This window comes from Corvus moneduloides, chromosome 20 (genome assembly GCF_009650955.1).
Source record: "Corvus moneduloides isolate bCorMon1 chromosome 20, bCorMon1.pri, whole genome shotgun sequence".
In the NCBI taxonomy this organism is placed as follows: Eukaryota; Metazoa; Chordata; class Aves; order Passeriformes; family Corvidae; genus Corvus; species Corvus moneduloides.
In genome coordinates, this window is record NC_045495.1 from 7,457,279 (window position 1) to 7,712,796 (window position 255,518).

Sequence of the window (255,518 nt, forward strand, 5' to 3'; positions counted from 1 at the left end):
TGAAATGAGAATTGGATAAATGTCAATTTAACTTCGATGCAGTTGTATAATCTCCCTGAAAGGCTGTAGGGTAGTTTTCTCTTTCTTTAATGGACTCATCCTCTCTGCAGCAACTTCTCTTCACCCAGTCAGTGAGTGGTGCTGCTACAGGAGTGAGCCAACTGCGCTGCTTGGTTAATTAAAGGGTTTCTTCATCAGGGGGATGAGATCACAGGAAAGAACTGATTTCTGAGCTCTCATGTAATACCTGTTACTGCTGACTGCCAAAATACTGGACTCTGCTGCATGAGGCTGATTTCGGAAGCAATCCAATCAACTCCAGTGACTGACATCAGCTTTAAATGTTATTTCCTGGACAACATCTTAATAATGCAAAAAAAAATAAATTAGATTTCAGGATTCTTCACTGTTATTGAAAAGCTCTGCTTGGGAAGGGAGGGGCTCATTGTAGAGCAGAGCTCAGCACATCATTCTTGTGGATTTGTCTGTTGGATTTAATCAAAACTTCATTCTATAGTTTTTTGGTTTAGGTTTCTGAGATTAGTTTATGGGTGAAAGCTGGTCTCAATCCCTGTACAAAGTGGATCGGGGGTCAAATCCATTCATCTGTGGACATTTGAAACCTTAAGGAGAATTAACAATCTAGAGTTGCTGGTAATTTGTCATGCTAACACCGATGATTGACTTCAGTGTCACAGAAGACCCAGATGAACACTTCTAATACATTGCAGGTATTTTTTTTTTGATCTTTGACTTCCAGAGCACTGGAACATCTGGATGGTCCTGAGCTTTCCTCCCATTACTGTTAAACTTTTGCCTTCCTCAGACTCTGTGGTTGTGATCTTGAGGGGTTTGCATGAGACTCTGATAGTGATGGTCAGGACCGTTCTCCAGCCGAGCCCCTCTCCAGGGGTGCCCCTTGCTCCCGGCAGACGGTGCCACCTGGGCTGACGGACTTAGGCCTGTACCCAGTGCTTGTGCTCATGGCTCCCTCACTTCAGAGGGAACATTCTGAGTGCTGCCCTGAAGGGAATAGAATCAGATATGAATGGAGCAGACTGCCCAGCAGGAAGCAGGCTGAAAGCTGGAGAGGTACCAAGGTGCTCTGGAGAGCTGCTGACTCCCTAAGGAACAGCGGCTCGTGGCACGGGAGGAACAGCTGTCCTCTTCCAGAACACCAAGTGTTTATGTCTTCACACACATTTAAAGAACAAAGTTAAGTGGAAATACTTCTGTTTCCTTGTGAAACATGCTTATCTGAGCCTGTCTCTGCTCTCCTCTCTGTGGGAAAGGCTGTGCTCCAGGATTGCACCACAGTGATGGGAACTCCATTAAATCGCCATTAAATCACGCTGATGTGGTGTGTGCTGGACACCTCTATCGCCCAGCTGGCCATGCAAACAGGGGAAAGCTGTGGCCTGGTACAAGTTCAGTACACTCTCATCTCTCATGTCATACAGTATCTGCCTCAAATGTTTAACTACTGAGAACAAATTTGGTGCTTCATTCATCAGTAAGCATGCTGGAGGGGTTAGGGGTGTTTCGGCAATGGAATGGTGTACTGTCACATACAGGATACAGTGTTAGATGCAGGCTGGATTTCTGGGCAAATTCAGTTTGGGAAATAATGTTGCTGTTGTTATGGAAGAGAGAAGCAACAAGCTTGAGAGTGTAAATCCTTCTGGTACCTGGCAGTGTTCAACGCTGGCAGTGGCTGGTCTGCAAAGTCAGCAGCTGCCACGGAGTCCAAAGGGTGAGAAGGTCATGGAAAATGCAGAGGAGTCATTGTTCCTGGCCAGGCCTGCACCCAACACTGTCCTGCTTCTGCCTGCTCTGCTGCTCAGTGTGGAAGCAACATGGATCAGAGATATCCGATGCCCTTTGCTGGTACCAAATGTATTGGGTCAAATGCCATGCTGAATGAGCCTTGGCCAGCACTGGCTCCATCAGACACAGTACCTCTCTGGCAGCTTCTCACAGAAGCCGTCCTGTACCCCCTGCTACCAAAACCTTGCTACACAAACCCAATACATTAAGTTGGGCAAAAAGAAACTTTTCCCTGTTTCTCTAAAGGAAACACGTGTTGGTGTTGAATCCTTAATGGTAAGTGGATTTTTAAAAAATTGTTTTCAATTACCTCATTTCACCACTCCTCTGGTGATTTATAATTTTTTAGCCACAACAATCTGGCGAGGTTCTGCCTTCCCTGTCACAGCAAAGTGTTGCAGACAAAATGTGTCAGACAAGTTTGTTCATGCTAATGGCAGCAGTCCGTCTTCGCTAACCAGCAAAGTGCTCTCTTTGCACAGTTTTAATTTAAATCCATGAAAAAGTCTTTCTCTCCTGAGGAATGTCAAAGGCCTCTCTGTCTCTGGTTTTCTATCTTTGTCCTCATCCTTCACTCTCTGGTAGCACAGGTGCATCTCTTTCCTTTTTGCTGTAGAGTTTTGATGACTTTGACCTATGAATGACAAGGGTAATGGAAACTTGATCTTCCATTGAAAAACACATCCCACAGCTCATCATTTTTCCCCTTTAGACAGCAAAGTGTGTTTCCTATACCTATGGCCTCATCTGCCTGTGTGGTAGAACAGCTTTGTGCTTTATGAGATTTCTTCAGTTTCTATTTTTTCCAATTTCATCACTTAGATTGATTCGTTTGGTTAAGATTTGAAGCCTTGGCAAGTCTTGCTTGAAAGGTAGGTTTTGGTGACAATGGAGAAAGCAGTTTAGAAATCTAAGCTCTGGACTCATTTTGGCACTGATTTGTCTGAGTGAGTGACAGTCGAATTGACTGTCTGCCTTGGCTTCCCACAGGCTTCCCAGATGGGGTCTGGATGGTGGATGCATTGAGAGGCAGATCTTCTTCAGCACTGGGAACAGCATGGAAGCTTGGAAGTGCCTAAGTTGTGGAGGATGTTGCTTGTTGCCTCATGCCTGCTGCACTGTGTGGTTCCCCAGGCATTAAGTGTATCACAAAACCAATTCTTCTCAGAGGGAGACACAGGAGGCTCCTGCTGGAATTGTTCTGAAGTGAAAGATTTTTTTCCTTTTGCTTCTATCAGCATTCCCAAAAGCTTCTTGATAGGCAGAGAGTGAAGGGAAAACCCAGTATTTCTGAAGGTCGGTGTGACTGTGGTTCTGATGAGCTGCTCCTTGGGCAGAGGTGCAGTAGCACTGCAGGGTCGGCTGCTGGCAGGCAGCAGCAGCAGCAGGGAGGCCATGGGTCAGCCCATTGCTGATGAGGTGTCCTACAAGGGCTGCAGGGGCTGCCTGCTTACAGCCATTACCTTCTGTGCATTTCACACCCTCCCAATAACTTCTCACAAGTCTCTCTTCTGCCCTGAAAGGTGCATTTTTCTCTACAGCTCATGGGGAAATTGATCCTGGAGCAGCTGAGAGTGGTGCTGAGGGGAAAGCTGTGGGTTGTGCTTCAGCCATGCACAGATGAGTGAACACGGAGCTCCAGAAGGTGCAGTAACTCAGTGACTCGCTCCCAGTCCCATCTTCTGGGGCAGGGCAAAGTCACTCTCAGTCAGGCACAGCAGCACAACAAAGTGATGGCTCTGCTGTCTTGTCATTGTCCATTTCTTGGAAATAACCATCAAACCCTTGGTGTCTTCTCTCCTTGTGAACAGAAGTTGGGCTTTCACTCATTAGTGAAGTGTTTGCATCCAGCACCTGAGGGAAGAAAACCCAGTGGTCTGTGATACCATAGCTTCAGTTTCATCTCTGCTGCAGTGATCAGACAGAGCTCTTCAGGTTCTTCTTTGCCACTTACCAGCTCAATGATATCCAGATAAAGACCGTGCTGGAAAGACAGTTGTTGTGGAAAATCCGGGATTGTAAAGACACAATGGGGCGTATTCAAACGCAGGGAGCTTTAGCCATTCTCTGTCGTTCCTCTTAAATTCAGGTTTCTTAATCCTGTTGTGCTGACCAGAAGTTTTAAAACAGACCAAACCAGAAACGGCAGGGGTGTCCTTAGATATTGAGTGTTCAAAGTCCTTGATAAATTAAAAAATGTTATCAGACACGAATACAAAGGATGTGTCCATACTACATCGTGCCTTAATCCTGGACAACTGGGACTGCAATGAGAAACACCGTGGCTGTGCTCAGCACTACATGCCTGACCAGCTATGCTGGCCTTTGAAGCAGTTTGCAAATAATTTTAACTCAAAAGGATAAAGGATAGCACCTTTAAAATACCAAAGCATTTTGCCCTAAGACTGCCAGTTGAAAAACTGACTTTTACCTAAGAAATATAAAGCTTGAAATGGGGAAAAAAAATGAAGAATTATATGAGTCTTGCATATTACAAAGGCAAAGTAAAATACTTCATTTGGGCTGGAAAGCTCTTCAGTCAAAAGCTACAGACTCTTTCTATGCACCTGAAAAACCTCATTTATCCCAAAGCAAATCTGTAGCTCCACTTCCCCACTCTGAAAATTTGTCTCTCTGCACCCCCCCCAATTTCTTGTATGTATGTGCAATTTCACTTTTGGACTACAAGAGAAATACTTTATTTTCTCCTCTCTGGGTCCACAGAACCTGAAGAAGTTCATCAGTTTTCACATCATGCTGATGGATGGAACCGATCCCATTGCCAGGGCAGTGTTGTGAAAGGTTTTGTGGATGATTTGCCAAGTCCCTTCTCTGTCTGGTCTCATGTTCATTTTGAGAAGAACTACCAAGTCAGTGATGTTTAAAAACTATGGCAGCCAAAACAACCCCACTTTGCTCTTGTCCTTTGTTTTTTTCTGACCCTGTGCAGAGAAGCAGAGCTGGAAGGTTCCCTTTCATTTGCTGTTGCCCAGTGTGAGGATACTATCACATTTCTGAACACTGCTGCCTTATGAAAGCTTCAGTGGTGGAATTACAGAGCTTGTTATTTACCAAGATCTCGGCAGTCCTGCGTTTTTTCACCTTAAGGTGATTTTATTAATCATCCTTGTCCTGGATTGTTGCCATGGTTTGGGTGGATTTGCTTTTGTTTTGTAACTTCTGCACTTATTTGGAGGAGGAAGTGTTGCCAAAGGAGTCAGGCTAACCCTGATTTGAACTCTGAAACATTTATTTCACAGGTTGCTGTGTTTGGAAGGTGCTGTCGTGCTGAATTACAACAAAGCTATTGCAGTTCTAGGCAATGTAAGTTGAGCGCTCAGCCCAGATCCCAGAGTCCCTGTGGCCTTGTCTAGACTGGCTGAAGGGACAGTGGCTGTGCTGGGCCACTGAAGTGCATTAGCAGAGGCAGAGCAGACTTTAATGCTTGTGTTCAAATGCACTTTCCTTTTCCTATGCTAATGGAAATAGCCCAGCTACCACCCGAGCATCCCTGTCTAGACAAGCTAATGGCCACAGATTTGTGTGCCAGAGGCAGTGGGGGAACCTGGAAAGGCTTGTGTATCCAACTGTTCCCTCAGCTCTAGAAGGAGAATTTGAGTGATCTAAGTGAAGGCAAAAACCCTTGGTAAACTTGACAGCAGCACCCATCAGTGAGAGGAGGAGTGGGGGCTTAGGCTTGTCTTTAACTGATTACCTCAAGCTCTGATCAGCCTCTGCCTTTTCTCCAGCACAAACTGGCACAGAAATACAGATTGCTCTGATGACAATGTTAAGGAGTTGTCTAGACTACCCTAAAAGATGTATTTAAAGCCCATTAGCTCAAATGACTTAATTATCATATTAAACAGGTGAAGCAGGCAGGATGATCTGTGTTCTCTGGCTGCAGCCAGAGAAGGCTGGAGTGAGTCCTGGCTCTGGGGAATCTCAAGGCTCTGCTTCTGTGTCTAATGGCCAACAGTTCTGTGCTGAGGCTGAAGTAGCCAAGTATCTGGGCTTCACCCAAATCTTGGAGAAACTAAATGATACAGGATCAGTGTGTGTAGCTCTCACTTCAGAGCATCAGTTAATAACATAAATAGCTTTGTTCACTCCCTTACTGTTGCAGGCTGTTAGGTCAACTGGCATTTTATAGACCTAATGGCTTGTGAGCTTGCTTAATATGTCAGAATTGGTGGAACAGACTGTGTTTAAAATTCAAATAATCCATTTTCCTATGAAATCTGTGTGCTATTTGAGCAGTGGCCAAATTAATGCATGGCACATTTGAATACTGACTAATTAGACTTAACAAATGAGTAAGAATTGAGCACTGGTGAGAACTAAACCTATTAAAGAAACAGAATATCAGTTTATTAAAAAAGAGAAAAAAACCCAACAAACAAGAGAGAAGAAAGCCCTGACACTTGATGTAGTGTTTTCCATTCACAGAGATTTTTAAATGCTGATTAAAACAATGACCTCTGGGATAAACCTTGACTGTGATATGCAGAGCAGCAAGGTAAAGTCTGAGTGAGAAAACAAGTCCTGACTGATACAGCACAAAGCTCAGGTCCATCACTGCTGAAGGATTTGTTTTCCAGACAGTAGCAAGAGAAATGAAGTAATTGCTTAAATGACAGAGAGACTATGCTATTGATGTTTTAGAGTGGCCCCATCCATCCTTCCAGGGCATACTGAATATCGGATTCCAAGCTAAACTAGGCTCCTTTAAACATCTGAAAGATGTGGTCCAAAGAGTTCCTGCTGGGTTTTCTCAGTGATTCTTGCAGTGCTTAAATGGTCGTCTAATAGGAAACACCTTGGGACCCAGGATAAAGTCTCACAGGGAGAGACCAATGGAAAAACACTTCAATAAAGCCTCATTTTCTGTCATTAACAATGTGAGTTTTAGAGTTTCTGACAGAATATGTCATATACCCTGGACAGGATGTGTCTGAGGCTGATTCACTCAAGGTTTCTTGGCAGCAGTTCTGTAGGAGGGGTTGTTTCTTTGGAATTGGGCTGCTCTGAACTGTGAACAGGAAATTCATTATCTAGGTATCCTCATTTTGTACCACTGCCCTGACTTGCAAAGCCCATGAGCAGCCAAGTTCTTCCCTTTCAGCTGCATCTTATCTGCCATATGTTGATACTTTGCCATGATGAGCAATCCCAAGCATTTGAGAATACCTGTATTGTGTGTGGAACTACAATTTGAGGTGATATTTTCGTGCTGCAGAAATTAACTCCCATTGTGCTTATTTGTAAGTTAGTCCTTGCTGTCCCTCAAGAGTTTCAGAGCATTAAACATATCATTAATCTGACAGGCTAAAATGTGACACAGAAGCACTTCAGACTTTAACTGACACTGTTACAGTACTGGGAACCACATGTGAGGAGCTCTTCTCAGACTCCTGAGCAAGGCCTTTGTCTTCCTTGTGATGAGGAAGTTCTGTGGCTTCCAAAAGCATCAGAATGGGATGAGAGTAAACCATCACTGCCATCATAGGGGCATGTCTTTGAATCAGGCTTTCTGCTTTTTTGTCTGCTTACTGTTGCTTTAAATTTTGGCATCCCTGGAGGATCCCAGTTGGCAGAGGCAAGGCAGGAGAGTGTTGGGTGTATCACATTTAGAGCAAAACAATCTCAGCAGAGACACAGGGGAGTTCTGCCAGAGGCTCTCTGGGATGTCCCCACATGTAAATCTGCAATGTTCATGTTCATCACTACCTCTGCAAGGTGCAGCCCTGTGTGTGTCACGGTGTTTGCAGCACCACAGCTTGTTCCAGGCTGGCAGGGAATATGGTCCATCTGGAACTCCACCCAAAGGATGGCTTCTCCAAGAGACTGTTATGTCCTAGTGACAGATGTGGATGTTCTCCTTATGCTCTCTGCTGGAGCCCTGATGAAGCATAAGAGCAGATGCAAGTGCTGGGATCCAAACAATGCTCCATCTACGAGGGAACCCTTGGTGTGAATGGACGTGCTCAGCTCTTCTGCCAAAGAATCTAATTTTGCCCCAATGAAAAGGAAAATTATGGTGGGTTTGTCTGGCCTAGACACTGTTTTGGTTACTCAGGAGGGATTTTTTTTAGCCTATATAAATGCACTGTTTTTCCTTAATGCCTATTCTTTTGCCATCCAAAATCCCCTTGGCAAGTTAGTTGATGTAAAGAAGCATTTTCTGTCAGCCCAAAGCAGACTACTTCTCAGATTCAGTAAGAAGACACAATTCCATCTAGTTTTCTGTTCTTGACTATTTCCCCAAAGGCTAAATGCAAAATATTACCAATCTGAGCTATAATCATAGTCAGTAATTGCATTTAAGGGGTCAGCACACATAAGCAGCATTTGCAGTGAGCACTTTCACAAACACAAATCACATTATAAATCAGGCTTCTTTTCACAACCAGCCTCACTACCAACACACAGAGGCATTGCTCCTCCATCCAGCTAAGGATGCTCATCCCTGAGGTACTTTCCTTTGTTCTAAATACAAATGAGCTTATTTCCAGAGGATAATTGTGCAGGGTTTGCTTGCTACCTTGCACAGAACTTGGAATTGGAGCAGTGAGTACAGTGAGGTTTGGAACACAGACTTGGAAAAGAAATGTCTGTTGTATTTAACTTTGTTATGTACTTGGCACTGCAGGTGAGATTCTACATGATGTGCAGATCAAAAATTTTTATTTTGTCTTGGGTAAATTTGTTTCAATGCACATGTCAAGTACATGTTGGGACCCCAGTAGTGCTTTCGTATTAGGCAGGGAAAAATAGTTGGAGGATGAAAAATATTCCTGTACAAATTCAAATTATCTAAGAGAAGGAGGACAGATAACAGTCAAGGATGTGAAGATGCAATGGAGGAATTTCATATATTGTGTATGTAAACAGCTTGTAATGGGTTTGTTTTTAATGGTTTGTATGCAAATTCTATTGTAATAGCAACAGTGAGAACTTGCCCATTTACAGAAATGCAGAGACCCTGAGGAAAAATCTGTGACCTAAAGCAGGTGTGATACCTCCTCATTCCTCAATGGGCATCTCCACAAACTCACTGGGAGAACTGGGGCCCTTTCTGGGACCTCTGTGGCTGTCCCACACAGCTGCTCTGGTCCTGACTCGTGCCATTCCATGCTTTGAAGCTCCATCTTCCCCTGGTGGGAGCCTTCATCCCTGATGGCAGAACATGAGTTTGAGTGAAGAGGCACCATGTGTTCCTGCCTGGCTTCCCTGGCCCTGTGCAGGGCTCTCCCATCTGACACGGACACAGCAGCTTTGCCCAGCTCCCAGATTTCCTTTATAGAAAGAGACATTTGGGCCACACTTTGCCTTGTACAAAGAAGTCAAAGGATTATGCCTTTGCACTGAGGCACTTTGGTCACATGCACCTGGGTTTTAGGCAGCCTGCTTTGTCCTGGAGGGTATTTATTTCATAGCTGCAGCCCCAAAAACTCGGATGTTGCACAGTAGAGAGACTTGTTTTCTGGGTGATTCCAGGCAAGCAGAGGTAAGTGCTGCTGGCTCTCCTGCCAGTGCAGGGTATTCCCAGATCTGCACCAGTTTAGGAATCACCAGTTAGCTCTGTGAGGTGGAAAAGGAAAGCAACACCCAGAGATTTCCCCTCCCTGCCTGGGCTAAGAGCAGCAGCTCCCCAAAGCGGTGTCACAATACAGGTGCTCCTGCTGCTTTCTCCTACAGACAGAGAACCTGAACCTTACTCAAGGATGCTGATGGCACTACAGGAAGGGTAAAGAGCTCCTGGCAGTATTTCACAGTATTTGCTCAGCCATGTAATGCAATCTTTAGTGCACAATGCTGTACATGCTTGATATCATTCCCATTTTATATTTATTCTGTTTTGCCTGCTACACTAGAGCTTGTGGGTGTGTCTTTTCGGTTTTTTAGTTGGTTGGTTGGTTTTTTTCCCCCCCTCCCCTCTCTTTTTTTCCCTGCTGTTTTTTGCTCCAGAGTTTTGTCACCCAGACCTCTCAATTCACTGAGCTTTCAACATTCATAAGCATTTAGCATCACATCCTTGTGACACTGCAGGACTACAATCCACACACTTAGTGATAATTCTGTGGGTACTCTAGAATAAGTAGTATTTCACAGTAGTTAAAACTTACAAACTTACAGCATATAAATATTTTGGTAAAGAATTGCTCAGAGGGTTGTAATTTTCTATAGCTGTACAATATTAGTTCCAAATGCATTTATATTTCAATCCATGTGTAGTGGATAGAAGCCTATTTGTTGTACACCCATAGGACTAGGGTAAAAATTTGGATAAAATATACAATTCTTAAATAGAAAAACGAGTGAAAGACATGCAAACCTTCTTGGAGCCATTCCTGCTCAGTTTTCACTCTTTTTTATTTTTTTGCTTTCTGTTACAAGGAACTTACTCAGGCTACACCTGGGACTATTTAATTTCCCACTCTGTTCAGTTGCACTGTAAATCTGAGCTACTTCCTTGCAAGTTGTTATTCCATGAAAATGTACCTCCTGCTGTACAGTGGCTAATAGACCCTGGATAAAATCCTCTCAGTGGTTTCAGAAATTAGCCTCAGAGCTCAGAAAAGGACTCAGCTGGGCAGCTGGTGGTGACCTTGTATTTAAATATCCCCTAAAAGCGAACTTGAGCAAGTGCTGATGAACACGAGGCACCTTTTTCATTCCTATGATGCAGGTTGTGGCTCTGGGTTCAGATGTTTAGGGACAAAGGTGCAAAGAAATAAAATACCCTTCCAGCTGGTCTAAATGGGGTGGGAGAGTGTGACAGCTCAAAACACCTGGCATCAGCATCCATGGCAGCCACTGGTACCATTGATTCCAGTGGTAGGAGGATTTCCTAAGCTGAAGTGAAATTCTTCTGCTCTCTGTGCCCAGGTGCTGCTCAGCAGTGACCAGTTGACACCAGTCTGGCCAGTTTGGGGCACAAGGCCTCCAATAGGTCCTACAGGCTGAATGTTCCATCTCTGTCTACTCCAGTCTTAAAGCTGTAGTAGTAAGACAGTAATAGTCCTCTCCTGGTTAGCACAGTATTGGCCGGGGTTGAGTCAGACACTGAAACTCCAGGTTTATACACTGGGCTCCAAAGTGTTTGGGGGGAACTCTACAGAGCCTTACACCCCTTCCAGCCTCTCTGGCAGCCCAGCATCAGGGAATTTGGCTGTGAGTTTAGCACAGTCCTAGAAGCTGAGCCAAGGTGTCAGTTCTGGTGGTTCTACCCCAACTTTGATGTAGCCAGAAGCAATAACAGCTGAGAGGAATTGATTTGGAAGTAAGTCAGTACAGATTCATCTTCATGCTTTAAAGCACAGTAACCACTTTGCAGGGCTCTAGAATTAGTTACCATAATGAAAAAGTTCAGATCATACCTGCAGAGAAATCAAAACAAGAGATTCTTCCCTTCACAATTTATTTAGCAGGAGAGGTGAACAAAGAGAGGAGGCATCACAGTCTAGAAGAGATATTCAGGTATTGCTGGTGCAGCAAGTGCCAGCTGTGCTCTGAAGGGCAATATCTGCTTTGGAGACAGATGTGCTGCATGCAAATGTAACAGAGGCCCAGCCTGAGCGTACAGAGCTGTGCAAAGCAGATTTACTACAAATGGGAGTTATTTCACAGGAATCTTTGAGATGTCAAATGTTCTTGCAGCTTCCTTTTCTCTCAGGTACTGGGGCATGAGGATGAAGATGGCCAGAGGTATTTGTTCTTCACGTGCTCTGGAGCTGGGTAACCAACACAGTGTCCAGCACTGGGCTGTATCACCCCTGGTTTTGTAAATGGTCACATCCAGGAGATTTTGCCTGGCACCTTGCAGGACTTGCTTTTGCCTTCATCTAATCAGTATGTCAAACTATGGGCACCACAAAACAAAATAACTTCCTGACTGTTTGCCAGCCTTTTCCTCATTTTTCCAATCTGAAACTTGCAGTTTATATAGAGCCTCGAGTCAATTTGCAGGTTACCCTGCATCATCAGATGACAGTGCATCAAAGTGAATCAAAGCAGCCACATCTCCTGGTGAACGACATTTCTGCAGCTATTTAAGAACTGGAACTGTATTGTCCAAACTAATCAGGTGGAGTTACAGAAAAGTAATGCATTAGCTTGAGAGTGATTTTCTTTCTACCAGCTGTACTGTTAGTCCTACAAACACTGACCCATTTCAGTGGGGTTTGTATCTCCATATATTATTGATCTTATGGGCTTTAATCCTTCATACAGTAGAACTGTCACAGTTCATAGACCATAAATGGGTGATGCCTTTTTCCTCTGGTCCTAGAATTATGAGCCAGACATAGTTAGGGTGATAAAAAGGGGTTACCTTTATATAAGAATCCTTAGGTGCACAATTTGTCAGGTGGAAAACGCCGAAGATGCACACACCCTGTAACGTGTATACAGTTTTTATAGATTTTGGAAGTTGGCAAGAGTCCCCAGTTAGAAGCATACATGGTGAAGTCATGCCCCCAGTTCTAGTACCTTTGAAATCCTCCCCCCTCAGATGAGGACTAAACTTCATTTATAAAATTATGTCTCAAAGAGCTGGTCTCAGCCTTGGTTTCTAAGGAGAGTCAAGATAGGATAGGGGTCTTGGAATGTGTTTTGTCTTTCTGCCTAGGAAAATACTGAAGCTAAGCTACAACAACAGGCTGCAGAGCTACAAATATATGTGTAAAGAATACAGAGAATCTATAAAAGAAAAAGGCAAAACCCAACATGGCATCATGGGCTCTGACAGCAATTTCTAGCAAGAAAGAGCTGAGTCATCTTCATCTGAACTCAGCTCCTTTCGCCTCCTCCTGCAAGGACAGACACTTTGGGATGTGCTTCACAGGGATGGAGCTTATGTGAAAGTGATCAAAAGCTGCCATTCTGCCCCAATGTGTTTATGAAAACATGACTAAGCTTCACTCTGTGTGGGTAGAAGACTGTTGGTCCTAAGGGATAGAGGGTGGCCAGTGCTAGAACATCGTGTCAGAGATCTCTGGACTTTGTTGGAATCTCAAGTGTGCCAAGGAAGGCACAGCATCAGAGAAAGAGACAGTGTGTGCTGAGGATGCAGTTCTGCCCAGATCTTTCCATACAGCATAAAAGGAACGAAACAATAATTGTTTTAGAACCCTAAAATAACCTGTGTTTGAAAAATTCTAAAGGATCCTTGTGGAAGTGAACTGTTAACCCACAATGCCTTCCCTCCTGGGGAAAGGGCAAGGAGAGCCTTCTGCAGGGAGAACATATTAGCACTTGTGTTTCCTGCCTGGCAATGAGAGAAAGCTGCTGCCAGGCCGGGCACAGAAAGTGCCCTAAGGAGGCCAGAGCAGGGGGAAGGACTGTAAAAGGCTGGACATGTGGCAGCTGTGCCCAAGAGGGACCTGTAAGAGCCGGTTTAGCCTTGCTTTGGCCCCTCTTTACAAACGGGGACTGCAAAAAGAACTGATGTGATGTGTCAGTAGCTGTGGCTCCCAGTAGCTGCTTGTCAGACTGCACAGGAAAGGTGAATCCCACCTGCGTGTATGGGGATTGTGATGGCACAAGCCTTGGTGCAGAGGCAAATGGAGCACCTGGACACTTGCACCTGCTGCTGCTTTATGTGTATTGACCTTCACCTGGTAAGAGACCAAACTAACCCTGCTGCAGAGCTGTGTTATGGTGCTTTTGTAAGTCCCACTGCATGGAAACCAGAGAACTGAAGAGATTTTTAGTTAGAGTCTGCACATTTGGCTCATAATGGTGAATTTAAAAGCAAAGAGCTACAAAATAGTATGAATAGAAGCAATCCTAGGACTTTAACAGGGCCAGATGTGCAAAGAAACATCAAAATGTGATTGATGTCTGACATGTGGCTGTCAGGAGTTAAAGAGCTGAGGACTGAAGTTCAGTGCCATGCAGAAGAAAGCCCTTGTGAAGCTGTATAGATTGTGGTGCTTTCCTGACAGGGCAGAATGAACTGGGACAGAGATATATTTATACCACTTGATATTTTATTTAGTGCACATGCATATTTTAACAAACCCCTGATTAGCTCCCACAGCATGTCTTCTGTAAAACTTTGCATTGTGCCTGGGTGAGGAACTCTTGCTGTTAAAAATGGGAAGGCACTGCCGGTTCTAAAGTGATTTCAGCTTTTATTCTGTGCCCTAAAGCACAGGGGTCCGGGCTGAGTGCACGCTGACGGTCCGGGGAAGCAGCGCAGGAGGGCTCCGGGCAGCAGCGAGCGTGGCTGCTGCAGAGCTGGCACGGGATCTTCTTCAGAGCAGGGATGCTCCCGATGCTCAAGGTCGAGCAGCACGCCTCACTGACCTGGATGCCCCCTTTTTATACTGTTTTTTGGCCCTTTGGATTGGTCTCTGTTTGGATCCTTCATTTGCATGAAGGTTAAGGCACTGATTGGTTCTTAAGGGTTTCGTCCAGGCTGGCTCGTTGCTTGGGGGGGGGGGGGGGGGGGATGCACTTTACTTAGGTGTAACACAGTACCCCTTTTATAATATAATATAATATAATATAATATAATATAACAGAATAGAACATAATATAATATTATATTATATTATATAACACAATATAACATAACATAATATAACATAACATAACATAATATAATATAATATCCAAACCTTTTAACAGTACATGCATTATTAACATAACAGTTATTAACTATTTAACAATATTACTATTAACAGTATAACAGTTTCTAACCTATTTTTGACACTTGCTAGTCCTGTGCTCCTCGTGTAGTAAAAGAGAATCGTTCCTGCCTTAGCCTTCAGAGCAAATTATGGCTTCTCTTTCTGCTTTTTTCCTAATTCACTTCTGTGAAGGGCAGAGTCCTTCTGACCAGGGAACCACACATAACCCCAGCACAGGCTCTAAAGCTTTTGTCTGCCAGGCAGTTCCTCTTCTGACATTTTTCCCTACTATCCACTCCTCTTTCCATTTGAATAGCAAAAAGACAACAACTGTCCTCATCCTGTTCTTATTCCCTGTCCCTGGCAGGAATTCTCTGTTCTCTTCTCTCAGTGCAGACTACTACTTCTGCCTTCCCTCTGCTCATCTAACTAAATGTCATTTACTAGACTTGAAGGATTTTCCTAGGAAAGATCAGTATTTCTTGCTGTGTAAATTGTGCTTTTCACTTTATAGCAAAACTGCATTGATGTTAAGAGAACCCTATTGCTGGGCAGTGGAGAGGGATTTGGAAGTCTGGAATGCTGTGACTGTTGAGGGTAAGGTATTGTCACCCATAAAAGGTAGTTGCATCCTTGCTGTGACTTCCCACAAAAGAATTAAGTGCCTTGCAATACCAACTGTGCTTTTTGGAGTTAAATGCATGGGCTTTATGGCTTGCAACTGGCTTTGCTAAATAGCTTCTTATTGTAAGCAGAAAAACAAGCAAACAAAAAACCCCCAAACAGAAATCCATAACAAACAGTAAGTTTTAATCTTTCTTTTTGCATTGTTATGCGAAAACTTCTTGAGGAAGAGCTGTCAGATCTGTCACTAAGTACACAGAATATATCAAAACAAAATGCCAGGAGAAATCTGCTGTCATACCAGCCACTCTTTGCACACTCTCTTTCAGAATAAAGCTCTGTGATGGCAGTGTTTCTGTTTATCTTTAGTGGGGTAAAAATGAACTTGCAGACTACCGGTGAAGACAAGCTGGAATCGAATTGTTGCATGAGCTGTTTTCACTCAGTAAATGTAACTGTACCTTTTCCTTCTATTTGTTTCTTTTTACTTCTATTTTTTACTAAATGTCACAGCTCCACTGGCTGCCTGCACACTAGTTTTGCTGAAAGATAAATATGTCTATTTTGGCATCAGCAGCAGCTTTTTCAGAACCTAAAACTCTGCAGTGATCTCAAGGTCTTGCTGAAGTTCCATCAGATCTGAATCCGAGGGGCATTTCTTGCTCTGGCTTGGAGTGTTCCTTCACTCTGTGAGCAGATGGAGCAACTTGGTGCATGGGCTGCCAGCTCAAGCCCAGAAACTCAGTGGGCCAACTCTGCTCTGTAACTCTGGCAGTGAGGTTACATATAGGAAGAAGCTTTTCATGTATTTCTTTTGCATTTATTTTTCTAAGTTCATCCCTGGTACCCCTGACTGGTCCCTGCTTTACTGGGTCTCTTTCTTCCAGCCAGCACAAAGATATGAGCAGCTCTGTAGATTCCTTCCTAAGTGTTAAAACAAAGCTGCCAAATGTGCACTGCCTGCAAGGTCACCCTCAGTGGCTGGTGTTCCATCTGTGAGTGGGATATCCTAGCCTTTTTTCAGCACTTGTGTGGATCCAGTAGCCTTGTTTCACATCACTTTCTTCTTTTTTCATATCATATTCTTCTGTTGGGCTAATAATTCTTTGGGTCTTTGTGACCGTTCTTCCATAGTACAGAAAATCATGCCATGGAGTTGATTTCTGTCTCAAAGACATCCTGGCTTGAGTACTGTAAAAGAGGAACATTTCTTTAGGTCTCCTCTGTGTTGATGGTGATGATTCCACTTTATGCATCTCCTTGTAAATGCAAAGAAGCTCCTGTGTTTTGGGAAGGTTGTGGACTAGGACTGTGAGCAACAAAACTGAGGGGCAATCAAAAGTACTTCATGAACAGGTAAACTTGTTGAAATACAACCATGGTGTTACTAACTGCTGCTATAGTATATTGGGATGTGTTGATGCAGATTCTATTAACTAAGTGATGGTAAGTCAAGGCATCCTGTGGATAACAGCATCATTCTTCTCTCCCTTTCCACTACCACTTGCTCAGGACAGAAAGAAATCGGAAAATAGGCAGGGAGAGGCTCCCAGATAAGTCACATTAACTATGGGTAATAAAAATTCAACGTGTCTGGTACACACAAAATTTACCAGAAACAGATGGTAAAAGAGAAATGAACGGGAATTGGCAGCATACCTGGAGTAACCCATCTTACCAAAACAGGTAGAAAAATAATCACTATGTGACCACAAAAGTGACCACAGGGAATCTCTTTATTTGCTGGAAGACATCCCAAATCCAGTCTTTGGAAGCCTGGAATGTAAATTAACACTACTGAGGATGCAATCTAGCCCAGAGTCTTCTGGTATAGAATGAGCACCTCTCTGGAGCATGAATTATCAACACTAGTGTATGCATGGTTCTTCCTTCATTGGCTTCTTTTAAGGGAAAGTGCAGTGAAAAAGATTATTCCCTTCAAATTATTTACATGTATCCATTATGATATCAGAGGGAGTATAAAGATTGCAATTAAATTTATTCTTACTAGCATTAAACTCCAAAACAATCATGACAAAATGGATCTAAACAAGAATCCCCTAGGAGAAAGACAAGAGGGGAAAATTGTTTTTACATTCTTAATTCTGCTTCTGGTCTCTTTCTGTGTTTCTGTGCTGAAGAGCTGTAGATGTGTAAGAACAGCAGTATCCCCGCAATGGTATCAAGCTAACAGCAATCTCCTCCTGGAAAACTCCCCAATGGACTCAGTAGGCTTTCCTCCAAGATTTTTTTTTAAGGAATTATGGCAGAAAAATAATACAGGCAGTCACTTGCCTAGGACTTGGAGAAACCCTATCTGCTACACCCTTCCTATGGGATAGTGTTGAGTCTCTTAAACCCTGTTCTAAGTCACCAAGGCACCTCAGTCCCTCCCCAGTGCAGCAGAGATATGCTCAACATGTCGTGGGCCTCACTGCTCCAGTGGAGGGACACCAATGTCACTGGGTGCTTATAAGGGGAAGTGCATCCAAAAGTGAGAGCTGGACAGCAGCTAGGGGAGAATCACAGAATATTCTGAGCCACAATGGACTCACAACTCAGCAAAGCCCAGCTCCCGGCCCTGCAAAGGACAGCCTCAAGTATCACACAAAGGTAATGAACCCTATGGAAATAACAATAAGAAAATTAGGCTGAGGTTTGGCAACAAAATGCAATGGCGTGTGAGAAGTGGTATTTTCTAAAGCACTAATGACTGACATATGTGCTCCCATTAGGAGCACTTAGGAAAATCCCTAGCTAAAGTCTCAGGGAACCTCTCTAGTTTTAAAGAATGAGATCAGTGGGAGTCTTTTTGTAGAGGTGATGATTGGATCAGACTTTGGTCTCTATGGTAATTTGTAGTGGTGAAATCTTACTGGCAGCATTAACTGATCTAATTCTGTAGATCCTCTTTGTGAAATCAAGATATCTTCTGCTAGTTGAATGTGTACAGACACACCCTAAATCTCCTGCAAAGGCCACTGCTGTGAGTGATGCTAAACTCTTGTAGGGGTGGGTGTATCCTGAATATTCAAGGTTAAACTGATTATCGGTTTCAAGTTAGAAACAAATTTTGATGTTCCCATTAACTGGCACCATTGAAGCTTGTCTCCCCCATAGCACAAAATGTCCTTGGACCATCCTAGGACTGCTTGTTCAGCAGTGCCTCCTCAGAGACCAAAGGCCCCTGCAGTGACCTGACTTTTCCTGTGTTCTTAGGGACACATGACAATTGTGGCTTTGTGGTCAAATTTTGGGCCTGCCCTGGAGGGGTGTGTGATGTGAGTACTGTGGATACAGCAGGGAATGGATCTGGCAGCTGGGCCATATGTCAGTGAGTGGCCCTTAGAGTGCTGACATTTCCATCCATCCCTCACTAGAGTCACAGACATCTAAAAAGAAATATAATCAACTGATGTTACTTTTAACCCAAATGAATAATTTTAGTCGCTTCAAAGCAGTGTCTTGAGGAAAAAAGTAGTAGGAAACTGGACACCTCAAAATCTAATTTGATCTTAAATACGAGTCTTTCCTTTTCAAAAGGCACAAATGGCCAAACCAGGCCTGCAACAACAAACCAGGGCAGGATAAGTTTTACAAACAGGGAAGTGAATCTCAGAATTTCTGCATGTGATACAGGGCAATTCTGAGAGGGAATGGGGGCTGATGGGCAGTTGACAATTTCTGTAGGTTTGAATCCAAGAGCTAGGGAAAATTCCAGGATGGTCACAGCATAAAGACAGATCTGAACAATGTCAGCAGGAAATGCCTGAACGGCTCTGCCTCGGCTTTCCCTCTGCAAACCTGGGCTGAGGATGAATTTCTGAGGAAGAAGCTTTAGCTTTGAGGAGAATACGGCTCCTCTCACCCATCTCAACAGGCTGGGTAGAAGAAAGCTGAAAATAACAATCTCTCCTAGGAATGTTCATGGATGAGCAGCCTAATAAACTTCAGTGCTGTAAAACTAACAGTTTTAACCAGCACTTCTATTTTTGTAATTTCAGTAGGAAAGCTGGAATACTTCATCCTCCTCCATGCACCCTCTGCCCACAGCTTGGATGATTTATTTTTTACGTATGTGATGTTCAGTGGTACCTGCCACGTCCTGTGTGACACCTGGATGTTCTGCAGGTGTGTGACTAATGTGCAGCTCAAAGCAAGCTGGATGTCTGTTGCACCAGCTTCCATCCATGTCTCTTTTATTCTGACATCAGAAAATGTATTTTATAGTGGAAGATAATTTCTACTTACCTCAAGGAACCCTGTGTGATGCCAGGAACAGGGAGAGTTTGAAAAAGTGACTGCAAATAAATTTAGGGGAAAATTTTTGTTCCCTTTCCGTTCACAAGCGGATCTTAATCCTGCAAATGGTTTTATTCTTAGCATTACTGACAGGAGCATGCAGGGACTCCTGCTGATACCTTAATGTTTTAGACATCACCTGGAAGGGCTCTGGTTTTTGGCTGAAATTCCAGACTTGAAGGTGGGAAGGAGAGCAGGTCCTTGGAGTTAAAAATAACAGGGAAGACCTCCTTTGTCTTTTACTGAGCAATAACACATCTTTTCCAGATTCATTTTCCCACTTTTCTCTTGCTATTTACTACATCCTCTTTACAAGGAGATTATGGGAAATCCATTTCTAAGTCAATAGCAACTTATGAGCCATTGACTACCTGGAATTATTCCTGGTTAGAAAATGCAGAGAGTCAATTTCTTCTGTAATCTTTCCCACACATCGGCATGTCTGTATTTGTGCCACATAGTTTTGATTGCTAAGGCACAATGACCTTGTAGTTGTATTTATAAGCAGTGCATTAATTGAGCAAAGAAACTGGATATTGGATGTGTTCTGGTTCAAGTCTTAGTACTTCATAAAGAACCCAGACTTCATAAAGTGTTCTACACACCCCTGTAGAAGCCAACAGGACTTTGTGTGTCTATGGCACCCTCCACCCAAAGCCCAGAATTAAAGCATCCATTTACCTGTGCAAGAATATTTCATAGGCAACCATGTCTGGGTTACAGGAACGTGAATGTTTTAACTGGCCATTGCTGTGCTGGTGCATGGCTCTGGGGAGACTGTCCCAGCTTCTGTCCCTGTGTTACCTGGGTTTGTAAGGCATCTTCTCTATTCTTTCCCTCCCTTGTTTAGTCTGCAGGAGGAACAGACCAATCCCTTAGAACCCTGCGCATGCTTGAGCTTAGGAAGGGCTAAGACAAGGTTAATATTTCTTTTGAAAAGCTTTCTTTGCTTCCTGCATGAACAGGCTCACAAATAGTAACAGCAAACGAGGCTTGTCTAGTTCAAACTCTACAAGTTCCAAATGTCATTTGGAGGTGGTTAGGATTTAGTTCCTGTTTATACACTCATTCTCAGTAGAGAAGCACTGCATTTTACTGGGCCAGAACTAGCAGAGTCACTTGTCACTTTGGCTTAGTCAGTCTTTCTCTTTGAACAGAGCCTAAGCCACTAGAGGTCAGGGGAGGGATGGACAGGGAGAGCTTCTGAAAAACGGAGGTCAGGATAGAATTTACCAGGGAATGTATTTTCATCCATGCCTGTATCACCTAGGTGAATTTTTATAGCCTTGATTTTAGATAGTCCCTCAAGGAAATCACAGGAGCATCACTGGTATTTGACATCTTTATTCAGTCCTTGGCTGTGCTACAGGCTTACAGTGACACATTTAGCATGTCATCTAATTGCTCGGTGTCACAGCCCCCATCTGCCATGGGAGGATTCCTACTGCACCTTGTGTTTTCTCAACTCACACTGAGCCACATGTGGCAGTGATAGTTTTTCGCTGTGTGTGTGTGAAGAATGGGGCTCCACCATCCAGTAGGGCTGACTGAAATGCAGATAACTCACCACCTCTTTTATCTCCAAACATTTCAACTAACCTAGCCTGGTTGAACAGCAGGGTGAGGGCTATCTGGTTTTGATGAAAGATTTACTACATGCTGTCTTCTAATTTTTTCCTGTTTTTGCTTTTTGTCTGGAGCTTGTTGGTTATATGCAGAGAAGTCAGTCTGTGCTTGTCAGATGAACTCCCATGGGACTGGGAAACTTGGTCCTTATGGAACTGTATCCATAGGTGAGCTGGAGACGCAGGTAGCCCTTCACCAGGAGAGGGGGCTGCCTGCCCTCAGAAGGAGCAGGCACGGTGGTGTGGTTATACGGGAATGCGGGACCTGGCAGTGCCCTGTCCCACCACTCCCTGCTGAAGGTCAGTTTGTCACCTGAGCCTTCAAAGGCTGGAAGGAGGCAAAGAGGGAAGGGAAGCAGAGAATATGAACAGGTCTTGCATTGGCCTTTCTCAAGGCCAGATCGGTGTTTGTTCCCACAATTGTCCTTAGAGACAATGAGGCTCAACTGGAAGTGACTGGTATTCTCTTTGCCTGCCTGGTTGGAATGGCCACAGCAAAATCAGTGGGTTCAGGGTATTAGCTTTGGGAACCCAGTAAACACGGGAAAGGGATGCCGGCATTCACCAGGATATGCATTTAAACTGCTGTGACTGAGCTGGTGTAACAGCTTCACTACCCAAATTCACTGTACAAATACTTTCAAATTTCTTTGTGTATTTTTCCCATTGTATTTGTTCTGACACTTTTTACAGGAAATCTGGACTGATCCAGGAAAACCTTACTTGTGTTCCAGGCTGAGCACAGCCATGAGGGCAGTGCATGGTTACACCCAGTGGAACATTCCCCATGAAGGTGTGCTCTGCACCTGCTGCTGCCCTCCCAGGCTGAGCACACTGCTCCTGGATCGTGTACAGGACACGTGCTCTTGGCCTCCTGGGAGCTGGGAAACAAAAGGTGAGGAAGCATTGCAGGGCATGTGAGATTTGTCACTTCTAAGGCATCTGCTTGCGAACACTGCTCTGCAAGAAACAGAGTATTTCCTTTGTCCTACGAGGTGGTTTGACTACAATACTCAAAGCCTTCTCTCCCCCTTTCTCTTGCTTCATGCTAATAGAACTGTGACCTGTCCCCTGGGGGTGCAGGAAAATACTTCACATATTTTTCCTCATCACTGCTCCTGTGTTGTAACTCTCAGCCCTGGTCTCTCTGAGCTCGTGGCAGCAAGAAGCCCCTTCCAAGTGACCAGGGAGCACTTGTGAACAGTGTTTTCTGGGTTGCTGAGGAAAGGAAGGGCTCTGGCTCTTGTAGTGATGGTAAGCACACTTTTCCATACTGAAAGTAGTGCTTGCTACTCAGAGGAGTATTAGGCATGTGTGAATGATTGCACCCACAGCTCAGCGTTAGTGCTGCTCATTCTCCATCTGCTCCGTGGAAGATCTAGGAAAGATGCCAGGAAAATATAGAGGTAAATAATGTTTCTATTGCACCTGCTATCGGAAACCTGCAAAGTGTTTTGCAAGCTATGCTTAAGTCCTGCTGCCACTAGGAAATGGGAGCATGTTCTTGTGCTTTCTTGTAATGTGTTTAATATGAGGTGTGAGGAGAAGACTTAACCCTGGGCAGGATGGACCTGGTGGAGTCTAGCTCTGTTTCCAGGCTTGCAGTATGAACTCGGTTATGAGAGAAGCATAGAAAATTAGTTGGATGCCTCATGGCAATTTGAAGAGTCTGGAAGTGCTACCAGACTGCTCAGTGAGGTAAAAATGCTGCAGTGACAGAAATATTTGTGCTCCTGGGCTTGTTCTACCTCAAACACCCACAGGGCGTGACCCTGCCCCTTCCTCTGCATGCCAGGATGATGCTGTTCCTCCACTCGGACCCCGGAGCAGCTCTCATGGATCATTTCCTGAGGGGGTACTGCTTCATCCAAAACATTGTGTGACTCTCCTGCAATTTCTTTTATGAAGCATTCGAATATTTTAACTAAAACTCCTGTCTACTTTTCTGCTCCTGCATATAGATCTGTAGCTATAAAATGTTTTGTCCTTGCAACCAGTCCCATGGAAGTAGCTCGCTTTGATTTGCTCCCGGTGTTTTGCCTCCCCACAGAGCAGACTGTGTCATTGTAGCTGTATCTGAGGCCCGACACTCGATGAGTAGATACATTCCCATTACAGAACACCTGACCTGAAGCTCTTTCCCACTCCCAAGGACCAGAAGGACAAGTCAGGTTGCTGGTACACCCTTTCTGAAGGGATCCCTTCTTTCTGCATCTACAGACCTAGATGATGATTCTGGAAGAAATTGTCCTCTAGCCTTGGATTTCCTATGTAAGGAATTAAAATGCCACTGGGATGTCTCCATAGCCATTATATAGTATCTGAGGGAATGCCTGTTGTATCAATTTGTGGTGGGAGCTTTCCTAGTCACTTCCTTTCCAGATGCTCAGAGTCATTGGAGCTCAGCAGAGTAACTCACTGCCCACCTAGAATCACATTGGGACTGACTGGATGCTTGAGTATTTCTGCATCACTTTAAAGATGATTACAGACATTGAGTTCGCCTTGGAAATGCTCATAGATAAGCTGGAAATTGTCAGCATGAGAGAGTTGTACAGGTAGAACCTATAGATGTTTGTTTGGACCTACAGATGTTTGATTGGACCTTGAAAGGGACATTAATAATTTATATTTAAAGTGCCTGTGAACAAGTGAGCCTTCCAGTAGGTTTATCTGTGCAAAGCCTTGCACTCATTTGGCCTCATTTTTTTGCCTTGTTTCCACCAAAATGGTCAGTCTAATCTCTTTGAGGACACTTTGGCTGGGTGCCTATTGAATGGAGAAACAAAGGAAGTGAAGCAGCTTGTCCAGGGACAGGAAAGGAATCTGTCAGAACTGCATTTATTTATCTGGTATAATTTTTCCCGATGCCATGCCAAAACCACACCTCTCCAGTGAGCTGGTTAGATGGAGCAGAGCATTCTTATGGCCTGGAGTCAGCTCGGGTTTTGCCTCCTATAAAACTAGTTTTTCTCACTCTCTTGCTGATAACTGACAAAAGGAAATCAGCTCCTACCTGTGAGATCCAAACAAGTTGTAAATCAGCTCTACCATGTTTGTGTGGGAGGAGGATGTTTCCAAGTGCTTGGGAGGAAAGCTGCAATTTAAGTCAGTTACTTAGCGATGTTGTTTTTATGGCACACTTCTCCATGGGCTGGATGCAGAGGGCAGAGCTATTCCCATGGTGTTCAGATGTGAGAAAGTTCATTTAATTCCACCACCTCTTCCTCGGGGAGTGCAGTCCACCAAAAATCAGGGAAAAATCCAAATGCTAAAAATATTTTTATGGAAGAGAAAACCCACAACACATTCATGTGCTATCAAGGGCCAGCTGCTTTGTGGTAATAGAAGTGCTGTGGCTTGTGAATTGTGAAGGACTTCACAGTTCAACAAGTTGTGGCTTCTTCAGAGAGAAAGATGTGGCAGCTTTTTTCAACAGCAACATTTCCAAGGCCTTGGTTTTGCTTTTATAAGCAAAAGCTGGAGATTCAGATTCAAGGGTATCACTGAGCCTATTTGTTCATAATGGTAGAAAATGTTTTGTGAATGAATAATAAAATCAGCTTTCCCAGCTGTTCCCTTCTGGCTGGTGTCTAGCTGGGGCACAGTCTAAAACACTTGTGCAAACAGAACTAATGGCAGGCGCCCTGTTATTTGTTTGTTCCAGCATAAAAGATTGACTCTGTCATGTTGTTTCAAACTTCTCAATCTTCCTTGTAACCCGGATTTTGTCTAAATTGCTTCTCTGAAATCCATGTGTATTATCCAGAAAATTCCAAGCATGACAACTGCTCCCCTTTCTGTCTTTTGCTCAGGACAAGGCAGGCAACAAGGAACCAGGAAGGACTGCATGGATAAAAAGTTCTGCCTCTTGGTGCTAGAAGGCTTCTCTCTTTTATCAGAATGATATCTGGGCAAAATCTCTGTGGTGTTATTAAAGAGCCATATATTACTGGGGACCATCACACAAAGACAAACCTCCCAGATAACAGATTGGAGAGCAAATGTTCATCAATGCGAGGTCAGATAGCCCTGGATAGAATATCTAATAGATTTTCCTCATCAAAATATGCCTGAATCAACAAGGGATGATATGACTTCAAATATGATTCTTCCAAGTGTTAATGATATGATAAAGAGGTTGCTGAAAAACATTATGCTAGCTGGGGTGATCAAAGATTGATTCTATTTAAATTAACTCTAAGGATAAACAAAAGCAGGTTTGCGATTCAGATTTTCTGTTTCAAAGGGAGAACTGATTAGGGAAACCAACATACCTGAATATGGATAAAGGTCTGGAATTTCTTTGTCAGCTGTTGTACACTTATTACCAGGATCTTACCTAAGTATAGCAGTTTTCACTCCAGCATTCTGAAAGAACTGGAATATAGCAGCAAAAAGTGTTTGAACAGACTTGTCCTCTGAGAATAGAACCATACAGGTGGAGGAGACAAACCAGGCAGCATAGAAATGAGATGACAATAGAGAGTAATGGTGTTCCTAACAATACATGTGGTATTATTTAATATTCATATTGGTTTACTTTCACGGAGAATTTTAAAATGTAATGGAATTGAAATGGATACAATTCAGCAAGACAAAACACGTGATTATGAGCCACTGTTCAAGAGAGATTTCCACTGTACACAGCATGTAAGTGTAATCAGATGGGGGAGAAGGATGGGAGGGCCAGTCAAAGGCTGGGTCTGACCTGCCAGGTGGGAAAAATGCAATTGCAGTTCTGGTAATCAGGAAAGGATGAGGGGTTATTAATGCATCGTATAAAGCAGGAATGAAGTCTTAACTAGCTTTGCAGGTACTTAGCTCTGAAACAAGTGTAGAAAAAGGTTATTAATTTCCTAGTAACCCAAGAAACCCCTCTGATGAGAGAAAGAGAGAGTCTACCATCTATAAATACACTGCAGGAATGAACAACAGGAAGAGAAACATTTTTAAACCAAAGGATAGCATAAGTCAAAGAGCAAAAGGGTATGACTCAGCTAGGCATAAACTTGGTCTTGAAACAAGATAAATACCTATAACCCTCAGAACAGGGAGACTTTAAAAGAGTCTCCAAACTGCTGCTGTGAAGAGAAGAAACTTATTCTAGAAAATGGAGGTCTGGAAGGCCTTTCCAGCCCCATGTTTTATGGAAAGGATAATGCAGATGCAGCTGAACAAGTTGACATTAAAAGCACCAGGTGCCATTAGGAGATAATAATTTTGTTCTAGGTGGCAGGAAACGGAACTATTTTTTTAGAAGCAGCATTCAGGTGGAGTCTGGTTATCTCCACTGGTGTTTGCCAAAGGCCACTCACTTCTGTTTTTTGGGACAACAGGGCAACTTTCAAGCCAATACACATTTTGCTACAATGCTTTCAGACCTGCCGGGGAACCAATGTTGAACATACGCATTCTGAAAGAACACATGCCTACATCGTCATCCCCTTGGAGTAGAGAATATGTTTCCTGATTCTACAACGTGGCTCTAATTCAATTAAAGGAACTACTGATGGCAGTTTATGCAGTTTATGAATGGCAGGAAAACTTGAGCTACAGTTGCATTGAACCAGATCCTCCATTGCAAGACATGGACCTTGCTTGCAAAGGTTTTATTTTTAATATTCTTTACAACTATACTGATGAATGTGTGGAATTTGTAAAATATGCCATAGGATACATCTGTGTGAATATTGCTGCTTGAGTCATTTTAGGAAATGATGCAGGTTGGAAACTTTACAATATTCTTCCTGCTGGAGTGGGTATTTCCAACATACAGCCCAGCCCTCTTTACAGTGAAGTTGTCTGCTAGTGAACGCCCGGTAGTAAACTGTGATGTGGCAAGAATTGATCTGTCATTGATTCTATTATTGAGGCTATATTACCTTAACTGTGTCTGGCATCTGGTGCTTTAAAGGGAAGTAGGGTTTTGCAGGTGTTCAGGCAGATGTCCCTGAACAGCAGGAGAGTGACAGTTTCCAGTGCTACACGTGCAGATATAGTTTACCTTATTGCTTTTACCTGGCTTTCCTGGTTGTGTGACTGGTCTTGCTGCAGGTTACATTCCAGGATGAGGTTTGAGCTGCTCCAGCAGCTCAAATGAGCAGTAGCTACACTGATATACATCTTAGAAGAATTAGCTGCTAAAAAGAGCTAGTTGGAAACAGCAATCCTGAGAGGTTTGTTCTATTCTTGAGAATTAAGCACTTAAGCAATGCCCTCTAGCTTTGTTCTGACTTTGTAATTCTCTGTTATTTAGCAAAGCTTACAAACCTTGCCCTCTTGCCACATATCACTTGTGGTTCGTTATGCTTTGCAGCAATGAGCATAGAAATAGACAAGTGATAAGAACAGTTGGCATTTATGCTCCTCAGTAGCACCACTTGCCACTGCAGTTAAAGCCATTTTTTTTCATCTTTGCACTTGCTCAGAAAGAAAAAAGCATTTGAACAAACAGAAACACTTGCCCTAAGATTTATTCTTATTTTATATATATGTGTGTGTGTCTGCATATGTATATATATGTATATTTGAATTTGTCTCTATTTAAAAACAGATGATTAGAGCAGATGAGACCATTTCTGCCTATTTAATCTGATAACCTGTATGTTTTAGCTGTAGACTTCTGTAAATTTTGTTCCTGTTTGAACTACACAGGTTTTAGAAAAATATCTGATTTTGACCTGCATAATTTTTTGTAAAGAAGAATTGCTACAATTGCTGGTGAATTGCTCCAGCTAATTATCCTCATTACTAATAAACATGTGCCTTTTTTGCTGTTTGTATCCAGCTGGTCAGGGCTTTTTTACAGTTTTGTCACACAGACAACTGTAACAATTGAATTAGTCTTCCTACCTACAAGCAGAGAGCCCTGTGCAAATCAGCCGCTGGCCTAAAAATCCAAACCCATGTGTGCTTCTTGAATCTGTTGTTATCAAACACCATTCCCAGCCCCTTCATCTTTCTTGCAGCTGTTTCCTGAGTGCTCTTCTGTTTATCAACAGCCTTCCTGAGTGGCAGTCAACACAGCTGCACTTGCTGTGTCTGGGGTAGACGTGACACCACAACTGAACAGCGACAGCCCTCGCTGCCTGTTGCAGTTCCAGTGCTGAGAGCCCATTTCCCTACAGCTCTGTGCTAGGAACTCCTGAGGTCTGGGCTTCTTGCTGTCAGCCTAGTCACCTTTCCAAAGGGACTGCTTTCCAAAGCAGGATCCTTTGGCTGTAAAACTCAGATCTATGTTCTTAGGCATTAAAACATTCCAACTTGCCAAGCAACCCACATCATTCCAGCAGTAAGCTCTGCTGTCCTCATTTACTAAAAGCTGTAGCATTAGGACATGGTTGTTGATTGTGTCCTCCCTTGTTGCTAACAATGTATTAAAGAAAACAGCTGAAATTCCTGAGGAACTCCTTCAGAACTATGCTTAGTAAAATATCCCCACTTCTATTGTGTGACTTGTTGTATAGCCAGGTTTAATTCATTTAATAGTCGTGGTAAGTCTCAGCTGCCATAGTTGCCTGATCAGCACATCACATAATACCAAGTGAAATGTGCAAGAGTCCAGTCCAGTGACACTGATACCTTTCAGCAAGCAAGGAAACTTTTGATCCCATTAAAATAAAAATCAAATTCATTTGGCAAGTTCTACCTTCTAATAAACACTTGTTTGTTTATTAGATCCCCCTGTTTTTCTATTAATCAAGTCAGCCCTTACGCTATTTTAGTCAGGACTGATGCCTGGCTGGCAGGCCAGTACTTCTGTTTAAAATATTGTCACAACACAAGCATCCTTCCAGGCTCCTGGAAGTTCTCTCTGTGACCAGTTATCAGCAAGTCTCATGTCACCAGATCAGAGCACCCTCATTCAGCTTTTTTACAACCTGTGAAATTCTGTCTAGGCCTCTGTAGCTTCAGCCTGCAGCCTGGTCTGCTGCTGGCAGCTCTATCCCATTAGCTAATGAGGAGGCAGTATGCTGTCAGCACTGCTCTTATGTTAAAACAGACTGGAAAATGAAAAGATTGCTTACAGAATATTCTGTGTCCTTTTGCTTTGTTATCAACTTATTTTTATATTCCAAGTTATCAAAATTTGTCCTAAGGTAATAGTAAGTTTTTCGTAGCCTCTTTCTCAGTGAGTAGCTTTCTAGACTATTACCGTTCTCTAACCCTTCTTTGTGAAAAAATCCCTGTTAAAACACCAAGCACTCAATGGCTATATTCTGTTTGCACACAAGAAAGATGACCCAGGTACATGAATCACAACCAACGTTTAGTTATGGGGTCAGCTCCCTTTGGTGTCAAAAATGATGCCTAATTTAAAGCTTCCCTTATTAGGATACAGGATTATTTGCACTAAGAAGTAGAAATTGCTAGTAATGTCCAGAGTTGCAGGTAACTTTCTAACTGGCAGTACACATCCCTTTATTTAGCATCTATCTATTTTTTTTCTTTCCCTTATCTCTCCATTCTATAAGAGGTAAGTTCAAATCTACCCACCCCTTACCCTATCCTACTTTACCTAGGCAGTACATTAAGAAGCTCATTCTTTCTCTTTCCTTTTAAGACATGAATGATCTGAGAATAGTTTGGATGTTCTTTCTCAGATTGCTCTCAAGTTTCCTGATCCTGACTACATTCAAACTGTGATCCCTTCAAAGCATCTCACTAGCACCTGCAACCGCTGCTACCTTGGGTAGAAACCTAGCTCAGCTTTCTAAATTCGGAGTAGCACTTTGGCTTTGAAGAAGGACTGCCTTTCTTTTGCTTTCTTTTTTATTTTAATGCTCATGGTATAGAATTTGCTGTGATACACAAAGAGCTCTTTGACAGATATTCTTGGTCTCTTTACAAGCTGGGCAGGGCAATCTACCAGTGAAGCAACTCCTGCATGTTCTGTTCTGTTTGATCAAGTGAATCAGTCTCCAGTGTGGACTTCAGAGCTTGAAACTGCTGAACTAAGTCTTGAACCACTAGGAATAACTGCTGGTTCCTTCCATCCTATCTACCTGGTTGTCAAATCCTGTCCCACAGAATTGTAGGCAACCATTCAGTCCCAGGATGTAATTTCTGGCAGCCTAGAAGGCTGCATTCCCAGTATCCTATTGTAAAACAAATGGCTTCACTGTAAATGCTGAAAGGCATGAAAATTACTAAGTGTGAAATAAAATAATCCCCTCTTCGGAAAGCCCAGATCGACCCTTTGGGTGATGAGGTTATAGATGTATTTTGTTTAACTGAAAATGCTCCAGTCCACTTAGAGCCCTATAAATTCAAGTGACCCTGTGATGTAGTAACATAAAGCACATGATGTTATGAGACTGGGCTTGTAATTTTGGGGACAATATCTGGGACAATGAATGCTCAGCCCTAATTACAGCTTCTAGTATTAATCCAGAATTTTCAAAGTTGCTTGAGGAAATTTGGTCTTGAAATGAGTTAATTCAACTGAGTAAACCACACAGTTAGAGCTGTACAGTTCCATCCTGTTCACTTTGTGTGACCTCATCTTTTACCTGTCCTCATGTGGGCAAAGCAAAGCAGTGGAACCATTTCTGTTAATGTTGTTTTTGCAAGGATCCCCTTCTCATGGCTTGAGCCCATCTGTAAGATTCCAGGAAGCTGTTTATGAATTCGTAACTTCTGGGTCTGTTCTTATTGTTTTGGGATTCCTCTGCTCCCACATGGATCTGGCAGTCCCTTCCTAAAATGCTGGGGTAGTGCAAGAATGCTATTTCTGTAGCTATCCATTCCACACTGGGTTCTTAAATGCTAGTTAATCAGACCTCAAGTATTTGGCTGTTCTGAGAAGTGGGACTAAAAGCAAAGATGCATCTTACCATCTGCAGAATCCGACTCCTCCAGTGGGCGGAGGCAGAAGTTCAGAGCCTACATCCTTCATTTAAACGGGACAAAACTTGCCAAAAATGTGGCATACTAGTAATTGTAATCCCTGCTGGGACCTGAGGTGAGACCACGAAATCCATTTATTTGGAGCATTAAGATTCCTCTGAGTATAATGAAGGCCAGGACTTCTAGAGATGGATCATGGCATTCAACAAACCTGAACATCAAAGGCCATTCGCTAAGAAATCACAAAGGCCAGTGGCAGCATTCGCCTCCTGTACCAACCTTCTCTGGGAGTGGAGAGAACAGGGTTGTTTGGAGTGCTCGGAGTATTTTTGGTGTGGGGTTTTTTTTAGTTCTTTTCCCTTTAATTTGGTTTTGGTTGGCATGAGCTATTCTATGCCAGGCAGTCTGGAACACTACACAAATGTTGTAACTGAAAAATTCACAAATATTCCAGCATTTATGTAAGATTGTAGTGGAGGGTGAGAGCAGCTGTTTGTACTGTTGCAAAAGCTAAATGTTTTAATGGAAATACAGCTTCTTCTGAATGCAATTTATCTTTTCATGCACAACAGTACGAGGATCAGAAAAGAACTGGGCCTGGGGATGCCAGCTTCTGTTCATGGATTTTTTCTTTTGATTCACTCTCTTTCCCTCCCTCATGTTTCTGTTGAATTCAAGGAATTAAAACACTGCTACACTTTAAATATTAAGTCTAATTTGGCTTCTGAGAGATTTTAAAATTTCTGTGCATCTTGGGGCACTGTTTGTATCTTCTTTGCTTAATTAAATTGTTCTGGAAGTGCCATGGTCAGTGTCCAGAGCTCTCCTCAGTGAGACAGTCATATGTGAACGTGGAGGGAAATGGATGACCAGAAGGTTATTCACATCAATGAGTATTGAATGCATTAAACAGCGAGATCCAGAGGGTGGTCTCCAGAGGTAGTTCAGAGTAGAGAGCTTGTCTAAGAGAGTGACTGCTGGAAAACATGGAGATACGTGCTAATGTATATCCCCCTTCACTGCTTTGGGAGAGCTGCTTTATCCTTGTCACATCTCCCTGGTACGGCATCTCTCACAAGAACCCTTTGAGCTGGATGAGTTTGTAAATGCTACTGTGTAATATCAAGTGTCAGTAACACAGGTTAATTCAGCTGAGAAATTTGTGAAGAAAAATGAAGCCAAGAGATAACCATGGGCATGATGGGAATGTGGGTGTATAATTGCAGGGTTGTGATTCTTGTTCTACAGAGCTGCAATCTGTTTGAAGCCCAAGAATGCACAGTGCTAGAGACAGTTGTGTCTTTGTCCTGTGTTTTGCTCTCACAGCCTTGATGACCACCTGATGATACAACTCTACATGGAATTTGGTCGGTTTAAGGCTTATATCTGGATAACCCAAAATCTGGGGCTTGTGATCCTGTAGTGTAGTATTCTGTGTAGCTCTATTTTTCTTAAGTGAGAAGCTGTGTGTCTCTGTGTGTCTTTGTTTGAGCTCTGATTTTGAATCAGATAAAACAAAACACAGGAAAAGGACAATAATAGCATTGAGTCATAATTATTTACAGTTGAACATGTTATACTGTTGTAGGCAGTTAGTGCTCCTGGTAGTGGCTACACTGGTGTACATTTTGGCAAAGCATTACTTCTGGGAGACGCCAGTCCTTTGACAGTTCTGGTTTAGAGATTGTTGTGACTTTCTGAAGACAAAAAAGTGGGGTTTTTTTCCAAGATTTTTATTAACTGAAGAAGAAATCTGGATTTTAAACAATCTGGGCTACAGATAATTTCCATTATTTCTAAAAGGGCAATGTGATATTCTCTTGATGGTCCAGTTCCTCAGCCTGTAGTAACTGCTTAAACTAGGTAAGGTCCAGCTTGGTTATCAATAGAGATCACATCTGGGTTTTGCCTTCCACAGGTGGTCCAACCCCCCATTCTTCTCTGCAAACAGCCATGTCCCCTTCGGAGAGAAGGTGGGAGTCTGGTCATAAGCTTCCTGCAGGCCAGGCACAGCCCCTGGACCAGCTACTGGACTATGTCACTGAAGTTAATATTGGTGCACTGGCAAATGTGAGTTTGTTTCCTCAAAGATAAGTTTTAGCTGTTGTCAAACAGAAGCACTTCTGCTCATGCTGACCCTCTCTAGAACTCTGGAGATGAGGAAAAATCAATAAGTGCAGACTAGGATAAACTAAAATAAACATTTTCAAGCTTTTAAGATACTAACAAAATACTTTTTCAGGAAGAAAATAATCCCTGAAGGGATAAGCTCCATTGACTGCACTGGGAGAGAGAAGGGCTACTAACAACTGAGTCTGTTCTTTCCACACTGAATATGCAGCCAGATGCCTACAAGTTCCCTCAGCACAGGACTAGTGCCTGGTTTGCTTTGGTCTCACCCGGACAGCATTGTGTTTGTGGCCACTGGGACCAGACAGCGATGGGGTATGGGTTGAGGGGCTTTCAGAGACCAGGAAGGCTGCTGATTCTCTCTGTCCTACTAGTGCCTGTTAGCTCAATTCTGCAGGAACTGGCCAGAGCTCATTCTGGAGCGGAGATGACATGCATAACGTGGAAGAAGCAGAAAGATGAGCTAGCTGAGTTTAGACTTGCTTTTCGATGTATCCACACACCTCTTGGTAGTGATCCCAGTATGAAGGAGATTCCTAGCTTTCAGACAAAACATATAGTATTCAGTACCTAGGAAGATACTGTCCATCTTTATCACATGGGCTATGTGGACACTCCTGGTTTGCAGTCACCATTTCAAGACTAGGTTGCTGTCATGTGCTTTCCTAGGGGCTGTTCTCAGCTCAATCCAATGGCTGAAGTAGTTGCAGAAAATGCATGCTTGGTAAGCAGAGTAAGAACTTGTATCTTCAGGGCTAGGACTTTAACCCACCTAGCTTGACCTCCTGTATCATCAAATTACAGCCCATTCTCTCTGCAGGGAGTGCAATAGCTCATGCTGAATTCAATAATGCACTTTCTAGAAAGGCAATCAAACCTGGATCAAAGGACATAAAGGGATAGAGAATACACTCCTTCTTTAGCATTTTGTTCCAGAGGATATTCAGTCTGTAACAAATGTGAAACAGATGATTCATTAGAATTTTTCTAACTCCAGCTCTCAGCATTGTTCTGGTTCTTGCTATGCCTTTTCCCCCTTGATTAGAGCTCTTAAAACTGGCATTTTTCTCCCCATGTAGGAACTTGCACTGTGTAATCAAACTGCCTCTCAACACCCTGTAACAGCCAAGCCCAGCAATGTCCCTGAGCTAGAATCTGTGCTGTTCCTCTTAAAAGCTGTTCAGTTATATGATTCATCCTGCCAGTAAAGACCATTCTATCACACTTTTTCCAGTTCCCTCTGCTTTCCCTTTACATAAATCTCATGACATGAATGCACTGGCATCTTCTGTGTTTGTGAGTTTTCCATGTACAGTTGAAGGTGTTAGGGCTGGCTGCAAAACCCTGTGTGTGTCTGCGTAACTCACTGCCCAGCCAACGACTTTGTGCTGTATCTGTGGTTGTCTCTGAGCTGAAACTTCTCTCTGCATCAGAAATAAAAGGATGCTCTTGTAAGCTCCTTCAGCTTGGTATTGCATTGCTCCATGTTCAATGGCCATCAGAAGTCTGCCTGAACTTTGGAACATATATGTTGACCTTTAATAGTAAGTCGGTGTTTGGGATGGTTTTTTCTTTTCTTGGGGATTTGATGCATGGAGGTGGATTTGGAGAAGTCACTCCCCAGTCTTTTTAGGCAGTTATTCTAATGTGCATTAAGCCACCTTGGCTTCAGTCTTAGCTGTGTTTGTGTGCCTGATACTGGTTAAATGAAAAGAAAAAAAGAAATTAAACACTTGTTCCCTAAGAAAACTGTGCTTTCTTAGCTGCTTTCAGGAGAACCATCTGATCCAAAAGACTAAGGTCTTTAATTTTACCTTACCTTTTAATCTCATTGACATCTTCTGAACATTGTTTTCTGTGTGCAGAGCCTGGGGTAGACCAAGCAGTGAGAAAAATAGAGTAGAATAGACTGTGGCGCAGACCATTCATATCTGAGGGCTCCTGGACACTTTGCCTGCTCTCTGTGGAACTCCTTGAACCTGCAGTTCAGATATTTTTAGTGCCTGATATGTCTGATATGTTAAAAACCCCATGGGTTTTGCTTCCACTGCTAGGCAAGCTGGGTGGTCCTTATGAAGATGTTTCACTTCTTTTTTCCCTTTTTTTCCCCCTTATTTTTTTCCTTCTCTTTTTTGTTTCTTTTCCTTCTTTTCAGCTCTACCATTTTCTGTTGGTTTTGGTTGGTTTGTTTTTTGTTTGTTTGGTTGGTTTGGTTTTTTGTTTTTCCTTTTGGGCTATATAATGCATGAGCACTGCCACTTAACCAAATTAAGTACACCACTAGAATTCTGAAATTTGTGGGGATGTGTTTTGTCAATATAACTGTTCCCATATAGTCACATCTGAACTGCAGATGCTGCTATGGAGCAAAAAATGATTCCCTAGACTTCAACAAGTCAACCTGAACATTATCATTAAACCAGATACGTTGTTTCCGCTACCGAAATGAACTCTGGAACATCTGTGCAGACCCATTCCCAAAGTTAAAATGTCACCTCTCACTATTTGGGAGTGTCACGTATCCCCGGAAACGGTATTTGCTCCTTTCCTCAGCGGTATTGCACAAGCAGCCCTGAATTGCAGCTGACTCACCAAAAAGTGCCCTTTTCTCTGCTAGCATCCTGAGGGTTACGTTGGTGGTATCTCACCAGATTTCTGGCATAGTCTGGACCTGGTGTCATCGGTGGGTAGGGTGTGACACAGCCAGGTATGCCAAGCACACACACACGGGCTGTGCTGCGAGCAACTCTGTGTTCCTCAGAGAAAGGCAGTGGGGATTCGTTTAAATACCCCAGAGACAAAGGCTTTAATCACGACACATTTTCTTAGGTAAGATCAACAAACTGAGAGGAATCTGAAATTGTAACATGCTGTTTTTGGACATGCGTTGGTTCTCCAGCAGTCTTTTAATTTCTCTGGTTTTAGTTACCTTTTGTAGTTTTATGACAGGTATGACAGGCTGGAGCCACTCTGGTTGTGAACAATTTTATCTCTTTGAAGATTCTCCTTTTGAAATTAAATGTTTGTTGGCCATTCTTAGCTCAAAGGTGAAACTTTATAGGGAGTGGGATGGAACTGTTTGCAGTGGGGGGAACTCCAGAGCAATTTTACTTCCTTTGAAGATGCGTGTTGTTTGTGAAACTACTTCTGTGCAGTAGGAAAATCATCTGGGGCCGAGCAGGAAGTTGCGAGGTTGGTGGCACATCCCAGTGTGCCCTTGCCCTCCATCACACTGCCCCTTCCCTGCCAGCCCGTGTGACTGGAGACAGCTCTGGGCACCCAGGATAGGCAAGAGAACTTTTGTACAGATTTATTCTTAAACTCACATCTGAGGGTGGACCTGCACAGCTCACATGGAGTTGATTGTTGGGTACAAGCCGGTAGTGCTGGAGCCATTGGTTTTGTTTGGTGGGTTTGGTTTTTTTCCAGCTACCTCTACAGTTCCACCCGTGTGTTTGAAGCCCGTTGTGCAGTGCTGAAGAATAATAAAGGTAGATAAAGGGATTTCATTACTCGGTCCCACTGCGCCGGTGACTCCGAGTAGGTAAGACCTGGACTCTCCCGGGCTGAGGGGCTGAGGTGAGCTGAGGAGGAACCCCCTCATAGCCGGGCTGAGGGGACCACCTGAGGGCCAAGCTGAGGTGGGCAGAGGAAAAACCTCCTCATGCCCGGGCCGGGCTGGGCTGAGGGGGGGATCCCCTCAGGGCCGAGCTGAAGTTTCTGAGGAACCGCCTATCATGGCCGGTCTGAGGGGGGCTGAGGGAGAACCCGCTCCTGGCTGGGCTGAGGGATCCCCTTAGAGCACATGGAGGGGGCTGAAGGGTCACCCTCTGGGCGACACTGAAAACAGCTGAGGCGCCGACCTGAGGCGGCTGACGGACCTCTCGGGGCCGGTCTGAGGAGGGATGAGGAGCGGCCCTGAGGCGGGCTGAGGGGACACCCCTACGGGCTGGTCCGCCGACGGCTGAGGGGCCGCTGTGGAGCACGGCTGACGGGACACCCGTAAGGGGCGCTTCAAGGGCGGCTTAGGGTCCGCCCCCCTGGACCGCCCCGGGCCGGGCTCACGGACCCCTCGGGGCCGCGGGGGCGGGGCGCGCACGGCCGCCGAGGCGGGGCGGGGCGGGGGCAGGGGCGGAGCCTTCCCCGGGCCCCGCCCCGCGGGCCCCGGCCCCGCCCGGGCTGTCAGAGCCGGCCTGTCCCGGGCAGGCTCGGGGCGACCGCGGGATGCGGCGCTGAGCGCTCTCCGCTCGCTCTCTCCGTCCGTCCGTTCGTCCGTCCGTCCGTCAGTCAGTCAGTCAGTCAGTCACCCCGCCCGGGCTCCCGCACGCCGAGATTCCCTCCCGCAGCCCATGATGTGCCTGGAAAGCGACGGCTCCTCCGGCAGCAGCCCGGGCTGCGGCGGGCGGCTCCGAGCCGGCGACGAAGAGGAGGAGGAGGACGGCGAGCGGGGCTGCTGCGGCCGGGGCGCCGAGGGAGAGGTGCAGACCCTGTCGGGCAGGATGAACCCACCGGCGGCCGGCAAGCACCCCGACCGCCCCTCCGCCCTCCGCAAGGCGCCGAGCGTCGGCCGGGCCCGGGTAGCGGCCGCCGGAATCCTCAGTGTGGGCAACGTGCTCAACTACCTGGACCGGTACACGGTGGCAGGTGAGCGCACCCGCGGCTGTGAGGGCATCCCCCGCCGCCCGGCGACAGCCCTGCCCGGGCACGGTACAGCCGCCGCCGTCCCCAGGGTTGTCCCGGGCTGGGGTCACCGGGTCTCGCCCGCCGTGCCGGGGCTGGAGGAGGGATGGCGTGAGGGATGCGGCGCGGCCGGTGCCCATTGTGCGGCCCTTCCGGTATTGTTCTCTAGTTTGTCTGAATTTTATCGAAGATAAGAGAAGCGCCCTTTGTTTGTCTGGGCTCGATGGAGGAATCGGTGCTCGATGGGATTCGGGAGGGACCGGCGCCTGGGCAGAGCAGGGGGCGCTCGGCGAGGTTCGGGGGTGATGGCAGACGCGTTATCGATCCCGGCACAGGGTGAACGCTGCGGGCGACAGGTGCAGCTGCGGCCGGAGAGACAGTCTGATGCCAAAGGGGGGAGACGGGCATGCGAGCGCGGTGTGTCCTTGGGTGAAAATCGCAGCGAAGCAAATCCCCTTTGCTTTGTTTCTGCGGAGTGCGTCCAGCCTGGAACACCCGGCTGCCCTTCAGCCCTGTGCCAAGGAGGGTCCCTTCCCTGCAGAACTCCCGAGCAGGTGACAGCAGAGCCGGCAGGAGCGGGCGCAGGAGGAGCAGCTAGGCAGCCGCAGTGCACTTTGCAAAGCTCGGTTTTCTTGAGGTAAACACTTAAAATCATGCGCTGATGGATGCATGACCAGCTGTAGTCCGTGAACCACTATGTTCCTCAGTACTTACTACTACTGTGAAGCGAAGCTCCAAAACAAATGTCTGTTTGCATGTTTACTGTGCCATCCCTAGAGCAGACTCCTTGTTTATTCTTGTCAGGCAATAACAGCAGGGAAGAAGATCATCACTGAACTTTTTCTAATTAGAAACGAAGTAGGCTTGTTGGTAATCAACTGTCTCATGTCATTAGAATATAATACATATTCTCTGTTTGGCAATACTGATAATTTTATCTTCAGAGCTTACAAAGGGGTTTGTGCATGTATAAATTTTTTCTCTATGCATATATATGTTTTAATCACTAGGACTCAATGTGGTGTTAAGCAAATCCGATTATTTGTTTATACTGCATTAAAATAATATATGTTTGTAGGGCAGTAATAGAGAGCAAGGGACATAAATCTAAGTCACTTTTGTCAGAATAAGTTGGCCAGGTTGTATTTATTTTGTCTGGAGTAAGGAGATGGGGAGGATTAGATGGAATATTTAGCTGTCACTGTTGTGGCTTTTTTGTTTTTCTTTTTAGATGTGGCTTGTTCCTTCAGGAAATGTAAAAGGCCAGTATTGGGAGATACTGAGTACTTGGCTGGTAATCAGTCTGTTACAGAAGGAAGCTTAAAGATACAAGGTTAACCTGTTATTATTGAAGGAAATTGTAGTGTGTTCCCTTGCCCTCAAATACCTCTCTAGTAGACAGTTTTACTACAAAGCACCTTTAATACATGGAAAGTTTCCTTTTTAGGAAGCTATTCCCCGCCTCGTGCATTCTTTAAAAAAAAAAAAAAAAATCACATCTAGTTCACCTATTTGCTCTAGCACTTCCACCAAGACCTTTGTCATCTGATTTTTCTGCCTGCAAGAAGTGAAAGCATCTTCTTTTCTGGAAAGGCTGGAAGGTGCCTGACCAAGCAGAAGATAAAAATGCCTGCCTACTGTAATGTGGCATTGCCAGTCTCAGTGCTATAATTGCTGATATTTCAAGGACAAGCTCTGATTTTACTGTGCTCAATAACTGCCCTGTGCAATTTATCTGTTAACACTCAGTTTGATATCAAAGGTTTAAGATCTCAGACATCAGACTTGCCTTTGGGGACAGAATCAAACTTTGCATGGGCTTTTTGTCTTCTGTCAATTGGTATTTACTTTTCAAACCGGTGTTCTATAAAGTGCTAATCTAAAACATGGAATAATTTAAATCCAGTGTAATAGAAGAGTTGTGGTAATAAAAATTATATGTTTTGAGCTCAAAACTGACTTGATTATAAAGTCTTCTCTAAAAGTAATCTTTACTTTTGTGTTTTGAGTCTTAGTGTATACCACATGCTTATGTGATGTGCACTTGCAGATGAATCAAGCTAGCACTTTGAATATTCAGCTCATGTCTCAAGACAGGTAATAATTAGTAAATACAACTCTCCAGACCTTCAAAGTACATTTCAAATATGAATCGTTGCAGCAACGTAATAAGAGATTTTAACACCAGCCACATTATGGCAGGGGAAGTAGCATCAGAAGTTACGATTTACCTAAGGCCAGTGGACTGTTGTGAGAACTGGAACTAATTTCTGGTTCCAGCTCTATTTGAAACAAGTGTTAGAAGAGTGGCAGTACCAATGGAAACTGGTTCCTGAGGATCTGTCTCTAGGGTGATCCCTGCTGTGGATTCTCTGACGTCAAATAATAGTTGACCTTTGTCATTAACCTTTCTCGTCTTATAAGAGTCTTGCATCTACCCAACCATTTTTTTTAAATGAAAGTGTTGGAAGCTTTGGGACTTCTTCCTGCTGTCAAATTTAGTCAAAAGCAGGTCAGTGGCCTCAAAAGCAATTAGCAGGCAGCTGACAGACAGACATAAGCAAACAGAGTATCCAGCTGTATGGGCACGATACTCCAAGTACATCTTCTGTCTTACTTGAGAACTTGGTTGCAATCATTTTGGTTTTCCAAAAAGTGTAAGAAAAAGCAAGTATATATTTCCTATATATATATATATATAAAACAAGTGTATGCAAGTATGTATTTACTTACTGGGGAAAAAAAGATCATATACAGAATTATTTCCAGATGTAATTTCCCGAGTATCTTCCACTATTTTCTAACATATCCTCACAGAAGCTGGATAGTATGTATCCAGTCATACATAAGATGCAAGAGCATCTTACATAATAGAAAGAACTAGGCTGACCTCTCCTATAGCACATCTTGCCCTTAAAAGTTTTTGCATTGCTACAAAGCAAACAGCAAATATGGTATTTCTTGGTGTTTACACTCTGGACACATAAACATTGTAAATAATGAGTTGTTCTTGGGTGATCGTTTTTTTCAAGTCCAACACACAAGGAAGTAGCTGTCTGTTTTCCTGGTTTTGGTTTAATGGCTTCCCAGCAAGGACTAAATGACTTTATGATGGGATGTGTGTTTTTGGTATCTGGGACAGAGCTTGAGTGCAGTTTCCAAGATACAGGGCATATACAGCTTCACACCTAACACAAAATTTGCAGCTTTTTTGGGAGTACATGATGAAAATGGGCCTGACCGCAGAGGACTGGCCTGTTTCTTATGGTTTAAGAATAAGTTTCTTCCATTACTTAAAAATAAAGTGTCTGCACAGCAGTAGTGGATATTTCAATAAGGTCCTTACGTTTACAAAGACTTGGAAATTTCCAGTGCATGTGGAGTATGTTGGAATATACTGATATTTGGGAGAAGCTGTCCCAGACAAAAAGTGCGAGTGCTTCTATTGTGGCTCTTGTAAAGAATGAAAACTCAATCAGTGCTGAGCATTACCAACTTGAAGGGAAATGATCCTCTGCAATTTTCTTAATAGGTCTTTGATCATACTGAAAACAGTTGCCTGTGGAAAAAGCTGTGATATTTTGCTGCTATTAGGATAGCAAAGAGTAAGGACAAGGGGAAAACAAAAGTAATTAAACCATTGTAGATTGCCTGTGAAACTGCAGCATTTCAGCCATCCAATGATGCTGGGACATATCTTCTTCCTTAATGAAGTTTTGGGAAAAGTCATCTTGCCTTCAGAAGCTTGGAATGTGGTTTCACAATTATGCCATGGGTGACCTTTTACTGTGCCTGCTGTTGACAATGAAAATATTCTTGCTTCATTAGGGTGTCACCTCCACCTTCTAATTCAGACGCTACTTCCTGGCATTTCTGTAGTGCTTTAATTTAAAGGTAATGATTTAATTAAGCTGGAGAACTACCCAGCAAAGTAAATGAGTCTCACTATCCCACTACAGAAGGGGAAACCAAGTTGCAGAATGTTGGTGATTTGCCTGTGGTAATGGAGTTAGTGGCAGAGCCTTGGCTGGTATCACTTCATCCTTGAGGATCTCCATCCCTGTCACACAGTAATGTCACAGACTTTGGTCTGCTGGTTTTGTCCTTTAAATGTCTGCAACTTGCTAATAACCATATTTGTGTTAATTAGCCTCTCATTACAACACATAGTTGCAAATCAAATGCCATTCTTTGAAGATACATACATGCAAATGATCATTGAAAGTTGAAAGTCAAGTTTACAACTATGTAGTACAGACTCCAGCTGAAGGGTTAGGAAAGGTTCAGCACTAACTCTCAAGACATTCAAGAGGTTGTGAGCCAAAACTGCTTCTTTTTACTTATGAGCTCACATTTCTGATAGTAACATAGTGCCCCATTGAGTGTTTCTAAGTGAATGTCTAAGTGAATGTAGTCAGAGAACTCACATGGAAGGGGGTAAAAAAGAGCCTCTTCTCCCCTTGTAACAAGACCATGCTCAGGGCTTATGGCTTCAGGGAGAAAACTATTAAGAGGCAGTGCAAGCTCTTCTTTTTTTTTTTTTTTTTTTTTATCACTTTGAGCTAATCTTAACCCAGCAGGACACAGCTCTGGAAGGACTGTTATGCTGGAAATTATTAGAAAATAATACTGACAGAATGCACTTGAGCCAGCAGTGCCACCAGCTCACACATGTGAGCATTTGTGAAAGGATGACAGTGTTTTACTTGGACAGCAGGGACCTGCTACTGACTCAAAATTCAACAGGTCCTGCACTGGGAGCAGAAGTTAGAATTGAACCTCATGCACTTCAAAAGTAGGAGACAGCAAGTGTTCTACAGCACAATGACAGGGACTGTGCAGTAGCATCTTGTTCTCTAGTGTTGTGTTTTCCCTGTGTGATGGGCTTTATTGCAAAGGCTGCTGCTTCCTGTTTGCTGGTTCTTATGCGAGTTGGCAGGATTTGTTCCAGAGTATTTTACATTTCAAGTGAAGTGTTATTATGTTTAATCATAGTATTTTTTCTTCCTTGTGCTGTAGGTTTGCCAGATACTAACTATCTTTGTTATTATGTGCAGATTTTCCTGTTTGACTCTGAGATCCTCTTTCATACATGTTGATTAATTTTATCCCCAAAGCATCCAAGTCATTGCAGCCAGACAATGTGGCCTTTATTACATGGAGTTAATATACTCATAAATATTGAGTGTGTTCTTAAGAATAATGTGATGATCTTATTAGTCCCTTGATCTCTGTGACTGTCAATACCAGAAGCTTTGTGAAAAAGCTTCTCTTGTCAAAATTGTGGGAAATCTGTAATCATTCCTTCAGACTTTTCAAATACCATACCAAGCTGCAATAGAGTTAATTTCTATCAGGGAATTTATGTAAAAAAAGGGAATAACTGAGAACATTTACTCTTCATTTCTTCTGGTACACTGTGCATGAGAAGCAAATAAGCTGCTGATGACGTAGCATGGTGGGTTATAAATTTGAACAGATGTTGTTAAAAACTGGTGACTTTTCCTGTAACATAAAATCCCATAGCTCTTGCTTGGTCTTTCAACTGCTGAGGAACTTGTGGTTGAAAGGTTCTATAATGTATCACCTATATCAAATAACATTTGCAAAGTTCCTTATAACTATCAGGAAAAGCTCCTGGTACCTCTTCAGGAGATTCAGCAGGAAACCATGATTTTATATGACAGATAAAAGTTAGGAACTCCAGAGATCAGAATTCTTCTGAGTTGCTTGTTTGCATCATTGTTGTTTGACCTGTATTATGGACCAGGACATTGTCGTGCAGCTTCTGTGGAATCAGGTGGTGCACCCAAGGTACTTACAATCCACATCTATCTCCATATCTCCAAGATATATCAGAGAGCTGTAGGCCAAAGATGGAGAGACTGAGGGAGACGAAACAGCATTTGTTAGTGTGAGAGGCCCTACAAGATAAGCAGGTGTGGCTTTTTGGTAGGCAGTATAGCCAAGTGGTGAGGAGGGAGTTGAGGGGAGAAAAGGGCAGCTTTCAGCAAGAGTTTACAAACAGCATCTACCAAACATGATAAGCATCACAGGAGAAAGGATGAAGTTGACTGTTGGAAATGGACAAAGGAGGATGATGCCCTTCTGGCTGAGAGAGTTTTGTGGAAATTGCACTATGGGTGTAGGGTGATGAGTGCTCTAGAAAAAGTAATGTGTGCGCAAAATGAGTTGTACAAAGAACCTGTGAAGTGCCTAAGGCGCCACGGAAGTTAATGGGAGTTGAGCAAAATGGGCTTGGGCTCAGAGCCCAGAGAGGTGTAAGTGAGGTGAACAACACATCATGGTTTCCAGAGAAGTTTGGGTACAGATTTGGCATGGACCTCTCCTGTAAATTGCATTTTTGGTGAACTGGTCTGAAATTCTTGGTCTGAAAATCAAGAGGCAAATCTGAGACAGGTAAGGGCAAAATAAGAGAAAGGAACCCCCAAACAACCCAAACGAAACAACAACCCCCCAAGTCGTTACGACTGAGTTCTTAACTACTCATGCCTGCTTTGACTTTGGTGCTGTAAAACAGCTAACCCTGTGATTCATCGACTGGACAAGTACCCTACCTAGAACTGCTGAACTGCCAAGTACAGCAGGCATCTCATGCATGGTTTTTCTTTTCTTGACACATCTGCTGTCATTGTTATTTTGTGTGTGTTTCTGTCTGATGTAACCCAGCTATTTCTGTAGAGTTGCAGGGAAAGGAAGTGAAAGGGAGGGAGCACTAATATCTGTGCTCCTGGTTTTACAACAGTATATACAAAATCAGGAGAGTGACTGAAGGGATGTAGAATCCTTGTAGTCATGACTGGACCTGTCACCAGTCAGGAGCAGCTGAAAGTTTCTTCTGGAAGGCTCTTGAACAAGCTGTTCAGGTTGCTCTGGTGGCTCTTTCCACTTTTCATTGTGCTGTGTGTTTCATGGAAGCCTCTGCACAAGGCATGGCTGGAACCACCACATTATCTCTCACTTATGACGAGTAAGGAATGGAGTTCTTCTGTCCGGCTGAACTTTCTAGACAGCAATGGAGCACGTCGTGAGAGCAACATCGCTGCTCCCACCTATTCTGTACTTCTGGTTTTGAGGGCATAAGTATCAATGATCCTTCTCAAGAACTGATCTCCTGCCACAACTGAAGTCATGGAGCAATTTTAGCTTAAGAGAAGGGAGAGAAATACACAAGAAAAACTAGGCTTTATGCCTTGCCTGTCCTAAGGTCAGGTGTGAGCAATATGAACATACCGGGGTTGTATTTTTGGTGAGCAATATTATCTCCTGTTGAGATTTTTTGTTTGTTTCTTTGTTTTGGGGTTTTTTAAAATACATTTCTTATGCTTCTGCTGGTGGCCAGCAGCTGCAGTAGCTGAACAGAAGAGCAAAGGGAAAAGATCAGTGTTTATCTGGAGAATAGCTGCAGTAACAGCTTGGAGCTTGGCTGGCAGAGTGAGAGAACCCCATGCTGGAATGAAAATCCTTTCAGCCTTGGCATGTGATGATTTATTTTTTAAATTTTTTTATTTTAAGGCTGCATTGAACCAAAACTGCAGTAATCCATCTTGCTCCTTGTTCAGGCTTCTGCCAATAATTATGTAAATAACAGATCACAGTTAATTATTCGTTTCATAGCTTCCTATTTTCTCTATTTGTATTAGTAACATGTCATTATTGTCTTAGAATACAGCTCTGGGTTCTTGGCAACATGGAAAACAACAAAAATGGGTGAACTGACAGTGGCAACAGGACTCGTGTCTGTGTTGAGTCTGCAGGGCCTGAATTAAACCTGCCTGAAGGTTGACTGTGATTCCCATGGCTGTCCTGGGATTTGCTGATCTGTGCTCTCTGCATATTCTCATTTCAGAGAAGTGATCCTTCAGGAGGGTTTGCCAACAAAGCAGTATGGATCTGAAAGGGGGGGGTCTTGGCCTTTTGTTGATTTGCAATTTTCACTTCTCGCTGCCTGTCACGTTTGCATTTCATGATTTGTGCCTGTGTGGTGGTGATGACCTTGGAAGTTTTGCTTTTATCCTGGCTTAGGCAGCTGCTTTAGTACAGCATTCCTACCAGGTGGGCAGTTTGGGAAGTTCACAAATCACTGTGTGCTCTTGCTCTGTTCCTCTTCAGTGAGACTTTTCATTTGAAAATGTGAGACTATGACAGGACTCTTTTTCTAATAATTTTGCATAAGATACTGGATTCTCATTTCCACATTGCCTTTAGTGTTGGGTGGTTTTCTCCAACAGACTGGTGCTTGTAAATTTTGCTCCAGCCAGAGCCACTGGGGCTTGGCTGTCCCAAGCTGTAGGATGTAAATAATTTGACATGACATCAGCTGACCAAGTGCCACTGCTGCCCAGGCTTTAGTCCCTGAGCAGGTTGGTGGATGAAATGTTGCTTATGGGATGCTGAATCAGAGCTGCTTAAACACTTTGGGCCAGGCACTAATTTTGTGCAGTTTCAGGCGTGTTGTCAGTGCTAAATAATAATTAATACAGAATTGCAACACTATTAATAAATACCAACTGTGCAAACTATGCAATAAGGAGAAATTATTTCTATTGCACCAGTGTGGCTCATAAAGAGGGGTCATTGCCTGTGTTGGTGTGCTGAGCTATTAGAACTCAAACACTGCTGCAGTTATACCAGTGTTAAAACATTTCTAACAGTCTTGTTATTTCCGTCTAGCAGCCAGAAATGCTGACTAACTTTCAGGATAACAATCTTTTGTATATTCAGGAAACAAAATACCCAAGGGCCACTGGTGACTGACAGCTATAGTGCTCTGATTAAAACTGACGGTTCCTGATCAGCTCCGTCTTGGATGTGTTAGTTCCTTTTCTCATGGGGAAGAGAAGAAAGAGGACAAAAAATTATTTAATGTAGTAGTATTAGGATATGAGACTTTTTTTCTTCACAATTTTTTGGGAATTTGTAACTCAGAAGTACCAAACAAAGTACCTGAGTAATAGTGCTTAGAAGGGCAAACATTAATCTCTCATGACTTTCCTGTAACAAGGTACAGAAAATGCCAAGTGTTGGCTTCTAGTCATTGATTTTTGACTGTAAGAACAACATGCTGAGGATCCCGAGCTTCTGATGATCAATTAATATGTGGTATTTGTGTGTTTTATTCCCAACTGGTATTAGGACAGGGAAGATTTTTTTTTCCCCCTCTAAATGAAAGGAATTCTGGTGGTTTTGCTCATCTGCACTTACATACAGATGGCACAAGCCATTACTCAATCCCTAATGAAGAACCTGAAGTCACTGGTCAGAACGTGAGGTTACTCAGCCACTGGTGCCCCACATAGTGAGTATATCTCCTGCTCTCCTCCCTTTCCCTTCTCTCCAACAGCATTTCTTAGTCGTTGAGGAAATAACCTACTTTATTTAATTTACCTTTGTGTTTATTTAATCTCCTTTTTACATGTATAGAGATGCTCAGGATCAGTTAGCAGCACCTCCCCAGCATGTGTTGCTGTGTGCTTTTCAGCTCTGGGGTGTACCTTGAACTGTGCAGATGTGCTGCAAAAGCAATAAAATTAATGACTTCTCTTGCCTACTTCATTGTAGCAGGGTCTTGACAGATCTGCTAAAGTTTAGGGTCACTTGCTATTTCCTTCATGAAACGTATATTATATATTTTTAGGTAGCCAAAATTTTCACCTCTTACATGTTGGCAATTCCATCTGGGCATAAATGAATGTTGCTCACAGTTACTTTGTAACTTTGTAAGCTGGGACCAGTTTTGGAAGGTAGTGCACTGTTTTATGTATGCTTGAGCACCCATGAAGGCAGACCTTCCATGACTTAAGTTTTGAGTGGTGCTCTTAAGCTGCTGGAAATGGGGGCATCGGAGGAGTGGTGCTCTTAGACGCTAAAACACTTCTTCTAGTCAAGTTAAAATTACGTTTGTTCTTAAAGGTGTATTGAGATGCATGTGGTATTAAGGTACATTTTTGTCAGCTATTTAAGGTGCAGTGGGAGTACTTTACGTTACTACAAAGCTACCAAAATTTTCAAGTTTTTGGACTGTGAATCAAGAGAGTTGCAACAGTTGCTGGAGAAAAGAGGTAAATCACTTTTGGTCTGCATTTCATTGTGCTTTTTAAACTTCCATCTGGAAGTGGCTCAGAATTAGTAATGCTTCTGTAGTCATATTATGTTCAAAAATATGTAATGGTTTAAATGTCAAACTGCACCTTATTGCAAGCTTATATTTGCCTCTCAAGTGTGCATTTAAATCACTTGCATTGCTGAAAGCCACTTAACAAGAATAAATTAGAAGTAGAGCTGATGTTTGAATAAAACCAGAAGTTATGTGAGTGCATAGAGAAAGGTCTCTGTCTGTAAGCACACGCAGTAAAATCTGAATCAGGATTTAACATTTTTGATTTAATTATTTAGTCAAGCTCTATTATACCATCCCTTCTCATTTTCTATGTGAATGGGAAATACGTTCATCACCATTTAGAAATTACTTGGCTTTGTAACCTAATGATGTTTGGTTTTATTCACTCAGACTTGTGCAATTGAAACACAAACCACTTCAGTCCTGAGTGAGAGAGATTTCCTGGGCCGTTGCTACCTGCAGAAGAGGTTTATGTGTACAGAATGGGCCCAGCAGTGGGAGAGCTTGGATTGTCCAGGCAGTCATAGATGTTCAGCCTGTGGTCTCTGTCCAGAGACTGCCAGAAAACAACAGGCAGGCTCAGCCATGGTATGGACACCACTAGTTAGTAGATTTATATTACTGGTCTGATAATTAAGATGTTTGTAGATTCCATGAGATTCCACCCTTTTGGCTGGCAAGACCTCTATTTTTTGGTGCTCCAGTTCTCTTTGTAAATTAAAACAAATGCATAAAAGTTATTGCTTTAATGAAGGAAGCTAATAGGAAGAAAATTTATTATTATTATTATTATTATTTATTTATTTAATTTCTCCACTGTTTTCAGGGGGTTTTTTAATTCTGCAGGAACAAGGTTTTAGTGGGTTTTTTTGTTCAATGCCTTTGACATAATATAGAAGATCCCTGTTTGCGGCTTCCATTGAAACACGTGGACCCCAGTTGCCTTTGCCTCCAGTTGCTAGTATTGAGTCATAAAGACAGGAGAACTAAAATATAGATCTTACAGTCATGCAGGAAGTTTCTATTTAAAAAAAAATAGGTTTATAAGTATGGTGTTTCTAAAATATATTGGCTCCTTTGTAATTACACACTTTAGATATTAATACATATAATTATGAAAGTATAATTAGATTTTGGTAGGTAGTGTCATAACAATTTTAAGGTAGATTTTAAGGTTATATTTTAAGGTATCTTGTATCTAAATATCTCAAGAAGAGCAATTTTTCCTCTTTAGTGATATTCTTGGTCTTAGTCTGGAGGACCTGATCTTAGACTCTGGGTTTTTTGCTTTGGTTTTTTCCTTTCAACCCAGAATTCAATCGAGACTGAATTGTTCTGTCTTTTAAAGGAACAGTCCCAGGGTTCTTCTGTAAGATTTCAGGGCTAGAGGGAAGCAAGAGCACACTTTGATAATTTTAGGTTAGAGATTATTGTTATGAAAGAGTCTCTTGGCAGTTCTTAAAAAGCCAGGTAGTAAAAGACTTGGTTGGTGGAAACCTGAAAGAATGTAGCACCTACAAGTGTTATGGACGAAGTGACACAGTTTATGTGAGGGATGTTCGCACAGGGACTCTACACCCTCCCGCTCTGGGGTCTGTTTCTTTTAACAGATTAGTTTCCCTTTAAATCCAGAATAGCATCTTTCCAGTCCAAATTGCTATGCGGCATGTGGTTTGCTGAGGGGAACGCAAGTCATTTTTTGTCTCCCGGAGGCTCGTGCCGTGTCAGCTGTCTGGTGCCCCTGTAATTTCACGGAGACCCTGCTCAGAGCCCTGTGCTGAGACCACAGCTGCGGGTGCCCAGTACCTTCCGCATGGGTGCCCAGAGGGTCTTCGCCCCTGCCTTTGCTTTCCTTCCCTCCCTCCCCCCGGCTCTCACTTGTGTGTAATCAAATTAAGCAGCGGCAGCAGCCACGGTAGAGAAGAGCAGCTCTGTTTGAAGCTGTCCCTCCAGAATGTGCACGCAGATTTCATCGCTTGCACCTGCCGTGTCTGGCTGCTGCTGTGACCTCGTGTGCCAGCAGCCTGTACTGATAAGCGTTCCCTGTTCCTTCCATCCCAATTAATTGTTTTAAGGATGCTTAATTCCTTGCCAGTCTTCTAAAGCTTGTCTTTGTCCTTAAACACTCTGCATTATTTTTGTGAGGGTCCAGTAGAAGCGTGCTTTCAGAGCGAATAATGAAAGCTACAGCAGGCAGTGTTAGGAGGTTTCTGTTAAACACATAAAGGCAGCACTTTCTGGGCAGTGATAACTGTGTGAGGATGCTGTGTCATTCTAGCTGGAGCAGTCACTCATGCAACACTGCAGACTTCTCTTTGAAACCCTTTGTAGGTCGGTAAAGCCTTTCTTGCTGTTTCTATTGAGATCCTTGGGCGTTGTGCCTTCCCTGGGGTACAAGACTGCTGCCCTTTCCCTGTGCAAGACCCTGTGCCAGCCACAGCAGCTGCTCTCTGGGCAGGGTGGAGGTGTAGCAGCATGAGTGTGGAACAGGCACTACTAGGCTGTGAGACTTGCCAGGGCTGAACAAGTCCTTCCTCCGTGCTCTTCGCTGCCTGATGAACCCCTGGGAGTCAAACCAGTCTAAAACCACTGCTTCCATCACTACCTGCAGGGTATTTCCTTATGTCATGAAGCCATCTCATTGAAATATTTTATGTTTCAAAGCATTGATTATTTCAATCCAGAATTCTTTGGTTCCATGCAGACTTGTATCCACTCCCTTTCCACCACTGAAGACCACTGAGACAGGATGAGTGTAGGGAATCTTTGTAAGAGTCCTGCTTAGACTAAGAAGTAAATGGTGGTGTTTGGCTTCCTTTGGGGTTCATTGCTGCAGCCCCCTCACTGAGGATAACTTTTCATATGATGGATAATTTTAATTTGTGCAGCAGATGATGTACATCCCCCAAGTGAGTGTTACAGGTAACAGTACCCATGGAAGGGTGGCTCTCTGCAGGAATTGGAGAACATTAGTGGAACTGAACAGGGTGCAGCCTCCCTTGTTGATTCTGCTGTTGCATTGTTAAAAACATGATAATCTTTTTAAGTGCTCAGTCTCTCCCATTGGTGATTGCTAAATGTAGTTGCTTATGTACAAGCAAGCTCAAACAATGGAAAATATATGAAATATGAACCCTTTCTTTGTGCTGGGGTGGGAACATTCATCTTGCTGTGGTGAGGAATGTTCACCTCACATTTCCGAACATTGTGTTCAGCAGATGAGCTGTTTCCTCCTTCTCCTTCAGGTTTTGGTCTCCATCGGGGACCGGGCAGAGGCCATGCTTAGATGGGCTGTTAGAGTAATTATCCAAATGAACAGGCATGGCTTTAAAGATGCTGTTGTGTGATTTTATTGTTATTGAGTGGAGCAGGTGGAAATTGGTTTGGTTCTTGTTTTGTTTTTCCATAGTTCAGTCTATTGACATGTGGATGAGTGAGAGTCACATTGGGAAAGAGCTGCCTTTTGACTCTAGTCGTGTCCCTAGCTGGGAAAAGACTGAAGAATGCAAGGGAACCTAAAAAAAAATCCCAGAGCTGACAGCCTCCAGTCAAGCAGCATGTTTGCAAAGATGATGGAAATTTTCATGGCTACTGAATTTTATCTCTGTTGGTGACTCTGTCACTCTGTTAAATGGCCGAGAGCAACCTCCTTGTACAGGCATCGACATAATTTTATACATCCTAAGGTAAAGAGAGTAAATGATGGAGAAACATTGTTCTTAAACAGTTGCTCTCAGCCCAATTTCATGGAAACTTTAACAACAAAACAAATACAAACCCTTTTTTGATTTAAAAAAAAAAAAAGCTCTTAAAATAGAGAAGAGGTTAAAAGAAGACTGTATCTAATTTTGTTAGCATTGTGGTCCTAATTTGTCGCTTCTGGTGACTTGAATTCCTCACAAATTGCTGGTTTCTCTGCAGATCTGTAATTCCCGCATGCTGTAATTTTGCCTTTAGAAAAGTTGGCCACGGACAGCTGTCTCTTTCTGAGCTGGAATTTTGAACGCTTTAAACTCCTCGGCATGGTCTTTCCCTGTTTGGTGGAGGTGGAGGCTCCTGCCTTGCAGGGAGGATGAGCAGCTCTGGGTTTGCTGGGACAGAAAGCCCTGGGAAGGCAGTGAGGATGAGCAGGGGTGCAGGAGGTGCCTGCGGTGAGTGTGGAGGCAGCACCTGGGTTGTGCGTTGGCTGTAAAGTTTGTACCCTTTGGAAAGCAGTGTAACCATCCAGCAGAAGGGTTTGCTAAAGAAACAGGCTGTCCTCTTCTGGGATACTTCTTCATGTGAGATCAAGATACTGCAGGAACAATTCTGAGGCATTTGCCATGGAAAATCCAAGAATTTTCCAAATAATGTGCCCTGCTCTTTAATTCCTATCAGCTGCTGGAAGGGTCAGCTGTTGCTTTGAGCCTTTGGCTGGTTTGAAATCACTAGCTACATGCTTTAAGGTTCAGCTAGCGCCCAGTCTCTTCATTTTATGCCCTATGTTTAACTGTTACGTCATAAACTGAAAGAATATATCATTTTTTATCAAATCTCAGCACTTGAAATGCTGAGATGAAAGGAGAAATGGATATGAGTTGCACTTTGATCTGGTTTTCATCATTTCAGTTGGGTTTCATCTTGGTTTTGTTGTTTTTGTTGTTGAGTTTGGGGTTTTTTTTAGGAATCCAAATAAATTTAACCTTACTCTTTGTTTGCTTTTTACATCAGTTTTATCCTCTTGGCAACTCCAGTTGTTACGACTGTTACTACTCTCATAGCTGTAGTATGGATCTCTCAAGTAAGAGGACATGGCAAGTAAATGCAATTAACCAACTATTCACATCTTCATGATTTGGGCTTTTGAGGTAACTGAATCTGCAGATGGAGGTCAGTCTCAAAGTACAAAGATACTTTCAGCTCCAGCTATTTTTACTTTTCTGCTCAGCTCTAAAATTTTCTGAAGTCTTGATGCTTACTAAGGTAGTCATGGATGCGTCTTAAATCTGAAATGCCTGGGGAAGGCTCTTTGGTTATACAGTAATTATGTACTATTTCCATTTACACTTAGGAATTGCAGTTAAGGGCACTGTCATGCCGGTTATGTTGGGAGACTGGAGTTCTGCTTAGCATGTGGATCACCTGTGCCATAGCTATAGGCATGGGTTCCTTCACTGGCTTTTCCTTACCTCAATCTCTCTGCCCTTGGCAGCCCTCGGTGATAAGCTTGACTGTCTTTATCGGCTTCTCAACAAACTAATGGGGTTTTATGTTGTTTAATGTGAAGCAGAATATGGGCCTGCAGTGTTCTCTTGTGCAAGCCCAGGGATGGAGAGAAGGCAAAACCACATGCTGGAATTTTATGAAAAAAGAGTGTGTAATTTAAGCAAAATGCTTTACTTGATAGGCTGCAACCATTTATTTTTCAAATGTGCTGTGATATGTTAGTAGTGGGTTTCTATAAAGACGTTTGATTGTGAAGGAAGGAATGTTTATTTTGGGTTGAAAAGTTTCAGAAAGGAAAGGATATGCATATCTTGATCAAAGTTGAGTAATGTCAAGTTTGTAAGGAAAATAGCTGGGCTCAAGTCTCTTCATGTTGGTGTGAATACAGGGCAGTTGCAGTGTTTATGCTGTACAACTGAGATTTAGATTTTACTACTTTATTTTCCTGTGTTAGGATAAATGGACGGAGGGCCAGAGCACAAGCTTGGTTTTGGGCACTGCCATGAGGTGTTGCTGTTTGTATTACCACAGAGCCCGCAGGTCCACAGGAGGGGATCCCATTGCAGAAGTCTCTGTGCTCTTCAGCTGCTGCATCCCAACTGTGGTGCTGGCAGCAGGACAGCAAGGATAAAAAGGAGAGAGGGGAGGCTCAGTCACATCAGGGTCCTTCAGCAGGCACACATGGGATACACAGGTGGCCCTTCTTCCAGGGAGACCATTCTTCAGACCTGCTGTATGCCCTGGGATGACTAAGCACAGCCTCTCTGGCTTTGCTTTCCCACCTAGCGCAGCAAGGCTCTCTGGCACATAAAAACTCCTCCCAAATAATCAGTACTCACAGTGGCCCTGTAAGTTAGTTGTTTATCATTAATATTGTAGTGTTTGTGATGAGGCTGATGTCTGCCCTGTGCTTGGAAACTGGGAGCAGCAACCAAAAGGAGTCGCTCCTGAAATGGCTTCTCAGAGAAACGGAGGTATCTGTCATCTACCTGCTCCAGTTGTTTACAGGCTGCTAGAAAAGCACCACTGCTCCCCTTCTGTTGTTTGGCAGGGCCTTCCAGTGCTCCTGCAAATGACAAAGCAGTTAATTTGTGAATGAATTGACTTGCATGTCTTTCACACCTCTTGTTTGCAGATGATGGAAGTGTGCATTAAAACATGAGGCTTTCCCTGCTTATTCTGAGAGAGTGAGTGTGAGTGTGAAAGGGAGAAAGTAGGCAAGGGCTGTAAGTAAAAATATATTGATGGAGGGCTTTTAAATACCTGTACTGTGACAGAAACTGATGTGTTTCAGAACATACCAGTTGGTATAAAGGACTTGAAGAGGAAATTGATGCAACTCAGAGCACTTTAGGAGGCTCTGGAACCAGCCTGTATCTAACTGGAGCAATGGAGCTGAGGATTAGGATATGCTTCAGCTGGAATAATGTGTTTGGTCATTTCTGAAGGCTTTCTGGAATATTTGTAGGCAGGAGCATTGTTAATTTTGTCTTATAAGGCAAATCAGTAATTGTTTTCTGCAGGAAGAGGAAAGTAATGCGAAAACACACATTCCCCTTTCTATTCCCTTTCCCTTCCAGGTGATTTTGCTCCCTCTCTACTCTGGACATGGCCACACAAGTAGTTGCTTTGGCAAGTGACTCAGGGAGCAGCAGTAAGAGGATCAGGGCAGGGCAGGTTTCTGGGAATAAGCAGCTGATAAGCAAAGTACTGGGACACTGTGCTGATTGGATAAGAAAGATTAGGCAATTAAATTTTTGTGGGGGCAAAACCCCAGACAATGTCCTTAAGCCATGGTAGTATTTTGTTAACAAAGCAAAAGGCAGAGGATTTTATTTACAGACGCAGGGTTTGTTTTGCAGCAGTTACATAATAAAAAAGGGCATTGAGTTGATCAGCATAGAATCATAGACCCATTTAGGTTGGGAAAGACCTCCAAGATCAAGTCGAACCATTCCCCCAGCACTGCCAAGGCCACCACTAACCCATGTCCCCAAGGGCCATATCCTCACATCTGTTAAATCCCTCCAGGGACAGTGACTCCACCACTGCCCTGGGCAGCTGTGCCAGGGCTGGACAACCCTTTCAGCGAAGACATTTTTCTTAATATCCAAACTAAACCTCTGGATACCTGTCAGAGGGACAGAAATTATGCATTGTTTTCTTGTATTCTTCTTTCATTTGTGTCTCTATTAAACTGTGACCTTGTTGTCTTATGTCTGAGTAAAATTTTTGTGTCAGGAATCATAATTTTTCTGTTTGCAAAAAAATAAAGATGTGGTGTTGGTGTCTGACGGAAATTTACACCCTACCAATAAAAATTGCCACAACAGTGGCCACAATAATGAGTAGACCTTTCAACTTTGCTATGAAACTTAGAGATAAATAGGTTTTGGATGTGACTAAATTGTATTTTGGATTTGGAGCCTGTTTTTTTTCCTGTTTGGGGGATTTTTTTGTACAACCATGTGGGTTTGTAGAGCTTAGTCTTAAAGCATTTGGTAACAGCTGTTTTAAGGAGAATGCCAAATCTCACAGGAGATGGCATTTCTTAAATCCTACTTCTCTAAAAATTGGGGCTGATTCTGTAAGTGTTTCCTTGGAAAGCCATGGCATGAGGCAGAGTGTGTGCTGCCGTCAGATGGAAACTAGAACATAACAAATGTTTGCTGGTGACTCAGGAAAGGTTTGCCTTATGTGGAACTTCTGTGAAGCTTCTGCTTTCCTTGCTGAAGTGGGGAGGTTTCTCAGGGAATCATAGAATTGTTTAGATTGGAAAAGATCTTTAAGATCATCGAATCCAACTGTTTCCCCAGCACTGCCAAGGCCACCATGTCCCCAAGTGCCATATCTACAGATGACTCAACCTACCTTTATTAAAGTCCTTCTTTCAGTTCTGTTTTCAAACTCATCTTACCCTGAGTTGGCCCATTTGCCTATAATTTGCTGTAAAAGTAAGTATTTAAAAATTATATAAGTATGAAGTTTACTAGAAAGTATGTAGCAGGGAATCAAGAAATCCTTTGCATATGTTTAAATAGTGTGCAGTGTGACTGCCATTAGGCTTAGACTATTTTGTTGATGCTGTTGCTCCACCACGGCAGAAATCTCATTCCAGCTGCGCGTGTGAAGGGTGTAAGTATCAGAACTAGCAATTTTCCTCAAGCATTTTCTTTGCATTTGAATGGAGCATAGGAAAAAAGCATCTGATCTCACAAGCAAACCTGATGATAGCTCCAGGAAAGCAGTTTTTTGTTTTTGTTTTCAAAGCAATTTCTGCAGTTTTTCTCCACTTCTCTATTGCACCATTTAGCTGAATGGCGATATACTCTGCCTCCAGCACACAGCAGGAACCTTATGTCTATAGATGTTTTATGCAGTCTTTTCTTTTTGCAGTATCCTAGGGTGGTGTGCCTGAGGTGAATACTTTTTCCTCATCTCTCCCCAAAATTGGCATTAATAACTATAAAAAGGAGGAAATTATACAAAAAAGAAGGTAGGAGTAGGATGGAGTGTGTCTGCATTTGACAAATATCTTTGTCATTTCTACACCTGAATTTTTAACGTCTAATGTCTGTTGTCCCTCAATATCTGCAGTCCTCCTCTGGGCCCTTAGCGCATCAGAAGAGAGGGAACAGCAGTTTGTGACCCCACATGTGACGAGGTGAATTAATGTTGTTCTCTGAAATTACAGGTCATTTAAAATGCATTAATTGCAAGAGATTTCTCAGTCTCTGCCACTGAAGATATCAAGCTGGATTTTCTTACCTATAGCAGGCACTGATAGGGACACAGCTAAGTCAAGAAAGAAACTGAAAGTCAGTTCCAGGTTGGAAAAGGTTGTGTGTGTGTTTTAAAATAATGGCCATATAAAAGTCAAACTGCTGATCATGTTTCTGAACACAGAAGGAAAACCTGCTCTATTTGGTTTCAGTTTCAGCAGTGTGCAGGAAGCAGCTCTGATTCCTCAGTGTCAGCTCCATCACAAAGTGGGAGCAAAATGAGCAGGAGACAAAACAAAAATCAAATGCATTGCATGGGAATTTGAGTTGACATGAAAGGCAAGTTTCTTCATTTTGGGAGGAGCAGCCCAGATTCCTAGTAGCAGAAAAAAAAAAGTTAAACTGATTTAGGGAACAATTTTTCCAAATATATAATATATATCCTGCAGTCCTAATAAATACAGGATTTTAGGATTTGATTATACTTACATGTAGAAATTTCTCATGGTTAAAACAGTGCCTTGAGGAAAGACGGATGGTAACTCTTTCCCAGCCCAACTTCTGTACTGAATAAATGGGTGACTGTGATCCTTCTGGCTACTAGCAGTTATATATATTAGGAGGCTGATAATTTTCCATGTGTTTGCTACATCTTGGATTTCATGCAACAAGTGCAGCACTGTGATAAGTATTTAAAAGCAGTAGATACATGATAGGCACTTCTCCAACCATTCTTGTTCTCTGTCCAACTTTTCCAGAACAACCAGCTATATGGCAGTTCCTCAAAATTGCATCAATTTCCTTGAGGATCACCAGGTGCCCTCCAAGCATGCCACGGGTATTTCAAGCAAGGTGTTAATAAGACTCATTTTCTAGGCAGATTGCTGTTCCAGGTTTATATATGCATTAGCACAAATTATTTTCCCTTGGTAACTTCTAGTTTTCTATACATAGTTTTTGATCCTTATTAAATTTAAGTTTGTGGTTGGGGGTTGCAGGAGTCTGAAGAAGTATGAACAAGACTTTCAAGGTGATCTACTTGTGTGTTTGTGTTCCTTATTGCCATTGCTGTAATGAACAGGTGCCTCATAGAAAGAGAAGAAGTAGCACAAAGAGCAGTTTTTCATTTTTCTAAGATTGCATGGCAGATTAAGAAAGCCTATTGGTTCGTTTCCTTTTCCAAGCCACTTGCATTTGGTCCTTCCTCACTTCCACTTTCTCTTCCCTGCCAAACCAGGTGGAGCACAGGGAATGTGCAGCTTCTCAGTTGTGCACAAAGCACTTCCAGGCTTGCCAGAGAGAGGAAGAAATTGGATGACATAGATGGAATTCTCTTTTGTTTGATTTCCTTCCTCTCATTGCTGCTGTCATGAACATGTGAAAATTACCTCTAGCAAAACACTTAAGCTGAGATATAATCTGCCAAGGGAATTTGAGCATACAGTACCTGCTTAAAATAACAATAAATTAGACAGTTGGATGCCTTATTCTCAGTGCAGCTTTTAAAGTCTCTGACTTTAAGTATAATTACAAATAAGATTTAAACAATGTCATTATTTATACAAGCTTGCTATGAGTCATGAATTGCATCTTTCTAAATTAATGAAAAGATTAATTTTCTCTTGTTTTCATTTCCATCATCCCCAATACCTTGCGGGGGAGAGCTTACGGAATAAACTGCTTCTGGGGCCCCGGCTGAAAACCATTCCAGCGCGGAGGCTGCCGAGGAATGCTGCAGCTCCCTTGGTGGAGTGCGTCCCTCCTGGGGGCACCTGGGTGCCTGTTCAGACCTGCACACGCATCTGCTGGCTTTGGGTGGCACTCACGGCGGGATGTTGGACTGACTTGAAAGCACCCTTGCTAGCTTGGCTTTGGCCTGTTTGAAAACAAAGCTTTTTGTGCTGGGGCAGCTCACCTGTCTATCTCGTCAGGTCCTCATGGATTTACCTGCCACCCATATGTGCTCAAACATGTTCAGTGGGAGCTGTATCTGCACCATGGTGTGTTCTGCGCTTCTCTCCAGAGCAAACTCCTCGTTCAGCACAGAGGGACTGATGTGAGCAGTGGTCAGCAGGTGCTCTACAGCCCAGCAAACTCCTCATGCACCATGAGGGTACTTAGAGCCGGGCATGATTCCAGCCAGTGTTAGGAGCAGGATAAAGTCTGTGGGACATGCCACACTTAGGCAAGATCTTAAGCCTGCTCTCTACCTCCAACATGCATCCCCCACAGCAGAATGCTTGACATAGAGTTTCTTATATCCAACAATCACTTTATCTGATGGTATCAATTCCAGTGCTCAGAGTTTGCAGTACTTCCTGAATCCTCATTTACTGTAAATTTACTGACCACACAAGCATTTTGCAATACTGTGCGTTGCCTTCAATACCCGAGCAGCACTGAGGCTAGTCTTCCTTTTTGCTTCAGACTGGCACTGTTTTTATTTCCTCCCTTCTATATTATGCAGCATTCTAATGGGCACACAGCTCAGGTGCTTTATTTTTCTGCCTAATGTCTAACTCAAGAATAAATGAACAAAAGGATTGACATGTTTCCTGAAAGAAGTGCCTTTGATACCAGTGACTGAAGTGCAAGACCAGTGTGTGGATTACTGACTTCCCAGATTTAGGACTGAGTTGCCTTTTAATTTTGAAATGGATCTTTTCTTTTTCTTCTCTTAGTGAGAAAGCAAGTTACAGGACAGCGACAGGCTTCTTCATCGAAGCTCTGCCTGTTGTGTTCCATTTGGTGGCTTGTTCTTCCTGACCCCACCTCTTCAGCTGTTTCGGTATTTCTATGTAAAAGAAGGGTGTGGTAGGGAAAGATTCTGTTTGCTTTATTTCACTGTTAGTCCCTTGTGTGCAGCACCTGTGACTGATCTTGATTATCTCTGAAGATTTAACAGCTTTCCACTTCTTACATAACATCCTGAGATAAGGAATTTGAGTTAGGGACTACCCCAAAAGCCAGCCACCAAAGTTGTGTGGTGTTTTATCTTACTAAATGACTGACAATGTTGATTATCAGAAGAGAGAGTTTTAAGAGACCAGGAATAATGCACATATTTCCAAGTTTATAGATGCAGTGGAATAATACTGCTGGTTTGCTTCTGTGTGGAGAGGAGGAGCTGCTACGGCTGACTCTGGATCTGTAATGCAGATGGCTGTTCGGAAACAGGAAAGTCACTATGGGAGAGAATGTGGAATAGAAAATAAAAGAACTTCAATTCCAGTAAATGAAGACATGAATTGCAATGGAAGCAGCTTCTTTAAAACAGAGGGTATTTTGCGAGTTGGCCTCTCTCTGGGTTATTCATTATTCCCCTCCTCCCTATTTTAATCCACTGGCAATTTTGGCCACACTTGAAGGAAGACTTCTCCATGATACAATACTGCTGGAGGTTTCATAGACATTTGGAGCCAGGGAAAGGAGGGAGTCCCTGTAACATGAGCTTAATTTTTATGAGATGTGAAAGAAACCACGAAGACAAAAGATGTTGAATATCCACCACCTCTGAAAAAGCTTGGAGATTGCTGTCTCAAGCATAAAGCCATAGAAAAACAGGGATCATTAGTTCTACATTTAGGAAATAACCTTTTGCTATAAACTTGCTGTGAACTGGCTTGTGGGACCTTGCCAAGGCTTTCTTTGAAAAAGATGTGGGCTTCTCTGAGCCCTGTACTGTGGTTAACTCCTGATCTAGTGATTAGCTGTCCTGACTCCAAGGTGCACCTGTCATTAAGGAATTAATACACATTTCATGAGCAGAAGCTGAACAAATTAGAGCCTTTTGCTGTTTATAGTTAAGGGGTGAAACTCCTTTAGCTGTATTGCAGTGTCTCCTGAAACAAATGGAGGCTATGTCCTTTATTTCTTCTACTGCGTTGTTAATTATCACAAATTAAGGTGTAGGTGACTTGCTGACAGCAATTTTCAAAAATCTGACTCTTGAGAAATGAAGGGTTCAATACTACCCTGTTTTTTTAAAACCTGAAAACATTTTATGCAAGGTGAAAGCAAGGAGTTTGTATGTCCTGGAAAGAAAGTGCAATTATGAATTTTTCCCAGGTTCCTGTACTCATCTATTTTTTAAGCAATTCATTACTGAATGCCCCAAGGGATATTTCATGAAATTTGGTATCACAATGAAGTTAGAGTTAGAACTGTATTTATCACTGGATGATGTTGAATTTAAGTTTACCATTCATTCAGGGGCTGCAGCATTCCAGAGAAGGGCAATGGAGCTGGGGAAAGGTCTGGAGAGTGAGTCATATGAGGAATGGCTGAGGGAGCTGGGGGGGCTCAGCCTGGAGAAAAGGAGGCTCAGGGGCGACCTTCTTGCTCTCCACAGCTCCCTGACAGGAGGGGGCAGCCAGGAGAGAGTCGGGCTCTGCTCCCAGGGAACAGGGACAGGATAAGAGGAAACAGCCTCAAGTTGCACCAGGGGAGGTTCAGATTGGACATCAGGAGGAATTTCCCCATGGAAAGGGTGGTCAGGCATTGGAAGGAGCTGCCCAGGGAGGTGGTAGAGTCACCATCCCTGGAGGTGTCCAAGGAACGACTGGAGGGGGCACTCAGTGCTCTGGGCTGGGTGACAAGGTTGGATTCCATGATCTGGGACGTCTTTTCCATGCTCAGTGATTCTGCGATCTCTAGGACACTCTTAGCATGTTGCAGGAGCAAGGGTTGATCTCTGGCATAGGAGGAAGGCAGCTCCAGGGGAGAGCAGCCCAGGCTGAGGCTTGGGGAAACGCTTGGGTCTCTTTCTGGGCTGTGCTGCTCAGTTAGATGTGATCTCAGATGTATCGCTGTGCCTCTCCCTGTGTCCTTTTCCCCATGTTTAAGCAGAAAAAGATACTAACCTAAATGAGAAATACTTGGTACTTCCTAAGAGAAAATCACTATAGAAAAAATGTTTCCATTTGCACAAGTTTTTGTTAAATATCCAAGTGCTTGTTAATATAATATCATATCAGTGCAATGTTTCCCACTATGACTGTGCTCACCATGGTGTGTTTAGCCGCAGGAAATGTTTCCTTTTCTTCAGTCCTGGTCTTTCCTTCAGAGTGGCAGTAAACTTTTGGTTCCTTGTTTTGCCTCACAACAGTGAAAACACAGGCAGGCCTATCATATTACAGACAGTGGTTACTGTGAAATCAGACCTTCAATCAAAGGCCTTTATGTCTGCAGTATCAGAAGCTCAGCAGTCTTTATCACCTACCCACCATCTACAAATAAAATTTGAACGTGGAAAGTGGTTAAAATGGGTCTGCTTTACCAACAGAGAAATAAAAGCTGGCCTAAATCAGACAGACTCTCCCCTAATAACAGCAACAGCAATGTTCCTGTCTGGTTTTTATTTGGGATGCACATCTTATAATTAATCTTCCTTCTCCTGATTTCCCTTTCATCTGGGGCTCTTCCAGGCACTTCATAAGAACATAATAACCAAGCCCAACTGTATCTGTGACACACATGATTATTGTTATTATCTTCATTAGGCTAATGCAGACTCTGAAATTCTGCATGATCGAGTAACATACCCAAGGTTAAATAGTGACGTAGTGTCAGGACTGAGAGCAGAGCAGCCCTGTCTCCTAATTCAGGGTGGAATTCAGGTTTTGCTGTGTCATCTAGGGGTGTGCATCACTGTCCTGTTACCACAGCCTTTCTCATGGAGGTCCTGTGGCAGTGCAGCTTGGCAAAATCAAAAACCTTGTTGTGAAGGGTGTTTTAGCTCCAGAAACTTGCACTGAATAAAACACTCTGTAGAAACAACAGGACGAGACCATTTTGTGCTGTGAGGACTTCCTGGTCTCACTGTAGCCACATGCCCACACCACTGACTCCTTGCAGTTCTGGAGAAGCCCTTGCTGTCACGCTCATTTCAGTGTCCCCTATTCTCATCTGAGTACACACTCTCATGCAGGTATCAGGTTTTATCCACAGATTTTTGCTATATCAGCTATGGACCTATTGTAGAACATAGTAAATTCTTTACTAGATCATTTTAAGAAGCTAGATCAATGCATTTAAATATCTCCTGTGATAACTCCAAAGCTGGTTTCTTTTCTCTAATAGTGCTGTGGGTAAGCTGTGGGTTCCTTAACCAGCTTTTGTGCCCTACACAGATCTTTGAATACCTGTGTGCTCTTACTAATTACCTGTACAAAGCCACTTACTTTGTCAGTGAGATGAATTTAAAGACACTTTGCTTAGAATAACTGATGGACAGTTGGGCACCATATTCAATCGTGACCTGGCACAGGTTGACCAGGACTTAGAATGAAATAAAAACACTCAGTGTGTATCTGTGGGAGGTAAATGCATGTAAGGAATGTCACATTGCTTTGTGCTCAGGGAAACGTGTTTTAATCTGTGGGAGATGTTGTAGTGGGCACTGACAGAAGGGCATTTCCACTCTTACATAAATTTTAAAATGCCCATGGTTAGAGCTCTGCACTGGCTGCTTTAAACACTTGTGGCAGAAAGCTGAAGGGAGTTCCAGGAACCACCATTGGCAGTGTGTAGGAATGTATCCCCAAGCCTCATCTGTGGGAAAAACATCTCCCTCAGAGCATGTGAGGATAAAACAGGACCTTTTGATTTATTTACATCATGCACATAGTAGGATTCTTGCAGGTCAGTGCACTTGTGATGGGAGAATTCCCCAACTGAATACCAGAATGGAGAGAAGGAATAGAAGGAAGGGAATGTGTGTTGGATATGAGAAGCTGCTGTAGGGATCACAGTGCCCTCCAGATCAGGGTGGGTGAGGGGGCCACAAAAGTCCTAATAATGGTGCTCTAGAGAGAACAGGGAAAAGAGGCGGATAAAAGGAAGCACTGCGTTATGGTGGCCTTGGAGCAGCTTTATCCTCCTGTCTTATCCTCCCTCTTACGAGCACAGGCTGAGAGAGTTGGGCTTGTTCAGCCTGGAGAAGGCTCAGGGGAGAGTTTAGAGCCCCTTCCAGTGCCTAAAGAGGCTCCAAGAGAGCTGGAGAGGGACTTTGGACAGGGGCCTGGAGTGACAGGATAAGGGGGAAGGGCTTCCCACTGCCAGAGGACAGGGATAGATGGGATATTGGGAAGGAATTCTCAGCTGTGAGGATGGTGAGGCCCTGACACAGGTTGCCCAGAGCAGCTGTGGCTGCCCCATCCCTGGAACTGTTCAAGGCCAGGTCGGACAGGGCTTGGAGAAACCTGGTCTTGTGGAAGGTGTCCCTGCCCATGGCAGGGGTTTGGAACAAGATGAGCTTTAACATCCATTCCAAGCTAAGCCATTTCATGATTCTTCATGCAGGATGACAGATTCATGAACCTACTTGCCATGTTCAGCAGCAGAGTCTCAGGGGTTTTTAAAGCATATGTCTAAGAGTAAGGGCTATCCTGGGATTACTAAAGTTGGGGTAAGTATTTTTATCTGTGTCCAAAAGCTTTTTCATCTGGAACTTTAAACAAGGTTTAGGTAGCTATTTGAAGTAGTAAGGTTTTGGGTTCTTTTACAGATTTCCTGTTGTCTTAAAAGTGGGTGGCAGCACCAAGTTTGCATCACAGTTTTATCCAGGTTTTAATCTGTGGAGGAGATGCTATAGACAATTCCAGCTTTTCCTGCTTGTGCACTTAAAGCCTCATGAGCCTGTGCAGATCTAGGTCACAGAGGGAGATTCGTGTAGTGGACATTAACATTGCACAGGCACTTGTGAAAATCAGTGTGCAGGAGCACTGGAGATGTGCTCTTACACCCCTGTATTGGCATGAAGTTGATGACAAGAACTCTTTGTTAGCTCAGGACCATGACAGTGGATGTTTCATTCTTTAACTGAGAAATCTGACAGTCGTGCACTGCAGAAACCTGCCTGGAATGTGCCTGACATTCCCTGATGGGCTGCTTTGCTCCTGGCTGCTGCTCTTCTGCAGATCGCTCTGTACAAGGTACCTCTGTATCTGGCATCTCCCTTGCATTTTGTAAAACATTCTTTGTGGTAAAAAAGAATAGGAAGCTCCTTACAATCACATTCAATATACCAGTGTGCCCTGGACAGCTTGTGATGTTCCGAAATAGCTCCGAGGCATTGCCAAGAAGAAGCAAAATGTAAATGAGAGATGAGATGCAGTCACTTGGAAGTATGTCCAATCTGAGTGCACATTTCTACAGATTTGATAGAAATCTTCATAACTGGAGAAATTAGCTGTCATCTGCTGTAAATCATCAGTCACTAATTACCCCAGTTGTTGACTCAGTCTCCTGTGTCACAGAAATGTGCATGGCTGTAGGAGAGAAGGAAGTGGGTAAAAACCCCTCACTTGTTAGTGTGGAACTAGAGAACATTGAGGCTTTCTTTCTTCCACCTTCACAACCTTGAAATTTGCATTTTTTGACTCTCTGATTTTTTTAGTTTAACACTTCAAATTGAATTTTATTATTGTGAAATAATATTGATGAGCTCCAGAGACACAGTTGCTTGTACAGAAGTGCATGTGATAGCCCAGGCTTTTTGGTGGGATTTGTGCTCCCAACCTGCCTCAAATCCAACAGGTGTTGTGTCAGAAGGTGTAACAGAGCAAGTTCTCATGGTCTGTATGAGTGAGGTGGCAGCAAAGTGGTTGTGCTTGCACAGACTTAGGTTCAGAACTGCTACCCTCATGCCATGCACACCATTAGTTCTCAGTTTAGTTCTGTTAAAATATTTGCATGTGCTTTGACTGGTTCCAAGTGATTAGCACCAACCTATTTACTTGATAAGGTAGTATCAAGCATTCAGTAGTAATATGCTTCAAATGCATTTGGTTAAAATATATACTTTTATAAAAGTAAAGGCATCAGATTGATTCTGACAACAAGAGCCCAATCATTATGTATTGTCTCTAGAACTCATAAATGCCTCTTCCCTTTCGTGATTTTATCTAGTCAGAAAACGATGAGGTTAGAACTGTGAAGTCTGTAACCACATCCATACAAAGCTAGCAAAAATCTCCAAAATCTCTCCAAAAAGAGATTTTGTAGATACTTATTTTAATTTCCTTGCAATTTGTGGCTCATACCAGTTTCCTGACTCATCGTCACCTCAGTATAGTGATAAGCCAAGTTTTCCAATAAGGAAAACAAGGGAGCAGTGAGTCATTGACTGAATTCATATGCACTTGATTTGCTCTATCATTATCTGTACTGGTTTTATTTATTTTAATTAGTTCACATACAAAGTCTCTGAGATATGTTTCACTGCATGAATTAGCTCAACTTGTTAGTCTTGTCTAAAGATTAGAAAGGCGCAAGACAAGTAGAGCTTTTCGTGGCAGGCCCAATTTTTTCTGCTACAGAATCCGCGAGGAGAATGTGAATTGGGGGAGTATCTGAATTTTCTGAGATTTGAATAATTGAAATAATAACATTATTTTTTGAGGCTCTCCTCTTTGATGTGGACAGCTGGTGAGGCTGCTGCTTAGATCTAAAATGTCCCAAGAGTAGTTTTTCCATTGGTAAAGATTGTGTTTCATTCTGTGTTTGAGCAGAGGTGTTCGCATGAGATAAAAAACCCCAGAAATTGGGTCTAAACTGAGTCCTGAGCGTTGTCTGAAAGCTGTTAATGATTCCTATCCTTTCAGGTGACTAATATAAACCTCAGCTACTACTTCAGTTTCTGTTGGTTTTTCAGATTTTTTAAGAGCTTCTGATTTTTCCCATTCCACATAAAGGAACCGTTCCAAGTGTCAATGAATAAGTTTGGTTTTAAGTTCAGGTCTAGGTGCCAATTCATTTTAGTCTGTCCTTTGAGCCAAATCCTGTCACTTATCTCTAACTGAAGTCTTCCCTTGGTTTGCAGGAACTGCCAGGCTGATTAAGATAGGCTAAGCAGGAGTCTGCAAGTGAGATGAGGCTGGGGTGAAATTCAGGATCTCCTTGTAGGGAGCTGTGTCCTGGGTGGAGAGGAGAGTGAAGTGACACTGTGAGCTTCTCCTCAGATTTGGCCCATGTCATTTTTCAGTTTTACTACTGGGAGCTGTAATTGCAATGGGTCATAAATGAAAAATCTTCCATGCTTTGGAATTTATTTAAGCTCTTTGGTTCATGCTGGCTGAATATCCCTTGTTCCCTATTTGACAAGGACATCCTTCCCAGCCATAGTCCTGGGAACAGACCTACACTGTAATTAAGGAGATGAAGGATTTGATTAGGGTGTGAGTTTACCAATGAAGCACCCAGCATTTGGCAGCCATGGTTGCATTCAAACTCCTATTTGTTTTGTTTTGTTTTGATTTTTAATCCCAACAGGACTGGCTGTCCTGTGCTGCCTTCCCTAGACGCTCTGACCCTGTGCTAATGATGCCTTGTGCTAATCGATTCTACACCTGATGAACTTTTTTTATCTCCTCCCAGTCTTGCAGGCAATTTTGTGCTCAGACTTTGCATACCACATTCCAGTGGAGTTTGAGCTGTATTAGAGAAACCATCATTTATTACTGCCTGAGTGAGAAGTTGCTTTTTTAATATACTTCTTCTCCATGTTCTTGGTTAATTGCATTCCTTATTTTTTTTCCCTGATGCTTAATTACTTGTTACATGCCATGCAGGTAAGCCAGTAGCCTTTGGGAATGAATGAATGAATGAATAGCTCAGATACTTTCCTACTGATACTATAATAATGACAAAAACATTGAATGGAAAAAGTGGGTGTGACAGGTGGTGTGAGTCTCCGAGGATAACACTGGTTTTGATTCAGAATAGGAATGTCACCTCAGACAGGCATTTTTATTTCATTTCCCAAGCAGTAGTGTGTACTTTGCAGAGTTCACAGCACCTGTCCTTCCAAAAACCCACTGCAAATGCTGCTTGGAGTGAACAGCCATTCGTCTGCTGTGTCCTGACAGTCCAACACTGTCACCTGAGACGAGCCTCCACCCCATCATCTTCTGTACGTAGTGGGATGCTCTCAGTGCCTTTAAAGGCTTTGAACTCTCACACTTCTCTGGGGTTTTGTTAGGAAACGGCAGGAGCTTTGTCAGGGAAGTTTTATGCTGGATATCAGGAGAACATTCTTCCCGCAGAGGGTGTTGCGCACTGAACAGGCTCCCCAGGGAATGCTCATGGCCCCAAGATTGCCAGAGCTCCAGGAGCATTTGGACAACGCTCTCAGGCACGGGGTGGGATTGTTGGGGTGTCTGTGCAGGGCCAGGAGCTGGACTCAGTGATCCCTGTGGGTTCCTTCCAGCTCAGGATGTTCTGTGATTCTATTCTGTGATTTTTAAGCAACTTTTTCATGTCCTGTGAATGACATCATGACCCTGGCTCACTCTGATCTTCAGCTCAAGCTGCTGTGATTGTCTCTTCCCAGCTCTCTACTTTATTACTCAGGGAAACCCCTTCCTAAGCACGCCACTGTGGGTGTTGGCAGTTGCTTTTCAGTGCTTTCTAGGTCATAAGTTTCATGCATTCCAGTGTGAGCAGATCTCAGGAAACCCTTGTTTTGATTTGTCTTAATTGCTGGGTTTGTTTTGTTTGTTTCTTTTAATCCTGCAGCATTATTTCAAAACCAAAGACTGTTTCGCCAGTGCGTATTGTCATGTCATGCAACAGTGGAAACTAGTTTTGCAGAAGGAAAGTCGGTGTTTATGTCCTAAGGAAGCTCCTGTCAGTGTTTTCAAGCCAGGTGTCACCAGGCATTTATCAGTACTTGCAGAGCAGGCAGGGAGTGCTTTCATGGCAATCCAAAGAAGGTGGTACTGCGTTTATATTCTAGACATGCTAGTTCTGGCAGCAGTGGGAATTTATCTTGAGGTACAAATATCAGCAGGGCTACCATGGTGGTTTTGTGCAGCTGAATATTTAAATAGGGCACAAATTATGACGCTGGTGTTTAATAGCTGGTGGGTGGCTAAGCTGAAGCAGTTCGTTTGAAGCTCAGGGATCGGTGTGTGAGCTGCTGTCACACCTTGGGGTTGAAGAGAAGATGTAATCACAGAGACCTCCGAATAAACTTCTCTCCACCTAATCTTTTCACATATCTCTGAAGAGACAGGTGTGTGTACCACTCCTCTGCCTCCTTAAGGCTTTCTTTGAAGGAGGTTGAATATGACTGCAGGCATGAGGAAGAGCCTGATGGGAGGAAGGTGGTTTGTGCCTTTAATGGATAGAAGGCCAGGACTTGGCTATCCCTGCTTAGCTACCTCCTCCTGAGGAAGCTGGTCCTGGAAGTACCAGGGACCACAGTCTGGGAATGCCTTTATAAGGAGGAGAGGTAGGTAGCAAGAGGTAATAGAAGAAACAGTATTGTCAGTACAGAGTCTGTGCTGCCCCTCAGGGAGTTGAGAGTGTGAATCTGGGTTCCCCAAAGAGAGGTCCAGGCCTGCAGTGGGGCAGGAGGGAGGATGCTAGGGGCACGTATCCTGCATCCTGTGGAAAACCTTGTATTCCTTTCAAGCACCATCATTTTTCCCCATTAAAAAATACCTTTAAAAATGCACATGCTTTCTTAAGTAAGTAGTTATGTTGGCCAGTGGTGTTGCAGCACACACACAGTGTTTAAAGAATGTGAGCTGCAAACCGGTGCCTTTGCTTCTGTAGCTCTGCACTCTGTACACAGGCCAACTCTGCATTTTTCACCTGCCTTGGAAGCAGTTTGAAAGCAAATCATGATGTTTTGTTTTGGTGACTGGAAAATGGGGCTCTCCTAGGGAAGCTCTAATGTCTTTTTGATTTGAAATTGTGATTTCATTGTGGTTTAGCTTATGGACACTGTTTCTTATTGTGGCAATGTACACAGGCGGCAGTATTTGGTGAAGAGCCCACGTAGAATCCTGCAGCTTTTGATTTGTTGTAGCTCAGGTCAGGAACACAAAACCTATCTAGGCAAGCAGCTTGCCTCATGCCTCATCTGTACCACCTACCTCCCTGTTTGAAGTGTGAACTGCAGGCTTCCAGGAAAATTTGGCTTTTCCAAAGTGTTTCCCCTAAAACAGAGATAACCTAGGCCATTAAATGTAGATTTGAATTCCAAAAGCCTCAGAATCAGGCCTTTTACAATCAGTGTTGTGAAATGTCAGCAGTACCCTAGAAACCCTCTGACCCTGCGAGTGGGTGAGGTCAGGTATGTCCCTCTCTATCTGTAGCACTTCATGACCTTTTATCCTCCAAATTGCTTTTAAAAGTCCTCTTCATGCCCAGTGCCCACAGAAGTCTGATAACTGCCTTGGTGTCTGTCAGATGCTTAGACACTAGGCCTGGTAAAAATCCCCTAGAGAAGGCTGCAGTAACCAGTCTTTGCTCTTCTGTCTGGGTTCCCCAGTAAGTCCTGTCCCTGTGCCCATCTTGATCAGCACTCCTGGCTGGGTGCTGCCTGTGTTTCATCTCATCGAGTTCCTAACTCTACATCAGCATTAACAGTGTCTCGTTCAGCTGCTGAGATACTTTGGGAATTGGCACCGTGTTCACTGTACATTTGCTCAGTCCTGAAAATACAGAATGTGCTTAAGAAATAATAGGTGGGAGCACACCAGGTGCCATGTAATCATACAGGCATCCCAAATGGCCAGCAGCCCTCCAGAGAGGTTCTCAGGAAGACTGGTGCCTGCTGGCTGCTCTTGGCTATTTTGAGATCATCCTAGGTCATAGGTATGAGCTTTAATCCAAGAAAGACTTTGCCAGCCACATGTGGTGGCTTCACTTCTTGGATTGCGTCAGGTGCTGTGAGACACCTGGGAGCACATCTCTTCAAGCAGTGTGGTCATTGTCTGGAGCCTGGCTCCAGCTCTCTCCCTTCCCATCATCTAGAAGCAGAAGGGAAAGTCAAAAGCTCTATCATTTTCCTGTATTCTCCCCTGGTCTATCATTGCTTAATTGTATCCCTAAATCTTATTAAATTCTGGGGTGAGTCATTGCCACAGTGAGGTGGAAACAGAGCTGAGTGAATTTAAGAGAGGAGGAGCGTCTTCCCAGGTGAGTGGCTGAGCAGGAAAACTCCCACAGCAGAGGAGCTACTATCACTTCATAGGTGTGTTGCATCATCTGCCTGCTGCTACCTCTAATTTAATGCTCTAATCCCAAATCAAAACACCTGTAGTCCAAAGGGAATATAAAATAACTTGGAGTAGGAAATCCATGCCAATTAGACATGCAGATCTCTTAATCATCTGAGACCTTCTTCCAAGTTCACACAAGACTCATAATTGTGGTTCTACATTGTCCTGTTGCATTGACTCTCCACAGAGCCCACTTTCCTCTCCACCACCAGCATAAAATTGTAGGATTAATCCAAGGTGTCTGCACGTCTGCGTCCTGAATGTATTTCATTTGTGGTTACAGGAGTTCGAGTTTGTAAAACTCATTATGGTCTGTAGGACTGCGAAACCACTGTCACTGGACAAATAACTTATCACAAACTGGAAACTCTCCTCTGCTTTTTTTGTGTAGGAACTATTATATTCCCCTCTACTTTCTGTTCTAGTTTCTGATGCAAATCCATAAAGGTCTGTTTTCCATCACATCCCAGGCTCCTGCTTCTCATAACTTGTAGAAGTTTAATGTGCCTCTTTGGCATTCTGTCATGGCTGGGAATATGGTGCTGAAGGCAGGAGAGGCACCTTTCAGGGTGCTGGATGGAGCTCTGGACATGTGTGTGTATTCCCTCGTGCAATATATTCCATCTAGTCCAACCCCCTGCCCAGCTGCAAGCAATGAGTAGGATATTTCATTTCTGTGCAACACGACTGAGTGATGATAGGAAAGCATGAGAAAATATTGTACTCGGTATTTCCTCCCTTCTTCCACATTGTTCTTGAGGATGTTGATGGGTTTATTGGTTTATTGTCCCTAAAATTGGGGTTATAGTGCCCAGGAGTTGTTCTGACTTGCTGAGCTCTGCCTGATGTGGGCAGTCTGGGACCAAGCAGTACTGGAGCACAAAGTGCTCAGAGCTGCTTCAGCTCAGTGAGGTGTCTACGTTGGGTTGCATGAGAAACATTTTTTTTGTGGAAGGGTGGAACACCAAGGGGAGCAGCTAAATCAGCTGAGCCACGGAGGAGTTTGCTAAGCAAATGCAAATTTCTTTTTGTTCATCACTTGCTGCCTGGATAATGGTATCTCTGTTGTTAATGGAGCAAACTGGGGAAGCACAGTCAAGAAATGCCAGGGCACTTTGTAAATGGAGTTAAATCTTCCATTCAAGAGAAAGCAAAGAAATTCCCTGTTGGAATTGTAGTAGACAGCAATGTTCCAAAGGAAAAGAAAGGGGAACACTGTGTCAGGATGGATGTAATCAGGCACTTAATACTTCAGAAAATTATAGAATCACAGTATAATTGAGGTCAGAAGTGACCTCTGGAGATCATCTAGGCCAACCCCCCTGCTAAAATCAGGGTCAACTAGAGCAGGTTGCTCAGGACTGTGTCTTGTTGGGTTTTGAATATCTCCAGGGATGGGGAACCCACAACCTCTCTGAACATCCATGCTTGACCTCCCTCACGGTAAAAATTCATTTTCTTATATTTAAATGGAATTTTCTCGGTTTCAGTTGTTGCCCTTTGCCTTTTTGACTGGGCACCAGTGTGAAGAGCCTGGCTCTGCATCTACCCTCTCTGTTATCAGTAATGACATACATTAATTAGGTTCACACCCTTCCCCGCCCTCAGCCTTCTTGTTTGGGGCTAAACAGTCCGATGGGAGAGTAGGGAAATGAGAATTTTTGCAGGAGGTTGAACTAATGTTTCCAGGCAGATATTGAGGCCTAAATCCCACCTGAGTGCTGTCCTGAGTAAATGGTGATGTACAAGTAGTACAGAATAGCTCAAATGAGCTTTCTTGCTTTTTCTTTCCTTCTCTCTTTTTCTTTTCCTTTAGTATTAATTTATGACTGTTCCCTTGGCATTGTCCCAGACGTCTTCTGGGAATAGTTATCTCTGTGTCTTTTATCTCTCTGTCATTTAGTGTGATCTTGGCAGTCCTAAAAGCTAAGATACTTATGGTGAGTGAGTTCAGGTTGGTGCTCAGTTGATTTCTGTAACGTGCAGAGATGAGAAGAATGACTTTGGATAAAGCCTTGGATCCAAATTTGAACTTTAATGAATGTTCAGTGTAATTAGAAAATGCTTTTAAAGAAGAAACTTCCATATCCTCAGGTTTGGGGAAGACAGTAGTCTAAATAAGGAAGTCCCAGATCTAAAGAGAGCAACAGTCTCTATTCCAGACCCAGGAAATCAGCTGCTGGTTATTTAGACCACTGACAAATATTCGGGCCTATGGATCTGCATCTGAGACCACTGCACCATGTACAGTTGGCAAACCTGTGTGCCCCAAAATGAGTTATTAAAGCTCTGCTGGGGGTTTTCCTATTGGTTTGTTGGTTACAAAAACATGGCTGTCCCATATATCTGATGTTACATGTGTCAAAATGTTTGGTACAAAAATGTTAAATCTAGTGGAATGTGTAAATACTTCAAAACCTGTTAATTTTGCTTGTGCCAATTACTATATTGGGGTTCAAGGAAGACAGAAGTTTTGGTTTGGTTCTGCTTGTAGTTGCTTTAAATATGAGCATCTGGTAACTTACCCACCTTTACTAATGTATTTTAAATGTATTTGTTTTGAAAGTAAAAACTCCCCAGAACTAGTTAAATATGAAAGCTTTCATCATTGCTCCTATCAATCTGTAATATCTCCTCCCAGCAGAGATTTGTTAAAACTTGTCTTGGATTCAATCTGTCTGTCTTGTCAAACCATTTGAAGCACCTTAGTTGCAGAATCAGTTTCTCTGTATTTCTGTGACATAAAAGAAGTAAGGAGTCTGGATTATGCAGAAAACACACAAAAAGAAAAGCCTGATCTTATTTAGGTAGAAAGACCAGTTTCCATTCATGAGGATTTAATTCCCAGGCTCATTGCACGATGTTACATCTGCCCACCTCTGCTTTTATTGTAGTAGCCCAAAATAACTGTGCATGTATAGGAAAAAAAAGGCTCAACCTTTAGAAGTTATGTGTTTATACTGGAATTTGAAGCTTTGGTGACGCTTCTCAAAAGGTTTGAGTTGAATGCTTTTCAAAGACTGAAGGCACTGAGCGTATTCTCTGTTTTTCTTGTAGGTGTGTTACTAGACATCCAGCAGCACTTCGGAGTCAAAGACAGCGGGGCTGGCTTGTTACAGACAGGTAAGAAAGAGTGTTTCTTCTCTCACTGGTCTTTGTAACATTCCACTTGTCCAGTGGCTGCCTACAGTTTTCTTCCTTATGATGCATGGGAATACAGGTTGTGAAATCTACTCTTAGAAAGGTGAATAAATACACTCTTACTGGGAAGCTAAATGAACACAAGAGTTATTTTGGCCTTGATTTGCTGCTGGGCAGGAGATTGGGTCTCAGAATGACTTGAGTGTAGAATGGACCAAAAGCAAAAGAAACTAATGATATTATTTACAAGAACTAAATTCAAATAGGAGATGGTTACTTCCCCTAGATCAGAAGACTCATGATAAACCAACAGCAGGATCCTGTTCGCTTCTTTAGGTTGGTAATAAGTGTGATGTATTTTGCCCTTCAAGTGCTTGACAGAGAATCTGCTGAATGGACAGTCCCTGGGAGCACAGTGTGGCATGAAAATGTAAAACTCACTACAGCAAGAACCTAAGGATGAAAGCTGTAGGCAAGGCTAACAACAATTGCATCCATGAGAACTCATGGATTAACAATAGCCCTAGAATTTTGGTGCTGTTAGCTTCTGACATTTCTCTTGTCGTGTAAGGAAGATTATTGTAATTCTGATGTCCTTTTAACGGAGCAGGCATTTTCATTTCTCAGACATCCTCAGGCAGAGCTGAACAACCCCAGGAGAAGCCCAGCTTCTCTGGCCTCTAGTCCTGAGGTGGCTGAGAGGAAGGCCTGTATCAGTGGGCTGCATGGGATGACACTGAGGACCAGTCTCATGTAGATGTGACAGCATGTTTGATTCTCATGGAGAGTTGAAAGGAGTAGCAGTATTTTTAAGAAATGCAATATTTTAAAAAAACAGTCTGGTTTGAAAACCTCCTACAGAACTATTAGTTAGAGTCATGGATTTGTGGTGCTGTGGCTGTCTTGTCAGTGTCATCTGTCTGAAGGAACCGCACTGGAACAATTATATCTCTGAAAAAGGGAGAATTCAGTTAGGTTTTGAAATAGTGTGCCAGAAAGGCGTTTTCCCATGCTATCACAGTGGATACCAAACACCTGTCAGGAGCTTGTCTGTGAAACTGTGGCCAACACTGAATTGTATAAAATCATTTACTCTTTATGATCACACTAAAGGTGAGAATGTTCTGGAGCTCCATCAATTGGTCTTTGATTTCAAACTATGTGAACCACTGCAAGATGCCCTCTTTTTTTACTTTCTGCAGCCCAGGGCACAGCAGGGTCCTCATCTGTGGTTGCAGCTTCTTGGTAATCTTGTAATGCAAACAAATAATAACAATTTGTATTAAATGTTTAAAAAATGCTGCCCTTATGGGACAGCAGAGCTCAGCTCAGCTGATGTGGGCAGCAAGTGTCCAGAACAGAGGGTTTCAGCTTTACAAATGTCACTGATTATAAGTAGCATCAATCAGTTATGCCCAAAATGGCACTGGTTGTCTGTCAGACGCTTTTCTACAGCAATTATTTGTATTTATTTATTGTACTCAGAGGAACAGGTCCTCAATGTATCATTAGACACTAAGTGCTTTCAAGAAATGTTCTGGTGAAAAAGGACATTTGCCAAAGCATGTATTTAATCTTCATTCCCCTCAGTGGATGAAATCCTTCTGAAGATTATTTATTGACAGCAAGTAAAAGCTAACTTCACCAGGATATTAATTTGTTAATTGCAAGATATGTTATTTATTTCCTCTAGCAAACACACAGGGCATTTGAAAACAGCATCCCTGAGATATTGCAGGATTGCTCTTGAGCGTGTCAAGTTTTCTAATAGGTAACTGTTGCTCTAAGAAAAGCAATGTTTTCTCTTGGGTTTTTTTGCTGATCTGAAAACGGAGGGCTTGACTTTGCTCCTGCAATATAGATAATAATGTACTAATCACAGTGCTATCAGAGGAAAAGAGTGCTCACAAAATAAAACACCATTTCACATAAATAAGGGTAAAGGCATGTGAAGGTAAGTGAAAGCTTATTAAGTCTATTACTCCAGCTTACCAAGTTTCTGTGTTGGCAGCTGGCCCATGGCCCAGGTATCCTTAACCCTGGTGAAATAAAAGATGCTGCCCTAAACCACCACAAACATTGCTTTTAATCTTTTGCCTTTTCTCTAAATCTGACTTCTCAATGTTACAATCAGGGGAAATGGTGCAGAGTGTAAAAGCACTTGCCGAGGGTTGCAGAAGAAGCTTGGAGCAAAGCTGGGGCCAGGCCTGGTGTCTTCCACTCTTCTGCCTTAACCTTGAACTGTTCTTTTGCCAGCAAAGACACAAATATTGTTTGCTTCCCATGAGATGGTCCTGCTAACTAATCAAGTGATGTGAGACGAAAGACTGTTCATCCTGATTATGTCCTCTGAATAAAGAGTGGATTAGTCCTCAGGTTGTTAATCCTACATCTAAATCAGTCCTAAATTAATTTACAATGTTAATGAGGGGGAGTGAAATGTAGTATTTGCTGACAGTTCATATCACTCATCAAAAAGGCAATAAAATAAATAAAAAACTTTAAAAAATTTAAAAAGCCTTTTAACTGAGAAACAAGGTTGCACAAATTTTTAGGTGGAAATGGTTCTGAAAATCCAAACAGAAAGGGGGGAAAACAAATCCACCAAGGGTAACGTTTGACCCTGTATTCATCCCACACCCCACTCTTTGCAGGCACAGCTGATCTGATATCTCTCTCTCCCTCTGCTCTCTTGCAAGCCAGTCCATACACTCTCAGCTTCTGATGCTGTCTGGAAAGCAAAGGTGACTTGTTCCTTAGAAATTGCAGAGAAATAAATAGAATTTTTGTCTTCTTTTATATTAATCCTGACATACAAGTATCTCTTTGCCCAAGAAATAATGTAAACTGGTTAGAGGGACACTGTAACTCCCTATACAGAAAAATCACAGGACACTCCAGCCTCATCCATAATGGAGAGAAGCAGAACATGGTAGTCTCTGCAGCAAGGAACCTGTGACAGCAGAGGACATGCTGACAGATGGAGCACAACTGCTGCTTGCTCAGTAGCATTGTAGAGTAACACACATAAAACTGTGGTGATTTGAGCCTCACTTATCTCTGGACGAGGCTGAAATTCTGTGTTGATCTTCCTTTTCAAAGCACTACATATGCAGTTGTATAAATACTGGTTTAGTTCACCATCTCACAGGTTTGCATCCAAACTTTCTTGTGCTTTTCAGTTCTTACTGGCTGCTTTTCCCAGCTAGAGAAAGGATAAACATGGCTGAAATCTGAAGGTGGTAGAGCATCTCTGTGCCTGCTTGAGCTGTACAGCTGTAGTCAGTCAATACATCTATAAACCAAACCATACAAAAAGTCATCTATGTGTGGAGTTAAGTAGGAGCAGCTACAGAACTACAGGCCACTAGGAGCACGAAGGCTGAGAACATGGACAACTGGATTTGTAGAACTGCTTCAAAATAGTGTTATCCTTCCATATACACTCTACCATGGGAGTAATGCCCCAGTGCCATACTCTGGTTTTAACTAGATTTTTTTCCCCTTCTTTCTTCAATTCTTGTGCTTTATTGGTCTGTCTGCTCTCTGTGCCCTTGAATTTATTTCACTTTTGTGTATCTTGCCAGTGTCTTTGTAGAACACAAGAGCTCTAATAATAGTAGTGCCTGGCTTGCGATACAGTTTGTCTTCTGAAAATCTCAGGACGTTTTATATCGGGAGGGCTAATGGGGCTGGCCTTCTACAGATGGGGAAACCAAGAAACCCAGATGGGAAAAATTACCTGCCCAAAGTGGCACAGCAGGTCTGAGGCAGAGCCAGGATGAGAACTACAGTCCAGTTCCTGAACATGCAGCATAAGTGTTATGAATTAATCAATTAACGAGATTAATGCTTAGACCCAGAGATTTCATCCTTGTTACTAGGTACCTGAATCCTCCAGCCCAGACAGCTCCAGCTCAGGGACTTCTGCAGGTGGAAACTGAGAGGCATCAAATGGAGGTTATTGCAAGGATTCCATGGAAATGGAGAGGGGGAAAGTGTCTGTCTTCAGGAAGAGCATAGGGATGTCATTAGAGGAAACCCTGGTAGGCAAAAGTGTATAGTGTAAGGTCACAAGCCAGGAAATGTATGGAGGTCAGAGATCTGCTAGGATTATTAAAGGTGAATAATATAGATAACTGGGACTCTGTAGGAACTTGTGCAGAGAGATGGGCATTCCCCCAGATGCCTTTCAGACCCTGGTTTCCCAGAAAGCCAAGCAATGCCAGGTATTTTTTCATAAGTCTTGTTGTGAGCTCACTTTTCCTGTAACTTTTCCAACTACAATCTCTGTTCACTTGAAAAGTGGAACTTTTATCTACCTGTGTTGCCTTACCTCTTGAGCTGACCTGGTGTGACCTTGCAGTAGCTTGCAGCCTTGCAAGTACACAATCAGCTCTGGTGTGCTGTGATTGTTCCCACCAAGCTACAGACACGTGCACTGAGAAGGGAACTCGACATAGTGCATGCAGCACAATGGTGGGATAAATCAGACTTGATGAATTCTGTTCCCTTTGACTCCCGTCTTCTTGTCATTGCTTATGGTGGCAGCTATACCTCTCCAGCATTTTTATTTATTCCATGCAGAGACCACATCCGCCAGGTGCTACCCCAGAATATGTGTATATTACATGAGTTGCACGTGCTGCACGTTTCTTTTCTACCATCTGCTTCTCCCTAAATGGATGCTGTCTTTCTCCTCAGCTGTGCCCCACAGAACTCAACCACATCTTCACATTTTGCTTCCTACTGCACCTGCTTCACTGTTCTTCTTGCTAGAACAGAGAAAGTAATAATCTAGACACTGTCTGGTTTCTATTTCAAGTTCATGGGCTTTCCTTTTGGGTGAATGGCTTCCTACACCAGAGCACTTCCCAAGGAGGTGGTCCTTCAGGTGTCCGAGCCAGGAGGTGAGATAGAATGCTTATAGAATGCTTTGTGCTTGCTCTTCTTATGCCTGCAAATGGTTTGGTCCTCCATGTCCTACCCCCTGCCTTCTTCCCTGCTTCCAACAACACCAAGCATTCTTAAATCCAGGTTACTTCTCTGGCAGTCTGGTGCTCAGAATGGCAGGACAAGGTGGAGCTCTCTTTCTGCCAGGAGATCCTCTAAGTCCTGTCAATAATGAGCAAAACCTTTCTCCCCGTTTCCGCCTCCATACCTGACTTTGTGTCCTTTTTTCTGACCTTTTTCCATCTTCTGTAGGATGCTGCTGATCTAGGGATTAAACAAGGTCAGTTTAAGCAATGAAGAGGAGAAAGCAGGGCTCTTTCAATATGCCTTGATTAATGTTGTGACAAGGGTTGGTCTTTTACTTATTTTACTGGAGTGAGTTGACACAGTCCAGAGCTCAATTATTTCCCACCCAAGTCCTTCACAAGTTCTGACAGTCCTTTTTTCCTGTGTGCTAGAACGGTGTCTGATATCCTGAGAAGTCATGGCAGTCTGAGGGTCTGATTCATGAAAGCAGTTAAACCTATTTGGAAATGCCTCTGCAATCAAAAATGAAAGTATTGTCTTGAATCAGTGAGCAGGTTAGAGGAAAATGTGTTTGTGCCCTGGCCCAGTCCCCACGCACCAAGGACCAAACTATAAAAATGCCGTTTACAGCCTGTGTTCTCACTGGACAGCCCTGGATTGCAAAGTAAATATTCTTGGGGGGGATAAAATGGTCAGGGTGGGAAGAGAAGGTGTCCTTGCTTCCTGCTGAGATGAGGGAAGTGCTTCAGCTGGTGTTGTATTTTGTCTTTCTGTTGTTCGTATCAGCAAGTGAGGGCAGGCTACTTGAACAGAGAGACTCTCCAGACTGCCTTGTCTTTGTTAATATCTTCACTTTATGATAGTGCATGGCCAGTAACACAAGGTAACAATTCATTTCCCCATCCCATCTTTCTGCTTTGCACAAGGAAAGTTTGCCCTCACTATTGGCCTTTCAGGTACTTGGGCTGGGTGTTGCGAGGGAAACTTGCACTTGTGCTGCCTGTGGCACATCTGTTCTATCAGTAGAAATTGGCTTATTTTCCCTCAGGCTGTAGTTCAGGCACCTCTTGGCAAGGTTGTCTTCACTTCTGTAATTTATTATAATAATGAAGGGAAAGATTTCCCACAGATTTTAGAGAACTGGTTATCATTCTTCCCAAAGTCCCAACATCTTTTAACACATCCTGTCCATCCCCCCACACATGTTCCTCAGACCTCAGAATTTGATTCAAGCACTGTATATGAAAGTCAGGATTTTTGCTGGTATTGTGTAATACTCTCAAACAACGTTTTCTTCTTATTACCAGCAGTGCATTCTTATGTAACTGATATCTCCGCTGTTTTGTGCACAAATGGTTCAGAAGGGCTGGTCTGGCTCCCTTGACTTTTTTCATTATCACCGTAGTGGGAATTATGAAAGAGGGAGATGAACATTTGAGTTACATTGTCAGTTTTTATGTATTTAATGACTACCAGTTGCTGGAAGGGAAGTGTGTACTTATATTCAAAACCCTTATAAGTAGGTTAGTTTTTTCTTCCCCTTCTTCAGTGGCTCTAAAAGCTTTTGGTAGTAAGTGGAAAACCTGCTTATTTTTAGTTCTTGCTTTCAGTGTGCCTGTAAGTTTAATTTTCAAGAGTGGTGACCAGGGGAGTGTTTGTGTAGGGTCTGAATCAGGAGGAGCCCTGTATTTCTTCTCTATACTCTGATCTAGATCTGTGCATACATTTGCTGTTGATACATCTTGGGCCCAATTTAAAGATAAGTGTTAGTGCAGAAGGGAAGGGGTTTTTTTGCCTTGACCTTAAATGAAGTTGGATCAGGTCTTCTATGAACTGGGGGTCAGAAAATAGAACTAATTTTTATAATACATTTTATATATTTAACATCCGTCATCCCAGGGGAGCCTCAAGTGTGCTCTCTTAAAAGATTTATTTTAAGGTTGTTTTGATTTTGTCTTGTCTCCCACACCTGGAGAACTCTCATTTTCTTAGAGCAGGGCAACATATGGTGTAGTAAAAATGTGAACAGCAGGGTGAGATAGGTGAGAAAGAGGTCAGGCTTGGTCTGTGTCCACTGAGAGGTCCCCAAGGTGATACAGTAGTGTTGGAAGCATTGCTGTTGGAGGTGGTGCTGGATTTGAGAGAGAGATGACTTGGATAACCCAAATAGTCTTGACTGAGTGTGAAGGGCCCTGGAGCACTGAAGATGCTGTTTGGGAATGAAGAGCACTGAGGTTGCTTGCTGTAACACAGCGGGCATCCAGATGACTCTGGAAGTATAGAGGTGTATTTGCAGTAGGGGGAATGTTGGGATCCTGGACCAGTCTGTGAAATTGTTTTGCTTCTCTGATTTCCTATCTGGCATTCCAGGTGACCTCTCCTCCAAACCAGTGATTCTCAAACCTTTTGGGCTGTGTACCAGACCACTCTGCATCCTTACAATCAAATCTGTATAGTGATTTATTACCAGTGTAAAAGTAGCACTGCTACATGTCTGGCTGGAAAGAACATGCTGTTACCTTGTGGACCACAATTTTGGGAACCGTAGCCTTGGCAAAAGCAAGAACATGTCATCAGGGCTGCAGTGATTCCCATATACAAACCCTCATGCACCTGAGGAGGAGTGACTCATTCGTAGACACTTATACCTGGCTTTGAAACTGAATTCCAGGGCATCACTTACGTAAAAAGTGAACATTCTTCATGGTATTGGGTAGTGTTAGCAGCCTGCAGAACTAGATTCCAATTAACACAAGTAAGCCTGTCTTGCATGAATGGTGTACTGTTGTACCAATCTCCAACGCTCTCCCCTTGCCCCCAGTACCTGCACATACTTGGGGATGTTTCCTGTATGCTGATGTAAGATTATAGAGCAAAGACCCATTTTCTGCTTAAGTTATGTGGGGAGACGAGTTTTGGAGATAAAATATTAATGATCATAATCCATTACTTCCCCTAATTCAATGTAGATTTACTGTTACGTAAATGTATATAAACATTTTTGCTAAAACTCTCTTCAGTTATTTTGAAGGTAGTCAGATGACTGAGGACGGCTTTAAATCACAGGTGAAAAACAAACAGTTCTTTGATGGGGTGAGCAGTAGGAGGAAGGGTTCACACACATTCTTGTGCTCTTTGCTGCTGCAAGCAGGGAAGTGCTTTGGTTTTCAGTGCAAAGGGTATTTCTAGGGAAAGTTCAGTTCTGATGTCTTTTATTCCCCCATTCAATTATACATTAGGTTATTAGTAATTAAACATTTGAACAGTTTTAACCATTTGCTCCTTCCAAACTTTTCATCCACTAATGTTTACAGAAGCAAGACTTATTTTACATATTCTCCTACTGCATCATTCTCCTTGTTCTTTGTAGGTGAGCTGGAGATGTGGCACCTCTAATTTATTTCCTTGTGGGACAGTGGTGTTGAAGTGAGGACATTAATAATAATACACATTTCCTGCAAAGAGTTGCCTTAAAGAACTAAGGAGTTGCAATAACTTTCTTATTTGGAGCTGCACTAACTTTAAATGGATGGTTACAATAAATTACTATTGGGGTGGACTTGGAAGTGAATTAGGGATGCAGTACAGGTAAAACAGTTCGAGCTTTGATTTCTTTATTGTAAATTCTATGAATTTACAATCTGTAGAATCACAGAGAGTTCTGAGTTGGAATGGACCCACAAGGATCATAAAAGTCCAACTCCTGGCCCTGCACAGGACACCCCAATAGTCCCACCATGTGTCTGAGATCATTCCACTGACAGTGGTGGCGAAGGTGCTCTCTTTTCTGTGTCTTTTCCTTGTTTCTTTCTTTCTCTGGATCCTCGGTTTGAGGAGGCAGGGTGATCCCCTGTCAGCCTCTAATGAATGCCTGTTAAAACTGACCTTGCTAAGAGTTACACAGTGACATTTTCAGCAGAGGATTTGTCTGTCTGCAGTTGGTTGGATTTGTTATGTTTTCCTTGAAGGATGTTTGAAATACATTCTGAATTCTTTGTTTTTAATTCTGCCTTACTCACAGTTACTGGATTTTTCTTTGGCTCTGCCAACCCTGGGATTTGAGTGGTCCTGGTCACCTCAGCAATTGATGGTATCAGTTGTCAGCACTGTGTTTGTGTCTTCAGCATCCTGTGGTTTTGTCCAACCTACCTGGCAGTAAAAATAACAATAAAATTGTCTTAGTGTCCTTGGCCACACCTCTTGAGCACTAGAAATCATTGACAAAGTCTGACAAAGAAAGGTACTGTTTCATGAGAGCCTTTGTGATAGAATGAGTCACACTAAGAAAGATGGGTGAGTTAAAGAATAACTTTACCACCAATAAAAAAAAAAAGAAAAGGAAAAAAAAAGAAAAAGCAAGGTTTTACTGAGTTCCATTCAATTTAAGCATATGTGCTTTTTTGAAAAGCAGCCTTCCATTTTACAGATGTAGTTTAGGATATATAAATGCTTAACTTACTAATTGCACCTGCAAAACAAAGTAAAGTGGCACTAATTCCACCAGAAAAATTGCTCCCAGGTTAAATTTCAAGCTCAAAATTAGTGATAGAGTTAAGAATCTTTGAAAAACCTGAACTAAAAATAGATACTAGTTCAGAAGGGCTGATGTAAACAGTTATTATGGTGAGAACCATGCAATATTTCACTAGATAAATCTATCTCCCCTATCTGTCTTCTTGAAAGTAAAATTACAGAGCGTGAGCATGAAAATGTCTCATAATTTTTGCTGGCTTAGTTCTTGCCATCCCCTGCTTTATTTTTAAATTGACATCTCCCACCATCACATTGCTGCCCACCATGTCGCTGGGCAGGGGTTCATAGGAGCACTGCTGGGATGTGTAAATCTGAGGTACCACTGTTGCTGTAGCTCAGGGAGCTGAGACTGCCTCAGCACTTAGTCATGTGGGCCTGGAAAGAGTTTCTGTCACCAAGTGTTACTGGGTTGCATTTCTTAGAAAATTCTTACATTCTCATAAAAGTGTAGGTGGATTCATTCCTGCTTTACCCACCCAGCACCTTCAGTTACTTCCAGCTTTTTGGCTGATGCAGCAGTCATGCTGCCTGCCAACTGCCTTGAAACCCATGGATGTGACAATGGGGAAAATTATTAGCAAGTGGGACAGCAAGTATGTCATATTGAGGGGGAGGGTGGCAAAACAAAGAGAAAATATTAAAAGAAAATATCTGGGGAAAAAAAATGTGAAGAGAGCAAACCTTTTCCTGAAAAGCAAATTGTCCAAAGTTGTCCTTGTTCTCACAGAGGATGTTTTATGGCAGAAGAGGTATAATACAGGATATTATACAATGGATATTGAATTTTCACTAAAAGCTCCCCAGTGAGATATTCCTACCAGCTGCTAATGTTACACCTTCCAGGGACTTGGACTGTATGTGACACAGTGAGTGGAGAAAATATTTGCATTGTATGTAAAAAGATGTGTTAATTTTCCTTGTTTGTACTTACTGAACTTATTCTTTCTGGATTCATAATCCAGAAACTGGTTTCTCGTCTAGTCACCAGACAAATAAACTTCTGGCAGCACCCTGCCAAGTTTTCCCCCAAGGTTCAGTTCCAGCTGAACAGGACTCTAATAGTGGAGCTCAGGTGGCACCTCAGGGCATTTCTGGTCTCCTGGGAGGGGAGTGGAACAGGCGCTGAACACAATCCAACACCAGATGGGTCACTGGTCACTCATCAGGCTCACCTTCTACATTTTTAGACCTAATTGAAATGGGCTTCTTTAATACCTTGACAATCCCTGGATTTACCAAATATTGCCTTTCCTTTTTTCCATTAATGTAATTGATGATGCATGAAGGAATTGCTTTTGCAAACCTTGCGCATTGCAGTATTTGTTTCAGGATGTTTTTTTCCAGTGGTACTTGTTCTCCCAGAAAGGTACTGGTCCAAAGAAATTTAAACTGAGGGATTATTTGAAACAGGGTCCGGTCACACTCCATGGCTATTGAAATGTGATTAACTCTGGGTCTTTTACAGATGTGGTGTTCTTTTATCCATGGGAGCAAGTTCAGTTGCAAAGCTCACTCCTGGAACTGCAGCTCAGCTTGGCATTAGAGTATTTTTCCAAGTCAGGAATGACACACGGATGATAATCCTAGAAATAACAACTGTAAAACAGACAGAGATTTGGTAAGACACACAGAGATTCATTCTCCAGTGTAGCTGTGATCCTTTTCCAAACCATGGCAAGTTAAACACTGGGATATGTCAGTATTTCAACCATTTCCTTAAACTAATTTGTCCCTTTTTGAAGACCCCCCAGCCAGTGTGAAACACTTGCTCTTTGTCTAAATTGCCATTTATAACAGCAAGTGGCAGGAGCTCTTCTAAATACTGCAAGCAACATTGAATTGGCAAATAATTCTGTCGAATAGCACTTAAAATGGTGTGAGAGGCTTCCCTACATCCTGTGATGCTTCTTCACTGTGGGATGAAGGCTGCTTGTCACTGTAGGTGTTCATTTGTGGCCTGCTGGTTATTCAGCTCTTGTCCTAGTCCTCAATACACAGTTGCAAATCGCAGTCAATGACGATGTTTCTTTGCATTTACTTTGTGACACAAAAGCCTATTCAAATGTTACTGGCATCTTGAAAAATAGATGGATCAGCCCATGGCTCTATACCTTGGCAGAGAGTTATTGAAGTGCTAATGGGGATCATGTGGCATTGGATAGGAAGTAGAAAGTATTTATGGTCCCTGAGCTGTGCTCAGACCACTGATGCTTGAATGATGGTGAGACTCTGTCTAAAGCTTGCTGGACACACGAAACTGTGGGAGATGAGGGTATTCTGGATGTCCTAAGTTCATCTTCAAAATGCTTTGGCTCACTTGTGGATCTTGTTATGTGGGGTTTGGTGGTTGTCAGGGAAGCCTGTTGTATTTTAAAATAAGTATTTATTTATATAAGTATTTATACATTTATATTTATGTCTTTATTTATATATCTATAGATGGATAAGTAGATAGATAGTTTTTTATATCTATATCTATGTTGTAGTTTAGGTGCCAGACCCTCAGGGGAGAATAGGTGAAGTTACCTGCTGTGCTTTAACACGGGAGAAAGCAGCCTGACAACTGCTGAGGGGCTGGAGCCTTGTTTTCTGCCAAAGGTAGATCTTGCTGTCTGGTGGCTCCAGACTCCTCCCTGACCCTCATGGAGCTGTTAATCAGACCAGGATAGTGGTTCAGCATTTTATTCCCTGTCTCTTGCAGGTAGTGGTGATTGTTTGTGTCCGAGCACACGGTTTCTGTGGCTGTGTGAGTTTAATGGCAGGTAATAAATGAGAATCAGCTCAGGGTTCAGGGTGAAAGCAAATGATTCCTTCCTTGCTTTGTAGAGGATTCGTGATTCATAATGAAACCAGACAGCGAGTGCACTTACACAAAAACCACACTTTAGGCCAACATGTCTGGTCCAGACCAGGCAGCCCTGGCCCCTGCTGCACTCACATCATCTCATGTACACCCTCCACTTCCTTCTCACAGGAGGAGTTTCAAAAATTATTATTTTTAATTTGCTTGTCCTCAAAAGTAAGAGGGCAGTAATGTAAAATCACATAACATAATGAATTTCCTGAAAAGGTAGGATGTGGGGTGTGTGTTTTTCTGATTTTTTTTTTCCTCACAATGGAGAAACAATCAGTAGGGGTCAGTTTGCTGGAAAGCGTTCCAAGCTTGTGGAAATGAATGTCACGAGGCATATTGTCAGGACCTGAGCTTAAAAGACCAGATCTTTATGTGGATAACATATTATAATTCTTGGGAGGGCTGAAGCCAGCCTCTGAGTAATTCAGCTGCCTGTGTAGGAATTCTGTGTACTTTCCTCGGAAGGATCTGATTGCTGTCCCTGTCACAGACAGGATGCAAGACTACACGGTTTTCTGATTTGTTGTCATTGTTCTTGTGTTCTTATGAAGTGGTCTCCTGAGGTTACATGAAAGATATTTTACTGGGGGACTTATTATTTATTCACTGGCAATGCCTTAGGCAGAAAGATGGACACGGCTGTTAGGGAGAAGCTCTGAGATTCCATAGCAAGATGATTTTTTTTCTCTTTCTGTGTTGGTGCTTTGAATTGAAACCCAGTCAGCCCTACAGAAATTTCCCCTGTAAAGTTAGTGTGGTTTTGGGCCAATCCCTACTGGGTGGTAGCTAAAATAGGGAGCTGTCATTGCACAAGGCACTTTGCATTTTACAGGCGACTCAGAAAAAAGTAGGTGATTGAGCAGGACAAAATACTGAAATTCCCTCTGTGACCAGCAAACAGCTTTTTGGAAGTAAGGATGGGCTGGGCAGTGTTATGAAATGTGTGTGTTTCCTCTGCAAATAAAGGTGAAGCTATCAATGGCCCTGGCAGGTGGGAAATCTTTGAGGAAAATGAGACAGTTCTGGGTTGTTGGATTAGCATCAAACAAAAGTAATTACCCACAATGGCTTTTACATCCATATCTTCTGAGAATTTTAGCATATTCCCATTCCACAGTGTTTTCTAGTCCTAAAAAAAGTGAATTACCATAAGGCTGCAGATGGTAGGATTTTAAGAGCAGTACCCCTTGCTGGCACTGCCTACATCTTAGAGCAAGTGAATAAAAAGTCAGATATTTCACATGTCCTCTTGAAGTTTTCATGATGAGAAAGAATATATTTTCATCCCTTAGAATTCAGTTTAATTTGACAAATGTTTGCCTTCCTCCAGATATCTAGAGGCAGGCAGTGTGAGACCAGGGTGAAGTCAGTGTGTTTAGAAATTCAGAAAGATGTGACCTGACCTCTGTGAAGGAAGTTAGCTGTAATACAGAGATGAATCTGTGTTTTGTCCCTTCCGATTGATAATTTCCTTAGTTACTGAGTTTTAAAACAGGGCATTTTACTGATCTGCTAAAAGCACTCTTGAAGACATATGGCTTGAGTTGGAAAGGGAGCAGTTTTGTGAAGAAGAATGGTGTGGAAGGAGTTTGCAACCAAACTCTGACACACTTTTATCTGCACATGCAAAAACACACACTATCAATGTCCTTCCCTGTCTGGACATCAGTGCTTTGCTCCTGTGCCTTGGTGATAACACTGAAACAAGATTTGGGGCTCCCTGGATGTCTCTCGTTCACCCCAGAGCATTTCCTGCCCATTTGCCTGTGTTTACGTGCTTTCCTGAGTAATTTCTGGAGCATGTAATCTGCAGAAATGTCTTCAGTTTTAACTCTTACATAGGACAATTTTGGTGGGTGCCAATGATAGACATTAAAATTGAGAGCAAAGTCTCATTTCATCTCTGTGTCCTGCTAGATTAGATGCTGTCCCGAGGCTGTTGGTGCTGTGGTAGTTGACAACCAATTCCATTATAAAAATGTGAGTATGGCCATTTTCCCTTCCAAAGACGGAGCATGTGTTTTGCCAAGCCTACTACAGATGGTACAACAGCCCCCTAAAGAACTGAAAAAATAATTTAAAAGAAATCAATCAGTCCCACTGCTGGCCTGGGGAGAATGTCTGCAAAGAGCTGTGCCCCGCTCCCCATTCCCAAAGCAGAGCCATGTGGATTTGCAAGGCTTTGATGTAGCTTTTCCTCACTACTCTGAGCATTCACCTGGCTCCCACCAGGGTAGCCATCAGGACTGGTAGCTCCAAAATCTCCCTTGGGCTTGTGGTCCTGGTGGAAGGCAATGGCTGAGGGTCTCTTTCTGGCCAAGACTGCTGGCAGAACCAGCGTCCCTGCTCCAGCCTTCCCCAAATCCCTCACTCCATGACGGACCAGTGAGCGAGCGGTCCTGTGCCCCAGCTGTGTGTGTGGCATGTTTGGGAAGCGAATGTTTGGTTACTGCTGAGTTTTTCCCTCTTTGTAAATGCAACCAGCAGATATTGAGAGCTGTGTGTAGAGGTCAGCAAGGCGTTCCCACTGTGGAATAGTCATTTATTTCTTTTTAAATTTCTTTTAAATTTCTTTTAAAATTTCTTTTTAAAAGCAAACCCAACAAACTTAAGTCTGAAAGCTGTGGGATGAGAATATATCAGATGATCTCCCTCGGTAAGTTGCCACAAATACATGAGGAGCTCTTGATTCTACTCTAAAGAGAAGGGGAAGGACTTCCTATTGCCTTGTTTTTCTTTTCTTTTTTCTTAGGAAACTGCTGTTGTTGGTAAATAACATGCAGCAAGGAATTTATTAGTAATACCCAGTACAAGCATCTCCTCCTTATCCTGTTCTCTATTGCTGCAGGAAATAGGTTTTGAGATTGAGACAGAACAACTTCTATGGCACCCTAGTTAATTATTTGGAATTAAAATGTTAGTTGAAGAAGGATGCAGGATTAGTGGTGCTGTTATAAAGAAGGATGGCAAAGCTCATTTTAGGATGAAAACAGTCTTCCCTATCTCAAATTAGGAACCAGGAACATTATTTCTCTTTATACCAGATACAAATGAAGCATCATTCTATTATGAGAATAACAGATTTAAAGTATTTTATTCCTAGTTAAATCTAATTCATGGTACTCAATGCAGATTTCAAGGATCAAGGGATTTAGATTATTCTGCATTACCAGCTTTAGGCTGTCATTTCTTGGTGTGTTTCAAGTGCCTGCTGTGCTTGAAAAGGCTTCCAGGGCAAAGGTGCACATCCCAGTCCCTGCCCCAAGGGACCTGGTGTAGTTCTAGCCACCAGCTTGTGCTGCCTCTCTTGGATCAGGGAACTTGCCAGAAAAGATACAAGATTAGTTTTCAGCCGTCAGCAGGCCCCAGATTTTGCTCTCCAGATGGCCACACAAGCTCTGTACTGGCACAAGGGAAAGTCTGACCAGTTCCTTGAGGAGATCTCACCTTTGCTTCCAAAGGCTTCTGCGGATGCGGCTCTGTGTGTGTGCCTGGAGTCATAATTGCAATGGGAAAAGAAAGAGCTCCTCAAGTAGAGGAAGGGAACAGAGCAAAATAAAGCTCCTTTGGGGTTTGTGGTTATTTAAATGCTTTTTTAAAGACACCTTTCTCTGGCTGCGAGCCTTGGGTTTAGGTGTTTCATCCTCCTGGCAAACAGGAGCAGCCTCTTCCCAGCTGGAGGGTTATTTGTGACTGCAGCTCTCAGAGGGATGGCAAGTGGGCAGAACATCCTGGAAAACTGCATGGAAAGGGAAAAGCAAAACTGCTATTTGTTCAGATGCAGACTTTCATGAGTGCTAGGAGTGATTGCTGCCTGTGTCTGTAACAGCAGCCAAGACTGATTTAGGTACATTTTAGTCATGTTGAGGCAAACCCAGTCTTGTAGCTGTGTCACTCACGATGCTGCAGTGCTGCACAGCTATTGACCAGTGTCTGCACCTCTGGGATCTCATGTCTAATTCAGGATTGACCAGAATGGATACAAATCCATCCTAATTGGCTAACTAAGTTAATGAACTTTCCCTCCAACTGATTGCACAACGGCGAACCGACCCTGTCACGCACTGTGTGAGCACTGCAGCCGGGCAGGGCTGACATGTCCTGCTCCACTGTGTAACCAGAAAGTTCTCAAACACTTAGAGCTGCTTAAGTCGAATGGAGGAGGAACTGCAAGAGGACAAAGCTCTGACTGTGAACTTCGTAACTGTACCTTGTGTATGTACAGGGTCAGAGTAACTAATGGTTTGAGAAATGTAACTGTGAACCACACTACAGCTTTTAGAAATAATTTAGGTGCAGCTCAGGGACAAGTTAATAAGTTATTACCTGATCAAGCTGGTGGAAATGATGCAGATGCAATTTTGTCTTCCTAACTTCTTTTCTACTTTTTTTAGAATACTGTGGGAATAGTTGTTATTTCTGGACCGCAGGTCCTTTTGGTGTGTTAGCCAGCCTTTGGTTGTGATCACATATATAGGGAGGGAAAAGATGAACAGGACAAGATTATGGTGATAGTTCCTGAGTATACCAAATCAACTGGCTAGCTGAGGACTTTCTGAACAAAAGGAGCTACCTTTAGCAGCCTTTCAGTTAGTATTCCTACAGGGTTTTGTCCAATCCTGTTTTGTAATAACATAAGCTCTTAGCTCCTGGAGCCTCCTGTGATCATTCTAGTGTTTAGTTAAGTTTTGTGAATGAAACGTCTCCTTTGATTTGCATTTTTCAGCTGCCAATCTTATTTGGCAGTCTTCTAAGAGAGAAGGTGATTCAGTTTTCCCCTTTTCCTTGTTACTCATAGTGTTAGATCTCCTCCATATCCCACACTAGTTGTTCCTTTTTCAGCATGTTTAATGTTTTACTGTAAAAGAACTTGTTTTGTCCTTTTGGCAATTCTTTTTGATGCCCGCTGTGACTTTCCCAGTAATAACCTTTAATATTACAGGGATGCAGTAAACTTACAAGTACAGAAGTGTTTTTATTGGCAAAGAGGTTCTGTTCTCTGCTGTCATTAAAAGTCATAAGCAGCTCTATCTAAACAAAATTCTCAGCTCTAATGCCCACTGAATCAAGGAGTCCTTCCATCAGCTTTGGTCGGGAGTCTAAATCAAACCACACTGAAAGCATTTTGCAGGAAAACAACTCAAAGTGGAAGTGGCTGTAAAACAGAATTCGCCTTGGCTTATTTAATCCATCACTTCTGAACAGTAAGAAATGCAAAAGCAGAGTTTAAGCACTGCCAGAAAAGCACAGTTTTTGGGCTCTGCTGACAATTGCCAGCAATCTAATGCTGTCTTAGGCAATAATCTGCATGGCTTTGTATGGCACTGCCGTGGAAACCCAACTGTGCCACAGCCTCCTCTTCCCTCTTCATGGAATGAACCAGATTGTGGAACCGATCCCAGTGTGAAGATTATTTTTTTTAATTGATGAGGAGAGGTTGTGTCTGCTCCTCCTCAAGTGTTCTCATAGCCACAGAAGACATTCTGCTACAAATACACTATTATTTCATCAGAAAAGCTGCTCCTCAGGGCTGGATGGCTGCTGCTCTTCCAGAGCCAGCTCACTGCAGGGTCAGGCAAGCACGAGTTCAGGCACAAGGAAAGTGATGGACGGGGAGCTGGACACTGGAACCATTCCTTTGGATTGCTGCATTGTCTTACAGAGCACATCTCTAGGAACACGGCAACTGGTTTATTGATATTCAGGTTGCCCAAATCCCTTTAAAACAGTGCTAATGTAATCACTGTAATTCCCACAATGAAAAGCAGAAGTAGGGGGTTTCCTCTTTTCTATTTAAATGATGATGTCTGTGTACAGCTGTTCAAAATTTAATCTTGTAGCAAGTTAGCTCCTGCTCCAAGTAGATTTGCTGGACATCCAGAGAGATAAAACAGTACAGTAGAATTCTGGCTTTTCCACTTAGGTAAAAAAAATTTGAAGTACAGCAGGATGGAATTGAACCTCAGATGTATTAAAGGGTTGTGAATTGATAACTGTGAGTAACTAACTCCTTTGACTTCAGCAAAAAGGAAGATATGAATGGCTGAATATTTAAGTGCAGTTTCAATTGGCATAATATAGGAAATTAATAAAAAAGCCATTAAAAATTGAGTGCTGGGTTTCTGGATATTCTTATCTCATTTTCTGTTTCCAAGGAGTGGACTTCCCAGCAATTCCCACTGAAGCAATAATTCTTGTTAGTTAAGGTGAACAAAGCAAGCTTCAGGATATCCTCTGCTGAGAATATAGGGGCTAACCCTTGGAAGAATCTGGTTTCTCCAGTGAGGAAAAGGGGTGGAACTGTCAGTACTGAATTCTTCCAAGTGCTGCATCTTGTGTATTGTTGAGTGAATTGTGAACTTGCCAGGCAAGCTGTGTTCAGGCCTTGTCTGGCTTCATAAGTGGTGTTTTTGTAACCAGGTTCTGACCCTGTCACAGCAAATGGAACTCAGTAGTATTGTAGAGCAACCTCCTTCTCGATGTAAATGTGTGTGTCAGCTGTGTGTGCACATACTCCTCCTAAACATTTTGTTTACATTTTGTATCAGTATGTGCTAAGGAAAAAGCTGGCACCTCATGGTACAACATGCTCCCTATAGAGAAGACAAGATTGGAGCTTGAATACTGATGAGTGGCATCTGCAGTGAGAGAAACACGATCTAGAGTGTCCTGTCAAACACAGACACACACCGGGAAACACAGACTGTGTGAGTAGTTAGGGCCACACCTTTAAAACACTTATTCTCCTCTCTTTCCAACTTTTGACCTATTCCCACCTTGTCACCCAGCCCAGAGCACTGAGTGCCATGTCCAGTTGATCCTTGAGCACCCACAGGGATGGGGACTCCTCCACCTCCCTGAGAAGCCCCTTCCAATGCCTGACCACCCTTTCAGTGAAGAAATTTCTCCTGAAGTCCAACCTGAGTCTTTCCTGGCATGGCTTGGGGCTGTTTCTTCATGTCCTGTCCCTTATTCCCTGGGAGCAGAGCCCAACCACCACTGGCTGCCTGATGATCTTAGAGGTCACCACCTCCTGTCAGGGAGTTGTTGAGAGTGAGAAGGTCCCCCCTGAGCCTCCTTTTCTCCAGGCAGAGCCCCCCCAGCTCTCTCAGCTGCTTCTCATCATCCTTGTGCTCCAGACCCTTCCCCAGCTCTGCTGCCCTTTGCTGGACAAGCCCCTCAATGTTGTTCTTGCAGTGCAGGGCCCAGAACTGGATGCAGCACTCAAGGTGTGGCCTCACCCATGCCCCGTACAGGGGGACAGTGTCCCTGGTCCTGCTGGCCACACTTTTCCTGATATGAGCCAGGATGCCATTGGCCTCTTGGCCACCTGGGCACACCTGGGCTCATGTTCAGCCCCTGTTGACCAGCACACCCAGATCCTTTCCCACTGGGCAGCTTTCTAGGCACTCTCTCCCCAGTCTGTGGCACTGCATTGGGTTGTTGTGACTGAAGTGCAGGACTTCTCACTTTGCCTTATTGAACCTCAGTTTGGTGAGGACACAAGCACACAATGAGGCATTTATGAAATTCTCTATTTTGTCCTGTGGGCTGTTCTGGGAGAACATTTCAGACCACATGCAATCCAAACCTTTGTATACCTTACTCCAATTGATTTGGTGCATTCTCAAGCTTTTTTTTTTTTTTTAAATGCTCCTGTGTTCGATATTGTCAGTGTGTGACAGCTTTGCATGACATATGGAACTGATGGTGTGTTTCAAAGCTCCTCACACTTGTCAGAAACTTCTCGTCTGCCTGAGAGTCTGGAACCTGGTGATCTTGTGTTTTGCACCCGGCAAAGCGCAGTAACACGATCCATCTGTTGGCTGTTGAATTAGCAATGAAGTAAAACAAAGCCCATGTGCAGAGTGATGTAACAGAGTGCCTATAGTAAAGTTTGTGCCAGGGATGATTTTCAGGGTGATGTTTTCTAAAATCAATTGCATTGTATTAATTCATCCTCCTTCAAAGGATGAATGTTTTAAATCACGTTTCTGAGATTCCCAGGGCCTTGGACTGCCCCATCATTGGGTATCAATTTTAGCTTGATCACATCATACAATCAGTAAGGTTGAAGACCTCTAAGATCATCAGGTCCAACCATTAATCCAACACTGCCAACTCCACCACTAATCCATGTCCCTCAATGCCACAACTACACAGTTTTTGAACACTTCCAGGGATGGTGATCCACTGCTGCCCTGGGTAACTTTTTCCAATGCTTGACCATCACCACGTTGTGCCTGAACTGTGGCACAGTTCAGGTTCAATGGTGAAGTAGCATGAAAGGATCTTTCTTCTTTCTTGGCTTAAATAGTGCTGTGAAAAAAAAAAAATCACTTTAAATTGTGGTTTTAGACCTTGAGAAATCTCTTTAGCATCAAGATGATCTTATAAACAGGACACTGCTGAAGCTGGAAGACCTGTGTGGATTCCAGATGTCTGTAATTCATCATGGGCAGGTCACTTTCCTGTGTCATAATTTCCTTAGCCCTAAAGTAGAAATTAATGTTTAACTTTCTTTCTAAATTGTCCCATGCCTCACTGTGATTAAATGTGCTGTGTTGTATGTGCTGAGTAGTATTATTATAGCATAAAACTGTAGAGAAAATTAAAATTAAAAGAGAGAAGCATTGCAAAAACATGTCTTTGGAATAGAGGAGCTGGTTGGGCTGTTGGAGAGTCTTTATTCACCATTGCAGGTAGATGGTAACTGGTGCCACAAGCAGCTTGAGAAACACATGCACTCATGACTGAAAGTCCCCAGGGTAGAAGTGGCTCAACCAAATCCCAGGGTTGTACTTGTACACACCCGTAAAATATCCCATCCAGGGCAAGCTGCCTGTTTAGGTATTCTCATTGTTTGGGAATTTGTTGTTGGGAAGATGTTACCAACCTCTCAGCACATAGTTCTCATCAGTGTCTCAGTGGATGCCAGTCCCTTGAGGCAGAGGCTGTCTGGATTTGCCTTCCACAGAGCCAAGGTCACTGTCAGCACTCAGTTAGATGTCTACACATGATTTGTGCTGACCCAAAGCTCAAAGTACCCACTAGGTTTTTTTTTGTTGAGCATCCTTGTGTAGAGAAAGCTATTTTTACCTGACCCTGAACCTTTCTAGCACTATTCCTGATAGGAAAAAAATAAGCCCTATGTGCTTAAAGTCAAAACTAAAAGAAGGGACCTTTTTCAGAGGTGCCTGTGATCTGCTCAACCTTCCAGGAACTGAGGAACGGCAGCCTCTGTGTGTGCCTCTGTCACTGCCTCCCTTCCTTCTTGAGTCCACTCTGTGGATGACCTGCTGGCAGGAGAAGCCCCTCTCTGAGGTTATCTCTGGGTTGACAAGTCCAGTAAAGGAAAGTCCACTAAAGAGTAAGTCAGATGGGGGCAACAGTGTCTTTGGAATCACAGGGTGGAGAGCTGTTGGGTCAGAGCCTTTTCAGGGAACAGATGTAGAGTCAAGCTGGTAAATTTGTTTGGAGCAAAAGAAAAAAATAAGAGTGATGGTTTCTAGTTCCAGTAGGCAGGAGCTTTTTGTTACTGTTAAAGTCTACAGTTCCTTCCTCTCCTCTCATCTCCTTTGCTTCCACTGTTGGGGGATTTAGTTTTTCCCTGGGTACACAGGCAGCTCTTGAGAAGGGAAAATGTGGTCAGAATACCAGCTCCCTGACCATAATCCTGAAATAGGACTGAAGCTGCAGTACATGTAGCAGCAACAGAGGATGGGGAGGATGATTTCCTTCTCTGGTGCGTGTTTGGGTGGGACATGTAAGACTTTTTATGCTGCACATTGTTGTAATTCCAGCCATGCACAGAAAAAGCTGGGCAGTGCTGGCTGAGAAGGTGCTTGTGCACCTGTACAGGGTGGAACAGGCATCCGGAGGCAGAAATAGACACCAAGCCATCCTGTTTGGGCAATTACACTGTTCCTGCCTTCTCACTACAGTCGGCACTTCAGCAGCTAAGCCACAAAGGGAGCAATAAAGACAAATGGGTTCTCCTTTTGAAACTACCTGTACTTAAAAGAACCTCCCTCCTCGATGGCATTCATTATGTGTCTGTTTATTCATCCTTTGCTCACATGATAATTTGCTCCTGCAGAAATGTATCTCAGCTCCACCCTGTGCTGGGATTGGGCCACTTTTGTGGCACTGCTGGAGATCATTTACCAGGAGAAATTAGCTGTACACATCCACAGTGGGACTGCCAGAGCTATACCTGCCCGTAGCTGCTCCCGATGCCACCACTGCCTTCACAGTAGCTCATCTTAAATCCTACTGGGTTTCTGACTCTGCCCTGACTTGCATTCTACATCCCTTCAAGAGCTGGCAATATTCCGAGATGTCTCTAAGTGAAAATGGGAAGAGGAGCTGTTGATTGGGAAGAGGAAAGTGCAATGCCAGCCTCTGTCCCACTGCCGCCCTAATAGAAAAGATTTGTGGCTGTGGTTGAGCTGAAGCAGCAGCTGCAGTGGTGTCACTTTAATTTTATTAATTTGGGAGTGGGTGAGTGCAAGGAACAGAAAATGCTGTGGAAGAGGGGAGAGAAGCCAGAAAGGAAGAGGCTGGCACAAGTGCCAGGCTCCTTTACTGGAATGCAGTGCTCTGCCCTCTTGCCTACAAATTAAACATGTTTCTGCTGCCCCTCTCTCCAAATGAACGTGCTGCAGTTTTGTGTCTTCTGGATGAGGTCTTTCCTTCGTGGTGTTGTCACAGAAGCTCAGCTCCTGGTCTGGAGTAACTCAGGTTTCCATCCTACCTGGCAATGTGCCCTACTTTTATTCACCTTTGTTCTGCCAGCCCAGGCTGGGGTTCAGGAGTCTCGGCTGTCACTGGCAGGAGTAATTGCAAAAATTGATTCATGGGAAATGCCTGTAACAGGCAAATCCTTTTGACAGACCACACAGCCATCATACTCTGCATTTATTTGAGTCAATCAATGCTCTGATGCATATTTGGGTCATAAATACTCTGATATAAATTGTATTTATTCTTGTGACAGCTGTGTTCCATTACCTGTTATTTATTTGGCTCTGTTGTCCTTTCGTTTTACACCTTGTGGAGCTGTCAAGTCAGCTGCTTACCACTGACAAAGCTCACAGCTCAGAGTCTTCCAAAAATAAATCCTCCGAAGGGATTTGAGTAACAACAGGATGTATGTTGTTGGAAAGTCATTGGACGATCTTTATTTTTGTTTGTTTTATTTGAAAGAGGAGCTTTGTGCATTTTGCCCACATTTCAGAATTAAGACTTTTCATTGATGATCCAGAGGTCATTGAAGCTAATGATCCCACTGATTAATGTGAGTTTTGGATCACACCCTGCATGTCTCGAAGCTGAATTAACCATGTTATTTGATATTTGAAATGGATGACTTGGATGTTTTTAATTTTCCCTTGGAAGCTTTTTCAGTTTTGTGTCTCTTTACATCGTAAAAATGGCAGAATATGGAATTCTGAGATGAATGAATTGCTTGGAAGTGTCCTTCCAAGAGAAAGATCAAATTACAGTGGTCACTGGTCTGGACGAGTCACAGTCATTTTCGGCTTCTCATTCCCAATGAACAGCCACATATCCTTCGTGCCAGCTTGTTGCACCTGCGTTGCAAGGTGCCGAGCCCTTGGTGTTAATTCAGGAAAGCACTTAATCACGGAATTGATGACTCTAAAGTGCCTAATATAAGCATGTGCTTAAGTGCCTTGTTGGAGTGGGGCCAGTGCAGATGTGCCCTTGCTGAGCAGAGATTTTTGAGCCACTTCTGGTCTAGTTTCTCTGTAAAACAGAGATGAAGACACTGCTCATAGTTTTATTCAACGGGTTTTGTTTGCACAAGGATTTTGGGATAGATGCAGGGACTGAGTTCTATCAGTAGGGTTTATGTGTGAGCTAAACAGCAAAACTGTTCGTAGCATTACTATTGAAGTGTGTGTGATGCAATGTTGCATGTGCTGCATTTCAGGCCTTAACACTCTATTATCTTGATTTATTTTACTCTAAATATAAATAATATAATATAAATATAATATAAATATATAATATAAAATATAAATATAAATATAATATAAAATATATAATTCTATCATTTAGATCAAATATCGCAGTGCCAAATATATACACACTCATATGGCTCACAAAACATAGATGCAAATGGATATGTATTATTTATAAAGAAGCTTTGACATCTTACTATACTAAAAAAGGAAAAGACATTTAGTCATAGTTCAGCATTCTGCACATTTTTGATCTGTCGTTTATCGTCATCCATGAAAAATTCATGATTCGGGTCTTAACCATTTTAATTTTATATGCACATTCCACCCAAACGGGGGTGTGTCCTCTGCTCTTGTCTTTTTTTTTTTTTTTTTTTTTTTTTAAGCTATTCTACACCCCCACCCCATTTCATACAATTAAAAGTAGACAGCTGGGGTTAGGCTGTGCCAAAAGGCCACAGTGCCCTCCAAGACCTACCTGATAACAAATGAGTGTCAGAACTAAAGAGACTAAAGAGAGACCTGCAGGTGTTCTGGTGCCCTATCTGGATTTGCTGAATACAAGACAGCCAATTAAAGGCAGAGTTCATACTACGCACCAATAAAATCCATGTAATTGCCCTTATCCAAATCTCTAATGTGGACAGACAAAAGCCAGGTATAAATCAGCTTAAAACATGGCAATTTCTGCCAAGATCCAAATTAATCAGGAATATGGTGTGAATGCCCCATTTCAGGTGTTCTCAGGGGGGTCACAGGCCAGATTGTTTTGAAATGGGTGGAGGAGTGAACTCTGAATCGAGGGGATTTTGCAGAGGTTACTCTATCAAGAGCCTCATTCCTACATAACAGAAGGACTTAGGTTAATGCTTTGGGGGTTTTGGAGAGAACAAGGGTGAACTTGAAGTCTTTCAGATGAGAACAATCCTGGCCTGTTTGGACTTTGTGATGGGTTTAAATACAAGTTTAATGATGGTGAAAGGACCTAGTGAGGAGACAGGGCTGGTGTCAGTGGGATGATAGTGGTGTTTACTGGTTTTCCTCACTGTTTCATAATTTCTTTAAAATAGGAAGGATGCTAGGAAGGATGAAAGAACCTCAGCTTCTGAGGCCCATTTCTCTCAGGTCTCTGTTGCAAGAACCAACAAGAAGCCCTTGCCTTGTTTTCTGTTTGCTTGAAACTCCTCCCAACCTCCACCATCTCAGTAACATTTAAGCAGAAGCTCTTAATTTATTCTGTCCTGGTTTTGCCCATCCCCAGATCTGAGCTCAGCTGAAGCTGACTGTGAGGGGCTGGTGCTTTCAAGTAATAAGAGTTCACTGGTCTGAAGTTTCTCTGGGAATGAAAAATCTGTTTGATTAAGGAAACACTGACTTCAGAAAGCCTATCAGCCTCCACAACTCTGTATGGCAAGGCTGCAGAATGTCTAATTAAATGGAACTGCTCTCTAGAGGTTTTGGCTTGCAGAAAATTAGTTTTCCTGTTCTTGGTCTGATGTTTATTAAACGTTTCTTTCCTTTTTCTCTCCTTTGCAGTTTTTATCTGTAGTTTCATGGTCGCGGCGCCCATCTTTGGTTACCTTGGTGACCGCTTCAACAGAAAGGTCATTCTCAGCTGTGGGATCTTCTTTTGGTCAGCTGTCACTTTTTCAAGCTCCTTCATCACTGAACAGGTAAGATCTTTGCAAAGATACTTTGCAAGGTGTCCTGAAAAGATGGACAATATATTCCTAAATAGCTCTCCATCCCAATGTGCTCAAGGGGAACGTATCCCTCTCGTGTGTATTTAACATTTAGTATGTTGTATTATCTGACCTTTTGTGGGAGAAGTGTGCTCTGTGTAACTGTGTTTGCTTAACTGTGGAAGCTGTCACCCTTTGATGGTGCATATTCATAAAAAATAACAGATGAAGCTTATCTAAGCAAGAGTTTCTGTTGACATAAGGGCTTTGTTTTGAGGGAGATCCTAAAGAAGCTTTAAAAGGCTTTACAAAAGTCTTGGGAAAAGGAATCGGTGGCTACACAGCGGTTCTCTTGTCTTCTGGTATGTAACTAAAGCCATTGGAGTCTGTTGGGAAGCCTGCTCATGGTATGTGGAATAACAAAATGCATCCAGCAGTGGTTTTACAGTTGCCCTTTGGTTTCTGTCCACCAGGGCAGAGAAAGTGGATGATAACATGGAGATCAGACACAGTTTCAGCTCCTTTAACACTTGTCAATGGATTTGTCTTGGGAACTGGTGATGGAGTTGTCAGGCTCACTTAATTTTGCCAAGCTCTGCATCCCTCTCCTGCTCCCAGGACAGCTGCAGTACCCCGTTCTCAGGACTCCTTGCTGCATTAATTTTCTTGTCTGTCAGAGGCATTTGGAGGAAACAATGATCTGGCAGTTTCTGGGGGGAAATATCCTCTTGTTTAAATCATATTACAGTGGAGATTTAATTGCTGCAGGTGGCAACATTCCTGGAGAGACAAATCACAGCTCCTGGCATCATCAGACTGATTTCCCCAAGGGAGGCAGGGGCATTCCTCATCCTTTCTGTCCAGCTGCGCTCCAGAGATTGCAGCATTGTGGTCACACCTAAAAAATGACAACCAGGGACTAAACCTCTCCACCCTGCTCTCTCCTGCCCACCCACATGCTCTTCAGTTTCTAAAAAAAAAGTTTCCACCTAAAGGAGGCAGTGACACTCATGTCAGTCTGGCTTTTACCAGGATTGGTCGTTGCTGCATGTCTAGAGCAAAAAGCATATGGCCAAATGTGGAAGCTTTTAACTCAGTAAATTGTTGTGGTTTACCCTTGGCCAGGAAGCACCTTTTCCAGAGAAAGAATGTCTCTCATCTAAAATAAAAAAGGGGTTTTTTTGGTTTTCTCTTTAATTTTTTTCTTTAAATGTTTCTCATAACATTCTGCAAAAGCAGCTGTGATCAGAGCCCAAAGAGAGAAGCATTTTAGAGAGAACCAGTGGCCTTCTTATAAACACTTCTTGTGTTATAGACATATATTCATGCTTAGGTTCTCACTGATCTCCCTGCAGTGGCCTGGGTCCCACATCTGGAAGTAGGGGAGCACTGGAACTGGACTGATGTTTTCAGAGTTGAATTTCAGTTTAAGGATTTGGGATTTATTAGCTGAAGTAGTTCAGGGATTTATATATATGGTTATTTGTGCACAGGGAGTCAGAGTGGCAGTAGCATATTGTTAGCCAAAGATAGGGAAAATAATGTTTATAAAGCTGAATTATGTTTGGAATCCAAACCCAATGTTTTGGAATTCATAAGACAGACAAGATCAAAATATCCAGGCCTGTGTTAAGTCATCCTGGATTTGCATCAGTATTAACTCTGGACCCCAAAGACCATCTTGACAAAAACCATCCTATTACTTAGAAAAATCCCCTGTCCTGATTTTCCTGTGATCCTCAACTCCACCAGAAGACTTAGCTATTCATCCAGAGTTCTCATGCCCAGCTCCTGTTACTGGCTCCAGGAGGTGATGGAAAATGTTGCAGCTGCTGTAAGGATGTTTTATACCCAGTGGCTACAGCAGCTGAGCAAGGTCCTAAGAATAATTCAGCTTCCCATGTTATCCCTCTGACTTTGGTGTCTGTGTTGGAGGCCTGATCTCTAATTGGGAAGACACACCACATTGAACAAGGTGAATTCCTGACATGCTAAAAGGTTCAGAGAAGAGCTGATGCAGCTTTTTTTCATGTAGGCATTTTTCCTGATCTTCGTTGTCTAGGATTCATTTGAGGAGTAAAATGTTGCCTTTTCTCCCTACATTATTTTTTCCTTTTAAGACAGTACATGTGCTTGTTAGGAAGGAGGGCAGGGAGCTGAAATATCAAAAAAAACCTCTTTGGTGGCACAAATAAAAGCAGTAGTAACACTGCTGTGAGTAGAGAAGTGCTCACATCCCAGTTGACATGACAACACAGGGCTGGAAGGGGCAAGTGGACACAGGCTGAGCCCATTAGAGAACTCCTTTATGTGGCAGCACGAAAAACCCTGACTTAGGTGAGAAACAGTAGCCATTCAAGAGGAATACCAGACTGTCTTCAGGGATTGCCTTTCTTCAAATTTTGACAGTGTCAAAATGCATCCTGTCACTGTGCAATTAAATAGAATGCACAGCCACACAGCTCAAATTTGGAGTGCAAATAGAAAGAGACAGCTTAACAAAGGCCAAAAGCAGCTACGGAGCTGGTGAAGGCACCAGTTTGTAAAGGTCTTTGGCAGTGTGTTGTTTCCTGGCTAAAATTTGAACACCTAAAGGAAGCCATGAAAACTGCTGTTGTTTGAGTCAATGACTAGATTATTGTGCAAATAAAATTTACAGAAAGGGACCTGTTAATTCTTATTTGTCCTACTGTCTTCCCACAACTTCATCTGCTGAGCATGATGCCCTGTGGTCTGGGATATCCCTGGGGCCAGCTGGAGTCAGCTGTGTCCCTCCAATTCCTTGTGTCTCCCAACCCTTCACTGGGGGGTGAGGAGCAGAAAAGACCTTGACTCTGTGTAAGCACTTGCTCAGCAGCAATGAAAACATCCCTGTGTTATCAACACTGTTCTCAGCACAAATCTAAAACACAGTCCCATACCAGCTACTGGGAAGAAAATTAACTCTGTCCCAGCCAAAACCAGCACAAAAGGATTGGAGCACAGTAAACAGCTCATCTGAGATACTGTCTAAATGCTATTTTGTTCTGCTTGAGTTAAAAGGCGTGACTGAAAATCTGCAGATAAATCAGGAATTGGATATATGTGCCATGCAGACAGTTGCTAGAGAGCTCTGCCATTTTCTAATATCATTAGTTATTTATTATCAAGTATCTCTGGGTTCTTAACATGGGATAATGACTGTCAAATAAATGAAGAATTAATCTCTTATCTGCTGGTAGCTACTAAATAGCTAGATAATAGGCTCTCACAATGAAAAAGGGAATCAGACCAAAATTTGGGGGTAGTTCCAGTGTATATAGGGGGTGATAGAAAACAGCAATGCATTAATTCCACACATAGCAAAATAGAAACAGGACAACTGATGCTTAAAAGTTTGATTACTGTTCATGAGATCTTAATTTTGAAGCAAATCAAAGTAAGAAACCAAATAAATACTGTATCACAGAGTGATTCCATAAATACACCTATTTCCATGGATAAAAATAGCTAATGATAAATTTAGCTAAAGAAAGTCACCCGAAGTAGTAAGACTGAGATAATATTGATAAACTCACTTTTTAACGTGGCTTGATAATTTATGTTACTGCAGAATTTCTCTACAGAAAGATAAGACATGAGGCCTCCTCTGCTTTGGTACTTGCACATTTCTGCTCTATAACACTGTTTAGCACTTCCTAAAACAAAAGTTCTGTTAACAAACAATTGACAAACTCGTTCAATAATATAAAATTAGGTAAAGTTGGTACATACTTAGACATATCTCTAGATCAACTCCATTTGTAGAAACTTCAATAAAGAATGGATGTGTCTTAATTTGTATTTTCTCAGTACAAACACCTGCTTAGAGATTTGCTCCCTTTAAGCCTGACTTTAAATCAGTTCTGCACCTACCAGCACAACTTTTGGCACTTTCACCTGCAAAACTCTTTCTTGTGTTGTTTTTGGCTTTTGCCAAGCATTTGGGGAAAACACTGGTTGTTGGTTCATGAACTGTAATAAATCAACAAAAAATCAGTAGGTTTCTGTGTGGAATAGAGTCATGTCCCAAAGAAATGAACCAAGTACACACTCTTCATGTAGTTTCTTTACCAGGATGTGTTTCCATCCACACAAAAAGCTAAATACATGTTTTTCTTCCTCTGTATCGATATAAACTCTGGTTGAATAAGTAACCGGTTTATTTCCCTAGGTAGCATTTTGATGAGCACAGTGCCTGATTGCATGTGGTGGCTGATCACCTTCAGGTGGTTTATTTTCCAAGATGTCATTGGAAAGGGTCTGTAATCCCAATTGCACCATTTCTCTCTTTCTGAACAGCTTAATATGAAGCAACCTGGTTATCAGGAGTGATCCTGCCACGTGCTGAGAGTTTGTTTCTGGCTGCTTGGATGTCCACATCTATTAGTCATAATAAATGCTCTCAGCTGGCTTTTTTGGGCAGCAGATTGTCTTAGATGAACCCTGGGGTTTGGTGCTGGACTTCCTGCCCCTCTTGGCACAACCCTCTGGGACATCAGGACCCCTCTCCCTTGTGGGCAGATGCCACTATCTTAGAGCAAGAAAGAGCGTGGAGATGGAAATTTGCAGACTGTTCTCTAGTCTTCTAAAATACTTCTATGTCCATGTAAATACCTTGAATAAAGCATATTTCTGTGTAAAAGGGGTGCTGCTTTACAAATGAGCAAAGGCTTTGCTCCACTAGGCTGGGAGACCAAGAGCACATAATAACCAGCCAGAGCAGGCTGTGGTAACGTAGGTTGGCTGGGAGACACCAGAGCTGCACATGCTAGAAAGCTGGGAAATGGAAAAGCAAAGAATTAACAAGGTAAACCAGGAATGTGCTTTTGAATTTTCCAGTTCTTGGTAAATATTTCTGTTCAGATTTTGATATAGCTGATACAATAAAACCTTTTTGCTCCCACTGCAATTTACCTCTGGATAGGTGTTTCCCCTAGTGTTATTTTCTTTTCCTTTTCTTTTGATTTATCTCTGGAAGAGGAGGCAAATTGTCCATGGTGGAGTTCCATTTAGTCTGCAGTGCTTGCTCAAGTCCTGTCTTTCAGACTTGCCAGATGTATTTTTATTTCCAAAGCTTGTCTTTCAAGGAGTTTCTAAAACAGAAGCAACAAATTGTGTGCAGTATGGAACAAATGGTTAGCTGGGTTGATTTTAAAAAACATAAACATAATCCAACCACCCCCTACACGTGATGATTCACTACAGGAGAAAAAAAAGCCTTAAGCGCTCTGCCAGAAGTTGTAATATAAAACATACAGCTCCTGTGCCTGTGGTTCCACTGTGCAGGATAAATCCACAGCTTGAAAAACAGAAACAAACAAAACCAAAATCCCCAAGCCATCGTTTTGTATGTAAGGAGGAGACTGAGTGTTGTCTTTGAAGTCACCATGAATTACTGGAATGTTTATATCCTACTATTCCGGCCTATTATTTTTGAGCAGAACTCTCTAGTAGAAAAAAGGCAAAAGGGATTCTCCCAGCAACTTTGGGAAGTCAGCTGCATGTGCATTCAGTCCCTTCCCTCACAGGCAGCTCCTGGCAGGCCCTGTGGCTGTCACAGAAGTGGTGCTGGAACTAACGAAAGAGGTTTGTGGCCAAAGCTCTTGGTTGGCTCTGCTGTGTTTTGCCAGCTTTGATGTGGCACAGGAGCCCTGCAGATGAGCACGTGCTGTTGACATTTGGATTTCTGCACACTTGCCCTTTGCTAGACTGCTCAGGAAAAATATTGCCTACTGTGAACTCTCTTATCAGAAGGAGGTCAGATGAGTGCTGGTGCTCTCTCTGGGGGTGGTGTCAGCTCCCAAATCACTCTGAGCTGCAGTTCCAGCCCTTTGTGTCGCCCTAATGCCCCCCTGCACCACAAGGTACCTGCAGCCTCCTCCTGCTCTGCCTCTGCTCTCTAAAGTGAGATGCAGTAATCTGTGCCTCTCCTTCCAGCTATCAGAGCTCCCTCCTCCCCACAGTGGAGCTGTGGGTCAGTGAGTACCAGGGGAAGGAGGTGCTGTGCTGGGCGTAGGTGGCTCAGAAGTCCCAGTAGAGAGGGAAAGGATAAGGGCTCTCATCTCTGCTTTACACTGCAGAGTGCAATTCTTTATGGACTGATTCTGCCTCACTGTCCCTCCCCTGTATGTCTGAAAGGAGGTAGTTTAAAGAGAGATAATTCCTACAGCCCCTTTTAGAGTTATAGAATTGTTAAGGCTGGAACAGACCTATGAGATGGTGAAGTCCAGCCATTAACCCAGCATCACCACCATGCAGAAATGGAAAGGCACCGTTTCTTTGCCCCCTCACCAGCAAGAAGGCACCTGCTGTTCCTTCCAAGTGCTGTTCCCAGTGCTCTTGTAAGTTTTACTATCTCGCATCTTTTCATATGGATTATATGAGGTGTACTGTAGGAAAAGGTACACTATTGTTTATTCCTTTAATAATGGAGCACTGACTGAGCTGGTCTTAAACTATTCTGGGCATCTGTCAAGTCTGCTATCATCTTTCTCACAGCTGATTCCAAATACTGTGTGGGAAACTGGTTTGCTGCAAGAACATCTCTTGGACAGACAAGTGCAACAATTTGAACTCTTGAATCTTGGGTCTTCATTGTTCCCTCAGATTTTGCTAACCTAAGACAGAAGTGTTGGGAAAAGATCTATATAAATGAAATAGTTGTAGAGTGCAGAATTAGTCATGTTTGTCTCCCGGTTGTTTTATATTCGTACCTTGTCCCTTTGTACCTGTCGCTCTTCCAAGGGAAACTATAAATGAAAACCAGACTAAGGTGTTCTCAGAGCATCAGACCCAAAAAAGCCAATCTATGAGAGGAGGCAGCTTTTTGAAGGTGTTATCAGAAATTGAGCTATTGTATTTTCTGCTCCGTGTTGGTTTTTTTCCATCCAGTATCTGTGTCCGTGTATCTGTGAAGCATTTGGGAAGAGTTATTGAAAACACAGCTGGTGATGGCTGCCAGGAGAGAGACACAGCACAGTTCCAAAGCTTACTCAGAAGGCTTATTCCTGTGATGAGAAAAATGAACTTCAAATAACTATCATAAGGAATATCTCTACCACACATTGCATTTCCCATCTGCAGAGTGTCTGGAACAGGAATGGTTTTGCTCTCCCTTCTGGGACCTGAGAGCAAACAAGATGCACCCCCCACGTCCCACCTTCCCCAGGTGGAGTCAGTCTAGCATGTCCTATTCAAATTTCTCAAGTCACCCCAGCTATGTGCAGCTGTGTGTCCATAAATGTGCCTCCTGCCCTCTGCCACTTCTTTTAGGTCATTTATTGGTCTGAAATCACGCAAACCCAAATCAAACGTTGTGGATGTTCATAGAAGAGATGTTTCCATTGCTGATTGTCAGAATTCACCTGCAGCTCACTCCTGTGTACTGCTGCAGAGGCTGCGATTCCAGTGCAGTGGAATGAGGGCAGTGCCTTGCACTGAAATGCCAGACCTGCCTCTCAGAGCTCAGGCACTTTCTAGAGCAGGTGGACAGACGTTTGTGCTGGGTGAGCATCAAGAAACAGGCTCAAAGCTCAAGGCTAATTTGCACGGGGTCTCAGCGGGGGCCCCCTCTAATTGCCTGTCCTGTTTCTGAGAGCTGTTTGTTATCTGGGTTACTGGAAGATGTTGAAACCATTATCACAGGGTCTGTGATTGTGGTTCTGATTCAGCTCCTTCTTTGGAAGTCTGTGGGAAGCTTCTGTGTGTCTTTGTGGGAATTAAGTCAGATCCTACATCAACACATATTTGGTGCTGTTTCATTGGATCATGGAAATGCTTAGAGACAACAGCATGGTGCATGAAAGATTTTTGCAGGTCAAAGACCTTTACAAGTTTGTCCCATTTTTTTTGCAGAAAGCTGAATTGATAGTCTCTAGGTTAAAGAGTAGGAAAGTTGATCTGCTGTGTCAGTTAATGGATGGTGTGGAAGCCTGCTGTTACATCCCGCCTGTCGCGCTTTTGTTGTACCTGAGCAGGAAATCTCACCTGGGCCTCAGCAAGTTACCTCAGTTACTTGCTGAGGAGGCAGAGGGAAGAAGGCATGTTTGTTTTATTTCCAGGCTGTGTGTGTCTTGGAAACATTCCTTCTTCTTGTGTTGTCTGTTAAAATGTGTATTCTGCTTGTCATGCTGCAGCATAGGCCTAACCGCAGGGCATGATGATGGAACAAAAAAGATATCTTATTTCTTCAATTCTGTGGAAGTGGAAGTCTCTATAATGCTTTAGCATTATGTTTTATAAATAATTATTACAGTATCTTAAGATCAGCCTTGTTCAAAACATCGAAGGAACGGAAGAAAGGGAAAATGCTCCTTAAATAGACTGGGATATAATCAGTTGGTGTGAAAAAAATAAAGAAAAAAAGTAGTAGTGCTGCATGTAAGTTTCCAAGCAAATGTTTAAATATAAAGGAATTGTAAAATTTCCTATCAGCCTAACAGGATCCTTGCAGTAGTGTTGTGGCCTGAGGAACACAAGTCATTCCTGATGTGGGGTCCATGGATGCATGCTGGGCTTCCATAGGGGGATGTCTGGCTTGGTCAAACGAGTTCAGAAGACAAAGCAAGTCACTGCCATAGTGCCTGGGTGGTCCTGTTAATTTGGGAATAAGCTTCCCAACTAGCTGTGTATTGAGGGTACAGAGAGGGTGCCAAGGTGGTGGTGTAGAACGTGTGCCTTCATGATCTACTGGGGTGTTCAGATATGGGTCTGGAGCAATGTTACCGTTTTTGAAGGCTGTAAACTGACATGTGTTTAGCATATAAGTGAGGCAGCTTATGGATGTTCTTGAAGCTTATGCCTTGGGAGGAGGCAGGATGCTTTAAGAGAGTTTGGTTAATGATGCCTCACAGAGAAAATAATCCCTTCATCCCAGGTTTAGGCTCATTAGGAGGCCTGGAAACAAATCTAAACTTTCTATTAGCAGGGTGGTTCTTGAAGGTTGTGCATATTGTTCTGAAAAACAGAATGCAGGAGAGAGAGAATGTGTTATTCAGGCTCTAGCTTCTGTTCAGATGCAAAAGTATGGATTTGAGCTTTTCTTTGGCTGAGCTCCTGGTTGCCTGCTGATCCAAAAGCATCAGTCACTCCTTGGGAAGTGTAAGTGCTTCCTCAATGGCCGAACTGTCTGTGGCCTCCTGGGTTGTGCATAAAGGCTAGGAAAAGGACCATTATGTTCTAAGTCATGTGCAAATAGTGGGAAGATGGGAAATGTCTTACAGTACCAGGTGCTAAATTAGTCTTTTGAAGTGTTGACATTTCTTTTAAATGCATAAAGTTCCCAGGCTACACAAAACACTGCATTTGCAATTCAGATAAGTTGAATTAGAGTACTAATCTCAACCCTATGTAATAGATTTTGAGCTGGAAATCCCTGGGAGTGGTGCTGATCATCAAGTCTGAAAACATGATTGACGAAGTCTCATGAGAAGATAGTCACAAAACATCCAAATGTGTTTAGTGTGGTTTAATAGGCTGTCATTTTGTCAAATAGGCTGAATTTAGAGAATGAAATTAAGCTACAGCACAACAAAACCTTGTCAATTAATAACACTTCAAAAAGGAACATGACAACTGTTCAAGGAAGATCATGAATAAGAAGCAACTCCTAAGTGGAAGGAATTGGTAGATGCACCAGTTTCTCTCTGGAAATCTGATGCTAAAAGTGAGACATCTCTCAGATGTGGGCCAAACACACTGCAAGGTCAGCCTTCCGCACAGTTCTCGGAGGCTTCTGGATCTTGATTGAGTCAGCAAGCCAGGGAAGCGTGAAAACAGAAAGCAGGAACAAATAAAAATCAGAGTTTGGAATGATTTAAATGGTTCTTCAGCAAAGTTGCCTGCAAGAGCTGACCTGCTGGTGTGCTTGACTTTTTTAGCATATGCAAAGCAAAGTAGGCCAAGAATCAGCAGAACCAACAGTATGGGGAAAGCTGCAGGAACTGGAACTTTGTGCTAATTTCCTTTAAACCTTGAGGGATTCCATTAAAATGTGTCCTTCATGGTCTCTCAAAACTTATTCTACGCTGGAAAATGCATCTAGTGAGATGTAAGTGTTCACACCTGGTTGTCTCAGTCAGTTGGCTGATGCTTTTTTCAAAGGGTCCTGAGAAATCACAGTTTCTGCAATGGTTTCAGGGATAGGGACATGGGGTTGTGCTCTCCAAGAACCTCCAATCCAACCTGTCTGATGGATTTGAGTAAATTTTTGCTTAAGAATTGGTCCAAGCCAAAGAGTGTAAGCCAAGACAGGTCATCATGTTAAAGGGGTTGGATCTCACATGTTTCTGTAGGCATCACTGGAGGTGGAGATGCTGTTAGTGCTAGGTATCAATGCCTGGACATGTTCATTCTGAAAAATCTGTCATCTGTTTGTTGCTTGGATTTAGGCTTTGCTTGTGGCTCAGCTGTGGCTGGGACACAGTAGCCTGTTACTACCTGTGAATATGCTTTGGTTCAGTGAATGCCACCCCATATTCCAGCTGCATTTGGGAACCTGTGTGTGTCAAGAACCTTGCAGTGTTTCCACAGTTGCAAAAATACATTGTGTTTCTCCCAATGCCTATTTTAGTGATTATGGCAGTGTTTGCACGTCTCAGGAAGGAAGCCGTGATAGTGCCTAATGCCAGAAATATTTGAGGCAAGTGCTGGTAAGTGTGTCCCACCTGACAGATCTGGAACAAAAAGCAGCCATTTGCTTCCAACCCAGAGCTATCAAGGTTCTCAGGGAAACCATTTTGGAAGATACATTCTGGTGTAATGGTTTTCTAACAGGGATGAATGACCACTATTTCAGCCATGCGAAGGGCCATGGACTCCCGTGGGCCTTACATCAGAGCCAAGGATGAAAAGAAGTGTTTTAACTCTGTCTTCTACCAGGCACTGGGAACATGGGGCTCTTCATGATCCCTGTGATTTATTTGAACATCAGTCTTTTTCTTTAAGGTCTGTTTTACAGCAACGATGCATCTGCTGGATGGGGTTTGGTGAGTGAGCAACCTGATACCTTCCTCCCAATTGCATCCCAGATCCCTGCCATTAATCCAGCATTAATGACCAAGAAACTAAACTGAGGAGAATGTAAATCCCACCATTTGCATGTCATGTAATATTTTTACTTTGGGCAGGTCAATCAAACGAAAAGCCCTTCAGTTAGGGAGCCAAAATGCTGCTTTGTCTTAACTCAGTTTATTGTCAGGACCTGGTGGTGCTGCTTCATCACCCAGTGTCTTGTAATTACACTACCTAATGGGATGGAGAATGGGAATGGGGTTTGCTCTTTTTTTTGTGCTGCCCAAAAATGACTGAAAAGCAACAGAGGATTCCCTCAGGACTGCCACAGCTTTGGAGGGAGGAGAGTGATGGGAACCTGGATTTCAGACACTGCAATTTTAGTGTTGAAAGGGAATTTCACGTTCAACATTTGCAAATAGCTCAGAAAACCTTGCCACAGATTTTTGTCCCTGTGAAGCACAAAGCAGCTCTCTGGAAGAAGTGCTGTGGGAGTCTTGCTGCTTCCAGGGTGGTTTGGGTTTGTTTTTTATCTCCAGAGCACTTAATTAGGTGCTTCACTTTAGAGCCTCTCTGTAGGTATGCAGTTGTTAAACACTTTAGTTGCTGATTGAAGGGTATGATGAGTGAAAAAGGAGTCTCTTACAGTCTTTATTTGTTATTTTTATGTACTAAGTAATAATATAAATCTCATAAAATAAGGATGCTTTAATCAGCCAGAATCTTAAGTGCATTCCCAAATAAAACTTTCCACATTCAATTAAGTGTGCCTGAACAGGTTGCCTGGGAAAACTATAGCTATTAACAAATACTAGAGACAATCAAAGGAAAGGTGAGCGGACTTTGCTTCATCTCCCTTGCTAATTTCTATATTTAAATATGTGTTTTGGTCTCTTTCTGCTTGCTGTAGTCTCTTTTCTCCTTGCAGGGCTCTGAGTACCAGCTGAATTTTCCCAAAAGGGAATTGTTCAAAGGCGAGGTGTTTAGAGCTGACAATCAGTGGAACACTTAATGCATCCAAATGAGCTGAAGTTTGGAAGTGTTTGACAAAGTGTAAATGGATGCTGTAGAGGAATCAGATCTGCTTTAGAAGCTGTTGTATAAGTCCATCCTAAATTCAAAGGGTTTCAGTGTTGACCCTTGAGCAAACGATTAATCAAATGTACTAAGGTTTCAGTAACTCAGTAGCTTGTTGTTAAATCTTGGTATGGTGTAGCGGTTTCATCTGCAACACGGTTATAACTTCCAGCCAGCATATGTAGAATAAGTACATATGAATAAAACTAATGTGAATGTGTGAATAAAATCTGTGAACACTTGAAGGAAGGCCTGGGGCATTTGCACTTGAATTTTAGTGACCTGCTTGTCAGAGCTGATGGGAGGATCTTTGGGTGAAAGAAGCATCCTTTGCCAGACACAAATATTTAAACTTGCGTACTTTCTATGCCAAGCAGGCTTAAGGGAAAAGGAGTGAAGAAAAACCTGGCTAGTGTGAATGCAGCAGAGACACAGCAAATGTGAGATGGTGTCTGCCATATGGATTTAACTGAATTTAAATAGCTTACCTTTGCCAAAGTGGCATCCTCACTCTAGAACTGCTTCTGTCCCCATAGAGCCTGTAGTACTGCTTTGGTGGATATTGATACCTGATAGGAGGTGTAAAGATGGAGCCAGACTCTTCTCAAAGGTCCCCAGTGAAAAGATGAGGCAAGGGGCACAAACTAAAATACTGGAAATTCCACTTAAACATAAGAAGAAACAATTTTACTTTGAGGTTGGTCCAACACTGCAACAGGTTGTCCAGCGTGGTTGTGGCTCCTCCGTCTTTGGAGGTACTCAAACTCAGTTGGACATTATCATGAACAACCTGTTGTAGTTGATCCTCCTGTGACCAGGGGACACGGACCAGACTATCTCCAAAACTCCTTCCAGTCTCAGCTATTCTCTTATTCTGGGAGTGCTTGCAAAGGAGAAGAGCAGTTTGAAAATGTTGATGGAAGATGGACTTAGCATCAAGAGTTCAATTTGAAGGGAGGAAACTGTAGAACTTTAGTAGAATCCAGTGGTGATGGAAGTTCTGGGAAATGTTGTGTGCAGTAGTGACTGACAAAGTATTTGTGATTGTAGGATGGGGAGTGAGAAGTAGGTATGGGTGAGTGACAGCACGCAATGAGGGAAGGAGCAATCTAAACCAAATCACTTCCCTGAAGTGGGACAAATGGCAGAAGAAGCAGCAGCTGCAGTGGGTCTGCCCAGGGCTGCCCTGTCTGGGGGACTCAGGGCTGATAAGGGGAGAACTCTTGGTCGAGGTGAGAAGGGTGGTTCATGGTTATATTTATCTGACAGGTAACTCTAGCATGAACTTCTAAGTGCACCTCTATCTCTACAGCAAACAGATAAACACTGATAACACTCAGCACTGACTCAGAGCTGATGACCCATCAGTCTGTCTCTAACCAGTCTCCACCCAAGCATGTGTCCTGCTGGTCCCTTTGTACCACTCAGAGACTGAGCATAACCCATTCCTTTGGTTGTAGGAAATCCTGAAACCAGTGCTTAGCCAACCTCTGAGCATGGGGGAAAAGTACTGATCAACAAAACATCTGAGTGCACAGTTTTTCCCCCATGTTGGTTTGTATTTTGGTCTCTTGGCTGGCAATACCCGTGAGGGATTAGATAAGATTACTTGTCAATAAAGATATTCATCTTCCTTTGTTCCTGCTCAAAGATCTCCCCGATGGTGAGGCACCAAATGGCCAAAATTTGGAATAAATATTCAGTTACTTAAAAGTCTGGGCTGGACTTGACAGGAAGACATGTTCTTCAGGATCAGCATGGAACAATTCACCAGTACTATGTAGCCCCTCCATGGCTCTTTGAAATATTTATTCTGCTTTTATTAGAAAAGAGTTAGAACCATTGATGTTTGAAAAGGTGAGGTATGTGACTTTGAGTTTTGTGTCTAGATTTGACATAGAATTCCCATCAAGTATTTGGGCCCAGGACTCGTATCCACCAATGGAAGCCAGGTGCCTTGGTTATATATATGCAAAATTCATAAATCTTTAGGGGTGCACAAAGTTGGAAGATGTATTTAGACTTATCTGCTCTGCTATGGCCTTTGTCATCCATCCAGGCACAGAATGGAACTTGAAACATCAACATCATTGTTTAATGTCAGCTTGTCTCTCATGCTATGTCAATGTCCTTGTTTGACTTGAAACTTTCAGATTCTTCAAGGTGACCTCTCATTCCTGGGAGGGCTGAGAGAACTGGAGCGTTTAGTGTTTAAACAAATATGTAATGTCATTCCAGTGCTCAACTCCTCAGTGACTCTCAGCTAATGAGCTGGAATTTGCACTGTGAGTGTGCAGGAGTCAATGCTCTTCGTCACCACCCCGATACTCAGAGCAGGTTCCTGGTTTGGCTTACCTCATGGTTAATGGTGCATCTTCTGGCAAAAGGTGTGGTGTGTCATCATTAACCATTTAAATCTTGCAAAGTGCTGGGAAAACTTACTGGAGTGGAGGAGGAAGTGGTGTTTGCCTGGCCATAAGATGCAGGGTCTGCTCAAGGAGGGCAAATTCTTGCATGTGAGTGTAGCTGTCAAAGGGAACCACTGTTGTGCAGCCCTTGAATCGGTGTTTGAGCCCTATGGGGTTTTACTTTGTTCAACTGGCTCCTGTGGTATCTCAGATTTATCCAACTTCACTTGTGACTGCTGTGCTACCCTGGCTGCCTAGTGCAAGGCTTAGCCAGCTGGAGAAATCCAGGAGTGTAACTCAGGGAAATTTAGTCAATCCCAATGCTTTCTCCTCAGTTTATTGTCATTTCACCACATTTTAGTCTCTGTGTGGCAATCCCAGCTGCCCATGGTAGGAATGACTTCACGCACATCTTCTTTTAAAGGATGAAAACCCTGATTCTACTATATTCTTGATTTTTGCATCATGTTTATATAAGAAAAGAAGGAAAATATGGCAAAACTCAGCTCAAAGAGGAATTTAATGGTACTGAATGCTCTTTTACAGCAGCTAAATGCAATATCCACAGGAGTTTAACTCAACATCCTCACACAGGGAAGGGTACAGTTGCAGGTGCTATAAAAGGTCCTTCTTTTAAACCAGCAACAGCAGTTCTAAACATGGTTTGCATTGGTGCTGTGCACATACAGGAATTTGTGACTCTGGAGTGACTCTGTCTGTGGGATCTCCTCAGTCCGTGTGTCCCTCATCTGAAAGCAGCGTGTGTTCAGCTTCTTTTGAGACCTTTACAAGCTATTCCACATTCAAATGCAAATACTTAATAACCAAAGCTTAAGGATCATATGATTCTTTAGACAGTAAATCTGGTGGTTCAGAGTTGTACACATATTTGGCAGATTATAGGTTTACCACTGGCAGATAATCTTTTAAAGACCTGTGGCTTTACTCCTTTTGTTAACTAATTAAAAAAAGAGAAAGAACTTCAAGCTGTAATTAGACCTCTTAAGACACATATTACTCCCTGAATGGTCTATACAACTAGGATAAATGTATAATTAGGAGGTTTCACCAAACATGATTAAAGCCAGTCATGTGTCCTAGACCATCAAACATTTATGTGTGCAGGAGATTGAGAGTAAAGTCAGTATGAAGGTGTGAATAGAAACCACATCATACATTTTATCTGTTGGACCTGATGTTCTTAGAGGTCTTTTCCAACCTAAACAATTCAATGGTTCTGTACTATAAATATTTAACTCCAACCACAAAAGCTTTTTTTCAGATGTAAATTCTGGAAGGATTGTGTCACATCCATAGCTTCTGGTGTTTGGTAACACTGTAAGGAGACCAGGTCCCTTGGACCCCATGATCTGTCACTGTTGTTGTCTGTGGCTTGCTGATAGTTTAAGAAATGTAGAAGTTGGTAGGTAGAGTTTTCTATTCCTTATTGGCACATCCCCAAGGCATAAGGACTTGTATCCCTTCTGAAACTCACTTCTATTTTGAGGAATGTGGTTTCTTTTGCTTTATGGCTAGAGAGTGTTTTTCCTTGTATACATTTAGGAGATGGGAAGAAGAGAGCAGGTCCATTGACCTTTTGTACCTCACATTCATAGGAATGAGTGCTTTCTCCATGCATTAATTTCTGGTGATGTCATCTCTTGAAGGGAAATTCCCAGGAAGGCTGTGGCAGTTCTGGGTCTCTGCAGCCACCATTCTTTCCATATGTTGATGGTTTATTGTGAACGGAGTCTTCCCTGGCTTGTGTCTCACCAGCCACACAAGCTGGAGAAAGGGACCGGAAGCCTTTTTGCATCCTGAATTGCTCCCAGGGCTCATAGCAGTGACACTGTGTGGTTCAGGTGTCCCTTTCCAGTGTCACATCCAGGCAGGTGCCTTGGTGCAGTGCTGCTCCATGGCTGTGGCAGCAGAATCTCAGCACAGCCATGGAGCTGCACTTTGGGCTGACACACGGGCAAGAAGGGGGATTGATGCCATGCACTCATTCCAAAAAAACCATTTCATCTCTCCAAACCAGGAAGTGTTGGCAGGTCTCATGGAGGTGCAGACAGTCTCTGATATGACTGCTTTCCAAAATTAAAGACAAATTAATTGCTTGCTCTAATAGTGCCTTGTTTCAAAAAAACTTCAGGTTCAAGCATTTCATTTTAGAAAAACACTATTGAGGTGATAAATGTTGAGGTTGCTGGGCTTAACCTATGGGGAAGGAATTAGGTCAGGTCCTGAAAGCTGACTCAGTTATTTTCAGTTTGCCTGCCAGAGACCTACTTGCACAGACGAACAAATTACAGAAGAGTTCCCAAGTCATATAGAAAGGAACCAGCTTCTTCAATATATATCAATTTCTGCTTAGGGAACAGTGAAATTCAGTTAAAGTCTGAGCTGCCTGTTCTGCTTTTGAGCACAGAGAGTATTGAACTGGTGTCAGCCCTTTTTGTCTCATTAAATTCCTGAGAACCTTGAGGTAGGACATAAATGGAAAAGCAGTGGGGCGAAAATCCAGTGCAGAGGAAATGGCAGAGGTGTCCTGCTACAGCTGTGGAGGAGAAGAGAGTTTCCTCAGCATGCGGAATATCTGACTTTGCCATGTGTTTGTGCAGGTTGTCATGTCCACATACACTTGGAGAGGAAAAGGGATGTTCCTATGGGTGCATGTGTATAAATGTACACAAAAAATAGCAGTTGTCTGTATTACATATGGAGTGGTTTTGGGACCAATTTCTGAGTGGTTCGTGGAATGCCTGTGGTCCAAATGAGCAGCAGCATAAGAATTTTAGAGTTGTTTTGTTGTTTCTGGTTTTCTTCTTATATGAAAAACAAAAAGACAAGGCCCATCATGGATGGGACCATTTTTTGTCATGGGGATCTCCCCAGCTGTTCCTCTTCAGAAACAACTAAAACATAAGTTTTGAGTGACTGATTAGAGATGGAAGATAGGGTGTCCCAGCTCATTTTAACAAATTAATTTTATCATATAAGTTCCAACAGGGTGCATACTAGCCAAAGATCCCAAAGAACTGGTAAGAAGAGGTATTAGCTCTTTAATCCTAGCTATAGAGCTCCAAAACCAGACACAGTATAAAACCGACCATAAATAATTCCCTAAATTATTTTAGATTTTTGTATGTTTAGCCTAGTTGTCACAACTTAATGGCTGCACGGTCCATAATCTTTAATATTGATCTCAGAAGGGCAATATTATTGAGGTCTTTATGTGGATTATGCTTTTTAAGGTTGCTTTTATTCCCAGATTAAGTCAAAATCTCATGACTTAAATTTGAATACCACTGCTTCAAAGAACATAGTTTAAATATTAAACAGATATTTGGAGTGTGTCAGCATGGAATAAGCCAGGGAGGAGGATTTGAGGAGGAACTGAGAGAGAAGAGTGAATGCAGATGATTTCTTTGTATTGAGCATCTGATTTCATGGTATTGATGAAACTGAGTCACTGTACCACAAAAGGAATACTTGATACAGTTTTCCTGCTTTGTGCAAGGATTGTAAGAGTAACCTTCTAACAACTGTTTGGAGGAAATTCCTGTCTAGTGCGTTCACTGGGAGTGATACTGGTTGGTGAGCACAAAATTGTGTCATTTTTCTGTAAGTATTTCAAATTTGAGGAACATCCAGTGCATTTACAAACTTGTCATTCTCCAGGTGTAAGTAGCATTGTCCATGCTCATCCCAGGCAGGTGACTACTTTGCCTGTCACCCTCTGTGTGATCCAGATCTAAACCTGCTCAGAAACCACAGGCAGCCTCCAGTTCCCTGCTTTCTAATTCTGCATGACTAAGCCTTTCAGCACGTTATAAATACTGTTGCTCATTCCAAATACATTGGTTACCTGTGCACCAATGACTGCCAGCAGTGGAGTGGTTGCGTGTTGGGTAATTGACATAAATTACAGCACTTGAGTCACAGTACTGCCCTTTCTGCTCACACCCACGTGTGTGAGTTACGTATGTGCAGCTTTGGGAGGTGTATGAATGCCAGCAGCACTGCACACACCCTGCCAGCAAACAAGGAACTTGTATTCCTGCAGAAAATAGGTATTACTCCAGAACTCACACCAAAATATGTGGAAGTGAAGAGTACACAAAAGTATTTTGTTTTTGTGGCTATTGGAATCCTCAAAATATTCTTTTCAACCAGGGATTACAGTGAGGAAAACAATGCAAACACATCAGTGGTACATTTTGGTCTGCTGATGGATATATATGAGACTGAGGCATGTGGTTTGGTGTCTGCATGACATTTTCCATGTTTGTGAATGAGAGTTATACTTTAGCTTGGCTTTGCTGTAGGGCACAAAATCAGTCATTTCCCTTGACTTTTTCCTATCTGAAGGAGGAGAATCAGTAATTGCTGATTACTCCCAAAGCACTTTCATGTTTAAGGACATATCGTAAGCATAGAATCATAGAATGGTTTGAGTTGAAAGGGACCTTAAAGCCCATCCAGTTCTACTCCCTGCCACAGGCAGGGACACCTGCCACTATCCCAGGTTGCTCCAAGCCCCGTCCAACCTGGCCTTGGACACTTCCAGGGTTGGGGCAGCCACAGCTTCTCTGGGCAACCTGGGCCAGGGCTTCACCACCCTCACGGGGAATAATTTCTTCCTAATATCTAATTTAAACCTGCCTTCCTTCCACTTAAATCCCTGCTGTTCTTCTCACAAATGATCTATAGAATAATGACAGTAAATTGAGGATTTGTAGAGGTTACATTTGTAGAAATAGATTTCCCTGTGCTTACAACTTTCTGCATTGACTGTTTCATTTCTGCCCCTGCAATTACTTCTGGGTGTAGCTCAAGCTGCTTAGATGGCTGAGAATTTGCTTGTGCTCATGTATCAGGTATTCAGGCATCAAAGCACTGTGTCTTAGCCTGCACTCAGCAGCACCCAGAAAACTGCAGGGGCAGTGAAGGAGCTTAGGTTGCAAATCAGGTCCTTGCAGTTCCTGAAAGTGCTGCTTGAGAGCCATTAAGAAAATTCTATTAGATAAACAATTCCTTTTTGTCCATTTTAGATGGTGTTGTGCTGAATGTGAAGTATATCCTCGTTCTGTGGCATTGCCCTTTACCCAGAAAGGCAGGTAGTTCCCTGGGCAGCTGAATGCCTCCTTCATGCCCCTGCTCTGGGTGGCTCCAAGTCATTCCCTGCAGGTCCTGCTTATAGAGCATACAGATGTTCCTGGGGTTCCCAGTAAAGCTCAGGTCTCCTCTGAGAGTTTTGGGGAGGTGTCTCTTGCTGTTCAAGGCAAGTGGAGTGAGATGGGTGCTTAGCACCTTTGAAAGATGACATTATTCCATAGCTTTTAATGAAGGAAGACATTTAGTTGGGGGGATTGCAGGTTCAACTCTTTCCCAGCCTTGAAGAGCCTTCAGGATTCCACAGTCAGAACCTGTCCTTGGCACGCTGGGGAGGGTGGGTTGTGCTTGGCAGGAGTTGCTGTTTCTGGATCCCAGAGCAGGGATTTTTACAATCACCCACCTCCCCAGACCTCTCCAACTCAGGCTTAGCAAGTGTGAGCTGGGACCTGGGAACAAACTGGGGGTCTTCTGCCTCTTTTAGAATATATTCTTGAGTGTCACTGAGTAAACGTTTTATTATTAGGTTTTTTCCATGCCTATAAATCTTCACCAAAAATATAGTCCCTTTCTTCTGGGCAAAAGACAAATGTGAAACAACTCTGAAGTTCTAAAAACTAAGCATATACAGGAGGATCATTTTCCAGTCACATGAATTTGTGTTTCCTTGACTGTTGTCCAACCTGAATTTAACAAGCTGAGGGGGGATTTGCTGATGTTTATATTTCTTTTCTCAGTATTTCTGGCTCCTTGTTCTCTCACGGGGTTTGGTTGGCATCGGTGAAGCGAGTTACTCCACTATTGCACCAACCATCATCGGAGACCTGTTCACCAAGAACACGAGGACCCTTATGCTGTCTGTTTTCTACTTTGCAATTCCTCTGGGCAGGTAAGGTTCTTTTATCTGGTTTTGGCTTTTCTCTTAAATAAACTCACACAGATCTGAAATTGCTAATGATGATAGTTCTTGACTTTGGTTGGAACGGTTTAGACAGGAAAATATTGTGAGCAGTGACTAATTAGTTGCAGGAATTAGATTCTTTTTTGGCCCTGTTACCGGTTCATGTGTGACTTTTGGGAACTGATGGGAAGTTTGTTGTTGGTTTGTTTCGGTTTTTTTCCTACTTTTTTACAGCAATGGGGTGGAAATGGAATCAAAATATTTTAGCTGACTTCTTCTTTCAGTTGAGTTTCCTTATCAGCTCAACACAGTATCTGATTTTTGGGACAGGAGGGAATCTGTCATTATTTTTATTTTTTAAAATAGTGGCTGACCATCTATTGTGAGATTGTTGGCAGGCTGGCTTTGCATCATTTGTATACCAATTCCCAGAGCTGGACAACATCCTGTGCAAAAGGGGCATTATGGGTTCATTACCAGGAGGGAATACATGGGCAACATGTTCCAAACTCAGAGAAAATTTCTGGTGGTGCATTTTACAAGCTGGAACACTTACCCATGAGATAAAACTCACAAACACCCATTTGTGAGGAGGAAGAGAGAAACAGATACTTAACTGGTGAAAAGAATATTTTGCCAAGAGGACCAAGGATTCAAAGTATTCACATAGAGAATTCAGTGAACTAGAAAGAAATTACAAATATTCCTCCTGTTGAGCCTGATTCTGGGACTTCATTATCTCAATATCCAGCAGCAGCATGGATTACAAGGCCATGGAGGATAGGACAAGGGCTGTAACTGAAAGAGCTTTCAATTTGATGTTAGGAAAATATTCTTTCCCTGTGAGGGTGGGGAGGTCCTGGCACAGGTTGCCCAGAGAAGCTGTGGCTGCTCCATCTCTGGAAGTGTCCAAGGCCAGGTTGGACGGGGCTTGGAGCAACCTGGGATAGTGGCAGGTGTCCCTGCCCATGGCAGGGAGTGGAACTGCATGGGTTTTAAGGTCTCTTATATCCCAAACCAGTCTGTGATGATTCACTGTTTGATTTGGGGCCTGTCTCGGTAAAATGTCCAGTTTTGGGGAGGTTGTAGCTGGCAACCTCCAAAGCTTAGCAGACTCTTCAATAAGGGCGAGGGGTGGCTCATGGTTGCCCCACTGCAATCCTGGCAACTTTTAGCCAAGGCAATCTCAGCAACAAATGCAGCAGTTGTGAAAAAGGTTATTTACCTTCAGTTCATGTTGAGAGAAACGTGGCTATGTTCACCGTCAGTCTCTTGTGACGCACCTTTTGTCTTACATGTGGCTGAAGGTCTCTCATCAAACTTCTTGCACGTTCTCCTTGGTTTTTCTTCCAAGCTAACAGAAAATGGTCTCTTCCTGCATAATTAGAACCAAGTACTATTAAGTGGCAAGAAGAAAAATCTGGTGATGGAATATTATCTGTCCTTGAAGGGCACTATTTAACTGAAAGCTTGAACATAAAATTGTTTAATATTCATATTAGCACAGAGAAAGGCCTGATGTAGAAATGAAATTGGGAAATAAATCTTGTTTGAGTTTTTGTTTCCATCCACTGTAGATTGAAAGGTCAGCTATAAACTTCCAAATTTCCATCAGATTTGGACATTTTTAGATCAGCCGTGCTGGGTAGAGTCACGTACTAGTCACCATCTGCTTCAATCCCCATATTTCTTCCTGTAGGACAAGAGAGCTGAGGACACACAGTTGGTTATGCCTCTCTTTGCCTTTGTCTAAGAACAGCTATGACTGTGGCACACTTAAAGCTCTGACCAGCTCTCATCTTGGCCTTTCTTGCAGTGGCTTGGGATACATCACTGGGTCGAGTGTGAAGCAGGTTGCTGGAGACTGGCACTGGGCACTGCGGGTAAGTCCCTCTTAATGACACATCTTAATGAGAGTTGGTTGGTTGATTGGTGTTAGGAAGAGTTCCATCACACAATGGCTCAACCTGTTATTATATCTGGAAGGTAAAGTATTGGGAATTACATCTGTGGATGTTAAGTGCATGGCAGATGCACTCTCTAAGCAAAGGTATGTGGGCTTGGCTTGTGGGACTTGGTGTTTTCCCTGCTTAGGAGCAAGAATTTTCCAATCACTTTGTTATCAATCAATCAGTCATGACTTCTTGATGGGGACAGGAAGACGAGACATTGGCCTTAAATCAACTCCACAGTCTTTCAGTCCCCTGCTGTCAAGAAACTCTGAGAATGGCTTCCTGCTTTGAGGAAAAAACACTTTGTTCCAGTTTCCGCTTGTTTTTCTGCCCTGAGACAGTCAGTTTCCTTCTATTTTAACCTCTTGGGACCCTGATAAATGGGCTGAAAAGACAATCCACTCCAATCACATACTCACAAACAGCTTCTGCACACAAAGATGTCTTGAAAGAGCTGAGAGGAAGTGGCCCAGCAGAACTGGTTTCTGACCTTTGGTGCTGTGGGTGGCACGTGAGGTGCATTCTTTGGCTCTGGCACTTCATGGAGACCATGAATCTCATGAAGCTCAGGCCAACACCGTTTATAACACCAGGTGAAGAAATACAGGGGTTCCCATCTGAAGCAAACATGCCCTCTGTGACACAGGCCATGCCCCAGGTAAGCAAAGCTGGGAACATCACCATGAACAGTTCATATGGAGCTGGGAAAGTAGAGGGCAGTTTCCAGCTATGCACCTGGAGTGGAAAGTGGAGTAGCCTACAGCTTCCCACCAAGAGGATGCTGCCTCATTAGACAGCAGAAATATTTAAGAGTAACATGAACTTTTGAGCAGAGGCCAACACAAGCAGTGAGAGCCCCAAAGCCCCTCCTCTGGTCAGTGGGCTTTAACTGGAGCGCTCTTGGAAAGCCCAAACCTGTCTGTAAAACCCAAATGGTTAATTTGTGCAAAGAGATCATCACTAGGGACTTTTCAGGTGGTGTCTTCACAGTTACCCTGAGAAATCCAGAATATCTGCAAGACTGTATCCCTTACAAGTCATGATTTCCACTATAAATGACACATTGGTGCAGGATTCCCTGGCTGTACAAAATCTGGGGAATCTGATGAGCTGCACGCATCTGTGATGGTTGCTTTGGACACCATTGCTCAGTTTTTGTAGTCACACAGCACACAGAAAAAGCTTCCAGACATCAGGGTAAAGCAGCTTCCATCCCTATGACAATTACTGTGCTCTTGCAAGATGGGAATGATTCCCCAAGATGATGCTTCCCTCTATGATCTCCTGTGGGCTCCAAATCCAGAAGAGGTCAGGAATAATCCATACTTCAGTGGGCTGAAAAAGACAGAAGGACACGTGGGCAAGTGGCAGCTTTGTCCCTGGATCTAACAATAAAGCAAATGTTTCACTGGAGTGTTACTGAGTGTTCATGGATATTGTCTTGGTGGGTACTTAAGATAAAATTTTTTAGATAAAAATCAAAGAGACTTGAAATCATCTGGCTGTAGAAAAAACAGCATTTCCAATATTTTTTACCAGTGCTGTGTCTTGTGTTCAGCTGTCATAAGGATACTGTATCAGGCTTCAGTGTATTCCTGGATGAGAGATTTTCCTGGCTTTTAAGTTCTGAAATACTTTTGTCTTTCGTTCCCTAGAAGGACTGTGTGTTTGTCATCTTTGGACATGAAACACTGCTCCATGTGTAAAGGCCATTCTCAGGTTAATAATGGAAGCATATTTTTTTTGGAACAGGAATTCATTTTTTAAATAGCATATCTAGATGAGATGATAGTTCAGTGAAACCCATGGTCCTGTTTTCCTGATGGAACTATTTTCCATTCTGACAATAATGGAATTTCAGTGTAAAAACAAGAATAGTTTCTATAGCTTGCAAAACACTGGGATCTTTGTATGTTTGCCTAGTGCTTGGGAGAAAGGATCGGATACTGGAAAACCAAGCCCTTGAATTTGTTGTTTTCCTATGTTCCAGCCTGAATTTTCTATTTTTCTTGGTCTGTTGTACTGAGGTAACCTGAGGAAGATGCCTGAAAATGGGAAGCCATTGGGGTCAAGCAAGGATTTTCAAAGCCAGCATGTTCCCTACATCCAGAAATCTTTCAGCTGGTCTGATTGCCTTTTAAAGGTTTCTGCACTCACCTAGAAACCAGCTGATCTCTTAGTCCAGCTGGGAGTAGGTTTCCAAAGAGTTAAACATCACTGAAGAATCATGTTTAGATGAATCTTGATACTTATTAACACAATGGGAGTGCCTTAATGAGAGTATTTTCAAAGCTGCATGTTTCCGGAGTGAGATAAGAGAGTCCAGGGAATGACATGGAGGAAGGAAAGGAGCAGATGCCTTGATGCTCACAGGTTCTGACTGGCTGTGAGGAACAGTCACTGAAACCAAACTGATGTGTTCTGCTTCTTCCTGACCAGTCAAAGCAAACACTCCTGACTCCTGTGCTAATTCCCTGCTCCTTTCTTGCAGGTATCTCCACTCCTAGGAATGATAACAGGGACACTCATCTTGATATTTGTGCCTGCTGCTAAAAGAGGAAATGCTGAACAACTTGGGGGGCAGCTGAAGGCTCGAACTTCATGGTTGAGAGACATGAAAGCATTGGTTAGAAAGTAAGAGCACTAGTAATAACCATGTTTTGCCTCTAATGTGTAATTGGAACATCCAATGGTCTGGATTTAGCACGGTGAGACTGGAAAGTGACGACATGCAGGGAGTTGCAGGAAGTGTAGTCTGTGGACCAAGGAAAGAAAATCACAGTTACATGAGGTATCGACTGCTGTGACAATGATGGATTCCAAGTTTTGCTCTAACCTTTCCAAGATTGACATCTAAGAAAAAGCCCGCTTTGTTTGGCTCATACTTCACACAAATCAGGGCTTTTGAAGTGTAGAAATTGCTGTGTTCCTGTATTAATTGTTGTGCCACTGTTGTTCAGACACTTAGATCCTTTTTCTTCTTTGAAAGAGCTATTTTGCTGAGGGGAAAAAGAGTTTTAGCAATTTAAGAGAAAAAAACACACAGAAGCTTGCACTGCAGCAAGTTTCAATGTATGTGTTTATACAACCATGTGTGACTGAATCCATGAGAACTGAATGTGCTTGGGCACTTGTATGTGTGCATAAAGGTTCACACGTTCATGAGTGTTTAAGCAGCTGCACTTCCTTCCAGAAAGCTGGCCTGTGAATGTGCAAATACTTTCACCTCTGAATTCAGGGTTACCTTGTAATTCTGATGGGAAACTTGTGATGTCCTTTATTTTTAGAACTACTGGCTAGAATACCTCCCTGGTATTCTCATCCAGTGTCAAAGGACGATGAAAAGTGATGATAGATAATTTATCAATATTTCTATGTTACTGCTTTTGGTAGTTTATGTAAGTAGTAACCATATGGTGGCACGGATGGGGAGGGAGAAGTGAAACTGCTCATCCAGGTAGACAGGTGACATTAGGGTGAAAACCCTGTAATTCACATGTGTCTTAGCGACCAAGTACTGATTGTCTTCTCAAACAGTCCCTTGAAAAACAGTCCTGTGAAGCATCTCTGATGAGTTCAGTATATTATTATCAGTGGAGCATCACATGTGAATATTCCATACTTCTTATTCTCCATTCCTTTGTACCTCGTGTTACCCCTGCCCCTTGGCAAAGGGAGGGGGCAAGTGTGGGGGAACACTGGGCTTTGTCACTGAAGCATTGGCTCCTGCATGAGGCTCCTGCTTTTTCACTTTCCCCACTAAACCTTCTCTTGGTTTTGTCTCCACAGCCGCAGCTACGTGTTCTCATCCTTGGCCACCTCAGCTGTCTCCTTTGCCACAGGGGCACTTGGCATGTGGATCCCTCTGTACCTTCACAGAGCACAGGTCGTGCAGAAGACAGCAGAGACCTGCAGCTCCCAGCCCTGTGGCACCAAAGATAGGTGAGAGTCAGAGTCAGCTGCTTTACAGACAGGGAGAGGGGGTGGGGGCTTATTTACCAGAGGAAGCAGGCAAGTCCCACAGAGACAAAGTACTAGAATGTCTGTAATTTCCTCTAGGTCCTTGCAACAATGATAGGAAATGCTGGGATTGTAAACTAGGTTTTATTTCTCTATTTCATTGCATGAAGTCAAACCAAGGGAGAAGCAATGACCTCAGCTCTGTCTTAGTTCCCAGGTTGCGGTGCAGAGTAGAAAAGAGAAATCCTCTAAGGAAGATGTTTGGAGAGCTGAGAATTTGGTTTCTTAATACCCATCTGTGACAGCAGCAGAACAAGCTGGCAGGTTGGGAAGCCCCAGTGGTGGCTGTAATTCAGAGGTTGGAATGGTTCCCCTAAAGCCGCAGGGACTAATCCCGTAGGCTTTTATTTCTGTGTGAGGCAGGACTTCCCTGTTCTATTGCTCTGTAAACTGCTGTGTGTGCTGAGTTTTGCTGAAGAATGTCCCAGAGATCTGGGACACTTCGGGCTGGAGTGTTTGATGTTATACAGTGGTTTGGGTTTTCAGTTCTGGTTATGGAATATCACTTGCAACTCATAAGCTATGAAAAGTAATTCATTTTGTGATTTACCATGGTGGCACAAACCAGAAAATGCTATAAAAGCTTTCCTCCAGGTAAATAAAAGATATTAAAAAATGCCTTTTGTCAGCTCTTTTGCTTTTTAGCTCATGAGGGAAAATAATATTAGGAAAACCTTCTTGCTGGAGCAGACATAATCCCATCTCAATTAAAGTAGTTAGTGGTGTGGAGTCCCATCAACCAGAGTGTCCAGCAAGCAATCTCAGGCTGTTCCACAAAAATGCAGTGAGCAAAACACACAGCTCCAGCTTGACTGCCCGTCTGCTGTTTACAAAGAGAAGTTCCCCCTCCCTGATGACACCTCAGTTTTGAACTCCCCTCAAGCTATTCTAATGTGGTTGCCCAAGACCCTGTAATCCAAATCCTGCACATATAATATGGAGAATCCTCGTGGCTCTTTAAATTGAAATGAACACATTTCAAATGTGTAACCTAACAGCAAGAAGCTTCTTTGAAGTGGCCTGAAAGGACTTATAAAGTTCAAAGTACATTGGAAATCGCTGGTATTTAAGAGACTTGTTAGGTTTCCTTGCCCTGCAGCTTCCTGGTGCCTGTCCATGATTTCCCCTTCCATGATCAATGTACAGGTTATTAATTAGTTTTATGTATACATTATTAGCTGTTCAGGGCACTTTGTAGGAATCTCAGTTCCACCCAAGGAAGCAGTGTGAGCCCTTTGCACTCCTTCACTTATGGATCAAAGCCTGTGTACAAGGATAAATTTCATATGCTGTGTTTTTCTTAATTGCAGAGGAAGAGGGCTAAAATCATGAGCATTTGTTTTATTTAAAATTTGCAAAGTCATTGTGTAAATTTCCATTAGTCAGTTTACCCAAATAATTTGTCCAAAGGCTATGCCCATTTTAGGGAATAACTCAAAAAACAACCCACCTTTCTCTTATTTTCTTTCTTTTTTTTTTTTTCTTTTTTATTAATAGTTTGATCTTCGGAGCAATTACTTGCTTCACTGGCTTCCTGGGTGTAATCACAGGGGCAGGAGCAACCAAATGGTGCCGGTCAAAGACACAGCGAGCTGATCCTCTTGTCTGTGCCGTTGGAATGCTGGGATCAGCCATCTTCATCTGTCTGATCTTTGTGGCTGCCAAGAGCAGCATCGTGGGAGCCTATGTAAGTATAATCCTTTCCATATGCCAGCCCCTACCAAACTCCTTACAAGACTGTGTGCCTCGTCCCCTGCAGAAAGCCTGGGATGTTTTCTTGCCTTTGCCCTTCTGAATGTCCTTTTTGCCTCTTGGCATTCTGGCACTACCTAAGTGTGCTTGATATCTCAACTGTTTATCCCTGCTGCCATCAGAATTCAGAGCTCCATGGAAACCCACAGCCTTTGGGCTGTTTTATCTGCACCTCAGTCCACACCTTTATTGCTCTTGCCTAATGTTTTGGTACAGGAAAATTGAGCACTTCCCTTGCAGTGAGGGTATTGTAGCTGCAGTGGTACCAGATGACAATTACAGTGTAATTTGTCTGTGGGCAAGCTTTTGGCTCCCTTTCAGTATCATTCATTTCCATAACTAGGTGGATTGCAGCAGGCCAATATTAATTACCCAGTAATTTCAATTTGTTATCTATATTACCATAGCCCCACTATAGCCCAGGAACCTACAGTACTCGATGCTGCATAAAGGCAGATTAAAATATGGCCCCTCCCTGAGTGCTTATAATTGAATTATATAAAAAGATATCAAATAGATCCAGATGAATAGAATGGTTTGGGTTGGAAGGGACTTTTTAAGGTCATGTAGTCCAACCCCCTTGCACTGTGCAGGAACACTTTCCACTAGACCTTGTTGCTGAGAGCCCCCTCCAATCTGGCCTTGAATGTTTTCAGGAATGAGGCAACCACCACCTCCTGGCTACCCTGTGCCAATGCTTTACCACCTTTGTAAAAAACTCCTTCCTTACATCTCATCTAAACTGACCCTCTTTTAGTTAGACTGAAGGGAAAAAGAAAAGCTCAACTGTAATAATCCAGCCTTGGGCTAGAATCTTGCTTTCAGTAGGGAGTAAAAATCCAGTCACTGAACAAGTCTCTGGTTCCCTTTTAATGTCACAATGAGAGAAGTCTGGGACCTGTGAGAAGTTTATGAAGGGAAAGCATGAGAAGTTTGGAGTAGTGGGATCCCTTCTGAAAGCTCACCCTTCGCTTCCACAAAGCAGCACACACTCAGCCAGCAAGGAGAATTCATTTACAAGTAACCAGCCAACTGCTGTTCCTCATTTCTCAAGCACTGGCCTGGCCATGGTTATTTGCTGAGTATTTCAGCAGCTGCCACAGTATGGGGAAGCACAACCAGAAAGAGTGGAAGTTCAAAATCATTGAGACAGAGCCAGGAATACCTCCTCTGGCTATTTAAGATTCAGGTCTCTGGTTTGTGTCCATGAACTAACATTTGAATTGTCAGAAAAATGATCTCCTCAGACAACCTGTGAGAGGGTGTTACTGGCTGGTGAATCATTAACCCTCCTTTCATTGATCTATCACACCCCTCAACTGCTCCCTCCACCTCTTTGTGCAGACAGAGCTGTGATTTTCTCCTTTTCAGACCCAGTGACAGACATGTTCATTTGCGGTGTTCAGTCTCTTTATACAGAAACCTCTCCCTTTCTAGGCTGGAAATACTGTTTTCAAAAATTGTGCCACAGGAGGTAGCTATTAGTCTCATTTTAATATTTTTTTTCTATTTTTTTTAATAGCCATGTGACTATTCTGCATTGTTTAAGTATATAAATATAGATGGTATGATTTAAACAATCCTAGAAACAATTTATTTTATTATGGATGAGCAGTAAATCTAATAAAGAGTCAATGATTTGCAAAGGAAGTTACAGCTGCGTATGGAGGGGGTATAAGGAATATGAGCCTGTTTATGATGCTGTTAGGCTGAAGCAGGAAGCACTGCCTCTCCATAGCCCTAAATACTCTGCTGCTGGAAACCTGATGCCCAGAAAGAGAGGACAGGTCTGTGTTGGAGCTCCCAGTGTCTCATAACACAAGGTATTATTGTGGCAGTGCCGTACTGAATTGAGTTTCCAAGGCAAGTTTCTAACACAAACTCTTGTTTTTCCATGCCATTCAAAGAGCTGTTGCAATCTTGCAGACTTCCAGAGTGTTTAATTCCCTTGCATTTCAGTAGGAGACCTGCACTGCAAGGTTGCATGGTGTAGCAGTTTCTCACTGCTCTTTGTTTTAAGTCTCATTGGTCCATAATGAAGGGGAGAGTGTTCTGTGACTGGTGGACAGAATGATGGGCTAGGATACCTTCCTTATCTCAAAATCCACCATAAAATCTCTTTCTGGAAACAATACAGTAAAATTTATGGGTTGATTTTCTTGTCTCTTGTCTTGACAGCTTGTCCTGGCTCACGTCCTTGAATTCTGTGTCTGTGAAAGGCAAGGCAATGTTCTGGTCTGTCCCCCAGCATGGTGGTATTTGCCAGCCTTCTGTACTGTGACTGTCCTTGGGCTTCTGTCATGGATCACACCATGCAAAAATTGACAGTGAATGTTTTTGGAACCCTCATTGGCTCAGGGCCTTAAAATTCTTACTTCCAAGCAATTAGGTGGGTCCCCATGAGATGATGTTCTCTCTCACTGTGAGAGAGAGCTGTGGTGGCCACCAGATCACCATCTCCCTCCCTGCCTTAGTTAACAATTGAGAGCTTTAATGCTGACTGATACAGGCATCAGCTTAAATGAAGTGTTCAGCACTCCAGCAAGAACCCGCACAGCTCTTGCTTTTTAATTTCTTGTTTTTATAGGTTTTATTTTTTTGGAGAAGACCTGCATTTCCATTAACACAATCACCCTGTCCCTTACATGCTGTGTACTGTCTGCTCTCTTCCTCCCCTGGACACATGTACTATTTCTCTCCTGCTCAGTCCTCTCTTGCAAGTGATTTTGGTCCCTGGGGCAGCTGTTATTCCCATTCTGTAGCAGCCACTCCCATCTGAGGCAGGTAGACAGTTGACTTTTTTCCAGCCAATCTTTTCATACTGATCCAGTAAATTATTGGCAGTGGTAAAGTGGCTGGCAAGGTGGAATAAAATGACAATTCTGTATCATTTAGCTGCCCAGACACCGGTATTCCTCTCTTTTACTATCTTGCTTGGCTGTATAGTCCAATCAGTTCTTACTCAGTTTGCCTTGCAGCGTGTGGATTTGTGTGTTGTAATCCAGCTCCTTAAAGCACCAATTTGCGTATCTGTAAGTCCCACTTTTTCTGAAATACAAACTCTTTGAAACTTGGTTTTCAAACCTGTCCCTGGAAACCCATTATCTGTGTGGCATCATCATCTCACTCTGCTCAGACATTTCAACTGCAGATTTTACACTTGTTTAAATCTCCAAGTGACTGGAGAGAGATGCTCTGCTTTGCCTTCCTTTTGACACTGTTCCAAATTCCTCAATTTCAACATCTATTTCAATTCCTCAAAGACATTCTATGATCTTGCAGAAACAGCAAATCCCAGGGTAAAGCCTTGCCAGAGAGCTTTTACAGCATCTCAGTCTCAACCCCAGGGACTTCTGTTTTCATGTTGTTGGTGACCTGCCTGCTTCTGAGGCATCAATATTGCCCAGAACTGAGCTGGAGTTAGAATTGCTCCAGATTCAGGAGTACATGAGGGTGTCTCAGCTACCATTTCAGAGAGAAATACAAATAATGAAGATTTGCAAACAGTCATGGAAGGAGTTTGTAACCTGCTTAGAACTTGCTGTGAGAGCTTCAGGTGTGTCCACTCTGAAACCTACTTTATTTATCATTTCTGGCAGTCAGAATTTGCTAACTGATCACTTAAACAGAAAAGCACAGATGAGCAACTGGACACCAAATGGACAGGGTGAGATGTTACACAGCACAGCTAGAGTCAGAAACAGATCTATTTGTAGAGGTGAAGTCTCAGTATAAAATGAGGTTTCAAAAAGAGTGTGAGGAGTCAAAACCATGAGCATTTCAGGAGCTATTATCTGCTCTGGGGCTGCCTTATTTGCTGTAAGCATCCCTAGAGTCTCTCTTCTGCAGAAATGCCACATATCCTCACATGCCCTTTGCAGTGAACTCATTTTTATAAACCCCCATCAGCAGCTGAAGGACAGACATTTTTTAATGTCAGTATCTTCTATCTACTTTTTGATCTTCGTGTTCCTCTTTTCCTTTTACCAGTACCCACCTATTAATCTCATGTTTCATGGATTGGTTGAAATACACATTCATCAGCTCAGAACTAGTGTGCTCTGAAGTTTGTAGGATTTCAGTGATTTATTTAAAGGACTTGTGCTAAATTCCTGCACAAGGGACGAGTTCTACTTGCTGCCTGTGACAATTCAAATGTGTGCAGTTCCTATCAGCTCAAGGCAAGCAATTACCTGTTTGCAGAGCTGGGAGCAGGCAGGGCACGTAGATGCTGCATTCAGAAGTGTGATTCCATCGTTCCCAAGCTCAATTTAGTCTCTCCAGCCACAGAATCCCAGCAACAGCAGCTGTAAAGCTGTAGCAGGACAGATTTCAGAGCAGGTCTGACTATGTATCTGGTATCCACGGGACACGTGGCTTCAACTCCTGCCAGCACCTTGGGTTATTGGATGTGTTCTTTCCTTGGCAATTGTCATTTTCTGGTGAGAGCCAAGCTCAAGGCAGACCAGTGGGCAGTGGGAAATGGGAATGGAGATTTCCTAACTGACCAGCTGGGCTGTAATGACTGGCTCGGACACCATCACAGAGGAAGCAGATCCAGTCACAGAAAAAAGGGATAGGGAGGGAAAAGATGTGGGAAACAAAGACAATTTTAGAAACAAATAGAGGAAGCTTCTATAGGTCAGTGCGTAAGACTTGCTAAATAAAGCAAATTATTCCTGGCAGTGACATGATGGTCTGAGGGGTTTAGGCAACCTCAGCTGTTGTGTGGGAAAGACAGTGGCAGTGGTCACATCGTGTCACAGGAGCCACTCTTGCAGTTCTGTGGCTTTTAATGTCTCTTACTGATCATCTCCACAGAGCCAAGGATTGTGTTTCAGCACAAGACACTGATGTTGCAAAGCCCATACTTAATTCCAGTCTCGACTGGACAGATATTACCCCTGTAATGCTGTTGGGGAGGGAAGGGATCCTCCACAGAGTGTGTAGAGAACCTCAGCTGGTTTGCTACAGAGCTGAACACATAACTTGGTTCCCAGGAATGGAAATGGCTGTGCTTTGGGGTGTTGTGGCCTTCTTGCCTTTTCTAACTGGCTTTTTGGAACAGAATGGTACAAGTTGGACTTGATGATCCTTAAAGGTCTTTTCCAACCTCAACAATGCAATGATTCTAAGTATGCAAGCCTGGGGCTGTCTCTTCATGCTGGTTTTTCATGTTCTTCTAAAATCAAATGTGTCAGCCTTTTATTTAGCTGCTCTGTAGATCATAAACTTAGTTTACAATAACAACATTTCGGGCCAGCCCTCTAGAGCTCTGATACAAGTCTATGGTTTGTTAATACTCAGGATAAACCACAACAGCAACAAGGAGTATACTGCGTAGGTATGAGAAAAATAAGCAACAAAGGAAAGTTTGTGACAGGTTTTTTTCCTTTTAATGTCAAGTGAATAAATCTTCTCCTTTTTGTGTGTTTTGTTACAACAGATTTGCATTTTTATCGGAGAAACTCTTCTGTTTTCAAACTGGGCTATCACAGCAGACATACTAATGGTGAGTGCACTTTGGACCAGCATCTTTCCATGTTCAGAGCAGTTTGTCAACTTGCAAGAACAACCTGAAGTTTACAATTTCTTCCAGATCCTAGTCCCTACTTCAGCCTATTCTGGTTTTCATTATTATTATTTTTGCTTACTGAAACGAAAAGTGACATTGGGAGAAGGAGAGAAAAAAGATCCTTCTTGTCCTTTGTTCTGAGCACCAGGGAGAGATGTCCAGAAAGGACAACATTTCTGAATTCAAATAATTTCCCAAAATCTTAAGTGTTTGTGCAAAACCCCACATGCACAGAATTCAGGCAGCATTTGCTAACAGTCAGCATGTTTGTGAGCTTTGTTATCAATAACTCAGCTTTGTTCTGCAATAGGAAATCCTTCCCTCCCTCCCTCCCTCCTCCGACCACAAAGGCAGCCCATCTACCTACCATTCAACACATACACAATAGAAACCCACCTCTGGGAGAGCAGAGAGGAAAAGAAAGTATAAAGAATTTTTGGACTATGTCCACCTTATCCAAGAGGAAACTGTCAGGAACTTTTCAACTCATGTCCTTCATTTTCCATTCTTTCTCCACTGTAGAGCTTTTTAAGTCTTTCAAATCAGCAAGCTGACCTCAGCAGCCCCATTTTCACATGAAATAGTCTGGACATTTGTTCAAGAGCTTTGCATGTTTTGTAGAGGTTTCCATCAGAGCTCATCAAATATAATACACGTTGAAACCCTGTTGTGAAGGAGGTGTTGCTTATTGTATGAAAAGAAAGGCACTAAGGCACCAAACCATTACAGGACTTTCCCGAGGTCTTTTGTCAGCTTGTTGACAGAATTGAAAATATAATCAGTCCAGCATCAATAGAAAACTCCCTTGGCTTGTATTTGTTGGTTATGTAAACATCAGCAAGGAAACAATCGGGCTCAGTATTCTAAGATGTAAAGATAATGGTGTTGATATATTGATTCAGCAAAGAACTTCAAGCCTCTGCTTAAGTTCTGTTTATGTTGACGTTCAAGGTTGTGTTTCTGTTTTAAAGTAGCTCTGCAGTTGCTATCACTGCATTGCCTGATGAACTTTCCATCTTTCACTCGTTTGTTCAGGGAACACTTTGAGAGGTGGGGTGGGGTGGTTAAATCCACTTCTCTCAGTGTGGGTAAAGCATAGAGGAACAAAGGTTGTCAGTGTACTCTGGTAGCGTTGGATGGCTTTTAATTCCCAAGGTTCCTCCTGCCAGGTCAGCTGTGGTGGGACAGAGCTCTGTGGGGCTTCCCCGGGACTTCCATGGGCTTTTGCAGCTTGTGCTGAGTTCAAGGCTACTGTGGCCATTCATGATGTGGTATCTCAACACTTGCACAGATGTGCAGCCTGGAGACAGCTGTGCTGAGGAAGAAATTACAGTACAATATGTGTAGCTGCTCATTCCTGCCTCCTGCCAGAGCTTCCTGTTGCATCCCACCTCCAGCTGTGGTGCTCCCAGGATCAATCCCAGTTCTCTCCACTCAGAATTAGTGGAGAGGTTTAAATAGCAGCTGTTTTAGACCCTCCCTAGCATTGGCTGGCACAGGTAAGGGCTCAGCTGAGGTGGTCCCAGCTGCCAGGAGGGCGGATCCTATCAGACATGTTCAAGGTCATCCAGAAAATCTGTGCCAGAGACAGACCTGAAATTTCACCTGTGTTGTCTCAAGGTAACCCCAGAAGATATTTTTCAACCAACTGCTCTGTTATAGCAAGGGTATTAGGGCTGCCATCATTGTGCCATTTTAATTACAGAGGTTTTTTGTGTTGATTTCAATGTGACTTCGCTATCCTGTAGCTTTTTAACAGCTTTTATAGGATTTGCCACCTGTCTTACCAGCATCCTATAGTTAGTTCCATTTTGTAGGATGCACTTGCAGTTATTTATGTTGCTTTAGTGCAAAAGGGCTCCATAAGAAATGATTGGAAATAATAGTTTAATTTTCCAAAACACAGGAAAGAAACTAAAGCCATGTTAAAAATTGGGTTTTGGTAATTGCTGCCAACTTTTCAGCTCATTGTTCTCTGGTCTGTTTAGGAAAATGAACTGAGCATTGTATATAATGCCCAGTTTGATGCATTAACAGCATGAGTGGACTTGTGAAAGTTTTAAAGAAATAAATGTAAACATCACTTAGATGAGGACAGGGCTGGAAGCAGATGGGCTGAAGTGCAGACAGATCACACAGGGGATCAGAGGGGGCTTAGAATGTCAATAGGTGAGAGCAAGGCTACAGCCACATTTGACAGACAGCTTGGTGGGAAGTCCTTGCCAGAGAGAGGTGTGGAAATGCTTTAGCAGATGCACTTCAAATGTTTGGCAAATTAATTTCTACTGATTACTATTTATTTGGTGTAATCAGAAGTGTGTCTGTTCTTGCCTGAGGGTGGGAAGGAGTTTAAAAGCATTATTAGCGTAAGCTTAACAACACTTTCATCCTATACATAAATATTACCTTGTTTTCATGGATAAAAGCTCTCAATACTGGCTGAACACCGTTCTTGCCGATTTCATTATGCCGGGAGTTTTGGAAACTGCATCCCAGATGATTTCTCACAGCTCTCCCAAGATTTACAGATCCCATGACTGCTTAAGAATCTTATCGGGCAAGTTGTTACCCTCCAGAGGTTTTGCAAGTTTAATTTCCATGGCAAAACAAGGATGTTTGCTTATTATCTTCCAATTTAATTGTTGGCTCTTCCTAGCTCTGTGCTTGCATTGCATCTGCTGCTCCTCCTGCAGAAGGGTCGGAGCACAGCTCCTTGGCTTGTCTGCAGTCCAAGGTGCCAAGTGCTGGCTCTGATAAACTGTCAGTGCTGCAAAGCGTTCTGCACTGCCTGAGATTCTGAAAGGCTGATATTTGTTCCAAATGCAGATTTGTACAAAACAGGTCTTATTCTCCTGAGCACAACTCTCCATATCTCCTCCCAGGCACATGCTCAGATGGTGCTTGGGGAAAGGAGGGGCGTTTCGTATGGAGCTTGCTAATTATGAAACAGATTTCATCAGCCATCTTTGCAAATTGGCCTTAAAATTACCAGAACCCCAAAGTAGCATTAAAACTGCCTCGTAACAGCAATGATGAATGAGCTTCAGTGCAGCAGGCAAGTGTGTAACACTCTGAGACGTGTGGTGTGTGGGACTTTGTGGGAGTCTGGCCCTAATAGTGGGGGTTTCCTCCATAGCACATCAGAAATAGAGATGATGGACAGGAGCTTGGAATTTTTGTGTAAGAGCCATGAAGCAATTTAAAGTGCCTCTATTTCAATCACAGTCTCTTTAGGTCTTTGCTGAGAAAAGCCATCCTCAGTTTATTCATACCCCTGACATTCATGCAAAAAATTGCTCTGTATATTTCTGTTTTCTTTTAAAAGATTAGTTCTTTCTAAATGGTCATGACCTGCCATGGAGGAGCTGCTTTGATGTTTTGTTGTAGAGTCAAAGTCTTCCTCTAAGCTTGAAACAGGCATAGACTGGTGCTCAGTTTTGCCATAGGCATGTAGGAATGTTGCTTTTATTCTGATCACTTTCCCTAAAAATAAAACCCAGTTATTTATTTAGTACAAAATGCTGCCTTATTTTTATAGCCAAAGATAAATTGCATTTTCAGAGGTTCTTGCTGTTGCTTCTCTGGGTGCTTCCACACAAAAATACTCCAAGTGCTGCAGGTTAGATTTGAAGGCAGGGTGAGGAATGCCTGGGATTGAGGGAACACAGCCCACTCCAAACCATCCAAGGGCAGCTGGGCCAAGGGCTGCAGGTAGAGGTGTTCTACTCCATGGTGTGCAGGGAGGTGGAAACTACAGCAGCTTCCTTTTACTTCATTTAGGAGTATCTTTCTTAGACAGTGTCTGCCTGGCTTTTGTGGAGGGTCTCTCTGGATCCCAGCCTTTCCCTTTTCTGAACAGCAGGGACATCTGGGCTATTTCCAGGTTCTGTCAGTGGCTGGAACACAGTTAGTACCTGTTTTCTTTGTCTTTGGTGCTGAAAGAGGCCAGTATGAATTGTCCTGACCCAGAAAGGGCAGCAGAGTGCTTGAGAGAGTAGAGTTTCTATTAAAGCTTAGACATAAACATCAGAACATACCTCTTTTCCTGGGAGAAGGGTAATCTCTCCTTGGCTTTCCCCATTAACTTTTTTCAGACCAGCTCCTGCTGGTTTCATCACAGGAAGGAGATGTCAGCAGTAATCCCTGCGCTTTCTAAACCTCTATTTAAAGAGCAGAGGTTTCCAAAGCTGCTTGGTCAGCCTCCCTGCCCATCCTCTGCGCTGCCTCCCTCTGAACCTTGAATAAGGGATGAGCCAGGACAATCCCACAGGCTTCCGCCTTGGCTGCTGTGGCTCTCCCACCTCCAGTTTCTGTGGGATGTCCAAACCAGGCCATGTATGGTTTGAATTTAGGTCTATTTTAGTATTGCAATGCCCATTTAGAGCTGTAATTTACTGCTGTCTTCCTAGAACAGTAGATGTTTGCTACCAACTGCTTCCTGTCCATCAGAACAAAATGCTTTTTAAGTAGGGATTGGGCGGAGTATTTTTTGTGTGTTTTGGAGGTGCTGGTTTAAGCTTTTTTTTCCTTTCCAATATCTTTTTCAAGGATGTCATGTTCATTTGCTTGCTACATGTTGGTTGTTTTCTTTGAGGGGAGTGTTTGTCTCTTGAATTCCAGACCCAATATACCAAGTTTTAGCACTTTATGGTGTTTCAACCATCAATAACTTCTTCAGTTAAGCTGGAAACTGTATTCCTACTTGCAAAACTATGTTTGCATAACATAGCTACACATGCAAAATTATGTCTAATATATGTGTGTGTATTCATGTGTATAAATATTTATATATGCATGCACACATATGATACAGGTATCATCATTAAGATTTCTTCCTCTAATTAGCATCAATTCACTACCACTCCCTGAAAATGGATAATTTTTAATAAATGTGCCTTTTCCTTTGTCCTTTTGCTACAAAAATGGATAGAATACAGAACCAGGCAGGCTTTCTTCTCCAGATTTGTTAACATAAACTTTACAGAAAGAAAAAATATTTTTGGTTTCAAATTCCATGTTTCATATTTATGCACATCTCTCAAATTAGGTAGAATTTCACTTTATCTACTCAGATGCCCTTTCCCAAAGAGCTCTTGCAGAATGCTTCTCCACTGTCCCTGTGTGAACTGGGGCCAGGTGGGAAGAACAAAAATAACTCACTCTTAATTTTTCTTTTCTTCTGTCTGATCTATCTAGGTTGCATCCATTATCTGCCTCTTTGGGGAGTGGGAATGAATTGTGGGGCTCTCCTACTGTTCACAGCCTGACCTTCAGCACATTTCTGTGTCTCTAATGAAGTTTAGAGCTAATTTTCCTCTTGGGATTTCTTTCTTCAAGTCGTGTTCTGAGTTCCTGGAAGCAAAAGGAGGACGGGGCCTGACATCCACAGCCGGGTGGCTGCTCTGGATCTGAACATACCTTGCTCTTCTGTTGCACAACAGAAGTTGAACAGGGTGCCTGCTTAATACATGGCATCAAAGTGCATTAGCAGTGTGCATTTGCAGCTTTGTCAAAGCAGGGATGAAAGAACTGGCAGGTCATCTGAAAGCACATGGTAAAACCCTAAGGAAAAGCATTTAATCTAATTTTACCCATAATTCGGAATTGTCTGTGCTTGGAATGAGATGATAATTTTAAACAGGCATCAGTTTTTTTCTAGTGTGGATTTTCTCAATGCTCTTTCTTTAGTTTCTAGTTTTTATGGTAATTCTTTCCACTGCAGACAGGGCAACTCCCCTTCCCTGTGAGGAATTGTTCAAGCACTGCAATGTGCTTTAGTCCTGTGCCCTGAGTGAGTCCTCCCTGCCAGTCAGTTCAGGTAAAGGATCTCTGTGTAGCTCTGGCTGGGGATGGGCCAGTCCTGAAATGTCACATTTAATTAATAAATGACTTTGGGAAAGGATTGCAAGGATCCTGGCAAGGCAGGACTTCTAAAGAAAGACTGAAGACAGCCCATCAGAGAGAAAGTGGACAAATAAAAGGGATCATGGTCTCCAAAGAGTTGAACAAGAGTCATTCCTGTTAGAGCCACAGGAAAAGGCACAATGAGATTCAGTGCTTACAGGCAGAAACAAAGCTCACTTGGATTTAGAGACCTATTGAATTCTTCATTACTTCCAGCCTTTAAATCAAGACAGGATCAATTTATAAACCGGGATATGTGGACTTGATGCAGATGTCCTTAGCCAGCGTCTTTAACAATTTATGCAAGAGACAATTACTTTCTTCTGCCTCTAAAAAGTGTATTCTAAAATTAAGGTCATTCCACAGGTCAGGGGGTTGCTGGGTTTTTTTATTTTTTAATTTTTCATCCCTGTCCATGGTTAGGGCTCTGTTATCTGTGAGCTCTAGTCCCTTCATGGGGAAGTAATTTATGTTTTCCACTGCTCCTGTGTAATCTGACTGATTCTGCATGACCTGGCTAAGGGTGTCATGTCCTATTAGAGACCAAATTACAGTATCTTGGCTGTGGAAAATTTTCCTAACATGACTTTGTCACTTTTCACAAATGGAATCACAAATTTTTGAGAAAAATATAAAGTAGCTGGAGATGGAGTGGGAAGGGAGGATGCATGACCGTGACCTTTCATACTGATGTAGAATGCTGATGGTTTAGGAAACAAAGTAACTTTTATTGTGGAATAAACCAAATATCCCAGGTCACAGCACAGTCCTTGATTGGAAGGCTGGTGGTGTTGAGCAACCTTAAATTTCGTTCTCCCCACCAGCAAAGCAAAATACAGTCTGAGGAGCAACAGCAAAGTGTCTTGTGGGCAAAGCTTATAGTCTAAGCACTGCTGAGAGTGGAGCAGAGTGGGCAGAGCTTCCTTCCTTCAGCACCTGCCAACAGGAGAACTCCAGAGCAGGAAGGGTATCTGAGGCTCCCAGTTGCCTGAGCCAGCCATGGACTGGCCAGTGGCTCTGTCTGGGGTGGCTGGTTTGTTTTGTGCTGCCCTGGGCATAAACTGAGCAGTACCAGACAGAAGGGCAGGTTCTCATTTCAGCTTCCTTACCTATTTTTGTTTCTTTCCCCTTCTTTGCAGTATGTGGTCATTCCAACTCGCCGTGCAACCGCAGTGGCCTTGCAGAGTTTCACTTCACACCTCCTGGGAGATGCTGGCAGTCCTTATCTCATTGGATTTGTAAGTGCTCACAGCAGGCTCTGGCAGGGTTTGCTTTTGTTTCCGAACTGCTCATCTGAAATGCCAAGTTAGATCCTGCTGGGAAGGAAGGCCTGTCTTTGTCAGCAGAATGGGAAGTGCTGCAGAGCAGTGCAACTTTTTTTACCTGGTTGGGTTGTTGTGAGCTGCAGTTCAAACCGGGGGGGACCGCTTGGGTGTGGGTATAGGAGAAAGTTTCATGAAGGATGTCTGGACTTCAGGCGGCTCTCTTGAAAGCTGTTTATTGCATAGGTGAAGTTACAGCAGCTCAGGGAGTGGGTATCCAGAGCCAGCCCTACAGCTGCCAGCTCCAGCTGTAGGCATACCTGAAGCCACTTTCTGTTCAAGTTACAAAGCATTAGATACTCTGCAAAGAAAAGTATCTTAATACATAACAACCAATAAGTACCACACACAATACCTTTACATTTGCCTATAGCCTATCATAACTACTACCCTCACCATATTATAGTCATTATTATCCAATCACAAGAGTAAGTAAGTTACAATTTAAGCTTACAGTGGAAAATTCTCAGACCTCTCTTCTTCTTGCTACATCAACATTTCTTGTTTGCCTGCCATATTTCTCTTTTTGGTAAAGACATGTTTTCTATTTACTTATGCTCTTCATGAGACTTATTTACTTGGTGAAAAACATGTCTTTGTTTGTAGTCACATACCTTTGTCCTATTCATAAAAATCTCCTTCCAACTCATCTCCAACCTTTGCCTTCTCAGTTATTCAGTGCTCAGTGTTTCAGCAAAACATCTTTTATTCTATATCAAAATTTGCTTCCATTTCTATCTCATCCTCAGTTCCTACATTCAGAGATCTTTCTGCCAAGCCTACATACCTGTGAAACTTTCTTACCAAACTTTCATCCTCTCCAACAGTGGGAAATAAGCTTCCACATTTTTTTAGCCTAAGGTGTTTATAAAGCTCTCAGGTGGCTCTGTAAAGAGTTCTTGCTGTGGTGTACACATGGGGCGGATAGAAATTAGGTTGGAAGAGAGTCATGTGTGTGTTTAGCTGTTAACTGACCTCAGAAACCAAATACCTGTTTATGGGCAGCAACACACAGCTGTACCTGGTTTGTATGACAGTAAATCATAGAACCACCGAGTGTTCTGGGCTAGAAGGGACTGACAAGGATCATCCAGTCCAACTCCTGGCCCTGCACAGACACCCCAACAATCCCACCCTGTGTCTGAGAGCATTGTCCAAAGGCTCCTGGAACTCTGGCAGCCTTGAGACCGCGACCATTCCCTGAGGAGCCTGGTCAGTGCCCGACCAGGGGTTTTTATTAGTATTCCTTCCTGGGGTGTTCATTTCAGGTTCCTTTCTGTGACTGCTTCAGTGGTTGGCCTTGGTCTGGCTGGGGATCTCCCTTTCTATGCCACCATTATCCTATGGCAGAACAGAACAAGAGACCAAGCTCCAAAATCTGGCAGTCAGAGAATATTCACAGTTGAAAATAAAAGGCCTGGGAAATTTAATGAGGAGAAGACATCTGGATGAACTGGGGAAATGTCTTTTCCCTTCTGTGGAGTTTGATGCATGGAGTTTCAGGGATCACAGATCATCATTTATAAAATATAGTAGCTTCCACAAAAATCCCTAGGTGACCCTGCTCATGGTGTGTTGAAAGTGCTGCTACCCAGGGATGTAACTGGGATCTTCACTGGTCCCATCACCTGAGAGACAGGACTTTGATGTGCTCCTCCAGCTCAGACACAGCTGCTGGGTGCTGTGAGGCTTTTTTATTTTTTAGAACCATCATTGCTTATCTATTCATCCTGTAGATGCCAGTGTGTGTAGCTACACATTTATTTATATATATTTAATTTTGTGAGTATATCTGTTTAAATATACATAAATGTTTACTCTTGAATGGCAGTGCTATGGCTGCTCTGTAGCCCTCTGAAGCACATGGGAAAAGGCGGATGGAGATAAGACTGAGAAGACCAAAGAAATGAGAAATCTCTCAAGAGAATAAAAATGCACAGTTTAGCTTACTCTTTATTTACTTCAATATTCTGGGTACCTGGAGAGAAATGATCTTATTTTAGAAGTTATTTGAGGTTGGCAAGCACAAAGGAATTGCAGGAGAGGCTGCTTCTTGCAGGGCCGATGATGTGGGGAATGTGGGGGAGGAGAAGGAGACAGGCAGGACAGGGGCTGGAGATGAGGGCAGGGCTGGGGCAGGCCAGGCTGGCTCAGGTGACTCTGCTGCATGTTCATCCTTTTCCTTACATAAGAGGAAAGACATTCCTTACATGTCCAGGAGGAATACCTGGGACCCTGGATGATTGCAATTATTCTTGAAAGTTGCCTGGGAGTCTTTAATGTCATAGATTTTAAATAAAGATCTTTGGTTGTAGAAGCAATGTGCCTTGCCCTCCTGGTATTCAGAGATAAAGCAAGTTGTGAGTTACTTAAGGATTCTTGGCTGAAATATGCATAGCCCCAACTTAATAGCAGCTTTAGGCTTTCTTTAGACTGGGAAAATATTAGTTATTATTTTGAATTATCCTTTTCTAATGCTGTAATTGTTGGGCACTTGTGATTTGGGAGGAGAGGGTGCAGGTCCAAGGCTCTGTGCAGAAAAGAAGGAGTGAAGCACTCATGTCATGGAAGGAGCCAGCATCCCTTTGTGCAGCCTCTTCTCTGGATGAGCTGATTCATCCTCCCTCTGCTACCAGGATTGAAAGGTCAACTACAACTCCACATAACACAGGGAAACAAATACTATTTAAAGTGAAATGACAAACAGCCAACTTCTGCACCAGAGCTAAGGCAAGCACTGAACCTGGGTGTTAAAAACCACAGGAATTTTCCAGCTGCAGTACAGGATGGAGACCTTCATGCAGCACTAAAACCTCACCTGGGCAGATTGCAGAAGGGGCTCAGAGTCTGACCAGGGTTTTCAAGGCAGTCTATGAGGGCTGAGTAACCTACTCCTGTTGGATTTAAGGGAAATTTGGGAACCTGATTTCCACAACCCTTCTGGGATTCTCCACCCTGAGGGCATCAACTCCCACTGCTGTGACACCAGACTCTTCACGAGGCAGACCAAGAGCAGGGGGTAGGTTTTGAACAAGAGCAGCAGAAGGCCCTGGAGGTGCCCAAGGAATGACTGGACATGGCACTCAGTGCTCTGGTCTGGTTTACAAGGTGGTATTCAGTCACAGGTTGGACTTGATCATATCAGAGGTCTCTTTCCAACCTTAATGATTCTGTGATTCTGTGCACTGTGGTAACAGTCAGGCTCAGAATGGGTGAAACTCAGCCTCCTGATCACTTGGGTTCACCCAGGATCCTGGAGTTCTGCTGTGTCTTCCAACTGCTTACAGAATCCCCCTAAAGTTCCCTCACTAAATGATCAGTGCTTTGATCAAACATGGCTGGAATCCTACATGGTTTTGGTGAGTTTATAGTGAGATTCCCTCTAGCAGTGCTCTTATAAAGAACTGGTGACCCTTGTCCTTGTAGGGCTGAGCTGTGGCAGGCAGTTGTTGCTGCTGGATACCAATAAATATTGCACTGATCTTAAAATCCCCGTGTGGAACATAGAAGGTGCTGATCAGCCACAGCCTCAGGTGTGCAATTGCTGCCGTGCTCTGTAGTGTGTCCAGAGAGCTCAAGGTCACACTCAGACTTTCTGTTACTTCACCCCATTCCAAATCTTGCACTGCAGCTCCTTAAACCACCCAAAGCACCAAATACACATTAGTGCTTAACAGCTAAGTGGCTGGGAGCACATATGTGTGGCTGTTTTTCATGTCTCTTTAAATATTGATCACTTTTATTATAGTAAAAAGGGTTAAGATTGACTTACAGAGGAGTTATGCAAATGCAGCGTTAGGGTGGCTGCTGGAATTTGCATAAAGCTTTACTAAGTGGCAAGCTCTGAGATCAATTACTGTAAATCAGCACTGCCTGTTCGTTTACAAATAAGAATAGGCATTGCTGCAGTATTTCAGTAGATGAGACAGCTTTTATTCCTAGAGCGCTGTAACTTTTTTCAGGACCTTTGTGATAACCAACCTGCAGAGTTTAAATAACTCCTTTTTAACAACTCCAGTGTCAATCCATGCTTTATTCTTGAGGCAATGGATGAGAAGTCTCACCTGCTCAGTGCATTACACTCAAATATCTGTTGTACTTTTCTGTCTTTGACTGCTCCCACTATGCAGACGTGATTGCTGGAGCACAGAAGAGTTAAGAGAAATGCCCTAAATCCCACCATTCATGTTGAGTATCAGATAAAGATTGAACTGCTGCCCTAGACAGCATTTCAGACTCCAAAGAGCAGGTGGAGGGAGGTGGCCACAGCATGTGAAATAGTTAACTCTTCTCAGGCTGCATCACAGCTCCAGCTCTTTATATCACTAATTCTGGTTAGGTCTTGGTTGCCCTTTAAAATAAAACAACTCTAAGTCCATGCTCCCATGTCCATCTGTACAGAGGCATGAACCTGTTTTCCCTGCTCAGGGTTTACATCATCCTCCTTGTTGTGTCCCCCTCCACTTCCTGACTGCTCTTCTGCTTCTGGAAATCTGAGCACAGACAAAAGGGGGTTTTTATTTCAAGGCTGTCTTGGGACTTTTTCTTTCCTTCCTCCAAGTTTGTAATTTGCTTCCTACCTGAGAACTTGCCTCTTCCACCTTTGCCTTGACTCTGACTGTGATGCCAACAGGACCTGCAGCAGGCATTGCTCTCCCTACATGTTCCAGGCAGGTGCTGCTGTGGGCACACACTGCCCTGGTGCTGCTTGCTCTCCTGTTTGCTTAAACTCTCTCTCATCTTCTCTGTGCAGCTGTTCGTGAAGGCTGGGGATGGAAACCAGTGTGTACCTGCTTGTCACCTGGCAACATTAAACTGTGAGGAGGGAGTTCTAAAGTGCCAAAGATCAGCTCTCCTCCATCAGCACCTTTTGGTGGGCTAAAACCTACTCCCTGGCCTCCTCTGATGGTGGTTCCCATCTTTCATGCCCTCCTGGGCTGTTTCAGTTTTACTGGAGGGACACCACCTCCAGCCACTGCAGGCCAGCTGAGCTGTGGTAGCCTTGGCACCCTTCACTTTTCTCCCTTCCCCAGCTTTCCTGTGAGCAGGTTGATAAATCTAATGAGCTATTTAAGCAGCAAGAATGCTAATGACCTTTCTTCAGCAAGTAGTTAGCGGAGCAGTGTTAATTATCCCTGGTGCAGAGTATCAGGGCAGGCATATAAGCATTTCATTAGGGGCAAGGCAAGAAAAACAGTAGTAAATGCAGCAATTAAGATATTTTTCAATGAAAGTTTTAACTGGAGGCACAGATTTCACAGCGTCTTGGCCCAGTTTGAAACAGTCTTTTTGTTGATTTGGTTTGAAGGTGTTTACCTAACCAAGTATATCTGTATAGAAAGTAGCTCTATGTGTAAAGACTTGCCTGCCTGAGAAAGCAGAATTCATGTATTATGGTTTAAAATTCATATTTTATGGTTTAAAATGCTGTGGCTGCTTCAGAGTAGGACATGTTTACTCTGGAAGAACACTTTTTCCAGTTTAGTTTGCTAGATTAAAACAGGCCACAGCCCACTGGGAGTCAAATCCACTTCTGTCTGACTTAAAAACAGGGTAGTGCAATAAAGTGGATCCAGTTGGGATGTGATGTTGCAGTCTGTGTGTTCTGTTCCTGTCTGACCCATGCAGCCATTCCTCAAATATGGTCCATTGGGTGCTTGCTGGTGGTTACACAGTCCTGACTCTCCTGTCAAAGCAGGGATCAACTTGAGGTCAAAAAGGCAGTAATGTCCTGTAACAGAAATGTGCAAAATACTCTCCTGAGTATTTTGACAGGCATCGCTCTCTGTTTCATGGACCATCAGGAGATATTCCACTGCTCTTGAGGATGGAACACAGGTCTCTATCTTGTTGCCTTTTACAGCATGTTCTGATATAGTGTACCTGAGTCTGTATAAGCAGCATCTCCCATCCCCTGATAGAGCTGGTAGATGAAATGTGATACACCTTTATGGTTTTTATTGTTCTTTCTTTACCAAGTCCCAGCTGCTTGACAGGTGTGGTGTAACCCTGATGGCATCACTCCTCCTGTAGAGATCTCTTCCCATGTTCATGCTTGTGTATGACCCACACTGTGGTGGGTAAAATGGGACTTGGCCTTGCTAGTCTGAACATCTGCTGTGCTTGCCAGGGAAATAGTGTGAGGATGAGAACCTCCAGCCCCTCATCCTTATTACCTGTTTCTTCAGGGAGTAACTTTAAGTTGAGGATTTCTCTGGTCCTGACTGAGTAATTAAAAGCCTTTTTCATAGTGCACTGAAAGGCCAAATCTTTGACATAGCTGTAGCTGCAAAATAAGAGGAGAATTAACCACCTGGAGACCAATCCTCGTGGGATTTATCTCTTCATTGCAACGAGCTAACAAGCTTCCCACTTCTTATGACTCAGCAACAGACAAGATTTAAGTCTGCCAGTAAAGTACCAAATGACTTCCCATCTATAAAATGCTCTGTGCCAAGGGTTCACAGCCTGCTTTGGTCTTTTTCCAGAGCTCTGTGCATCTGTCATGTTCATTACTTTGTTAGATGTACAGGTTCTCGGTATTTTCGATAAATATTTAATGTATGTGAAAGTATCTCATTAGAGAAAGCCCAGAAATCCAGAGCAGGTCATTGTTGCACTTGAGTATTTCAAGCTCTGTCCCATGTGCTCTGCTACTCCTCTGTGCACTGAAAACCTCCTTAAATAAGTGTTTTCTTCCTCTGAGCTGACAAGGATCCTGCACACTCCCAAGACAGGCAGTTTTCATGGTGCTGAGCACCTTTCAGAATGAAGTGTCCAGATTCTTTAACACAAGGAATCACTTCACTTTCCTGGGATGTACGGACAGGGAAGGGGCCCATGCTGCCAGGAGAAGTGGGGACAGGGGTGCTGCTAAAGGACCTGTGCCACAGACCTGTTTGTACATGGGAATGGGCACCCCCATCCATCCCTACAAGTTCACCTGCCTGGGCCCTGTCATGGGAGTTCCTCCACATTCCCCATGGTATTAGGCATCTCCCTCTGGGATCAGAGAAGGTCCAGTGTTAACTTAGAAAATCCCTGGGCAGACCACACTGGAGAGAAAGGCAGTTAATGACTTGAAGAAAAGAGACTTTTAACCCTCTCTAGGGCAAATGGGGCAGATGTTGCTCTCACCCCCAGATGTACCGAGTCCATGTCCTGGCATTGCAAGCAGCACCCCTATGGAGCATCTCAATTTACTGCAGCCTTTTTCAAGGCAGCACCATGTATTTAATGCAGCCTGATCATCCTGGGAGGGGGAAAATATAATTTAAAAAAACAGGTTTACTTCCTGTTATTATAAATTGTTCCTTAAGCCATTTAGCACAGTGTAAATGCTTCTGCTCCCCCACAGGCCCAGCAAATTGTTTACATTATAAAATCCCTCATTTTTGCTTTGTCATCTTCATTTGCATTCATATTCAATTTTTTTAGAAAATCAAAGAAACCTTTCACACTCACTCTGACTTCAGAGTGGGTGGATCCCAAACCATTGTGGGGTTACAGGGAATACTGTGTTAAGGAACTGTACTGAAGTGATCAGCCAGGGAGCACTGGCTTGTATCAAACTGGTAGTCATGAAAATCAGGTATTTGTGCCAGAAATACCCTTTCATGTAGCAGGATTTGTGCCCAAGTGGCAACATCAGAAATTTAGAAAAGCCAGTTGCAGAGGAATTGAGATATTGACTCGGCAATGAGAGAGAGGAAGCGAAACAGTGATTTCAGAGATTGTTACCATTACACTGTGTAATTAATAAATCAGTTAATTTACCTGCCCAGGCTGTTCAGGAGAGACAAAACACAAAATCCAGATGCCTTCCTTGGGCTTCAGCCCACCTTGGCTTCTACTGTGTCCATGGCCTGTCCTCTGTTCCAAAGCACACACCACATGCTTCCCAAGAAAGTAACGAAGTTTCCCTTTGTTCCTCTGTTGTCTCCTGCACTCAGATGGAGACACAGTTGGGGATTTGGGGTTGGGATCATGCCCGTTGCAGCTGCACTGTTGGTTCTCCGGGAAGCAGGAGCTGTCTCCAGCTGGACTCCATCCAAGTGGCTGCCACCGGCTAAGCACACGCCGGCCGTGTTCTGCTGTAAAAATGCCTCAAGCTGAGGTTTATTTAGCAAAGTCATTCCTCTTGGTCTGAGCTCTGCGCTACACAGCGAGGGAGGAGATATGAACTTTCATAGTTATGTTGGTATCAAAGACTTGTGATTAGACTGCAGAGCAGCAACGGGACTTCCTTCTTGATTTTCCACCCCCACATTCTGCATAAATGTTTTGAAGCCTTTTGCCATCTCCCAGCTGGAGAAACAAAGGAAGGAATCCCACACATGACTCTGTGCTGCAGAGCTGGCACCGGCCACGCACAGTCCCCGCAGTTTGTTACTCATGTTAGAGAGAAGACACCAAAAATTATGCTTGATTGGGTCTTGCCAAATCACAGTTGGCCGGCTCAGGATGCTGTCATTGCGAGGAGTCTGGAAAGCCCAAAATTGGCGATACAAAGCAGACCATTTGGCAAACGGTGTGTCATTCTTGGAGCCCAGGTCTGTAATTGTGTTCTGTGTCCTCTTGAGGGGAGATGCCAAAGTTCCAGCCTTAGCAGGTGGTTTGTAACCGAATGGAACAAAAAAACAGAATGGTGACTTTTAACAGCAAAAACATATATGTGGGCTCTGATAAAATTCTGGAGTTAAGAGATGAAGACACTGGGGAGGGAATTATATGGAACCTGGATGAGGAAGCCCAGGAGGCTTGGTGGAAAGAATTATGCATTGAAAGGGAGGAAAGACATTTTTTTATAAACTGTGCATTTACAGAACGTGTTTGATTAAAAATGAAAAATACAGCAGATTTAATAATAACATGATTTGTTGCTATAAAATGTCAACACAGTGCCTTAGAAGGGAAGGTGTGGGACAAACTGCATTGGGAGATTTATTTGTTGGAGGCTTTACATTTTCAAAGCTGGTTTTTAGCCTAGAATGTCATGCCATCCATGAAGAAAGCAATCAGGAGCACATGCTTGGCTTTTCATCCTCTGCTGCTGACTTCAATTTGTCAAGTGATTTATTGTCTGGTCCTTTTGGAGAATAATTGTATCCATTCCCAAAAATGAAAAGTGGTTTAGAATGTCTAGATTTCTGTTTTAGAATATCCTCAATTCTGGCTATTGCAGCCTGACAGAGTGGTTGACTCAATGCTAAATTCTGGTTCATAGTGAAGAGTAAGGGAAATGTTTGGAGTTAAGGTGTCTGGATACAAAAGGGAATTAATGACCAGCTGATGTCCCTGTCTCCTGGGTGCAGAGAACATTCTGCTGCTTTTTTGGGGGTGCATTCTTTTCACATACAAGTCTTGTTGCTATTTTTTAATAAATCTCTCAGACTAATGGTCAGTGTTGTTTGCCTTCAGTCTCACATGAGAATTGTTTGTAGCACTCTTGTTTTTCTTTGTGTCTTTTACACTGTGAATAAAGTTCTTTTTGAGAGGACTAGAACTCTTCTATATCCCAAGCACTGAAATTTTCTCCTCATCCTTTCTAGGGCAGGGAATGAAACAGAGAAATCAGGCTAAAACCCTTCAATTCTTTCTGTAGTTACACTCTTCCAGTGTTAATTCACTCCCCTTTACTTGAGAGGGCTCCATCCTGTAGGACAGACCTCAGCTCCAGCATGTGCAGTGGTGTCACTTCCAGCACTGGGCTGGCAGCTCCTCCTTTCCGTCCCTCCGTGGGAGCCAGGCTAAGCTGTGAGAGGGGCATAAACACACTGAGACCTCCAGTGCTCCAGAGTCTCCCTGCTAAAACACACCCAGTGACCTGTTCTTTTGAGTCCCCATGAGCATCATCCTTCTGGGACCTTCTGTTGTGCTTGGCTCTGCTGAGGCATCTCTTCACACACATTTACCTTCCAGGTTTCTGCAGAGTGTGAGTTGGTGATTTCTCCTGCATATCACAGTTCCTCTCTTCACTGTCAATATTTAAGTCTTGAATGCCAGAACTTGCTTGTAGGTTGTGTTTGACTCCAACTTTTCTATTACCAGTAATGTGGCAGTTTAAAGTTGCTGCACAAGCTTTGACTATTTCTGGAACTGATTTGCGTGTGTGCACAGCAATAGGATTTTATGTTGCAAATTCCTTGCAGTCTTTTGGTATAAACTAGTGTTTCTCCCCCAACAAAAGGTCATGGATAAAACCAGAGCTGGACATTTAAATACCCAATGCCTTGAGACCTACCCCAGCTGCTGCTACCTCTCTGTTGGATTTATGGAAAGCAAAGTTGTTCGCTGGGCAGTAAATATGCAGTGAATATGGTAGTTTTAGCTACAGACATGCATTAAATTTTACTGAGTTCTAGCAAAAGCTTTTCATAATGAAGTAAATAATGCTGTTGCATGTCTCTGCTCCTTTGTGTAGGTGTAAATTTGTGTTCACTTTCATGTAATGATGCTTTTTGGTTGTCAGAAGGTGCAGGTTGCCTTAATCCATAAATTTGGTGGTGTGCAGTGCGAGCACAGCCCCTTACCTGAGCCTGGGACAGAGCCACGTCTTGCACACAATTACACTTCAAGCTTGGGAGGTTGGAAGAGGGAATGAGTCCCATACCTCATAAACCCCCCATGTTCAAGTTCTGTTTCCCCAAATCAGATGGGATCTCTGCTTTTTGTTCTTTGAAAAACCTTTCCCCCCTTCCCACTCAGTACACAGAAATGGAATTTAATACCTCCCTTTGCTGAAAGGTAGGTCAGACGTGGGAGTAAGCAGGACTTGATAGGAATTGCAGAAGATTGATCACTCCCTCACCCACTGAGCAACACTGGCGTGGCCCTGCTGGCTCCCCAGGGTGTTTGGGAAGTACAGCAAGGTCAGACACCCACAGATGCTGTCACTGATGCAGCCTGGGAGAATATGGAAAGGACTGTGGGAAGAATATTAGATCAGGCCAGAAGAGTGGCAGGGAGAGGAGATCCCCTGCCAAGCTGCTCACAGCATAAATTGCCCAGGCTCCAGTGTGGAAGGCTGAAGGGTGCAAGGGACATTCAACTTCTGCTGAACACACTGTTCCATTTTAAACCTCACACGTTTGGTGGGTGGTTGTTTCGGGAATCGTGTTCCCTTCACTGTTACTGTGTCTCTTTTTCATCTAAGTGACTAATTTTTTTGCCCTTCTCTCCTAGATCTCCGACCTGATACGACAAAGCACAAAGGAGTCCCCAGTCTGGGAGTTCCTCAGCCTGGGTTACGCGCTCATGCTCTGCCCGTTTGTCGTTGTCCTGGGAGGGATGTTTTTCCTGGCCACAGCCCTCTTCTTCCTAAGTGACCGAGCCAAAGCTGAACAACAGTGAGTAGCCTGGCCATTGCGAACGCGGAGGCACCACAGCCTGTTTGCTCTTTTGAACATTATGCTTGTACTCTGCCCCTGGCCTTGGTCCTTCCAGGTAAAGGATGTTGGGTTGTGTGTTAAGAACCTGGGCTCAGCAGAGTGCATGAGGCTGCACGAAGCACAGGGGCTTGGGTCGTGCTGGCTGAGCATCCTTTACACGCTTCTGCTCTGGTGGATCTCAGTTGTTGGCCACATGGCTCAGAGGGGAGCACAGGCCCCTTACACCCTTGCCTGAGCATGTCACAGCCCGGGCTGTCCGTGGTGAGGGGCTGCCATGTGCTGGAACCGGTGGAGTGTGAGGTGAGGAGCAGGAGGTGCTTCCCAGAGCTTGGTGGTCAAGGCTGCATCTGCCCACCTCCATCCCCGGAGCCCCGCTCACCACCTCTGGCAGTCAGGAACATGAGGCAAGGAGGAAGCAAGCTGTGTGTGGGAACATGTGTGCTCAAGGGTTGCTGTGATAAAGAGTCTTTCCCAGTCCCTTCTTGCAGCTCTGTGAAAAAAAAGCTACTGTTTTTCAGTAAAGAAACCGATTCGGATCATCTCACGGTTGGCAACTACAGTAATTCAGAAGACGCTTCCACATGACATACAAACTTCTGGGGTTAGTCTCTTTCTCATAATTGTTGAAAAATAAGAGTTACTGTGTGTAATGTCGTGCTGAATACGTGCGTAGGTGACTAGTCTGGTGTTGACTGTAAGTTGCCTTTGCTTTTTCCCCAGTGGAGAATGGGAGTCTTGGTTTACCTTAAGGAGAAGGGCCCTGGAATATCACTCTAAGCATAGTACAGCTAGAAGGAAAATTAGGTGTTTGGAGGTTGATGTAAGTGTGTGAACAGCTTAGGGGATACTTTCTGGCTCACACTGTCTTATCAGATGGATGCAAGAGATTTGGAAGCAGTGCCACGGACGGTGCTGTGCCCCTGTAAGTGCAGTTCCACCTTCCTTTTACTACATACATAAATACCAAAGAAAGGAGAAGATCCCCCATAATGAGATGTTTAAACATTGTGGAAAAACAAGACCTCATGTCATAAGGATGGGAAGTCCTACAGAGCTGAACTTCAGTGTGGCTTTGGGACGTGATGAGTGTGCCTAGTTTGTTATCTGCATAGAAGGGCCTTAAATGGCAGGAAGGGAAGTTGGAGATTAGATGCTAGGAAGGACTTCCTAAGAGAAAAAAGAGGTAAATCCTATAGCAGCTTATTTGGGGAAGATGTGAAAGCTGTCCCTTGTTTCTGACAGCTTCCCTGGCATGCCTTGAGGCAGGAAGGTGGGATCTGCTCTCCAGCTGCCTCCCAGCCCTGCTTTGCGCTTGTGCACATAAACTGTACATGCCAGTCCAGGTAGTGACCACCTGGAGACGTAGAAAGATGAACATAAGTTTCTAGGTGCTCAGGGCGGCTTTTTTGCTGCAAGGAGCCGCCTATTTGGTGTCAGTGCAGCAGATGAAACACCCTCTGTAGCATTCGCCTTTGCTCAGGGCCCTCACCTGATCCTAGGGAAGCTTCAGGGCTTGTCTTTCCTGGGTTCAGAGAGGAGAGTGCTCGTTCCACTTCTAACTGTGGTGGAAATTTGTGTCCCTTTGCATCACACGTGCTGCCAGTGTGGAATGGCAGCACCTCAGGTGGTGAAGGAGGGGTTCAGGATTCAGATACTGATGAGTTGAAGGTCACTCCCATTTTTTCAGCATGTCAAGCCCACTTGGACCTTTATGCTGGGCAGGGCACTGTGGTATCCAGCTGTTCTCAGCTCCAGTGGAGATCTCAAAGAAGAGGGTTTTGGTTTGCTCAGGAGACACCACTTGTCACAGGCTGGTCACCAGCTGGGTGACTCTGCTTGGCTGCCAGCACTGGTGTCTCTTACACAGCTGTTTGCCAAAGCCCCAGCTTTTGCAGCAGTGTTAATGTGAGAGGGAGATCACATCCACACCTCTAATTGCTCCTGCACAAAGGGATTATTCCTCTGTTGCTGTCTACCCTGGGCAGCTTTGGTTGTACTCCATCCACGTCCAGAGCAACCAGCCTCCCAAACAGCCACTGCTCCACTCTTAGAAGAAAAACATTCAAGTGTCAAACCTGGTTTTGTTTCTCTTTCTCTTTTAGCAACTTTCCCTTTCATGAACAAATGTGAGTCAGGAATTTTGTATTAGTCAGTCACAGATATTTTGTATTGCAAACTGGGGAGAACAATTGGCATAAATAATGGTCAACAAAATAATTTCTCTCAAGTGACTCCTAGGAAGGATACTCTTTCTGGGATGTGTCCACTCCTATGTTAAAAATACCCTGGCATCCTGCAGTGAGATTCCTGGAGTGCAGCTTCAGTCAAGTTACTGAGAAGTGAGAGTGAAGTAAGAGAGAAATAAGGCTGGAGACTGCAGAGGCACCTCTGTGCACCAGGGTCTGTGCTGTCGACCAGGCCCCATCTGCCCCCACCAGCAGCTTCAGTGGCTCCTCAGAATTTATGGGGCAGGATTTATTTGTTTACTTTATTTGTTAGTATCTCTGTGCTTGCCTGTGAGAGGAAAGGTAACAGAGCATTTTGCTATTAGCAGCTAAAAACTCCATGCTGGACCCCAGATCCACTGTCCAGCTCCCACCTGTCAGGCCATCTGCACTTGGCATCACACACCCTTGGCAGCACACACCCTTGGCAGAGGCTGTTTTCTGCCCAGCCAGTCTTCCCCTCCATCTTACCTATTACTTGCTGGGTACAGAGGAATTGCTATTTCAGGATGCCTTGTTTTCCCACTGCAGTCAGTCCTGCTGCTCAGACAACAGGAGTTGGAAACAGGCTTTGCCAAAAGAAATCAATTAACCTGCGGGAATCACGAGCGCCGCTGTCACACGCCAGAGATTAAACCCATCCATCACCCCCGGGGTCAGGGCACAGGGCAGCTGCCACCCACCCCTCCAGTGAACTCATACGGAAGCAGAGAAGTGGAACACTGCTCTCACAGCCTATGGAAACTGAGCTGTCCCTGCTTGAGTTCGCACACTTCTGTGACGTGTAGTTCAGGGATTTATTGCTGGGATTTCTGTGTTTGTTTGTTCCTTTGTGTAACTGTCTCTGGGCATTTGCTTAGAGATAATTTCTTCTTGCAGGCAGGGCAGATACCAGGATAGCAACCTGTCTTTCCTGTAAAGCTTCCTCCAGTTTCCACCATGCTTCCTTTCAAAAAAAGAATTTCCAGGCTTTCACACTACTTTTATCATTGCCACAATTCCTGGCATATTTTGTACTTTTTTAACACAGGAATTCCAGTCAACAAGGCTGCTCACAAAACATTCATGACAAAAAATTCTTTCTATAGCAATTCTTTTATTTTTTAACACAATTCTTTTATAACCATTTTCATGCTGCTTCAGAAGTCTGACAGCTTAAAGAGGCTTTTAGAAAATTCAGTACTAGCAGAGAACACGATAGAGTACATCACTGTGTGCTATAATCCAATCATTTTGGGGACGAGTTCTATAACACAAATTTAATCCCACCCTTCCAAAGTGATAAGAGCGAGAAAACAGTTAAGAATGGGTTCTGTAAGAGGTCTTAGGCACTAGGAATGATAAATACTTCAATTGTTTTTTAAACCACTCAACTACAATTTCTTCTGTGATTTCACTTGCCTATGTTGCTGTTTCTTTCCTGCTTTGCACCTCTGCAGAGGAGGGTTAAAGCAGTTGTATTTTATTTCCAAACATCAGCACTCTGAACTGTACTTCTCTTCCCTGCCTGAGGAATATTGGTGAGACCCAAGCTAGATTTTAGACTTTCTGGAAGACGATACAGTCTTGCCGTGGCAGAGCCCTCACTCAGAAATGGATCAGAAATCTGATAATTGCACTTTTATCCTCAAGCTCCATCACAGGTACCTGTGCAGCCCTGGCAAAGAGCCATTTCTGGCTGGGAGCACTCCAGGTGCTTCACTAAATGGAAGTAAAAGCTCAGCACTGCTGAGAGGTGTGTCTGTGGTTTGTGTTCATCCCCTTCCTCGATCACAGTGTAGAGAACTGGGAAAAACAAAGCTTCACCCTGGAGACCTGCAGAAGAAAAGCCTACATTTGGTACTAGCTAGAAGCTCCATCAATAATTAGGAAAAATGTGCTTTCTTTCTTATGAAGAGGGATTCAAAAAAGTCCTTTTCCCAAGCTGTGACAATTTTTGGGTGCCTGGGATATAAATCACCATAATTAGCGTGTATCAGGATCCTTTCCTGGGCAGTGAGTGCAGTGATCCTGCAGCCCTGTCCCCAGCCATGGCCACTCCCAGCTGCTGCTGAGGGAAAACCAAATTCACCTGGATTCTTCCTGAAAAACCACCCTGTGCAGGTGTGGGATACTCTACTCCTCAAAGGATTTTGTTGTTTTAATTTTTTTTTCCTTTTTTACTTAATCCCTGTTTTTACACCTGGAAACATGAGATTTTTCTGGTTTTTTCCAGAGGTATGAAAAGATGCTTAGGATGGGTGGATGGGTGTCCAAGTTTTATAATGGCTCAGTCCCTCTCTGCATGATAGAGGCTGGATATGTTTGCCAAGGATACAGCAGATCAGGCAGTGGGATGCAACTGCACTGTGGATCCCTGGTGCAGCCAGAGCAGGAATAAACAGCTGGTCAGAACAAAAGAATTTAAGTTTTTAACCAGTGCCCCCTGTTACGATCCGGTTTAAACCCAGAAAAGCAAAGCAAGCTAAGTCTCTGTGCATAAACCAGAAAGAACTTAGAAGGTTCTAAATATTCCCAGAAACGATATTAAAACCAAACGAGGTTAGATGTTGATGCCAAAAAATGGATGTATTTTATTTAATAGTAAAAGAGGCAAAGAGAAGGGAAAAGGAAGAGAGAAAGAAACGGAAGAAAGAAGTGTGCGTGGGGGGTGGGGGAACAGGGAGAGGTGACAGGGGTTGGGTGCAAGCCCATCACCCATCTGAGGGTCCCAACGATGTCTCGTTGCTCCCCTCCATCTGCCCTGCGGGTGCTGAAGGTCCCCCATCGCCGCTGTGGCCACACCACCACACACTAAAGGGTGCAGAATCCCGTGGGTTAATGCACACTTTGGGCCAGGCGGGAACGCCCACGTGTCTCCCTTGCAGGGGCTGGTTTGACACTGTCCCCTGCAACACTGGGGGTCTGTGGCATCATCTCTGGTGCTCTGTGCAGGGTCTGGGGGCCCTGTGCTGGGCCATGTCACCCCTTCTGCTGTGGATGAGCTTCCTCCCCCCGGTGAGCACCCCGCAGCTGGGCTCTGCACAGGGGAGGATGGGCAGTCACTGCCCCTCTGACCAGAGGCTTTTCCAAGGTACCCAGAGCCTCTCCTCCCCCGCCCTTTAGTGGAGGGTCTGTTCCAGCCTGGCACTGATCGCCCTGGGGCTGTGGTCTCCACCTTGGAGCTGTTAAGCCTGTGCTTTGTGAATGTCCCCAGCCCTGAGTTTGTTACTTTATCTTATCTTCATCAGCGAGCAGTGTCAGGCCTCAGTCAGGGCCCCATCCAGGGTGCAGTAGTCTTTTCTACAGCTTTTGTAGCACAGTTTTAAAAGTCCTACAAGAAAATGTTTGTCATAAATTATAATATTTCAGTCTCTGACAACCACTCAGCACTTGAGAGCCCCGCAAGCCTGAATCATGCGCCCCTTTGTTTACATGGCAAGAATCAGGTTATTTAAACAACTCAAGCAGGTATTTCTTTTCTCCTAAAATGAAAATTAAACATTTAATAAGAAAAAAATTTTACTCTTAACACCTTTGATCAGGTGTGGAAGCTCTTGCTGAGTAGAAGTGCTGGTGAACATTTCATTTTAAAAGTGGTGGGTACAAACTCTAGAAAAATAGTATTCTTTACAGAGGAAATAGCAAAATCCACAAAAAGAACTATCCCTAGTCCAGACACTTCTGCTGTCTTAAATGTGGCACATCTGCAAATTGCATTACAGGAAAAATGAGAATAATCCATTTTCAGGCTCTTTCTTCTGCCTCTTATCATGCTTATTTTTAGCCTTTTGCAGAACTGGATATAAAATGATCTCCCAGTTCTCCTATTGCAGCAGTTTGAAAGTGACCTTATTTTTGCTTTGCAGATTCTATTATGTGGGGCGGGGGAAGGACTCACAGAGTTGTCAACCCTCCCTTTCTCTGATTTTTCTGTGGCAGCAGTTGGAGACAGAAAGGACCCACCAGGTGACCTGATGTTGTTGCCAGCAAAGCCCAGAGGCCCCTCCATTAACCATTTCCCAGGTATTAAAGTGGCAGCTGACTGACACTGAGTGTGCTCCATTCTGGTAGTTTGCATTGCCAAAAAGAACGTTCCTTCTCTGAAATAGCTGGAGCTGTATCACGGAGGGTTTTAAGAGGCTGGACACTTATTTTAGAGAGATGTGTCAGTGCTGCATTGAGGCAGAGTTTGGATTTGAGAATTTCAGGAGATGCAAGTGGATTTTAACAACTCCCAAAAAGGGATATTTGAGAACAGTTTGCTCACTGCTGATATTCAGCTGCTTAGGGGGAAGAATATCATTGCTTTGTTTGTTTTGACTTTACAAAAGAACAATAATTAAATGTTTCCTACAGTGGTAGAAACTCACAAGGCTTTTTTAGCCCAGGTAAGATATCCTTGGCCTTTGAAGCCATGTGAATTTACAGCAAAAAGCCTGGATTAGGATGCAGAGGATCTGGGGTGATGGAAGGAATGAGGCAAGGACTGAGTTTTGTGTATCTGAGAGTGGCATGATAAAAACTCACAGACTGCAGATGGAACAAGATTAGACTATTGGATGGTTTATATAGAATTCGTGTTAAGAATATGAAGGGGAGAGGTGGTGAAAATGTGAGTAGTTCTATTATTGGCTGAAAAAGCTCCTTGTAGAGCTGTTGGTTTTCTCACGTGTTTACTGGCCATGTTTGTAACTCCATAAACAGAGTTAGCCAAACCAAGAACATAGCAGCTTAGGACTTGAATTTTAAATGCTGGTTTGCTGCTGCAGTTGGGAGCTGCTGGTGTCATGCAAATGGAAAACAGTCTCATAGAGAACGATTGCTGATTTGCTGTGTCACGTTAGTCAGCCTGTGGGTTTCCTGCAGGTCGGGTAGGGAGGTGTCAAAGGTCAGTGTGGTTGTTCACAGGCAGTTTGAGCTCAGCTGTGGTCCTCACACGGTGTTTGAAACGTGCTGTCGGAGTTAAGCGTTGGCAGCAGGAGCTTTGCTTTAGCCCAAGCAGAAGGACAGGGGCAGCTGGTGCTGGCACAGCTCTGGGAACTCCTGAGCTGCAGAAGGGGCTGCAGGCAGAGCTCTGGGTTCTCCAAAACCACCCATTCCCCACCAGACTGACCTTCCCAGGTTCATCCCCTGTGCCACAGAGAAAGGAAAACAACATTCCTACACTATTCCTAGCTACTTAGTGCTCTCTTACAGCAAGAATGGAACTTCTCCATGTGCCTTATGTTATAGGAATGCCAAAGCTCACTTCTCCAAGAGCTCCAGATCAAGAGCTACTTGGGAGTCCTCCTGCTGTCTTGGCTACTGACTCTCTGCTGTGAGCCCCAAGAAGTCAGATGCTGTCCCTAAAATGCTCATCAGCTGTAAAACAGGATTGAAGGCACTTTCCCACAATGTACAAGGGGCACTGAAATCATATGCTACCAATGGACTTACCAGGCATTGACACTGCAAAGGAGAATTCTTAGCGTGGAGGGACTTTGCCATGCAGGAGGAGATTTTAAATTCTCACTGAGACAGATTCTTTGCTAAGGCTGCCCTGGCATAGAAACAAAATCTGATCAGATCCCACACAGGTGTCTGGAGCATGAGCAGAAGGCAGCAGCCTTCCAAGCAAGAAACAGTCTCTGACACAAGGAAATGGAAAAAATTATGAAAAATTCAGCCCTGCTGCTTCCTGATGTCAGAGCATTTTGCAGAGGTATTGGCTTTTATCAGCAGCCTCTCCTTGTGCAGCAATCTGCAAGGCAGATACTGTGACTGTGGGTGTGTTAGAGCACTTCACTTGTTGTTGGGTCCTTGGCCTGGGCCAGGCTTTAACCCGAGCAAGTCCCTCACAGCCACTCACTCCCTGCCCCACCAGTGCACTGGGGAGAATTGGAAGGGTAAGAGCTGGAAAACATGTGGGTTGAGTACAGATGGTTTAATAGGGAAAGCAAAAGCTGCACCACAAGCAAAGCAAAGCAAAGCAAGGGAATTAATTTCCCACTTCCCATGGCAGGTGGGTATTCAGCCATCCCCAGGAGAGTAGGGCCCCATCACATGCACGCTACATGCAAGGACAAACACCTTCACTCCAAACATGTTCCCTTCCTCATTCTTCCCCTCACTTTATATAAGGAGCACGGTGTCAAAAGGTGTGGATATCAGTTTGGGTTTCCTGTCCTGGCTGTATCTCCTCCCAGCTTCCCATGGACACCCAGTTCCTCACCAGCGTGGCAGGGCGAGGAGCAGAAAAGGCCTTGGCTCTGTGCAAGCCCTGCTCAGGAATAACAAAAACATCTCTGTATTATCACCCATGTTCAGCACAAATCCAAAACACAGCCCCATTCCAGACACTGGGAGGAAAATGTCATTAAATCTACTCCAGCCAAACCCAGCACAGCCTAAATGATGTATTTTAGAGAAACATGGACAAACTGTTGGAGTATTACCTCCAGTGCTCCAGTAAGGAGTGTCTTAAGTGCTCTGGCTTGGTCATCCCCAAAGTTGCTGCCAGACCACTACAAGCCTCCTGGGGACTGCCAGGACTGTTACAGTGGAGTGAAATGGATGGATGTTTCCTTGAGGCCTCCAGGCCAGGTTGGACAGGACTTGGAGCAACCTGGGCTACTGGAATGTATCCCTGCCCCTGGCAAGGGGTTGGAATGAGATGGTCTTCAAGGTCCCTTCCAACCCTTCTTTCCATGGTTCTATAGTTCCCCACACCTGGTAGCTCAGAGGTTTGTGAAAAGAGCTGTAGCATGAGGCAGTTATTTTGGAGGATAAGAAGTATGTTTTTAATCAAGTGCCATCAGGAAGTCCTACAGGATTTTCTATTTTAAGATTTAATAGTTCTAATCTGCTTTTTATGTCATGTTTTCTCTCCCTTGCCATTCAATCAAAAAGCGAGGTATTCCACTACCTCTTTTCTCCATTATTTCAGTGGACATAAATATATGATGTTACACATATCTTCCGTGGCACTAAAAATCCCTCCACCTCAATACTAAGCCCATCAATAGCTGGCAGAATTATACTTCCAGAGACAGACTCAGGCACAAGGTTTCGAGACCCCCATCTTCACAGACTTCAGGGGTCCATGTCAGAGTACCCCCACAGACTGGTGAGCTCTGGAGCTCATTTCCATCCAGGTCCTTGGGACCCTGATTTGTGCTGTTAACTGCTCATCTTCACATCTGTTCTGCTGCAGCTGCCTGGGAAAATAGCAGGAAAGGATTTTTCCTTTATGCCGGTTTTCTCCTCAGTCAAGATCTGTGAAAGAGGAATAAGTGAAGCTGACCCATGTTTCTACCTCTGGAGACAAACCAGCACCTGAATTAAATGAACAGATGGAAGATCTTACAGTCTGTACAGCTTTAAGGGGCTGAACCAAATAGAGGGGAAAATATATTTGCTGTACATGATTATCATATTTTGTTTGCTAAACCCACTGGCATGCAGGAAGAAAAGGGGATTTGAGCCAATTCATTTCTTCAGAGCAGCTGGAGAAGCCCCTCTCCCCTCTGGAGAGCTGTCACTCCACACCGACCGAGTGATCCAGAGGGAAGGGCGGCTCTGCTGCTGTGCACAACCAGCTCCTGTGTGAGCCTTGGGATGGAGGGCTGCAGGTGCACAAAGCCCCAGGCCCCATCCCTGGCTGGGAATGAGAGCACAGGCAGGCAGCAGCCACAGTGAGCACTATTCCTGCTCCAAAGCAAACTCCTCCTGTGCCAGATAGTTGCTTGAATTTTGTTAGAGTTGTCTTAGCATCCTTTTCCTTCAGCAAACTGACCTCAACTCCATCAACAGCCCATTCCTGCAGGCTGGATAACCTGTCAGATGCATCAGGAAGCTCAGTATTTGGAGTATTTTTAACTGTGCCATCTTATCCCTGTGCCACTCACTAGGAGCTCTGTAGGCTGATGTATCACTGTTGCTCTCCTTCCCTTTCAGTCACTGTTTCCAGCTGCAGCCTACTTGGAGTCTGAAGTTCTGCAGGAATTCATGTTGTCAATCACGAGTCTTGTCCCAGAATTACTGACTTCACCATCAAAACAGCTTGAGGTCAGTCAGAGCAGGAGCTGCTCTCTGGGAGCAATCCTCGATTCCGCTGTTCTTACTGAAGGTAACAGGTTGTAGTGAGGGTTAATGTTCTGCAGCCTTTTTTTGGGAGGAGCTGGAGGCTGTGGCAGCTTGTTCAGCATCCCGGGAGAACTGCTGTGGAGCAGGGAACCAAAGCCATCTCCTGCTAACTGCAGGTGAAAATGGGCTTAGCTACTGCAGGGCAGCAACATCTAATGCAGTTACCTTTTGCACTGTTGATCAAAAACTGTATAATGAAGGGCATAAAAGGTACACACCTGAACTGGAGTGTCCAGCCTGCTGGCTTTGCTCCTCCTAGAGTGTCTAGTAGAAAGGTGGTGCAGGACTGGGGCCAGTGTTTGCACTCAGGGTGTGGCAGAGTCCAGCTGAGAGATCTCTGGTTTGTTTTGGCTTCTGCACTGAGCAAAACAGTGAGAGAAAGCAGAACAGCTGTAGTTTTGATTTGTTACAGGGCCTGCTCCAGCTCTCCTACTCCATAATTCTTTCATCAGTTATCTGCAGGAATTAGTGATAACAGCAGCATCACTGCAAGTCCCTTCCTGTGTTCAGCTGATAAAATTCACTCTACAGCTGAAGTCATACAGGTGTGGAGCTACAAATGACCATCCTTAGCCTGTTTTCCTTGTCCAATCTCAGGCAGCAACATTAGCTTTGAATGCTGCTGTTTCAGTAGCTGGAATTGCAGACTGCTGCATCTGGCTGGGCTGCTCATCATCTCTCAGGCACAGGTGGAGGGTGGTGTTGTCCCTTATGCTCTGATGCCAAAAAAACACCCTTTAACTGGCTGTATTTGAAAAAGAGATTTGTTTTTCATAGATGAAGGCCATAAATTCTCATTACCTTTCAAGGTATGACCTTGAATGTCTGGCCATGAACTTTTCATCACCTAAGATTTCAGGTTTCAGTGTGTTCACAAGGCCTTTTGGAGATGTTTTTAACCTCCCAACAATGTCTGAGGAAGTTCAGACAAGGAGGAATCTGCTGGGGGCTGCCATTAGTGACTGGTCCCCCTGTGTCCCTTCCTAAAGCACTGTTTCAAACAGGCATGTGATGGCACATTGCAGCAGAAGCACAGAATTCTCTCCATTGAAATTAAGGAGAAGGATCCTTAATCACTGGCAGGAGTTGCTGCTAAGTCCAGTGGTCTAGCTGCCCCTGTAGCCCCAGTACTTCTGTCTGCCTAATGAGCTCCTGCTCAAAAACTCAATACTAAAAAACTCCTGCTCAGTAACTCAAAAACTGAGTTATTTTCAGGCTAGAAGGACCCTACTGAAGCATTTTATTGCTGGTTGTAAAAGTTAAGTGATGTTAAGTACAGCAGGCTGTAAAAACCAGGACATCACTTCCTAGTATGCTTCTCAGTTACAAAAGCCAGAGTCTGGCTTGTTTAGATAGTGAGAAAACTGGGCTTTGGGAAAGCTGCAGGATACTGAAATACAGGTGGTGTTTAACTTAGGCATGAAACTTGACATTAACTGGGCTGGCAGCATTCCCAAAAGCTTTCTGTAAGCACAGCCTCTCTTGGAGCCTTGGGCACAGTAGTGCTGCACACAGAGGTGTGTCCTCCTTCCCGACATCCTGCTCCTGGCTGGAGCTCAGGGACAGAGGTGACACATCCCTGGAGCTCAGCAGGAAGTCAGTGGGACACACATCCCACCAGTGCTCCTCACAGCTGGAGCAGACAGAGCTGCAGGTGAGAAGGGGGATCTGGGTTCTCCCCTTGCTGGCCCAGGGCAGAGCAGAACATTCTTGCACTGGATGTAGGCAGCAGGAATTCTTTCAAATCCCTGGGACTGCCCAGCAGTGCTGGCTGCACTACAACCTGTAATCTCCATTAGCTGCTGGCTTGGGCACCAGCAAGGCTGGAAGGGACAGAGCATTTGGAGAATAATCCTGCCCAGTTCCTGAAATAGAGCATAGCTGACCTGTAAAAGATCCTAGCCAGTCATCTGTTAAGTTAAATTGGCTGTCTTGTCCTCATGCAGGTCTCTAACCGGCCGAGGTACAGTGAAATTAGATCCATTTTACATAGCATAAATATTTAACAGCTCTAGAGCATGTAGTTTAATATTGAACAGACAGTCTTATAAATACTTCAGAATTATAGAGGCTGTCACAGTACATGGAAATGACTTGATAGGATCTAGGAGAAATATTTAGGTTTGACAGGAGAGGAAGTGATGGGGTTAGAGAGAATCAGCCACATTTTTAACTGCTGGAGGAGTCAGTAAAAAAAACAAAAAAAGTTGTACAGCTTCTGTTCTTAAAAGGCAATTTGGGTGAGTTTCCTCCTCTAGAAATAACAGACTGGTTCCCACCCTACTCTCTTCAAGGAATGAAAACATTCTCAATCTTAAGAAAACACTGCAGAGAAAACAGAACAATTTAGGAGCCACTGTTCAGTGATCCATTCAGTGTGGGATTATTGTTATTAGAAAGGCAAGTGGTACTTAATCAGGGATTTAGATGCTCTTGAACCTTGTTATTTTAAACCCATGCACTACGTTTTGCCACCTAAGAGAGTTTAAAATTTATTATTTGTGACTTTGCTTTAAAAAAAGTAAACAAAATCCCACCTAACCCATAAGCTGAGCCCCACTGCCATTGGTTGTGGCAGTAACCACCGTCTGCAGCACAGGGCTTCAGAGGGACTGAGGAGGCACTGTCCCAAATTTGGGGACTATTTCAGTTCTCCCTCCTGCCCACCAGCTTCCTGTGTGATCCCTGAAAGTCATTTCTCTCCCCAGGAGGTTCACAAGTCATGTGCAGTCTAATTTCCCATGAAATCTTTGAAACGCATTTCAGGATTAGCCCCTCCAGGCCTCTGTTCCCATCTGTGAAACAGAGATAAAGCAGAACTTGAGAGAAATGTTAAAATAAAAGGGAGGTACATTTTATCCCATAGGAGGCTGAACTGTTATATGAGTAGGAAAGTTGTGTCTATTTACAGTTGTCAGCAATGCAGGTGGGTTCTCTGTGCTAAAGTCATGGCAAAACTGACTTCTTCTGTATAGATTCTGTATCCTCTAAGAACATGGAATGACGTGGCAAGGGATATGACTTATGTCTCACTCAAACCTCTGGAGTTTTGGTGTTCTGTGATAGTTCTGTGACATTCCAGAGCTTGCTTCCTACTTCTGAAGTTGGCTGTAGCATTCTAAGGTAATTTTCTCTGATGTATTGTGCACAATTCCAGTGTCCAATACAATGTGATTTCCAGTGCAGTGGGGTTACCAAGGATGGGACTTGTACAAAGAAACTTGGGTCAGCTCTTGCATCAGAAATATTTCAGTTTATAGCCTGGAAAGGGACAGAGGCTTCTGTGCACCTTGGAGACTTGTGGGGTTGGTGTGAAGTTAAGAGCTGAACTGGACCAATTCCTAATGCAGCTATTTCTTGGATGTCCCCTGAGTACTGGTTAATTTTTATCCTGGAACATGTTTGAGTCCAGTTCAGCCAAAAAAATGTTCTGGGTCAGGTACAAAGTGTGGTAAAGAGCCACAACTAAGTTTTAATGTGTTCAAAGGAGAATGATGTTTCCTGAGAATTTGTCACCTGGCAGGGCCTCAGGCAGTGGCAGTTCTGTGATGTCCCCTGTGCACCTGTCCAAGGCTTTCACTGATGCAGAGAGAAGCTGCCTTTGACAGCAGAGGTACAAACCACTGCTGGGGCAGTTTGGTTTTTAGTTGAAGCTGGCACAGCTGACCTGCACTGGTAGGAGGAGACTCTCCCTTTGTGACTCAGATTTATTTGTGCTGCTACTGCCCAAGTACAGCCAGTGAGCCCTTGGGTAAAGCACTCAAACGGCCACATCAGGGCAGGCCCGTAGGTGTGGTGGGGGTTTCCCAGTGTTGTAAGAATCCAGGTGTTCCCACTGAGGTCAGTGAGCATCTGAGCTAGAAAGCAAGTTCCAAAGGTCTCAGAGTCCGAGGATGACAACTCTGACAGGTCACCCGGGGGCCTGCTGTGTGTGTCACTATCAAAGGCACTCACTGCTGCCCTGAGTAACAAGAACAGCATGGGAGGGGACGGGAGAGGAGCTGCTGCCGTCGAAGGTTGAATTTTCCAGGGCATGTACTGCAAGGACAAGCAGCAGGTGCAAGGGATGGACTTCATAGGACTATTGCTGCTGTCCCCTGGGTCCCACAGAGCAGACAGGAGCTGTCCCCTTGCTGCCCTCATCCCAGGAGTTGTGGGACAGCTCCTGCCTGGTGACACTGCAGTCCCTGCCAGACGCTGTCCATCACCCAGGAGCGGGTGCCTGGAACAGCAGCAGGTCTTCAGGAGCTGGAAACTGAAAGACAACTCATTTTTTCTTAATTTTTATCAGTGATGACTGTTTACATTTGTGCTGTCAGGCTGAAGGACACTGACAGCCACTGTACAATCTTGTACTGGCTTGGGGAAATAGTTGCTACGTCTGGATGCCTTTGGGACGTTCCCAAATCCTTGTCAATTAGTGCCAGCAGTGTTACTTGGCATGTTCCAGCCATTGTCAGCATTGCTGTCAGGCACCCCTGTGTGACAGGGTTTCAGCTTTATACCATTGTGCAGGACAGTTATTAATGTCCTACTTCTTTAGACACTGTTAAGCAACCAAAACCTGGATTTACCAGGCTGGTATGTTATTAGGAATCCATTTCTTTGCTAATTGCAGCTCTCACACAACACTTCTGTTTTCCCTTCACCAGGGTGAATCAACTTGTGATGCCACCAGCCTCTGTCAAAGTCTGAGACGGTGAGTGACCCAAACCAGCAGCAGGTTTCAAGCTACCCCTCTGCTCCAAACCCCTGTCAGCCCATTTCTTTCCTTACATATTGCAGAGAAGTTTCCTTAGCCAGCTCTGGTTTGCAGCTTTGCCGCCCTCAGCCCAAAGCAGAGCAGATCAAGAACAGGGAAACCAGGGGTCAGCTCAAGTATCCTTTGTGGTATTGAGGTGCTTCCAGAACCTGGTGCTCCCTTCTTTGAGCAGAAAAGCCCATTACCCCTGTCCCCTTGACCACCAGCAGTGTGACTGTCCCAGGCCAGAACTTCAAACCTTCTGGTGTTCACAAAACTTCCTGCTGCCCTGCTCTGGGTCAAACATGGGCTGCTCCCAAAGCACCATTCCTGGCATAGTCCAAATTTTTTGCAGAAAGTGTTTCCTGGCAGCACCCGACCCTGCGTGTTGTTGGGGACTGTCCCCTCTGCTACCCTCGATCCAGGGCCACAGCACTGAGCCAGAGGGACTGTCCCCTTCCTGCTGCCCACCCTGTCCCTTGTGGTCATGCTGTCCTTATCACTCCCCCACAGCCACAGCGCTGCTGCTTGGAGCCGCCACAAGTGATAAACACTTCCCAGCATTTTACTGGAGCCAAAATTAATTAAAGCAAGTTTTTGAGGAGGAGATTTCTTTCCCATAAATTAAATGCATTGAAAGACTAATCAGAAAATCAGAACTCAATGAGACATTTAAGAATGGCCTTTTGAGAGAAAAGATTTAATACAATCTCTAGCACAGCAGATGTGTTACTTCCACAGAGGGGAGTGGATTCGGGCATAGGGCTGCCTGGAGCTTGCAGGCTCTGGGCTGGATGTGTACTCACACAGTATTATCAGTAGCTTTTAGATAAAGTTGGAGGTTTGTTTTAAAAAAAGCCATCAGTAAATCTGGGAGGAAGTACTTCGTGCTGTTGCTGAAACTTGCCTTATAAACCAGTGACTACCTAGGTCCTGGGCACACCAAGGTTTTTCACCGCACTTTCTTCTTTTTTGGTCCAGTTTTATACAGGCTGAAAGAAACCAGGGCACCATCATAGGAGAATTCTTCTGTAATACAGCAGTCACTGATTTTTAAGGTCAGGGGCAATTTCCTGCATAACATGGAGCACAGATCCTCTCACAGGAAATCCTGCAGTGAGAGAACTCATTTTCCGTGCCCCCCTTATCTAGGAAAGCTGTTGGCTGCCAGATAGGCCACCACAGTAGTACCTCAGTGGATAGGTGCTGACATGCTCCTTAAAGCCAGCTTGGACCACCTGCAGTGCCTGCTCTGCCGTGTCAGCAGCATGCTGAGCTGGGCTGTGCTGGACTGACACCTGAGCTGGGCTCTCCAAGGAACAGCAGTTTCAAAAATGACAATTTAAGGCACAAGGTGGTCCCTCTTTTCTTTAGTAAAGTGAGGGGCTCAAAAACAGTCTACAGAAATGGAGCCTGTAATGTGCTGTGCTGCTTCAGCCCACACCAGGAGCAGCTGTACCCACACACCTGCCCTTAAGTACTACACAGGAGCTACACCTGCTGCCGGTCACCTCCCGGAGCAGCCTGGGCCTGGATCACAGTGCATTTGTTTCCATTCCAAATGGCTACAGCACATCCCAAAGTGCTGCCTCCACCATGGGCAGGCTTTGCCAGCCCCCAGCTTGCACAGAGACCCGGGGTCCCTTAGCTGGCCCCCACCACAAAACCAATCCATACCTGGGACTTCGCCAGTAACCACCTCCTTCTGTTCCCTGTTTGCAGCTGCCAGTGAAGGCAATGACACGTGGACTCCTGCTCCCACCATACCAATCTCAAGCTCGAAGCCCTTCTGGACTGGGTATCAGTGGATCCTTCAGCTCCACATCACAGAGGGGTTCTCTAGCACCAAATCCATCCTGCTGCTCCAGCCTGCAGGGCCAGGCACCAGGAGACGAGCAGGGCAGCCAAGAACATGGGAACTCCTGGAGCGCAGGGACATTCATGGGGTCCCCGAGCACGGAAACCAACTGTCCACTGGACCCAGAAAATGCTGCCCAAGTGAGCAACTGTAGATTGTGTAAATGGTTTTAGTTGTAGCCAATGAAGTCCATTGTTTGTAGGGCAGCTGGTGTCCTATGGAATGCTGCTGCTCTGCCAGCACTCCCACTCCCACAGACTGCACTAGTTGGGGACCTGTTCTGTACATCACCTTTTCTTTGACACTGAAGGCTCAATTCAGATTATTATTTTTTATTTAAATATGTTGTAAGATGCTTTATCTCTGCTGAAGACATTAGATGAGATATATATATATATATATATTTAGATAAACAGTTTTTATTTAAACATTTGAAATCTGGAGCTGCCTGTGCAACCATAGCAGACATGAATAACGTCCATAGCCCTCCTCCTCTCAGTGCCCTGGTGCCAGGGCCTGCAAGGACACCACAGGAAAACTTCCAGTGGGTGACCTACCTGTCACTGAGACTGAGCAATGGGACAGAGGAGAGAGTTTCACTGCACTGGGTATGCTGCTGGTTGTCACAGAAGGGCCCAGAAGAACATTGGACTGAAATCCCTACGGGCTCTAGAGTTTTCCATATGCTAAATTCAGCCTTGACTAGGAGGTTCACAGGCTTTTAAAATACCAAAATCCACCTGGCTGAATGGCTGTACCTTGGGCCTGGGAGTGCAATACTGCTGTGCCAGTGACCTCATGCTTTGTTTACATGATACCATATCACTCAGACTGTCAATGCTAATTCTCCCTGTCAATACTCCAAAGCAGGTGGCTGACACTGCCTTCGGAGCAGTGCTTGGGTTCCTGCACACCCAACCCTGGCCTGTCCCAGGGCGCCGTCACTGGGGTGTCACTTGTACCTTTACAAAGGTGCATTTGAGAGCTTTCAGACAAGGCCAGTGCCTAAACTGGGTTAGACTCAAGTGCAGAAGCGTGTCATGGTGCCATTCCACTGGAGTCTTGTTTCCTGCACTTGGCCTCCACAAGCCAAATTTATGCTGTGTCAGCTGGATGGAGGAGGAAGGGGAGCACAGACCCTGCAGAGGGCTAGGCTGCCACAGGAAGGGCACTGCCACAGGGAGGGCACTGCCACAGGGAGGGCACTGCCACAGGGAGGGGACTGGCTCAGCAAGCCCCCATTCCCTCTGTTCTGAGCCCCCTCTCACAGTTCAGATCACCCCTCCAGTTCAGCACAACTTGAGCAGGTGAAAGCACCTCACTCTTGTGCTCACAAGTGGCTGCACTTAGGCTCCAAGGAGGACTAAATCAGTTCAGGAAATGCCAAACCAGGACTGGATGTGAGTTAAGGCTGGGAGCTGCTGTCCTGGTTGTGCCATAGGATTAGTCAGGCACAGGAAGGTACTGTTAGTAAATCTGGGTTTATCTCCCATTCCCTGCCAGGATGTGCTGGGACCTACAGCACAGCAGAGATGGTTGTAACTCCAGGTGCTCACCCCATAGCAAGTCCCTGCCCTATAATCCTGTGAGCCTTTCCTCCTCCCCAGACCTCACAGGACTCCTCTGCAAGGGTTCTGTCACCTGAAATACCTTAACAATAGCTCTAAGACATGGCTAAAGAACCAGAACCAGAAGTGTTCCTCGAGTGCCTGAGCAAGCAGGTGCTAGAAAAAACAAAGCAAAGCAAATCCCAAACAATGCTTCACTTCCTACCTCGTGCCACTATTTACACTTGGAGGGAAAACACAGCAGCTGTAGTCTGGGAGCCAAACACTTGGCTTTAAAGGCACATGAATTTCTGATTCCCATTAAGAAATTCCTTTTTAAGCTGTTTAAAAAGAAACAAAAAGCAACCCAACAATCAGTCATTTCATCTCAGAGACCAAAGAAGATTAACCACATTTCCTAAATTGCTTTTCTGATAGGCTCTCTCTGTTGTAGCATTTACTGTCAACAAAATGGAACATTTCTGCTAAGGTTCAGAGCTTAGGAATTCTCCTTAAACTCAATTCTCAGGAGTCAACAGTGAAAAGGGAACTGAAATGTTCTGTAAGGTCACTGGCAGTCCTTGTTTGTGACAGGCTCCAGTCCCTGTCAGAGCTCCGTGCTGGTTTTATCCTCTGTGCACATGAAGGAAATGCTGTGGATTCTGTTTAAATAAGGACAGAGGGAAGGGAGCAAACAGAGGAGTGAGAAATGCATCCTACCTTCACCAAGGGATCCCTGAATCCCTGCTCTCATACATTCCAGGCTAGGAGAGGGAGGCTCAGGCTCCTTCCAGATCCTTGCTGCATTCACCAGGGTCTGTGCAAGTGTCCAGAGGCACTGGGGAGGCTCCAGATGCCCCTCAGTTAATCACAAGGGTTTTCTTCTACTCCACTACATAAAGGGGATTTTTTAAAGCATTAACTCCCCCCAGCTGATCCTGCACTGACAATGAGGTGGTTTGTACACAGTGTGGGAAACTGAGGCATGGGACCTGCCCAAAGAGGCAAGAGAATGACCCAAAAGGCAGCAAGCTGCCAACCCAAGCGGCTCCTGCTGCCACCGCTCCCAGAGCAGGTCTGGGTGGCCCCAGGAGCCTCTCCCCTTACAGTCATGGTGATTAAACCCCATAAACATCTGGCTGTGCTCTGGGAAGCAGAGTTCTTCCAAGCTCCATCCCAAATGCTTGTTTTCTTCTCCATTTGCTTCATTGTTTGGTAAACCAGCACTTACAATCACTTTTACTATGTGATGTATGGGAGTATTAGTATATTTTCTTGTTATACAAGGGAGGAGTATAAAATAGTTTTCTGATTTCTTTCAGAAGCAAATGACTATTTTATTTTTTAAGAGCAATTGATTGTGAATCTCAGAGTATAAAAAAAGATAAGCCAAATATATACCTTTATGTAAATTAAGAAATAAAAGTATTTAAAATGTACCTCCTGGCTCCTTTTCTTGTGTCACCTCTTGGCTGTGCACTCCTGTGGTTGCTGCCTGCAGGGCTGGTCCCTGGGATAAGGATGCTCCAAGCTCCAGCAGCCACGGAGCTGCCAAGGACTTACCTGGACACCAGCCTGCCTGGAGTTTGTTGAGAAATAACACCAGGAGCAGGGAAGGTGGTGAATTACAGCCTCCTCTTCCCTCTGAGCTGGATCCAGCCAGGATCAGAGCTGGGAGGAAGGAGTCAGTGGTGGGCACAGAGGTGGGGTCCTGCTCCAGCCCCATTTAGGCTCCCTACAGCACAACTAAAGGACCTGGCTGATGGACTGATGAAAATGGGTGGTGTGGGAGCCATGGGTCAGGTGCTCAGGAAGATGGACAGGAAGCCAGGAAATGAATTCCCAAGTGGTCCCACAGTGAGCATCAAGGCTGCCCTTCTCCAGTGATCCTGCAGCAGCCATGCCCACCAACCTCACAGGATGGTGGCTTGTGGAAAAAAGGAGTGAAGGGCTGGTCCTGCTGCATCAGGAGCCCTGCAGCTCTGCCTTGGGCTGCCGTGACACACAGACAAGGGTATCTGAGGTATCAAGTACTGCTAACAAGAGTGTGCTGTCCACACTGGCTTTGGATCATGGCTTTGGATCATACCTGTGTGTGTGTGCCCCCACACACTCACTCACTCCCCATCCCTGCTTCAGAAACCCTCCCGTCACTGCCTGTAGAGCTCTCACAGGGCCACCCATGCTCTGACAAACAACAGCCTCATGGGCTGGCACAGGGTGACCACTCTGACCCTCTCCTGAGCTGATCTGTACAAGCTGATGCTCTTTGTGCTGCAGTGCCCTGGTGTCACTGGTGCATTTACATTTATCACGTTGCACAGAGGTGCTGATTGCATGGCAACCTCTCCTGAACAACTCCAACACTGCACCCATTGCCAGAGTCCTTGGCAAAATCGCTGTATGGCATACAGGATATTACATCAGAAATCACAGAATCATGGAATGGTTTGGGCTGGAAGGACCATAAAGACCAATTAATTCCACCCCCCTGCCATGGCAGGGACACCTTCCACTATCCCAGGTTGCTCCAAGACCTGTCCAGCCTGGCCGTTAACACTTCCAGGGATGGGGCAGCCTCTGCCAGGGCCTCACCACTCTCCCAAGACTCCACGTGCCTGGATTTGTCCCATGGTTTTGGCCAGTCTCCAGCATTGCATCCCTCCCCAGCTCAGTGCCCAGGGCCTGTGGCTGTTTTCTTGCATCCAGAACCGTTGAGCTCTCTGTCAAGAGCTCTGAGTCCAAGACAGCTGAGAAGAAAATGCTTCATTTAAATCAAAGCATACTCAGTGGTCTAAAGCCTTAAAGGTCAAGCAACAGACAGGACCCGAAATCAAGTAAAATGAAACCTTTGTGATTGATATTAAAAGGCCCAATTAAGTGCTGGTGAAACACAATTTGACTTGGTGGATTAGTGACTGCATTCTATAAGCTGTGCATCGAAGTCAGCCTACAGTCAGGTAATTTAATTGGCAAAAGAGTTGTTAGGGAAGCATGGCTCGCACTGTGCCCTGCAGCTCTCCTGTCCCTTTTCCCCTTGACCACTCTGCTAGTCCTGGAGACTAAGCACACCAATGAACACAGAAGGCAGAGGTCAGTCAACCTCTCCAGCCTGACAGCTGACATCTGGCACTACCCAGTGGCCATCCTTCTGTCAGAAACAACAGCTGGCACAGCTCTGGCCTCGTGCTTTGCCCTTCCCAAAATGACAAGCTGATCCACATGAACTCTTCACTGCAGTGACCCTGGCAGGTATCCCAGAGCAGCTCAGCCAGGCTCTGTGGCCTCATGTGGGCAAGGACTTGCCCAGCATGGTGGTTCTGGGTGCCACAGCTGTGCTCTCTGCAGGCAGGTGAAGATTCCCTCCCTAAGCTGCCTGCAGAGAACCCTCTCAACCAGCTCACTCCTTGCTTCCCACCCACCACACCTGCCTGCTGTTCCTCCTCTGGTTCCACACAGCAGAGGCACAAAATCCCAGGATGTCCCACTTACAGGCACAGAGAGAAAGAAAGAAATCATTAGTGAGGCAGTTCAGATCTGAAGTCCCTGGTCCCCTTTGGAGCCCTTCCGGATCATTAAACCACGGACAGGCCTGACCTGCTGGCCTCCTGTGTGCTGCATTTGCATAATACATGAAAAGTCATCACCCAGGGGACAGCTGGAGGGGCTTAGCTGGGATTGAGGTTTTAACGAGGCAGTGAACCAGCTTTCAGCAGTAAATGGCAGAGGCAGGGCAGCATCCCCAGTGCCAACAGGCCCCTTTGGAGCAGAGGCACATTTTTCCTGGAGACAGGGCTGGCAATAATTGCCAACACCTTCTGCCTGGGAATAGAGATTTGCAGCTCTTCTGCAGGCTGCAACAGCAGCTATTCCAGTCAAGAGCCTACAGCCACATCCAGATGAAAAAGTGCTTTGGGAGAAAAGGTCCAGCAGGGCGAGTCCAGCCCCGAATTGCTCAGACAAGCGTGGGAGCACCACAGAGAGCAGGAACTAGCCACCTCCTGAACCATCTGCACTATCCTGCCACACACCTGCAGCCCAAGTCTCCATCCTGTCTGGGTACCTCTGCAAACCCTTCAGAGGCTGGAAGCCAACAGCCATCAAGGGTGGGCACAAGGAGAGCTGCCCTTCACCTCCCGCCCAATCTATGCCAATACCTGAAAGACTCTTGACCTGCAGAGTCCAGAGCCTGCCAAGTCCTCCTCATCCAGCGTGCACAAGGGCTGTGTCCTCCAAGGCAACACCACAGTGCCCCTCAGTCCTGACTCAGCCGAGTGCCCGCGGGAGCCAGCTGTGGAGGCAGGAAGTGAAAGGCAGGCACAGGAGGGATATTGTGCTGTGGGCACAGAAATTCCAGCTGCCACCTGCTGCTCGCAGGAGCCAGCGCACACCTTGGATGTGCAGCTCAGCCTGTGGGATCACTGCTGGGACAGGGAAAGAGGAAGCTGCAGGTGTGCAATGGGATTGCAGACCAGGGGTCTGCAATGGGATGTGTCTGTGCCGCTGCCAGCCGCTGTCTCCAGGAGTTCTGTGCCATTGGAGCAGAGAATCATTGCAAAGGCAGATAAACAGCCATGGGGAAACACAGCCCTTTGCAGCTCTTCTCTCACCCCCTCCAAACGCAATATGACATTTCCAGTGCCTTTATCTCTGCCTGGTAGTACAGACCCACCGAAGGCACAACAGGCACAGCCCTGCTCCCGGCCCTTCCCTCTGCCAGCAGCAGCTTCTGCCAGGAGCCAGCACCAAACTCCTCTGCAGTAAGGTGGAGAGCACTGAGGCCCTCAGACAACCACAGAATCACTAAGATTGGAAAAGACCTTCAGGATCATCAAGCCCAACCATTAACCCAGCACTGCTCCCTTGGATGCTGGAGAGGAGTCAGGGCCAAGCACCAACACCCATGTTCTGGCATCCAGGAGCAGGGTGCTCAGCAGGTGGGGAGGAGCAGGGGAGGGAGGAGGCTTTAGTGGCAACTAAAGCATGAGTAGCATTTCAAACACTTTGAGCCTCAGCTCTCAACAAGAACCAGGTACCCAACACATGGGAGAATTTGGTCCTGGCACTCTCCAAAGGGATGAAGGCATTTCAGCATTCAGGAGCCTGGGGATAAATAAGCAGATGCAATTCCAGGCAGTCACCTCCCCAGACCATTTCCTGCAGGCCTGCTGTTCCAGGTGCCTTGCGTGGCTGCACATAAACTGCTGGCCTGGCAGAGTGGCCAATCAATCAACCATTTCAATTGTTTCACTAATTTATTGACGTCCCTGCACTACCACAGGGGCCATGACCCCTCCTGCACTCAGCAGCAAAAAGGCAAGAAAAACCATACCACGGTAGTTACTGACAACACCAGAGTGCTCAAACTGGAAATAGCTGACCCCAGAGTTTGCATGTGCAAACCCATTTGACCCCAGGCATTTTGGAGGCTGCATCTCCCACACTGGAAAAGCTGTAAGCACTGCTGGGCCTGGGCAGGATAGGGATGAGCCTTTAGGAGCTCCTTCTGAATCTCCCACAAGGGCTTGACCACATAACTCAGCAGAGCCAGCACACCCACCCCAACTCCCCAAGGAATCCAAACCAGCCTCTCACTTCTGCCTTGGGAAATCATGGAGACAGGATTCTTTGGCACTGCCAGAGAGAGTGGGCATCTCCCAGAGCCTGGAGGGTATGTAACCTCCTGAAGCTCTCTGTGCTCTAGGCTGAACCCTCCACACAAGCCAGACCCGCAGTTTTAGAGCTCAGCATCATGGAAGGTTTATTTAAAAGTCATGGAGAGCATAAAAACTATAGATATAAAAAGTATTTCAACAGTCTACTGAGCCATGCTAGCCATGCCAGGCCTGGGTGAGTCCATGGGTGAGTTTACTCCTGCAGAACTCGAGCTTTCTTCTCTTTTCTTTTCTTCTTGGCTTTGTTCTGCTTCTGCTGGGTCTCCTGGACAACACTCCCCTTGGTTTTCTTTGCAGCTGGAACCTGCTCAGCTTCATCGCCTGCAGCACCTTTTCTTTTTCTGTTTCTCCTCTTCTTCTTCTTCTTGTCAGCCACAGCATCTCCTCCATTAGCAGTGGGGAGGTCCCCACCACCCACCTTTGCCACTCCATTCTCCCTGCCCCCCCTGCTTGGATTCTTTTTGCTACCACCAGGCACGAGGACTTTCTTCTGCTTGGGGGTTTCTGTTCCCAGGGGCTGCTCCTCTGGGGCTGCTGGTTCTCCATCTTCCCCCGGTGTCACCCCATTCTCCTGGATGCCTTTCTTGCGATTCTTGCGCTTCTTGGTCTCTGGCAGGAAGCCTTTCTTCTTCCGCTTAAGCGACTCCGCTCCCTGAGCAGGCTTACTGGCTGCCTTCTCTTTCTTGGGCTTCCTGCAGAGAGAATGCCAAAAATCAAGAGCAACTTAATTTACAGCCAGGGAACAGTGTGATCCATGTGACAGGCAGTCCATGAACAGGCAGAAGCACCAGAAAGGTGCCAGAAGCACAGGATGAGGATGAATGCTGTGAGGATGAGGTTATCCATGGAGGTGAGGTAATGCTTGCCTGTGGCCCTGGCTTTCTTAGTCTTCTGGCAACACATGATCAGGTATCAGACATGTCAGTCATGTGTTACAACCCTTTCCCATCAAGGACCAATCCCAAGATGTAAGCACACAGAACAATGAGCCTGGTATTATTCCAAATAAGCATTAGTGAGTGTCTCAATCCCACCAACCAAAGAGCTCCATTAAACTCCACCCTGAGCTCACTGCCTTGACTTCCTTTCTCTTCCCACCTCCCCATCATTGTACACAAGCACCCAGACAAGGCAGAATGCCAGGATGCCAAGCACACATACGTGTAATTCAACCAGTGCATGACGTTCCAGTAGAGAGAGTCGAGCCGTGGAGAATTCCCAATGTCTTCCCGCTGGTTCAGAGTGAGCAGCACTTTCTCCACCTCTGTCAACTTCACATTCAGCTTCTGCAAGAGGCAAGTAGAGGCAATCTGCAGAGTGAACTCGGGAGGGGCACTCACAGCAGCAGGGCATAGGCCATCCTCAGGGGAAGGCTATGGCAGGAATTACCAATCCTGCCTGGCCTCTCCAAGCCACTGCCTTGAGTCCATTTGCAACACCACTTCAGTTTGGGGCAAAAACTGGTGAGTCACACCACGCCATCAGGTACTGGGTTTGCTCAACAACTTGAGTTTCTACCATGAGAGGCATTAGTCTAACAGAACTGTAGTGGCATAAAAAGAACTGGAGGGTCCTTCAGTCCGCTCTCCTTTCCTGTCCATGGCTGGGAGCAGGGAAGAGAAGACACATGACTATGTACCCATCCAGGAGAAAAGCAGCAGCATGTTCAGTCTGGTTTCTAAAGATCTGGCACCCTCTTCTGTAACCCACTGCATAATCTCAGTCAAACCAGGCAGAAAGGGGTGTCTCAAAGGCTATTCAGCTCCTACAAGAGCCTTGGAAATAACCTCTCTTCTCCACCCACTGTCCTGTTAGGTCTTCACAAAGAAACAGGCTGTGGTCTGAGTTCTGGGCTTATCAGTAGCAAACTGGGCTTCAGCAATTCTGCTGCTTTTGGTGTTTTCCTCCAGTAAAAAAGACCACATTAGGGACATATTTTGTTGCCTACAGAAAATCTTCACATGCTCAAAAAAGTAATTTTTTATTAGGGAAAACAAAGCCCCAGAACAAAGCTTCACTCCTGCTCTTAAAGCTATTAAGTCTATTTTTGGGAATCATGATCTCTGGAGTTCAGTGGAGAGGAAAGAGCAATCACCTGGGATAAAGCCCACGCTCACTGTACCCCAGGTTATATTCCTGCTGCTAAGAAAGCAGATGCCACAAGTGTTTGCTGAGCACTGCACAAATTCTCCTCTGGAGATCAGCTCATAAAGACTGTGGATCACTCCTTCAGACAGGAGGGCTCTTCTGTCCTCAGATCCAAGCAGGCATTCCCTCTAAAGGTACTTTTGGTAGGAAATGAGGTGGGATGTAGTAATTACATGGCAAAATCCAAGTGTGACGTTTAAAAGATACTCAGGAAACAGCCATTTGTCACATACTGGGTCACACACTCACCTGCCCTGTCACAGTTTTAAGGAGAAAGTTCAACAGCTCCAAGCTCTTGGCAACTTTCTCTTTCTCAGCCTTCATGATGGGTTTTCCAAGTGTTTTCAAACACTGCAAATTAAATGAGAAGATTGAGAAGAAACACACATTAGATGGGGAAACAAACCACACTTCACAGGAGAAAGCAGAGAACAAGTAATGAATGGCAGGATTCACCTGTCAGCAAAGTAATTCTGGAACACAAACCCCACCAAACTGTGGAAAAGCTCAGGAAGGCACTTGGGGAAAGCTTCTGATGCCCAGGTTAATTAAGAAACAACTGGACAAAGTAAGAGCAAGCCATATCACAGAAGCACAAGCTTGCTGCTGTCCATAGTTTCTAAGCTAAAGCACAACTGGAGATGCTTTCCTGGAGAAAAACAGGTACAATAATCCCTGACCTCGCCCCGGAGAGGCCAAGGAGCTGTCAGAAAACAGACTCAGACCTGAGGGACCACAGATACTCAGCTTCAGGAGCTCGGATTTACACATAAAGCATTATTGCTAAAATCCATTACGACTTATGCCCAGGAAATCCCAGGTGCCTGCCTATAACAGGCCTTGTCAAGCTTAAGTTCACTGAAATAACTGAGGGAAAAATCTCCCCTGTGTTCTCTCTATATGCTGCAGGGTTTCCAAGACACTGAAAGGTCTGGCTTAGAGGAAAATCACTCCAAAGATAGGTCAAATAAAAGCCAGTTATTTACAAAAAGGGCAGAAAATAGCCATAAAAAGGCAGCTGGATCAAAGAGGTGGCCCAGTGGCTTAGGGGCACTGATCCTCTGCCTGCAGCTGGTCCTTCATCCCTGTTTACATGGTCCTTTTCCTCCCCATTCTATTTCTGTGTGGACACAGCAAACCCCACACAGATCACACTAATATGAAATAGGATTTGCAGGGACAAGTGTGCTGCAGACAGTGGCAGCCAAAGAAAGCTGCACTTGTGGCCAAGCCCTCCTATCCTTGGAATTTGGACATTTCAACACAGCCAAGGGGCAAAGCCCACACCACACTCAGCATCCTCAGTTCCTCAGGCTGAAAACTCCCTGCCCCAAACCTGGACCCAGCAGTGGAATGTCATTGTTCTCTCACAGATCCTGTATTCCAACCAGATTGGAAACAATTTAAGGACTCAGCAAACTGTTCTCCATCTACATCAGCATGAAGTTGGCAAATAACATAAAAATCCTTGCAGACACTGAGAGAAGTAAGAAATCTATTCCCCAAAGCAAATTCTTTCGGTATTGACACTCACAACAGAAAAATAATGATGCCCAGCAAGAGTGTAGGGAACACTTTCAGCATAGAAAGTGGGGAGACAAGATAACATGTCTGCAAAAACAGCAGCCTTCAAGTAGAATTATTCACTATCTGTACAGGTTCCACACCCTGGGAGTATCTTTTTTAAATAATAAAGATACAGTTATTTCCTCTTCAGGATGGTCCACTCAAGCCCTGTATTAGAAAGCCATTCTGCTGGCTGGAATTCAAGCTGCAACTTCATCTGACTATCAATAACTTGCTAATTACTCTCTCCTGATATAGACAGATGCACTGCAACTCTATTCCAGAGCTGTCGTTAACCTACAAGGTCATACAATTCCACAGCTCTGAAGTCTCCCAGGTAAAAACAGAAACAAATATAGGGGGGGTGATTGGAAAAAAACATAAATCTTCCCATGTAGGCTATAACACCCCATGGGTCAGGCACATTCAGTTTATGAGGCTTACCACTAATAATAAAAATAATAATGAACAAAAAAGGTTGATTTACATAAACATTTTCTTTGCATTTTGAAGAACAAAATATTGCCAGTCTAACAGTCTTCCTTGTGGTTAAATCAGCTTTCAGAGAGGCTATTAGGCTGAGATCCTTATTTTGCTAAGTTGTGCACAAGTTCACAGTATGAGAAAATCAGCATGGATTGTCAGCTCCTTGGGACAAGAAGAATCAGGGCAGTACTGTGAGATGGAGCCAGAGCAAAGTCAACTGTCATTTCATCTTTTCAATATACAAACACTTTAGAATTAAAATGGTGTTAAAAATAAATTGCATTTTCTCTTCACCGTACACGAGTGATGTAGACAACTGCATTCAAATCACGCTGGCTTGACTCTGCCTGTTCTTGCTGCCCTGATGCTTTGAAGGGTTTGAAATAAATCCTGCTGAAGTCAACAGAAAAGTCCTGCAGCTCTGAAACAACACCTGAGGGGCTGATTTTCACCAGTACGCAAGTTTTCAGATGCTGGGGAAACTGGGATGTGCTGGGGAAACTGGGATGTACGTCTAGTGGGAGGTACCCAACCAAATTCACGTGGAAAGAAGAGTGGCTGGCCCAGCTGAAGATGGAAAACATCACTAGTCTAGTGACTAAACATCTGCATTAAAAGCAGTGTTTTGCATGAATCTGGAAACACAACCACACCTCCACCAGTATAAATAGCCAGAAGCAAACTGGTACAATTTAGATGCTCTGCAAACAAAGATCTCCCTACTGAAATGGATCACTTCAAAACAGCTCTCAAAGACCGAGAAGGAACAAGGAGGGTGAGGGGAGAAGCCAAAGAAGCCACAAAGAAGCAGCAGATAATTCATTCCTACAGACTGTACAATTTTCTCTAGCCCAGAAGCAGAAAGGATTGGCTTTAAGGAAGCTGGATTCAGGTAAAGTTTTACTGTTCCTCAACATAAGCCTTTCTCCCTTTCCCTTCTGCTACAGAGAGTGTAAAACAAATTTGCTACTAAAGCACAAAACCACCACCACCTCTGTATGTGGTAGGCTGAGACAGTCAAAAGCCTCCTTAAAGAGTTGAGCCCAATTCCTGCTCAGCCCAGAGTCACTTATTATCTTGATCTCGCCACTCAGAGCACTTCTCATTAGCATTCCATGAGATGGTATCTCTGATTAGGCATTGCTTCATTCTCCTCCTCCCACAGCAGGGAGTACACAGAATGGAGCATTTGCTTCCATGGGATCTGCGTTACTTGTGTTGTTTGCTTCAATGGGATTTGTGTTATTTGTGTTAGCATGAGACACAAACATGCTCACTCTTGTTATGTAAAAGAAGCTGACTTTGGGCTGGGACTACTGGCAAGCCTGGGGAAATGGCTCCCAGGCAACGAAATCCAAAGCCTCTTCAATGGGAACTGGGTTCAGAAGTCAAAGCAACTTTCCCAAGAATTTATGTAACTTAAGCAATTATAAAACTTCCTGCTACACAGGGTACCGACCATTGTCTGCATGCTGTCTTCTGCTCCCTCACTCAGCTCCCCAGAGATGAAATCAGCTCTGCCACCCCAATTGCAGAGGTCAATCATTCCTACAGGCCTACCCTGATTTTATTTGGGGAATGTACACAATCCAATCATAAAATCAAAGCAAAAGCTATTATGTAACAGATGGCAAACTGCAACACATGGCAAACATGCCTTAAAAAGAGAAGTAGTATTTCAGTCCTCTGCAGCACCCCTGGGAGAGCCTCGAACACCGATCAGATCACAAACACTTGCACAGGGCTGGTAAAGATCTGTTTTACATCCAAGACTGAGGCACAAAGCAGGGATTTGCTTCCAGCTATGCTACAGGTCAGTGGTGGAGGGTTAAATGAAAACCCAGAAGAACTTGTCCAACCACCTATTCTGTGATTCTCTGCCATGTGCTGTTCCAGAGGTATCTAATTCCCTCTTTCCCTGGCCTCTGGAAGCATTACCAACCCAAGGGTCACACAACCCAATTACGCACTACTAAAAGCAGAGAGACCACATGATTTATACCCAACAGCTACACTGGCATCACTTGCTGATTTATGTTGCTTTTCTCCCATTTTCTGCTTTTCTTACTCTGCTGCTTCAGGAACAGCCTGTCCCACTTCACAGGATATCTCAGTTCCAGTTCCAGCTCAGCAATACCTGTGATGGTTAATCATGCCTGTACATCTGAGCTGTCAGCAGATCTGGGCAGGTCATTTTTCAAAAGGAAATCTATGGAGGCAGTTTTCACAGCTGGAACTCCCATCTCACCTCAAGCCAATATAGCAATACAGCTCCTGCCTCACCCTACGTGGATTCAGCCGGCAGAGAAGGTTTTGTCTTGTTATGTCAGACACGCTGCTTCCAAAAGCCTCTGGCTGTTTCTGGAGGAGGGCACTCCTAGATCCAAAGTTCTCTGCTTCTCAGATTTCTACAAGAAGAACTTCACACTGCCAGCATCTTAACAATCAGTGGGTTTTACTATATCCCTCATTCCTGTATGACACATGACTATATCCCAGCTACTGCAGGATCCAGCCTTCGTTCCATGTGGCATTGCACTTCGCAACATTCCCCCATCTTCACCAAGTGTAAAACAAGTTAGTCAGAGCACAGGAGGTGCATAGCTGCAGTAATTTCAGTCACACAGGTAGGACAGAGGGCCGGCAGGTAATTATTACCACGCAGATCAGTTTCTAAGTCCAAAACTCCTCTGAAACCCGTCACACAGCAAAAGCGCTGTATGTGCACCTAGAGCCAAAGTCAGCATCCCAGCTGCCCAACTTCCCTGCGGGGGAGATGGCAATATGCTGTTACACGGAGCCGTGCAATGTTTCTGTAAGTCTCCACATCCACCCCTGCCTGCACCTCTGCCCCTTTCACAAAGACCACGGGGGCACACGCTCAGCCCAGACTCACAGCAGCATCTCAGTGCCACAGAGTGCCCTGCCACTAGAGACAAGCTCAGCTCCCAACTGGAACGTTGAATACCATTTAATATTTATGCATTCCCAGCATGTCCTTCAGCCTAGTCCACTGTTTGAAACAAACAGCCCTTCCCCTCCATGGGATCAGCCCAACAGATCCATGACTGAGAGCTGGAGAAGCCCGGCCAACGTGCACTCTTTCTGCACGCTGCGTTACCTCCATCCAGCCCCTCCTCGCACACAGCAGAGCAGACACTGACGGATGAATGTGCGGATTCACGGCTGGACACAGCGCCAAGTCCTTCCGCAGACACACCCCTCCACAACCTTACACCACTGGACAGCCCAGGGTTCCTGGGGTAAAGTCTCTTCTCCAGCAGCAGAGTTCAGCAAAGGTTCCACCCCACAGAATGTCCTCAGCCACAATGAGGAAGTGCCAGAGGTCTGAGCTCCGAATGCTGAGGTCGAAGCTGTGCCCCAGCTCCGTGCTGCATGCAGGATCCCAGAACATCCAGCGTGAGATTTTGCTGGTGGTGTGGCTCAGGTCCCTGTGGTGGAATCACACCCAGACGAACCCAGCAAGAGCACTGTGGGACCTACAAGCCATGTCTAGAACCTGAGCCAAAGGACAAGATGTCCCACATCACCATACAGGTGAGGTTTGGGAAGGGCAGAGCCTTCCTGTGTTATTGAGAGGTTAAGAGGAAATTGACAACCAGCTGAAGGACTGCAGTATTCTGTATGCTCACAGCTCCTGTTACTACCCCATGTGAGCATACAAAATAGCGTATGCTCAGTATGCCCTCGCCTGTAATTCTGCTTGCGCCTCTCCTGAGAGGAAGGAGGTAAGCCAGCATCATTCCCCGTATCTCACAGAGGCCAAGTAACATGATGCCACACAAACTGTGACAGAGCCAGGAGTCAACTCTGAGCTTCCCAAAATCCAGACAGGTTGACCCCAAATATTTCCTTTCATGATAATTGTCTTGGGAATGGTTTATTATCCCATACCATTTTGGGGGTTTTTGATCTGTTTTGTTTTGTTTGTGCCCAGAGTGGCTGCTGTCCCCCAATCCTCCCTGGCCCTGGGACTATTCGTGATGAATGGGAGTCAGGCCAGGGTTTCTGGAGGGAGTTGGGGGTGGCGTGAGGCAGCTCCCACTTTTTGGGACGGACTGTTTGACTGGACACACACAGCCGGCATCTCTGACCAAGGATCTTGCTGTTTCTGTGGGTTTTGCCTGCTTCGGCACTGTGACTGGGCTTGCTGGCTTGCTTTATTTTCTCTGCTGCTGTGCTGTTGGGGGAGCCCAGAGCCAGTGCATGCCGCTCCAGCACCCGGGACCACCCTCGTTTCCCGCTGGGAGGCTGCACCCTTCTCCGCACAGCCCAGACCCAGGGCCCAGCCAGCGCCGATGAGAAATCCCGGAGTGTCTCTCTCTGCCGTGTTTGGGAGCCGGGCTGCTGCTGCCCAGCCCCCGCCGTACCTCTGCCATTGCTCCGGGCTTGTGCTACACTCTGGCTGTTTCCCCCCCGCCTGCTGGGATGCCTCCCGCTACAGCTGCAGAGTTTCTGCTGCCTCTTGCTTGCTGCCCTGCTTCTGAAGTCCCTGCTACAGCCCCTTTCGCTATCCAGAGGGGCACCAGGATCGGCTCCCCCTGTGAATTTGAAAGGAAGCCCTTTCTCCTCTCCCGGCGGCCGAGCCGCCATTGCCGTGTGGGGAGAGGAGGCCGAGCTGGCGCCACAGCGCCCCCTGCAGGCACGGGGAACCAGGGCAGCCGCCCTGCCCGGCCGGGAGCCACCAGCGCCCCTGGTGGCCGCGAGCAGAGCTGCACCGAGGGGAAAGCGCCTGCAGCCGATGGAGGCCGGCAGCGGGAGTCTGGGCGGGGGTAAGGTTCCACAATTTCAGTATCTAGCATTCATTCAATATTTTTCTTTCTTTCTTTTTCTGTGTCTTGCAGGCACCCTTTTTTTGCTCATAAACAGGAGGTTTTTTTCACTTTTGCCCACTGGTATCCGTTTCTCTCATTGGCAAAAGGGATTACTGGAGCCCTTCTGTTCAGAGGAAACACTCATTTCACAGCGTTTTTTCCTAAATTTGTCTCCAAAACCAAGACAATAATATTCACTATACAGTAGATCCCAAACCAGAACTTAGGGCTAAATCATGGAAGACAAAGAAGAAAGGAGGGAAGAGGAGTATATCTCTTCACTCCAGTTTCCATCTATCCACAGAGCCACATCCATTTCCAATTCCAATTCCAGGTACACAGGCACACAAAGAGAGGTTCTCACACCACCCACCTGACCAGCACAGCAGCTGCTACTGAGCCTTAAAGGCCGAAAAGAAGCACTGACAGTCCCTCCTCCATCCATTTTCTCTAAGTTTCTAAAGACTGAAAGCATGAAATGTTCAAAACTTACTCCTTGCATCTCTAACACAAACAAGTCATCAAGAAATGCTCCCAAAAGGAGAGAACCACCAAGTCTCTGCCTGCTCCTGACTGAGAAGAAGGGAAGGCAGGGGACTAAGCAGACCCACATGCTGAAGGGTGTAAATAAAGGACATTTTTGGTGATATTTATTTTGGCAGTTATTACAGGGAGGAGACAAAAAATCCAGAAGCCATTCTCACAGAAAATGTCAACGCTTTCCCAAGTTTAATGATCTGATTTTTTTTCCAAAGGCCAGCTGAAAATGCAGCAGGGAAAAACCACACAGGACAGCTGAGAGAACAGAAGAGAAGGAAGTCTCCACAGAGACATCCAGTATTCTGAAAGCACGTTGAAAATATCAGTTAAATCACTACTGGCCTCATTTTACAAGCTAAGAGGCTGAGAAAGGGCAGTGAATTAAGAATTTATAAAGATGGACAGATAAAAGTTCAGGCAATCTTCAAGGAAAAAAATTGAAGGATGGCTTTTTTAGAGATTTGATTAAGTCACTTTAATAATGTATCTCACTACAAATTAAGACACAGATAATCAAATGTGATGCCCTTCAGAAATTAAGGGCATGTCTACACTGGAAGGCCAGATAGTATATCCCTCTCTCCCCTACTCTCTCAGTAGCTCCAAATAGTTATTTTAAATCCCTCGCTGAACAACACCATAGTAACAAAACCCTGGAATGCCATACAACAAAAGTCTTCAGGGAGCACACAGTAACTTCCACATGATATGGAAAAGAGGTCTTGGGTTATCTATGCCACCCCTTCCCAGGCCATGTAATTCCCTATCTGTCTACATTCATGCCTGCCCAGTCCAGGCCTAAGCAACGACTTAAGTGTATGGAGGCATCAAATGCATGTCATTGGGATTTTGTGTAATTATCTGAAAGCCTCCAGAACTGGTGACTGGGAGTGCTTTGGTCTTGCACTGAACTCAGGTATCAGATTCTGTCAGCACTTTTACAGTGCAGGATGCCTTGATCCTGTCTGGGTTTCAAACAGCCAACTGGAACACTGTGTGCTCTGCCCATTCCTTATGACACTGACAAAACAAGCAAAGGGAAAATCAGTAGTAAAGTTTGTCTCTTCTTACGATGTACTTACTGCAGAAGAAAGACAAAGGAAACCCTCAGGAAACCACTGTGTTCAAGCCAAAGAAAGCAGTTTTAACAAGTTTTCTGAGGGCTGTTCTGTTTTGAAGTTCACAGCCATCAAAATATGTATTTTCTGGACTATTCCCACTCCCTTTGACTTTCACATCCTAACTGGGAGTTTCAGCATAAATTGGGAATTACACAGAGCATCTCAGTTCAGGAGGGCAAGCTGGTCCCTAGGAAAGGGATGACAAAAAAAGGCAATGAAATTATGTATTCAGAACCTGGAACTTCCTGCCCCAAATCTGTCCGTGAGTTATAAAAAAAACTGGCACCGGTTCAAGATCTCTCCAAAGCCAAGACAGCAATTTTGTAACATATAAAAAGGAAACATAAATATATCTTAACAAGGGAAGGGAACACCAAAACGTGCCTACAGTGACAACCGGGAGAGCTGAAAGATCAAAATGAGAGATGCTGGATAGAGTAAAAAAGAGTGTCTGAGCTATAGCAGCAAACCCAGAGATCCCTCACCAAAACTGTGTGAGAGTTTCCTGTATGGAATGGGGAACTGGACCTCTCGGGCTCTGCAATACTTTACTGCGTGATTCGGGGCAGCCTGAACTCACAACAATCAGCAGAGATGACCGTGGGACAGAGATGACCGTGGGACAGAGATGACTGTCCAACACACGGGGCTGTTCGGAAGCCAAGTTAAGAGACAGTCAGACTGTCCATGCACAAGAAGGGCCTCTGAGATGTCTCCAGAGACCCGAGTTTGATTCCTGGCTCAGCTCCCAGCCAAGGAGCGTCACCTGTAAAACAGGATGAACGACTTCAGCAAACCAAATCCATTATGTCTTGGGTTTCTGCAAAATACTTTCTGCATTACATCAACAACTCACTGGTTTGAATTTCCTTTGTAAAGCACTTTTAGACCTACTGATAAAGAACAAAGCTCTCCAAGAGAAGATGTTTCTGTCAAATGTTCCAGCATCCCAGGTGAGCTCTGTCACTTATAACATGAAGCAACTCTTATTTCTTTATACCATGAACAAAACTGAGTCATCCAGACCCCCAGTTAGAACAGACTTGAACAACTGTAGCAAGGTTCTGCTTTGTGTAAGGTAACTATTTAAGATTTGGGAAGCCAAAACTGTGCCAGAGCTGTTTTTCTGCTTCCTCATCTTTGCAGTGAAGGGCTGTGGATGAGGCTTTCTGCCCAGGTAACCCAGCAGCACAAGCCAAGAGCACCAACAGCAAGCGGGGCTCTCACACGAGCAAGTCAACTCCGAAGTACCCAATGGGACATCAAGACCTGCCTTGGTGACAGCAAGGAGAGGGCAAACATGGATCCCTCATGACCATGATGTATGTTTTATAAGCATGCTTAAACAATCTGGGAACAAATAAGGTCAAGTTAGCTTATTTAAGCACAAGAGCCATTGCCTCGCAGCAGCCGGAGCTGCTATTTCGGGAACCTGTCTCTTCACTTAACGTTCCTGGCCACTGATTCTCCCTCATCTGCCTCTTAGCTTTGCCTGCATAATTCAGTGATATCCAAGACTGCACTTGTCTCACATTGCCTCTTCCCCAGTTCCAGCTCATATCACTGCCTAACCCATCCCAGATTTCCCTGGTGGGGATGCTCCTCACCAAGGGATCTCAGCAGGTATGCAGTGCAATCCCTGAGGCGAGACAGGATAAGCAGGCAGACACCAGGAGATAGTATCTTGTCCTCTCTGACAGCCTTAAGCCTCCCAGGGCAATCCTGCACCTTGGGAGCTACAGCCTCCGAGCTGCAAATGTGACCCAGGATACAGAGTGCAGCAAAGCCTTCAGGTGACAGTCTCCTTGTAAGCAACAGCACTGCTTGAATTACAAGTGCACATCAGTTAAAGCATTGCAAACCTCTCCCTGGGTCAAAGAAAGGTACAAAATTCTAGATTATAATTTTTTTCCTCTTAAAACAGCTATTTGTGAGGGACAGTGGCAGGGATGGCCAATGACAACAAATACAAACATTTCAAGCAGAGGCAGGGTGATAAATACCATCATTTTCCACAACACCCCACAGCTCTCAGTCCAGGTTCTCACAGGTAAGCACCCACATCTGCCAGCATCTACTCACATACCTCTGAAATCACAGCTGACCTGGAATGTCCTATGGAAACAAGTCTCAGAAGTAAAGGGATGAGACTGAGCCGCAGGAGAAACTCAGAGTTCTGCAAACGTCCTCCCAATCCTCCAGCTAAGCAGGAGCGTGTGAGGACAGCAGCGACAGAAAGGGCTGTTGTTTAGTCCAAGCTCTTCCCAAACAAACTCATCCGTCTTGGTTTGAAAGACAGGTGTCTTTCAAGGAAGGCAGGAGACTCCCTTGAAATGGAAAATGCAACCACTTTCCCTCCGAATTATTGTAATTTTGAAATTAAGGGGCTTTTAGGCAAAGATGTGGGCAATAGGAATAACAGTTCTTTACTGTTATATATCTATATGTGTATAACCAGTCAAACAAACAGCAATAACCATGGCAGTAACAGCGAACAATCACAAACCCAGTGCCAGCCTTCTCGGCTGTCGGGCCCTTTCCCCTCGGGTGCAGTTCCGCTCGCAGCCGGCAGGGGCGCTGGCGGCTCCCGGTGAGCAGGGCAGGTGCGATGGTTCTGTGGAAGCCGTGATCCTGTAGAAGGATCTGCTCTTCCTTGGAAAGGCCCAGTGGTGGCTGTGTAGCTCCTGTCCTCTGGGAATCCAGTGGAAAGGGTGTCTCTGGTGTTGAGAATCTCAGATTATATCAAGGATGGGATGCTTGGCTCCTCCCCCTGGGTGGAACATCTCACAATGGGGTAATGAGTCATGAGGCCAAGTGTTGATTAGGCTCATTAACAGAAGATGGTCCGGAGGGAATTATCTCTGAGTCCTGCATGGCATTGATGGGCCATTAACAGAAGATAGTCTGGGGGGAGGAGGCAAGGAAACACTGCCCCACCTGGTCTCAACAGCTCCTGAGGATGGTAATAGAATACACTGCAACCCAGGACATCACCCCATAACTTCAACATTGGGCCTGGAACTTCTACCCAACCTGCAGCTTCTCTGTCAGCCAAGCACACAACTTCCACCTGGAGATTCAGGGCTAATAAATTCTTCAGCAAGTTACTTTAATGATGGATTAGTCTCTTTGACAAATACATACTTTCTACAGATTCTAAATTTGCTCAGTTTCCAGCCTCTGGCTTTTACTACAACAGATTTTTTTACCATCTTCAAAAGAGATCAATGACACTGAGAACACCGTTTTACTACACCATAGAGCTACTACGTTTTTACAGCTCTTACTCAGAGAAGTAAGTGTTTCTGCACCACCAAAATGACACAGAATTCCTTTTCCAGCTTTAGTAAGTCTTGCAGCACAAGTGCCAGCTTTGGCTATGAATCAAAACTGTTATGTGGAATATAAAGTCCTTGACCCCTTCTCATTACAGCAATATTTAATGCGCAGCTGCCCCAGCCCCACAGAGCCACACCAGCTGGGTTAAGTACATGGGGGGAGCGGGAGGAAGGGAGACAAAAGCCCCACATGTATGAACACCAACAGCAGTCTGTAAAAATGTTATCTCAGGGCTTTTGCAGGCCAAAAAGAGAACCAGCAGCTATATGCCACTGCCATTTAACAGTATGGGAGGCCTCCTGCCCGCAGGGTAAACCTTGGACAACCCAAACAAACTGACAGTATTTCTCAGGAATTTTTCTTTAAACACACATGACCACAGAAATGAGAGGCACTGAGGAAACTTTAATAGCAAAGCTCATTATAATCTTGGATGGGTTGCAAGATGCTAAACTCTCCCTAACAAGAACAACATAAAGGCATTGTAAATGTTTGTGGTTTCCCAGTGAATCACTGAGTTCTGCATGTATTCAGCTGCTAGAGAGAAACATGGAGATGACCAGGTTGGGAGGAGTGGCATGTTTTATGTAGCTGAGAAACAAAATCATACCTAACTCCACCCACTGGATTCCTGATGTAATCTTTAAATAGAAAGTGTTTAATGAAACCGAGGATTACCTGCTTTCTCCAGAACTATAAACAGCATCTTTAAATTCCCTGTTTTAAACAAAGATTTTGTTCCTCCTTGACAAAAAGAAACAGATCTAATTGTTCTGTTTCAATACAGCAAATTATAGAATAGCCTAAATTACCATGTAACCAGCATCTGAAGAAGTAAGTAAAGAATGAAAGCCACCCTTAGAAAGAGGTCACTATTACAGTTACACAGAAACTCCAACACTGGAATCTCCCATGTCATCAAGTTTAGTCACCACATCACAACATTAATTTGGCTGCTTGGTTCCCTTCACGTCAATCCACAAGAATAAAAGTGAATGGCATTTGCTTCTTCAACCTCCTGTCCCACAGATTATCTCCCACGTAACAGCTGCACCCAAACACCATCCCCAGGTACAATTTGCACTGGCCACTGTGTTGGGAGCCCTACAATTTCTCTCACTGTTTCTTCTATACAAATTATTTTCCAATGTATTTTAAAGTTTCCCTTTTGAACAATATTAGCAAGGGAGTCTGGTCCAGAAGGCCTGCAATGCACCAGGAGCCAAAAGTCCAGTGCACCTCAGCTCTACTTTTGTGGCTCTGAAGCTCATTCCAATGAAGAACTTGCATGACATGTCCTGAAATTCATGTTCAAAATACCGTTCCATTCTTTTTATATATTTTTTTTTAAAATACCTTAAACTGATCTGTATGAGTGTATTCCCTGAAGTTTGAGCTCTGTCTCTTGGATCCATACACAGCCTTGCTGAGCTGCACCAGGAACATCACAGTGGTGTTATAAGAATTCTGCCAGCCTGGTGGGTACTATTCAGACCTAGTGCCAGCAGGCACAAGGTCTCTAAGACCTCTTAAGCTGAGCACAGTCCCAGACTGCAGCTCTGAGACCGAGCACCAGACAGATGAAAGCAGCACTCATTAGGTGTCATCTGTACTTTAAACACGTTGAAGCTTGTTACCTCTGTCACTTGGCTGATGCTTCTGCTGATCAATTCCTCCCATTCCTCCTCTGTAATGAAGAGCTTCAGTTCATGAAGTAGCAGAACTTTGTGCAGAAGCAAACAGGCCATGGCCTGAAAGAGAAAGGGGAGAGAAGAACATGAAACTCTCCAGGGAAGGTGTTAGCAATGTAAATACCCTGCTAAAGTAAACAGCTACGCACACCATCTAGGGGAGGCCACATTACAAAGACTGCACACCCTCGCCAAACAAGTATGTCACAGACTGGTTTGGGTTGGAAGGGACCCTAATTTCTGCCAGGGCCAGAACAGGGACAGGGACACCCTCCACTATCCCAGCTTGCTCTAAGCCCCATCCAACCTGGCCTTGAACACTTCCAGGGATGGGGCAGCCACCCAGCTTTTCTGGGCAACCTGTCCCAGTGCCCCACCACCGTCACAGCCACGAATTTCTTCCTAATATCCAACCTAAATCTGTCCTCCTTCAGCAAAAAGCTCTGTTTGAAAACATTCTCTAGGTCCTTATAGAGTCACCCCTCAGGAGACAGGGTGGTGGGTTTTGGTTGAATGAACATATAAAAAAGAGAAGGTCAAAGGGGAGTGGAATGGATCATTACAGTTCTAGATTTAGGCATGAATATCCAAAATGTGCATTAGCAACTGCTCCAAGGGCATCACTACTGGTCTCCCGAAGTTTTGAGGCAGCACCTTTGAGTGACTGCACCCTTTACCGTACCCTGACAAATGCAGTAGGCACAAATAATAAAAAATAAAAGCTGGCAGGATAGCAAATGCTTCATTTCAGAGGAATACTAGATGGGAATTGCAGTTCAGAGCAGCACTTGGCCTTGCCCTGGAGTCAAACTTGTTCATTAAGCCTCTATATTAACACAGCAATGAAAAGAATGGCCACTAGAAAACCAACAGTAATCTGCAATCTTCTTACACATCCTTTTCTATTCCAGAATTCCTATTTAAAGGCTTTCTTAGGTACAAGAGAAAAATGCAGCAAAGGCAAAATATAAAAATGCACGAAATACAGTAATGAGGATTAGTACAAATAGCTTAGAGGATTTAAGGGGGGATTTTTTGTAGCAGCACAGCGTTAGTGAGCAAATTCTACTCATATAAAGAAAATAATGTTGCCTCTAGCTGCTATCACACAGACCAAAATTGAATGCAGTTACAAATATCAAAAAACAGAAGGAATTACAAGAGCTAATCTCATCCAAAAAAAGCAACGGCTGCTGTTCTTTAACCACATATCACAGAAAACAAATGAGCAAAGTTTGTAAAGCTCTTTATCAAAGACATAATTGAGATTATAAGTCTAAGACCTCAAAGATAAAAGCAACATGGTGATATGCAACCTGGCCTCCAGGTACTCCTTGGGTCAAAAAGAAGCAACCTGAAAAACATGGAGCAGGAGGCTAAAACCTGACCCAGACTTTTATTGGGTCGCTTCTAGGGAACTATTTACTGAATTATTCAAAGTGAGCAAAGAGAAGAAATCCCTGGATTCCCTGAGAGCAGCACGACCAGCCAGAGTCACAGGCAGTCAAACAAACACGTCACAAGCTCAAGGAGGTCTGTGTTTCCTATACAACATACTCCAGGCTTCTGGGACAGATGGGATACTGGAACACAGGTTGCTCCCTGGAGAATACCAGCACTTGTATCTGTGTCACAACAGATAATGTCACACATCCTTGTAAGCTTACCTCCAGTTTGCACCAGTATGGCCAGTGAAGAGAATTACCCAAACAGAAATTCTGTTCTTTACTCGAAGGTGAAAGTGCAGCAGGGAACCAATGAGACCATGTCAGAAGATTTATGCTCATTCAATGAGCGAAAACACCCTAATGCCATCTTCAAGGCAGGTAGGCTTACATATTCCTTGTAATTATGGGGAGGCTGTGTCTTACAGAACAAATTATGGCATGTCTGCATGCATGTACCAAATGTAGTGGAAAGTCACTTCAGTGCAATTACAAAGCAAATGTGACCCTCGGAGCAGATGAAAGACTGCAATTCATTCTGAAAGGCCCAGGCAGGGTCACAAACCTCCAGGCACCAGCTCTTCTCTGACAATTACAAACACATTTATACTGCAAATGGGTGCAAAGCAGAGAGAAGGGTCATGTTAAGGTATACTGGGATATCTCAGGACTGCAGGTTTACTCCAGAAGCACCAGTGACAAGGGCCTGCTCAGGAACTGCTCCAGTCAGCAGTGGGTAGGAGCACTGCAAATTAATGAGGAAAAGAACTGGAAGGAAATCAAAGCCATCCAAAGGAATGGGAGCTCTGGAGACCTGAGACTCATATGGTGCACTGAAGAACAGTCCCTGAATGGGACCTACTCCTTGGTAAGCACTGAGCTTGAAAAGTATTTTAAAAGAAAGGAAAAAAAAAAAAACCAAACCACTGAGCATTCCCTTCTGTGTGACATAAGTGAGGAAGTCAGAACACCCAATCATGTGAGGATCCTGGCTGGTGCTATCACTCTTTAGTAACTTTGTCACACTCAGAGCTTTCATGCCTCCAGCCTGTGTATTAGATTCCAGCAAAGTGAAAATATGTTTGAGTCACACATAATTAAAACACTGCTATTGCTCTACTCAACATTATCCTTTTTCCTGATTGTTTAATTTAATAATGATAATTTAGTACTAAGCACAAACAACTTTTCTCATTTGAAACAACAAAAATAGAATATTTACTTGTTGGTTGAAATAAAATTTGGCTTAAGAACATCTCAGTCAGAGAGTAAACATGACACTAATAACTACAGGGTTGTCAGTACCATGCTATGCTGTACTTTAAGGTTATCATATTCATCCCAGAGTCAATGATTTCCCTGTTCCTAGAGCTGTTATTAACATACAGGCCTTGTACAGCCTATCCTTTTACAGCAAACTGAACAGCTCAACAGCAAAAGTTAAACCACAGGGAGAGGGACTGACATCAGTGGACTCAGCCAAAAACATCGGGGCAGAACCAAAACTAAATCAAGTTCTTCAGTCCTGGTCCAAGGGTGAACCCAATAAGAAACAACATTTCTCACTCCTCCTGCTGATGCCATCCCACCTCAGCAAGTTCAAACGAAACTAGGAGGGGCACCAAGTTTTCTTTAGAAGGTGGTGCAACCATCACATGTCACTCACAGCATCCATAAGCACGTGAAGAAGGATCCTGGATGTCATCAGAAGATTGCTTAACAAGGAAATGTAACCAGAGAAAACAATCGAGCAACCAAGAGCACAAAGCTGCCATCCCCCTGGAAAGCAACAGTCCTCAGCAATGGCTTTTCAGCCACAATTCATCTGTCAGGGCTGAGAAACATCAAAGCACTGGCTGGGAGGGCATGGAATAGCTCCAGGTAGAATAGTCCCTCCTGGCAGGGTTTGCAAAAACGATTTTGAACACTCAAAAGTGCAATCACTTTCACGACCTTCAGGAGCTTCACCAGGTAACAAAAGCTTCGTTTTACCACCTAATATAAGGGGAGCTAAGAGTATGAGCACTTTGCATAAGAAAGGAAAGACCCAAAGTCAGTCAGATCTTCAGGAACCATTTCCTTGAGGGGGCAGAGAAACAGCTCTGCCGCTACATTTCATTTTCCTTGTTTTATCTTCTCAAATACATGGACACAATGCAGCTGAAAGCAGACATGTTACAGGCGTGACATCCATGCACATGGGAGTGAATGTTCATCACCCCTCCCCTGCTTTAGAGGGCCAGTCAGAGATACTGCAAGCCACTTTCTTACCCATCTCAACACATCCCACTTTTTGGGAATGCAAATGTTTTTAATGAAAATAGCCTAAAAAAGAAAATGAGACTGCTCAGAGGATTTTTCAACCCATCTCCTGGAATGAGGATCTTCCCATCCCCAGCAACTTCAGGAAACACATCACTGGAGCACCACCAAACAGTAGTGGCAATACTAGCAATCCAGAAAGATCTTTTCAGAAATGAAGAATAGTCACAAAATTTACCTATGTTCTGTTCTGTGATGCAGAGGTTTCACTGAAACTTTTGAAATACAAGACCACACACAGAGCACCTTAGGAGGAGCCAAGCCACCCCAGCTAGTTCAAATCTTTTCCATCAACACTTACAACCCTTGTAATTTCTCACAGCTCATAACTTACCCTTAATATGTTCATGATGGGTCTTTTACAGATGATACAGGGACCAGCTGCATGTTTTACCATCACATCACAGACCATCAGCAATTTGAAGTTTGGAGAGTACTTCCACAAAACCCAGCACGGACCTGGAGCTCAACTACTAGACAAGCCAGTTGTCTCTCTCCCTCCTGCCCTCCCCAGCAACACTGGTATTTTGGAATGTCTTACAAGTATTTGGCAATTTTGGAGGCTGGCAGAACAATACTGTCCCCAAGAATATCATAGAAGATTCTCTCCATTTTCTCAGTGCCAAATCAAGCCTGCTGTGTTCCTGACAGCCCTACGAGAGAGCCAAGTATTATCAACACTTCACAAATGGACAAAAATAGCAGAAGACTCAGAGTCCCAGCTACCAAACTCCAGTCCAGCTCAGAAAAGAGGGGTGTCATCCCCACTCATGCACAGTCTCTGAAATGAGAATGTGTGACAATAGTTACAAGCAGCTGACAGCCAGATTAGAGCTTTTTCTAAAGGGAGCTGAATGCTGCAGTGCATCCTGTGCACTAGAAGCCACGCAGTTCCCTAATCAAAACATTTTCTCCTAAATGCCAGTTTTTAAAAAGACCATAAAGTAGTAAAAACAGTAAAATAGTAGAAAAAAAAAATACAAGGGAGGTCTATTCAAGCAGGCACAGTAGATACACATAGAGACTCCCACATACATCTATCAAGCATGCAACTAAATGAGGCAGAAAGGCTCATTATCAGTCCACGTGGGAGCAGAGAACAAACAGTAACTAAGGGCAGTGGTGACCCTAAGATTTTCTGTGGCTTTGTTCATTTCTCTCTTATCTGCAACGATTACACAAAATGCCATTCAGTGCAAACGGTTGTGATTTCTTTCTGAAACAGGCAACATGCTCACTGCAGTAACCAAGATGTGCTGGTAATTCCCAGGTGTGCTCACCCACCTTAGCCAGATACTAAAAAAGAGTGTGAGTGGAGGCTGCACACAACCCAACTTTATCTTGCACAGGGAAGGACAAGACATCTGGCCTAACCATTAAACATGGTAATGGATTAAACCCCTACCCATCCAGCCACTGTTTTCCTACTGAAAGCAGGTTATCTAGCACAGGTAGGTCAAAAGTTGCTCTCCTCTGTCACCATCCAGGTGAGCTGGATGGAGGGGAACAGATTGAGATGTCTTTCAATCACTGCTGTGAAAAAGAACAGAAAGAACAAAACAAATAAGCCTTTGCAATACTGTAGAGATTCTGTTTGCAGTTCTGAAGAGATGAAGGCATGACCTAAATTCAGAGTTGTTTTTCCAAAGAAAAGCACTCTGTTAATAGAGGGACACTTGTTTCTGATGCAAAAAGAAACACTCTTCAGTCCCAAGTGGTTTAGGATAGTGGCTGGAGGTGGCTTTGTAAACAAGTGAAAAAACCTGCCACCCAGGCACACTCCTGAGAGAAAAGACACTGAAATCAGCAGCCACCACTGCCACCATCAGAGGAGCGGGAACCTTAAGATGTGCCTGCACTGTGATACACCAAACCCTGAGTTTTCACACAGCTGTTCTGCTGGGTGATCCCTAAGCAGTTTGCAGGCTACAGCTGAGTAACCCTTCCAAATTCCCTGACAGCCATTTCCAGCTTTCAGTAAAGAGGCAGCAAGTTTGCCTGGCTTGCCTCAAGCACATGGCAGGACAGAAACTCTTATTAGATCTGACCCAGGACAGTATTTGAGCTTATCACACCTCTTTACACTTTGTAAGAGAAGTAGTGGGGAGTTTAAATGGTTACAGAAGACATAAAGATGGATTTTCCTCATCTTTCTGCCTGTTGTTTTTGCAACATGAACAAAGTTTATCCACATGAAACATGTTACCAATGTGGCAAGATCTTCTTATTCCCTTTATGCAGTATATATATATTAAAAAAGAAAACATTTTACCTGGAAAATTACAGGTTTGTGCAACTCAAATGCATTTTTATAAGTGAAGAAGAGTTTTAGTACTATCAACATTCCACTGCTCTTGGAAGTCCAGGAGACAAAAATATAGAGCTGGTATCACACCACAGAGGCCACTGGTATTTCAGAGCACTAATGCCTCCCTTCAGGCACAGAGCTTGCCCTGCCAGCACATCTGACTCAGTGCCAGCACAAGGCATAAAACAGCAACTCTCAGCGTGTACAGCAACAGAGATATGGCAAAAAATAATTGCACTTCTAGAAATTCTCTCCTCCCAAGCCCTTTGAGACTGCAGTCTCATGAATCACATGCTGCATTTGTGACAAATGCTACCAAGAAAGCTGGGTAAAAGAACAGAGGCCAAGAATATGGGAAATTATAAATAAGTTTTGTTTGAATTTTAATAAATAATAAAACTGTGAAATAAATTCCTCAGCTACCTGTAATTTACTACATGTTCAAAATAAACCAACCAACCCACTCCAAAACCCAAAAACTCCACCTTACAGGGCTATTGGTTACAGGAGAACAACCTATCATTTATTACTACAGAGCAGGAGATCCAAAGCACCACAGCAAAAGCCTCTTCCAATTACTGTCAAAGCTTTTTTAAAATGAAAACAAAGAGCATCCAAAGCCATGAAGCAAGTGCCAATCTACCCCCCCATTTCTGCTCATACAGTCAAACTATTTTATTTTTACATTCACATTGGATGTGGGATAGAGATAAAGGCTCCACTGGAGCAGTCCTGAGTTTCAGGGCTTCTTATTTCTTAACCAATATTTGAGTCATCATTTGAGCATTTCTGAGCCCATGAGCTACAAGTCTGTTTGATCTTGGTTTGGCAGCTGAGTCCGAGTTAGAAACTCAGCCTTGAAGGTTATTCAAAAGGACCAATTATGAGAGGGATGGGACAATAAGATCCACAACATTGGAACTGTTCCACACAGCAAATTCCCAGCAGGCTGTTCAGAGGCAACGGCAGTTCAATGTATGCTGTGTATACCATACAATCATGGAATGGTTTGGCCTGGATGGGACACCTTAAAGCCTATCCTGTTCCACCCCTGCCATGGGCTTCCACAATCCCAGGTTGCTCCAAGCCCTGTCCAACCTGGCCTTGGACACTTCCAGGGATGGGGCAGCCCCAGCTTCTCTGGGCAACCTGTGCCAGGGCCTCCCCACCCTCACAGGGAAGAATTCCTTCCCAGTATCCCATCCATCCCTGCCCTCTGGCAGTGGGAAGCCCTTCCCCCTTGTCCTGTCACTCCAGGCCCTTGTCCAAAGTCCCTCTCCAGCTCTCCTGGAGCCCCTTTAGGCACTGGAAGGGGCTCCGAGGTGTCCCTGGAGCCTTCTCTTCTCCAAGCTGAACACCCCCACTCTTCCAGCCTGGTTCCAGAGCAGAGGGACTCCAGCCCTTGGAGCATCTCCATGGCCTCCTTAGTGGGAGGCAAGAAGAGGGACAGAACAGGATTCTTTCCAAATTTAAGGACAAACAAGAAATTATGCTTCAAGATCCTTAACACGTATCCTCGCTAAACAAGCATCAAACACCAATTATTTACTTAAAACATACAAAACTTATTTGAAGGCTTTAGATACAAAAAGTGAAAGCGAGTGGTGCTTAAGAAACGTTTGTGCCAAATCATTTTTCCTCAATCCCCAAGATGTAACTGCAGTATCTCATACACAGCATGTGCACACAGACATGATTCATACATACTTCAAATCCAACGGGGAGAGAGGATAAGACAAAGCCCTGGCTGTGGCTTAAGAAAACTACTTTTTGATAACAAAAACTAATTTTCCCTCCTCACCACCACTGAAACAAGGCACACACAAACAGTAAGAGATTGCCATTTAGTAGCTGTCTAAAAGGTTTCAGTGTGAAAAGTGCTCACACCTTCGGGGATAAGTGGACTGTTAGGAGAATGTGGCTATTCATGTTCATCTTCTGTTCATGCATGGTTATGAGAATGTGCCTGGCATGTTCAGCTGTGCAGAACTGCCTGCGCAAGGACATCTGAGCAACAACACAACTATTTCTTGGTTTAAAAACTGGACATCAACTTTTACCCCAAATTTACCCTGTTATCCCACTGATTAGGGGACTCGAGGAGAGCCTTTCCTGCACCTTGTTCCTGGCTGGCTCCTCTGTCCTGCCTGGCACAAGGACACTGTCAGTCACTAGACAGACTCCTGTGCCTGAAAGCAGTCAGAGAGAGCTCACACTGCCCACAAAGACCATGGAAACATCTTCTGTATGATCACCTGGCTTTGGAGTTGAATTCAGCAATTCCTGCTACAACCCAGTGTCCTCAGACTAATGAAATGGCTTCTTCAAGGCGTTCCCTCAGCCAGCCCTGACAAGGTGTGATATTGCTCTCTAAGGTCGGCAGAGCACCAGCAGGACACAACTTGGCCAGCACAGAAGCTGTCAGACTGTCAGATGACAGTTTCCAGGTCTGTCCTTCTGCTCCAGAAACAGAGATCATAGAAGAATGCAGAAGTAAACACTGAGCAGAAATCCCCAGCCATCATCCACCATCCCCAGCTCCCACACCTTCACAGTGCTCCAAACATCACACTCTGGGTCAGAAAGTAGGTTCCTCCCTCAGTTTGGCTTTGCCAAAAAAAAACCAAGTAAGAGATTTATGAGCTCAGGAAAAAAATTGTCCTTGCTAAAAAGTGATGAAAACAAATGATGTTTTACTGCTTAAATTAAGTTCCTGTGACAAATGGATGAGAAAAATTTTGCAAGGCTGGTTAATTATAACATGTAAAGCATTTAAGTGACACCTAAATCACATTTTACAACCTGGGATGATAAAGGCAACCTCCGTGTACTCCCACCAAACATCCTACGTCATCAAGCTCTTGCAATCTTCAGTGGTTCAGAACAAGCCAACCTGCACTGCAGCCCAGCTTAAGGCACTTTTACCTGTTCTTCCTTCCCAGTAAAAATGCAGATTTCCATAGATCTGGCAGGAACCTTTAAACCACTCACAACAGCTTACATATAATTAGCACATTGAAAATAATTGCCATTCAAGAATGTTTTGCTCATTTGACCATCACCATCGTATAAATGATCTGTTTAGGCCTTCTTGAGCACAAAAATGATGAAGAAACTCTGTAATAAACTCTGTGGGTTTAACTTTTATTCCTAAACCCCTCCCTCTCTCTGGCTGGTTTAACACGCAGATCAGCAGTTTGCAAACCAAAGGGGGCTCGTGTCCACTTGGGACTGTTTGATACAGTTTGATTTTTGTTTAATACATCCCAGTATTTCCCAGTGCAGGTCAACTTCCCAGTCACTATCTCAGCAATGGAAGAAATGGAAAAGCAATCGCCTGCTCATCATCTCCTAAGGTAGCAGGTGAACTGGATCCCTCACCTCCATGAGAGAGGCTCAAGACCAAGACTCAGGGATGGTGAAAATCTCTGGCTAAAATGCTTCCAAGTAGAGGAAAAGCACAGGATGTAGAGCTAGATCAGACCTTGGTGCCCACTTTGGATACTCTACTTTTGAGTTTCAGGTTTTGCTACCTTTCTTCTGAAAAAGAACAAAGCTCCCTGGAAGCAGAGACAAAACTGGCTGTGAAGAAATCTCCATCTTCCTACCCCTCCTGCAAACTGCCCTCTCCTATTTCTATTGTCCTTCATACACCTCTTCACCTATGGCTCAGATGTCCTGCTCTAGGCAGTAGCAAGGAGAAGTTAAGCAACCTGTATGATTCCACTACTATTCCCAAGGCTCTGAAGAGCAGCAGTTCATTGATCAAACAAGCTGCTCACTTCATTCTGCTGTGACTGAGCACTTGCCAGACCACAGAAAGTTTATCCCATTAGTTACACTGGCACATCCTCCTCCACAACCTGAAAATGGCTATAGCATGACAAGCACTTTAACCACTGCTGCTCAATCTGGCTGAAAATGTGGATTGAGCTATACCCCACACAAACCACCTTTATATAATGCAGCTGCACCACACAAGTTGTGTCAGTCTAGACCCTACAGGTAAAGATACTCACTGATTTCACTGACACAGTCACACCAGATGAGTTTCAAATGCACTTGAGACAGCAGAAATCCCAGGACTAGCAGTCCTGGCAGATTACATATACAACCTGCAGACCATATATACAGCATTCACTCACAGGTTTCTTTATGCCCTAGTACTTTTTTTAACCAGGGACCCTGCAAATCACATTCTCTTCACTGCTGCCAAGGAATGCACTTTTTCAATGCTTGGTTCCCCTGCAAACAGTGCTCTGGAGGATGTTCTTGCCAGAGGAAAAGCCTCAACTTGCACTTGCCTAACCAGAGGGGCCCATTTGGGAGAGTCTGCTCACTGCAGCAGGACATCCGTGCCCAATACAAGTGTGCACAGGTACAGCTGCTTCCTTCAGCACTGTTCTGTTGGCAGCTGGGAGAGGCAAAAAAATAATTTAAAAAAAAAAATTAAAGCTTCCTCCTTTGGTCACCACAGTCTAACAAGACATAGTGATACAAATAAGAAGTTGCTATATTTTAAAGGGAGTAGAGAGGAGTCAGCACACACAGAGAGATCTGACAGTGCAGTTTTTTAGAGGATACCTACATGGTAAATAGTGGGATGCACTGGCAGGTTTTCTGCCTCAGATAAAGGGTCTGCAGGACATTTGTGCAGTCAAAACAATGAGCATATAAAATAATACACAGGACCCCTGGGCCAGGCCTGGCTGATGGTATTACATACCAGCTCTGAGTATTTCATTTGCATACAACAAATGGTGAGCATTCAGGGCTGGGAAAAACCTTGTGCTCTTCTTTCAGCGGAGGCCAACAGGCAGACCCTTGGGACACAGCAATCCATACAGCACAATCCATATATTGGTCTGCTGCTTTGGTCAACACACAGTTTCATTTCTCCCTGGGGTAACCACTTACCATATCAGAAAGGCCAATCAGTCTTAATGTTTTGCTCCAAAAAAAAAAAAGTCAATATATTATTACCCTAAATTCTTGGAAAATGAAAAGATGCCATAATTAAGTGAGCCATGAGGACACAAGATAAATCAGCAGCAGAACACAGGTTAGCATCCATGAGCTCTGATGTTTTCTTGCTCTTCCTGTAATGCCCAACTACAGGAGTGAAACGCTGCTGGGGAATACTGGTACCACAAAGCATACTGAGACCAGGGAGAAAAGAACAGGAATGGACCCTGCAATGCAACCAAGCTTCCCTTTCCCACATTAAAAAATAATAATCAGAAAATATGCCCATTTTCCTTCTTCTCTGCCAAATTAAGGACACAGTCACAATTTTAAAAAATAATCTAAAACAATTTGGTTTCTTAATAAGACCCTGTTTATTTTGGAGCATTTCTACTTTGCTTTTACAAGTTTCTCACTCTAAACATCAGAGCAAGAAATGGTTTTTTGTTAAGAAATCAAAGCAAAGACTCTTGAAGGACATCCCAGTATCTGAGGCTCAAAGAAACATGACCAAGAAACCTCTCAGGAAATTATCTGGGACACTCTCCTTTCTCCCAACTCTGGTTTTCCTCTTGAAAAAAAACCCAAACCAACCTATCCCCAAAGCTTTAATTTTGTCAGTTTCTATTTAACTTTATTTATTATTTATATATTGTAATACTGAACACCAAGAGGCTCCACTGACATCTCAAGTTACTCACACACATTGGTAAGACCAAGACCAAAACCGTCCCCCCAGTTGCCTCACCCTCACTGCTCCTCCCAATACTTTCCAAGCCAGATGTCTCCCCTGCACAACAAAGCCCTCAATTCAGGAGAGACTCGCAATAGGATTTTCTTGAGGCAATTCAGAAGGCAGCTACAGCATAATGCAGCATATTTAAAGAGACTTTGCTGAAGTCAAATTTAATAATTTAGGAGATTTAAGAGCAGCACACGTTTAAAAAAAGCCCATGTTGCCTAGGCACTGTGTGCTTTCAGCTCTGCCCCCGATACACTAGACCAGCCTTGATGTTGCAAGGACAAAGGTTTTCATCTTTTGAGAATATTTCATTCATATCAGCAGATAATGAGAAATTAGAATTCCAATTCACTCAAACATCAACCACTGAAGTATAGCTTTCATGCAGTATTTAAAAAAAAAAGGTACTCACACGTTACTAAAATTGTTAGCTTGGAATACAGAAATAAAAAGCATTGCTAAGCAAAAAAAAAAAAAAACAAAGCTGGAAACTGTACTGGGTTGAACTTTGAAGATTCATTGCTTTGGATGCTCATCAGCAGACCTCTTTTCATTTTGCAGAATCCACTGAGAGAGGCACGATGACAAGACAGAGGGCACAGTGCCCTTGGGAAGAGGGACAGGGCTGGAGACCCTGTTGTGTGTGGAGGTTGCTGAGAAATTCTGCAGAGGAACCTGAATTCCTTTCTTGTGCTTCAGCTCTTGCAGAGTGGCATTTTAGTATGTCCCAAGGGAAAGCAGAAAGAGAAGCAGCCAAACCCCACTATTCCCACACCCCCATACTACAACAAAAATGGACCTCCCACCTGGGGACATCGTTGTCAGTGAGCAGAGCCCAGACTGGCATTTCATTTTATGCTATAAAAGCCCTCATCTTTCTTCGCTTCCCAACAAAACACCCTTCCAACACACCTGCCAGTACTCCCAAACCAAGATCCCACAGCTCACTGTAAACAGAACATAAATCATTCTCCGGATCTTCAACAGGATTCTATCCTGATGGTTTTTTATATTTTGTAACATTAATGTATCTTGAGTCCGTATGACTGAGAGTCGCTAGTTTTATCAGGCCACAGCCATTTCTTCCCCTCCTGTGTTTGTTATGCCATTATTAAATACATGGCAATGACCTTGTCTCTGCGCAAACCTTTCCCATTTGCTCTACACAAACATCTACTCCTCAAACTGTGGAAGGGGCTGTGTTTGGCAGGCTGAACACAACACACTTGGGTGGTTCAATCTCTTTAAAAACTATCAACTCACTTTTTAAAAACTATCAACTACCCATGTGTCAGATGGCAAGTTTAATTTAGTAGGCTAGGAAATGACTCAGTTGGAAAATCACTGCAATATGGTATAGATCTAACTCAGCAAGTCCATCCTACACACAGGGCTGTTACTGCTCTGGAGCACTTCTCTCCTTGGACAGCTCTTACCAGCAGCTGTGTCTACGGCAAGAACTGAAAGTTATGTGACCTTTTAATTTTCTTATTTCTTCCCAGCAACAGACTGGAATGCTTCCTCCATTACTGAGGATTTGCTATATGATCATCAATACAATCAGCTGAACAGTAGTGAGCAAAATAAACACAGCCTATATCTCCAGTATCACAATAAAGAGGCAAACAGAAGCTTTTTCATGTTCTGCTTGTGCTGCACTGAGTATGGTGGAATATAAAGACTGGGGCTGATAACAGGGCAGTGTCTCTGTGCCAGCCAGTTAATGCCTGGTATCACTATGGATCTGTTTGTGGGCAATGCAGGCATCTGTCTGCTAGACACTTCTGGCAAAAGACACAGAGACCATTAGAAGGCACCAAGAAGTACAACAAAAAAAAAACCTGTGTGAAGGAAAAATAAACAAACATAAGCAGCTTACAACATGCATGATGCTCCCAAGAGACCCTGCAGGTTCAGTGACAGGGGTCCCACATTTAGCTGAAATTCACCATGAGCACACCAAGTTCTCAATGCAAATACAAGTGAAAACTCATGCCGTGGAATTTCGAGCACTCAGCTTAAATGCAGTCAGGAGGACCTGAAAAATTTACACAGAAAAATTTTCAACCATCTCACACAAGTAAGAGAGAAACACAGCTTAGAAAGCAATTCCTCAGGGAGACACGTCTTGCTGTGGCATCAGACACCTTTCCAAAGAAGATCAGAGACTATTTATAGATGCTGTCAATGTCCTCCTCACCAAAGGAAAATGGTTTCTTCGAGCAATCCCCGTGTAAGAAACACTCTCAAAAATGAAAGGCTGGGATGCAATAATCCACATGCACAGCCATCCTAAAGATCTGGGAACTAAAAATCTCCACAAAAAAACGTAGAGCACTCTGGCCCTGACCCAGCAAAGCACTTAAGCATTCAACTGCTTCCCATTCAACTTCAGCGGACAGTTTACATACCTAGAGCTAGTCCGTGTCACAGGGCTTTGCTGGCTCTGATGAAATAGATCAAAAATGCCCAAGAGCCCATCCATAGTTCAGCTTCACCTTGCAAAACATTGACTCTCCTTGACCATCACCTTGCACAAAACAGGAACAGGACACTGACTGCAGCCAAAGCATGTTCAATTTGATGTAGATTTTCCAGCTGCAAATTGTTTCTTTCCATTGAGGAGAGGGCACATATTGAAAAGGATGGATTCTACAGGCAACAGCCTCTCCAGCACTGCATCCCTTGGATCTCACTGCCTGTGGACAATTCACCCTCTGAAGGCCTGTCCACCTGTGACACCTCTACGGAGGACACAGGCACAGGGTGTCTGACCTGTGCCAACAGAGGATGCTCTGAAGGAACAGAGCCTTTCACTCATGGCCTATTGCTCAGCTCCCACCAGTTGCCCAGTGCTCATTCCTGATGCATAGCAGGTAGAGCTGAACTGGTGCTGGTTCTTATCTGGGAAGGTTTATTCTGCTTCATTTTTACTAACAGCTTATGCAAAATGTTCCATAACAAGCTCTTCCTCTACCACCTGCTGGAAGCTATCTGTGAGCACGCAGGCAGGCCACAGTGCATTAATGTGGGGATCCATTCATCTCCCCCAGCATGAAGTGAAATACTCCCAAACACTCACACAGAGGGATGCTGGCTTCTGAGGCTTTGCAGCACTTTTACTGCTCTTGCTGTATTAAAGTTTAATTACTTTTTAACTTAGATATTTACATCAAACATAAACTGTTCAGAAGGACAACTGTCAACCAGCCAAGACGTCTTTGGCAGGACTTTGGGATCATATTTTCCTCTTCTGGTGATGGCAGCTCTGGCACAGACTTGCTTCAGTTCTGTAAAATTACGTCTATATATGTTTGATCCCTTTGGGGAGACTGCCAAAGCACCAAGATTAATTAGCAACTTACCTAAAATACACTCTCTCTTAGATAGATCTTAAAGGGTTCCTTGTCACAGACAGCTTTATCAAAACACATTCTGGAATACTAATGAATCTGTATGACATAAGATGACATTTTGAACTCTGTCCCAGTGCCCATTCTCATTTCCACACTAAGTAAAATGACTTTTATTAGCTTCATGACAGCTCTGCACTTACATCAGCTCTGCAGAATTCCAGCCAAATCACAGAAAATAAACTCACTTCATGGACAAATACAGCCTCATTATGCTTCCAGCTACTGCAACATCCTCGATCAATATAGCTTTGACTGTAAATAAGAAGGCAGGAATGTATTCAAATTGATGTGTGACCACAGGGCAAAAGTAATTGCAGAGGCTCTTAGCAATTGTGTTCACTCGCAGTGCCTTTCTCAAAGGAAAAGAACAAGGGATGGATATTAAATCATTTCTGTAAATCCTAGGAAAAAGTTACAGACTAGAAGAGGTTTCAAGTGTCTGCTACAAGCAAGATGGAGACAACACCTTACTTACTCCTGGCAGTAGTGATGCTTCATTTATTAGTGCTCATTTCCAAACTGATTCCAATACTGCTGGCCAACAAGCTGGACTTCTCAGGGAAAAGCACAGCTGTTCCAGGCCAGGCTTGAGAGAGGCTGCACTTCAGCCTGCTTCCAGCTGGGAGCTGGCAGGTGCCCTTGCCTGCAGGAGCCTGCATCAGCAGCACACCTGGGTACTGCAATGCAACGAGTCACACATTTTCCCTCTTCACCTGATCCTCAGGCTCACAGAGGGAGTTTTTAGGGTAGAAACATTAGTTCATGGACTCATCCAGTTCTCGTATAGGAGAATGGGGGGATACTGCAGTGAGAACCTCACCACAATTACCAGTGCAGCACTGAGGGGTTTGTGCTACAACAGCATCAGCCCAGGGACAGCCCAGGACTGCACAATTACAGAATTGGATGTTACTGTAGCTCTGCTCATCAGACCAATACAGCTAAAAATAAACCAGGAAGACATTCCTCACCTAAGGCTCAGGAGGGTTCTGGTATGTAGCTGAGTCATACAATAATCATCAAATTAAACACATCTTGATCCCTGGTTTATGTTCCATCAGCACAAACTTAAAAACCAAGCTTTTATGCATATTGAAAAAGCAACACTGCACCCACTGAAACAAGGCACAAGGAAGTAATTTGAAGGTCAAGGACTCCTGGAAAGCGACTGTAGCAGTAAGAACAAATTGCACTAAGAAAAGAGGAAGTGAGGACTAGCTCACACACATTTTTTTCCAAACAGAATTTGAGAAAATATGTTTAGTGTTTGTGGAAGGCATCAGGCTGACAGAAACATCCTTTGTCCATGAAACAGCACAAGCCTCCCCCATCCTGTCAGCACCACACACGTTCTGCTAGCTAACTGCACTGCCAGTGAGATCATCTGCGCCAGACACTTACCACAATTCACTAGCGCCAGGACAACTCAAAGGGAAAATGCAAGCTCCACTTGTGATGGCTTGTCATTTTCCCATACCAGTTATCACTGGGGTCTGTTTCCCCAGCTGCCATTTGTACCTGAGCCCCTCAGGTGTGTGACAGGTATGTGTCTGGTCACTGCACTCCAGAAATGGTAGCTACACTTTACTCTGGTGTAAGCACTTTGTCTGCAAGGGAAAGTTCTCAGATCTGCCTGGATGTACCAAAAGATTGTTATGTGGGCACTGGCCCCATTCTCCTACCACTGAAGACACTTCTGCAAGGACAAGGCCATGGTGTGACTGGTTCTTAGGACCTCAGTCTGCAGAACTGCATTCAACAACCTAGATTAGACTGCACTACGAAGTCATTCTTTACCTCCTTCTTCCTTTTTTTACTTTAACTTGTAGCACTTCTCCTACACTAAAGGTCCTCTTGAAAACCTTCACAGTAGCTGCTTGCAATCAAATGATTCTGTGTAGTTTCTAGTCACTTCTTTCTACAACAGACAACACTGCAAGGGTACGTGGCAGGGATGAGGCAGGCCACATTCTGAGAAGACAGTACAGCCTTAAGTTATATGCTGATTTAACATACATATGGGATGGCAAGGATCTATCTACAAAAGTTTGTGAAAGGGATCCCAACTCCTACTGTAGAAAAAAACAAAAGAAAAAAGCCCACGAAAAAAAACCACAAACAAAAAAACCCCCACAAAAATTAAAAAATCCAAACCAAAACCACCCAAACCGTCATAAACCCCACCAGATTTCTCAGTTCAATAAATGAGTGACAACCAAACACTAGTATGTTGATTTTTTTCAAAGCCTGAAGTGTTTTAACTTTCACACACACACGTTTGAGACTTTAACTTCCCACTTGAAGAAAGGCAGAGTTTGAAAACAGGCCAGCCAGTATCACTGAGCATTCAGAGCACCAGCTGCCTCAGGCACAATGCATTTGAACTTGCAGAGCTCAAGTCACAGGGTCCTGCAGCCAGTGTGGTCTCACAACAGGTGAGAAGTCCAGCTGAGAAGCATGAACTGCCTGAAACAAGGTGGTTTTGCAGATCCACCATCACACACATCCTCATCTTGTATCTTTCTGATGTATAGGTTTAAACAGGTACTAAATGAATTCAGGGTGGGATGACAACCCCCCTTTCCATGGTTAAAACATCCCTTGCCTTTGTCTCCCCAGTCACAAACGACACCAATCTCTCTGTCTCTGTCCTTTTCCAGGGAAACTGCTGCATTACTGTCTCCTACAGGCATTGGTGCCCCAGTAGTAACATCAGAGGAGCAGACCTTGGCCACAAGTACAAGCTTCAGTCTCAAGTTCAGTCTCAGTAAGACCATTGCAAATTCACCTTTCCAGTTTAAAACTTGTTATACAGGTCGAGCTTACTGCTAAGGAAACCTATCAACCCAATCACTGTGAGCTACACTTAAAACTGCCTTGAGAGCTCTCACCCAACCCCAAAGCGTTGTTTTATCTCACAAACTACTTCAACATGGAGCTGAACAACCTCACTGCTCCTTCAGGCATGTAGGAACAGTGTCAGAGGAAAAGGGCTAACAGTGTCAGTCACACTATATAATGTTTTAAAGCTTAAACTATATCTGTTTTAAAGCTTCTTTCGCTAAATTCTGCGTCAAGAATATATCTCCAAAACACCCTACTCTACAGCCAACACCCAGGCCAAAGAAAAGTGCCTCCCAGAAAGACAAGTAACACCCACCCAGTAGCTACAAACACCTCCGTGTCTGTAAAGCCACAACACTGCTGCTGAGAGTTTGCTGTTCTCCAGGTTGTAGAGGTGACCAACTGAGGGAGACAGGATGCACAGAGAGGCTGCAGCAGTGCAAGACCCAGTTGCCTGGGTCATCAGCTACAGCCAACAGTCCACAGACAATCTTCTCCAATATTCTTGTACTGACTTCACAGAAGCCGTAATTTCATGTTAATGAGCACTGCCTCTGATGAAATAAATCACAGCTCTCACCCAGATACTCCTGCCCCTGAACAGACTGTCCCTGTGCCCTGAACAAGAGCAGTGAATTGACTGAAGTTAACTTTAACATGGCAAAAGGGGGAAAAAAACTGTGTGTGCAAGGACAAGATAAATTTTCAGTCAAATCATCCTCCTGTCCCATTTTGTGACATAAATGCACGAACACTTGGGCAGCAGGCAGACAGTGAGGTCCCCAGGGTCAGGACACATGGCTGAAGAGGCCAGACTGCTCCTCTCCAAGCCAGTACCAGCTGAGCAGCATCTGAATGGCTCCTGCATTTCCTACAGGATCTTCTCTGTTACCACTGCCCAGAAACTGAGTTTGACAGACCTGCAGCAGCCCACAACAGCACGCACAGGAACAACAGTGCACACACAGTTCAGGTTTGCTGTTTCTTGACCAGACCCCAGGCAGGCCCAGGCCTTGCTGTACACTGTGTTCTGCAAACCGCCTCAGCCAGGTTGGTCCAGGGTAATCACTTAATGATCACGTTTAACTTTACACTAGAGGCCCCAGCAAGAGCAGAGCTCCTTGAAGTAAGAGCTGGGCTTGTAGGCCAGTGGCCACAAGATCTTGCTTAGAGGCTCTAAAAAGGTAGGGACCAGTCTGGCTGAGAGGAGACGTGGAAGAGACCCCCAGCCTCCATGCTGCTCTCACAACCTTCCCAGGTACATGGGGTGAGGAGGAAGGAACACCCACCTCACATCCTCTTCACGAATCGCTTTTCGTTTTGTTCACAACTACCTTAAAGCTCAACCTGAAGGTACATCTCCTCCTCCCCCAGGCTGGCTGGGACAGTGGCCAGCAGCCCTGCTGGGCCAGAGCAGGTTTCACTGCTGAACCCCAGGGTTCATTATCAGCCCAACACAAGATACCTGCCCAGAGCTAAGCCTCCACCTTCCCATGCAGAGTATGGCTCTTCCCACCTGGCACGGCCCTGGGGACACCCTCCTAAAGGTATCTGCAGAGCCAAATCAGAATCCCAGCGGGATTAGCTGTCCACAGAGATGCAGCAGCCATATCCAGAACAATCACCACTAACAACAGGAGTGTTAGAACAGAAATTAAGCCTCCAGTCCCTGGGACTAAGCTAGTTTAATGATTAGAAGTCAATATTCAGGGCTAAAAGTAGAAGACCACCCCACTTGCCTCTCAGTCATCAGGGCTGGCCAAATTCAGAGTACCATGAGACCTTTGGTGTCTTCAGGACTCTGAGTTAGTACAGCCCTTTTGGAAGCTGAGTTCTTCCACCTCATTTTCCCAGAAGCTGCCAGGGAGAAGTTATCCCCCTGCTTTACCCACATCACTTTGCCATGTACACCCACCTAACCTGACTTCTACCCTACCCATTAGGATACCAGCAAAGCACATTTGCATTGAGAATCAGTGGGGAAATTTAATCGAAGACCTAACAAACTGGACATATGATGCTGGGAAGCCAGAATGCCTGAAAAGGAAGCACTGCATAAAAAATGTAAAGCTGCAACTCCAAGCTCCACAGGCTTTCGAGAGCTCACTCTCCATGTGCCTTTGTTTGAACAGCAGTATATCCATGTTCTGTACCCAGCTCCCACACACTCCACACGTCCTCCCCTACTCCTCCCACCTACAGGCAAACAAGCTCTGCAAACAAAGCTCGAGCAGCTTTGTGGAAGCCCTGGTAGAAGGACAATGCTATTCCCTGTGGAGAAGCAAAGATACCCACATAATGGAGCTGTCTGCTTGGGATGCTGTTCTGGTCGCTTGAGGATGGGATCAAGTATAGGCCTTACAATAATTTGTTATTTGTGTAACACATCCTTATTACCATCCACTGAAATTATTAATAGCTTAATTCACTCTTTTTTTTTTTGTTTTGTTTGTTTTGTTCTTCTTTAAATCAAAGCCATTCCTGTTGGGTAAAACAGTCTGAACTGCAATTTACACTGACAATGTAAAACAGCCCTACTGTAAACACATACCTACCCCTTCACATTCCCTCCAATGATCAGAAGCAATAAAACAGCTATTTATGAAACAGAAAGATCAATCTAGGATGCACTTCTGCAGGAGACAGACACAGGGTACAGCTGGGGGGTGGGAAAGTTTGAGACAGTGCTACTGGCCTAGAGGGGTTTTGGTTATTAACTGTGTGGAAGGCCCCCCCACTGCAGTGAAAATCCAGACAGGCCTCATTCCCTGCACCAGCAACACTGAGCTGTGCACTCACCCTGCAATGTTTTATTGATAAGGCCCCAGTAATTTTGTGTTAGTCAGGCACAGGCAACCAACCATCAAAAATCAGATCTGTGGCACAGGTGGTTTTAAACTAAATATAGCAACACATGGACTAGAAAATGCAGGACAGCTAGCAAGGCACAGAACCTGACCTCGAGGTAGCATGAGGAGGCAGGGATTACAGCATGCTTCATTAATACCAAGGAACATCTTACCAAGAAGGAAGTAATCAAGGAATAAGCAACTGGAGTCAATGCCTACCACCATCTGGTCTCAACCCTGAAAGCTGCAGGCAGTTTTTAAAGGAGATGCTACCAAAGAACCCCCATGATTGTGGATATATTGTGTGGCATTTCCACAACTTCACACACCTGAAGCAGCAAGGCAGTATTTGCAAAAGCTCTGGTCCCCCAGAAGCCACTTCCAAAATTGGGCAGCCCTAAAGGCATATTATAAACATATTAAAAATCATCTGAACTGCCATGTTTAAATGACTTCTCTGATTGACTGTTTTACAGCTTTGTTTGTTTACTTTCATTCTTACCTGCTGATGTTGCCTGGCTGCTGCTGTGATAAACTCAACAAGAGTATCTAATAACGGCTTACACATGATCTGTAACAAAAAAAGACACAGTCTCTTGTTAGTGGTTTGCTGACAGACAGGAGTTTGTTTTTCAAGCAAAATAGTCTATATTTTACACAGCTTCTTGAGTAAGAAGAAAATGACACAAGAAAGAGAAATGCCCAGAAATCAGCAACAGCTTATTTGAAAATTAACAGCTTTGTTCACACCACCTCTGAGTGAAATTTTGATCACAACAGAACACAGCAGCAAAACTCTTCACCTCTATTCACTTGGAAAAATCAGGCAAGTATTTTTCACCCCCTCTGTTCTGCTTACTGATGACTAAAGTCTGCATCTGGCTGACACTTTCTGTAGTGTCAGTTCACTTTGTGCAGAGCCCCAGTTCCAGGCAAAGGAGAAAACGTTGAGTTGTAGCCAGATGTGGACTGGTCTCTTCTCCCAGGGAACAAATGACAAAAGGGAAGGGCCTAAAGTTGCACCAGGGGAGGTTTACATTAGGTATTAGGAAAAATCTCTTCACTGAAAGAGTTGTCAGGCACTCACACAGGCTTCTCAGGGAAGCAGCTGAGTCACCATCCCTGGAGGTATTTAGAAAGACGTGGATGTGGTGATTTTAAAAGACATTTCTACAAGGAACAGTCATATGGAATCCACAGGCTCTACAAACCTGCAGATGGGATCTTAGGTTTGCTGTCCATGTGGGCAACACACAACCTTGCTCTCCCTCCATTTCTCAAACTTACGTATGAGGCATCGTGGGCTGGTGTCCTAAGAAACCTGGCAAGCAGAGGAACTCTCTCCTGGATAGAGTCCCTCAGAGTCTGAAAGCATCTTCCCCCAGTTACACAAGCCTACAGCTCCTCCCACCCTCATGTCAGACATCAATTCTAAAAGGTTTCAAGAAAGGGCTTCTGGCAGCTGTCTCTAGCTTGCTCTGACCTAAAAATCCCTGAAGAATTGTATGACATTCAGGCCCAAGGCCTGTTTCTTAAAAACTGGCTGTCCTCATCGTGGAGACCAGCCCCAGGCATAGGTCAAGCTTGCAGGAAATACCTCAAACATTTCAGACACTTGCACAGTCTGAGTATCAGGCTTAGAGATTAGATTCCAATTAGACTTGACACTCCTCAGCCTTCTTGGAAGAAAACTGAGAAACTGAGCATGCAGTCGGAGCAGAGCTGGACAGGAGCTACACTGGTTGTTCAAACAAGGTGACCTGTGTTGCCTTTGTGCAAAATTTGCTCCTCCATCTTGTCTTGAATACTGGTAAAAAATTAGAGCTTCTTAGGCCACGTTTTAAAGAGCAGCCTTCTGTTCACCTGCTTTCTGCATGCAGTATCCCAGTCCAAACCATAAATAAGATCCTGGCCTCCTGCAGTGTTGCTATAAAAACATGCAGAATTAAGAGTCTGGTGAAGATCCAAGGAAACCTCACAGCAGTTTCAAAAGTCTGCAGTAAAGCAGAGAAGTTTCTCTCCCTACTTTCCCCAGAATTATAATCATACTTTGGAGCCAGCAAAAGACAACATAGCACACAGTCAGCAGCACTTACTGGGAAGCGTTTGAAGAGATCATGGAACATGGAGCATGTAAGGGGACTGTTCCGTTTACTAAGGAATTGGGTCAGTGCCTGCTGATAGATAACAGCCACCTTCTTCACATTCAAACAACCTGGGTTCAAAAGCTGTAGGGAAAAAACCAGAACAAAAGCTTTTCCAGTGAAACACAAGAATGAATCACTAACAATGAATAAATTAATTTTCATAATTTCTCAGAGATTTTTCCAACAACTAAATATACTTGAGATATGACACAGAACCATGAAGAAACAACCAAGTGGGCCCCAAATATGCTCTCTCAGGCACTGACAGCCATATGACCTTTTCACCAAAGGGCAGCACAGCTTCCTAGCAGGACTACACACACTCCATGTAGTGTGGGGGCTGTGCTCTAGGTTTGGGGTTGGCACATCTAATGCACAAGGCTCACAGAGCCCATCCTGCAGTAGCTGGGCTGTGCACATGGTGTTCTCAGCTGAAGAGCTACTTGAATCTGTAGATTTTAGTGTATGTACGTATTTGTATCTACATACACTTAGCAGCTATGTCCAGGACTCCTAGGTACTCAGCAGACAAGCCCTAGCACTGATCAGGGATCCAGCAATTCCAAAACTGTGTCCATGCTCCAATATCCCCCTCTGGTGGGGAACAAGAATCCCAGACACATAGCAACCATTTGAGACCTGCTCAGGCTACATGGATCTAAACAAACAGGAGTCATTGAAGAGCCAAGTATGGAGCACTGCATCCCAACGTTCCTGACTGTTCTCATATTGCCAGGGAAATACTGCTCTTTGGGAAGAGCGAAAAATTAGGGCCCAGGACGAAAAAGCTGTAATCTTCACAGTAGTGAACATGTGCCCAAGCAATTTTTCCTTGGCCCCATGGAAAGCTAAAGCCATGTTAACGTGGTGTCCTGTTCTCAGGTCAAACTCCCAGTGCTACTGCAGCTGAACACAGGCTAAAGTGGAACAAAGCAGATGGGTCTTGAAATGTGTGACCTCAGTTTTTCTAGCTGAGTGTCTCTACTTAGCACCTATTTGACACAGGCATCTGCAGAGGAAAAAATTGATTCCTCCTTCTATGCATATATTTACTGTAAAAAACTTCTTCTATAGTTTTTCCATAAATTTGGCTACTGCATCCCAGTGTCTGCTCTAGTCCCACTTTCCTGCTTATTGAAAAGCTGCAAGTTAAGCTCACAAAGCACAGCTCACTGGAAAGACACCACACTTTTGTCTCTGGTTCCCCACAGCAAAACCTCCCTGGCCTCAAGACAATGTCAGCACCAGCAGCATCACACGAACTGAGCTGTCACTTCCCTCAAACCAGCAGCTCACATCAGTTACTGGCTCTGTCCCTGCCTGGTCAGGACCAGAGCTCTGCTCCCATTGGAATAAGAGGCTTCCCTGTGAAGCTGCATAAGGGTGCTGTGAAACGTCTCACTACAGCCTCAAAGTCAAGTATGTTGTTCATATTCCCCCCAGAGCTCCCATTTTGTTTTTCTTTCACAAAAGGCCCAGCACTGCAGGAGCTACTTGGATTAACACCCTCGGCTTCTCACTAGCCCTAGAAACACTGGCTGTCTTTTCAGCCTCCAGTAATACATCAGTGTGTGTAATTTCCATGAGGGAGCTCCATTTCTTTTTCTACCCCAAAAGATGTCAGCAGGATTAAGGCACTAATTCCTGTGCTCAGTTAGAGGGGTTCAGCAGCAAGGTCAGGATCAGCTGGTGAGACTGAGACACTACTTGCTACGTTTCTAGTGGAGGTGACCGGAGTGGGCTGCCCAATATAAAGGGTCACCATACTGTGAAATGCAGCAGACACAGTAGGTGCTAGGGGATCAAGAGTAAGGGTCCCCTAGTAATGGACACCTGTAGCACAGTCAGATGAAGTCTCCCTCCTAACAACTACCACCAAAATCAGGGCTGCTCCACACACTCTTCACCCTTCACTCTTCACCTTAGACCAAACCTCAGGGGAATAGGAATTTACTCTCATCCACATCTGTCTCTTCCTGCTCCTCAGCACCCTCTGGAAAAAAACTCAGAGTGACTGCCAGGACTTTAATGGAAGAAACAGCAAATCAGGGAGGAGAACAGCACAAATACACATCAGGCTTCTTTGGACAACCTGGATCCACTGAATCAGTTGCCCGTGTGCCTGTGGGCAAGCAGGCACTGAAAGGCAGGAGGGGGAGGGCCAGAAAGGGATGGGGAACTTTCCAGTGTTATTGAAATCATGTACACAGGTACCTGCAAGCAGCAGGCCCAGTGACAATGAACGAGCAAGGCCCACTCAGCAAAACCAGGTAATGCAGCTTTACTGGCAAAAAACACATCCTCAGGAGCAGCCTCATGTCTTACCTGACACGCCTGCTTCGCCCTGCTGTCACTCTGTTTCTCTGGCTCAGGGGGAGGCAGAGTTGATGCTGTGTTTCCTTTCAACACTTTCAGCAGGTATAATGAGGCACTATAGAAGAAAAGGGAAGAACACAGCAGTTACCACAGTGCCACTGCAAAGCCACCTGAGGGCAGCAGCCAAGCAGCGCAGGCAGCTTATTCTGTAGCAAAGATGGTTACAGAATTTGCGAGGGCCCCTTCTCTCAGTCTAACCCACTCTGGCCAGACCTAAAGACAGAGAAATCTTAGGAAGCTGAATCATTGTATTATTTACTGTTTTCACAGTCAGATATGCCCACTATCAGCCTGGTTTCCTCAAGCTCAAGCTTTTGCACTGCTGGAGGAGTTCTGCACTTGCCCAGGATTTCTGAGCCTGCACAGCTCAGCCAGTGCTGCAGCATGGCCTCTCAACCCCAGCTGCCACGTGCTGGAGAACTCAGGCATATCCATTGGGAGAGCGTGCAAACCTCTGCGCTTTTGGAAAACGCAGTATTTACTGGGCACTGCTCCACTGAGGACTGCCACTGCTGGGAAGCTGTCAGGGAGCCATGCAGCACACACAGCCAGCCCTGTGCTGCCAGAAGTACCACGGTTCCTGCACAGCCACGGGGCAGATGTGCTGCAGAGCCAACACTGTCCAGTGACACTGGGTTGACTATGCAACATGGTACCCACTGCACACACAACTGAGTCGAAAAATCCCAGACTGAGTATGAAAGTCCTCATGAAACTGGCTGCATGTCACAAGAGAGCCTGCTGGGAAATGGCACTCCCATTTACACCATGGAACAGCAAGAACACTCATCTTTCTAACAAATACGTATCTGGCTTATCCTAATTTTCCTGTGTTCTACAGCAAAGGAGAAAATACTGGTATGTACAGTCAGGACTTGATCACTATTGTCCTCATTGTGCTATCATGGAGACAGTAAACACTGCATTTAAAGAATAATCATCACAGGTTGACTAGGAATTACACTCATCCCCCACTGAATCACACACACTGCATTACTCCCAGAAGAAGCCACAAGAAAGCACTTCCCACCAGCCACAGCAAAGCTGTACCAGACCATTTCTGTATCACAGAAGCTATAAAAGACAACCACCAAAAAACAGACATGCTTGAAAATGCTTCAGATTGCCAGGAGTGACTAGTCCTTATGTAAGACACAGATGCTGGTACCAAGCCTTCTGCGAGGCTCTCGCTTCCCAGACTCTTAACACACAACACCACACCTGCTCAGATCTCCCAGCATCAGCAGAGATGCTCCTTATGAACACTCACCTGAAGTAATAGAGAGCCACTGCAGAGTCGGTGTGCTTGCAGGCTTTCTTGACAAGTCTTTGCACTAAAGCGTGCACATCTTCTTGCAGGGAGGCCACTCTCTTGCAGTACTGCTTATTGCGGCACAGCGAGTTCCTGCACAGCATTAAAACAAACCCAAAGCCATTACCTACAGAGAGAGCTCTGGGGAACAGATGGCCAGGAACACTTATCACTTTATCAGGGTGAGTGAGAACAAAACCAGAACACACTGAGTGATAAGAAACAATGCTAGCTGTGGGCAGCACGTGGCTGTGGCAAGAAGGGTGAGAACACTTCACCACTCTTCACCTTCAAGCACAAATATAGGCATCAGAGCTGACTTCCCTTCAGAGCTCCCACAAAGGGGACTGGCTACCTCAAACCTTGTTACTTCACAACTGCTTCTCAACTGGGGCAAGAGAGCAGCACTGAAAATGCTTTAGAGAGTGCTGAGGATGTCAAGAAGTGGTGCACAGAGGACACACGTGACACAGAATGCATTAAGTCTGTCTAGCTGGTATCATCCCTTACTTCTGGCCCTGAACAGAGGATTTGCACTCTGCCTGTCTCAGAAATAACTTGCTGAGTGTTTGTTCCAGCCACAGTAGCAATCCTGTAAGCCTTGGGAGTTGTTGCATGTCAGACTCAGAGGCCAGAGGCCCATGGAGGTATTCAGTGACATGGCTCCATACCTGCAATACCTGTGTTAGTTCCTGAGGCTTCCACCTGCAAACAGGTTTGACACTTGAAGTCCTTTAGCCTAGAAAATCCAGACCCTAATTCCTTTCCTGCAGGTTATAACTAAGCACTGTGTATATGTGTGGTGCTTGTAATCTAACCCTACACAACCTATAAGCATAGCAACTGCCTTCAGCCTTAGGCCAGCTCCTGGTGTTCAACCAATAAATACCACAGCTGCTTATCAAAAGCCATTGTCTATTATCTGGAGGTCTAAGGATACTTACTTGAAGATACTGGCTGTTTTCTGGAGGAAGTCAACCTCCTGCTTGTCAGAGTCTGAGCTCATGCACTGTTCAATTAGCTGAAGCAGTGGCTCAATGATATCAAACACCAAGGGGTTCTCTGCTTGCTTAACCAGGAACACATCGATCAGATCCAACACCTGGAAACACAGTTACTGATGTGAGGAGTACGGCAGACAGTGAAACAAGATGGATTTACCTAGAGCAGCCACCAGTAGGCTATGGAACAGCTGGAAGGGGCAGAAGAAAATTATTTGCAGCTGAGATCTGTACACATTCTGGTATCATTTGTACAGTTAGGGCATGGGAAACTGGAAATTAAAATTTGAAACTGAGGATTAAGAGTTGTCTGTTGGCTTCAACTTTATTTCATGCAGTGACACCATTTAGAAAGAACAGTTACAAGAATCAGTGTCACCTGGCCAGACCTGCAGCCACTCTAACCTGGCACAGGTCCCTGTTAGCACCACTGACTGACAGCTCTCACCCCTGCAAGCCCCTCTTGAATTCCAGACAGTACATTAGCATAAAATCAGCCTTTTTCATAAAATAGCATCAGAAGGGAAACGAAGTAGAGCCACTGGCTCACTTCACTGTTCAGCCTTCACCTTGGCTAACCTGACTCCTGACTCCCACTTCTGTCTGGGAGCGGCTGGAGCTGTCCCTGGATGCTGGAATGTCCCAGAAGGTCCATGCTGACGCCAGGCGGCCTGAACTCAGCATTACAGTTACAACCAACCAGGGCGTTTATTACAATCCCCCCTGATTTTATGGGCATAACAAGCCAATAAAAGCTTATGTTGCAAAATGACCTGAGGCATTTTATGCACGTCTCACTAAGGAACACCAAGCTTGTCCAGTTTACAAAAACTGACAAACCTCTTTGGGTAGCTGCAGGAAAGGATCTTATAAATTTAAGCATTTCAGATCAGCAAATGAAAACCACGGTGAACTTCTTGACAGCACAATCCTGGTTTTTAAACAGGCCTGTGAAGCCTCAGTCACTGATCCCAACAGTGGCGTGCCAGGTGCTGTACAAAGCCAGAACAATCCAGTCCTAGCTTCCAGGAGCTCACAATATATGTCAATGTCCAAGCTGTTCAGTGTTAGGTAGCTCACCGCATGCATAGGCTTCAACTAACATGCTACTAAGCCAGAGGTCTTCACACCAAACACTTCTCTCCCACCTTAGCCTTGAAATCCCTCCGTAGAATCTTCTCTTTCCGCATTCTGTCTTTCTCATCTTTCTTCGCCTGGATCCGTTTCTGCTGCTCAGCAAAAAGGGCTGAGATGTTCTTGTCAAGAGCCATCATAGCCTCATCATCCAGCTCTTCATCACTCTTATCTCCTTCCTTTTGATTTTAGAAGACAAAACCCAACTCATCAACTCATATACTTCAAAAAGACAGGGGGGAGGGAACCAGAGCCAAGACCACACTCCAGTAGGGATATAGTTAACCCAGAATAATACTGCAGGGAAGGAACACAGATGCTCAGGCCCATGAGAAATCTCACTTATATTTCCCATCAGGTAATCTGGCTGCACAGCACTAACATGTTGAGAGGATCAGAAGAGGAAAGAGGCTGAAGTTTTGACCTGACTCTCTCTGTGCTGTTTCTCCTTCAGCAAAGCGTTTCATATGTTCCTAAGTCTGCAACCTTTATGGGAATCATTAAACCAAACTCTATCACTGCTACAGTAACTCTCCAGAGTAGCCTTCAAGGAACACTCCTCCACACAGGCCAGCCAACACACGGAACAGTATCTCAGTGCTTTAGTTCACATCAATCTCATTTATTACAGGCAGAAGCACAAGCTGTGTCAGGCTAGACTGGACAAGCTAAAGTACTCAAGGAACATAAAGTGCTCTTAGGAACAATAAATAAAAGAACAAGTGACTTATTCCCACAGCTCACCTTAGATCCTGAGCTGTTTTAAGTGCCATACAAAGATGGCTGCCAGGGCTGTGACTCCATGAGTTCAGGCAGGATGTGGGTTACTAGATCATCTCCCACCACCCCAAACTCCTGCTATCTGTATCAAGGTAGGCAGTAAAAACATACCAAAGTATTCCCTGCTTGGAGAACTTTCATCAGCTGACTGCGAAAATTATCATCAACTTCTTCACTCTCCTCATCTTCACTGTCAGTGCTGTCTTCATCCGAGGAATCCTCACTTCCTTCCTCATCCTAAGGAAGGAAAGTTCATCTCCTGAGCCCACCATACAAGATGAACTCAATTCTCAGAAGTGTCACTGTTCAGAAATAAAAACTCAACCCTCCCCTCCCCTACTGCTTTCCCTCTAGCCCTCAGGTTCAAGTACAGACACCTCAGATAATGGGGTATCATGTCTCCACAAGAGCTAAAAGTGGAACATAATACAGACTTCTCTGTCATATTAAATAAGTATCAAAGAGAAGCTTCCAAGGAACAGCTCCCATGTGACTGTCCTCTCTGCCAATGCCTGTGACTTGAATCTCTACAGTCCTTAAAAGAGTGAGATCTGGAATCCAGCTGGCTGTGCATCACAGCCACGATTCTGTCTGTGGCTGCCAAAAGGAGAGGCCTGTGCTCATTCTAGGATGCAGCTATTTCTTCTCAGAAAGGCATCTATTCAACCAGCCACACCTACAACAGCAGGCCAAGAGACTCAAGCATGCACTTCCAACAAGCCATTTGTGTGTTGCACCTTTAAAGTAAATCTTAATAGAGCGACAGCTGTTTTCCTCAAATAGAAAAATGATGTTAATCTCTTACCACAGCTCAGGAGAAACATTATACACTAAGGATATGAAGAGTGTTTGTCACTGGCAATGGCACAATTACCATGTCCTGTGAAGATTTCGTCTTTTTGTTCGATTCTTCCATCACAACGACTGCACTTTCTTCATTTTGCTCTTGGTTAGGGTCAAAAACCTACCAAAAAAAAAATGCACTTGTGTTTTTTCAATGTTTTGTTTTAAAGCATTTCTTGTGTACAACAGACAGAAATTTCAGCACAGTAAACCAGCTAAATAACAAAATTTTAAGTGAGGACATTAAGTTTCTGCTTGTTAACATGCCAAGGTCTTTCTGTAAGTAACAAAAAATGTGGAGAAAACTGAAGAGGCCAGTGGCATCGCACATCTTGGTTTGTTACAAATGAAGCAGTTGGTTCATTGCAAAGTACCTGACAGCCCATCTTTGCAATCCACACATTACTTTCTCAGTAGACACCACACTTCTTAGTGGTACAACCAACTCAGATTTTTAGTGTCACTTATTTTTAGCACATCTATGAAAAAAACACCTTTCTAGAAAAAAGAAATGCTACCATTTATACTCACATGTAAGATCTACCAGTTATATAAACTGACCCAGGAATTTCTTCAGCCTAAAACTACCAAATAATACAGCTTAAAGTTAGCAGATCTCAAGCTCCTGTAAAAAAACAACCAAACAAAAAAACCCAAGAAACAAACTCCTCCACAAAAACAAACAAAAAAAAGCCCCAACTCTCTCTAAACTACAGTTCAAATTCAGTAGCACACATCGTCGGACATTTCCTAAATCAAGTAGACTTTAAATTAAACCCAAAATCGAGACGTGCTAGTACACACATCTGTTAGAGACAAAACAGGCAAACAGTACAAGGCCCTGCTAGTGCCTCACTTACGTCCAGGATCAGCTGCAAGCCCTTCTTGGTCAGGTTGGGGCATATCCATACAAACACACTCTTGGAAATCCGACGTAAGAGGAGGCTGGGCTGGGCAAGGAGGGAGAGAAGGATTTCCACCATCACTTCAACCCATCCTGGCTCTGAGATGTCTGCACAGGAACAAACAAACAATGACAGGAAGAGGCGTTGGTACATCAGTAAGAAACTACAGAAAAATTCACCAAGGAATAAAAAATAGAATTGTCCTTCTAGCTGACTCTTCAAAGTACCCACTCAGCAACACAGACCAGAAGGCTGGGAGGGAGAAACTACAGGGAGAAACATGCTTGAAATGGTCTTTTGACCACTGCAAAGCCTTACCAGGTAACAAGAGCTACTATTTATTAAATCATTACTTAGATTAGCAGTTCTGCAAGTCCCATGACACCTGCTTGGCCACAGTAAAGCAATTAGCAGCTGGTCAGCAAAAGTATACGCATTTTATAGTGTTTTCAATGAAATCAGAAGTCGCAGCAGCCCATGAAAAGTGATGGCATTTGAAATTCGTCCTTTAGTCCAAAAGTTTGGAAATCCTGATCTACAACCAACCAAACCACCAAAGAATTACAGCTTTTATTTTCACAGTGCCCTCAAATTGATTTACGCAGATTTCAGGAGAACAAGACCACAGTTGGAGAGGAAATCAAAAGATCAAGCCAAGTTTTTTCCTGGTCAAGTCCCAACGTAGAGGACCCACAGGCCCCAAACAAGGATCAGCCTCCATCTCCAAACATGCTGTGTATGCACCCAGGACACACTTAGTTTGCTCAGAACTCAAGCGAAGAAGAAAACATGTTTCATGCCTGCTAGGTGTTCGAGCCCACAGCTTTGCCAGGCAGACACCACCAGTTCATCACCAGTCAAGCTTATGGCCCACACAGAACAACAACTCAAGAGTGAACTCCCTTGGAGTGCTCACCCCAACAAGGGTGGCTGTGGAGCTCAGCTCTCCTTTCCGAGGCACACAGGAACACAACCCCCTGACAGAGAGCTGGAGCAGAAGACTTAGGCACGGAAAGAGAATGAAGAAGGGATTCTACTGGGGGTAAGTGCATCAAGCCAGAACCAATGCAGAGTGCTTCACTAATGCAGAACTGCCATCTTCTGTCTTTGACAGACCACTGCCAATCCCACTCCCTTTCTTTCTGCAGGAAGGACTCACCAGTCTTCTTCTTCTTGGCTTCTTTGCTGAACGCCCTCTCTGTGCAGCTCAGAAGGTCACTCAGAACATCCACTGTTTCAGACTGATTCTGTTTGATCACAAGCAGACAGTAAAGGCTCAGAATTCCCCACTACCAACAACAACAGAAGGAATATGCTCCAAATCTAAGGACCACTCTAAACAGGTACAAATATTACAGTCAACTACTGTAACTCTTTTGCAGAAAAAAACCATGAAATTAAGTAAAAATTGCTCCAGTCAGCAGCAAATCAAGGGCAGAACTAATGCTCAGGCCAAGCTTTGCCCCTTACAGATCTATGGGTAGTGTAAGAATCACAGTTTATTAGCTGCCAGTTGCCCATTTTCAGAAGCCAGAGGTTCTGAAAGGCTGGATCTCCGAACACAGAGAAACTCCCCATCTTGGTGTTCAGAAAGGCAGCTATCAGCATGTTTTATACCACAGAAATATTCTTCAGAGGTCTTACCTTGAAAAGATGAATGGCCATTGAAAGCAGAAGTTGTTGGAAAGCACCAACTTTGGCACTATCTGATTTGTTTTCCTTCTTCTGCAGATTCTTCACAGACTGAAGTGTTCTGAAGAAAGAAACCTCTCTGAGTTTTTCGCAATTACAACAGCAATCTTCTCATATGATCAGACTAAAAATGTGACCAAAACTGTAGTACTGTTTTGTGTAGTTGACATTTAATTTACCGGCATTGGATACACATATGGTACACAATCTTAACCCAATAACAGTATCTCACTGAATGTGGGTTATAAAAAAACAGCACTTGTGCACAGACTGCATTCCTAATACCACAGCCAAGGCTAGACCTTTACAGAAAACTGAACTCAGAAAAGAGTCATTGAGAAGTTTGTACAGGCATTATTAGGAGAAAAGATGAGCAGACTGTTACAATCGTGTCTGGGAGAGCGACTATGAGCAAAAACAGAAAAGGACACAGCTATCACATAATTAACACATAGAAGGAAGAGGAAGAAAGGAATGGGGTGAAAAGAAACAGAAAGATACTCCGAAACCCAGGCATGGGTGCAGGATACTCAAAGGAAAGAAAAAGAACTGCCAGGGCCTGTGAAATGGCTGTGTTACAGCAACCAGAACAGCAGGAGGCAGAGAGAATACAATGTCTCTTCTACTGTCCCAAAGAGAGACCAAGACCACGGCTTTCCCACCTTTCTCACTTCACCAGTCTAGCACCCAGTTTCCCAAGGCTCTCACCTTTCCCAGATATCCCTCTGTTCCTTGGTAAAAGGTTTCACACTTTTGACATGCTCACTGGAGAGCAGCTTGTTGGCATATTCAACGAGAAGAAAGACCCACAGCTTCCCATCTGCAGTCACACCATGGACGTGCTTCTCTCTCAAGGCTGCAGCCTTTGCTGTATCCCCCAAAACAGGCAGGGTGTTTAATGTCTGAAGTAACCTGCAAAGAAAGACAGCCAGCATGTTACTGTCAGAGGAACCAAATGGCCTGCTCCCACTTTCCAAAGTAACGCCCACCAGCAAAGCACTCTCATCCTACAGCTCTGGGCACTCACTGCCACCCAGACTGACAGTGCCCAACTTTCAACCCACACATGTACACAAGACAGTAATGTAGAGCTCATTATCTTTGTGGACCCAAGCACATCTGGTGCTCTCAAGGACACAATTAATCTCAGCTGTTTCCCACTCTGTGTCCCACCACGTCCTTTGCTTTCCTTCTACTGAGGTTTGGCAATCATCTAAAAACATCTATTACCAACTCTATCTCCCTTAGTACAGGGAGGGCTGCGGAGTCACCAGCACCTCACACACAGAGTGGGCAGAAAGCCAACGGCCACAAGCACAACCCCAGCACCTCCCTCTTGGGTCCTTCCCCTTCCAGCTTGCAAGAGGCAATGGAAATATTATAGGAAAAAGCAGTATGAGCTCAACTCCACATCTGCCATATCATCTCACACATACACATCAGATTTGCCATGGACAAAACATGGATCTTTGAAAAATCCATTCAGGATCTCCTTAAAAAAAGCCATTCCCTGGTGCTGGAGTCAAAGAAATCCTTCAAAAGCAGCCTACCATTCCAAACGTCTTGCCTCACCATTCACAAGCTGATCTCATCCTCAGGAAAAAAGAGAAATTCCCAAGCTTAAAGCACACAATCAAATACTTACCCAAAGAAGTAGTTTTCTGTCTCCATATGATCCCGTTCATTTAAGGGCTCTGATGGAAGGACACTCGCCTCAGCTATCTGGGAATTCTTTTTCTTAGCAACAAAGAAAGCATGGAAGAAGGAAAACCTAGAATAGACAGAAATAGGAACAAAATGAAAACCCAGATTGGTCATAACAAAGCAAAATCAGCCCATGCGTGCAAACCAAACAGCGCCACATTCAAGAAGTCCAAGCACTGAAAAAAACCACTATTTACAATGAGACCCTTTTCTCGAGATACACAGGGTAAAGAAGAGAAGAAGATGCTCAGGACTTCACAAAAGTGAAGCACCAACACTTAAGGCCACAAAACACAATACTCAGACTGTCAGATGTGGATCATATTCTCCAAGACACTTTAAGTGACAGATAAATACCTATTAAGACCTGATGTTACAAGTAAAATCTTCAAGCAGTTTAGGCAAGTAGGAATGGAAAATTTATGGAAAACAAAGAGGACTAATGTGGTTTTAAGTGACAACTACTTACGGCACAGATTAGTCCAATTATGCAGAAGGTATTTTGAAAACACAATATAGTCTCCTAAATTATTTATTATGGAGCATTTCCATTACTGGATTTTCCTAGTGTCATGGGGACAGCTTATCTGGAATACTGCTGTTGAGCTAAAAAGAATTATCCCAAGCACACGTGTCTTTACATCAGTCTCACCTGGCAATGTCCATCACAAGGCTCTCTTCTTTTTTCGTTGCACTTTCAGTGATGCTAACCAGTCGGTGGATGATCCATTTTCTCAATCGAGCAGCCTTCTGGTGTGCTCTTTGAATAAGAAGGTGGGTACCATCAGCAGTCTGAACACTAACCCAACACAAATACCACACAATCCACTGCATCAAGAGGTGACTTTCAGATATTTAGAGGCTTTACACTAGAATTGGCAAAGTTACATAGTAACAAAGCAACAGGTACAAAAGAAGAGATATAATCTTCTCAAGTTTGCCTTTTACTATGCAAAAGGTAATCTATTTACCCCACAGAGATTCTGCAGGTGAGCAAAAAGCACTTCAAGAATTGCAGCAGTCAGTAGAGTGAGGTTTATAGGTGCACAGGTAACACATAACCTGGCCTGAGTGCCAGTGTGTCTAATACAGAGATAAAAGAGAGGCACAATTCCTACAAAGACCTGAGAAGCTGTAGTGAAAGAAGAAATCATGGGACATATTCTCCAAAGCAAATGTCAGGGCTAGAAAAAGAAGAGAAAAGGCTCTTTTGGTGATCCAGTCTGCTTTGGGCAGGCTGGCTGGTTTTCACTATGCTTGCAGAATTTGCAGGATTGAATTTTGTCCCAGCAGAAGAGTCAGATGCTGGGGCTAAACTTTCTGAGACCGAGCAAATAAACGATTGTCAACTCATGGCAAGGGAACCAGCAAATGCTGAGAAGAAGGTGCAATACCCATGTACTCACATGTCTGCATTTTCCCGGTTCTGTTTTTGCCGGTTACTTGAGAAGTCTAAACAACAGTCCAAGTCTGGCCTGAGGAACATGTCTTTGAGCCAGCAGATGTATTTTTGCAAGGCCACTGCCTGCAGATGTCTGACTACCCTGGAAGTACTCAACAACACTGGCTTCCCTTGATTGGTAAGGGTAGAGAAGCCCATCATCACAGCCAGCTGCCTCTCTGGGTCATCGCAGCCACTCAAAAAGGTATCTATATATCCCTCCATCTCTGTAGCAAACTTAAATCCCTGTGGAAACTGAAAAACACGGTCAAAAGAAGCAGGTTAGGAACTTCACACTCAGCCTGAGTGGCTCTGTAAATACAAATCATAGAATCATAGAATGGCCTGGGCTGGAAGGGACCTCAAAGTTCATCTCATTCCGACTCCCTGCCATGGGCCTGAAGGGACAACTTCCACTAGATCAGACTGCTCCAAGCCCCATCCAACCTAGCCTTGAACACTTCCAGTGTAAATCACATGAAAGAATTTGGCTGCAGTAAGTAAATTAAAGTCACATGCCTGAATATTTGTCCTAAGGCTTACAGTCAGTCATCAATTTCACCTCATGGTATTCCTCTCACAGCAGCAGCCACTGTAAGCAACCACAGAATCCTGCCATGTACCAACATCAACCTTGTAACTTGCACCTTCCAGAACAGTGAGGCTTCAGTAGACTGACCACATGCTGGTCAGTGCAACTAAGCTCTCAGGCTGATCAACTCTTTACTTTGTGTGAAAGTTCCAGGGTGTTTCTCACATCATCTGCCTTAGAGTTTCCCTAGATTTGGAAATTCCCCACCATCAATTCCAGTTTCATCTAGCAGCCCTGGAGCCTGCTGACCTACAGGGGTTAGAATAAATGCCACCTCCTCTCCCTGGTGTCTCAGAAGCATTGAGGCATTCTGAAAGGAGGGGGAGTTGATATGTTTTAGCTTAAACTCAAACCCTGAAGTGTGGCTGTTTTGTGCTAAGTCTTATCTTCGGTCCTGCCACTGCCCCACAAGCCATACAGCTGGCAGGCTGCTGGCCTTGGACACTGTCCAGCAGCATAGAGACAACCAGGACATGTCCCATTTCACCATGCATCCCAATCCCTTACAGTCTTTCATAGCCCACAGTGTTCAATCCCACTCAACTTGTTCTGGAAAAAAAATATATGCTTGACTGGAGAAATCTCAAAGAGGCGGTTTCATTCCAGAAGTCCAACACATCTTTTTTTAAATTAATAAAACAACTTGTTTGATCTACTGTCACATTCAATACAGTGACCTAGCAGGAGCAAAACAGTAATGAAAGTCTAGGGAACACTGTTCTTTTAAATAAAGGAGCTATAAACTTGTAATTAACTACAAATCCATCCAATTATAACATAAATAGCCCTGAAAGAGATCTCAGAAAAAACACAATCTAGCAAGCTCCTGCTTCTACTGTTGGAGAACTCAGTACTTGTGCACCAATACGAAAACCGGGAGAAAAACTCCAGGAAAGACACTGTAAACAGGCTCATAGCTCTCAACAGAGGGTTCAACAATCACCTCTCAAGAAAAGCGAATCAGGTTTATTTGCTCCCTTATTGATAAAGTGGAATCAGGAGGATAACTGCCAGTAGATATCAGACTCCAGCTTTGTCTAGTTCCATCTCCAACAATCACCAGAATCCCATAAGGAAGTGCAAGGTAACAGCATTTACTTCCCAAAACAACCTACCTATGTCAAGAAACAAAACAAAATAAACCCCAAAACCAGAATCTAATTCAAACGAAGATCTTTTCTACTCTCTCATCATCAACAATATTAGGAGCATCTCCTTCCATTTAGTCTCATTATCTTCACAGGATTTGTACACTTCAGACAGGAACCAAATTAACAAATTTTTGATGCACATGGAAGAGCACAGCCTAATTTACTGTGCAACAAGCACAAAAAGTAAGAAATAGGAAAACTACTAAGCCAGTGGATAAATCCTGGAGAAAGCTTGGTCCATTTAGGCAGGCACCATGGTACACAGTATTTGCAGAGCAAACCCACACATCTATTGTTGCTTTGATAACAGAACAAAAAGATCACACAGACCTATTTCTCCCCAGAGACAACAACTATTTTTGGGCCCACATGAGGAGGTTTGGGATTGCGTTACCACAAAAAGCCAAGCTAAAACCTATTTTTATCAGTATTCCCCTTTTATTTTTCCTCCATTTATTACCGGGTCATGTTGTTTGCTGGCTTCCCAGAAGGGAAGGAGGAAGAGGAGTTCCAAAATCCAAGTCCAAATAAATTTTGTGCTTAAACCTCAGATGTGCTTACTGAAACAAGCACTAACAAACAAAAGCACGAGTCGTCCCTTTTTGTCTTTGTGTTCCAATGTTCATGCGACACCCAGCACAATGATAAACAAAAAGGAGCTTCTGGATACACAAAACCAAAGGGACTGTTAAAGGATGCCACATGACACTGTCAATTTGCTGAGGGCTGCCCTTCCTCTGCTTCCCCCATCATTAGAGCTTTCTCGGCAGCGGCAATGAAAGCAGGTGGAGCAGTGCTGAACAGTTTCCATTCCCTTAAAATAGGCAATGACAATCAAACACAGGCTATACTCAGTCCACTGCAACCAGTGGTCAAACAATAACCTTGCTTTTCATAAGAGTTCAAGGTCTAAAACTACATAAACTTTTTTTTATACAAGATGATTTGAAACTAGAAGTGGGGCAGAGAACTTGTGCTCAAGACATGGCCTTTAGCTTGTTCAAAGACCTACCTGAGTCGCTACCACGTGTTCTCCATAGTGCAGCATCACCTTCCCTTTGAGAACCACCTGCAGCTGCTCCATGGACAGCAAGGGGAGAGCACTGCCCAGCAATCGGTAGCACATGTAACTGAGTGGGAACAAAGAACATTCCCTCAGGCTAAGGCACAGCAGTAAATCCACACACAGGGGTAAGACAAAGAGGGAGTGCTGGGGCAGGCTACAGGAGCATGCAGAGAGATGTAAGTCAAAATCCCTGAGTCAAGAAACAGAAGGATAACATAGGAAATGACCAACAGTGTATGTTAAAACAAACCTCACAGGTCCTGATTTCTCCTTCAATAGCCCATTCTCCACAACTTCATTCCAGAACAGTTCAAAAGCACCTTCCTTCAATGCAACTTGTAGCAAATCAAATACTACACTGGGCAATTTCTTGTCTTCCTTCTCAGACTTGGCAGCACTTTTCAGAAGCTCTACAAGTCTAGAAGAAGGAATAAAATAATGTGAGAGATCTGACCTGGAAGGGAATTGCAGAAGGCCAAATTCATCCTGCCGAAGGACACAGAACATTTCCCAAGAACTGCAGGCTGTGCCTCCTGGGAGAAATGACACAACCATAACTTGGGAATCTGCATAACAATTAACACCTAGCCCTTAGCAGCACCTGTAGTGGCAAATACAGGCAGGTATCAGAATCACAGCCATATTTCTCTCACTGCTAGCCAAGAGAAAAAGAATGTTCATTTAAACCTCCTTATTTAAGAACTTACCTGGAAATATTTTCCTTATTTACAACAGTAGGTGAGCCAAACAGCTTCTTCAGTTTCTTAGGTTTCAGAACACCGGGGAATTTCTGCATGCCCACAAGCAAAAGCTGCAGGTTCTCTGGAGATGTGAAGGCTGAAGAGAGGTCACCTTGCAAGATGTCAAACAGGACCTCCTCAAACACAGTTTCAGGAACCTAGACAGGAACAAGGGTGAAAGCATATGAGAAATATCTGAGGGCATCTTACTAACTTGCAGTGAAATAAGTACATTAAAGTATCTGCATTGGAGGACATTTTACTAAAAGCTTGCAGTGTTCTGGAAACTCTAGAAATAGTCTTTATGTGACACAACGTAAAATAAGTAACAGATGTGTCCATGACTGCCAGACAGTCCCAGGTGCTTAACCATGGGGAGTAGGACAGTATGTTGTCATCAGACAGCAATTCTGGTCAACTGACTCCAGCTGCAATTGTTCTCTTGCTGTCTGACTGCTCTGCCTGGACAACCCAGGCCGGGCAACCCACGCACACAGAAACTCTCTATTTTTATTTAACACTGCTAGTCTTCATATCTACAAACAACGTCCACTTTAAAAAAAGGAAATAAACTATTTTCTTTTACTACATACTCAGAGTTCTTTACTCCTCGTCCCTACATCATTTCATTCCCCACAGCCCAAAATTCAACCTTAGGCCCAGACTTGGTGGTTTGCTGTTCAGAGTTTTCAGCATACATCTATTCAAAAGAGTAGATGGTCTAACACATCATCCAAGCAGGTGAACTGGGGAACAGACTGTGGGATTGTCCACGATGAAGTCAAACTAAGCTAAACCAGAGCACCCTCCCCAGAATACAAGCATCTGCCCACAGGCAATATAGGGACAGCTCCCACAGTTTACACTCACTCTTCCACACTCCCTGTAACTTCCAGCCATGAACAAACTAAAGGAAAATCTGACCCCAAAGCCAAGCCCTCTCTTCCTCCCCACCCCACCCCCACAACTCCACGCACTGTGCCTGTACCTCAGAGGTGATGTCAATAAGAGTTTTGCGCGGGAGATCTCGGAGGTGTGTTTGGTAATTTGTCAGCTGCTGGAGAAGATGGATGCTCTCCAGCAGAGCTTTCTGGTCCTAGAAAGGAAAGAGAAGCCAAAAACAGAGGACATATATCAGAAATTAAGCTGATGGCTCAAGTAGTAATCCACTCTTTAGATGTTTATGCCTACTTGTAATAAGAAACAGACAACTGTTTCTTAATAGGCCACTCAGCTTTTTTCAAAATGGTGTTTTCCAGCTGGGTATGACAACAGACCCCTTCCTTCCAGGAGAGGTAGGAACCTCCTGTACTATTTGACACAGTTCCTACATTCTGCTCAGGAACAGACACTAAAAAGGCACAAAGAGTTCATGGGTTATGCAATAGAAATGAACTGACCTCGATGCTTCAACTGCCATTGCATCGATTACCCAGTGACCCAGCCTTCCTCTGTCAATCCTCTTTCCACATCAGAAACCCCAGAACCAGAACTGACACATCTGACAGCAGTGTTACCTTCACAAGCCGCCCAGACTGGAACAGAGCCATGACTCCAAAAAAGTTCCCAAAAGCAGCATTTCTCACAAGTTTCTGAAAGGAAAAAAAAAAAAAAAAAAAAAAAGGAAGAAAGAGAAAATAGCTGAAAATCTACTTTCCTGAGAGGTTAGATTTCACATGCAGCTACATGATCAGTGGAACAAGATGGCAGGAAGATCCAGCCTTGAACACCTGACCATGGAAAGAACATACTGAAAAGCAACCCCCTGCACAATATTTAAGAACTGTCCTAGACTACCTCTTCATCACACTGACAAATCTCAACTAAAACAGGGCCAAATGACAATGTCATCAACTTCCAGTTTTTAGAAATATTTGTTATTTCATTATAGTCATTTGCTTTAAGAAGAACCCTAAAACTACAGTATACACCAAGACTTCAAAGAATAGGGAACAATTAATTTAAAGTAGCAGTTGGCAAATGTTGTCATGAGCTGACTTACTTTTTTCACTTTTTCCAGATTGTGTTTTTCTTTTATCTGTTCCAAAATGCTGCACAGTGGAATTTCCTCAAAAGCCTGCAAAACCTGAGAAGAGAGATGGAATAGCTGTTTGCAGTTCTTCCATTTCATGACATATTGGGTTAAGCTAAACTAGAGCTGAACAGTTGTTCAGCACAGCAGCAGATGTGCTGCTTTATCAGGCCAGAATAAAGACAACCAGATCAGTAAAGATGTATAGAACAGGAACTAGGCTGGGAGAGCTGGGGTTGTGCAGCCTGGAGAAGGCTCCGAGGAGATCTTAGAGCTTCTTCCAGTGCCTAAAGAGGCTCCAAGAGAGCTGCAGAGGGACTTTGGAGTCCCAGAGTGCCAGGACAAGGAGGAATGACTTCACATTGACAGAAGCTCAGTTTAGGTTAGATATTAGAAAGAAATTGTTCCCTGTGAAGGTGGTGAGGCCCTCACACAGGCTGCCCAGAGAAGCTGTGGCTGCCCCATCCCTGGAAGTGTCCAAGGCCAGGCTGGACAGGACTTGGAGCAACCTGGGATAGTGGAAGATGTCCATGCCCATGGCAGGGGGTGGAAGGAGATGATTTTTAAGGTTCCATCCAATCCAAACCATTTCTAGGATTCCATGCAAACACAAATATTGTTACTGACATTCCAGGTTTTCTCTCTGTACATGACAGATTAATAATGAGAACATTTTGCTGAAACTACCTGACCCCATAACAGAGGTAATCAAAATTTTCACCATGGGCAAGGCCCTGATCAAAGCGGGAAACACATAAGCTCTTCTGCTTTATCAAATTCTCAGGTGAGATGAGGTCAGATACCACTGGTGATCCCAATTGCTGGGAGTCTTTGCTATGTCACAGACTCAACCACTGGAGAGGAAAAAACTCTGAAGTGTTTGTTAAAGGGTTGCCCTTTCATATATCCCACATCAACAGACCAAGACCAGGAGCAAGTCAGTTTAAGAACCAGCAATAGTACTAAATGCAGAATAATTGAAAACTTGGTCAAAGTTTGTAAATTAAGGACAGTCCTTGAAGCAGGACTGAATTCTGTAGTATGAATGTGATACCGGTATAGTTCATATTTTTAAGAGTTTCTTAAGCAGAGTAGCACCATCTAAAACCACTACAGTCATCGTGAGAGCCTTCCCTCCCATGTGCACGCAGGAGCGGTCAGAAGGGAGCCCTCCAGCCTTGCACAGACAGCAAAAGGGACCCCAGGCATGGACAGAGGCTGCCGACGGCTCTGACCCGCGCTGGGAAACACTGACCTGCGCCAAGGCCAAGCTGAAGCCAGGGCGGGCGGCCTCGCGGGTGGCTCCCAGTCCCTCCACCAGCCGCTTCAGGGTGTACTTGAGCTCATCGTCCTGCAAGAGAGACCGAGCTGGGCGGTGCCTGGGCTGCTCCAAGCGCGGCCCGGCCGCCGGACCCCCGCGCCCGGCCCGTGCCCTGTCCGCACTGACGTGTTCCCAAGCGGGAGCGGAGGGATGAGCCGTGTGACCCACTGCCCGCCCGCACCCACCGCCCCTCCGGCCCCCGCCTCACCTTCTTGCCCTCCCGCAGGTGCCGCAGGAGGCTCTCAGTGGCCTCCAGCCGCACCTCCTGCTCCGGCTTGGCGATGTCCCAGAAGAAATCGAGGAAGGCGCGGCCCTGCCGAAGCACCCCGCGGGGGTCGGTCACCGCCGCGCCGCCGTCCCGCTGCTCCCGCTGCTCCATCTGCTCCCTCTCCTCCATCCCCGCCATGCCGCCACCGCTGCCGCACGTGGGGCCGCCCGCCGCTCCGCCTCTTCCGGGGCAGCGGGGCCGCCGCCGGACGGGCTCGGCCGCCGTGTGACCCGCTACCCTCAGGCCCCGGTACCTCAGCCCCACTCCCCTCAGCGCTTCCGCTCAGCCCCACTCCCTGCTCCTCTCAGCCCCACTCCCCGCTCCCCTCAGCGCACCCCGCTCCTCTCGGCCCCACTCCCCGCTCCCCTCAGCGCTTCCCGCTCCTCTCGGCCCCACTCCCTGCTCCCCTCAGCGCACCCCGCTCCTCTCAGCCCCACTCCCTGCTCCCCTCAGCGCTTCCCTGCTCCTCTCAGCCCCGCTCCCCTCAGCGCACCCCGCTCCTCTCAGCCCCACTCCCTGCTCCCCTCAGCGCTTCCCTGCTCCTCTCAGCCCCGCTCCCCTCAGCGCACCCCGCTCCTCTCAGCCCCACTCCCTGCTCCCCTCAGCGCTTCCCTGCTCCTCTCAGCCCCGCTCCCCTCAGCGCACCCCGCTCCTCTCAGCCCCACTCCCTGCTCCCCTCAGCGCTTCCCTGCTCCTCTCAGCCCCGCTCCCCTCAGCGCACCCCGCTCCTCTCAGCCCCACTCCCTGCTCCCCTCAGCGCTTCCCTGCTCCTCTCAGCCCCGCTCCCCTCAGCGCACCCCGCTCCTCTCAGCCCCACTCCCTGCTCCCCTCAGCGCTTCCCTGCTCCTCTCAGCCCCGCTCCCCTCAGCGCACCCCGCTCCTCTCAGCCCCACTCCCTGCTCCCCTCAGCGCTTCCCTGCTCCTCTCAGCCCCGCTCCCCTCAGCGCACCCCGCTCCTCTCAGCCCCACTCCCTGCTCCCCTCAGCGCTTCCCTGCTCCTCTCACCCCCGCTCCCCTCAGCGCACCCCGCTCCTCTCAGCCCCACTCCTGTCCCCTCAGCGCACCCCGCTCCTCTCAGCCCCATTCCTGTCCCTTCACACCCCTCTCCCTCAGCCCCTCATCCCACAAAACCGGATTGCTTACCCGGTGTGCCACAAGCCAATAGCCACACACTCGACGGACACATTGATTGATTATTTCACAGTTGCGCGAGCCGCGGTGCTCGGTGGTGTTCCACAAATCCAGCACACCCCCACGGGCTTTTCACACCATTATTTATACTCAGAAATTCAGAGTTAGTATCTTCCCAAGTACTGCTCATCTATTGGGGTTGATTAGTAATCTACAAGTTGTGTAACCTCAATTTCTACACATGCTGAGGGGAAGGGTCTTCACAGGGTCTTTTTAGAATTATAATGAACACAGGTCAGCTATAAGATACATGACCTTGAGTCTTTTGCTAAATTAACAGTGTATACACAGACATACATCAACATCCGAATTTCTACATCCTTAACGCTCATTGGTTCCAGGATGTCCTTGAGTAAGGGATGCTGACTGCTGCCTGCCCCATGGGTTAGGTCTCCTCTCTTGCTGAAAGTATGCAAAGATCTTACACTAAAGAACATCCCTACTTAAGATAATATTGACATATTCCACATTTTGCAACAGCCCTGCTGTAGGACTCATTCGTCCCTCCTCTGCCCCAAGGGCTCCCTGGGCTTCCCTCACCTGGTTCCCATTTCTGGCGGGAGGGTTGGATCCAGGCTGGATCCTGTCTCCGCGGGGCTCGACGGGGGCAGAGGGGCAAAGCCTGCGGAGTGAGCCGGGATCGGCGATTCGGGGTCAGGCACCCGAGGTGTGGGGACAGTCGGTTATCGTATGAGAATCTGTCATGTGGTTTTATTAAAGAACATTAAATGATGGCCTGGCAAAAGGAGACAAACCAGTTGGTGCAAACGGTATTTTTTAAGGACACTGTGAAACTCTCGGATACCGCCCGTTGTCTTAATTTGCAATAAAATCCAGCACTATCCTCCGGAGCACTGCGCAGTGCTGCTGCCCTGCCAGACACCGATGCCACCCGCGGGAGTGCAGGGAATGACCCCGGAGCAGGATCCTTCCCTGTGATCACTGTGATTCCTAGAGGATGACTGTGACACCTGGAGCAGGATGTATTTCCATGATTTCTGTGATCCCCGCCCGCAGCGACAGCGGGATGCTTGGGGAATCAGAGCCGCGGGCTGGGCTTGTATCAGCACTGGAGAGTCCAACGCTCACCGGAGGCGTTACCGCAGCCCATCCCGGGCACATCCCCGGGGGGATCCCCGAGAGATCCCGGGCACATCCACGGGCAGATCTCAGGCAGATCCGGAGCAGATCCCCAGGCAGAGCCGCGGGCAAATCCCGCACAGATCCCAGAGCAGACACCGACCAGATGCCCGGGCAGATGTCGTCCCAGAGCCGACGGGACGGAGCCGCGCGGCACATCTCCAGACAGGCAGCGGCGCGGACAGCCCCGTCACGGCGGGGAGCTGGAGGCAGGCACGGCGCGGGGCAGCCCCGGCCCGCGCGCCGCCATATATAAGCGTTGCGGGGTCCTCGGGCGCGGTCCTGTCACGCTCGCACGGGGACGAGGCCGCGGCGGCGATGGCGGATTTCGATCCCTACGACGACCGGGCCTACAGCAGCTTCGGCGGTGGCCGCGGGTAAGTGGGGCTGGGGGCAGCACTCAGGGCTCCCCCCGTAGCTGGGACGGGAGCGGGGAGCAGCGCCCCCGGCCGGGCGAGGCTGGGGCGCGGCCGCAGGGCCCGGCCTGCCCCGCTCCGTGGGGATGGCGGGCGGGGGTTGCGGAACGAGGACGCTGCCTCTGGGAACTGTTTGGGCTCGTCCTGCCCCCTGCCCGTTCTCCCCCAGAGCGCGGGAGCGCCCTTCCGCTGGCCGTGGCGGACCCGCTTTGTGCGGCGGGGTGGGGGCTGCGGGTCCCGGGGGGGGTTCCGGCCGTCCCCGCACTGCTCTGGCCAGCGCCGCAGAATTCAGGGCTGGGCGGCTCGGGAGCGCCGGCAAGAGGCGGGAGGGGGAGGGTGTCGCTGTTCCCGCCGTCCCGGAGGCGAGTGGAGGGGGGATTTAGGGAGGTGCTGGGCCAGAGCCAAGTAAGGCCCTAAGGAGCTTGTGCGGGGCCGGAGCAGGATGAGTGGAGGGAGCGTCCCTGAAGGACTGGAGCAGGGCAGGAGGCCGCAGTGCTGGCGGGACGAGACGCCTCCGGGAGCGGGCAGCGTTGTGGTGCCTGCGGCGGGAGGAAATGGGAGGGCTTTGTGGTATCTCCGCTCGAGGAGCGCTGGGAGCCGCCGTCCTGCGTTATCCGGGGCTCCGGGTGCTGACTGCAAATCCCTGATCCTTAGGAATCGGGCTTGTCTGTGTCTCTGCTGAGAGTGTTTTTAGGGGAGGAGCTGTAGAAACAATAACCAGTAACTAGAAGTTTATCTTAAATTAGGTTAGGAAGATGCAATCAAACAATTGATTTTTTTTTTTTTTGGAGGTTGATGCTGTTACAAGTTTCTGTGTGCACTGAAATAAAACAGTAGTCATGAAGCTGTGGAATAAACTTCCTTGTGAGCAAATCTTCACAAGTATATTACTGTATAATCTAATCTTCCAAGGTGTGTTTCCTGATCAAGAGTGTTCATGCCCTTTTCTGCTCTTAGGTGAATAACTTGGTTTCATTTCAGACTCTTTAGGCAGCAGGGAGGAGCTGCTGGAGTTAGAACAGCAGTAAGTTTTTTTTGTCTTTGGAAATACTCTGACACCTTAAGCTTTTCAAGCTAATTTTCATGCATTGATACCGTTTGTGTCTAATTCAGAGATGTCCCAGAGCAAGCAGATGATGTAGCCACTTGAATTTCTGTTATTTTTTTAAATTCTGTAACAAAATAACTTTGCCAGCAGCATAAAGTGGCACTTGACTCATAATAAACTCAGATATTGCTGCACAGTGTATCCTGGTCAATGTAGGCACATTCTGTGAAGTAAAAAATCCCAGTTAAAATTTTATCTGATATTCAGATTCCTGTAAGAAAACTTAAACTTGCTCTCAGGCAAGATGTGGATCCTTCTTTGGTGAACTAAAGGCATCCTGCAAATTAATAGATGTCCTTACAGATAAGAAAATGAACTTACTCTGATTCACCTGCAGTTCTAAACATCAGATACTACAAATATTAGAGTCCAATGTATACTTCTATCTAATTTATCATTATCACTATTAAGTTACTAATAGCTAATTCACAATTTAACTGGTATCTGTGTGTGTTCTATAAAGTTCTGTGATATATGCAGTGTAATGAAAACATGACTGTTCTGGAAGGTTCTGATTAAGAATCCCGTGTTAATTTAAAGTGGTTCCTGCTCAGGTACTCTAGGACTGTAGGAATAGTGTAAACTCAGCTGAGATGTAATAGTTTTTGTGGAAGTTGCATTTTGCATAACCTTTGGTGTACATAGTAAGAGAGCACAGGATTTCAGTATGACAGATGGGAAACCAGTGCCCAACAGGTTCTAACATATGTAAGTTATCTGCCTCTTTCTCATATCATCAAAATTATGGTGGAAGTCAGGATATGACTGGTGTGGTGAGATGGGATTTTGCTACACCTGAGATGTTTAGTGATGCGCTGACTAAAAGCTGAATCATAATATTCAGGAATGCAAAAGTCACTTTATTCCTGGTGAAGAATGTGGTGCTGACATTAGTGACAAAAGGCTTACTATAAGCTTTTTATGAGGTGTTTTGGAGCCTGAAATTTGACAGGAAAGCCTGCAGTTAAGCGTACTGAGGCCTAGTTGAAACTGAACATCTGTAAAGCTTCTCAGAGTTGAAAGAAAGGGAGTGTTTACCACTCCTGACATGCTGCTAGGCTGTTTATTTAGGTGTGTCTTGAAGTGCTGGGCACCTTACTAAAGGTTGAGATTCACCTGCTGAAGTGCTGGTCAGTGAAAATGGGGAGTTAGTCCTTATGCTTCTGGCAGCTTGGGTCCCATGTATTACCCATCTAGCATTAAAAGATACCTCCTAATTTTTAGGCTTGGGTAAGCTTTTTGCTGAAGACATCTGATACTTACTCCAGACATGTCGTGGGTTGCTTGAATAAATTTGGTTTGAATTTAGTGTTGTGGTCTTGGAGGGTTGACCCTGTCATCCTGCTGATCCTTATGCTGCCCCAGAAAAGCTCTGTCAGAACTCAGGTAGGCTGTTGTCTCTGCTGTGCAAAAGGTAAATCCTGAGCTTTGATCTCTAGTGAAAGGCTATTTAACTCAAATACTGGCTTTCAAAATATCCTTCATTTTGAATTTTTGGCAGATCTTTTTTTCTGGAGACATAACTAAACTTTGCAAAAGAGTAATGGGAGTTACTCAAAATGGGAGTTTAGTTGTTTTCTATCCAATATGGCCAAAGCTGTTAACTCAGCCCACAAAAGTTTAATTATGGGGGTGTTGCTAGAAGCAAGCTTTCCTCTTCAGCTTTCTGCTTTGGTTTTCTGAAAAGGAAATCAGATCATGTCTTTCAGATTCCCACAGTAAGATGACATAATTATTACCTAATTGTGTCTAAGCAAAAGTTTAGAGTGGGAAATGCAGATACTCATTCAGTACTCTGGTTTGCTTAGTTCAGATGTGTTTTCAATTATTTTTTTACTTTTGTCCTACTTTGTTGCAAATGAGAGAATCTTCTTCCAATCTCATTGTTTGGTTGCTGAAGTCAGCCGTTTTCCTTTATTTCAGTTTCAGTGTTGGAAAAACTGTAGGGAAGTATAGAAACAGCTTCTTTTTGTCTTACTATACCTGAGTTCCATAAGAAACTTGGTTTGGAACTGTTATTGACCATTTCTGTTCTTCAAATGGAAAGTAAAATACCAAAGGTATAGTTATGTATTTGATAACTAAAGCCTTAATATCAAGCTGGAGAAGAATGTTTAATTTTCTGACTTTAAAATCAGTCTGGATTGCACAGTAGGGCATGGATTTCCACACAATGCACCCCATGAAGTTCTGGTGCACTGTGGTAGAAAGGTTTGTCAGTAGCACAGAAAATCCTTTTGGGGATTGAGGGTGTGAATGTAGAAGTGGCTCAAATGCAGCTGAGTAGAGGTTGCTGATGAAAGTTGTGGTTCCAGCTCTTGCTCTCCTTCTTTCCATCTTGGCAAAGTGCTCTTTGCAGCTGTCCAGATCACCTTGTTGGTCTGGCTGAGGATTCAACTCCAGGGTGGGTTTTTAGGTGAATCAGCTCCCTGTGAGGTGACTGGCAGCACAGGGAATGTCCTGAGAATATGTAGGAGGAGGGAGTGCTCCTTTGAAACTCACCTGGGGAAATTCTGATGTTCCTGTAGGACATAAACATTAAGATTTTCTTTTTTTGGATGCAGGTTAAATGTATGGTATTTTAATAGCTGTTCCTAACACTGTACATGAGAATTAAGGACAAAGGCATGGAATTGATTCTACATGTTCTGGGATTATTTAGAACTGTAACTCAGCTTTCTTGGGGTTCCTCCTTAAAACTCAGTCTTGTGACTAAAGTTAATTCACAACTATTATAGCTTTAGTTCTCCAGTATGTTTTTGACTTGTTAATGAGACAAAGGCAGATGAGGAATATTGTCAAAAATGCTAAAATGCAAACCTGGGTGGACACTAATTAAAGATATGTAGATTGTGATTCAAGTAGATTTAGCAGCATGTTGATAGTGTTGGTGACAAACGATTCTTGCATGGAGCTGCTAAATAAGGCACAAATGATGGGCTCACCTAGGAAGAGTTAAGAAATCTTATTCAAGCTTAATGCATTATCTGATTCATTAGTAATAAAATATTTATTCTTGAATGAAAAAAAATACTGTCAAGTACCTTGCTTGCCCAGTGGAATTTTTGGCTGCATGCAACCGGCCAGAATAAAAGGAAATGATAAAATTATTTGACCTACTGGATTTTAGGGAGGACTGCAGCAATCTAATTTGTCACATTGGCAAATCCTGCTTTGGTACAGCTTGTGTTCCACCGTGGTTTTAAATGCATGGGGAGCCTCAGGGAAAGGGAACAGACACAAGCAAAGCCCAGTAGAAGGAAGGTGATAAAGGGAAGATAGAGTAGTAAGTAGATATTTCAGGTAAAGGTCAGAGATTGCTTACGTGGGACAAATGGTGTTGGAACCAGTGGTATCCTATAGTCTACAATTCCAGGAACTTTAAGTTCAGGTTGCCTTGTATATACCTTGCTCTCAAAGTTGGCCTTTGAAGATGAGGCTCTGCAGGAAGTTCACACAGATGTGTTACATTAGTACAGTAAAGAATTTAGCTGGGACAATTTATTTCCTAAGCACCCAGTGCCAAGAGTTTAACTGGTAGTGAGGGACAAGACAGGAAAAGACCACCCAGTTTACCTCTGTAATTCACAAGACAAAAGAAAACGTAAACATCCAGACAGCACAGAATTTTTTTCTGCCTCAGAACCCCTTGTTCAACCAAATTTATTTTGTGTTCAGTTCAAAGCATTCCAGTCCAGATATCTAACAATTATGGCCACAGCTTCAGACTGAGGGGAAGGTGTTTCTGTTAAGCTAAATGTTGCCGAGATAATTTGGATGATTGTGGAGTGGGTGTTGGTAATACACTGTTTAGTTAAAAGCATTGGATCCAGCTTAATTTCGGGATAAGCTGACAAACCTGTGCCATGCAAGTATTTCTTCTTTGCTATAAATTATTCTTAAAATCTGTTCTAAGATGTTGTTTTTTGGAGGTAATGTTTTTGAGCAGGGGACAGTAGAGATAACCTTACATTGCTTTCCTTAATGAATTGGGGATTGAGAAGTTCATTCATCGCCTCATTAATGAGTTCGCCTCGTAATGTATTCAGTTTCCCACTGAACTACTGCATCAGGTAATACTGGAAAGGAGTTGACCAACAGTTCAGGTGGTAGGTACAGGCAAAAAGATAGAAAAATTAACCAAAGTTGTGGGAAAATCAACTTGCAGCTAGACGTAGCACCTGAGCAGTGCTATGGATTGCACTGTGGCTGTGCTGGGAGGCAGTTCCAGAGGCACTGTGCTTTTTTCAACAGGTCTCGTGGTGGTGGCCTTGGTTCCCGCAGAAATAAAGAGCTGCCAACAGAACCCCCTTTCACAGCATATGTGGGAAATCTGCCCTTCAACACTGTCCAAGGAGACATAGATGCCATCTTCAAGGATCTCAGCATAAGGAGCGTACGACTAGTCAGAGACAAGGAAACAGACAAATTTAAAGGTGAGCGTTCAGAGTTCTTTGGTGGCAGATGAAAAACTAGTAGGAGAAAAAGTCACTTTAATAGGGAATTTCAGTCTAAAGCACAGTTTTTCTCTGTTTTATGTTGACTTATGGAGGTTTTCTTATTCACTAATATATAAATGTATAATTTGAATGAGAGTCATTGTTCCATCACCTTGAGATACAGAGTAACATGAATGAGGAGTCAATATTTGCCCTGACATAAAATAACTTTCTCAAACCTTGTCTGGTATGAATTCTACCAGAGCTGACCCACTTAAGTCCCATGACCTTAAGCATTGAGTAATTCCTTTACTTCAGAAGACTCCCCTTGCTTCAGCTCTGGGTTTTTTTTAGTAGACAGGGAGAAAAAGCAAATAGATAACCCACTCAGGCAGTTGTTTTAGAGGAAGCAAATTCAATTGCTGTGGGACTTGTCTGGTGGAAATGGACTGTATTTGTAAGTTACTTTAAGGGGTGGAAAAGGCTTACGTTGGATAACAGAGGACCTTTGAAAAGGATTAAATCCACTAAATGATGTGATGACACAAAATCACACTTCTGGCCACATAGGTATTTCAGTTTCTTGTTTAAAAACACAAGGAACAAAGTGTCAGTATTCAGCTGAATAACTGTCTGAAGGCATAGATCAGATGTAATCTATAATGAGAACTCTGTGGGAAAGGGAATTAGGCTCTTTGCATTCACAGAGTGCCCAGAGTTCTGTTTCAGGATTTGCCCCATCATTAACAGGTGCAGGTAAATGTGTTCATTGTTGATGATGATGATTGGTTTCTGAGCCATGCACATCTTGAATTTGCACATCACAACTCATGTTTAAAAGAGAAGGAAGCTATTAGCAGACATGCAGGAGGAGTAGCTTCTTACAAAGGCCTTTTAAAGTGCTATTAACTTGAGATTTGTTCCTTACAGGATTTTGTTACGTAGAGTTCGATGAGGTGGAGTCACTCAAGGAAGCTCTTACATATGATGGTGCAGTAAGTACACCTGCAATTAATTTGTGAAATCAAAGACAAGCATAAGTCTCAAACCCTTTGGCAGCCCTTATGATACATCCTGAACAGATTCTTCCATTGATTTAACAGCTTTTGGGTGACCGATCACTCCGAGTGGACATAGCAGAAGGCAGGAAACAGGATAAAGGTGGCTTTGGCTTCAGAAAAGGTGGCGGGCCGGATGACAGAGGTGACTTCCCTTTTTCTAAGTAGCTTCTTAATACAGTGGTCGTAGTTATGGCTTCTGGTGCTGACTAATGCTAAGACAAGGCATGCAAGTGAACATGAAGATTATATTGAAAGGTGAAATGTTGTATGTATATAATTACCTGTTTCTAACCAGCTGCTGCTGCTGCTCCTGAGGTGTCTAGAATTAAGCTGTGCTTTGTGTCCAAAGGCTGGATGTATTGTCACTCCTAACCCAGGAAGTGAGACCAATACCCCTAATAATGTGTTGTGTCTTGCAGAGGACAATCATAAGCCCAACAGTCTGATCTGCTACTATTTTATGATGATGTATGAAAAGTGAGTAAGCACAAATAGACAAGTGCTTATTTTGGAGTATGTCTCTTGTTCCAGTGTAGAAACATTCTTGCCTGTAGCTGAAAGTTGGTTGAACCAGACTCACCAGAGGTTTCCATTGAATGTGCATTAGAGAAATTCTTCTGACCACTTACTCTTGTTTAACTTAAACTGTTTGTTCCTGTGCAATGGAACTTGGTAGTACCAAAAGAAAAGGATTTTCCATCAGCATAACTTTGGATATTGAAGGACTGAAACATTGGTTTGGTATTCCCTTGCTCAGTCTTTCCCACAGCTTCAGACCTGAACACAATTGTGGCTTTTTTCCTAGGAATGGGAGGAGGTTCCCGAGAATCCAGAGGAGGTGGATGGGATTCCAGAGATGACTTCAATTCTGGTATCAGTATTAACACTTGTACAGATAGGAAGCCTAAAAGGCACTGAAATGTTATCATTTTCATTTGTCCCCATTACTGGTTTGATTGAATCTACTGTATGTGCCAACTTTGGACATCCTGCAGCTGTGGTGGGATTCCTCATGGGGCATCTGCCGTTGCCTTGTAACAGAGGAAAGAGTCTTGATCAAAAAGTCTATGAAATGACCCTAAATGACAGAATTCTTGTCCAGATGTAGCCTATGGTGACTGTTTTAAGCATTTCTCAAACATACAACTAAGTAAATTTCTGAATAGTAGCAGAAACAGACAGATCATGTAGGAAGACTGATATTCTGTCAGAGCAGAGGCTTTCATCTTCTTAAGGAGATGTGATGTCACTGTACATGTGTCCCTGAAGTAACTGACTTCTCTAAAGTCAGATTAGTGTCCCAAAGCACTTGTAAAAGCAAAATGTTCATTAACTTTTGGACCTGTTTTGGTAATGCAGCTGCAGCAAGTGACTGAGCTTACTGAGTGGAAGGTAGTGACTGAGCTACCGGGTTTGCTCTTAACTTCCAGTCAGTTCTAGCTATTAGAATGCAGGGTATCATTAACACAATTGCTTTTGTCCTCTGAACTCGTGGGTTTGGTCCATTTTCTGATGGGAGATGTTGGCAAGTACAACTTTGCAGTGTCTGGTCTCTGCGTGAGTGGAATGAACGATGTAGGAGAAGCAAAGTGTGCCCTTGCCCCCAGCATGGACTGGAGCGTGATGCTGGCGAGAGAAGCTTGCTGCAGCGCTGTGCTTAACCTGCCTCTGGAGCTAAGCATTCTGTGTCACAGCTTTGTACCTTCTTTGGCAGCTTCTCCAAATGTGGATGCATTTCAGCCTGATAAATGCTGGATGAGTGATTTGTGAGCCAAAAGTTTAGCATTTCAGTCTTAGCTGCTACAGAAGCTTTTCTTCTCAGGTTGTTCAGCCTTGCTTTAGATCAAGTCTTTAAAGATGGCCTGTTTGGCACTGAAGTAAGTAAGGGACAGCTCTGCAACTCTGCCAAATACTGAAGTGGAAAGGAAAATCTCAGTTGGGACCCAAACAACTTTCTCTTCCAGGCAGCTTCTGAAAATCTGAGTGTATTCCCTTTCTGTATGCTGTTAGCCTGAAGTATCTTCCTCCCACTGAAATGCAGGCAGTGGGGGCTTGGAGAGATACTCAAGGAAAATCACTGGTACAGACTGGAACTCTGGTCAGTGACGATAGTTCTTGATTTTTTTTTTTTGTGATACATAAACTGAAGAAATGCAGTCAGTTTAAAGTCTCATTTGGTTTTTTCCCCAGCTCTTTAATTAGTCTAGTAAATGCCTGGTCAGTTTATAGTACAGCTAAACAGCCTTGGGGTTTTACTTTGTTTTATAAGGACTGTGTATTTCACTACTCCCCAGCTATTTTCCCATTTGCTCTGCTCCTGCAGATTTCATGCTAAGGCTGTGTAGCCAGTGTGACGATCTGGCTATGGAAGTACTCTGAGTTCTTGTAGTGTTGTCTGTCAAGTCAGCTAATGGTGTTAACAAACTGAAGTTGCAGCTGAGGTTCATATTTTAAACAGGCTTGACCCACTCTCCAACACTCCAATAAGCCTCTAGGTGGATAAAGCACTTCCTGAACTTGGCATAGTATACTTGGTTTCAAATGGAACCCGAACAACTCCTCCAGAAGGTGCTAGAGCTCTGTGAAACAATCTGTCTGCAGACAAAGGCTCTCAGTGCATCACCTTGGACTGACAGCGGTGACTAGCAAGGTTTTCCAGTCATCCAGATAAAAGTCTAGATTAAAAACATTTCAAAATATGCTCTTTAAATTCACTGTCTTCCATCTTCAGGATTCAAAGATGATGACTTCTTGGGAGGTCGGGGTAGAGGAACCCGCCCTGGAGACCGGCGACCACCAGGTGCCTCCATGGGAAGTGGTGGCACTGGTCGCTTCAGAGATGGGCCTCCCCTTCGTGGGTCTTCCATGGACTTTAGAGAGCCAACAGAAGGTAAACTCCTACCATGTGTGATTCAGTCTTCCTGTGCAAAGGAGACTCCTGGTTTTGTTGGCAGGGTAAAGCTCCTGCCCTTGACAGGCAGATCTCACAAGTGGAATGTTTTTCCTTTCAGAGGAAAGAGCACAGCGACCCCGACTCCAGCTCAAACCTCGAACAGTCGATACTCCCCTCAATCAAGTAGCCAATCCAAACTCTGCAATCTTTGGAGGAGCCAAGCCCCGGGAGGAAGTAGTAAAAGAGCACGACTGAGTTTGGGGTTGAGAGGGAATGGGGAGGCGGGAGAAAAAGCAAGACAGTACAGAGTGACTAGCTCTGCTGGAATGTCAACCCTGCAGTTTACCATTCCTGCCATCTGGTATTTGTCCTCTTTGAAACCGAAAACACAGAGCTTGTGAATGCATGTCAGCTGTTAACAAGTGGTTTTTAGTACGTTCTTGGCTTTGCTGTATCTAGTGCCTGCTTTGTGCTGAGTTTCCCTCTTCTGTTTCCTTCCAAGCAGCACAGTTGCCAGTAGATAAGGCAGTGTGGCTGCTTCCACAAGTGTGGAGGTCTCTGGACAAAGGTGCTGCTTCACTTCTTCCTTTCTGGGTTTGTTTTACTTTAGAAGCACAGGTTAGACTTAGTTATTTCCCTGGATCGTTTCCTTTTACTTCCTCAGTGTTCCTCTTCTGACCTGCATGTCTCGTTCTGTATTGCTGTGGCTCTGAAGAGGAAAACTGAAGAGTCCAGATGAGTTGAACAGAAATTTTCAGTTCTAACTGAGTAGTGAAATACCATTTATGACAATTGGTGATAGTTGCTGTTCACAGCAGAGCCCCTTACAAAACAAAGGGGGTCAGCTGCCCTTTCACATGGGTTGTCAGGAAGGATCAATTTAATGGATGCCTTGCCTGACAAGCCTGGTGAATAGCTGGTGGAATCAGTATGGATAAAGCCTCTTCCAGCAGCCTCTTCCTGCTGGCTCTTGACTTCCAAATGGTATGATGCTACTACACCTCTGAGCTCAAGGTTAGTGCTGCAAAGCTGTGCCTGTTTGAGCACAACTGCTCACTGGCTCTTTCTGCTTACTTTTTTGGGTTTTACGTGTTTGGTAAATTTTTAAATGAAGTTTCTACAAATAAAATTGACTTTTTTATTTTTGTTGAAGGAGTGTATACTTTGCCATGCAGTATTTGACCGTCACTATCCCCTGTATTTCTTTGCCCAGTGGGGTACAGTTGTAGCACCTCAGCTTTCAGAATACTTTGAAAATGGGCAGATTAGAGATCTTTCTGCTATAGATTCTCATGCAGAAGTTTTGGTAAAAAGCATCTCCTGTTGCTGCACCTCTCTTCACTTGAAATGTTTCTTGTCAGTGTTGTGTGGGAGGAGGGAGGGGAGGCTAAAGCAAAAGGAGAAATCATTAATGTTTAAAACCAAAACCTGGTTCTACCACACTGAAGTGTGGACATGTCCAGTGTATGGGAAGAGCTTGGGCCCCTGTTGCCAGTGCTGAGAGCCTTCAGATAAACCAGCCAGCACCCCAGAGTACTTACAAGAAGAGATTGGAAGCATGGCTGCCCCACTACCAGCACCACTGCTAGTGATGAATTTATTCCCTATGGTTCCCATTTTAAGTCAGAGTCCCAGCAATTTACAGAACTACTCTTTCCTTCTTTCTGCCTTTCACTTAATCTGCTTCTGAGATAAGAACCATTTGTCTAACACTAATACTTAATTTTAAGACAGACATGCATTTGTGTGGTTGTATTCCAAACCAATAATTGATCTATTTACATCTTCAATGTGGAAAAGATTTTAAGAACAAATTCCCATATAAAAACTCACTTCTAGTCAAGACAGTTGACTTTTAAATCTAAAAACAAAGGAAAAAAAAAAAAAGAATTCCAAACACTTAACACATTCTGCTTCATAACAAAATAAATTTATGGATATGGTATTTTGTGAATGATCTTTTAAATAAAAGAAAACATTAAGTAATACTTAACATTGGTCTTTATTGAGTCTACTCTACCATGTTTCTCCCCCCCCCTCAGTTTTCAAATATTGTGTTAATTTGTCCTAGAGCCATTCTGATACAAAATAAAGGGGGGAAGAGGAAAAGATAAAGGGGAGGAATCTAATCTAAAGAGTGCTGGAGCAGTGAAGTCAAAAGTGTTTATGGGTGGAAATGAGCCCAACTTTTTTGTCCTGTGACTTCAGTGTCACTTGAGTGCATTGCTAAGGCTGCTAGGTGGGATTTGGAATTCCTGCAGCTTGCAGGTCTTGCAGCTGGTCAGGCTGTGCTCCTCCAGATGGGTGCTGCTGCCCTGTGCCCAGCACCAGGCAGGATGTATCCTTCCAGTGTGAGTACTGAGCTCTGTGGGCTTTGTGCTGAGATAGTAAATGGATCAGCTACTGCTGTTTTGCCCACTTCCTCCAACTTTTCCAACTGACCCGTTTCCCACTAGGAATAATAGTTAAGGAGGCTGTTGCCCTGTGGCTTTGAAGTGTGTGCTTACTGCAGGGTAAATTGAAAGAGATAGAGCCATGTTTTTATTGAGGAAATGAGCTCTGACCTCCCTGCTGGTTTTACTGCTTTCCATAGCCTGAAAGGATGGGAGATGTTCCTGCTTCCAGCTGCTCAGTCCACCCTCTCTTTAGACCTACTCTTACCACAGCTTGAGCAGAGTCCCAGTCCTGCTCTGGAGCCTGTGCTGGAGCTGTGTGTGCCAGTACCTGGCTGTCCTGCATGTCAGCCTGAGGAGTGCAGAAGAGCAGGGCTGGTTGAGAGTTGGTCCCCTGCAGCTCTTGCCACAGCTTATCCACAGCTGCCCTGTGAAACTGGTGCTGCTGGAAACAGGGATTTCATCACTGCATGGAGAAAAGGAACCCTGATGAGTGAGAGAGGTGGCAAACGGCTCATCTTAGTTCTGGAAGGGTTTCCCACTAGTGAATGCAGCCTGGTCCCAAAATCACTGTGTCTTTTTTTTTTTTTTTAGTAATTTTTCATATGCAAACATTCATGCATTGCATGGCTTCTTTGGAGCATTCCACACTGTTCCTCCCCTGGTGCAGGGTCAGACTCCTCCAGTCCTTTTTCTTTCCCTCCTTCAAAAATTTAGTGGATGGATGTTTTCCTATACAGAAGCTTATCAACCAGCTTGTGTCAACAGTTGACACAACTATATTTAATGTATGGATGCAGCATTTGAGTTTTGTAGGAGGAAGCAAGATTTTCTTTCCATCCCACCAGGAAAAGCAGTTGAGGTTTAACCTGTGATGCTTAACTTTACCTGCAGCTTAAAGCTAAGCCTCGCATGGTAAAGCCCAGACTGAGGAGGTACCAGCAGTGTAGCAAATGGATAATTCACTTTGCGGGTATTCATGTTCTCACTGAGTTATTTCTGGTAGCTGTGCAGAGCTTTCTTCCAGCTTAAATGTAGAAAAATAAACAAAACTGAAGGCAGGAAGGCCCCAGGCAGGTTTTGGAACTGAAGCTGAGTTTGCTTTGCTACTGTAGGAAGTGCTTTGCCATGTTACTCCAGTTTGGTTGCAGGTGGGAAAGCTGGGAGTCTGGAAGAGCTGTTGGACACTGCAGCAGTGAACAGCAGCATTTAATGTGCTGCAAAACTCTGCTGTCAACCACCAAAAAGTAATCCCCACTGAACTCCTGAGTCCAGGAATGGCCCTGGGAGAGCTCATCCCAGCACTCAGAGCAGCACCCAGTGCTGGCACGGGTGTGTTGCCGACTTGCTGGGCTGTGCGAGCCTGGAGCAGATTCTGAGGGGGCTCTTTGTGCTTGTGGCCATCAAGGTTGTTCTGACGGCTGAAGAAAGAGGTGGAGGAGTGTTCACACACTCAAATAATGGGCTGGTGATGGTAGAGTCACATTAAATTCATGCCCTCGAGTGTGGCTTACTGGCCTTCCTAAGCAACAACTTGTTCTCCTGCTGAGATGTGTTGCCACTATTCAGAGTCTCCAGTGCTGCCCATGAATTTCTGAAGTTCTGCAGGTCTCCCAGGGCTGATGATGATTGTGGCCAAGCTTGCTGTCCCAGGGCAGTTTTGGATTATACTGATATTTTTAACTTATGTCATGAATGCTGTTACAGTTTCAATCCTGAATTTAGTACATAATCTAGTAGGAGCATTTGCTACCTGTATTACTGGCTGCTGACTTGTCTTCAGAAAAGATGGTAAAACTGTGAGAATTTTAGAGCAAATCCTGTAATGTTGCAACCAACCTTTCCTCTTTGTAGGAAAGATTTAATATTAAAGCCAGCAGATTTTGGAATGCACGTGCAGCCCCTTCAATCAGAGCGCTCGCGTGTTGCAGCTTGCAGAGCAGTCCTTGTCCTGCTACTTTGGACAAATCTGCTTGGAGTGACTTTGCTGGAATCCCCCTGTTTTCCTGGGTGTGTTTTGGACAGCGGCTCTGTGTGTCAGGTTGGCTCCAAGGCATAGTCACAGGTTTTCTGTACCGACCCCGTTCCCTCTCTGTGCGCAGAAGCCGTCTCGTGGTTATTCGCACTCACAGCAAGAGCAGCTGTTATCATTGAGCATCTTGAAATCTGTGTTATGTTCTACATTCTGGTGGTTTCTTTGTTTCACTACCAGTGGAGTGCAAACGCTCTGAGGGAAAGGGACCGCTTGCCTATTCCAGCACATTCTAGTGTAGAATCAGTTACCTTTGTACCTTTCAAGGGCTTCCCTGGGACGGATTCTCGGGATGCAATTTAGTTGGTGTTGCTTGTGTTAAATTTTTAGAAAAGGGAGTTTCTGTGACTGGAAAGGAATTTGATTTCCAGCTGAGAGTGGAATTTTCTCATCTGGTAGTTGACTCCCTCCTCTTAAATGCCACTTACCCACTGCAGGAACGAAGTATATTCAAACTGGCAGAGAGATATCTTTTATTTGGTGCATACATTTTATTTATATAATTTGTAATTTATTCTGTTGTTTGTGATAGCACTTGCTATAGCAGTATTAAACCAAACTGAATAGAAGCACTTAGGATGGTGTAATCATATTTTTGACCCTGCCTGCTGAAAGGCTTTAATCCTTCAGTGCCAGACACTTGACTCTCAAGCCTGATGCACATTAGTAATAGCAATACCTTGATGACATTATCTGTTCAGCCCCTCCAGGGAAGCTCTGCTGTTCTCCTGAGTCTGCTCACAGGAACCCGAGATGGACACAAGACACGAGCCATTAGGTTCTGGTGGCGCATGCGGTGTCTTGGTGTGCACATGGAGGCAGCGTTATTAGGTCTTAAATCGTGTTCCTCATCTTACTGTACCTGTTTGAGTGACTAAATCTAAAGCATTTTCTGGTTTCCTTTTCCATCGTGTCAACAACTCTGTTCTGTGACATCACCTGCTCAACAGCAGGTTCAGTGTGACATCAGCTTCCCTCACTTCTGTCCCCTCTGCAGCAAAGTACATCCAAGGGCTTTGAGGACTTTCAGCGTTAACAGGAACAACCCTGTTACCTGTGTGCTCACCAATTCCTGTGTAAAGCTCTAGAGTATCCCAGGGTTGATGTTTTTGGGATGTTATTGCTGGGAATGTTGCCACCACGTTTCTGCCCAGTAGGTTTCAGCCAGGTTAGTGTTCCCTGTGGTCAGGATTTGCTTCCTACCACAAGATTGTTTTGTTCATGTCACCGTGCTCCCGAGATCTGCCTCTTTCTTTTAAATAAACCAAAAACTCACAAAGTACCTCTATAAACCCCTGCAAAATCTGTACTGTAACGAATCTGTATAATTTGTATTGCTGTATAAAAATTCAAATAAAAGCATTCAAACCTTCTAGGTTTTTGTCTTCAAATTTAAGAATTCTTGTGTCTACAAGGATGAACTCAGCAGGATAAGAACGGGAAACTTTGTGGCCATAGGGATGTTTGGGATTAGTCTTTGCAAAGTTCACTTGGCCAAAGTTTTGTGAAGCACCCAGGGATCCTGGCTGTGAGATGACTTTCCACTGGGTGGTAGCAGCATTTATTTTCCTTCAGCAGGAACGGAGCCACTTTCGGTTTCAGCTCAGAGAGATCTGACGTGCAGCTGGGGCAGGGGAGGAGGCAGCACTTCCCCTTTGCCTGGGGAAAGACTCGTTCCACTACGGCAGAGAGAAAAGCCGTTTCTAGGTGTACACAAAACTATCCAGGACTACTTCAGCACATCAGAAAATTTCCTCCAAGATATGGCTTGCGTTAAAGCGCCATGAAAATGTTGCTAAACAAATGGAATTCATTGTAATCCCGGGTAGTGGTTGGGATGAGACACGTGCTCATTCTGTCTCAAAGCAAGAGGGGCTTGATGCTGGTGCACAGCAATGCTTGACTCGCAAAGCTGGTGACCTTGGAGCCTGTTGGAGCTGGGAAAATGCATGAGCATGAGCTTGGAGCATGTTGGGGCTTTCTCAAACCTTCCAGCACTGGGTGTGTTTGTGCAGAAGGTGAGGTTTAGATGATGCCCTGTTTTCCGGTCCTTGTTTCACTGCTGATTTTTGATCAGAGTTAGTCACAACACCTGATTCAAGCAAGCCAGCTGGTCTTGGAGCAGCCCCTACCTTTATCTGAAAGAATGTAAACCACCCCTCAGGGCATTTGGTTTCCCAGGGCCCAGGTAAGCTGTGCAGGGTAGAAGATGGGTTCTAATGAGCCCTCTGGGCCCCAGAGATCTCTCTGCAGCTTGTCAGCTTTATATCAAAAGGTGAAAAAGTGGGTTAGGTTAGCTGGTGAGCCTGCCTGAAGGAGTAGGAACTATGTGTTTGTCATGGGGGGAAAACAAACCCAAGTTGAAACGGGTGAGCTTTAAAAAGAACGTGAAAGGTGAAATTATACTGTGGTGTTTCTATAACTTATTGCAGTAGTTAAAAATGTGCTGCTCCTATGTCTTTGACCTTTTGTCAAATCAGAAATGGTTTCCAGCAGCAGGTCTCAATGAGGCAGAGGGGTTACAGGAGGGAGAGGACAGACAAGGGTAGAGCCCAGTTTCCCAAGCCAGGTTTGATGCCTGAGGGGTCATTCTGTGTGTGTTGGAGGGGCGTTGGTCTGGCCTCACAAAGAGCAGAACCTGTGGCTGTGCTGGAGAGTTCTCAGAGTGAGGACTCATCCTAAACCTTTACATCCAGCCCTTCTTGGGAGAAATGTGAAGAAGGGAGATAGGATCCCCACAGAGGCATGTGCTGCTGCAGTAATTACCCTCTAATCAAGGTGGTTGGCCTCTCCAGAGGACTGATGCCTTTGAAGGGCATCACTCTGCCCAAGAGCTGTTATATCACACTGGAGTGACCCTGCTGCATTGCTCCTTGGGCACAGGAGCAGCTTCTGCCTGCTCTGAAGAGGCTGAGTGGTCCATCAGGGGACAGTCTGGGGACTAACACGAGGTGCAGCCCAAGCCAACCAGGGTAACGTCCACACCACAGCACCGAGTCATCCCTGAAGCTCTGAGACCCACCAGAGAACCTGTAAACAAATACGTGGCTCCTTTTTAGCAGTGGCTGTTCCTGATGTGATTGATTCCAGGTACAAAAGGCAAATTTAGTCTCCAGCATATTTAGACTATCAGTTCTGCTATAAAGAACTCTTTTGCAAAACTTCTGTTGTCAGCTTATGTTT

At 44.4% G+C, this 255,518-nt stretch overlaps 3 protein-coding genes across 9 annotated transcripts; 2 read left to right on the forward strand and 1 right to left on the reverse strand.

The window, feature by feature from the left end:
- The first annotated feature begins 37,163 nt into the window (after positions 1-37,163).
- On the forward strand, positions 37,164-172,304 carry LOC116453842 (protein spinster homolog 2-like). 5 transcript variants are annotated; one of them, XR_004243944.1, is made up of 14 exons: positions 37,165-37,645; positions 73,822-73,887; positions 99,796-99,932; positions 120,310-120,461; positions 122,290-122,356; positions 124,917-125,059; positions 126,215-126,367; positions 127,943-128,132; positions 133,644-133,709; positions 140,816-140,914; positions 152,183-152,346; positions 152,907-152,989; positions 167,372-167,418; positions 169,183-172,304. XR_004243944.1 is itself a non-coding variant. In XM_032129755.1 (13 exons), the coding sequence occupies exons 1-12, from the start codon at positions 37,351-37,353 to the stop codon at positions 167,412-167,414; spliced, it is 1,575 nt and encodes a 524-aa protein (XP_031985646.1). In that variant the 5' UTR covers positions 37,166-37,350; the 3' UTR covers positions 167,415-167,418; positions 169,183-172,304. The 5 variants fall into 5 exon arrangements, 3 of the variants coding, with proteins under 3 accessions (XP_031985645.1, XP_031985647.1, XP_031985646.1); XR_004243945.1 differs by lacking the exon at positions 152,907-152,989 and adding an exon at positions 158,535-158,618; XM_032129755.1 differs by lacking the exon at positions 152,907-152,989 and having other exon boundaries at positions 37,166-37,645.
- A 4,296-nt stretch (positions 172,305-176,600) lies between these two features.
- MYBBP1A (MYB binding protein 1a) lies at positions 176,601-235,829 on the reverse strand. 2 transcript variants are annotated; one of them, XM_032129751.1, is made up of 27 exons: positions 235,603-235,829; positions 235,329-235,424; positions 234,044-234,127; positions 233,559-233,633; positions 233,030-233,137; positions 232,009-232,199; positions 231,552-231,719; positions 231,248-231,365; positions 228,458-228,747; positions 227,704-227,811; positions 226,993-227,118; positions 226,056-226,259; positions 225,300-225,408; positions 224,815-224,902; positions 223,611-223,762; positions 222,782-222,871; positions 222,019-222,144; positions 221,142-221,306; positions 219,937-220,094; positions 218,951-219,085; positions 217,630-217,735; positions 215,254-215,385; positions 213,660-213,728; positions 192,213-192,326; positions 178,938-179,039; positions 177,702-177,826; positions 176,601-177,232 (listed from the first exon to the last, which is right to left on the reverse strand). In XM_032129751.1, the coding sequence occupies exons 1-27, from the start codon at positions 235,798-235,800 to the stop codon at positions 176,734-176,736; spliced, it is 3,936 nt and encodes a 1,311-aa protein (XP_031985642.1). In that variant the 5' UTR covers positions 235,801-235,829; the 3' UTR covers positions 176,601-176,733. The 2 variants fall into 2 exon arrangements, with proteins under 2 accessions (XP_031985642.1, XP_031985643.1); XM_032129752.1 differs by lacking the exons at positions 235,329-235,424; positions 235,603-235,829 and having other exon boundaries at positions 234,040-234,104.
- Positions 235,830-238,219: 2,390 nt separating this feature from the next.
- On the forward strand, positions 238,220-249,903 carry EIF4H (eukaryotic translation initiation factor 4H). 2 transcript variants are annotated; one of them, XM_032129716.1, is made up of 7 exons: positions 238,220-238,370; positions 243,772-243,953; positions 244,887-244,951; positions 245,060-245,159; positions 245,823-245,888; positions 247,749-247,907; positions 248,029-249,903. In XM_032129716.1, exons 1-7 carry the CDS (start codon positions 238,312-238,314, stop codon positions 248,163-248,165), a joined length of 768 nt encoding a protein of 255 aa, XP_031985607.1. In that variant the 5' UTR covers positions 238,220-238,311; the 3' UTR covers positions 248,166-249,903. The 2 variants fall into 2 exon arrangements, with proteins under 2 accessions (XP_031985607.1, XP_031985608.1); XM_032129717.1 differs by lacking the exon at positions 245,823-245,888.
- The last annotated feature ends 5,615 nt before the right edge of the window (positions 249,904-255,518 follow it).

What these genes read in the sequence shown, in the direction of transcription:
- LOC116453842 (XM_032129754.1), top strand. Translation starts at nt 37,351, where the DNA reads ATGATGTGCCTGGAAAGCGACGGCTCCTCCGGCAGCAGCCCGGGCTGC. An exon ending in GCTCCTTCATCACTGAACAG is followed by an intron (nt 99,933 to 120,309) that starts GTAAGATCTTTG and finishes TTCTTTTCTCAG; the next exon opens with TATTTCTGGCTCCTTGTTCT. An exon ending in GTCCTTATCTCATTGGATTT is followed by an intron (nt 140,915 to 152,182) that starts GTAAGTGCTCAC and finishes CTTCTCTCCTAG; the next exon opens with ATCTCCGACCTGATACGACA.
- MYBBP1A (XM_032129751.1), bottom strand. Translation starts at nt 235,800, where the DNA reads ATGGCGGGGATGGAGGAGAGGGAGCAGATGGAGCAGCGGGAGCAGCGG. An exon ending in TTATTGACATCACCTCTGAG is followed by an intron (nt 232,200 to 233,029) that starts GTACAGGCACAG and finishes GTTCCTGTCTAG; the next exon opens with GTTCCTGAAACTGTGTTTGA. An exon ending in TCCAAGCAGGGAATACTTTG is followed by an intron (nt 221,307 to 222,018) that starts GTATGTTTTTAC and finishes TAAAATCAAAAG; the next exon opens with GAAGGAGATAAGAGTGATGA.
- EIF4H (XM_032129716.1), top strand. Translation starts at nt 238,312, where the DNA reads ATGGCGGATTTCGATCCCTACGACGACCGGGCCTACAGCAGCTTCGGC. An exon ending in CAGAGATGACTTCAATTCTG is followed by an intron (nt 245,889 to 247,748) that starts GTATCAGTATTA and finishes TTCCATCTTCAG; the next exon opens with GATTCAAAGATGATGACTTC. An exon ending in CTTTAGAGAGCCAACAGAAG is followed by an intron (nt 247,908 to 248,028) that starts GTAAACTCCTAC and finishes TTTTCCTTTCAG; the next exon opens with AGGAAAGAGCACAGCGACCC.